Below are 288,358 nucleotides of genomic sequence, written 5' to 3'. Positions count from 1 at the left end.
AGCAATGGCGAGAAAGCTAGATAGTCTAGCTAGAGAAGAGCCAGGTCTTCAACTTTTTCTGGAATTGTAAGTGATTTTGAACCATTCTGAGGTGGCGTGGCATAGAGTTCCATAAGGTCAAGACTAAGAGACAAAAGAAGCAGCCCCTCATTCTGGCTCTGGTGTCATGGAGGATATGAGCCAGGTTCAGGTCAGTGGAGCATAGTGCTCTGGAAGGCGTGTAAAATTGCATCAAGGTAGCTAGATTGGGTGTTGCTTGCTTGTATAGGATTTTGTGGGAAATACATACAGACTTGAACTTTGTACGTTATCCTATGGGTAACCAGTGGAACTTATCCAAAAGTTCGGAAGCAAAGCTGTATTTAGGGAGGGTAACAAGAAGCCTCGCGGCAGCATTTTGTCCAACATGTGATCGGTTTGGTATAGATTTTCTTTGCGCCCAGATAGAGGATGTTGCAATAGTCAAGATGTGAGATGACCAGTTAGTATACAATCATTTGGCGAATTTGCGATGGAAAAAGTGCCAGACTGGGCTTGAGGCTCCTAAGGATGCCAAAACAGTGACCTGCTTGCGTCTTGGGGTTCAAAGGAAAAGAATTATCCATCCATACCACAAGTTTTTTCACTACTGATTTATGTTCAGGGGAGGCCCTAGTATTTCCAGCCTCTATTGCTCGCTACAAAGATGGATATGTCTACCCAGCAGGAGAATCTAATTTTTATTAGTTGAAGTCTTAAACAGTTGTTGTGCATCCAACCGGCAACTGCTTTCATACAGTTTTTGAAGCTGATTTAGCTGGTCAACTCAGCTGACCAGGAGATAATCAGCTGAATGTCATCAGGATATGACACTAGTGAGATTCCAAAAGATTTTACTATGTCGGCTACGGATCTGATATAAATGTTAAAAAGGGTGGGGCTGAGTGATGAACACTGTGGTACCCCATGTATCTGTGCTCTTTGCTTTGAGCCAAAAGGGGGTTATCACTTGGAAAGAGTGCTCTTTTAAAAAGGAGATGAACCAGGTCACGGTTTGCCATGTAATTCCAGTTCATTGAGTTGTGATAGTTGAATCATATGAGAGACAGTGTCAAAGGCTGAACTTAAGTATAGGAGTATCAGAGCCTGGGGTTTGCCAGCGTCTTCAGTGCAGCAAAGGGCTTCAGTGACTGTTAAAAAAGTGTTACTGTGGGATGGTCTAAAGCATTTTTGAAAACCTTCCTAAAATGTTGTTTTGTTCTAAAATGTTGGTTAGGAGTGTATTTACATATTTCTCCACAACGTTGGATAGACATGACAGCAGGGAAATGGGGTTATAGTTTTCTGGTTGAGAGGCATCTAGCATGTGTAGAAAATGAGTTTAGCAGTGCATGTTTGTGTTTGGCTGACATTCTTCTGAATATGTTTATGCCCCTCCCTCATTCAAGGCAGGAAATATCTTTGTGCATGAGTTTTCATTGGTAAGATTTCTGGTACTCGAAGCAGCACAGAAGGTGGGATGATGTTGAGTGGCTGACTAGCATCCATGTAACATCTTATATTTGTAAATATTGCAAATCTATTTTTCAGATTGACATCACTCCTCATGGTATTTAGGATTCTCAAGCAATAGATAAAGTATGTATCTACAACCACCCGCTTGAAAGGTTAGTACACATTTTTGTTACGATAATTTCTTAGGATATGTAATTTTCTGTATATCTAGTAAGTCACAAAGTTGGATTAAAAATAAATGGTGCGGTACTGCAAATTGTTTGTTGAAGGATTATTATTATATTTTTGGTGTGCAAACATTCCATTGCCAGTAAAAAAAAATAGGGGGTCAATGTACAAAAGGTTTCTTGTGAACTAGTGTTCTTTGCACACTGACTACTTTGTTATCCACCTTTCATTTTGCAATATGACTGATATACTATGCATTCGCATAACTCAGTGCAAATCCACTTGAAATCAGAAACCAGTCAGCCTCAGGGATACTTGGAATCTTGTGAGTATGAATGCACTGATGGAGCAATGTGAGGCACAGCAGACTGACATCACTGCATTTGCTACTCCTGTTTCTTTAAGGGATATGACAAAAAAAAGATGGCAACTTTTGAAAAAAAAAAGTCAGTGTGCAGAGAATGTCATTGCAGGAGTGTGCAGAAATGGCCTTTAGTGAGTTGCGACTTATGGTTTTGAAATAATAAGGCAAGTCATTTTCTGAACTGCAGGCTTAGGGAACCAAAAAACATTTTGGGCCATATTTATACTTTTTGACGCAAAACTGCTCTAACGCAGTTTTGCGCCAAAAAAATTAGCGCCGGCTAACGCCATTCTGAAGCGCCATGCGGGCGCCGTATTTATTCAATGACGTTAGCCGGCGTTAGCCGCCGGCGCTGTCTGGTGTGCGTTAAAAAAAACGACGTACACCAGGCAGCGCTGGCGTAGGGGGAAAATGGCATATGGGCGTCCACAAATGGTGCAAGTCAGGCTGAGGCAAAAAAATCGCCACAACCCGATTTGCGCCATTTTTTTACGACGCCCATCCCCCATTGAAATGACTCCTGTCTTAGCAAAGACAGGAGTCATGCCCCCTTCCCCAATGGCCATGCCCAGGGGACTTCTGTCCCCTGGGCATGGTCATTGGGCATAGTGGCATGTAGGGGGGCACAAATCAGGCCCCCCTATGCCACAAAAAAACTAAAAAAAAAAACTTACCTGGACTTACCTTAATGTCCCTGGGGTGGGTCCCTCCATCCTTGGGTGTCCTCCTGGGGTGGGCAAGGGTGGCAGGGGGTGTCCCTGGGGGCAGGGGAGGGCACCTCTGGGCTCATTCTGAGCCCACAGGTCCCTTAACGCCTGCCCTGACCCAGGCGCTAAAATCCGGCGCTAATGCGGGTTTTTTAGACCCGCCCACTCCCGGGCGTCATTTTTGCCCGGGAGTATAAATACGACGCATATGCATCGGAATCATTTTTTAAGACGGGAACGCCTACCTTGCATATCATTAACGCAAGGAAGGTGTTCACGCAAAAAAATGACGCTAACTCCATGAACTTTGGCGCTAGACACGTCTAACGCCAAAGTATAAATATGGAGTTAGTTTTGCGTCGAATTTGCGTCGAAAAAAACGACGCAAATTCGGCACAAACGGAGTATAAATATGCCCCTTTGTATTCGAGACACCAGGATCTTAACTTGCACATGCAGTCATGCTTTATCATTATCACTAATGTCTTGCTATAACAAGGGATTTGTGTGTGGTTGATTAATGCTTAAGCAGTTACAGCAGGTTATTCAACTGTATTACAAGTATTTTCACAGGTTTATTATAACATCCCAAAATTCATGTGTGTGTTTATTTTGTGATCTGTTGAGACTATTCTTGAAGCAATGCAAGCATTTCCAATATTTACTGCAACATTCTTTCTATAACAGTTTTCAGTTCTTTATATGCATTTCTGTGCAAAGCTCTCTTTTGTAATTTACATTAATGCAGTAATACAAATTACAAGTCATTCATATAGGATAGCAAACTAATATTAAAAGAAAAGTCTTAGTAGAGGAGACTAAACAGTAATCATTATAAAATGTAGGTTTTGTGAAAGTGGCTTGAAAATCTGTAGCATGTTCAACCATTGAACAATTAGAAAAACAATTCAGCTCAGCCTTAGTCAATCAATGGAAGCAATCACTTTTGTTTGACAGACAAATCTCAACACTTCTATTTTAAATGTTTAAAAACATGAATGGCTGACAGACAGTTTGAGAAAGTTGAAAAACACAACTTAATTAAACAAATTGGGGCAGATGTATCTGCACTGCATTCAGTAAAATAGTTTTTCTTATTTTAAAACACCATATGTTTTTAAAAGAAAACAGGATGTGTAGAACAAACAATGATAAATTTAGCAAACTTTTATAAGACTAGCCAGTAAAACACTACCTAATTACAAAAAAGTTTATTTTTGAACATTCATTAAAGGAAAGTGGTCTCTTGGTGCCCTGTTCCCATTTATGAATGGGTTACCACCTCCTTTGAGATATCAGTAACATATCAAATTTATGTGAATGGATTTTGGTTGCAAAATGTTAATACATCTATGGCAAATCACTATTTGGATTTTATGTCCTAAAGATGCTCCTTTCAAATTGTAATTTGGTCTGCACTCCTACACCCAAATTGCGATTTGGTAAGGTGTTATAAATTCACAATTTGGTTTCTATGTGTACCAAACACAATTTTTCAGCCGCAAAGGCTCAGATTTTGCACATTGGTTCTTTTGCAACCTCAAAATCCCTCCCTACATCTGGCACATGATCCTTTGTTTTGTTTCTGCAAGCAATGTGAGTTGTATGTATATCTCTTACTTCATGCAGGAATGTTTAGATAGCAAGACTCCGCCAGTTGCACATTTTAGGCATGGGTTAAGGAGCAGCTGCTATTAGTACATGGGTGGCTGAAGTTGGAAAAGAGGTTGCTAATCAATTCTCCCTCTAATATTGTAAGTACTTGGAGACTCCAATGTGAATAGGTAGCTGGAGCCCTAGCCTTAGATCCCTAGTTTAGACCCCTTAAGAAGTTTATTTCTGTTACCAGGTATGGGCTGTGTGGTTACTGCTGGAGATGTGTCTTACACACAACATGGTCCAGATGTTTGGTTTTAGCATCCCGTAGATCACAAAGTGAAATTTGAGATTTTAAACAGTTGTGTTTAAGTCTGAAACAATGTGATCAATATATCTTAGTTGGTGAGCACAAAGGGTGCCACATGTCGACCGGTTTTCATGAGGGTAGTATGTAGCAAACTAATTGGCAACACTCTTCCCCATCGATGTAAGAGAGGACGAAGGCTTGGACAGTAATCTGTAAATTGCTTAGGGAGAGTAAGCTTCATTTTGCACAAATGGTAAAATAAAAAAGTCTATTAGTCTTTTTTCTTTACATGTGTCATGAGGTAAGACCAACTATTAATGTTTTTTTTTTAATGAAGCACAGACAGACATTGGTATGCATTACTAAAGACTTGTTAGTGATGAAGAGTGAAGATAAAATACCTTCCACAGTCATGTTGCCAAATTATGGAACTATGTGCAACAGTACTTATACATTTTTATATTAACATGTGTTCTGGTTGCCTTTTTTAATTTTTAATTTGATATTGTTTTAATAGAATCAGAAGAGTGATAGTGATTTAGGTAAGAATTTACATTTACAATATTTAGCGTTCAAGCATCAGCGCTAATAAAAATAGATTTCTTTTTTACTCCTTTAACTATTATTTTAAACTAATGCTGACTTTTTAGTGAATACAAATAAAAAACTTGACATTCTAGAATTTGATTGATAAGACAAACGTCCATGTTTAAATGTACCATGTTGTGCAGTCTCTATTGAGCCTACTTTAATATTTACTTTGGCTGTCTTGTGGAAATAGTTTTGCCAACACTTTTAACACCTGTAAAAATCTTTTTCACATGTTCCTAACCAATACTCAAAGATAATGTACCCTTGACTGTATACCTATCGGCACAACATCAGTACATTTATCTTTGTTTCTATTTTTGTAAACTTTACTGACATCCTACCCCTTGCCAAAATTCTGTAATATTTGCCTGTATAATAGTAGGCTGAAAATACTAGATAATTTCTATGGCCATGGACTCTGTTGAGTACACCAAGCACTGCTTTTTATGCTACAAAATACATATGCAGCACATTCACACATTGAGACAGCTGTTTAATATTTACACCTTTAACATTATGTACTGCCTGCATACAGTTATGCAACAGAATTTGAATTAAATTAATACTTTTAAACCATTTTTATATAGTTTGCATTTCAGAGTTTGGTGGCATTTCTAAAAATGCATTTATCCTAAAGACAGCATTTTCTTCTTTGAATCTTCCCAGTGAACTTTCTCTTCAATTAAATCATATTTATGGCATCCATGACAGTCTCCAACGTCAAACGCATTGTTGAAGTTTGGTTCATTTACTGAAGGTGTTATGTTATAAAAAATAAGTGGTACAAGGTTTCTTTTTTAAATTACGTCTCAGTGGTAGTGTTAGATATTTGAGGCGCATGATTGGTGTTTCAATCCAGTATGTCACATAACATTATTTACTTACCAATGCCTGGTTAGCTGGGTTATACATATCTCTCTACTACAAATTAAATGAACATTACAATCAAGCCTACAACAAGTTTAAGGAGCCTGAGAAATATGCTATTCCCTAGCTATATGTTTTGACTCCTCAATCTGTGTCTCATAAAGACAGGCATGCTTTACCTACAAATAGCTGCAATATATGAATCATTATTAAAATCACCCCCTAATTTCATATTTGTTTCAAGACACTTCAATTCTTCTTTCCAAATGTGCAATCATTATTGCTGTACTCCCTTTGATATTGACTGAAAGCATTCAAACATTTTTAGCAAGAGTGCACATTATAATTGGTTATTATTTCTGAATTTCTTAAATTAGTTTGTGCCTACCCTAAGCATAATGATTGTCTGACAATGCCAGGACCACTCACCTGAAACCCAGGTATCCGCGGGAGCGAAGAGGTAACCCACACCCCATGAATTATTCTCTCAAAGCCAAGAAGAACAGCTACTGAGGGAATAACTCTCAGGGGGAGAGCTAGGGATAGGGAAAATGGAAGAGGGAAGAGATAAACTGGTATTCGAAGCTCCTATGACATCCAATCCAAAGGAACGCGCATCTTTTATAGTACATCACAATGCCTATGTGATAGACAATGAACAAAAATAAGTATAGCCCCTTAGTGTGCGGAAAACAATGTAACATAAATCAAAACACACATTCACACACCGTAGTCAATGCTGTAGTCAATGCTTGCAATGAGTGCTGACAGGTAAAATTAAAGTTGCATTAATGTTTACTTCTTTTCATTGACGTAAGCAATATTGTCTTTCCATTTCTCTCTATTCTTTCAACAGAATTCCAGGATCCTTTATAAGTTACCAACAAATGGAGCAAGTAACAAAAAAAAAAGACTATTATTGCATAGTCAATTCAAAAACGTGTCCTGATTAACTTTTACCATAATGTTCCAAAGTTCAAAAAATAAAAGACAGCAGTTTCTTTGAAATAAATGTTGACCTTTATAAACAGTCTTATCTTGAGAAAGTCACATTCATTTCTCTCTTTTTCTCTGTAAAAGAAATCTGATTACACTGACCTTGAAGCACCCAGGGGCGCAGGGGCAGGATAAGAATCTTACTTGTAAAGCTGCTGGGCTTTGCCTTTTCCAAGAGATGAACCAAAATTATTTCTTGCAGGAAACATGCTCACTCACACGGAGACTTCAAGGATGATCACAAGTACACTCTGACACAAGAGCCAGAACTCTTGAAGCCAAGCAAGGAAATGATGATTGATTTGGCTTAAATAGCTTTTTACTCACGTTGTTAGACACGGGAGCCAAGCAGGTGGCAATACATGTGACAAGGATGATGAGTCACCGGTATCATGTTTGAAGACTGTTTGTGGGGAAGAATTTAGCATGGTTTGTACACAGAGAAAGAACCAGCATGCTTTTTGTATAATCAGCAACACAAACACTCACACCAAAACAATAACAAACAAGTATTCTCTATACTCCAGGGGGTGTACTAGAAGGGACAAGTCCTAACCATAAGAACAGTGCAATATCCTATATTTTCCTACACTTTTTGATGGGGTGCTTTGTACAAAGGGACACAGACAACGCACGATGAGTGCTTCCTAACATTGCCTATAATGTTGCCTGTGCTCTGAATAATATTATCCCTTTCTCTGTTCGTACAGAATTGATGCATATTCTTCAAGATGAACTTTGGGGATCCTCTGCTATTCCAGTGGCGAAGGAAGAGGATATTTCAATCACTCTGGAAAAATCATACCCCTTATGTGTGTGTGTGTGTGTGTGTGTGGTTATTCCAAAACGGTTCATACATATATCCTATGATAACAAAGAATGCTATTTGTACTTATCATTCTGGGACCCCCACATATCCTCCCTTGGGTCAGTGGATGCTCCTCCAGCTCTAGATGTACCCTGACACTTTAGTACAGGACCCAGTCTACTTACATATTAAAAATTATTTTATATTTTAATTATACATTTCTTAATCATTTTGATTTAGTGTATTTACCTAGAATTCCATATTTCAACGAAGACCAGATTTCATGTAATATTGAAAATATTATTGGGACTGGTGCTTTTGGAGCTGTGTATAGAGGTTCGTATCAAGGAACTGTGGCTGCAATAAAAAAATACACTACACAGAGGGGATGAGCAAATCCATCACTCACGAAATACTAGTCTGCATGTGAGTATATTTATTTTCTGCTTCTCTTCTTATGTAAATGAAGAACTACCCTCATCCATACACAGGCCCCTAAACCCACCAACAAACACACAGCAGAGGACAAACTTTCATGTGTGGTCCGCATTATTTGATCACTTAGCAAACACACCATTGAAATCTGGGACTTCCTGAACACTAAAACCCTGGACCTCCTCTTCCCTACAGAAATCTGGCTGACCTCTGAGTCGGCACCCAACAACACCACAGCCATCCCAACAGGATACAAGATTGCAAAATCCCAGGATCACCAATACATACCCGGATGAGGAATTATGATAATATTCAAAGAATCCTTCAATTGCACCACAACCACTGATAACATAACCCCCTACATGGAACGCCTACACTTCAAACTACAAATCACAGCCTCCTTGGCCCCAAGCGGAATCCTTGTCTCCCGATCTCCGGGACCAAACAACACTTTTACTCACAACATTGCTTACTTTGTTACCACCCACCATCAACTCTAACACCTACATCCTACTGGGAGATTTTACTTACACCTGCAAGATAAGAACAACACCATTGCACTCCTTGCAAGCCCAGAGAACCTGGGATTGACACAACACACCAATGAACTAACACATTCTGCCAGACACACCCTCGGCCCTGTCTTCACCACTTTTAATGACATTGAAATCACATCAACCAAGTCTCTCACCTTGACCGACCATGCCATTATAAAGTTGCTAAACAAAACCTACCACTGCAGGCCTGGCCAGACACAGCTAAGGGAGCAGCATCTCAAAATCCAACTAGCCAGCCAGAACTTACCAATGACCTCAACAGATACATCAAACATCTCAGCAAATAGATCACAACCTGTTCAACCTGGCACCTCATAAACACAACACACAGAAGAGGACACAAAAGCATGCCAGTTGTATACTGAGGAACTCCATGCAAAAAAACAGCACTGCTAACAATTGGAAAGAATATGGAGAAGGGGCCACAGTGAAAAGGACAAAGAGGCATACAGAGCAGTCCTGTAATGTTATTAGCAGCAAATCAAAGAAACCAAGAAGAAGGCCCTAGGAGGAAGCATACACAACAGCTTCAATAGCAGCAAAGAAATCTTTGGAATGATCAAAGACTTCACCTCACCAGCTTCCACCCAGCACAGCAACAACCCCTTGCAAGAACTATTTGACAACCTCTCAGATGTCTTCGGCAACAAAAACAAAGCCATCAAAAACAGCTTCAATCCCGAACTGGACCTCTCCTCCCCCGCCATGATCTAACCAATAACCATGCATGAAAAAATCTTGACTGCCTGGGAAACTTTCACCACAGAAGAAACAGCCAACATCATGAGAACCATCAACTCCGGGTCTCCAACATACTCCTGCCCTCAACACATTTACAATATGGGCACCTCCCTTATCAGAGAAGTCCTCACCCACATTCTGAACAATACCATCACCACTGAGATTCTCCCATACGCCTAGAAACATGGGAGGGTCAATACACTGCTTAAGAAACCTTCAGTAGACCTCACCCAACTAGCATCTCCCTTCTATTCTACCTAGCCAAGGTCATGGTAAAAAACATCAACGAGCAACTCACTCTCTCTCTAAATGGCAGCAGCTCCTGGATACTATTCAATCCGGTTTCCATTCCAAATAAAGTACCAAGGTCACCCCCTGCAACACAAATCAACTTCATTACCTGCATTACTGCTCTGGCCACTTGGATGAAATCCAAACGCCTCAAACGCAACACAACACAGACAAAACTGAAGTGGTGATCTTCAGAACAAAAGACTCAGCCTGGGATGCCACCTGGCTGACAACAGACCTCGGCGTCACAACCAACACCAATGCCATAAATCTTGGGGTCATCCTGGACAACAAGCTGAAGACCAGGCTTTTAAATAATCACTCCAAGGAGGCAGCTGCAATTTTCACAAACAAAGTGCCTGGATACCCTCACGGGTGATTAGCACTCTATAAAAATACACATAATATAATGTAACATACATTACTGTGCAAAAGTGAAGGAATGTGCCCGTACAGCTGGGGTTGTCCTCAGAATGTCACAAAGTTTGGAATCAATGGTAGGAAGCTATGCACTAACAAGCCTCTCTACGTTGTGCATGATTGTCTAAGGCAAATGTCTTTAATATGTATTGTTTTGCAGCAAACATTCACCCTGCGAACAAGAGTTTTTTAAAAAAATGGCACTGTTATATTAGTATTTGCACCTCATTAACCATTTCCGACATGTGGGCGAACCTTTGTCATAGCCAGTAAGCATACGATCAGAGTTTTGAGGTCGTGAAAGTTACAGGGATTGACCAGATGTAATTCTTGGCATGCATCAGCGTAATCTGGGGTAAAGTTGCATCTGTACCATTTGAAGGGAAACTCCTGCATGCTAAGTGTCAGTAGATATGCCGTTTGGCTAGTCGTTTATTAAAAAAGCCTCACTACTATGCAACCTTGTTTTGTACTTAGCAATTTGCAAATTATGGGGGATGTCTGGTTGGGAAGTGTATTACAAAGATATGCCAAAAATAAGTAGGCCTTGCATGTACAATAGTAACTGTTTTTTCAATGTATTGTTGGATAACGTTCAGCATAGGTTCTTTTCAATTATTTATTTTTGGTATCTGATCCATTATGTATTTAATTTGCATACTGTGAAATTGGCTAAACATTCATAGAGTGTACTTGATTCATCACAACTATACAACAAATATGCAATTTTAGACATTTATGTAAATATGACAATGATATGTCTTTATCTAGGAGGCTTTCCAAATAGTGTAAGACTGATGGCGACTACTAAAACTAGTTCTTCTGTTCTGACTGCCTCACAGTACTTACATGGTGCAAGCTTGAATACAGTACTATACAAAGCGGAATGCCCTGTGAAAGTAGGTGTATTAAAGTTATAAGTTAAAGTTATATTTGTCACATTATTCCAGCTACATAGTACATGGTATAGTATTTGTGTTACTTATTGCTACTAGTGACACATTTCAAGCACCATCAGTAGAAACCTATCTTAAAGACCTAATATTAATAGTTCTCAAATTGTACTAATGGTTTTATATTGGGTACTGCAAATACTGCTTTTTTTTACTAACACTGTTATTTTTTAAATTGTTATAATAACCTTTACTAGCATTTTCAGTAAAGCATAAGGACAAGCATGTGTTAGTACATAATTTCTCAGTCTGAGGTTTTGAATGAATCACTATTTACCCTTACTTCACCAATATTTACCAAATGATGGCATTGGTAATCCAGAATATCTTCTCATTTTCATTCATCAGAATGCCCTCCATATATGCCTTTCAGTCTTTTGAGAACTGCAGTACAGTCCGCTTGTAGGTTAATCCTCAGACCACCCACATTTTATGCTGGTTCTACAGGCAGACCTTGGGCTCTATATGCAAGAATCTGAAATGTCATACAATAATCAAGGCAACATGCATGTGTCTATCTATTTGCATCTATATCCAGCAGGATCTTAGGTAGGGCTATTTTAGGCGTGCATTCTAGCTCTTCCCAGTGCAAGCAATGACAAATGGACTAACCCTCGACAGAGACTCTGTATCATTGAACAGAGCTATGCAATGTGCCTGAAGTCTCTGGCCAAGACTCCACATCTCAAGCTTGAAGATAAAGTATCTGTAGGAATCTCCATATTTTTGGACGTAAGGTACGCTCAGTGGAGATACTTGAATTGGATTTTTTTTTACTTCCCTCTTGTCCAGTATAGCCTCACACCACTGTTCCTCTTCAAGTGACCACAATCTGTCTCCCTCTCCTCACTTAAATTAGGGAAGGAGTCAGAGGAATTAATCAAAGGAAGGACTCTGTGACATTACATGTTTGGTGCAAAACAACCCCAACTCGACTGTTGGGGACCAGTAGTCGCTACTTGCCAGTGGGCTCCCAAATGGGGATTGATAACATGTTTACAATGTTTTATGGAAATCAGAAGTGTAGTTTAGATGCCTAAAGATATAAATGAATGAGAAATATAATTATGTTTCATATATTAGTATTTTACAAATGTGTGTGTCAAATGTCTAACGTCATGTAAGAAATGCATCTTTAGTTTGTTTTCCAGTCCATTTATTTGCTTTAGCATTTGATATTTTTGACCTTTGATGTAATTGAGGCCTGCTGATCAGGCCTTAGTTACATGTGTTCTGCTTAAAAGGGGCAACCATTGTTTTGTATCTATACTTGCCATTAAGAAATTTTGCTTAAAAAATCTTCATATGTGCTTAAATGGTAGGCATAGTTGTTCTTGGATAAAATAGTGAATAATCACATTTTCCAATTGTGCATCAAATGTAACATAAACCTTCAACCGTAAATTTTACCAAGATTGAGCGAGAAATTCCTCACAGGAGTAAGTTTACCTATTATTGGGCAGATTGTTGTTTGCTTTGTGGAAGCTCTATTACAGTTTCTATTTAAACTTAAGCCTTTCTCCAATAACATAATAAATCCTGTTTTCTGCACTCTCATTTAAACACATCCAGTGTACCATAACTAATTTATAAAAGATAATGTTATACATTCAATATTAATATTTGCCTTACAGCTGTTGAGTGCAGATAAATTCTATGTTGTTTTGGAAATATCAATGGGCATTGAATATATACATTCCAAGAACATTCTCCATCAAGACATAAAGCCGGCAAACATTTTGGTAAGTCTTGTGTTATACCAGCTTAGATAAAGTCTTTAAAATATTTGTTATCGCGCTCCCACCACTGTCTATAACAATATTAAAATAGATTTAGAAATCCATGAGCCATGGCAGTATTTTTTTTTCTTGTTTAATTTCTTTTTTGTAGTGTTGTATCTTCTGTTAATAAGTTTGACGTGATATTTGATATGTACACTGAGCTTGTGATTAGGCATGTGAGTAAGTAACTCAGCATAAAATCTTGGCATGGTAGATAATGGCAGGACCTAGGCATATGATAAAGTATCATCTGCATCTGATGTGCATGGCTTGTCGGGTGGACCTTTCTGCTCCCTTTGGTAAAAGATAATGTAGGTGCCCTTTGTTACTTGCGCTCCTTGCCATCACATGCGCCTCACGCCCTTTACATGCTTGCTTGGCCACTCATATATTACATAGTTTGTGCACATTTTGTAGTTTTTATTAACTGTCTTCTAATTGTGCTTTTTAGTAAAAAATGTTATTATTCTTTTAGTATGTTGTATTTAGTTTTTTTTGTGATTTCTCCCATGCTCTCTCCTCACCTTTTAATTCCTGTCATTGCATGATGCCGCACACAAGGCATGTGGCCCATTTATAGTATAAACAACTGAAATTGTGCCTTAGTTTATATGTACATGCATTTTATGGGAGTTTTGCATTGTTCACAGTCAGAGTAACATCCATAGGCAACCCCATCTTTTCTTGATACCCCTTGATAAACATGTTACAGTGAGAGCTCCATTTCTTAACAGTCGAATATTACACTTCTAGAGTGGCAGCTTCTCTACCTGCACAGAGTGCTTCAAAATTATACACACATGAAGGGCATGTTGTGCTGTTGTTGCTTTGCTCTAACAACTATACAACACCACTCCAATCTTGTCTGCATTGGTTTCTTATGTCAGTTGCATCTTTTTGTATGCTTCATGTAGTGTTCCACTATAACCTGGCATCTTCATAGATCCTACCAAATGTTTGTCACACTTCTCTTAAATGGTTATCAATAATCAATGCATCCAGAATTTTGTCTAGGGTACTCTAATGAATGTGATGTTTCACAATTTGGCTTATGTGAGCTCTTGAAATATGGCAGATCCTCTCACGAGTCCCAATAATCAGCAGCGTTTCTAGGAGTGTGTGGAGGGGCTAGGTCTATCCAATTAAATGTGAAACGGATGGCAATTGCAAAAACAATTACCAACCTATTTAAATTACCCTAAAAGCATCCACTCCCTTGGCCTGCCTCGTCCCTCTTGTCCCCCAAAGCAAACATCAGGTAGTTTGAATATAGACACATGTGCTACGCACATGTGTCTATTGCCAGCAGTGAAAGTTAAGCAGAACAGGCTAACATGCTGCCTGCCTGATTCAGCAATAATTGGGTCCTATGGCACTGCCCACAAATGGTGCTTAAAAGCATCACGTTCTGATGCAGCCTAGTACGTGTGCAGTATCAGCCCTGTACTCCTGGGGCTGCTTGTCTATTATCAGTTGCCTTTTACCACTTCTCCCTTTCCCAAGTCGTCACAACGTGATGATGTAGAAAGGGAGGGGTTGCAGTATTTGCAGAATGGAGTGACATCAAAGAGTCATGAGACTTAACTCGTGGCTCTGTGATGGTCATGTTCTCTAAACAGTTGCACTTGGCATGCTTCTGCACCTCATGTATTCTGTTTAGAGCATTCCAGCAGAGAGGGGATTTACGAAGCTGCAGCTGGGCCTCATTGAAAGGAAGCACCGTGGACTGTTAGTATACAGTTCCTGGTCTTATCTCTCTTTTTCTGCTATTTCCTCTCCTGAGTCCTTTAGTAGCAGCAGCAGCAGTGACAACTAGGATGCCTAATTCCAATAGTTTAAATTACAAGCTTCAACTTAAGTGTCATTCAGTGAGTCTCCTGTGCTGTGCAACTGAAGCTGGGCATACAGCTTAACAAGCCTTCCATCTGGCTTTAATTGATTGAATCACTCGAAGGTTTGTGATGGCAAAGATTTATTCTTTTTGAGCGGTAGTGCACAGAAGTAACAGCTGAGCTGTGAAGTGTGTGTTATTTTAATTGTATTTATATAGCGCAAACTTCCCTGACAATGTGTAAGGGACAATTATTATTATTATTAGATATTATTAGATATTTGTAGAGTGCATGGCTACCCGGAGGCCTCCCAGCGCTAATGCAGGACCGTTGAACAGATGAAGCTGACAGGCTATAAAGGAAAAAGAAAGGTCTTGAGCTTTTTACGAAACTGAAGTTCTGAGTTTTCTGATCGAAGCTCCAGTGGTAAAGAATTCCATAGGTGACCCACCTTGAAGGCAAACAACCTGCCTCCCCATCTTACTTTATTAAACCGAGGTGTATTGATCAAGGAAGCGGAGGAAGATCTGAGTGATCTCTGGGGGTTGTAAGGAGTTATAATATGCCTGAGAAAGGCCAGACCCCTATTGTGGAGTGCACGCTGCACATAGCAGGCGGCTTTAAAGTTTAAAGTTAATGCGCTGTTCATTGGGGAGCCAGTGAAGGGAGCACAGAGCAGATTTAGCCGAGTAGTGTCTCTGGGTTCCACCTGTAATCTCTTTAGCACATAGGAAGGAGAACCGAAGAACAAAACATTCCCATAGTCTAGGCGAGACAGTATCAGGGCCTGAACAGTGAGCCTTTTAGCTACAAAGGGAAGACATGTGACAATCTTCCTACAGGGCCTCAGTAAGTAAAAGCAAGTAGCCACCAATTTCTTCAAGTGGCATTCCATTGAAAGGCGAGAGTCCAGCCAAAAACCTAGACTCTTTATATTATCTTTGGGCAAGGGAAGGTCATTTAGTCCAGCTGAGACTAAGGCAGGGGGCTTCAAACATGAAACATTTCCTACCAACATAACTTAAGTTTTTTCCTCATTTAACTTGAGTTTGCTGTTCGCCGTCCATTTAGCGATATCGGATAGGCATGAATTCTGTAAAAAATTGCATTACTTAAAGTCTCTGTATAACTTATTATGTTCTGGAAACACCATTTTATCTTAAAACCTTTTTCACACTTTGTAGCAGTCTATCTTATATTGTGTTTAATGCTAGTTTAAAATAATGATTTACATATTTACAGTGCTTTCTGTCACAGGCTGTGACCTTGTAGCACTAAAAATACACAAGTCACTATTCTCAACTGCACCAACCAAGATTTAGGTCCTCATTATGAACAAGGCGGTCGAAACCACTGTGTTCATGATGGCGGTCAAGCTACTGCCCGCCAGCGTCCCTGGATCCCCGGAACATTGTTTCCGCCAGTCGGCCCACAGGAATGCTTGGCCGGGACATTGGAGCCGCCGCCAATGCCTCTGTATGGCGGGTGCAGCTGTGCGATGGGGCACTGCACAGGGGCCCCTGCACTGCTCATGCCAAGCGCATGGGCAGTGCAGGGACCCCCAGGGTGCACCCCTTCTGCCAGCATTTCCCTGCCGGGGAAACCCACCAGGGAAAGGCTGGAGGCTTAGGGATCATTATCTGTCAGATAATGGTTTCGACCGCAGCCAGGCTGCCTGATGGAGGGTTTTTCCGCCACTGCCAGCATGGCGGGCCAAACCACCATGATCATAATGACCACCTTAATTCTGTGGCTCTCTGGTTACATACAGACCTCTGGAGTGTGCTAACCAATAGGCTTTCATAATGAACAATAGTTCATTTGCCACTGAGTACCAACTTTGTAAATGTATTTTTCATTAAAGTTGCTTATTACTTTAAATGTAGCTACCTGATGTTGAAACTTACAGAATATTTAGCTTTTTATAGCCACACCTTTTGTACAACGATATTCTGACCTCACATATTTAAAATTGCATTAATATGTGATAATGAAAAAAATGGAGTTTTGGTGAAATAAAACATTTGCCTAAGATCACACGATTTAAGTGGGGTAGCCTTGATTTATCCATATTTTCTGGTTTCACTTTGTACAAATCAGCCACTAAATGGATATCTATTTGCCTTTCATTATGTTAAGGCTTAGGCCCTCATTCTGACCCTGGCGGTCGGTGATAAAGCGGCGGCCAAGCCGCCAACAGTCCGGCGGTCTAAAATATGCAATTCTGACCCTGGCGGGAACCGCCAACACAGCCCGCCAACTTAACACTCCGACCGCCACAGCGGTACAAACAAACAGCGCAGCGGTTCCCGCCAACAGCCCGGCGGCAGACAATGTACCGCCCACCCTATTACGACCCACCAATCTGCCACCTTTTCCGGGGCGGGAGCACCGCCGATAAGAACACGGCGGAAACAGACTACGAACGGGAAAACGCTCACCTCTACGCACTCCACGCGAGATTCCGGCAGTATGGAGCCAGAGTTGCAGGTCATCCCCGCACTCCTATTCCTGCTCATATACCAGGAGCACGCCCGGCGGCGCGGAAGACATCGGTGAGTACTGCACCTACGACACAGGGGAGGGAAAAGATTACCGGCACACACCCACCCACCCACACCCACTACAACACACACATCAATGCATTCCCACAGATCACTGTCACAACCCACAAACCACCCCCCTCCGAAATAATGCAAAGACCAAAAGAAGAGATCATAAACGGGCAGATATATTGAAATATGTACACCAGTAATCCCAATAAATAAATAAACTATGTACAAAATATATACAGCTACTAAATGTAGTCCAACCACTGTCCGTGGATCACAGGGGTCCTGTGCAAAGGGGCAAGGCCCAGTCCCACGACAAGAACTCCACGGAGAGAACACTGCAGGGGCATCAGAAAGAAAATAGGACAGGCACCTCAGGGGGAAGGGAAGGGGGGGCACCTTAGCCACTTGAGTACACGACGCCAGATCCACAAGGGGACTCCATGACCACTGGCCCATCCTGGGGAGAGCAAAGCCACAGTCCAAACAGTCCATACAGTGGGTGGCCTGCCCACTGGGCCATCCTGGGGAGAGCAAAGCCACAGTCCAAACAGTCCATACAGTGGGTGGCCTGCCCACTGGGCCATCCTGGGGAGAGCAAAGCCACAGTCCAAACAGTCCATACAGTGGGTGGCCTGCCCACTGGGCCATCCTGGGGAGAGCAAAGCCACAGTCCATACAGTCCATACAGTGGGTGGCCTGCCCAATGGGCCATCCTGGGGAGAGCAAAGCCACAGTCCATACAGTCCATACAGTGGGTGGCCTGCCCACTGGGCCATCCTGGGGAGAGCAAAGCCACAGTCCATACAGTCCATACAGTGGGTGGCCTGCCCACTGGGCCATCCTGGGGAGAGCAAAGCCACAGTCCATACAGTCCATACAGTGGGTGGCCTGCCCACTGGGCCATCCTGGGGAGAGCAAAGCCACAGTCCATACAGTCCATAACAGACCCCACTGCCACTGGAGGAGGCAAGTTGGCCAGAGGACATCCTGCAGCCCTGCCCGAGATAGATCCTGCCCTGCCACGTCTGCCAAAGGGCCAGCGGTTCTTGCCCTGAAGGGCCCAGTTCAGCGGTTCTTGAGACGGCGGGGCCCAGTTCAGCGCTCCTTGCCTTGAAGGGCCCAGTTCAGCGCTACTTGCCTTGTAGGGCCCAGTTCAGCGGTCCTTGCCCTGAAGGGCCCAGTTCAGCGGTTCTTGAGACGGCGGGGCCCAGTTCAGCGTTCCTTGCCTTGAAGGGCCCAGTTCAGCGGTTCTTGAGACGGCGGGGCCCAGCGGAGCGGTGCGTGAGACGGCGGGGCCCAGCGGAGCGGTGCTTGAGACGGCGGGGCCCAGTTCAGCGGTTCTTGCCCTGAAGGGCCCAGTTCAGCGGTTCTTGCCCTGAAGGGCCCAGTTCAGCGGTTCTTGAGACGGCGGGGCCCAGTTCAGCGGTTCTTGCCCTGAAGGGCCCAGTTCAGCGGTTCTTGAGACGGCGGGGCCCAGTTCAGTGGTTCTTGAGACGGCGGGGCCCAGCGGAGCGGTGCGTGAGACGGCGGGGCCCAGCGGAGCGGTGCTTGAGACGGCGGGGCCCAGTTCAGCGCTCCTTGCCTTGAAGGGCCCAGTTCAGCGGTTCTTGCCCTGAAGGGCCCAGTTCAGCGGTTCTTGAGACGGCGGGGCCCAGTTCAGCGGTTCTTGAGACGGCGGGGCCCAGTTCAGCGGTTCTTGCCCTGAAGGGCCCAGTTCAGCGGTTCTTGAGACGGCGGGGCCCAGTTCAGCGGTTCTTGAGACGGCGGACGGTCTATGGCCAACTGCTAATTGCCTGGTGGTGCCCTCCTGGGCAGCGGGGATGGTGCTCCTTCACTGCCCACCTGGGCTGTGGGTGGTGGGGCCCTCCTGGCCAGCTGGGCTGGGTCCTCCCTGGGCAGCGGCTATGGGGGTGGTGGGCTCTCCCGGGGCAGCTGTGCCGGTTCCTCCCGGGGCAGCGGCTATGGGGGTTGTGGGCTCCTCCTGGGCAGCAGGCCTGCTGCCTGACCTCTCCGACTTGCTGCCCTTGCCCTCCTTAGTCGTGGGCCTGTGGCCCTTTCCTCCCTTTGGAGCTGTGGCTGGTGACTGTCTCTGGGTGGTGTCCGGGGGGGATGTAGAAGGCGGGCTCCTGCGGCGACCCTTCCGCCTTCTGCTCCTCTTCCCAGGGGGTGGGCTGGCTGTCCCCTTGCTGCTGGGCGAAGATCCAGACATGCGGGCTGGCGGGCTCCAATACCCCTGCACCCTTGTCAAGGGGGCTGCAGGGCTGGTGGTGGCTGAGGTGCTCTTCTTACCCCGACGAGAAGGAGGGGGGGGGCTCAGGGTCAGGAAAGAAGTTAGTAGTGGCGAGGAAGAGCTTCTTGGGACAATGGAGAGTGGTAGGTACAGTGGGAATGGGAGTGGAGGGAGAGGATGTGGTTGTAGGTGAGTCACGTTTGCTGTCTTTGGGTGCAGGTGCAGGAGGGATAGGCTGTCGTGAGGTGGATGGCTGTTGGGTGGGTGGGTGGCTGCGTTTGTGTGGTGTGGAAGAGGGGGTGACAGACACAGTGGGAGAGGACACAGGGGACGTGTAAATGGCAGTGGGGGTGGTGACTGCACGTGTGCGGACTGGAGTGGAGGGTGTGCTGGTGATGGAAACACTGGCTGATGGTGAGGTGAATGGAGGTGTGAGTGTAGACGTCACAGGGAGGGAGGAGGGAGACGAGGAGGTGGGGGTCACAGAGGTGGTAGTGACTGTTGGCATGTCTGCATCGGAATGTTGCGTGTGTGAATGTCTGCGTGATCTGTGGTGCTTATGTTTGGATGAGCTTCTCTTGGGTGTTGAGGTGTGTGCAGGCTGGTCTGATGGTGTGGGTGGGACAGGCAGAGGAACAGGAGACTGGGAGGAGGGAGTTAGTAGAGGCAGGCAGGAGACAGGGACAATGGCTGCCGTCAGTGCTGAGGCCAGAGCCTGGAACGATCGCTGATGGGCAGCCTGACCCGAATGAATGCCCTCCAGGTACGCATTGCTGCGATGAACCTCCCTCTCCACCCCCTGGATGGCATTCAAAAGGGTAGTCTGCCCAACAATGAGCGTTCGGAGGAGGTCAATGACCTCCTCACTGAGGGCAGCGGGGGTAACAGGGGCAGGGCCTGAGGTGCCTGGGGCGAAGGAGATGCCCGGCTTCCTGGCAGAGCGGGCACGGGGCGAACGCTGAGGGGCTGCTGGGAGGGCGGAGATGGTGCGCTGGGTGGCGGCTGTACCTGTAATGGCGGGGGGCACGGATGGTGCCACCCCCGCAAGGGAGCCCCCTTCCGAGGACGTGTCCGTGTCGCTGCAGGGTCCAGTCGTCCCCGTCGTGGAGCTCCCCTCGCCCTCCGTCTCACTGGTCCAGTCTGACTCTGTGGCATGGCCCTCCTGGGCCATGTGAGATGCAGCTCCCTCCTGCCCCGATGCCACTTCTCCTCCGCCTGATGATGCTGATGCACACAAGCACAGAAAGACAAACAAAAAGGGGGGGGGAGAGAGAAATAAAGGGATATTGAGTACATGGATCTCCGGTACAGTTAGCGGACATGACAGACACAGATGCCCCCTGCACTAAGTTGCGCACTTGGGGTCCGCTACGCATTCCGTGGAACATGCCCTACACGCCTAGATTTGACAACTGCACCCATGGATGACACGGCCCAGGGATGGCTGTACTGACAAACTACTGAGGGTGGTGGCTGGGGACACAGGGGCTTACGGGGGTGCCCAGCCTACAGATATCGCCCTGGCCTAGGGGGACCCCCAGCCCTCCTCCCCCACCCAGACACCTCCACTGCGCGACAACAGAGTAGATAATGCTTGTACTCACCCCCTTGTGTCTGCTGTGCTGCCCTCACGCGCCCATCCAATTCAGGGTAGGCCACCGCCAGGATCCGGAACATCAGGGGGCTCAGTTGACGGCAGGCACCCCGCCTACGTTGGGAGGCCATCCCCAGCAGAGACTCGGCGGTCTTCTTGGTCCCGCGGCGGATGTCCTCCCACCTCTTGCGGCAGTGGGTGCCCCGTCGATGGTGGACCCCCAGGGTCCGGACTTCCTTGGCGATGGCACGCCAAATCCCGATCTTCTCATGGGCGCGGACCTATGTGACACGTACAGGGAGGGAGAAATACCACGTTCAAGTTTCTCAGCATTTTCCTTTCCAGTGGCCCAACGCCCCCCATCCCCGCCAGGCCCCCCGCCATGCCCCCCGCCAGGCCCAACATGCCCCCCATCCCCGCCATGCCCCCCGCCAGGCCCAACATGCCCCCCATCCCCGCCAGGCCCCCCGCCATGCCCCCGCCAGGCCCAACATGCCCCCCATCCCCGCCAGGCCCCCCGCCATGCCCCCCGCCAGGCCCAACATGCCCCCCATCCCCGCCAGGCCCCCCGCCAGGCCCAACATGCCCCCCATCCCCGCCAGGCCCCCCGCCAGGCCCAACATGCCCCCCATCCCCGCCATGCCCCCCGCCAGGCCCAACATGCCCCCCATCCCCGCCAGGCCCCCCGCCATGCACCCCGCCAGGCCCAACATGCCCCCCATCCCCGCCAGGCCCCCCGCCATGCCCCCCGCCAGGCCCAACATGCCCCCCATCCCCGCCAGGCCCCCCGCCATGCCCCCTGCCAGGCCCAACATGCCCCCCATCCCCACCAGGCCCCCCGCCATGCCCCCCGCCAGGCCCAACATGCCCCCCATCCCCGCCAGGCCCCCCGCCAGGCCCCCAAGCCAGCCAGTGGCCCCAAATCCATATTGAATTAAACTCACTTGTTGGTCTGGAGGACCGTAGAGTAGGGCATACTGGGGGAGGACCCCATCCACAAGTTTCTCCAACTCCTCTCCAGTGAAGGCAGGGGCCCTTTCCCCAGCCGCAGCAGCCATTGTCCCTTCCAGACCGAGGTCACAGCAACACTTGCAGTATAGGTCCTCTCCTGTGAAAGTTCAAGTCGCAAGTGGATAAGTAGATAGAAAATGGCGGTGACGTCCGCGGCGGTGCGTACCGCGGCGGTGCGTCCCGCCACCGCCGGCGCCCTTCGCCATTGGCTCCTGAAACCCATAGGCTTCAATGTTAACCAATGCTGCTTTGCGCCGCGGGCTTCGCCCGCCGCCCGCCGCGGTGTGCCACGCCAGCGCATTGACCTCACATCCCATTGTCACACTTCACAGGTCAGGCAGCCGCCATTTCCAGGGCCCACATGGCTCAATTTCAACAGCGTCACACAGGCCTAGGCCTTGCATAGCCACTCAGACACGCCATTCACTGCATAGAGAATCGTTTACTGTGCTAGCTGTGAGTACGTACCTGTGGGTTGCTTGACTGTGTGCTCCATGTTGTCCTTCCTAGGCACCGTCCGCTGGGTTGGGCGAGGAGACGGATGAATCCTCCCGTGTACCGACCGCTGGTGGACCTGTCGACAATGGAAGAACGCCACATTATCCTGACCTACCGTCTTAACCGTGCCACTATCCATGAACTGTGTGCCCAGCTGGAGCCCGACCTGATGTCCCCCATCCGCCAACCCACAGGGATTCCCCCTCTGGTGTAGGTCATGTCAGTACTCCATTTCTTGGCAAGTGGGTCATTTCAGACAACCGTGGGAATTGCTTCTGGGATGTCTCAGCCCATGTTTTCGAAGGTGTTATCCAGAGTGTTGTCTGCCCTGATGAAATCCGTGAGGAGCTACATCATTTTCCCTGAGGTGGGCGAATTGGCTACAGTGAAGGGTGATTTCTACGCCCTTGGACATATTCCCAACGTAATTGGTGCCATTGATGGGACCCATGTGGCTTTGGTTCCCCCAAGAGACAGGGAGCAGGTGTACAGGAACAGAAAAAATTACCATTCAATGAACATCCAGGTGGTGTGTTTGGCTGACCAGTACATCTCGCATGTAAATGCCAAATTCCCAGGGTCAGTGCATGACGCCTACATCCTCAGGAATAGCAGCATCCCTTACGTGATGGAACAGCTACAGAGACACCGTGTATGGCTAGTGGGGGACTCTGGGTACCCCAACCTGTCGTGGCTACTGACCCCAGTAAGGAATCCCCGGACCAGGGCAGAGGAACGGTACAATGAGGCCCATGGGCGTACTAGGAGGGTGATCGAACGCACCTTTGGCCTCCTAAAGGCCAGGTTTCGCTGCCTGCATATGACAGGTGGATCCCTAATGTACTCACCTAAGAAGGTGTGTCACATCATCGTGGCCTGCTGCATGCTTCACAACCTGGCTTTGCGCCGCCAGGTGCCTTTCCTGCAGGAGGATGGTCGAGACGGTGGTGTTGTGGCAGCGGTGGAACCTGAGGAGAGTGACGAGGAGGAAGACGACGGGGCTGAAACAGACAACAGGGACAGAATCATTGAACAGTACTTCCAATAGGACACAGGTAACATTTCAAAGATAATTTAGTAAATGTTAACTACTCTCCAGCATCTCTGCTGCCTGTCTATTTGCCCCAGTGTATGATGACTGAGTTTTGGCTTTTCCCTCCCTATTTCAGATCTGGGGTCCCCACTACGAGTCCTGTGCTTCGTTTCCCCATGGACTACAGCTTTGTGGCAGCTGTTTGTTGACTTCACCATGTACAAGGACATATTTGCACTGTCATGTCAATTACAATCTATTGAAATCACAGCCAGACTCCAGATATTTTGGTGCAAAATAGGTGTTTATTTAAGTGCTCAAAATGGGATGGGTGGTTTCAAGTGGGTGGGGGCTATGGTGAAGGAATGTCCATGGCAGAGTCCAGAGTAACAGTCACACAGGTGCATTGTCCAGAGGCCTGTGGAGAGATGGAGCATGGGCAGTTCAAGGATGGACAGGGTGACAATGTGGGACAGTGGGATGACATCAGGTGGTATCCATTGCTGGCGGGGGTCTTGACATCCTACTCTGTCTTCTTGCGAGATCTCAGGGCCCTCTTGCGGGGTGGTTCTTCTCCTGCAGGAGGTGGGGGTCTGGTGGGCTGCTGCTGTGCGGGGGCCTCCTGTCCACTAGCGCCGGCGGAGGTGGTTGGCTGTTCTTGGTCCAGGCTAGTGGCAGGGGCCCTTGGGTGTTGTTCAGTGTCCGCCCTGTTGTTGACGAGGTCCTGCAGCAGCCCTACCATGGTAACCAGGGTGGTGTTGATGGCTCTGATGTCCTCCCTGTACCCCCGATAGTGTTCCTCCTGCAGCACCTGGATCTCCTGGAACCGGGCCAGTACCGTCGCCATCGTCTCCTGGGAGCGGTTGTATGCTCCCATGATGGTGGTGAGGACCTCGTGGAGAGTGGGTTCCCTGGGCCTCTCCTCCCCCCCCTGTCGCACAGCTGCCCTCCGAGTTCCCCTGTTTCCCTGGGCCTCTGCCCCCTGGCCGGTGTGCCCACTACCACTGCCCCCAGGTCCCTGTTGTTGTTGGGGTGGTGGGTTATCCTGGGTGCCCTGTAGTGGTAGACACACCGCAGATTGACGCGCCCTGGAGACAGAGGCATGGGCCCGCTGGGTGGGAGCTGTGCTGGTGTTCCCAGAGGGGTTTGGGTCTGTAGTGGCCTGGGCCTGTGTGAGGGGAACCGACTGTCCAGAGGTCCCCGATGGTCCGGGCTGGTCATCGGTGTCCAGGTCGACAGAGCTGCTGTCATCGCTGACGGCCTCTTGGGTGGGGGGTGTGGAGAATTCTGGCCCCTCCGCCGCGGTGTGTTGACGGTCGGGTCCTGCAGGGGTATAGAGGTATGGTTATAGTTTCAATGTGTGGCATATGGGTGTATCTGTGGGTTCTCGTGTCCCCAAGTGCTGGCATTCGTGTGTGGGGGCTTTGGTGAGGGTGGCTTGTGGGGGGGATGTGTATATGCATTGGGCATGCTTTGGTGATGGGTGTCCATGCTTAGTGGACGCATGCAGGCCTAGGTTTTGGGATGTGTGGGTTGTGATGGTGAGACATTGGCGGGGAATAGGTGTGCTGGGGGTGGGGGTGAGGATGGTGGTGGGGGTGAGGATGGTGGTGGGGGTGAGGGTGGGGGTGACGATGGGGGTGGGGGTGAGGGTGGGGTTCGAGGATGGGGGTGAGGTTTGGGGTCTGATTTGGCATGCAGGTGGGGGGGAAGCAGTATTGAAGCTTCAACTTACCAGTATCCATTCCTCCGCCGACTCCTGCGAGGCCGTCAGGATGCAGGATGTTCAAGACTTCCTCCTCCCATGATGTGAATTGTGGGGGTTGAGGTGGGGGTCCTCTGCCAGTCTTCTGCACGGCGATGTTGTGCCTGGATACCATGGAACGCACCTTCCCCCGTAGGTCGTTCCATCGCTTCCTGATGTCTTCCCGATTTCTGGGGTGCTGTCCCACTGCGTTCACCCTGTCGACAATCCTCTGCCATAGCTCCGTCCTCCGGGCAATGCTGGTGTATTGTATCTGTGTGCCGAACAGCTGGGGCTCTACCCGAACGATTTCCTCCACCATGACCCTGAGTTCTTCGTCTGTGAAGCGGGGTTGTCTTTGGGGTGCCATGGGGTGGTGTGTATGATGTGTGGGGTGGAGTATGTGTATTTAAGTGAGTTGAGTGTGGTGGTGTGTGTTGTTTTGTGTGTGGATAGTGTGTGGGTGATGGTGTTGAGTGGCTGTGGCTGTTATTTTTTGGATGCTGGTGTCTCGCTCTTGCCTTCTTGACGAATTTTTTAGCGTAGGGGTTTGTGGGTGATGTGGGTGTGTGTTTTATATTGTATTGTGTGTGTGGGAGTGGTGTGTGTATGTGTATCAGGTGTGTGGGATTCAAATCGTCCAATGTGGCTGAGTTTTGTTCGTTTGTGTGTATTCTGACCGCGGCGCTGTGTCCCGCCAATGGAATACCGCGTTTGAATGACCGCCGCGTGGATTCGTGGGTCGTAATGGGATGGGCGTATTTCTGTTGGCGTGACGGTGGAGGTTTGGTCACCTCCACCTTTCCGCCGACCGCTGGTCTGGCGGTCTGTTGTGGCGGTCGGATTTTCGGAGGTTTGCCTTCTGCGGGTCAGAATGACCGTGGCGGGTTTCCGCGACCGCGGCGGGATTATGGAGGATTTCTGACCGGCGGTAGGCGCCTTTTACCGCCGAGGTCAGAATGACCCCCTTAGTTTTTAAACTCTTTGTGCAGTTTCCATATAACATAAACTAGAACCCAAAGTAATTTAGCGCTTTGATGAGCACCAATTACATTACACAAGGTAACACTCATTTATTATAGGCATATGTGAGATTAAGTGATTTGTCCAGAGTCACAGGATATTCACACTGAGAATTAAACCTGGTACCCCAGTTCCTAAGTTGCCAGCTCAGGCCGTAACACCACATCCTGGATAGAGGGGCGGTGGCAGGCTGAAGCCAGTATAAGAACACTATTTTGTGTCCATTTATCACAGACAAAGTGCTGAAAATGGAACCAAAATGGCAAACATCCTTTAGGAATTGGTGTGAACGATGCTGTGCCTCAACAACATGGTCCGAACCATGAATGCATCTTTACAACGCATTCGTTTACCACCCAAGTTGTTACAATGGCTTACCTTAAGGAACACGTTGTTGGACTGATGTTGGACTTTAAGTCCAATACTTTCCCTACTGTGGCAGACTGGAGCTGGAACTGTGTGTTTACTATTCTAAAGTCATGTGCTCCCCCTAAGGCAGGTCGTTGTAACGACTTGCGTAGTGAAGGAATGCATTGAAAAGACGTATTTGTGATAAGGACTCCCTTGTTAAGGCATGCGTGGTAAATGCATGCACAGTTCCAACATACAATCTACCAAAATACACCAATTTTCAAACTTTCCCTAGGGGAGAACCGCCCGACCCTCACCCATAAACATTTGCCTCACTCGTGCTACAATTCATTCACTGGTTTTACACCCCACCACTTTCAAATTCCACAAGCTGCCACTGCAGACAATGCCTCTGCTGTTTAGTATGAAATACCTTAAACATATATTTAAATAGTAACAGGTAAGAAAAAGCCAATGGATATAATGTAGGTACTCTTTGTGTGTGGAGTGGTTCTTAATACCTGCTTCCTCTCAGACATCATTTAACCCATCTCTTGAGGTGATAGTTTTGGTCTTGACCATTTTTATTGTTTCAAAACAGGTGGAAGTAATCGTGGGCTAGCATGCTCTGTATGGCTGCACATGTTACACCAAGCCAATAAAAAATCAGAAGGGAACCTAGCACACTATAGTTTGAAGCAGTGTATGCCCAAATGTGTGTTATAGGTGCTGTACTGGTTTTTGCAGGTCAGCACAAACCGCTGTGGTTTCTGCTTGACACTTTCATTTTATACTAAAAGTATCAACTGTGAAATGTAAATATGTAAATGAGAGATTCATAATTGTTTTTTTTCCAGATTGAAGGTTCCCCCTAAAAGGCATTTCTAACTGACTGGGGAATGGCCAATAACTGGGATTCGGAATGCTTGAAGATAGCTAGTCAATGTATTTCGCAAAAAATTCGACCATTGAGAGGTACTGCAATGTACATGGCTCCAGAGACTATACTGGATTATCAAGCTCCTACAAGGAAATCTGACATGTGGTTGTTAGGTGCAACGTTCTTAGAAAGGTATGCATTATCACCGCCATGGAATGCAAACACCTCCCCTGATATCTGCAGAGTAATGAAAAGCGAGTCTGAGCCGCATTACTTAAAACTGTTACCTCCTTTGGAGAGGTCATTGGTGGCCACTTGCTTCTTGTATATTTCTCATAATTGGCCAAGTGCTGCTGACATGGTGAAGACAAATAAAGGTCTGGCACAAATTCAGTTAGAAAAACATTATGGCTACATATGGTAGCTAGGATTAAACATTTCAAAATAGAACATTACTTCAAGTGAGAAGAAAGATGTCCTGGCATACACTTGTGCATTTTCCCCATGTTGTTGTTAAAAGACATCCAATAATATTTATATACTTTTAGCTACATAAGCTCAAACAAAATACCGTAACCAAATATATACAGATATATATACACATCCAACAAAAGATACATCACGATTAGTAGTGTAGGTATGCACCAATTAATGTCCATGGACCACTGGGCCAAAAATGCATGGGCAAGGCCCACACACGATACCTGAGCAAAACGGAGAGAACACTGCAGGGGCATCAGATCGAAATACAACAGGCACCTCAGGGGGAAGGGACGGGGGGCACCTCAGCCGGATGACAGCACCACGCCAGATGCACGAGAGGGCTCCATGCCCATTGATGTGTCCTGGGGAGTGCAAAGCCACAGTCTCACAAGTGGGTGGGTTGCCCACGGGAAACATCCTTTATGCCGACTTTTTTGTAACGAAGTCCTGGTTAACGAAAGCGGAACAGCGCTTTCTTTAACCACGACTTCGTTATTTTGTGCCTTAACAATGCATGTCCTGAACAACGAACATGCATGATTAAGGTACAAACAAAGGAGACGGCTGAGGAGGACGACGCAGATGACGAGGCGACGACTCAGGTAAGTGGGGTTTTTAGGTTTTGGGGAGGGGGTCGGGGTTTTAGGTTTTGGGGTGGGGCGTTTTTGGTTTTGGGGAGGGGGTCGGGGTTTTAGGTTTTGGGGTGGGGTTGGGGGGGTGGGGCGTTTTTGGTTTTGGGGAGGGGGTGGGGGGTCGGGGGTTTTAGGTTTTGGGGTGGGGTTGGGGGGGTGGGGCGTTTTAGGTTTTGGGGAGGGGCTGGGGGTGGGGGTTTTAGGTTTTGGGGTGGGGTTGGGGGGTGGGGCGTTTTTGGTTTTGGGGAGGGGGTGGGGGGTCGGGGTTTTAGGTTTTGGGGTGGGGTTGGGGGGTGTGGTGTTTTTGGTTTTGGGGAGGGGGTCGGGGTTTTAGGTTTTGGGGTGGGGTTGGGTGGGTGGGGCGTTTTTGGTTTTGGGGAGGGGGTGGGGGGTCGGGGGTTTTAGGTTTTGGGGTGGGGTTGAGGGGTGGGGCGTTTTAGGTTTTGGGGAGGGGGTGGGGGGTTTTAGGTTTTGGGGTGGGGTTGGGGGGGTGGGGTGAGGCATGCAGGATCAATGGGTGCCTGTTACTAATGACTTTACCAGGAATGCCTTTACAACAAAATATCGTTGTTAAGGCATTCGTGGTAAAGGCATTATTAGTAACAACTAGGTCGGTGTTCCGACCTCGTTGTTTAGGCACCCGTTGTTTTGTCAGTCGCCATTCCGTCGTACAACCGTTGCCCACTGCCATATCCTGGGGAGTGCAAAGCCACAGTCTCACAAGTCTCTACAGTGGGTGGGTTGCCCACTGTACCATCTGGGGAGTGCAAAGCCACAGTCTCTCAAGTCTCACAAGTGGGTGGGTTCCCCACTGTTCAATCCTGGGGAGTGCAAAGCCACAGTCTCTCAAGTCTATACAGTGGGTGAGTTGGCCACTGTACCATCCTGGGGAGTGCAAAGCCACAGTCTCTCAAGTCTCTACAGTGGGTGGATTGCCCACTGCCATATCCTGGGGAGTGCAAAGCCACAGTCTCACAAGTCTCTACAGTGGGTGGGTTGCCCACTGTACCATCCTGGGGAGTGCAAAGCCACAGTCTCTCAAGTCTCTACCTTGGGTGGGTTGCCCACTGTACCATCCTGGGGAGTGCAAACCCACAGTCTCACAAGTCTATACAGTGGCTGAGTTGGCCACTGTACCATCCTGGGGAGTGCAAAGCCACAGTCTCTCAAGTGGATGACAGTCTCCACTGGTTCTGGAGGGGGACTGGTGCCCAGAGTGCTTCATCCTGCCAAGGACTGAGGTAGTGGATGCATGTCTCCACTGGTTCTGGAGGGGGACTGGTGCCCAGAGTGCTTCATCCTGTGCAGGACAGACGGAGTGGATGCATGTCTCCACTGGTTCTGGAGGGGGACTGGTGCCTAGAGTGCTTCATCCTGTGCAGGACAGACGGAGTGGATGCATGTCTCCACTGGTTCTGGAGGGGGACTGGTGCCCAGAGTGCTTCATCCTGCCAAGGACTGAGGTAGTGGATGCATGTCTCCACTGGTTCTGGAGGTGGACTGGTGCCCAGAGTGCATCACTCTCACCGTGACGGTCCCAGTTCCGTCACTGCCCCTGCCGCACATGGGCTAGCGGTGCTTGAGTTGGCGGTGCTTGCCCTGTTCAGCGGTGCTTGCCCAGGAAACATCCTGAACAACTAGGTCTAAACCACTACTTGCCTGAACCACTACTGCTAAACAACTAAAAAGTCTCTACAACTAAGTACTGAACAACTACTGTCTAAAGAACAATGGTGCCTGAATAACAATTGCCTGAACAACTAATTTTAAGGTAAGGTTTTCTTTTTGTTTTTTTATGGTTTATTAGTTGTTTAGAATATATAAATATATATTAGTTGTTCAGGCAATTGTTATTCAGACACAATTGTTGTTGAGACAGTAGTTGTTCAGTACTTAGTTGTAGAGACATTTTAGTTGTTTAGCAGTAGTGGTTTAGGCTATAGTTGTCTAGGACCTAGTTGTTCTGTCACATATTCGTGCTTGCCCTGTTCAGCGGTGCTTGCCATGGCGGTCTTTGCCCTATTCAGCGGTGCCTGCCATGGCGGTCTTTGCCCTGTTCAGCGGTGCTTGCCCTGTTCAGCGGTGCTTGCCATGGCGGTCTTTGCCCTGTTCAGCGGTCTTTGCCCTGTTCAGCGGTGCTTGCCCTGTTCAGCGGTGCTTGCCATGGCGGTCTTTGCCCTGTTCAGCGGTGCCTGCCATGGCGGTCTTTGCCCTGTTCAGCTGTGCTTGTCCTGTTCAGCGGTGCTTGCCATGGCGGTCTTTGCCCTGTTCAGCGGTGCTTGACTTTGCTGTTTCTGACCTGTGCAGCGGTGTTTGTCATGGTGGTCCCTTATTGCCCAGCGGGGCTGTGGCTGCTGGGGCCCTCCTGGGCACTGACTCTGGCGGTGGTCTCCTGACCAGTGACGATGGGACTGCCCTCCTGGGCACTGACTCTGGCTGTGGTCTCCTGACCAGTGACAATGGGACTGCCCTCCTGGGCACTGACTCTGGCGGTGGTCTCCTGACCAGTGACGATCGGGCTGGTGGTGGCCTCCTGGGCAGCGGGGATGATGGCGGCCTTCTCCGCCGTGCTGCTCTTCCCAGACTTTGGCGCTTTCTTCTGCCCCTTCCCCACCTTGGGAGGAGTCACAGCTGACTCGACACTCCCCCCGGGACCCTTGTGAGTGGCTTTGCCGGCTGGAGTCTTCCCCCTATCCTGTCGGGCACTGTCCAACTTCTGGTGCTTCACAGGGGGGGACTGGCTGTGCTTTGGCTCCGTGTCACACTGGCTGCCCTGGTGCCCGGTGCACTCCACATACCTCTAACAGGCACCACTGGTACCGGAGATTTTTTGGCTGAGGTGCTAGTACGGGACCTATGAATAGGAGGGGGGGTGGTGGGAAAGAGGTCAAAGTTGCTCAGGAAACGTTTCTGACGAACACTGGGATGGGTAGCTGGAGGGGGCCTCGGAGTGGAGGAAGAGGAGGTGGTTGTAGGAGGTGTAACCTTTGATGATTTGGGTGCAGGTGCATGTTCTGGAGGCTGTTGTGAGGTGGATGGATGTTGGGTGTGTGTGTGCCCGCGTTTGTGTACTTTGGGAGGGGGTGTCACAGACACACTGGGAGAGGACACAGGGGACGTGTAAATGGTAGTGGAGGTGGTGAGTGCAGGTGAGCGGGGTCTGGTGGTGGGTGTGCTGGTGTGCTGGTGCGGGTCCTAGTGGCTGTAGTGGTAGTGCATGGGGGTGAGTGTGTAGACCACACTGGGAGGGAGGAGGGAGACGAGGAGGAGGGGGACACAGTGGAGGCAGTGGATGTTGCTGTGTCTGTATGTGGGTGATGCTTGTGTGAGTGCCTGTGGGATGTGTGGTCATATGTTCGCCTGAGCTTCCCTTGTCTGTTGACGTGTGTGCAGGCTGGTCTGATGGTGTGCTTGGGATAGGCAGAGATACAGGGGATTGGGTTTGGGTGGATGAAGTTGGAGAGGGGAGGCTAGAGACAGGGACAATGGCTGCCATCAGTGCTGAGGCCAGAGATTGCAGGGTTCGATGATGGGCAGCCTGACCAGAATGAATGCCCTCCAGGAATGCAGTAGTGTGTTGCAACTCCCTTTCTATACCCTGGATGGCATTCACAATGATAGACTGCCCAACAGTGAGTGACCTGAGGAGGTCAATGGCCTCCTCACTGAGGGCAGCAGAGATGGCAGGGGCTGAGGTGCCTGGGGTGAAGGTGATGCCCACCCTCCTGGGTGAGCGGGCACGGGGCGAAGGCTGAGGGGCTGCTGGGAGGGCGGTGCTGGTAGGGGGGGGTGGTGGATGTACCTGTAGAAGTGGGGGGCACAGATTTTACCGCCACCACAAGGGAGCTCCCATCAGAGGACGAGTCTGTGTCGCCGGTTGCTGATCCGGTGACCGCCGTGAAGCTACCCTCGCCCTCCGTCCCACTGGTGCATTCAGAGTCCGTGGTGTGGCCCTCCATGGCCATGTGGGATGCAGCTCCCTCGTGCTCCGGTGCCACTGTACCTCCGCCTGATGATGCTGATGCACAAAAGAACAGGGGGAGCACAAAAAGGGGGGGGGGACGACAGAAGAAAGACAGGTTGAGTGCATGGCTTACCGCTACCGTTGGCGGACAATACAGACACAGCAGCCCCCTGGACTACGCCGCGCTCTTGGGCTATACTGATGCAGTTCCTGGGATATGGCCTACATGGCTATGGTGGACATCAGCAAACATAGATGACACAGGGGCATGTATACCTGTATTTGGCACTCTACAGAGGTGGGATGGAGTGCCACATGGCCTGCATTACTGCGGGGCCTAGCCTATGGAACTCGCCCTGGCCTAGGGGAACCCACAGCCCTCCTCCCCCACCCAGACACCTTCACTGCGCTCAAATTCCGCAGAATGATGTTGTACTCACCCCCTTGTGTCTGCTGTGATGCCCTCAAGTGCCCATCCAACTCAGGGTAGGCCACCGCCAGGATCCGGAACATCAGGGGGTCATGGTGGGACGGGCACCCCTCCCACATTGGGAGGCCATCACCAGCTGAGCCTCCGCCGTCTTCTTGCTCCAGCGGCGAATGCCCTCCCAACATTTACGGCAGTGGGTGCTCCGTCTCTGGTGGACCCCCAGGGTCCGGACGTCCTTGGCGATGGCACGCCAAATATCCTTCTTCTGGTGGGCGCTGACCTACATGACATGTACAGGGGGAGAAGAGAAGTAATTACCAAATGCACCGTCGACGTGAGTGGCCCACATCCCTACCCTTGCCATGTGGCACATGCATTCACAGTCCTTCATGCTCTCAGAACTGTGCCCCCTTCCTTCTTACAACCAGCCCTCTCCACCCAGGCATAGCCCATACAACTTGCTCACTGTGTACTCACCTGTTGGTCTGGAGGACCGTAGAGTAGCGTGTACTGGGGGAGGACCCCCTCCACGAGCTTCTCCAACTCCTGTGCAGTGAAGGCAGGGGCCCTTTCCCCAGACGCACGAGCCATTGTCTCTTCCAGACTGAGGTCACAGCAGCACTTGCAGTATAGGTCCTCTCCTGTCGAAGATCAGTTATTGAGTGATTGAACAGATAGAAAATGGCGGTCACATCCGCGGCGGTCATGTCCGCGGCGGTGCGTATCAACACCGCCGGCGCACTTCGTCATTGGCTCCTGGGACCCATAGGGTCCAATGTTAACCAATGCAGCATTGCACCGCGGTCTTCGACCGCCTACCGCGACGGTGTACAACGCCAGCGCAGTTACCTCACATCCCATTGTCCCAGTTTACAGGTCAGGCAGCCGCCATTTCAGGGGCCCACATGGGTTCAATTTCAACTGCGTCACACATACCTAGGCCTGGACTTACACACTTCCAGACAACTTTTTGGATTATGCTTCGTGTTCTGTGTAGACTGTGGGTACATACCTCTGAGTAGCTTGACTCGGTGGTCGCTGTCGTCCTTCCTAGGCACCGTCAGCTGGGACATGTGAGGAGATGGCGGAATCCTTCGGTGTACCGACCGCTGGTGGACCTGTTGACAATGGAGGAGCGACATTTGATCATCACCTACAGGTTTGACCGTGCCACAATCCAGGAACTGTGTACCCAGTTGGAGCCTGACCTGATGTCAGCAATCCGCCATCCCACAGGAATCCCCCCTCAAGTGCAGGTGCTGTCAGTGCTCCATTTCCTTGCAAGTTGGTCATTTCAAACAACAGTGGCCATGGCATCAGGGATGTCCCAGCCTATGTTTTCCAACGTGTTGTCCAGAGTTTTGCTGCCCTGCTGAAACACATGAGGAGCTACATTGTTTTCCCTCAGGTGGAGGATTTGGCTACAGTGAAAGGTGACTTCTATGCCCTTGGACATATCCCCAACATCATAGGTGCCATTGATGGGACCCATGTGGCTTTGGTCCCCCCCGCAGGAGTGAACAGGTGTACAGAAACCGGAAGAGTTATCATTCGATGAATGTACAGATGGTATGTTTGGCAGACCAGTACATCTCCCAGGTAAATGCTATGTTCCCTGGCTCTGTGCATGACGCCTACATCCTGCGGAATAGCAGCATCCCTTATGTGATGGGTCAACTCCAGAGGCACTGTGTGTGGCTATTAGGGGACTCTGGTTACCCCAACCGGTCATGGCTACTGACCCCAGTGAGGAATCCCAGGACCAGGGCAGAGGAACGCTACAATGAGGCCCATGGGCGGGCTAGGAGGGTGATCGAATGCACCTTCGGCCTCCTGAAGGCCAGGTTCAGGTGCCTCCATATGACAGGTGGTTCCCTATTCTACTCACCAAGGAAGGTGTGCCAGATCATCATCGCCTGCTGTATGCTTCACAATCTTGCTTTGCGACGCCAGGTGCCTTTTCTGCAGGAGGATGGTCCAGATGACGGAGTTGTGGCAGCTGTGGAGCCTGTGGACAGTGATGAGGAGGAAACAGAGGAAGAAGACATTGACAACAGGGACTCAGTCATCCAGCAATATTTCGAGTGACACACAGGTGAGAACACATTCCTGCCTACTACAAGTACTTTCACACTTCTACCTTTTTCCTGTCTGTCTGTTTCAAGCAGTATTTGGTAACTGAGTTGTACATATCCATTACGGTTTCACAGGTGTGGTTACCAACGTGTGTCATCTGCTTGCATCCTTCATGGACTTGTGATGTGTGACATAGGTATGTTGACATTACATTTGAAAACGCTTTTTGTCACTGTCATTGCTAATACACATTTTCAAAATCACAGACTGACTCCAGATTGTTTTGTGCTTCAAGGGTGTTTATTGAAGTGCTAATTATTGGAGGTGGTGGTAAAATGGTGAGGGGGGATGGTGGAGGAATGTCCATGGCAGAGTCCAGTCTATTAGTCTCACAGGTGCACTGCCCATATGGGCATAGGAAGTGGAGCTGGGGCAGTTTCAATATGGACAGGGTTACAAAGTGGGACAGTGGGATGACAATCAGGGTGGTCTCATTCCTTGGCGGGGGTCTTGCCATCGTGCTCTGTCCTGTTCCTGGTTCTCAGGGACCGCTTGCGGGGTGGTTCTCCGTCTGCAGGGGGTGGGGTGCTGGTGTGGTGGTCCTGTGGTGGGGCGTCCTGTCCACTAGCGCCGGCGGAGGTGGTGGCCAGTTCTTCGTCCATGCTAGTGTCAGGGGCCCCATGGAGTGCCACGGTGTCCCTCATGGTGTTCTGTATGTCCTTCAGCACCCCTACAATGGTGCCCAGGGCGGAGCTGATGGTTCTGAGTTCCTCCCTGAACCCCAAATACTGTTCCTCCTGCATGCGCTGGGTCTCCTGAAACTTGGCCAGGACTGTCAGCATCGTCACCTGGGATTGGTGGTATGCTCCCATGATGGAGGAGAGGGCCTCGTGGAGAGTGGGTTCCCTGGGCCTGTCCACCCCCTGTCGCACAGCAGCCCTCCCAGTTCCCCTGTGGTCCTGAGCCTCTGTCCCCTGGACCGTGTGCCCACTGCCACTGCCCCCAGGTCCCTGTTGTTGTTGGGGTGGTGGGTTATCCTGGGTTCCCTGTAGTGGTGGACACACAGCTGATTGATGTGTCCTGGGTACGGAGGTATGGGCCCGCTGGGTGGGTGCTGTGCTGGTGTTTCCAGAGGGTGGAAGGCCAGTGTTGGGCTGTGCCTGTGCGAGGGGAACCGACTGTCCCGGGGCCCACGATGGTCCGGGCTGGTCATCTGGATCCAGTTGGACAGAGCTGCTGTCATCACTGTGGGCCTCTTCTGTGGGTGGGGTAGAGATGTCTGGACCCTCCTGTCTGGTGACGTTGGGTAGGGGTCTTGCAGGGGTATAAAAGCATGATTATTGCATCTGTGTGTGTGATGGTGTGCAATGGGTGGGTGAGCGTGTATCCCGGTGCTAGCATTCCAGTGTGGGGGCTTGTGGGATGATGGTTGGGGGGGTGTTATGGGTATGTGCTGTGGGCATGCTTTAGTGAGGGGTGACCATGCTTTGTTGTGTCATGCAGGGCTTGGTGTTGGGATGTGTGGTTTGTGTTATTAGTACATTAGTGAGGAGTTGGAGTGATAGGGGATAGGGTGAGGGTGGGGGTGTGTGATAGCATGCAGGTAGGGTGGGGGATATGATAGTTAAGATTTGACTTACCAGTGTCCATTCCTCCACCGACTCTTCCGAGGCCGTCAGGATGCATGATGGTCAAGACCTGCTCCTCCCATGTTGTTAGTTGTGGGGGAGGAGGTGGGGGTCCGCCGCCAGTCCGCTCTACTGCGATGTTGTGCCTGGATATCATGGAACGCACCTTCCCCCGTAGGTCGTTCCACCTCTTCCTGATGTCCTCCCGATTTCTTGGGTGCTGTCCCACTGCGTTCATCCTGTCGACTATTCTTCGCCATGGCTCCATCTTCCTAGCTATGGAGGTGTGCTGCACCTGTGATCCAAATAGCTGTGGCTCTACCCGTACGATTTCCTCCACCATGACCCTCAGCTCCTCCTCGGAGAACCTGGGGTGTCTTTGCCGTGCCATGGGGTTGTGTAGGTGATGTATGAGGTGGTGTATGTGGTGATGAGTGTGGTGATGTGTAGTGGTGTGTGGTGTTTTGTGCGTGGATGTTGTGTGGGTGATGGTGTCGTGTGCCTCTGTGTGGTGGGGTTGTCTATGCTGTGCTCTCTCTCTGGCCTTCGTCAATAATTTTTGGTCGTAGGGGTTTGTGGGTGATGTGGGTGTGTGTTTTATATAGTGTTGGGTGTGTGGGAGTGGTGTTTGTATGTGTATCAGGTGTGTGTATTTGGAATTGTCCAATGTGGCGGTGTTTTGGAGATGTGTGTGTATTTTGAGCGCGGCGGTGTGTACCGCCAATGGAATACCACGGTTGAAAGACCGCTGCGTGGATTCGTGGGTCATGATAGCATGGGCGTGTTTCTGTTGGCGTGACGGTGGAGGTTTTGTTTTCGCCAGTTTATCACTGACCTTTGGTGTGGCGGAGTTGTGTGGGTGTCTGAATTTCAGCAGATTCCGAGATGTGGGTCATAATAGCTGTGGCGGTTTTCCGCGGCCGCGTATTGGCGGTCTTCTGCACAGCGGTAAGCAGCTTTTACCACCAATGTTGTAATGACCACCTATGTTTGGAGGTCAGAAAAAATCTTTGCCAGGCATGATGAATGCTAGATTTTCATATATTGATAACTCCTTTGTAAAATGTATGAAAAAGCAAAGCAAGTTGTTAAACAGAATGCAGTGTTTGTGTATCTTGTGTCATAATATGGGCCACGTCATGAACGGTGTGCTAGTGCAGTACAGAGCTGGGCACCTGTTAATAAGAAAATGCACTGGCTAAAGCACATACACCTAATAATGTTCTCTCTTTTTTGCAAAACATATGTTATTGTTTGATGCAGCATCCATGTTGTGCTTGTTTTTCACTGGCCCATGTGAAACAGCTCTGTCCCTTAATTGAGATTGCTGTGTCTCTCACTGTGTTTGTCCGATGAGTTCTGAAAGGAACGAGATTGGCGTGTATCATATATTGATATCTGTCAGGTGTTTTAATATTATCTCTATTTCTGAGAGTTCTCCATATGCGTAGATTCTCCCCTTTCTTTCTTAGGTGTTTGTTGTTTTTTATCTCAGCGTTTCTTATTACCTTCAGGAGCTTGCTTGGTAGAATCTTTATTAGATTTACCTTGAAATTGTGGTTTTGTTAGTCTGGCCCCCAGACTATCTCGACCAATACTAGAGTAGGTCTCCCAATAATAACCTTTGGCAGCTCACGTTCTTGATCCTGTGTAGGAATGTCCCGGAGCCGCATGCACACAGCTAGTGCTACCGCTTCCCCTTTAAGGTTACTTAATATAATTGAGGACACCGTGGCAAAGTCGGCCATTAGTTGCATCCCCAAGTCCAGGGCCGGGGCAGCCCCGTATTCATCTTGAATTTGTTTCAACACTTCCGGTAAATTGACAAGTGTCGGTGTACCGTGTGCGGTAGTATAAAGCGTGGTAAATACTGTGCCCCATGTAGAACAGTTGCCTACTGTGGGAACCATTTCAAATGGCAAGCACATTGTTAATATTATGTGTTTATCCTGAGGTCCCATACTGGGAAATACTGCTTCCAGCGCACTTATTTTTTTAGGTAACCAAAACGGAATTTCTTCTCGCTTGGCGGGTACTTTTCCCATGATGTTGCATGCTCCGGCGCATGTGGTTGCGCCGGAGCAGCACGTGCTGAGTTTTTGTTTAATGTTTGCATTACAAACTGTACTAATCGTCTATATATTTCTGTCAGCTCAGCGTATAAGCGGCGGCCCTCAGCTACCATTCGCTGCAGCAGGGTGAGGTGTATATGTGGCCATTAAAGGCCAGATAGGACCATCATTACTTAGAGGACCTAACCTAACATGTAAAATTGTGTGGGGTAGGGCACCATCAAGCCAATTATTATGTTCTTGATAAGATAGAGGTATTTCTAAATATGCGTATGCTCTGTATTGTGCAGGTATATTTGCAGGTGTATAGTGATGAAATGTATTTGTGTTCCCATCAACTACTGGAACTGTGACCCAAGAATAAAAAAGTTCTGTTATATAGGCTGCATGAGCCTCAACACAAAATGTGACTGGACCCCCCTGGGCCGTTAGGCCGTTTGCAAGTAAATGGGAAATAAGGGGTGGTCGCATATTGACTGCAATTGCTACCTGTTGTGGATTTGCCATGATAAATGGTAAATTTGTTCAGAGATAAGCACACCAAATGTGGATTATCCTTTTAGAGTTCAAGCTTGAAAAACCTACAGTGTTAGTTAGGTACTCCCTACTTAGCTGAGGACGAAATCCTCAATACCACAGACATCTCTGTATATAGTACTGAGGTGTATTTGTATGTAGTGAGACAGAGATACTCAGGAGGGCCCGAAAATTAGAGCCTGACCAAACGTTGGAGGTGCCATGTCGTGTAGGCTCTCATTATTCTAATGAGACTACTGGTTTTGATCTGCAGAATCGCCTGTGGTGTGGGGGACTGAGTCTAACCCACTACAGGTGACACCTGTCGCCCCTATTTGGGTTTTGCTCCGGCTAACTAGCAGTGCCTTATCTCCACCCAAGAGCAGGGATGATTAGGCTGCTGAGTGCATGACACAATTGACTCTTCAGGGAAATCGTGGTCACTCAGATCCCATCCCTTTCTCTCAGTTACATTAGTCTCACATATACATTGACAAGCCAAGGCAGTATATGTTTCAATAAGGTTTTAATGAAGCAACTGCATCTTAGATATTAAAGCATTTACTGCAATAACCAGGACGATAAAGCAGGACAGGATTAAAATTGTGACAAGGAGAGTAAAGCATGGAAATAACACTATCATACTGTCACTAGAGTTACTAGACGAATTCCTACCTATGGTATATTAGAGCACAGCGTGTTAAGCTCTAGTTCTGCCCTTCTGGTTCCCCTGGGAAGGCATCATCCCCCATACTTGAGCAAACACCTGAAGTCTGCATAAGCAGCTGTAGCAAAGCGTTCAGCAATCAACATACAGTCGTGGTCATCTGGCTGGAATCGCCCTCTAACGTGTATGGGACAGTGAAGTGTTTTTATAATAAAACAGCTGAGGTTCTGAGAAAATGTCCCTACGTAAGGATGTGTATGTTTCTATGAGTACCAGAGACAAAGCGTTACCACATTTTACCGGTAACCTATCTCACTGCAGCCTTGAGAGAAGCACAGAGTGAACAAGAATGTGTTGTTTAAGAACGTAGTGCTGGCCTAGGCAAAGAAAAGCTAGATAGAGAGAAATCAAACAAGACCGCAAATGTGGGTATTGTTGAAAAAACAAACAACGCTTAGTAAAATATATCTAGGTTAAAGTGCACAGCGGCAGGCCTAGTGTGCTAAAATAACGTGCATGGAGCTATAACTAATATGGCTACACAACAACTCCACTGTTTTGAATGTGTGAGGGACAGGTCACCTGAGCAAGAGATAACTCTGTTGGCAGAGGCAAGTAAGTATTTGGCCTATTGTTTCTATCTCTGGATAGGTGATATATATGAACTGTCACCTGTCCCTTGCTGTGTTCTCTTAGATCTCAACCTAAGTAGGACTACCGACAGCATGCCTGATACTTTTCAATATTTTTTTACATTTTTTCTTAAACAAACTTTCACTTTGGGTACAAGAAATGCTACATCAAGGAACACATGGAACCCACTCTACACTCAGCTTGCCTACAGTTCTTTGGGCACACTAGAGAATATTCGAAAGCCAGAGAGATCCCTTTGTGGCATGCAGAGATCTACTGATATGGTGGATGATATTTCATCAAGGAAACAGATGCCAAGGTCACAGCTGATGTCAGTCTCGCAGGCCTACTCCAAAACTGTAAATGTGGCCCTTGTTAACACCAATAAGCACACTAAGACAATCATTTTAGACCTGTAAAACTAGCTTTATACAAATTATGGTAACAATCTATCCATCTGAGAACCAGTGCAAAAATGTAAGTCAATTAGAGGATTTCAAACAGTCTTAAGTTAAATTAATTTTTATTCTCTATTGAAATATTTTTAATTCACTAGCCCTGGTTTTTGGCTAGTTATTGTGTGTTAATCCAAAACAAGGCTAAACTTGTTCACCAAGAGTAAATACATTCCTAACAAAGACTCTTTAGAACTATTAACCACTTGGAATGCAACATGAGGTAGTCCAAAACTAACACTTATGTGCAATAGAGAAACATAGCAGATAATTGTAATGCACCTAACAACATAAGGGCAAACTAAGAAAGTAATAAAAATTGCAGTCACAGCATCTTATAGCAGTCATTCTTCCTAATATTTTTCTAATATACCGGTAACAAAAGATGCCTTTACGTTTAATTAGCATAATTCAAGAATTCTATCAAATTATAACATTGTAAAAAGTGCACGCATCTTCAAATGACCGTGGCATCACTGCACTCAATCTTCTTGCAGCTGAAATAAAGTGAGAAGTTAGGTGCATGTAAGAAGCAGTGGCTTCTTTAACATTTGTGCAGCTTTTGAAAGAGGTATTTTGAAGGTTTTCAAAATGCCCGTAACATTTAAATTTGTATGATATGAGTAACGTGAAAGTCTGTCTGAAGTTACTATTTGGTGGAATGACAAGTATTTTATCTTACTAGTCCAAATAAGAAACAGCAAATACATTTGTAGAAGAAACAACCCATTAAGTAGTTTAAGCATTTAAACATAATTTCACTATATTGTAAAGAGAAGTTTAGATTTACACATATGTAAACTATGACCCTAAATAGTTTACAAACCGTTTTTAAAACATCTAATCTTCTGGAAGGAAGATTCATGATAAACATCCTTGTAAAGATCTCTTGCAGTCCGAGGTTTCAAAATTGCCCCCACACAGTATTCCTGTTTGTATGTTCAGCTTTACATATTCTGCTCTATCACTGAAGCTGGAGTTTCACTAAGCAAATATCAACCCTTGGGTTCATAATTGTTGTCTGGTCCAAATTACAGTCATCCTACACACCTGAGCTTCTTTACTCACACTTTATATTTTTGATGTCTCCTAAAATCGCAGTTCCGAAACACACATGAGATGTCAGTGTGCAAGTCACAAGCAGCAACATAATTTTCATGTCTTTCCATCCTTACTGTGAATTGTACTCCATCATCAATCTTTCACTCCTCCTCCCTGTGCTTTGAAATAACTTCTTATTCTCTTCAGCCTTGCTCCCATCATTATTCCTTCTCCTTCCCCGGCCTTTTGGCCTACCATCCATTATAAGATTTCAAATGCTAAATGTACCTGTTTTTGCGGTTGCAAAGAGTTCAACTCTCACCCTGTGTATCAAACACAAATTGCGATTCTGTAACACAATGTTAGTTTGGGACTACATAGCAAATCAGTATTTGAAAGGGTGTGTATAAGGCATCCATTTCAAATAGAATTTCGAAATGGGATATATTAATATTTCACAACCGAAATCTGGTTGCAAAACATTAATATTTCAATAGGGAAATATGCGTTTTTTTTCCCTGAGAGCTACTAAGTGATATCAAATAGTTAAGAGCAAAGCTCAAGTTGTCTATGATTCTATGCCTCAAAAAAGTTATATATGGCCCCCAAAGTCATCTCCCCCTGTTTTCAACTGCTAATCAGGGACAGAGGAATGATTGGAGAGCTATACACAATATAGGCCCTCTCCAATCCTAAAATTAAAATGGCCCCTTGCCACCCATCCCACCAATCTATACCTTCTATTCCCTTCCCTTCAGAAGAGGTGCTCCCTGCTTTCCAGTGCTGCTCTGGCAGGCTCTAGAGAGACCTGTCAGATCAGCCTAGAATTCCTTTGTGATGCAGCTACAGTAGGTAGCAGGCTTTGCAAGCAATAGCTGCTACGCCATAGCCGCGAATTACTAGATTTAGAATTCCATTAGTCATTAGTCAATGAGAGCCACACATAATAAATTCGTATATTTTGTGTTTTTACTCTCAAAGGGGGTCATCATGTACTTTGGGGGACGCCAACCGTGCCGGTGGTTAACAAAGGACCGCCTGTGGCGGCGGTCGGCAGCCTGCCAAATAATGACGTATGGTGCCTCACCGCTATTGATGGTGGTGGGGCCCACCATGCGTCATGCGGCGGTGGATGCTGCTCCACCCTCACCGCCACGTCACTTGCCTACACCGCCACGCTTATAATGAAGCAGTTATAGGTGTGGCGGTGTATGGAGAGGCGGCGATGGTGGCAGAGCATCATTCAGGGAGCCCGTTCCCTCCCAGAGCAGCGCAACGGAAAAGGTAAGTGGGAAGGGGGAGGGGTGTGTGTATGTGAGTGCATGGGGGTGTGCGCAGGTGTCTGTGGGTGTGTGTGTGTATGAGTGCATGTATGCATGTGTGCATGTAAGGGAATGGGTGCATGTGGATATGGGGGTTGGGGTTTGGGGGACTTGTATGTAGGGGTGGGGAGTGGGGGATGGTAAGGCTCAGGGTGGGGGGCCTACATGGGGTTTTGGGGGTGGAGGGTTGGGGGTCGGTTTTCAGGGTTCAGTGTAGGGGCTTTTCTAGGGGCTTGGAGGGAGTGGGTAGGGATTGTGGAAAGGGGGAGGGGCCTGGCATGTCACATACAGGTGACAGGAATGATTATTCCTGTCACCAGTATGCTTTCCACCAGGCATCTGCAACAAACACATCAGACAGGTAATCCTGTGCAGAAATAGGCTTGCCGTTATGTTCTTACCAAACGTGGGGCTCCAAAGACAGGGCTTGTATCAAAGATGTTTATAGGTCTGATCATGGCCAATTAGTGGTGAGCATATTATGTTAGAAGGTGTCCTCACAAGGGGTAAGAAAGGGCTATAAAACACTAATAGAATAGGAACATAAAGCAACATATAATCAAGTCAGATAGTCAATGTTTTAACAGTAAGCTCAGATATTAAAAATGGTGGGTACTTTTCTGACATGAGATTGAATGTGATTCCAAAAATGACATAGAAGTTGATGTAGAAAGAGCACAGAATGAAAAATGTATTAAATGCATTGAGAAATCTTTAAACCACACATGATAAGATTGATGAAGAAACATAGCACGTGTTAAAAGCCCTGATAGGAATAAACAAATAATTAGAAACTGTAAAGGCTAGCAGGTAGGGTGGTGAAGCAGTTAAAGGTGATCTGGAGGTAGTGAGATTTTGGTATAATTAATATATCTAAATATAAGGCAAGTAAAGTAACTTGATTTTTTGTATGGTAAATACAAGGGAGGGAAGTAAAAGAAAGAAGAAGTAGCTTGCATTTGTCCAAGTAAGTAATGTTATCATATATAGGGCCAGATGTAGGTAGCAAAAAAAAAAAAATGCGAGTCGGAAATTGCGAGTCGTTGCGACTCGCAATTTCCGACTTGCAAAATGGTATCCAAGAAGAAAAAGCAACTTCATTTTGCGACTCGCAAATGAAGTTGCACTGCAGATTGCGAGTCCGCTGTTAGCGAGGTCGCTTTTTGCGACCGCGCTAAAAACGAACACGCAATTTGCGAGTGGGTGTCGCAAATTTCTACTGTGCCGCAAATCGAATGCAGGTGCAGCAGAACACTCTGGAAAACACTTCCTGGCTCTTGATGATGACATCACAGCCAGGAAGTTTACTAATACACCTGGGAAGAGGGAGGACCACACCCATTTCAAACTGCTGAACAGCCAACAGGAAGAACAGCAGCTACAATGGCAGAAACACCCAGGAAGAGAAAACTGAAATTTGCAGAGAAAGAACTGGAGGTGCTGACGGAGGAATGCTGCCAGCACCACGAACAACTATTTGGGAGAGCAGCCCTCAGTGTGCCAGAGCAGAAAAAAGGCAGATTTGGAGTGAAATCCAGGACAAAGTCAACCCCATGGGTGTGAGCCACAGAAGTATTGAAGAACTAAAGAAAAGGTGGTATGACCTGTGCTCCCGGACTAAGGAGAGGGTGGCAGAGCGGCTCCGGGAGATGAGGGGCACTGGAGGGGGACCATCAACCATACCACCACCCACACCCTTGGAGGAAAGAGTGGAGGAGACCCTGGAGCCTGAGGCAGTGTCCGGGATAGGTGAGCTGGACACGTCAGCGCCAGGACCATCAACCAGTGAGTACCATGAGACATGCATGTACACCCATATATGCCATACCCCCACCCACCTAGTACACAGCAGCATGCACAACCAAAATAGCTCCATTTCAGAGTAGCAACCACCTGCATGGTGCATTATGGGTAATGTAGTCAAGTAGGCACTTGATAGGCAACAGTTTATTAGGAAGCAGATAACAGATGGTAGATAGTGACAGTGTGTTTCCTATGTCCCACAGTTCTCCCACACAACACCACCTCCAGCCACAGCATCCAGGGGCCACAGGTCAGCCACCAGCCAGCACAGGACCCAGGACCAGCCACCTCAGGGACCTGTACCACCCAAACACAATCCCCTCCTGATGCACCAGTGGCCATACAGGAGAGTGAGCCAGCACCCGGTTCCAGCCAGTGTACAGGACACGGATCCTCCACCGCATCGCAGGCGACGTCTCAATGTCCCTCCAATGCCACAGGGTGAAGTAGGGGACACCTTCATGTCCGCCGCCGAGGCTGCACTCCTACATGGTCAGCGCCTGCAGACAAGGGAGATAAGAATTATTTCAGGGGCCATGCGGCGCATGGAACGCAACCAGACCACAGGGCTGCAACAGGTCCACACTGAGCTGCAACATCTCAACAGCACTGTTGGTGACCTTGCGCTCTCAATTAGACAACTGGTGTCAGAACTTGCCACCGAGAGAGAGGGTGCAAGGCCCCGTGACCGGCAGCTCTTCCACCGCCTGGACCGTATGTCTGCCTCCATCGTCCGGCTGGCTGTTAACACCACTGGGCTGTCACGGCGCACGGTCAGCCTCCAGGTGGACATGGGCTACTTTGCCAGCGATGTGGCACGTGGGCTGGGACGTATTAGCCACGCAGTCGATCTTATGGAGGCACAACAGGTGGCTAGGGGCGCGGCAGACACGCCGCAGGACAGTGAGGAGGGCTCTACCATTAGCAGTGTCTCAGCCACAGACACCAGGGTGTTGCGCAGTGGTAGCGCACGGCAGGGCACTGCAGACGCACCAGGAACCAGCCATGCTGGGCGAGCACGGCGTAGGGTGTGAGCTACGCACTGTCATAGATTGGAGGCACATGAGGTTAATGTGTCCTCATAGCAGGTGGACTTTTACAGCCCCTGATCTGTAGTTAGTGTAAATAGTTTATTGGTGCACATCATTAAAGTTCTTGTTTGTTCCACTTCACACCTGGACTCTTTGTGTGTGACATTCGTGTGTGGGGTGACAGTTAGCACGTACCTTCCAAAGTATTGGTTTGCAATGTGGTCCCGTCTCTATCCCCATGATGGCGATGTGGTAGATCTTGCTCGCCATCCTCTGAATCTGGGTCTTCTTGGGTGAGAGGTAGCCCACGTCTGGTGGCAATGTTGTGCAGTATAGCGCATGCACCAACTATCTTGAATGCTGTTATTGGGGCATACTGGAGGGCACCTCCACTTCTGTGGAGGCATCTGAATCTTGCCTTCAACAGTCCAAAGGTCCTCTCTATAATATTTCGGATCCTCCTATGTGCACTGTTGTATCGCCTCTCTGTCTCATTGCTGGGTGTTAAGTACGGGGTTATTATCCATGGTCGCAGTGCATATGCACTGTCACCTGTTTGGCACAAAATGTACAATGTTAGCTGGGCATAGATGGGTTCCACATTGACCTGTGTGTATGTCTGCAAGGTGTATTCAGCTATACCTAGGAGGTATCCGTCTCCAAACTCCCCACGTTCTAGGCGTTGGTGTATCCCACTGTGCCTGAAAATGTAGGAGTCATGTGTACTCCCTGGAAATTTGGCAACCATGTCAGTGATGACATAATGGGCTTCACATACCACCTGGATGTTCTGTGAGTGGGTACACTTCCGGTTGCGGAACAGATATTCCAGATTTGCAGGGGGGCAGATTTGTACATGTGTCCCGTCGACACACCCTATGACATGGGGGAAGTTGGCAATCCTGCAGAATTCCAACTTGGTGCTGTTGATTTCTGCCTCATTCCTGGGTAGGTATATGTATCTGGACTTGTGTGTGAGTATGGCATCTAGGAATTCTCTGAAGAACCGTGAGAGTACACTTTGGGATTCCCCACCTGCCACGGCAATGACCCCCTGATAGCCACCCGAGGCCAAGAGGTGCAGTGAGCATAGCACTTGCATATGTGTGGGGATGGCGCTGCCACGCACAGTCTGGCGTTGAAGCTGCGGATTGAGTAGATCTATTAAATCTAGTATTTCTGCACTGCTAAGTCTGTATTTATCATATATCTCCTCCTCAGTTTGTTGGAAGAGTGTCTATCTGGTTCTGTATATCTTCTCCTGTCTCTGGCTCCTCCTCCTCATCTGCTGTGCGGCGTGGGCTCTCCTCCTCCTTGCTATCACATATATCTCCGCCATCTTGAGTAACCCAGGTGCCTTCTGGGTCCCCTTTTATACTTTGGTAATGGTTACCACCTGCTCTGAGTTAGTGGTAAATTGGAAGTGCAAAATGTTTTTTTTGCGACTAGTCGCAATTTGCGAGTGGCTATTGCATATGGTTTGCTACTCGCAAATAGCGACTTCCTATTTGCGGGTTGCAAAATGGGGTCGCTATTTTTGCGAGTCGGTAATGGCTCGCGTCGCATTTTGCGATTCGGAAATGGGATTTTTGCATCCCATTTCCGATTTAGCAGGGTCGCAAATTGCGATTCGGGCCATTTGCGACTCGCAAAAGTTTGCTACATCTGGCGCATAGTTCCTTGTAGTGTTGAGTAAAACAAAACATCTGGCTTTCCAAAGGGTCCTCCTAGTCCTCTTTGTTCCCTAATATTATGTTGATTCCATTCAACACGTTCCAAATTCAGCTCATTCTGAATTAGCCTCAAGAATCTGCACTGCAAACGGTGACTAAATTATTCATAAAAAAACAAATACAATGTAAAAAATTAAGCATCTGAAAAAAAGTATACTTACATACCTCAAAATAGAAAACAATTTATAACAGTGTTGCTGCATTTAAAGTCACATGTGAATAGGGTTAGATAGATCCAAGATGACAATTAACACCATGCTCTGTGTGAACAAACACAATTAAAACAAGGTGAAACATTGAAAACCATAAACAAATTGTGAAATCTATACACTTGAACCATTGTTTATTAGTCACATTACATAGCACAACAGCAACAACTCAGATCAAGCAACACCAATCAGTACAATAGAGCAAACATCAGACAGGTGACAATAGTGACACTTAGATTTATTATGCCATTTTACGTTAGGTGAGTCATTTTTAATAGGTAATTTGTGTCAGAAGTGTTCTTGTTGATGCCTCAAGATAAAATGCATGACTTGTGGGTACCTTGTCTTAACAGCCCATCTACAATGGGTTGCCTACTTAAAACAAAACATCAATGAAACAAATGTCCCTAATGTGAAGATGGGTCAATGGTGCGTAAACCATTTTTGACATTATGTGCCAAAACCTAAATATCCCACTTAAATCGTAATCATTATATTTTAGAAAATGGTCAACACCCATTCCTATTCAATTTTTGAGATTAAACCTCTACTGAAAGTCTGGCAATAGGACAAAAAATTAAATGAATAAGCAATAAGTAACACAGAAGATGGCATTACTGTTGTTAAATATTTGTGACACATATAGGGCCTAATTATGAGCTTGGCGGGCAGGAATACCCGTCTGCCAAACTCCCAACAGGGTGGCTGCTGCCATAGAGGTGACCACCCTGCCAGACCCATTACGACTTTCCCGCCAGGCTGACTGGTGGAAACTGAGTTTTCTGCCAGTCAGCCTGGCAGGAAAGTGGTGGCAGCATTGCCTCCAGGTCGTAATCAAGCCGATGGAAATGCTGTGCAGGGTGCACCAGCCTCCTCGCAATGCTCGCTGTCTGCACAAAAACAGACAGTGAACATTGCAACGGGGCTGGGCAGGGTGACAACTGCACTGCCTATGACAAGTGAATGGGCAGTGCAGGGGCCCCCCTGTGGCACCCTGAATCTGTTCTCCACCAGCCTTTTCATGGTGGTAAAATAGCCGTGAAAAGGCTGGCAGAGAACCAGGGCGTAATCAACATGGCCCCGCTGCAAGCATGCGTCCTGGTTGATTCCGACCTCCTCCACCATCAGCCCGTCACTAATCCCGACTGAGACGGCGGTACCTTGGTGGTCTGACCGCTACCGCAAGGCTGGTGGTCTCAAGACCGCCAGCCTCGTAATGAGTCCCAAATTATGGGATTGAAAATCTGAAAGCATTATATGCTCTGGCACAAACCTAAACTGCAAGCTAATTCGAAAATGACAACATGTACTTATTTTCTCAATTTACTCTAAACAGTGTTGTTAAAAGAGGTGTTGTAAATTAGTCTACTGATAGAATCATATTTAGTTATCATCAATTAGAAATATGTTCATTGTACTTCACAAGACTGTGCATGCACAGTTGGCCAGTAAAAGACACTCACAACTCACCAATAAAAACAGCAACAATCTTTTACTTTTATCTTAACTCATGCTTTGAATCTGTTACTTAAAGTTCCAATGATACAAGCCATATACAAGAAACAAGTTAATGTTCCAAATTCAGTGCTAATGTAAAAGGAAACATCCTTACAAAAGAATCTTGTCATGCAGATATATTATGACACTACTTGTAACTTGTATGGAATTATAACAAAATGCCATGAATATCAGCACAATACTGGTAATTATTTTCATAATGCTTGAACCTGAACATAGTCCTTTTAAAATAAATACATGTATTCATCACTTTCTTGTATGCCTAAAAAACCTACCAATGAAGATGCCAAATAGTGGGATATTGAGAACCCACAAACACCACGTTTTTTTGTATTTCAGTACATGACATAGATGCAGTGCTTAATTTGTAAATAAAAAGGTACCAGTGCCCAAAGCCCTCCTCTTAAACATGCGGCTGCTGCAATTAAATGTGTGAACACGGAATACTGAGGTGGCGTAATGCTGAAGCCATCTCTGGCCTCTTTAATCCAATTACAGCCACTCCCTGCCCCTTAAGCTCACTCCTGCAGCTTTCTACTTTCTCCCTTTGTGACGCTTTTTTGTTTTCCCCTTCCTCCGTCTTTCCCATATGTGTCTTTTGCTCGCAGCAAATGTTTAAGGCAGAAGAATAAGCCCCGGCCCTCAAAAAATAAGTGCCGGTGCTCAGCACCGGAAACAACATGCAAAAATTAAGCACTGCATAGATGTCAATAAGGCATGATCAATGTTGCTACCTCCACACCCCTCCTTCCCTGGCAATTAAATGCTAGACAAGAGTCCTGGTTTTCATTGACCTCTTAAAAAATGATCATATTTTAGACTTGATTAAATCTAGCATCTTAGCCATACTAATATAAAGCAACTAAATATAATGTTTTAAATTATAAATACACAAAATGTAATGTGTAAGAAGGATAAGAATGGTGTCCAGAATTGTCATTTTTACATACTATCCTTCTTACTGTAAACATTTAATAAATCATCAAGAATTGCATACTGGATTTGTTGCCCCTAACTAGTGGTTTGAGTTTCTTAGTTGCTGTAGTAACTTACTGAGATTTAACCTATGTATATTCTGCAATTAGCACATGTTGAAAAAAGTATATTGAAAGTAAACGTTTCATAGAAATTGCAACCATGGAAAAATGTTTCATCATACTGATCAATAGTTTTGCTCCCAATAGCTACCAATATAAATGAAGTTGCCTTCATGTTCAAGTCACAAGAGGACAATAACCAAAAGTAAGACCGTTTTAATAAACGAGAAGCATGTTGATGTTATACTTCAAAGCGTTCTTGCCAAATCTGAATCTAAGACTTTTTCAGAAATGAATAGAAGCTTTCAGCTCGCTGTTGAAAGTAAAATGATAAGAAGTTGGTTCAAAATTATTAACATTTTATTAACTTAACTTTTAATAATGTAGGAATGCCCTTACAAATGGGGGCAGATATGAATTGCACAAAAGAAACAATAAAAGTACAGTAAACCCCAGCAAAAAAAAACATTTAAATTTTTAAAGGAAAATGGGATTAAAATATCAGAAGGAAAAGCAGTACATCATAAATGTTCATCCTAAGCTTGCTATAGAAGACATCAATATTTGTTGTGGTTTCACTATAAAAGAGATCAAGATTATTATTCCACACAAAAAAAAAACTCTGTACTAATGTGAAAGAGTAGGATAGAAAAACATTGCAGCAAACACTTAACAGCTTTCAGTTTTAAGACATAGGCCCTCATTATGAACACTTTCATGCTGGCTGTCTTCCCAGTGACCGCCAGCTCCCCCGGAAAACATTGTTTCCGCCCGCCGGCCCAGAGGAATGCCTGGCCGGGACATTGATTGCGGTTCCACATGGAGCAGCCGCCAATGCCTCTATGTGGCGGATGCAGCTGCACCCGTCGCGCTGACCACACTGCTGGGGTACTGCACAGGGACCCCTGCACTGACCATGCCAAGTACATGGGCAGTGCAGGGGCCCTCAGGGGTGCCCTGGAGCACCCCTGGAGCCAGCCTTTCCCTGGTGGGGAAACCCGCCAGGAAATGCTGGGGGATTTGGGATATTGGGATTGCCCTGTCGGATAATGGTGCCGTCCACTGCCAGGCTGCCTGACGGAGGCAGCCTGGCGGTGATTGAGGGCCGCCTATGGTGGCCCTCCATGGTTTCATTATGTGGCGGTGTGGGCCGCCATGCCGGCTGGTGGGATTTCCAACCATCGCCTGCATGGTGGCCTACACCGCCATGTACATAATGAGGGCCTAAATCTTCCTTAGGATTTTATAGTCGATTTAACAACTGCAATGATTTAAAAGCCATCCCAGTGATCTTTAAATGTTCAAAAATGTGCCAAACTAGAATTGCAAACGTAAATTAAAACCATTGCAAAGACCTTGCTAACATAAAAAGTAAAACTGAAAAATGTTTTAATTATGCATTTTCAGACCCTTTCTAATAGAAAACTAAAAATGTAAGCCACTGACACTCTTCCAGGAAAGGCAGCTACAATTTATTATGAAGAACGCTGCACATAAAAATATAGGCCTGTCTCATGTTTTTATTTGTGAATTTCTCAAACCACGACTGTGGAGTCTTCCCTAGTCATGAATTTACTATTAAATAGCAGTTTTGTGAATATCAAAAAAGAGTAAACACAAACCAAATTGTATGCATCTCTGAGTCAATCAGGCGCATGAATGGGAAAGCATCAGAATCCACATCACAAAACAGAGATTTCATATTTAAAAGCGCAAACTGCTAATAGTTAAATAAACTCACCACCATAACAAGAAACCATTCAGAAGGACTAATGAATCCACATGTACCCACATGAACACACAACATTAGGGGCCATCTGTTCCATCCTTCCATTTGTGGGTGAGTCCCAAAGATAAACAAATACTTTATTTGATACGGGAACCAGCATCCTGCATATTGTTATAAAAAAGAGAGCAGTTGCAGTGACATCAGTACTAGATACACATCTATGTTGTTATTTTTTAAAATCTTTTTAAATTATATTTCACTTGCTTGTGTCAAGTTGGCTCAAATCAGAAACAGTGTACATTAGTGGAAATTTGTCAACTGGAATTGCTGTGCATTCAAACCCTTACATCACAGGTAAAGAAATACATTTAATGTGTTCATAAAAAGGTAACAGTTTACCTGGTTGTGCACTGATTTCCCATATCTGAAACTGTGTATTCAAGCCAATCTATCATCACAGCGAGACCTAAAAGATGTCGGAATGACTGCAGCATACGAATTCCATGTTCCTCTATCAGCTCTTACCAGCATTGGACAACCTAAAAAAACGAAATTACAAAATTACAAAAATACTACTATCAGTTTAAAAACCAGGAAATAACACATCAAGTAGTTAAAGTACCAAGATACTGGGTTGTGTTGCCACACCCCCAACTCACATATGTCATATTTCCTTTACAAACCACATAGATAGAAAGGTGGCCTTTTTGAGGATATTTAGAAAGGTAAGTGATCCAGGCAGTGGCATTCAAGTTAAAACAAGTACAAAGGAGAGAAAGAATCTGTCTTGTGCGCCCATCAATATGTCGAAGTTGTTGAGGGTTAATTTTCTGTTTCACAGCAATAATCTCCTCCTGCTGACTCACAACACTGAAATGTATCTGATAAGTATGTTTATTGCTAATCCAATCACCAGATAACCCTTCTATATGCAGAATACCGAGCACTAGTAATATGTGTTGTACATTATTTATTCATGGTATATATTTGTAACATACCCAGGAACTTACCTCCTTCTCTGTTGACTGCATCCACAAAAAATCTAGCAATACATTTTTGTTTTCGTTTGAAGTTGCAGCATGAAGCCAGAATAAACGCCGTGAATAACTGAACTTGATTCATAATATTTATTAAAATAAACTTATTAAAATGAACTTTTTTAAATGTAAAAAGGAATAGTAACAATATCTAACCTACCCATTGATTACAAGATGTATCCAGACGCCATAAAGTTTAAGTTTGTAATTTCCTGAAAGAAATATAATAGATTGAAATGAGGTTGGAGAAATATATTTGTTTGCATGTTTTCTTAGATATATGCATACATTTTATTGGCTTTTTGTTGAAGCACAAAATTTAAAGATGTGCCACACAGTAAATTAACATATTTAGAAAACATGATAGTAATTCTACCACCCTGTCTACAGTGGCTCATTCATCATCTAGCTTGGAAACATACATCAGCATTTGGGGGCAAACAGCTAAGAAGGCACTACAATTTAATCTCACTTTGGGGGTACACTGCCAGGATCCACTTTTGGTGGAATTACTTGCATAATTTGACATTGACAATGGACGAATTCAAATTGGATGTATCTAGTCCAAAGTGTCTACTAGGCATAGTAGAGAATGTGAATTTGCTAAAGGTGCTGAACTTTAATTGTGGACAATTGTCCTCAAACAATTTCTTTGAGTAGGAATGTTTATCATGATGGAGGACAGCATTTCATTAACCAAATTAAAAACCACACTTATACTGTTAGATGTGCTAGAACATTCATTTAATCAGGTTTGTGAATACCAAAATAATTATTTTTAAGTTAAATAGTTTTGTATATTAAAGGTCTACCTGTATCATATGCAAATTGTTAGCACACAATGTTACATTTACAAGAAATGTAGGCTTGCCCATTTATGCTTATAAACAAACAAAAGGGAACTGTATTGTACAGTGCATTCTTTTGGAAGAACTAGACACAAAAGTTCCGTCACATTTACTGGTCATGAAAGCTGTTATGCTGTATTTAATATTTTCAGACTTACTATATTTTATTTATAATTTCTCCTCACTAAGCCATGTGTTTACTATCCATTTCAAAGAACAAATAGTCTCTGAAAATTGTATGGTTCCGACAATTGATGTCATGTAATTTTTCATCATGACTGACAAAATGCAGAATGTGATGAGGTTTCCAGATTTACCATCAGTCTTAATGTGCTCTTGGTCCCATAGACATCTTTGTAATTCAATTGGTTTACTATATTCACTTAAGTATCTAGGCTGGATAGTGGTTACAAAATAGCTTTGTTAATCCACCTTATGATGTATTAAAAGTATTTTAAAATGGGTGAGTTCAGATAAAAAACAAATAATCACCAAATGAAGAGAGAAGTCTTGTCATCAATAGCATTAAATATCATTGGTCTAAACAGTGCTCTGAACAATGACCTCTATATTTGAAATCCCTTGAGATTTTGTTGCACAATGTGAAAGTGTTTAAAAATAATGTTTTTACTAATAGAGCCAATATCTCAATCCTTTCTGCTTACACAGGCATTACAGCTCTTAACTCTGATTTCATGCTATGACCTTATCAACATATTTCCTTATTGTTTAAGATTTTTATTTATTATTGGTGATGGATTGTACTGCAAGCAGCAATCCAATTTTAACTGCTTGTCTGCATAAATATCTTTCTGCATGCCCATACTAAAGGCCCAAGGTGGTCTTGTACAAGTGGAATACAAGAGCAAAAGCTCCCAAAATGGGGTTAACAGGATGTGAGGAGGATTAGAGATCCCAGGTGCCTGTTCTTTGGTGAACCGTTGAGAAACAGATAAAACATGCTTGTAAAACAGGAATGTGACATGCTATAGATTGCTCTGAGAGTAAGAACAATTAAAGATGGTTGTGTTGTGTAGCATTGTAAAGGGAAATAGGCAATGTCTCTAGAGATATATAGCATTCAAGTGTTTTAGGCACGATGGGTAACAAGGATTTATCAATGTGGGAATAAACATGCAAATAATAGCTCTACTGGGAGAATGATAGTTTCCCTGTTCGGCCTAGAAATACTTGTAAGGGACCCTAGTCAGATAAACTTATATCTCCCATATGCCTCGAATCAATTTGCATTATTCTAAGCATGTTCAACAGATAGGCTGGCAAGGCACATCAATGAGGTGGGAAATATTTGTAAGTTATAACATACTAAGAGTTGGCAGCCACACATGCAAATTAAATAGTAAAAAATCAACATATACTGCAATATGAAGTCACTGACAAGGTAGATGAATAATTCTTGTGAGAGGCTCATGAGGATATTACAGTAAGAAATGTTTGTGATGCAGGAGTTGTAATAGGATGTTTCTCAATTTGAAATGGGAGAAGGAATCACAATGAAGGAAGGAAGTAGCTATTGTTGTGATAATATATTGTTTCACTGATGCACTTGTGACATACCAAAAACTAGAACTTTGTCATTTTAATTTTCCTTGTTTGAACTAAAACAAAATTAACTACCACCACCATTTATTAATGGTCAACTATTTAAACTTATGATTTGCAACTGTAATAATTGTAAGTATTGACAATAGTATAGAAAATTGTAATTTGTATGTTATTATTTATATTACTATCAATGTGCCATGTATCATTAGGCCCACGTGATGAGTATCGAATTCTATCAATTCTGCATTTGCCTGGCTTACGTCGCATCAGTTCCCTGGCATCTAGCAATTGCATAGCCCTATGGACATCATCCCTATGAATCATTTGAAAGTGAAATGATTAAAGTACATGTTAAAACATTTCCAACAAGATTCATCATTTTGGCCAGGTTATTAATAGTTAATTATGTATTATGATGACACTTCACCAACTGACATAATTTTCATGAGTTGTATCTCTATATAATTAGTCAACAATATGCTTGATCACAGATTAATTATTTTTGCTTTTTAAAGTATACACTGAGTAATCCATGCTGACTCTGAATCGGTAGAGTTATTGGAGTGCTCATGTAAATTTGTCAGTGGACCTTCTGTTACATATATGAGTACATCTAGTTTCATCCACTGCCATCTGCGAGACAGAAGGATGGAAGGTCTTACACAGCATAACAGAACTTCCTTGTTTCCAGAAGAGTACCTGGATGTGAAAGCTTCAGGTATTAAGACTCATTAGTGTGCACTAGAAAATATTTTGTTGTTCCAAAAAATATGGTTCTTTTGTGACACCCAATGATAACTCTGTATTCGTAATTAAGCAAAGTTATTGTAGTGGACACTCATTCTAATGAATTAAGAAAAGAGTGCCTGCCTATGAGCAAAATACTTTTGCATGCCATTTTCAAAGTGATGGATGGAATGATTGAACTAATGTCAGCCACTGGTAATTACTCAAGGCTGCATGACAATCCGTTGTTATTTTGCACACCATGACACCTCATTTTGGACCCAGCTATATGCAAATCAGTCTTGGCCCTGCTCCAATGGGAACAGTCCAGGTTGAACTTACAAGCCAGGTTTTCCTTGAACATGAACACAAGCAACTTAGGACCAGTTTTCCATTGTTATGAGGTCATTGGCCAGGTATAGCTTGGTTTCAGTGACACAGTGTGCATAGGGCCCAAATATTGGCATAAAAGTCTCATTTAGGGTGTCATAATGGTCATGTCTATAAAGGGGTTTTGAATCACACACTATGCAGGCTTTCCCCTTCAAAGCAGTAATTTAAAAGGAATAAATGCCAGTAGTACTCTTTGGGACACCACAATTTCCTGCTATGCTTAAAAAATGAACTCCTCTTTTCCACAGGGGATCACAAAACTACCCACAAGTGTGTGACTAGATCGCTGAATTTAGTTGTCTGTGAGTATTTGTGATTTACCTAGATGTTTCTGAGAAACTCTGACATGAATGACAAACATATGTTAGCAAAGAATTATCTTTTTTCTTTTAATGTATATTCTCAGTGAAATGAAAGAAAACCATCAGAGTTGCCAACTAACAAGACACAAGTAAAAAATGTTAATAATGCATCAAAATGTATGAAGTCTCCCTGGTGACATGCCTACAAAACAGTAATTAGAGACACAGCTCAGAATATAGTGGTTGTAAAGAGAAAAGGAAAGGAACAACAAGAGCGGAACCTAGACAGACAACTTAAGGTGCTAGAGGGGGAATGGCACAAATGGGGACCCTGGAGGTCTTTGCAAAACTGGTTGCAGCACAGGAACAGTTTCACAACCATACAAGACATGCATTCCAAGACCAATATACATCAACAGAGAGAAAACTCTATGGAATTGGTGATATGGCAGGCCATCTGCTGGCTTGGTTGGGCAGGAGGGAAAAAGAGGTGATAAGGGTAGTGGAGATTTGAACCGAAGAGGGCATACTGGTCACACCAGACAGAGATGTATCAAAGGAAACACTATCTTCATAAGCTCTATACGGCAAGGGCTGGGTGATCCAGGCAAGACATCTCAGATTTCATGGGAGACAAATTGTGCTAAACCTGACTAAGGTGGATAGTGAGGCATTAGAGTCTGACCTGTCTATTAAAGAGATAGAAAAGGCTCTGGCAAATATGAAGTCTGGAAAAAATGCATGGGCCAAATGTTTCCTGGTGGAAATGTTTAATTGCCTGGCCCCACTCCTTAAATTATATTTGAGGAATGTATTTCATGCAGCTAGAGAAGAGGGGGAACTCCAACCAGATCTTAAGCATGCACCATAGTGGTAATCCATAGTGGTAATTCATAGGACAGACAAACCCCAGGACAATTTTGCCTCTTATAGTCCTGCTTCACTGTTACATGCAGAGAGTAAGATATTGGCCAAGAAACTTGTGATGAGGCTGGCAAGTGTATTAATAATATTTGAAGATCAGACAGGGTTTATACTGATGAGAGCTACTCATCAAAATTTGAGATGATTACAGGCATGGCTGTCTGACATTGAAGGCAACAGTAAACCCAGCAGTCTTTCCACTACACGAAGACAGAGCATTTGATTCCATAGTTTGGACATACTTCAATTTGATCCTGGAGCGCTTTGGGCCTAAATTCTGTCAGTGGGTAGCCCTGTTATACAAAGCTCCGATGGCAACTGTGAGTGTCAGAGGAACATTCTCAGATAAATTCGAATTAGGCTGTGAGAAGAGACATGGCTGCCTATTAACTCCCTTATTGTTTGTCCTCTGCCTGGAGTCCGTGACATCCTGGGTTCATTCCAGGTCTGACATCCACGGATTCCCAGAGGTGATCAGCAATCTGGAAAACAATTTGCTATACGTGGGTGAGGTTCTGGTATATGTTGCCAAGCAGGAGATGACCATCACATCAATCCTCTCAATTTTACGTAACTTTGAAGGGTACTCAGTATACTGTATAAATTGGGATGAGTCCAACCTGTTTCAGCTGGGTGAAAAGTACATGCTAGAGGAAGTCTTGGGAAACCTTCAGGTCACAGGGGAGAATTTTAGATACCTGGGAATCAAGGTCAGGACAAATTGTGCAGCATTTCAGTAAAAGAATCTCAACAGGTCCTGGGCTCATTCCAGAAGGATGTAAAAAGATGGCATGGGACGCACTATACAAAAAAATATTTATACCCAAATTATTGTATGTACTACCAAATACATTCTTTGAGAAACCAGAGTCATATTTCTGCAAAATTGGCAAGGAGCTGTGGAGGCTCCCCTGGAATACTGAAACCAAGGATAGCCCTGCAGACACTCTACAGTTCGAGTTACAATGGGGGTATTACCTTCCCAGCCCTGAGAACATACTACAGGGCTGCACTGCTTCAGTTCATTAATGAGTGGGGTTTTGAGCCGCATATCACATCAGCATTCCGATTAGGGAAAGACAGGATGGCACAAGCTAGATACATAGAGTAACTATGTGGGAAAGCAGACAGGAGACATCTGTCCACCCCAACCAAGGACACACTGGGAGCATGTGATAATACTATAAAAGCATTAGGTGGTGAGGAACAATAACATTAGTGAACCACTTGTGGAAGGGTAACGCCTTCAAAGAAGTCAATAAATTGTCTGGTTTTACTCAGTGGGTCCTCATGGGCATACTAGCATTGGGAGACATGATTAATGGGGGCAGAATAAAGACATTTGAGGTTCTGCAGTAAATATTTCAATAAGCATCCACCAAAATGTACAAATATGTCCAACTGACCCACGCATTGTGAGATGGAAACCTCCCTTAGGCGGCAATTGCAGAACACAGCCCTTTACAGAATTGGGTATAGGATGGCGAGATAAACCAGAAATCGATCTTGCAGCTCTAACACACCATTATTAATATTACCCCCCACAACTTCCAGCCCATGCTGGTCAGATGGGAGCGGGAGGTAGGAGCCCTTGAAGATGTGGTTTGGGAGGCAGTGCTGATGCACCCGAGGGAAGTGGCCATCAAAGCAAGGTTGAGGTTGACTCAGCTAAAAATACCTTACCAAACATATTTTACCAGAAATAAACTTTTCAAAATGGGATGTGCCACCAATCCCAGCTGTTTACGTTTTATTACAGAGGAGGGCACCTTTTTACACACACACCTTGAGCATGCACCAAACTTTCAACATACTGCAAGGAGGTCCTCTGAGATTTAGAGACTGCATGGGAGGCGGAGATCCCTGTAACACCTCAACTGATGAAGATGGGGATCCCCAGTGATAATGACAATCCTAGTGCTGCCTTGACCTTTTGTACGCTGGTCTTTATAGTTGCAAAGAGAGATAACTGTGGGGCAAGCAACAAGTCCCTACAATTGAAAAATTGAATGAAGGTATGAATATGTGCATGGCAGCATAAAAGGAGGTCTACGAGGGCAGAAGCTATCCCAGGAAGTTCAACAAAGTAGGGGGGACCTGGAGAGCATATTATGTACTGGATGTGGAACACGATCGCAGGGAGGTCGAATTTTCCGAGTAGCACCAGGGGTATGGGGAAAGGGACGGTGATAGTGGAGGGGGGTGAGACGTAGGTGGGTAATGAGTTTTTGTATGATCAATATGGATCGTATATCCAAGGATATTGTATGTGATGTTCTGTGTCAATTAAAATATTTCCACAAAAAAACCTGAAAAATTGTCAATAAATTAGCATAATTTAAAATTAAGTTAGTTGTAAAACATGAATAGGTGCATTAATAAAAAAAGATGCATAAAATCAATGCACTAGTAATAATAAACAATAGCTATTAATAGCATCATAAAAATTAATTATTCATTACATGGGCAAAAGCCTAGAGAGCTTACAAAGTAGACATAACCCATCTTTAATGCTTATTCTTTCTTCTAAACTTGAATTATTCATTCAGAATACAATTATTATCACAGAGATTAACAAAGTGCAAATCAAAATAAAAAGATAACTGTCAGTTTTATATTGAAACATGAGGAGAGCTGGTAACAAATACACTAGCTATGTTGCAAGGTCCTTAATTTTAAAATTATTGTTATTGGACAGATAAAAATGTGCAATAGAATTTTAATACTGCGTAATCCTTTGCGGTTTGCGTTCTAACACGTCATTCAAAATCAACATAAGTACATTTTAATGAACCAAAAAAAACAAGTTTACGCTATGATCCTGTTTGCTGAAATTATTTGCTAATTTTAGCTCCCTAAAAGAATGACGGTGCTCCCTGATTTCAAGTAGCCTTGACTTGATCAACAGGAAACAATGCTCCTTTCAGTAAACTAAGGATGATGTAGATAAGTACCTAGAGTTCCGTGTCTGTGGCTGAAGTGCACCATTAATTACAATGATAATCTGTTAGTTATGCATTTACCTTACTATGTTTACTTGCTGAAGCTTCATCAAAGGGAATGTTTGCAAACCTAATGTGCTAAAATGACCTTTAATGAATTACTGGAAAGAGTTCAAGCCAAACTTCACACAAGAAAAATCCAATATGCTTATGTGCAGTTTGGAAAATTAGCACATTTTGCAGATATGCATATCAACAAGGTTAAATTATGCAGGCAGACCACAGTTTGCTATAAAAGCATAAACATATAAACACATAACATTAAAACAATGTAAAAAATGATTTGAAAACTATGTAGTGTGTAAAGCAGGTAGTTTGTAATACATGCCATTAGGCTTAATGCAAATTTACAGGAAGGGCATGTCAAGGGCTGAGCCAAGAGGGAAACCAGCCACAGTGCTAATTTATAAAGGGGAGCAGATTATTGATGCTCACTGGCTATCTGTTGAGCTATGGCAGTCCTATCGTGCAGCAGAACTGCTTCAGATTTAGGCATAATGCAATTAGGGGGAAATATTGCTGGTGGCTCTGTGGAACTCCTGTACACCAATACACATTCAAAGCTCAAAAATAAGATTTATATCCTTTTAGTCACAGTTGCAAGACATATGAAATCCTTTCAAAGGAGTTGTGCTCCATTAATGACTGCAGTAGTGTCCTTACCAGGATGTAAGCTAGTGAACCTAATCTATGCTACAGCAAAGGGCATGGACCTTCTGCTTTAATGTGCCTAGTGTGCCGATAAGTGCAGCACCAAGTCCAGCTCTTTTCAGGCAAACATTTCATAATTGAGATCAGGAACATCCACTTTAGCAAAGGATGCATGCACATTTTAAATGGGAAACCCTTAGAAAAATATCCATCTGTACTTCTGGGAATCTGAAACCCACTCAACCATTAACAGAAAATACCAAGGTTGCCAATAAATATTAGGGTTGCACCTCTCGATAACTCATAGATCCGGTTATGTTTCTTATGCATAGTAAACAACTCATATTAGTTAATGATTAAAATTGCATGCTATAGCATAGATGATCCCTTAATAAAAAATAAAACATAATAATATCAAAATACCTATAGCAAGGTTGAATACCCCTCTGATCTCTAATTCTTTTGTGCATTGCACGTATGACTTTTGCAGGGGACCAATGCTGCTACTCAAGTTGCAAAACAAAGCATGCATGTAATTTTACTTGTGGTAAAACTCAAACACAACATACTAATAAACCACCTACCAAATAAACATAACCTATTAGTCACTTTGTTAGTGATCTTTTGTGAATAACAAAATATCTGAATGGGCTGATAGGGTTACTGCTTTGCACAGTGCTGGCTCCTACCAAATTTGAATTACAGCAAATAATTAAAAGATCCATCAATTCAGAAATATAGGATGGTGGAATGTATTGCAGCTGGCACAAAAATGGGAAATAGGATATGTGAAGAAAATAACACATTGAAAAGAGGCATGCCTAAAAATGGTGTATAGAGAATACCAGGACGAAAATGATATACAACGGTTTCTTGCCTTGGATAGATATAGTTTTCCCTATATAAGTAGTTGTACCTAGTTAGTAAATAAAGCTTTACACCATGATTTGCTCCTTTTTCACCTACCTACCTCCCTGTTTATTAACTTTTCATAAAGAAGCCTTCGCTTATGCCCTTTACAATGGTTTGGAGATTGATTTATACATATTATTCTTTACTATGTTTTTGATAGTTGAAACTATGAAAAATTAATGTGTAAATTTCCATATAGCAGATTATTACAGAAATGTATTTAGTTTCCATTCTTACTATTAATATTTCATGACAAATTAGTCTAACATTAGACCTGCACAGCATTATGGATTTCAGCAATTGGCCAATGATGACTTCTTTTTAAACCCAATTTTTGTAGTACTCTTCTAAGGTGTATCTCTCTGCAGAAAAAATGCACATATTTTTAGTATATTTTAATTATATAAGCATGTCTGAAAAGAAGGATGATACATATTACATGTATTTATATAAAGCACATGATACCAATTAACTGACTCCGAAGGTGCAGGAAATGTTTGAAAATAAAACAAAAATGAAGGTCATTTAAAAAGGATGAAAGCCTAAGTTTATTTCATGAAAGTGACTCAGCAGGATATAAACTGAAGGTAAAAACTGTTGCATAACATTGCAAATATAAAATGGAAAAATGAAAATTAAAAAAATAATCTTTATTCTTAGCAATGACAAATATATGATATGTATTATATGGCTGTAAGTATCTGGGGTGTAGATATACTAAGAAAAACATAGAGGTTGCTAAAAGTCAGTACATCTTGAAAGTAGAGTTACATACATTTACAAGTAATTGACTTGCTGAAAATTATTGTTAGCTGAAGTCAGAGTAGGCTTCTTAAATTAAAATAATGGAATTAATAAGGATGACCAAAAAAAGCACAGATTTATGAGAGACAAACAAACACTATTAGCCTAGTTAACAAATTAAAAATATGCTCCAGTACAGCTGCCCCTACTTTCAGAGTAAAATCCAACTTTTGGGGAATTCTTCAAACTTTAACTTACTTAATTAGATATGTAACAAGTATTCATTTATGATCTAGAAAATGCTGTACAAAAGGGCATTTGGACTTCCAAATGTTGTTGTTATTTTTTTTCTCATGAGAAAAATATTTTCCTGCTGTATGTTCTATCCCCTATCCCCTTATGAAATTTATTTCAGCCCTCCCTATAGAAATCTATAGTAATTTTCAGGATGGGAAATTACCTGCAAAGTTCTGTGAATACGAACAAGTTTGCACATTTATGAATGCCAAGAAACGTTTGCAGGTGCTCCTCTCCTACACCGCCCATAACCGTTCTTGTGAAGGGATTTACAAATAACCCTAAATGCATATACATTTAACTAATAATAAGGGAGCATTTATATAAATACATTGAGCTGTTCCTTGAAATGCGATATAAATGCATAAATAGATTTGTTAATTAAGCCAAATAAACAAAGCGTTGCAAATTTCAGAATTCAGTTTGCACAAATACCTATATGTAAAAAAGCACCATTAAGAAATAAATAAACAAACAGCTAGGATGAGTTGAAATAAAAAATATAAACACTTACGACATTGATATTTGGAGGCTGGTCTTAAGCATCTTGATAATTTACTTTAGGGTGTACCCCTTTGTAAAAAACTCCCAAATTACTGCCTCTACTATAATATATTTTATGTTAAAGGAGGTCATAATTTTAGGTAGATAGCTGTGAAGCAAATAAATGGTACAGAACTAGGACATGTTAAAATATATGTTTTGCTTCCCCATAATGTATTCATTATAGTCATTGATATGGAAGATGTATGTAAAAGGAATGCAAGGTTAAAAATTCAAAATTCCACACAATTAGAATTTTTTTTAAAAATGAAACACATTATTAGGAAAACATTCCTTTTAACTATCACTAAAATTTAAATAAAGTCAATTTAATGCCAATATTAGAAATGAACCATTCCAGGGGTGTTTATGTGTGTTAACAAGAGTTTCCCTCTCGGTTCTGTGCCCTATAACCTCCTCATCACACTACTCCACCCAGGACACTGGTATGCATTCACCTTGGGATTAGACATGTCAGCCTCAGTGTGGTCGTCCCCCAAACGTTTTGCCTTGCCTTCCACTTTTTGATGAAATTAGTTTTTGTTGGCCTTAGGAATCCGTGCACTTAACACTGCTAATCAATGCTAAAGCGCCTGTGTCCTCTCCCTTCATGTTAAAATTAGTTAATATCTGATTATCAAATTTAATTTACTTATAAGTCCCTTTTAGAGCCGTATACTATATACCCAGGGTCTGTAAATGTCTGTAAATTAAATGCTACTAGTGGGCCTGTAGCAATATTGTACTACCTGTTGAATTTAGTCCTTAAAACAAGTCTCAGACCTGCCATTGTAGCCTGATTTCTGTTTTAAACTGCCAACTTGACTTAGAAATATAACCCCTTTGCCAAACCTTAAACTCTGCATTTATTGCATATGCCACTCCTACGTAGCCCATGAGCCTGGGTGCACTGTAATTGAAAAGTTGGACATGTCCTTTGAGTTTTATATGTCCTTGTTGTTAAAAGCTTGTTAATTTGTTTTTCGCTGCTGTGAATCCAACATCTCCCACAGAATAACATTTGGTTGCCTTATTACATTTAGTAAGTATTCATTTTTGGTGTGGAATAGGCAAACATAAGAAACAATTCAAATGTTAAAGCCAAGACTAGAGAGAAGTTGTCATAAACATTAGCAAACAACAAAATAAATGCCCTTTCACAGGTTAACATGACATAATGAACTGGTATAACAATGTGCTGACTTCTTTGGTTGAAGAAAAGGAACCTAGTAGTTCTCTCATGCCAACAAATTAGGAAATTTCTAAGGAGGGTGAATACGGAAGAGGAAAGTGAGAAGGTTAAAATGAGCCTGGAGGAAATATTCCAGTGATTACACTGAGATCAATTTGTGTGATCAGTGGAAGAATGATTCAATAGTTAACCTCAAGGCTAAAAATATTTCCTCCCAGGACGCATTTGAGAAGAAAGTAACACCAAAAAAATGATGTTCCAAAACCTCATAGACCTTATCTAGCAAAAATGTTAATACTACCTCAGTTATGTTTGAATGGTGCGGCAAGGTAAAAGATTACTTTAGTGAGAAACAAGAAAAGATTATATAACAGGTTTTCCGTAGTGGACACTGTAAACTGAGAGGCTTTGAGCTAAACACCCAGTATAGTTGGTGGTACCTTCTTTGACTTGTGAGATATCTTGGTAGAGGAAACCATAGCTATTATAAAAATGTATTAAACCATCACTATATGAGAGTGACTTTTTCCTAGTAAAAGTTGCTTAGAAAGGGTATAAATTACTAACTACTCCTAAATTGGAAGTAATTCCAACCAATACAAACAATCATGGGTGATTTTAAGAAAATGGACCATAATCCCATCGGCCACAAACTGTTCAACTTTAGAAATGTGTGGAAGAAAACTACATTGAGGGAGAATTGCAATCATGCTTGTACTCTAATATACACTCTGAAACAGCAGTGCTTGATATATATTTTACAACGCTGACTACAGAAAAGCAGAGAGATCCACCTCTGAATGCTACTGAACATGTCTACAGCCTTTGACATAGTTAATCATTCAATATTGCTAGAAAGGCTTCATGGTGTGGAGGTTGTGTCTTGGAAACCCTATCTTGGAAGGAATTATTATCCCTTACACAGCAGACATCCAGGGTGGCAACAGGACAGAAGCAAGATGCAATCAATTTAGTGGATGTTCGGCAGGGCTCTAGTCTGTCTTCATTTTCATTTAATGTGCACATTCAACCATTACAACAACTGCAGGAAACTCTTGAAGTCATTGTTCAGCATTATGCTGATAATACACAAGTTTTGTTTCATCAGTTAAGCAATACATTGATAGACTACAGAAAGATCACCAACACTTTTATCTTGATCTGAGTAGGAGTGAAATGAATGTGAGTAAAGGCTAAAGTAAAGTCTATTTGGATGATATCCTATCTTGATAGTCAGATAAAGTCCATAGTTTGTGTCACCTTATGTGAATTTTTTTGGGGGAAAACCAACAAGATCATGTTTTGATTGGCAGGGCTGTTTACGGATTACAGCAATGATTTGAAGGTTAGGACAAGAAAAAGATATCTAATTAGCATGCAGGTCAAATAGCATTCAGCGGCCAGTACCAGCTGTGTTCTTCCAAAGTAGGTACTGATATTTCAAGGGACTTATACTGACTACATGTTTTTGTATGCATTCAGCTTAAGACCATGACACTCACTCACAAAGCATGTAAGTCTGTATCTATTCTTATTTGCACTGTTTTACTTTCTGCTGCCCAATGCTCTTCTGATCCATAGATACACATTTGGTGCTTCCTACAAAAGCTCTTGAGAAAAGGCAGGAGGCAGAAACTTTGTGGCAGTCACTACTTATCAATGAAATGGCTTACCTTAGAACCTGAGGTATATTGATAAGCTTTTATTTTTAGGAAAGTATTGAAGACATTTGAGAGGCGAGGAACAGCAAGAGCTTAGTTGCCCTGTGTTCATTGTCACATGCTAGATAAATACACTGATTATTTGATTAAAATAGCCTGACATGCAGTCTCTATTACTTTTACAGGGGTATCCAACATAAGTCCATGAGAGCAGGATCTGTTATGTTGGAGTGTAAAGACGACAGTATACTGTATGCTCTAATAAATACCAAAAAGCACGTAAACACGTACTCAAGGGCTTTATATTGGCCTGCAGAGCATGCAGCAAAGCCTTTTATTTCCCTGTGTCCCTTTAGGTTTCTGTCATAGTTTGTAATTGTATCCATAGTGAGACTCACAATATTATCAGTTTCTTCTTCTATACCAATGTGTAACCGTAAAACGTTTCAAGTAATCTGTAGGCTGCTTTGCTTGCTAGCCTGAAAGAGACAAAGCCGAAAGGGAAGTACTTAGTCATTTAGATTGGGGTTCAGTAGTACTGTGGCCCTGGACAACAGGCATAAACAACTCCAACTGAAAAAACATCTGAATTTACTAGTCACTCAAGGAACAATATCTCATGGGAATGAATTAACTTAATCAGTGGTTATCTTCAAAATCTGGAGTGGTTGTGGCCCACCTATGTATTGCTCCTCACAGGCCAGGATGGGAGCCACCACACAGACTGTTTAATTCGTACCACTATTTTCAAACCTCAATGTTTAGAGCCTTTGCTGCAAGATGAGGAAAAAATGTGATGCACTCATTTCTCTCACTAGATTAAGAATCAGTCTACAGCAGATACATGCCATTTATCAAGACAAATAATTGGTACAAACAATCTCCCATATCTGCTAACAGAGAACATGCAGAGAGACCAAAGCTAAATCTGAATAAATGGCACTAACTTTATTGCCATCAATGGGTGGTGTGGTGCAATTACAAACAGATTTGTTTGCCATGTGGCATTCATCCATGAAGTACTATGTGTCAAAAAGTTATAACTCCTGTCTATAGTACCTATGTACTAATTGAGAAGGCTTATTTGTGCTGCTGATGATTTTCACTAAGCTGGCATCTGGATGTTATCTCAGTGAGGCATTATTATTATTTATGAGGTGGCTATACTTCTATGTAGCAACTTGGTGCTGTAGAACTGTCAAAGATGAGACGGTTGACTGTTTGCTAATTTTGCATTCACCAGTCAGTGGAGCTGGTGCACTGGCCAATATGCAGGCTAGTGAAGACTGAAGACTGAGGTGCTGATTATAACTTTGTTGGTATTTCAGAAAGACCGCCGTGCTGGCAGCCGGCGGAATACCACAAGTGATGACAGTCTCCTGACCACCGTACTACGAGCACACACAGGAGACTGCCAAAAATCAGGCTGAATACTGCCACCGCCTCGCCGCAAGGACTCCGTCCACCGCATTATGAGTAGTAATACGGTACAAAGGTCCTCTCACTGCGGTACAGCATTGGCAGTTTGAACGGCCGACATCTACCCCGTCCCGGACGACCACCTTGACGTGGGCTGCTGTGCGGCCCAGACAGGTAGGTGGCCTGACCGAAAGGTGGTGGGGTGGTGAGTATCATAAGTGCATATGTGTGGTGTCTGTCTGAATGTGTGCGGAGGAGCGGGGGTCCATGGGGAATGAGGATTCCTGTCACTGGGTGCATTACTCCGATGGCCTGCTGCCTCATCATATGGCTGGCGGTCTTAGGCATGGCGCCGGCCCAGAGGAGCTCACCGCCGGCTGTGCCGGTCCGCCAGCAACAGCAGGACTGGCGGCGTTGTGAAGGTTTGGCTTCAGCCAAGGCGCCACACTCGTATTGCGGCAGTCTTTACTGCCAGGGCCGTGGTGGTGAGACCGCCACCTCCACCATGGCAGTACACATACTGCCAAACTCATAATGTGCACCTCAGTGTGTGCATATGAACACACATAGTTTCCCTCTCACTGATATAGCCACGAGCACTCAGAGAAGCTCAGCTATAGTACAGAACCAGAAAATCTCAAAGTGACAAAGAACAAGAAACTAGAAAAAACTTCAAGGTGATAGGACACTAGAGCTTAGGATAACACAGAACTTTAAAGAACAAAGTACAATAACAAACACTCTGGGCAAGAATCAGAAGTCTTAGCACACCATTCAGGCGTCCGCCTAGAAAAGTTGTGGAGACTCCACAGCCCTTTACTAATGAGCAATGAGTAAAGACAGAACACTGCATAAACGTAACCCAAATGAGTTAGCACTAACATTTATTTGATTGCAAGTATGCAAGTTCCTACTATTTCTGCCCCTGCAAAGCTCAGTTGTAGGGAACATTTCCCCCTACAATCTAGCTTACTTACATAGGAAATGTTCTTTGATCCATCCATCCCCCGGAGGAGACCCTCCCTCAGGTAAAACTGAAATTGCATAAAAGTTTATTTAACCCAACCAACTGCACAATTACAACAGTTTCTTAATCACTAGAACACCAACTTTTGTGTCAACAAAATTCAAATTTTTTGCAACATTCAAGAATCTTGAATTGTAACAGATAATGCTGGAAAGGAGGCACTTGCATTCTCTGCAGTCTCTCTGATAAAAGATCCCACCTCAAAGCTGCATCTTTACAAAGGGACAAGGTAGGAAATAAATATGCATGGACTACCAGGAAAATCGCCTTTCATTATACAACATCTTCCAATAATAGTACCAGTTACACTGATATGCACAATGGGGTATGTTTCACAATCAACTCTGTTGCTATGTGCCATACTATGTACACAATGAGAGAGAACTCTTATTGGGATACAGGATACCCTCTCCCCAGTCACTCATAAACTCACAAAGGTAACCTACAACCCCCTTATTAGTCTCAACAAATTGCAGTATATTAGAACACAAAAGAAAACTCTATGTACGCCCTCACCCATTCTGTTAGTGGCATGCTATATTATTGCCTCTAATTTTGGTCCCCATAAACCAGGATGTGCTTGGCAATATTGTAGGGAGAACTTTCAATAATACTGAGTCAAACTCGGTTTCACTCAAAGTAAAACACAGTGGGAGAAATATAAAGAGGTTTCTTGTAGCAGATAGCATCCCACAATAAGAATTGCCTTTTCCAGTTGGTGTTATGCAGGACTGTATACAAATTATGTTAAAGATTCCATGTAGTCTCTGCACCTTTTTTTGCCCCACTGAATTCCTGGCTGCACAACTTCATGGTACATAACTGTTGATTCATGTTAGTTCAACATGTTAATTCAAACTCGCTCTTCCCATGATGTCCATGTCCTCGAGAGTGTCATGGGAAATGTAGTTTAAAAACATCCTGTGGTCCCTAGAGGAGCGCTACTTATTGTACACAGACAGTCATGCATATGAAAAAGATGCCAAAGGGAGTGGCGTCATGGTGTTATTTCTCTTTGTAAAATGACTACATTGAGGAACTATATAAAGCTTTATTTGATAATGTACCCCCTCCAGTACATTATAAGGATATTGCAAGTCACATAGAAGCTCCATAACCATATAAAGAAACAAGGCAGAAGGACGAGTTTCTTTAGAAGATTACAGAACTTCAAGGTCACTTGCAATATTCTTATGTACACCAGGGGGGTACGTTATCCCATATAATGCATGGTCACACTATTGTTGTTCCCACAAACCATATAAAACCTTAATGCATGGCTCTTACATATGAAAGAGCGAGCATGTTTGCAAACATTAGCACATCAAAAACCTGTTGGATATTTGTGAAAAGATTCTAGCTTTTCTCTATAAAAGGGGTGGAAAAACAAACAAACATTCTCTCTGCTTGTCCTTGTAAGCTATTAAAATAGAGCAGAAGAAAGAAAAGCAACGTTCAGTTTTTGTTACTTCAAACGGCTGCTTCAATTATGCTCTGTGACCTGAACTGCCTTTCATCTTAGCTGCTGGTTATGGCAGCAGGCATTGTGATTTCAAAACTTGACTTTAATCTATATTAGTCATGTTTGCAGTCATTTCTTTATAATCTGCGACTTGGTGCAGCACAAGTTGCTGATAATAAAGAAATCAGACACTGCTGTTAACACAGGGATTACATAATATCATGTATTATACTGGAATTACATCATATGCCTAACCACAGGATGCAGCTAACAAAAGCATTAGTATTGGACTACCATGACATTGTCCATACAGGTATAATCACAAATAGCTGCAATTACAGAGGATTTAAAACCATAAACACTGTCTCCATGTCTTAATAGCCCATGCACCTTTACATTCTATCACCCTAGAAGTGAACTCAGGTCCGGATACCACTTACAATTAAGTCAATTAGTTAATGTCTTTGTTAGTGGTACATTGCAAGTAATATAATAAGATGTTTTTGATCAATGTATAATCACAAAAATGCTTACAAAGTTGGAGCAATAATTGCACAAATATTTCACAAATATATTATAAGGTGGATACATGAGCGAAGATAAGATAAACCTTTTTACAGAATGACAGTAACTATAAGAATTTTTACCACACATACAATAATTTATTTAGACATAGTAATGAGCAGTTGTGTTGTGATATTGTCTACAATTTTGACACAAAATAGAAAAAGAGACATATTATGACACCAGAGCACAGTATGCTACATAATTTGGTGGAATTGCTCAGACAAAAAGGATACTTTCAAGAGATGGCATTTGTAGTATTATGTGTAGAAGACCTGCAGAAAGAAAACAAATAATGAGAATCTATCTATCTATCTATCTATCTATCTATCTATCTATCTATCTATCTATCTATCTATCTATCTTACATGAAAGCACATTGATTATACACAGTACAAAAGTCTATTATACCTGATTTAATAACTAATATTTAAAACAATCATATCTCGTGCCTTTGAAATGCATAAGTATATGTAGTAGTAAAACACATTCACTACCTGATCTATCTTTGAAAAAAAGGTACTTATGTTAATAAATTGAATTAACATTACGACTGACCTTTAAGGTGATATCATTTTGAAAATAGCAACAGATGTGATATCTATAACAAATGTTGAAAGCAAGGTGAGTAAAGCAGATAGGGCACTTGCTTCACATCTGAAAGAACTTGTGGAGTGGGAGTGACTGGTTTGCCTTTTGTTCTTCTAAATCTGTACATAAGAGCGTGTTACGTGGACTTTGTAGCAGCATTTGGTCCTCTTGAAAGCTTTATCAGTTTTGACAGTGCTTGAAAAGGAAAAAAAATAAAGTGATCCAAGTGTGGGACAAACTTTGTTTTGTTGAACAAAGATTGTTATGATGAGTTGTGCCCAGTTCAAGTTAATCATTTCTGTCACGATGTCTTAGATTGTACAAAAATTAAGATCTCAGTCCTTCTCTATCTCTTCACTTAGGATCTGTAATGGGATACACCTATTAATCACAGTGCCACCATCCTGCTTCAATTTAGGAAAGAGCTTAAAACACACCTATTAAGCAAACACTACATCATGATGCAGTAATAGTTTACTATTAGTTTTAGAATTAAGCTACACCTCTGATCACATGTAGACTATACATGTGCCTTGGACTCTATACAGCACTTCGTGCCTTTGTGGCTATTTTTGTGCCATATTTATAAGATTTACATACATGTTAGGAGGAGAAACTCTCACCAGTCGAGGCATACGCTGGTGCTTCTACTAACATTAACAGTCCTATTGTAAATGTAAACAAGATCATGATATTTTGTCAAATGGGGAAGACAAGGATCATCAAAGTCTCATGGTAGCATAATCATTAACTTATTAACCAGCCAATATGTGGAGTTAGGAAAATCTGGATTAAATCTGCCATTTCAGTGGCACACTTACTCCATTTATGTCAAATCTATTGGCTATAAAAGAAAATACTCATTAAAGGGGTCCAAGGAAGGTGAATAAAATGTAAATGGCTGTGAGGCATGCAAGTGAAATGCAACTTTCTTTCAGTTCTCACTAGTAAATCACATGTTGTATTTCTGATTTCTATGATAGCATATAACAGGGCACGTGCATTTACCTTATGTAAGAAGTCTATTTAAGCTATATCATCCTACACAAATAAATGTCCTTCAAAAAATTCTATTGAATACTGCATAATTTCCACTCATCTAGCTAACTGTGCTTTATCCTGTTCGTTGCTTTTTGCCTATGATAAAGACAATGGTCTCCTGGGAGACTTATTAGAGTAGCTTCAGATTCAATGGTGCCTCAGAAAACAATCATTGACTATGCCAATAGTTTTTGATTCTCAAATGGTAATACTTCAGTGTGATGAGTAATAATTTGTAGTTGCTGTTTATTGTTGTAAGAATGTATGTGGGCATTTAGCCTGGCCTGGGTACTGCTAGATACGTCACTAGCAAATAGCCCTATTCTCTTTACACTTTTGGGAGATAATATGTGATTTACCCATCTCTTACTACTAGTGTACTCCATTACTTGTGTAGTCACAATTTCTGATGGTATGCAAGCTTGTGAATCAGCCACTTAGGTAATCAATTAGGATTTGGCAATGTATGGGCACCACCATAAATCGGCAGTGCCATTGGCCTACCAAATTTGCCAAAGCACTGTGTTTATGCCGGAATAGCATCCAGTAGCTCCAGGAATGTAAACTTATGACCTGTCAGCCGTTCCAACAAAGGCTACCATGTCACAGTAATAACCACCCCATTTTACTAAGAGTCATCACTGATTTTCTCTAATTGTCTCTAGTATGTGATGGATGGCAGAAATGGGCTGCATAAATATACAATGGCCTGCACACACACACACACACACACAGAAAGTTCCCTTTGTGTCAGTGCCATCTGATTTTTGATTACAGAAAACAAACTCTAAGCAAAAACGTTTGATGAGTAGGTACATTAAACGTGGCACTTACATGGCAATCGATGTGGTGTGGAGTGAGCTGTGGCAGCAGCATCTGCCCCCATGGCACAGCTATTCCCATCAGGCAGGCAGAAGATTATTAGCCAGTGTGGAGGAGGACATGGCCTAAGCTCCAATAGTAGAGTGTTCACCCACATTTTCAGGCATATGTTTTGTTTTACAATGTAATTGCATTATGTCTCTGTGTGTAAACAAATGAACATAGACGTAATCCCCTTATTTAATCTGTTCATTGTAATTTATCTGCACTACTAATATTCTACCAATCCATGCATGTCTAATAAGTTTTAGGGAGCATTCCCATGCCTTCAGAAATATCTAAGAGTATATTTAATAGAAAGGTTTCTCTTTGCTCTCCCACAAGTCTATTATTTTGTATCCAAACAAATTGAAACAAACTTAAATGTGTACTGATTCCAGCTAATAATCACCAGTCCTCCTATGCCCTCATTATGAGTGACTGGGGGGAGGGTGCAAATATTACAAGATTTCACCAATAATGGGGAATAACATGCAGATGTTTGTGGTTCTTGCTCCAAAATCCATGTGTTCAGGTAAATATAGGGCCCACCTCCTCTGTTAAATTTGGGGAGGTTTTCAGCCTGAATCTAAAAGGGTATCCAAGCTTTAAACTACCCAGTAATTAACAGGTGTGAACATATCTGCATAATGTCTGTCCTATCACTTCAGCAAGTGGGTTTTGGTCTACTGGATGAACTACTGTTTTTAGTACACTTCTAAACACGTTTTAATCTCGAGGGGTTTTGTACTTATGGTATCATTACATTACAAATCAAGAGGCAAAAATAATTAAATATTGAAGGTAAATGAAGACCTACACTATCATATATGCAAGTACTGCTGACTCAAACCACTGTAAAAAATGCAGCTGGCAAATGACTGTGCAGATTAGCAGACTATTAAAATAAAAGTCTTACTTTCTCAACAAATTGTGTTTAAAAAAGAAAAACAACAATCGTGGTATATAGGGAAATAGAGTTCAAAACCCATTTAGATACAGTCTAGTCACAAAAAAAGGCAACAAGAAGGTGTGAGATTTCCCTAATTGGTTAACATTCTCCATGATGCCAATGCTTATTTAACATACATATACTGTATGTGCAGATAATATAAACTACCTCCACAGTGCATGCTGCCCATAGTATGGCTTGCAAATGACAGGAAAAAAATTAAAACATGACACTGACATTTTAAAAGTTATGCTAGCTTTTATTTTTATTGAATCTGCCTTTACCTTGAACTATCCCTTTGTTCAGGCCCTGCTCTTCCTGGTTTCCTACACAACTGAAGCTCAACTGGGCCTGAAATCTGTAAACTGCAAAGAAAAAACACAGCTCTCAGACCTAAAAGCAGCTTCAGACTTAAACATTGTATTTGTTACAAATAAAATGAACCAAGAAAAGGTTTCCATTTAATTGGATTGCACCCTCTCCAGTGTTGATATCACACACTTTTTTTATTACATATGAAACTGAAACTAGAAAGGTTTTCCATGAACTGCATAACCCTTTCTCTAAGAGCTGATTTATGGCCCAAGCGAGGCCTCCTTACCTTGGAAAAACCTGCAGAGCTTTCTGCAGAGGCCTGTGTTAACAAAAAACACTTAATTAAAATGAAATGCTCTACAGCATTGAATTCATTGGAGACAAACACACAGTTGTATGTCCTCCTCTCCTCCCTCTTTATCCAGCACAGGCAATGAGAAGGCTGTTTTTCAGTGAAATAGAATGCAGCTCTCGCTCTTAACTCTGATTACCTGTTGCCAACCAATCAGTGTGGAGGTGTGTTTCACAAAACTAAAAATGTGCTGGTATGACTGAGGGATGAGGAACGAGAATTGAAATGCTATAGAATGCAATAGGAGAATATAGGTCTAGGGGCAACACAAACCATATACTAGGAAAGTGGAATGTGAATCACGAATTCCCCCCTAGACAAGTGTAGTGTGTAGAGGGATGCTGGAAGTGTAGGAAAACACCAGAGGTAAGTAATTTACCCCACCCCTGAACCCCGGAATGCAGGAGTAAGGTACAGCAAGTTTCCTCAGGACACACTACAAATCGTGATAAGAGATTTTGCAAGAACCAAGCAAGAATGCAGGCAACAAATGATGGATTCCTGGACCTGAAGACCTGTGGAGAAAGAAGACCAAGTCCAGAGTTCGAAGAAGAGTCCAGGAAGGACAGGAGCCCCTGCCAACCTAGAAGACGGTGCAAAAGTGGATTCTACGGTCAGAAGAAAAGTACAGAAGAGCACCAAAGAAGATGGCTGAGGGTTCCTGCTTGGTGCAGGTGATGTCCCATGTTGAGTTGTTAGATGCAGGCTGTTTGCGTCACTGGATTCCACCAACAAGCCTTGGGTCAAGCAAGTTTGTGGTTTGTGTCAAAAAGGAGCTGCCAGGACCCAGAAGGACCTGGAGGACTCAGCTTGGACTGGGAAGACAGAAGGGGCTTTTAGCACTTCAGAGAGCCATCAGAAGATCAGGCAGCACCCACGGGAGTCCCAGAACATGGGGACAAAGAAGATGCAAAGTGCAGTCATTGCAGCACTACACAGGAAGGTCCTGCGCTGCCGGAGAACAACTCAGCGAGCTGTGCGTCGCAAGATGGAGTGCTGGAGACCTGGGCTACGCTGTGCATGAAAGATTCTTGGAAGAAGTGCACGGAAGCCCAAGGTGCGGCAGAAGACGTGGTGCATAGGGGTACTGTCGCAGCATGGGGAGGCAAGCTTTTACTTCCACCAAATTTGTACAGCTGGACCTTTGGACAGTCTGGGTCACTTCGGTTCCCCACCTATGTTCCACTGAGCATGCTCGTCATCAGGAGAGGAGTCCCAGAGTACCAGTCGTCATCGCAGAAGGGTGCCTGCAGATGCAGGAAAGTGACTCCATCACTCCACCGGAGATTCCTTCAGTTCTTCTGGTGCAGGGTGAAGACAGGCAGTCATCAGAGCATGCACACCTTGGAAACTGTTGCAAATGCTGGCTGGAGCTGAAGTTGCAGGTCACAGGAGTCATCCTGGATACTTTGTTGCAGTTACAGCGGTTCCTGGAGCAGTCTGCGGTTGATCCGACGGTCAGAAGCTGAAGCAGATGAGTCCTGGAGGAATCTTGCAAACCGAATCTGAGGAAACGCCCAGAGGAGAGACCCTAAATAGCCCTGAGAGGGGGATTGGCTACCTACCCAGGTATGCACCTATCAGGAGGGGTCTCTGAAGTGGCCACTCAGAGGTCTTTAGAAGGTCCCCACACCTTGGAAGCCAAGATGGCTAACGCCAGGGACACTCTGGAGGAGCTCTGGGCACCACCCCTGGGGTGGTGATTGACAGGGGAGTGTTCAATCCCCTTTGTCCAGTTTTGCGCCAGAGCAGGGACTGTGGTCCCTGACCCAGTGTAGACTGGATTATGCAAGGAGGGCACCGTTTGTGCCTTTCACAGCATTTCCAGAGGCTCTGGGATGCTACCCCTCCCAAGCCTGTAACACCTAGTTTCAGAGGGAGAGAAACACCCTCCTCCCAAAGGAAATGCAGTGTTCTGCCTTCCTGTGATTGAGCTGCTCAGTCCCCAGTAGGGCAGAAACCTGTCTGTGAGGTGGCAGCAGCTAGGGCTGCAGTGGAAACCTCGGAGAGCTGGTTTGGCAGTACTGGGGGTCCATGGCGGAGCCCCCAGGGTGGATGGGAGTGGCCCCCCAATACCAGATTTAGATTGGGGAACAATTCCATGATCTTAGACACCTCACATGGACATATCCGGAGTTACCATTGTGAAGCTACATATATGTCTGGACATATATGTAGTGCACGCTTATAATGGTTTCCCCGCACTCACGAAGTCCGGGGAATTGGGCCTGGACAATGTGGGGGCACCTTTGCTAGTGCAAGGGTGCCCTCACACACAGTAACTTTGCACCTAGCATTCAGTAAATGAAGGTTAGACTTATAGGTGACTTATAAGTTACCTTAGTGCAGTGAAAATGGCTGTGAAATAGTGTATGCACCATTTCACTCAGGCTGCAGTGGCATTCCTGATGAAAGGTTTGTATGAGCTCATTATGGGTGGCAAAAGAAATGGTGCCACTCATAAGGATCTCCTGGAGCCCCAATTACCTGGATACCTAGGTTACATATACTAGGGCTTTATAAGGGGGTGTCCAGTGTGCCAATTAGAATTGGAATATGGAGTCACTAAAGTGTAGTGATAAATTTGGTAAGTAGAGAGAGCATAAGCACTGGAGTTCTGGTTAGCAAAACGTCAGTGACACAGTTAAGCATACTGACAACACACATAGGCTACAAACTATGAGCACTGGTGTCCTGGCTAGCAGAAACCCAGTGAGACAGGCACAACACACTGACAAATAGGGTTTTTAACTATGAGCACTGGGGTACTGGCTAGCAGGATCCTAGTGAGACAGTAAAAACACACTGACAAAAACAAACGGGCCAAAAAAGGGGGTAACCATGCTAGAAAGAGTCTACTTTCTCACAGTACTTGTGTGGTGGAACCCTGTGGACCCACCTGCGTTCATCAGCTCCAACTTTGCTGATAATGAATGGCAAGTGGCCTGTTTAGGAACATAACTGTGCAAAAGCAATTGAAACTCAACGCATGGATCACTAAATGCACGACACTCTAGCCCATCTCCGGCTGACATCGGTCAAACGCATACCTAAGAAGGCCAGCTGGTTCACCACCAAACTCCAAGGGGCATATTTATACTCCGTCTGCGCAGAATGTGCGTCAAAAATGTTGATGCACAGTCGGCGCAAACCTTGTCCCATATTTAAACTTTGACGCCCGAGCCCGCCGACGCCAAAGAGTCGCCATATGGGTCATTTTCTTGATGCAGGAAGCCACCTTGCATTAATCATATGCAAGGTAGGTGTTCCCGTCCCAAAAAAGACATAAACGGCGTGCGTCGTATTTATGCTTCCAGGCAAAAATCTTGCACGGCCGGGAGGCGGAGTCGGAAAATGACGCACAGCCCGATTTGCGTCAAAAATTAACACCTGGGTCAGGGTAGGCGTTAAAATGGGGGAAACACCCCTGTATTTAATCAGAACACAGAAGCAACAGCAGAGCAGCAAAAGGGAGACATGGAGGTGCTTCTCATCCAGCGTGCACGCAGACGCAGAGCCCAGCAACAACAACAGAAGCTACCACAACACCAGCAGGGCCCCAAAGGCAGCGCAGAAGGCAGGAGACGATATTCCGCACCAGGACAACCATTCCTGGCCTCAGGGAACATGACATCATCCAGAGGTACAGGTTGAATTGGCAGGCCATTCAGCAGCTGCTGCGCAACATAGAGCCACAGTTGGCACCCACCTTGCTGACACCCCGCACCATCCCAACAGAAACCAAGCTGCTAGCTGTACTTCACATGTTGGCAAGTGGCTCCTTTCAAAGCACTGGCGCCCTGGTTGCCGGGATATCGCAGCCATCATTCTCTGCCTTCTTGCCCAAAGTACTGGATGCCATCATTGGACTCACACCCCACCACATCTGCTTCCCAAACACACAGCAGAAGTAGCAGGAGACAAAACAGGGGTTTTACCTCATTAATGGATTCCCACACCTCCTGTACGTCTTGTGCCACTTGCTGCAACTGAATACCTCTACCGCAACAGGAAGCACACACACTCCATCAATGTGCAGGCCATTGTCGATCACCAAGGATTGATCACCAACATCGTGGCAAAGTATCCTGGGAGTGTACATGAATCATTCATCTTCCGTCACTCTACCATCAATCAACACTTCCAGGATGGACGATATGGCAATGGACTACTTGTTGGTAAGTACAGAAACCTACTTATATACACACTGCACTGCAACCCTCTAGGACACACAACCCATACACCACGACAGCAACATGTGGACAGGAACACACTGAGGTTGTCATACCGCTAGCCATGTTTGATAGGTCTGCAGTGAACCTGTCACACATCTGAAATTAGTGTACGGTCTAATGTTAAAACGTCAATAATCACAACGTATTGAGAGGTTTGGCTAATTGTCACCTTGCAAAATGTAAGCATCTCACTGATGTTTAAATTAATCCATTGCATATGTCTAAAGGTATGGGATGGCCAGGGTACATAGATGCTAACGTGTTACCACCACTGTCAATTTGAATCTGTGTATGGAACTACCATCTCACCCCCAGTGAAGACACAGGGACACCTGTATCACAATTCACAATGCATGGGAGTGCACACTGTACTGCAAATCCCAAAACATACTGCTGACAACCAGTCAGCAGCCAAACACTCGTTCAGCCAAGGAAACAACCCAATGCAGATGGTACATCCTAGAAGCCTATGAAGCAACACAATAACACAAAAGAGTCACAGACAACACAAGACAACTACTGCCATGCAAGGTGATATTAATGGGGCAAGATACATCAAAATGATCCCAATCATTTTCTTTTTCAGCTGATCGGGGGTATGGGATCCAGCCATGGATTATGACACCATTTGGCAACCCAAGCACTGCAGCAGAGCGTGCCTACAATAAGGCACATAGGAGGACACGCACCATAGTGGAGAGGACCTTCGCCATCCTCAAGTCGAGAGTCAGGTGCCTCAACATCACTGGTGGCAGCCTCCTATATTCACCAGAAATAGTCTGTAAGATCATTTTAAAATGTGCATCCTGCACAACATTTGTATACAAAGGAACATTCCCCTATTAGAACAAGAGCCACAAATGCCTGAAGAGGGGGATGCTGGCCTGCAACACGAGGGGGAATAACAAAACACAGCTGCTGGATTGCGTAGGCGCCAACATATTGTGAACAATTTCTTTTAAAACAACTCACCATCACCACTGTAGCAACATATGTAAATAAACACCGATAATAATCACCATATCATGGTCTGCGTAATCATTTTTGCTCACCTTTATCTCTAACTATCAGAATAACAGTGTAGCCTCATGGAGCATTGCTGATATACTGATCAGGACACAGAACATTCCAAAGCAATTGTGATGCATATCACACAACAGTCACATACACACACACTGTAAACGACATATATCCTGTCCATTTCACCTTTGAAGGGCAATAGCAGAGGACCACACCTATTTCACACATACATGTTGGCAACATGGTTCATCGCAGCATATGGCACACAACTAAGACACCATCAGTCTATAAGGGAAAAACTGCCTCATACATGAGGCAGTGGATGTGCTATTGCATTGGTAACAGGAATGTATGACCAGACCCTTGACAGCAGTAAGTCGTACAGCGCCTATCTTTGCCAGGACTATCTGTGACTAGAGTTCCATATAAGCAGAACATAGACAGCACAAGTGCCACACCTATGACAAGCATTGCGCACATGACATTCCATGTACGTGTCAGCCCATTTCCTAACTCCTGACACACCCATGCTCCTGGTCTCACCCCACATGTCTGAAGAGGTCCCTGGAATGGTAATATGTGCACCCAGATATTCCCTCCTCTCCACACACAGACTAACAATAGTAATCCAGTGTGCTTCACCCTTTCCTATGCTATGCCATTGTCATAGTACATCTGACTGCATGGACGTCAGGTCAATTAATAAACTGCCTTGTAGTTTCTAAGCCCTGTTAACACCTATAGATTGCTTCCCATGTGAAAGGTACTATTGGCCATTTGAACTCCAATCTCACCTACAGGACTTGTGATAAACTGATGCAGCACACACCTGTGAGCACCTCCATGCAGACCACCCATTTGAACATGCACTGCTCTTGCAGATGCTTGGAAAAGCATAGAAGTTGCCATTTTGTTGATTACACTGTTATGCATTGCTAGAAAATAAGCCGTGTAACACAGCCCTTGGGTTTATGTGTCACCTCCCAAAACACAGGACAAACATAGTTTCCCATGTCAACTGTTTTGTTCTTCCTCCGACCAGTGTAAGTCAGACCACTGAGTATGTACCTTGTGAAATTGCTGGATCCGGATTGACCCTGCATCCTGTCAGCCTGACTGGCACCTGTCTGTGCATTACCCTAAAGGTTCCTTGTGGCTACATATGTACCACACTTGCTTTCCCAAACCTCACATTCCTCAGGGGGTGTTTTGTCAGGTGCTTCCTCAATGGATACCCAAATACATTGTATAGCATCATCTGCTTTTTAATTGTACCATAATTGTAAAATTGTCTTCGAATACCAAAATCATGGCCTATCCCTTGTCTGGGTCTCATGTATGCATGAACAACAAAGTGTGACAGTGTACCAGGGCCGTATGCAGGGATTGGGTATGGTGCCTCCAGCAGAACCAGCAACCTCTGATAATGTGCATGAAAATTCCACACATGTTAGGACCCTGACAGTTCACATGCTGAATCAGATTGCTCACAACATATTGATGGCCTGTGCATGCTGAATAGCTGCAAGATTAATCAACACAGATGCTATGATGTTCCCAGATGCAGTGGGAAATTTACAGGCCAACCTGTGTACAAATGTTGTAATGACACCTGCCAGAACATGACTCCTGAGATATGATCTCACTCAGCACACCAATGTTGCCCTGTTGACAGTCTCATAACACGTCTGCAGTGACAGGGTGGGACCATCCCCATGTAGGTTCTCATGTCCTCATTAGTTTTACTTCCATTGATCCCCGAAGGATACTCAGCAGATACAGGAATAGCCGCCACTGACTCATGATGAGACCTGGATGTAACTGTGACAACATTGACCCCTAAAAATATACAGGATCAACATTCGACCACACACATGAACCAGACACCTCTGTGCAATTGATCACTGGAAATATGTGGCCACATGCTGCCTCGTCTGCTGGTCCACCACTGCCACAGGAGAATTGTGGCTCAGTCATATGACCACAACTGTGAGGTGAAATTACAGTTGTGGGTCACCTTTGCCTTTCCGTGTCAAAAACATGGTACCCACTTAGTATGTTCATGTGCCTGACTCACAGTGGGTTCACCAACAAGTGCCTAGGAAGCAGTTTCCAAATTTCCAGGACATGTGATGGGCAACTTTTGGACCATTGAAATGAACAAGCGTCTGCCATCTATCCGGTGCATGCTTTGTCATTTGTGGTGTCTACGTTACCCAAAATCTTGGAAGTGCACACAACAGATGTTGCTGCATGTATGACTAACACATGTCCTCTCTCATTTCTACACTGACTTGCATCTAAGGTTTGGACACATTGACTTCACATTCATACAAACATATTTTCAATAATGCATCTTGTGATGCACACACACTGGGTCAAAGACTACATTAGTAGCCAATACACACACATTGAGCCATAGGCATTGAGGTATTGTACTTATGTGCGTCACCTTGCTATACTCTCCTGACGCCAAACATGCCCAATTTGTGCAATACATATATGTAGGCCACACATATGGCCATCTAGTGCATCAGCCAAGAGTGAAAATCATGTTAAGGAAGTAGCGGATCATGGTCCCCAGCAGTATGATGTCTCACATGTGCCCATACACCGTCAAGACCAAAGTGGGTGCAATCAGCCTATCTCAGTTGTGTCACAAATGTAATATTACATTAAAATAGTAAAATGACCCAAACCCAGTTAATGCCCTGAAATTTTGACGCACACGCGTCAAAAAATTATGCACACGCATCAAAAAATGACGCTTATGCCCGAAAAACAACGCATTATGCCCTGAAAATTGGTTAAGTGTTAGACTATTTCCAAATATATGGATGCGGCCTCATTTTACTCCTGTGCGTAAAAAAAATGACGCCCAGACTGTATGCGTATTTTTTTTTTTACGCATAACGATAAAAAAAACGGCCACCATTTTATGCTGGAAGTGATGTAATAGGATATCCTGTTTACAGATTATGTACAGTGGGTGTACTTTCACTTTCACTTTGCAGTCTGTGATTCTTCTAGACTGTGTGGCTGTGTTCAGAGTTTTGTCTAGTCAAATTGTTCTTTTGTCTCCTGTGTGGTCTATTACTTGTCATTTTGGGAATAAAATATTGTTGTTGTATCCTGTCTGAGTGTTTATTGTGTACTATTGTCTAGTATTGTGTTGTATTTGTTGTTTTGGGGAGTCTTTTGTGGGTAGTGATAGTTTGGGGATAGTTGGGCTCTTTAAGTTGTTTAGTTTATGTTTTTCTTATTCTAGTTTCCCCCCTATTCTCCTTTGTTCTCCTTTATCCCCTATTACCCTTTTTTGTGCTAAGATGTTGGGTAGGCCACGTCTTGGCAAGATGGGTGAGGAGGAGCTTGGGGGTTTCATATGGCTGGTGTGCCATTTCCTCCCCCTTATGATTGAGGCAGGTGGGAGGGTGATACAGGGGTATCACACCGAGGCATGGAGGCTCTGGTGGGGAAAGGTTTTGCATCACTTGCAACGCGTCTATCGGACCCCGAGGAATGACCACTAGCTGAAGCACCACTGGGCTGACCTCATCTCCAGGGAGCAAGATCTGCTGGACCACCTGGGAATTGTGATTGATGGCCCTGTTGGTGAGTACAAATCATGTAAATGTGCACAATTAAATGCTCTGTAGTGACATCAGATGATTTGTACAATATCTGCCGGCAATGTTGTTGAGTGTGTGGAATGCTTTGGAAACATACAGGGTCATTGATGGACTATGTTAAGGACCACAATTGCTAGCTGTCAGGAAGCAAGTGCTCTGCAAACTTACTGAATACTTGTGCTTAATGTAAGTTGGTGCCGCCTTTGTGTCAAACAGCAACACAAATCAGGAGCAAATTATGTATATGTAGGTCACATTTGCCTGTGAGGTATAGATTTTCAAAATCATTACCAACATTCGTTGACTCAAAAGCTAGACTGACTTTCGAAACACTACATGATGCTGAAAATGAGTGCAGGCTTCACATCAATTGATGATAGCAATGTAGCCCAAACATATGTCTCATGTGTGTCTGGTGAGTGTGTAAGGCAAGCGATCACGGAAGTTCTATAAATCTTAGGGATTATTGTGGTCCTTTGTCATTTCGGATACATGTCAGATCTGGATTTGGAGACATAGGGAAAAAGTGCAAGGTGCCCTCAGCTAACATCTTAGACTGCTATTTGGTGCTTGTTGTTCCACCTTTCATTTACGGATGGCTGGCCAAAGGTATGCACATGGATTCATATCTCTATGGTTGGTGCAACTCATCATAGCTGGGCCACATCAAATGAAGAAACTGTAACAACATGAGGGCTTACAACTGTCCCTGCCCCTCTGTACACAGGAGACCCATGGTATGTACATGTTAGCCGTGCTATATCGGATGCAGTATCATCATGTCTGGGTGGCTGTAGTTACTTATGTAATCTTACACATAGTATGGACAGTGCACAGAATTTGAGCACATTTCTCCCTTCCATGCCTTACAGGTGGACCCGCACCTTACACTGTGTGCGAGGTGGCTTCATTTGAGGACCCAGACAACTCCAGTAAGTGTTGATATGTCTGTTATGTGTTGTGTTTGCTGGTGATGTGTGATGGACTCCTGTGTGTTGAACACATAGCAAGGTGTGATGCGCTGGCCCATCATTTGTCTTGTTCCATGAGTGGGATTTCATTTTATCACCGTTTTAGAGTTGGCCAATGCTTATCCTATTGTCTTATTTAGGGATTCTAGGTCAGTCCTGTAGGCCCTGCAATGTGAATGGGGATGTGTCATGTGGATAACACTTGTATCAGCAAGAGTCGCACTGGACCTAATCTGTGATTTAGTCAGCCAGTCAGACCCACATTCTCCCAGAATGGGGCTGCAAAATGCTTACCCACAGACTTCTGCTTCCCTATTCACTAATGTACTTATTAAACTGTAGGTTGAACTTCCTAGCAGCATGTAGCTCCACATGTAGTGCTACGAGTATGTGGCACTTGAGTGCAATGGCCTAGGTTTGCATGCAAATCATGGCCAGGGGTGTTCTTGCATCTCTGTGTTAGTTGTAAGTCATGGCTTACTGGAAGGGTATGATGTGGACAAAGGTCTGCATTACCAGACATGTGTGGCGCTGGGATTGGTCAAGGATTTGCTGTCTCCTATTTGTAGATACACCTTAACTGTGGTGTGTGTGTAGAGCCAAACACATGTCCAGCTTTCATAAGCTTCCTGGGTGTCCAGGTTGTTTGAAATTGTTAGTTGTTTCTCCACCCCCCCACCCTCAAACACAGGCATGGGTTTGTGAATAGTGTACCTAGGACTGATGATACAAGTTTGGTACACAGACATGTAAATCACTGAATCTTTTGTCTGAACCTAGTATACACACTCATGTTTCGCACATGAGTACTATACTAGCAAGTCCATTTACAACTTGCAGATCATGTGGCCCTAGATTTCCATCCCGTACAATGACATTTGTAGCCCTGGCATTGGCGGAGGATGTGCTGCATGATTGTTAGCTGACAACTGGCAGAACTCTGATGCCAAAACATGCCAGTTGTTACCCATCTTGTAGGGTTTGGATGTGCTATGTGTGATGCGACCTTTGTAGGCTGGCCTGCCATGTACTTCCTCAGGGACATTCAATGATCTGTATGATGATATGAGCTGTTACAAGTACAGTAGATATATTGTCTGATTTACTTCTTGTGCCATTTCACACAATACAGTTCCTAATGTAATTTTTTTCATTTGTCTTCACAGCTGCAAATATGACACCCATCCAGGTGCGGGAATTCCAAAGGCGGGCAATGCGGTACCAGCATATACTGCAGGTAGATTTGGGGTACCGAAGAATGGCCCTCATATACCAAAACAAACGGGCCTCCAGAGCCTTACAGGGCATTCCCACAGGGTGGCCCTTCTTTGCCCACCACAGCCACCACCAGCACCACCACCACCACTATCACCCAGGTGGCACCACCAACAGCTGTGACCGTTGTGGCAACAACATCAGCAAGTGCTCCAGGCCCTAGCACAGGACCACCTGCAGGGCAGCCCACAGACATTGACCCTACACGGCCCCACACTTCCTCAGCTGGCACACAGACCACCCCAGCTGCAGCTATTGACCCTGCTCCTTTTGTGGACATGCAGCGAAAATTGGACCGTGTCCTGAGAAAAATGAGTCGTCTGCGGCAGGATGTTCGCCATATTAACCGGCGGGTGCAGTCCATTAAGCAGACCCTCTGGAGGGCCAACCTATAGACATTTTGATGGACATGATTCCCTCCCCTCCCTCCTCTTTCCTTATTCTTATACTTTGTGGGTTTAGGGGGCTTAGTGTTAGGTTAGTATAGGCTGTTTGTTTAGTTAGTGTTAGTTGGTGGGGGGTCCTGATTATTTCTACTGTTTCTTTTTGAGTGTGTGGGTGGGTGGGTGGTTGGGGGGCAATGTTGGGGTTCTTGTGTGTTTTGGAAAAAAAATATATATATAAAAATATTAAAATAAAAAATTACAAAAAAATATATATTTGTTTAGTATAGGATAGTATGTGTTTAGGTTAGTATCTGTTGTCCTCCATGTGTCCCATCTCATAAGAGGGGTGGGGGCTTGATGTTTAGAACATTTCGTTACATGTGATAAGTAAGTTTAGCTTCGTGGGTAATGAGTAGTTAGGGTAGATTAGGGTAGGTAAGGCTTTTCCCCGAATTTTCTCTTCTGTTTTTACTGTTTAATAAATATGTAGTAAACCCTTTACAGTATGTGTGAGATGCTTGTAGATCAGGGACTTGGCATGAGTGTACATGATTTCTTTTGTATTACAATTTGTGTCCTGTGCTACAAACAAATCTCAAATTAGCTGTAACGTTGGCAGCTACTACAAAGCTACCTTGCAAAGATTAGACCATTCATTGCAACCACAAATCACAGTTACTATGGATCCCAACGTGTTTTTTCAATAAGTATGTTTTCAATGTCACATACATGGCTTCCAGATTTGGTATTGGGGACACTGTGTTATGTCTGACTGCAGTGTGATGTTCAAGGAATCCCTTTTAGCTGAGCGGTAGTAAGCACTCTTGTAGTATCGTGTTCATGACTCACATAGATCATTTGTGACACTGTTCAGCATGATTACTTATTTGGATGTAAACTCAGACACCTTCATTCATGCAGTTTGTTGACTGTTTGCTTAGATTTGTGGGCAATGTTATATTTGTTAGTTTTGCATGGGGGGAACATTTTGCTGGCAGTATTTAATGGCTTAGATATCCCTTGAGTAAGCATTATTCTGTCCAACACAGCATTATGGTGTATGGTTTCTCTTTTCATCAGATATTACCCTCAGGAAGGGCAGAGGATGATAGAATCCAGGCCACTGTGCATAGCTAGCAGACTACACTATTTCAGGACAGTTGTATTGACAAGCTATGTAATTTGACAGGAGGCAAAATTCAGTGATCTACTGCACGGTTGATGTGTCACATTACACAGAGACAAAGTGGTTGCTGAAGTGCTATTTATTGAAAAGTGCTGTAGCGCTATGTGTAGATTGTCCATGATTGTGAGTCCATTATAGTGACATCTTCCATTGTGATCCTCCACAAGTGCTAAAGGAAAATGCATTTGACATGCTGGGGTGATGTGTCAGACAGTGCAGAGGGACAGGATTTGCCAATGAGTAAGTGAGAGACAATCACAAGGCAGGCTGACAAGATATACAGTGGTTTGCAGAACAGTCATTGAGTACAGTTGTTGCAAGACTGGCATGATACAAAGCGCAGGACCTAGGTAATAGGTGGCCATGTGGCAGGGACTAGTGCTTCCGGGTACTTATACGTGTGAAGGTGATCTGTTCCATGTCTTCTTCTTCTGATGTGTGTGTTGCCTCCTCTGTCCTTGGTGGTGGTGGTTGTGAAGGGGCAACACACACCTCAGTGTTTGAAGACGTGGAGTCAGACATCCCGGTTGCTGCTACCTGTGAAGGTCTTAAGGGCAGTACTGCTGCAAGGAGGATCTGCTGGTTCTTAAGAATAGCAGCCACATCACGATGGTAGGCAGCCAGGTCGGCCCTGAGGGGGTCATGATTGCATTCGTGCATGCAGTGGAAGGTTTGGGGTGCGAGGTGTTGTGGCTACTCCCTTACTGCAGTGGTGAATTCCTTTACAGTTTGTTGTAGTCCTTGCAGGATGGATGTTAGCGCTTGCATGGCTGCTGCCTGATCTGCAGATGACATCATGCACAAACGCCCCCCTCTAGGCTGGCTGCCATATTTTGCATCCCCACCCGCACCTCCTTGGCCAGCTCCCGCTGTACTCCGACTACAGTTCTCTCAAAGCTGGTTCCTGTGTCTTCTGAGTCCTCAGTTGTATTGGAGCTGGCAGGTCTTACAATTGGGGTTGTGGGTGGGTCCTCTGTGATGGCTACTTGTTCTGTGTTCTTCCTTGTGACTGAAGGTGGGGTCTGGAGGATTCCAAGGACATCTGTGAGGGTCTGGTGGCTGATGTTTGTCAGCTCGTCATCCATGTCATCAGGGTAGTCCTGGACAGGCATATCCGCAGGAGATCCATCATCCTCTGCAATGAAATAGGGTACAATTAGTGTATCTGTGTTGTAGCATTGGTGATGTGACATGCCTGCCTTGTGATGATTTCACATTGTGATCTTGTTTCCTGTTCATTGCTCCAGTCTTTCAGATGGGCATTCTCCCAGGCCTATGCCCCACCTGCACGTCACATGTATTGTGGTAAGTTTTTTGAATTGTCTGCATCATCTCCTCTAGGTGTTGGTTTAGGCCAAATAGTGATTTGCCACCTTCTTCTCCTACTCAACCCTTCGCCTACATTAATTCTCATGGTGAGACCTTTCACTGGCTGTGGGTGCTCTGATGGCAGTAGCAGCACACTTAACAATCTAGACTTGCCCCAATCTCTGATCTTTCACATCCACTTATATATAGTTGAACTGTAGCATATCCTATGCATAGCATTGTTATGGCACGATATGGATGTTAGCATCGGTAATGTGTACAGCTGATGTTGGGGAATGTGTGGACATTGGATAGTCGTAGTAGTGTCCTATTTTCTCCTCTGACTGTGCAGGAGTATTTTAGTGATCAGTTACATGTGTCCTTCCCCTCAATGCTGTTGTCTGAGCAGTATGACATTTGGGATGTTGCATTGTGACCCAGGCACAGGATGGACCCTGGCATATGCTGCATGGGTGTGACCTTAGTGCTGTGTAGCTCCTAATGTTGATGACATTGGCTGATGTTTGTGGCAACTATGGGCATTCCCAATTGACAGGACTGGAACATTTGTCTTGTTTCAGGGGATTGTTAAAGTTGTCATCCTCAACCCACTAATTTAGGTGTGTATGATCCATGGGGACGTTACTGCCATTGGCTACTTGAGCTGCACACACAGCGGAGGTGGTAGTGGCAGCTGTTGTCACTGTTACATTCCAGTTGTCGGTATGGCTATAGGTTGTTAATTGGGCCCTAGTTAATGCAGGGGGTATAGAGGCTGACGTGTGACAGGATGTCAGTTTGACATTGTGCCCTTCCCTCCTGGCGTGGCTTTACCTTTGCTACATCATTGGCATGGCAGCATACCCCAATGGAACTGTTGTTGGTGTTGTGTTATGGTGTGCCCCAGCTTTTCTCTGTACAGGCCATGCCCCCATGCCGTACCCCTTTACCCATGCCACTCCATGTATATGATGACTTCCATGCATTTTGTAGTCGGTATCCCCCCCGGTTGTAGTTGACATTAGTGCATTTAATTCCCAATGCGACTTACCCTGCATCTGTGTTGTCTCCTGGTAGTCTGCGCAGTCCTTTCTTTGAATCCCTGTGACGATCTCCTCAGGGATGACGGCTGCGACCATCTCCTCCATGTGGTCCAGGGCCTTCTGGTGTGCTGGACTCCCACCTCCAGTCTGCAGTACTGCCTTCCTGTTCCTGGCCATCTTTTCCTTGGTCCTGCGCTTGCAGTCATGCCAGCGTTTCTTGCACTCGATGACTGTTCTCCGTACTTCTGCCACACTATTATCTTGTCAACAATTTGTTGCCATATTGCCTCTCTCCTACTGATTGGCAACTTTGAGGTGACAAACAGTTTGTGCTGGTGTTCCGTCACCTCTTTCACTAGGATTTCCTGCTCCTCTGCACTGAAGCGACACTTTCTTTTCTTCTTCTCCCTGTCCTCGTTCTTGTGTGGGTCCTCCTGGCTGGTTCCTGGTCTGTTGTCATCTTCCTGGGGTCTGTACAGGCATCTGGAATCCATTTTGGCTCTCCCATGCTGAAATGGCTGTGTTTGCGGGGAATTTTGACGCTATTGCGTCAAAAAACGCCACATATCCAGTTTGCGGTGTCGTAAATTGACCCACAGTCATTTCCGCCGCGTTAACAAAAAGACTTACACCTGTGGTTTTCGCCACCGTGCGTCAAAGTATAAATTTGACGCCCACACGGCGCACCGAAATGGCATTAGCCGGCGGTTGTATTTTTGACGCAAAACTGCGTATAACTATGGGCCCAAGAATCAAAGCATACCCGCAGATGTTTAGAGAAAAAATGGAAGCACAGCCAATCCAGCGAAGACCTCACCTCATTCTGAGCCACAACCACCGCCCACTGATGAAAAATCACGAATGCAAGGAAGGACGCACTCCGGGAGTGCATCAACTCCTCCGTACACAACTCGAAGGAACTCTTCTCAGTCATCAACGAGTTCACAGATCACCCCTCCGAAGCCACCAGTATCCCCGTCACAGGACCTCTGCGACAAACTCGCCTCCTTTTTCCACCCAAAGATCCAGGACATCTAAAACAGCTTCCTGTCTCCTGGAAGTGGAACCTGCGACCGGCCCAGCCCCCTAGAGTCCGCCCAGACCATCCACGACTTGTCCACGCTCACCACAGAGGAAACAGTCAACATCATGAACAGCACCCACTCTGGAGCTCCCTCAGACCCCTGCCCACGCCACATACACATCAGAGCCAGCGCATCCATCGCCCCAAGCTTCGTAACACAATGAACTGCTCAATCAGCACGGGCACCTTCCCTGAGGACTGGAAACACACCAAAATACGCCCTCTCTTGAAGAAACCTTTGGCTGACCCATCAGAAGTAAATAATTTCTGCCCCATCTCGGTGCTACCCCACCAAAGTACTAGAGAAAGCAATCAACGCACAACTAGACCAACAACTCCCTGGACAACTCCCAGTCAGGCTTCCGCCGCAATCACAGCACGGAGACAGCACACCTGGCAGCCACCGACAACATCCAATTACTCCTAGACCGCGGCCACACCGCAGCACTCCTACTCTTCGACTTCTCAGCAGCTTTCAACATGGTCTCCCACAGCACTCTGTGCACCAGACTCCAGGACATAGGAATCAGCGGAAAAGCCCTGGAATGGATCCTCTCCTTCCTCTCAGAAGCCGCGGTATGAACATCGTGTCATATGCCGATGACACACAACTCATAATTTCCCTCACCGAAGACCCAGACACGGCCAAAAGGATCTTTCATGCAGGAATGGAAGCAGTCGCCACCTGGATGGGAAAAAGCTGCCTCAAGCTCAACTCCAACAAGAAGGAGCTCATCATCTTCGGAAATGCCACCTCAGCTTGGGAAGATTCCTGGTAGCCCACATCACTCAGCACCCCTCCTGCACCGACCGAGCATGCCCGCAACTTAGGAATCATCCTCAACTCCTCCCTATCCATGACCTGCCTGGTAAACTCTGCCACCTCCTCCTGCTCGTACACAGTACGCAAACTCCATAAGGTCTTCAGATGGTTCCAAACAGATTGTCGCAGGACAGTCACCCATGCCTTAGTCATGAGCAAGTTCGACTACGGCAACGCCCTCTATGCCGGCACCGCAACTAGGAACATCAAAAACCTTCAACTCCACCCCCAGACCTGGACCTCCCTCACCAAGAATACATCTCCCAGCACCAGAGGACCCTCCACTGGCTACCGGTCGAGAAGCGAATCACCTTCAAGCTTCTCACCCACTTGTACAAGGCCATACACAAAGCAAGGCCAGCCTACCTGAACCACCCCGTCTCCTTCCACATCCCCTCCAGATCCCTCCGCTCCACCCAGATGGCCAGGTCATGCCCCTCGCATCTGCAAAACCACCTCCGGAGGACGATCTTTTACCTACACTGCAGCAAAGAGCTGATGCAACACCCCTCTGCACCTCAAGCAAAGCCCGTCGCTCACCATTTTCAGGAAGAACCTCAAGACGTGGCTCTTTGGATGAGGCCACTCCCCAGCCCCCAGTGCCTTGAGACCCTCACGGGTGAGTAGCCACGCCCTACAAATACTGATTGATTTAAACTAACTCACTGTAGCTTCACAAGACTGTGCAAGTCTGCATTAAATGCAAATTGTGTAATTAAATAGCGCAGTGTGAAAGCAGGGGCAAACTCAACAAAGCAGCAGAAGAGTGTGACATATTCCTGTTAAAGGGAAGTCTGAGATCATCATTTTGAGTGCCTTCTACAAGGGTCCTACATTCGCAATAGAATAAGAAGGCATCTTAAGGAGATCTATAAAACCAAGCTCATGCTTTCTAGTAAACTGGAGGAAATTATCAAAGAAAAATATAATTTAACCCCTTCTGTGTTGAGGCTCATCCTTTCCATGGCTGAGCACTTTTTTTATGTTTGCAGCAGTTTGCACTTAAACCTTCCTAACGTTTTTCAACAAAATCCTTTTCCCACACATTTGGGAATCTCCTCGAGGGAACCAAAAACAAACCAAAATATACTAAATTGCAGAGTTTTATTGGAAAATTTGGAAAAAAATGCTATGCACGAAAGTTAAAAAAAAAAACACTTCCCAGTTTTAAGGAAAAAGCGGAGTTGTTAATACATATTTTTAACACAATTGTTGTATTTTTTTAAGTGGAAGTTGATTTTTCTTATTTGGTGTGGTGTCTGCCTACTTGCAGTTTATGGTGGAAACGTGTGTGAAATTCATGGGTGAACACAAAGAGTAATATATGTTTGAAAAGTAGAGAACATTTGGAATTCTTCAAGAATTGAGACAATGGATCATGAAGAAACCAGTCTTTGAAATTGAAATCAATGAAAATAAGAAAAAAGTAGGGGTCAATTTCTTTATCTGCAATTTTTGCCCCATGGCTGATTTACAAAAGTGATATACTGTTACGTCTGTCAGACTTGTCCGGTTGCAGGAACATACAAAGCTCTAGTCACAAATGTAAATTTACACAAATATATTTACTGACATGTCAATTTGCTTTTTCACTTAGGTGTACGTATTCACTTTTTCAGTACTGTCTATCTTCAAGTGTAGATTTACAACTAAGTGCAACCTTACATACCTCACCCCCACAGTTCAGAGTCTCAGGGCCTCATTATGAGTTTCATCTTGGCAGTGGTGGTCTGACCGCCAATAGGCTGGTGGAGAAGACAGCCAAATTATGAGTTTCGGAGTGGTGCACACAGAAGACCTCCAAAGCACTACCGGCACAGCCAGGCAGGACAGCCCGCCACGGTCAAATGGAGGCACAAACAGTCTGGCGGAGACCATATTTCCGCTGAACCTACTAGGAGGTTGCACACTGCCAATGTGACTGCCGAGGTCGACAACCACAGAGCACCAGGCGGAAATGAACGGTATAAAAGGAGACACTCACCTTCGGGAAGTCATACACATCCTGAGCTGGCATGTAACCACAACCAGACATCATCCTGCTGCTCCTGCTCACCAAAAGACAACGTAGACATCGCTGACGAGGATGACAACAACCGTAAGTACACACACTCACCTGTTAAATATGTGAAATGTTCAAATTTGTACAGTTACATCACATACCTTAGCATAGGGTGACACACGCACTCACATACTGCATCATGGACACCCACACATACGCATCACGCACACTTCAGCACGCACACGCACACAAACACATCAATACCACACATTTGCGCACATCAACATAGCACAGGCCCAGCCTCACAGAACCCCCATTCAACGTACAAACTCGCAACAACTACACAACAACTTCACAAATACAAACACGTCACACACTCACAACAAATACTGGCCCGGAACTTGACACACGTACAACACAATGTACAATCATGTGTGATGGAACACACACAACAACACCATAATACAAGCTAACAATCAACACACACATCACACACATACACACACACAGTACATGAAAACTATCATGCCATGCACAAAATATGCAGACTCAAACAGTCAAAACACACAAAGTGACACAGCACAACAGCAAACACATATCACAACAAACACAACACAGTACCATGACACCAACATTTCAGCTACATAAATATACCTGTCACACAACACACACCCTACCCCTGGAGGCCAACAGCACTGCACACAACCTCATATACTGCTCAAATGATACATGAAGCAGCAAGCCGCACACAAAACAAAATACTGGCACCCAACCAATGTTAGCCAGGAACAACTCAAACCTAGGAAAGGAAATGCAAGAAAAATATGTAACCAGAAAACCAACAACTGACTGGTTATGCTATACATTTTTTTCTAAAAGATAGAATCCAAGGCCTTAAGCCAGTCCATATTTACAATATTTTCAGCAAAGGCACAAAATGGTGCCACAACTTGACTCCTGACTGCCATGTAACCTCTACAGGTGGGGCATCAAGAAGGCAGGCAGGCACCTCAGGGAATCTTAGAGGGTAGTGGGGAGGTTGTGCTCTGGCTTGGGAGTTTTTTTTTGGCTTTTGTTTGGGAGTGGGGGAACCTTCTTGGGAGGGGTGGACATCTTCTTGGCAGGGGAAGGGTCATGGGTTCTGGCAGTGGGGTACGGGAGGCCTTGGTGGCATGGTAGAAGAGATCACTTTTGGGGTTGTCACAGGGGGGTAGAGTAGAAAAAAGGTAAAGGTTGGAAAGGAACAAGGGGGGTTGGGTGTGGAGGGTGAGGGAGTGGTTGTATGACAGTTAGGAGTGGATGTCTTGGGTGTATTTTTGTGGGAGGTGTGCTTGTGTGTAGTGGGTGTTTGTTGGGTGGGTGAGTGAGGGAGTTTACGTGTTTTGGTTTGAGGTGGGTGGAGGTGCAGGGGGATGCCATAGTGGGTGGGTGGCTGTCGTTGGGGTGGTGACTGCAGGTAGGTTGGATGTGCTGCGCGTAGGCATGTCAGTGTTTCTGGTGTCTCTGGGTGTAGTGACTGGGGTGGATGTCTGATGGTCTGCTGGGATGCTGTCTGCGGGTAGGATAGGTATTTTGGCTGGATCAGTGAATGTTCGTTTGGTGTCAGCAGGTCAGCCAGGTGTTGTTTTCTGTGATCCTGAGGTGGTGGAGTTGTCAGGGCAAGTTGTGACTGTTGCTATGTCTGCAGGTGGACGTTGTTTGTGTGCATGCCGGTGGTGTGTCTTGTGGTGCTTATGTCTGCCTGCGTTATCCTTGGATGTTGAGGTGGATGCATGCCTCTTTGTGTGCTTTGGTTGGGTCAGAGAAGGGGGGGGTTTAGACTGGGAAGAGGAAGGTGGAGGGGGAACGGTAGACAAGGCTGCCATCAGTGTGGAAGCCAAAGCTTGAAATGATCTCTGTAGGCCAAAGGTTGCACTGTGAATGCCCTCCAGAACATATTGCTCTGTTAGATTTGGCTCGTCAGTCCTTGGATGACATTCACAATGGCTGTTTGACCCACAGAGATAGACTTCAGAAGGTCAGTAGTCTCCTCAGGGAGGGCAGCATGGGGATCAGGACCTGTGGGAAGAGGTGCCTGTGGCAAAGGAGACGCTCACCCTCTTGGACAAGTGGGCACGGCCAACTGGGTGGGGAGCTACAGGGAGGGCAGTGATAGAATTTGGGGTGGTGGACAGAGATGATACAGGAGTGGTTCCCGAGTGGTACGCCAACACTAATGAGTGGCCACTGGAGAAGGACTCAGATGAAGATGTTGCAGATCCGATCTTCCCAGTGGCACTCCCCTCGCCCTCTGGGCCTCTGGGTCCGTCGGTGTATGTGGTGTTGTGACTGGAGCTCCCGTGGCCAGAAGCTTCCCCACTCGGCTCTGCCTCGTCTTCTTCGCCTGCCAATGCTGAAAATAGATGTTGAAGTAAGGGCATCACATACACATGATAACACTTCCATGACAAAACAGGCAGAAATCACATACCTTCATGTTCACTGAACCCCCGCAAGAAGTTCCAGTAAAGTGTCAACATCATGCAACGACACAATACTATTCATGTCCCTCAATTTCACAGTTATCACACACCAGCAAAACAAGGTAACTGAAACCTACAATACCATGAATAGAATAAAGTAGACAAATCACACGGAACATACCATGACTAGAAGACTATTCCACTTAATACAGGTGCTCTAATCACAACAACATAGTCAACCAGTAGATAAGCAATGGATTCCCATTGTAAGGTAGCTTAACAATTACACAGACCCAATCCTTACTACACAAATACATTACCCAGATGTCATGTACCAGGCAATAAGAGATGATGCCAAGTAAAGGCAGACATGCCTGGTTCATACAAACCATAACTACATCACGTGACATAGATTCAACCGAATCACAATGGACACACCACCATATGACATATCAACATGTCACACCTGCAAAATGCTGGTCAAGGAGGTAGTACACATGTCACACACACATACACCAATTGTGATGTAGCAAGGAGCGACAAAGCACTCAGGTCCAAGCAATGTATGGGAAATGTCTCCAGAAGACTAACAATAATGGTCATGTAAGGACCAAGTAGGCTCACACCAATGTCCCACACACAATTATCAGTTTACTATAGTGTGTATGTATCAAATAGACTACTGTGCTATACAGGAAGAAAGGAAACAGACCTTGCTAACACCAACATGAGTAAACCATTTTGTCTCAGAATGAGAAGCAACATCACTACCCACATATCAGACATGGCAAGCCTGACATCGATCTGTGGTGGATTCCCAGAGGAAAAGCATAAGCGATGTAACATAACTGGTACATCAACCACAATGCAAGCCAACAGTCACGTCACACTTACCAACCTATACACAGGTGTTTAGGAATTACCATAACTGCAAAATATATGTTTCTTGTCAAACAGGAAGTTCCCAAAGACCGTGGCCTCATTTGTCACATCTACATAGCTACAGCAAGTACACATGATAATATTCAACAGAGAGGCGTGAAATTTGTCTTCAAAGTTACACATTATGTTGGCACAGTACTGTCTGGGCCATTGTTGTGAGTGGACAACCATTGCCAATGTGCCATAGCTACACAAGTATCCCATGGTGGACAATCTATGTGTCAAGTGTCTGCTATAAGGACATTCAGCATGGCAATCTCATTCATATATTGGTACACATCTGATACTAATATATGTGTCCCTGTGGAAATATAGCATATGCACACTGGTAACCAACAAGCATATTATCAACTCTGATGGGACATCACACATCACAGTACATTCCTCACTTACCAAGGGGAAGTACTTTGCAACAGGTGTGAAGATGTTAGCTATGTATGTCATGTGACATGTCTGATGGATACTAATGCATCACATAATGCTCTAATACATCAGAAACCATTAAGCAATGAAGATGACTTACCACTACCTGACTTCAATTCACACATTGACATACCCTCTGATACGTAGCAGAGGACAGAGAGCAAGAATCGCGCAACCTTTCTACCATGGCATTAGGGAGGAGTGATCTGTTGGTGGGAACTAACACCCACCAGGGTAGTAAAAGCAGATCACTGGAACCCAAATAACACTGTCATATGTGCTCTATTTTGTGCTATAGGACTGAGGGGCCCCCATAGTTGAGTACCATGTCTCAAAACAAATTGAATGTGTACATCTGTTGCCAATACATGACTTGTGTACATCAATGTGATCACAGAAGATCTTTGATACATTTCTCTTACCACATTGTCAGACTAACATCCTGTGCCTCAGTCAACCACCTGTTAAAATGGCAAGCATGTATTTGGTATGCACTATCCTCCTTGTGACTCCTGTGCTGCCCTCAAATGCCCATCCCACTCAAGGTAGGCCACCACCAAAATGCGGGCAATTAGGGGGGTCAAGGTTCGACGGGCACCCCGTCCTCATTGGGAGTACAGCCCCAGCTGGGCCTTTGCGCTCTTCTGGGCCCAGCGTCTCAGGTCCTCCCACCTATTCTGACAGTGGTCCGCTGTAGGAGGCTGGACTGGCTTGTAGTGAGTACCAAGGGGTACTTGCACCTTGCACCAGGCCCAGTTATCCCTTATTAGTGTATAGGGTGTCTAGCAGCTTAGGCTGATAGATAATGGTAGCTTAGCAAAGCAGCTCAGGCTGAACTAGGAGACGTGTGAAGCTACTACAGTACCACTTAGTGTCATATGCACAATATCATAAGAAAACACAATACACAGTTATACTAAAAATAAAGGTACTTTATTTTTATGACAATATGCCAAAGTATCTTAGAGTGTACCCTCAGTGAGAGGATAGGAAATATACACAAGATATATATACACAATAGCAAAAATATGCAGTATAGTCTTAGAAAACAGTGCAAACAATGTATAGTTACAATAGGATGCAATGGGGAAACATAGGGATAGGGGCAACACAAACCATATACTCTAGAAGTGGAATGCGAACCACGAATGGACCCCAAACCTATGTGACCTTGTAGAGGGTCGCTGGGACTATTAGAAAATAGTGAGAGTTAGCAAAATAACCCTCCCCAAGACCCTGAAAAGTGAGTGCAAAGTGCACTAAAGTTCCCCTAAGGACAAAATAGTCGTGTTAGAGGGAGAATGCAAGGAAAACACAAATCAGCAATGCAACAACGATGGATTCCTGTCTGAGGGTACCTGTGGAACAAGGGGACCAAGTCCAAAAGTCACAAGCAGCTCGTAGCTGGGCAGATGCCCAAGAAATGCCAGCGGTTGGTGCAAAGAAGCTCTTACTAGGCTGAAGAGCTGTGAATACTGCAGGAACGACAAGGGCTAGAGACTTTCCCTTTGGAGGATGGATCCCCTACGCCTTGGAGAGTCGTGCAGAAGTGTTTTCCCGCCGGATGGACGCCAACAAGCCTTGCTACACGCAAATCGTGCGTTTGGCGTTTTTGGACGCTGCTGGGGCCCAGGAGGGACCAGAAGGTCGCAAATTGGACCTGCAGAGAGAGGGGACGTCGAGCAAGACAAAGAGCCCTCACTGAAGCAGGTAGCACCCGGAGAAGTGCCAGAAACAGGCACTACAAGGATGTGTGAAACAGTGCTCGCCGAAGTTGCACAAAGGAGTCCCACGTCGCCGGAGACCAACTTAGAAAGTCGTGCAATGCAGGTTAGAGTGCCGTGGACCCAGGCTTGGCTGTGCACACAGGATTTCCGCCGGAAGTGCACAGGGGCCGGAGAAGCTTGCAAAGTCGCGGTTCCCAGCAATGCAGCCCAGCGAGGTGAGGCAAGGACTTACCTCCACCAAACTTGGGCCGAAGAGTCACTGGACTGTGGGAGTCACTTGGACGGTGTCGCTGGATTCGAGGGACCTCGCTCGTCGTGCTGAGAGGAGACCCAAGGGACCGGAGATGCAGCTTTTTGGTGCCTGCGGTTGCAGGGGGAAGATTCCGTCGACCCACGGGAGATTTCTTCGGAGCTTCTGGTGCAGAGAGGAGGCAGACTACCCCCACAGCATGCACAAGCAGGAAAACAGTCGAGAAGGCGGCAGGATCAGCGTTACAGAGTTGCAGTAGTCGTCTTTGCTACTATGTTGCAGGTTTGCAGGCTTCCAGCGCGGTCAGCGGTCGATTCCTTATCAGAAGGTGAAGAGGGAGATGCAGAGGAACTCGGCTGAGCTCATGCATTCGTTATCTGAAGTTTCCCCAGAGACAGAGACCCTAAATAGCCAGAAAAGAGGGTTTGGCTACCTAGGAGAGAGGAAAGGCTACTAACACCTGAAGGAGCCTATCAGCAGGAGTCTCTGACGTCACCTGGTGGCACTGGCCACTCAGAGCAGTCCAGTGTGCCAGCAGCACCTCTGTTTCCAAGATGGCAGAGGTCTGGAGCACACTGGAGGAGCTCTGGACACCTCCCAGGGGAGGTGCAGGTCAGGGGAGTGGTCACTCCCCTTTCCTTTGTCCAGTTTCGCGCCAGAGCAGGGGCTAAGGGGTCCCTGAACCGGTGTAGACTGGCTTATGCAGAATTGGGCACCTCTGTGCCCAACAAAGCATTTCCAGAGGCTGGGGGAGGCTACTCCTCCCCTGCCTTCACACCATTTTCCAAAGGGAGAGGGTGTCACACCCTCTCTCAGAGGAAGTTCTTTGTTCTGCCATCCTGGGCCAGGCCTGGCTGGACCCCAGGAGGGCAGCTGCCTGTCTGAGGGGTTGGCAGCAGCAGCAGCTGCAGTGAAACCCCAGGAAGGGCAGTCTGGCAGTACCAGGGTCTGTGCTACAGACCACTGGGATCATGGAATTGTACCAACAATGCCAGGATGGCATAGAGGGGGCAATTCCATGATCATAGACATGTTACATGGCCATATTCGGAGTTACCATGGTGAAGCTACATATAGGTAGTGACCTATATGTAGTGCACGCGTGTAATGGTGTCCCCGCACTCACAAAGTTCAGTGAATTGGCTCTGAACAATGTGGGGGCACCTTGGCTAGTGCCAGGGTGTCCTCACACTAAGTAACTTTGCACCTAACCTTTACCAGGTAAAGGTTAGACATATAGGTGACTTATAAGTTACTTAAGTGCAGTGTAAAATGGCTGTGAAATAACGTGGACGTTATTTCACTCAGGCTGCAGTGGCAGGCCTGTGTAAGAATTGTCAGAGCTCCCTATGGGTGGCAAAAGAAATGCTGCAGCCCATAGGGATCTCCTGGAACCCCAATACCCTGGGTACCTCAGTACCATATACTAGGGAATTATAAGGGTGTTCCAGTAAGCCAATGTAAATTGGTAAAAAATGGTCACTAGCCTGTCAGTGACAATTTGAAAGTAATGAGAGAGCATAACCACTGAGGTTCTGGTTAGCAGAGCCTCAGTGAGACAGTTAGGCACCACACAGGGAACATATACATGCACACCTATGAGCACTGGGGTCCTGTGTGACAGGGTCCCAGTGACACATACATATAGGCCACAAACTTATGAGCACTGGGGTCCTGACCAGCAGGATCCCAGTGACACATAACAAACATACTGAAAACATAGTGTTTTCACTATGAGCACTGAGGCCTGGCTATCAGGATCCCAGTGAGACAGTGAAAACAGTGACAAAACCCTGACATACACTCACAAACAGGCCAAAAGTTGGGGTAACAAGGCTAGAAAGAGGCTACCTTCTCACACAACCCCCCCCCCAAACGAAGGACAATAAGGCTAACCTTGGCCAGTTGAGACTTTATTGTCTAAGTGGTGATAAGTAGAGAGTAGCTCTGCAATAGACTGGTTACTCCCTTTATCATCCACTATATGGTTACTTCCCTGTGGGGATGTAAACCACCCTGTTTGAAGTTTTTTAGCTAAGCAACAATGTGAAGATGTATTTTCAGAGTTTCTATCAGTAAGTTTTAGTTTAGAGCAGTGGGAATTATCCACTGAACCTATTTGTAGTGATGGAAATGCCAGACAGGGATGCTGTCTCAGTAAAGCCATAGCTGGGCAAAAACTTTGTCCATATGGCTGGAAGAGAGAACAGGGATGCTGTTTCTCTTGGGTTGGAGCAGGGCAGGGATGCTGTCCTATCAGCTCCACACTAGGGCAGGGATGCTGTCCTAAGTGTTGTGAGGCAGTGCAGAGTTTCTGCACTAAAGTTTCTCTGGGAGGGTTGGAGGGATGCTCCATGTTAACTAAAATGGTGCTCTTTTTCTCACCAATGTTAGTTATCCCACAGAGAGGTACTTCCACCTCAGGGAGTACAGTTTTGCCAACTGATGATTCCCTTGGAACAGGTGCCACCCCAGGAGAGGTTTCTCCCACCACAGGAATGGTATCCTGAATGGTAGGGTGGTTAGGGGATACTGTGATACCCTTTTTACCTGTTGATGGAGAGGGATCCTGAGTTTTCAGGCCTTCTCTCCTTTGCTTTTTCATTTCACTTGAAATGAGAGGGAACAATTCCTCAGGGATGCCCAGCATGGCTGCATGGGCATAAAACTCTACATCAGCCCAACCTGAGGCCTCTAGGTCATTACCTAAGAGACAGTCTACAGGTAAGCTAGGTGATACCACCACCTGCTTAGGGCCAGTAACTCCACCCCAACTAAACTGAATTATAGCTAAGGGAAGAAACTTAGTGGAGTTATGGACATCAATAATCTTATACTGTTGTCCAATGATGTGTTGTTCAGGAGGCACTAGGTTTTCAGTCACCAAAGTGAAACTGGCACCTGTGTCCCTGTAGGCCAAGGCCTCAACACCATTTATTGAAACTGTCTGCCTGTACTTATCCATTGTAAGGGGACAAGCAGCCAGTGTGGCAAGGCCAATGCCACTAGGTGTGACAGAAACTGTCTTGGGACTGATTACATCAGTTTCCACTATGGACCCATAAGTGAACCCAACTACACCCTTTGCTTGACTGTTGCCAGCAGTCCCACCACTAGTACCACTACTGCTAGGGGCACTAGAGCTTGATGTATTAGTGGTGGTAGGCTCAGGGGGTTTACCTGGACAGGACTTATCCCCTGGCCTATGGCCTCTGTTTTTACACACAAAGCACCAAGGCTTTTTAATGTGTGCAGGTTGGGAAGAAGAGGAAGAATTTGTTTTATCCCCACCCTCTGAAGAGTGTTTAAGATTTGAAGTGGGATCTTTGGTTTTACCCTTATCCCCATGCTTATCTTGAGATTTTTCACCATCTTTCTTCTTATTGCCATCTTTGTCACCCCCTGTATGAACTTTTCTGTTCACCCTTGTTCTGACCCATTTGTCTGCCTTCTTTCCCAATTCTTGGGGAGAGGTCAGATCAGAGTCTACCAGGTACTGGTGCAACAAATCAGACACACAATTATTAAGAATATGCTCTCTCAGGATCAAGTTATACAGGCTGTCATAATCAGTAACTTTACTGCCATGTAACCACCCCTCCAAGGCCTTCACTGCCTGGTCAATGAAATCAACCCAGTCTTGTGAAGACTCCTTTTTGGTATCTCTGAACTTTATCCTGTACTGTTCAGTGGTTAAGCCATAACCATCCAGGAGTGCATTCTTAAGAACTTGGAAATTGTTAGCATCATTTTCTTTTACAGTAAGGAGCCTATCCCTACCTTTTCCAGTAAATGATAGCCATAGGATAGCAGCCCACTGCTTTTGAGGGACATCCTGTACAGCACAGGCCCTCTCAAGTGCAGCAAACCACTTGTTAATGTCATCCCCCTCCTTATAAGGGGGAACTATCTTGTGCAGATTCCTGGAATCATGCTCTTTTGCAGGATGACTATGGGGAATACTGCTGCTGCCACCATGGGTATCTAAACCCATCTTCTGTCTTTCCCTCTCTATTTCTAAAGACTGTCTATCCAAATCCAGCTGTTGCTTCTTGAGCTTCAGTCTGGTTTGCTCCACTCTCAATCTATTGAGCTCCCTTTCTAACAATCTGTCATCAGGGTGGGTGGGAGGGACATTTCTAGATACAGAGGTATGATGGGAATGAACAGAAGGAGACCTGTCCCTTACAGAGGGCACCCTAACAGCTTGGCTACCAGTATAATGTGAGAGCACATCATCAGTATGATGTGATTCAACCTCTGTACCAACTATGCTAGACTGTCTAGTAATGGGCAGGCTGAGAAGTTTCTTTCCTGAACCTTTTCCTGGGGGAGTCCCTGGATCAGATTGAGAACCATTAGCTACTTTTTCTACCAATTGGGCACTTATGGCCTTATCCTGTACTCTAAGCATATTAATTAACAGTTCTAAGGAAGGATTCTTCCCTACACTCAAACCTCTCTCTATGCAGAGACTCCTTGCTCCTTTCCAGCTAAGGTGATCATATGCAAGTTTGGACAGTTCAACTTTTTGGCCTGTGCCAGACATTTTTTAGAGAGAGTTAAAGTGATAGACAAAGAGAAAAAAGTTTTCAGAACTTTTTGGAAAGACAGAAAAAACTTTTTAAACTTTTAAGAACTTTTTGAAAGTTTAGAAGTACTTTTCAGCACTTTAGAAAAGAGTGAAAAGAGGAAATGCAAAACTTTTTGGCTATGTGTATATACACTGACCTTGTTTTGTATATTTTTCTCTTATGAAAAGTACAATGACAAGAGTGGTAAGTAGTCTCAAAGCACTTATCCCACCGCTGCACAACCAATGTAGGAGGCTGGACTGGCTTGTAGTGAGTACCAAGGGGTACTTGCACCTTGCACCAGGCCCAGTTATCCCTTATTAGTGTATAGGGTGTCTAGCAGCTTAGGCTGATAGATAATGGTAGCTTAGCAGAGCAGCTTAGGCTGAACTAGGAGACGTGTGAAGCTACTACAGTACCACAAGTGTCACTTGCACAATATCATAAGAAAACACAATACACAGTTATACTAAAAATAAAGGTACTTTATTTTTATGACAATATGCCAAAGTATCTTAGAGTGTACCCTCAGTGAGAGGATAGGAAATATACACAAGATATATATACACAATAGCAAAAATATGCAGTATAGTCTTAGAAAACAGTGCAAACAATGTATAGTTACAATATGATGCAATGGGGAAACATAGGGATAGGGGCAACACAAACCATATACTCTAGAAGTGGAATGCGAACCACGAATGGACCCCAAACCTATGTGACCTTGTAGAGGGTCGCTGGGACTATTAGAAAATAGTGAGAGTTAGCAAAATAACCCTCCCCAAGACCCTGAAAAGTGAGTGCAAAGTGCACTAAAGTTCCCCTAAGGACAAAATAGTCGTGTTAGAGGGAGAATGCAAGGAAAACACAAATCAGCAATGCAACAACGATGGATTCCTGTCTGAGGGTACCTGTGGAACAAGGGGACCAAGTCCAAAAGTCACAAGCAGCTCGTAGCTGGGCAGATGCCCAAGAAATGCCAGCGGTTGGTGCAAAGAAGCTCTTACTAGGCTGAAGAGCTGTGAATACTGCAGGAACGACAAGGGCTAGAGACTTCCCCTTTGGAGGATGGATCCCCCACGCCTTGGAGAGTCGTGCAGAAGTGTTTTCCCGCCGGATGGACGCCAACAAGCCTTGCTACACGCAAATCGTGCGTTTGGCGTTTTTGGACGCTGCTGGGGCCCAGGAGGGACCAGAAGGTCGCAAATTGGACCTGCAGAGAGAGGGGACGTCGAGCAAGACAAAGAACCCTCACTGAAGCAGGTAGCACCCGGAGAAGTGCCAGAAACAGGCACTACGAGGATGCGTGAAACGGTGCTCGCCGAAGTTGCACAAAGGAGTCCCACGTCGCCGGAGACCAACTTAGAAAGTCGTGCAATGCAGGTTAGAGTGGCGTGGACCCAGGCTTGGCTATGCACACAGGATTTCCGCCGGAAGTGCACAGGGGCCGGAGAAGCTTGCAAAGTCGCGGTTCCCAGCAATGCAGCCCAGCGAGGTGAGGCAAGGACTTACCTCCACCAAACTTGGGCCGAAGAGTCACTGGACTGTGGGAGTCACTTGGACGGTGTCGCTGGATTCGAGGGACCTCGCTCGTCGTGCTGAGAGGAGACCCAAGGGACCGGAGATGCAGCTTTTTGGTGCCTGCGGTTGCAGGGGGAAGATTCCGTCGACCCACGGGAGATTTCTTCGGAGCTTCTGGTGCAGAGAGGAGGCAGACTACCCCCACAGCATGCACAAGCAGGAAAACAGTCGAGAAGGCGGCAGGATCAGCGTTACAGAGTTGCAGTAGTCGTCTTTGCTACTATGTTGCAGGTTTGCAGGCTTCCAGCGCGGTCAGCGGTCGATTCCTTATCAGAAGGTGAAGAGGGAGATGCAGAGGAACTCGGCTGAGCTCATGCATTCGTTATCTGAAGTTTCCCCAGAGACAGAGACCCTAAATAGCCAGAAAAGAGGGTTTGGCTACCTAGGAGAGAGGAAAGGCTACTAACACCTGAAGGAGCCTATCAGCAGGAGTCTCTGACGTCACCTGGTGGCACTGGCCACTCAGAGCAGTCCAGTGTGCCAGCAGCACCTCTGTTTCCAAGATGGCAGAGGTCTGGAGCACACTGGAGGAGCTCTGGACACCTCCCAGGGGAGGTGCAGGTCAGGGGAGTGGTCACTCCCCTTTCCTTTGTCCAGTTTCGCGCCAGAGCAGGGGCTAAGGGGTCCCTGAACCGGTGTAGACTGGCTTATGCAGAATTGGGCACCTCTGTGCCCAACAAAGCATTTCCAGAGGCTGGGGGAGGCTACTCCTCCCCTGCCTTCACACCATTTTCCAAAGGGAGAGGGTGTCACACCCTCTCTCAGAGGAAGTTCTTTGTTCTGCCATCCTGGGCCAGGCCTGGCTGGACCCCAGGAGGGCAGCTGCCTGTCTGAGGGGTTGGCAGCAGCAGCAGCTGCAGTGAAACCCCAGGAAGGGCAGTCTGGCAGTACCAGGGTCTGTGCTACAGACCACTGGGATCATGGAATTGTACCAACAATGCCAGGATGGCATAGAGGGGGCAATTCCATGATCATAGACATGTTACATGGCCATATTCGGAGTTACCATGGTGAAGCTACATATAGGTAGTGACCTATATGTAGTGCACGCGTGTAATGGTGTTCCCGCACTCACAAAGTTCAGTGAATTGGCTCTGAACAATGTGGGGGCACCTTGGCTAGTGCCAGGGTGTCCTCACACTAAGTAACTTTGCACCTAACCTTTACCAGGTAAAGGTTAGACATATAGGTGACTTATAAGTTACTTAAGTGCAGTGTAAAATGGCTGTGAAATAACGTGGACGTTATTTCACTCAGGCTGCAGTGGCAGGCCTGTGTAAGAATTGTCAGAGCTCCCTTTGGGTGGCAAAAGAAATGCTGCAGCCCATAGGGATCTCCTGGAACCCCAATACCCTGGGTACCTCAGTACCATATACTAGGGAATTATAAGGGTGTTCCAGTAAGCCAATGTAAATTGGTAAAAAATGGTCACTAGCCTGTCAGTGACAATTTGAAAGTAATGAGAGAGCATAACCACTGAGGTTCTGGTTAGCAGAGCCTCAGTGAGACAGTTAGGCACCACACAGGGAACATATACATGCACACCTATGAGCACTGGGGTCCTGTGTGACAGGGTCCCAGTGACACATACATATAGGCCACAAACTTATGAGCACTGGGGTCCTGACCAGCAGGATCCCAGTGACACATAACAAACATACTGAAAACATAGTGTTTTCACTATGAGCACTGAGGCCTGGCTATCAGGATCCCAGTGAGACAGTGAAAACAGTGACAAAACCCTGACATACACTCACAAACAGGCCAAAAGTGGGGGTAACAAGGCTAGAAAGAGGCTACCTTCTCACATCCGCACCTTCTGGGCTAAATCCTTTTCTTCTGTTGGGTGTTGACCTGCATGGATGCAAAAGACAAGAATGTATATCATGTACACAAGTGCCACACAAGAACAGGAAGAGTTAACTACAAGTCTGTCCAACAAGCCAATGACAAACTGTCTTGCCCATCCTGTCCACCTATGGCACATAGCAGACATTGGATAGGGGGACATTACTGCTAACACTCCCACACAAAGGTACCCATCACAACCACAAGCTCAGCCCCTGTACTGACCAGGTACGAGAGCAGTGTGTTTTGTATGACATGAGCAATTCACATGACATTGACCAGGAACACGATATACCATGTGATAGAAACTGGCAGGTGACAGCTACACAAAATAGCAAACATTGCACACATACTTCCATACACCCTGATACTCTCAAGCTGAATATGGGCCCCACAGAACACAGTCAGGCTACATAAAGGCCCATATTGCCAGGACAACATACAAGGGAGGCACATGTTGTGCATGCAAACATGCAAGCCTCTACATGTGTGCACCTATGCACATACACATACACCCATATGCTACTTCAGGAAGTGGGGGTCTTTGTGTCATTTCAAACAATTTGCACTATACTTCCAAAACATGTGAGCACATAAAAAATATGTCTAAGAGAATAACACATTGCCTTGCATTTGACATGTCCCACATCATGTCCAAAACAAAGGGTCAAATGTCATGGAACATTAGTTCACAACGCACTGTTGGCAGGAGTTCAATGCCCAATAAACTAGGAGCATGCACAGTATGTATCAGAGCTGGATTAAGGAGCCAACAGGAAAGTGTGATCATGGGACCTGTCAAGGATATGTAACAGAAATGGTCAGAGTTGTTATGAGCACATCTGTCACATCTCTCCACCATGCCCCAGTGCCATAACACTGGTAAACACTGGACATAGGCTGAAGTCGAGGAACCTCAGTAGTGAGGCATGATTTTTAACCATCACATGCTGTGTATGGATACAGGGTATGGCTACAGGCTCACGCTTGCAGTGCTGAAGCTATACAATAGTAGATGGCAATATTTCCAGTAAGTAGCAATTGAAAGCCAACTTTCTGTGCAGGCCAAGCACGCAAATCAACACAAACACCCATGCCCCAAGAGGTTAAATGCATCAAAATACTTCATGTGTCCCATAGCCAATGGGCAAGGACTGTCTGTGCAGAGCTTAGGACCATAGAGTATCATCAATTGGCTTCAGTACAAACTACAATAATGCCAGATGTGGCCACAGATGTATGTGCAGCTACAGCGAGGACACAAGTATGGTGGGAAACCGGCAACCAACTTGCGTCAACATCTCCTGCTGTCATTTTAGCACATATGACCACACATAAAGCACATCTGATGATGGGATTTACCTGGTGATGTCAGGCATTACACCTCAGCTACCCATGTGCAACAGTCACAAGGTGGGTCATGGAATACTCATTACTCACTCTCCGCAATGTCTCAGAACTCTACACCTGTCACTTCACATAGGGACATGCCCAGGAACTCAATCATTTATGTACACTGATAGTACCAACAGGGCATTAAGGACACATTCTCACCTATTGCCAATAAGCCTAGGCTAAACAAATCAAAGCTTAGTTGAGCTACAGAAACATATGTGTACATGGTACTCTTACCTGCTCCTCTGGTGCACCATAGAGCTGTCCATACAGAGCTAGAACCTCCTCTACAAGCTTCTCCAGCTCTTCTGTTGAGAAGGCAGGGGCCCCATCACCCATAGGATCTGGCATAATTGCTCCCAGAGGCAGTACACAGCAGCTCAAGTTGTGGAGGTCTTGCTGGCAGTAGTGTCAGGAGTCAAGTGAGAGATTTATCAGGAGATGTCTGACACGTACACGACCATCACCGCCGGCAGACACTGCTATTGGGTGAAGACCGCCACTGTCAGCAATGTGTTCCAATGGCAATGTCTGCCATGGTAGCATCTGCCTACTGCCATGATGACTTCAGCCCGTGGTCGTTTCCTATATTGACCAGTATGGAAGGTCAGGCAGTCACCATTTTAAAGCCCTTAGATGGTCGTAAAAGTTAATTTCATGATGCTTTACAAGTTGGGAAAAATATCTACCGCATTATATCCAGTGCTGGCATTGACTAAACATATATGATTGTCCAGAATGAAGGGACATTTTGTTATGTTGTCTAGCTAAAATTGAGAAATCATTGGTGGCACAGTCAGCACCTTCTTGGCAATGGGCAAGATTTTGTGTGGCTTTTCAATGAAATGCCTAGTTAGATGTCAGTATCACAGAGACTCGCTGAGCTGTCCGTTTATATTTTCATGTCATAATTGAGGCAAGGGGATGACATATCCCTGATATGTAATTATTACCATTGGTATGTGCTGTGTACCATGTTTCAACTGTATCAAATGGCATGTCACGTCATTACATGAGACATATGTATTGACACTTAGAAGGGACACAATGAGTGATAGACATACCTCCTTATTTTCTCTCACATAGTTACCCTAGAATGAGAATGGTGAGACAACCTCCAATGTACCATCTACTAGCATACCTGCTGACCATGGAGCATCAACATGTGATTCAGATCTTTGGCCTGGATAGGCAAACAATAATGGATCTCTGTCATTAGCTGGAGCCAGATCTGATGCCTGCCATTCGTCATCCTAATGGCATACCACCCATTGTACAAGTCATGTCAGGGCTGCATTTCCTGGCCACAGGCTCCTTCCAAAATACAGTGGCCCTAACTGCAGGGATGTCCCAGCCTATGTTCAGTCTGGTCTTGGAAGCTGTACTGTCTGCATTGTTATAACACCTGGACAGCTACAACCGATTTCCACAACGTGAGGATTTGGCCAATGTGAAGGCTGATTTTTAAGGTTTGGCACACATGTAGTAGAAGCCATTGATGGTACCCATGTAGCCTTGGTTCCCCCACATAGCAATGAACAAGTCTATCGGGATAGAAAGAACTTCCACTCCATAAATGTCCAAATAGACTGATTTGCAGACCTCTACATTTCCTAAGTATGTACATGGTACCCAGGTTCAGTCTATGATGCCTTCATCAGGCTGAACAGCGCTATCCCACAGCTGAAGACACAAGTGTACTCAGAGAGGGCCTGGCAGGTTGTTACGTCACATGTCATTTGTGTTAGTATACTATGTCTGCTGCCAAATATAATGAGGCACTAGAATAATGTTTGCACACGTAACAGTTACTTACAGGGGACACTGGCTACCCAAACTGTCCCTTGTTGTTGACACCAATGAGGTCCCAAACACGACAGGAAAAGTCTGCTTCAATGAGGCCCATGGAAGGACACTGCATGTCGTGGAGCAGACTTCTGTACTCCTGAAGGCAAGTTTACGTAGCGCTGATAAGTCTGGTAGAGCCCTCCTCTACTCACCTGCCAAAGTGTGTCAGATTATTGTGGCCTACTGCATGCATGCTTCACAATCTTGCCCTGAGGTGTCAGATCTCATACATCCCAGATGTTGGTGAGAATGCAGAAATGCCAAGTGAGGATGACAATGATGAGGATGAAGGTGGACACATCCTGGCAAATCTCATCAATTAGTACTTCACCTGAGTGTAAGTATGTGATGGTCTGTAATGTGACTGACTGGGTGGGGTAGTGTGGGGGTCAGGAATGTTTGAGAATGGTCTTTATGTGACCATCAGGCTGTTGCTTAGCAGTATATATCTCAGGTTTTCAGTCAAATTAGGAGACGTAGTTGTGACCCTTGTGATAATGTCCTTTATTAGAGGCAGTCAAAAAGCACATTCCGAGAAACCATTGTATTTGGAACACATATGTTTAGGTCATGTTTGCGTTTACCTGTCTAAACTCCTTGTTCACCACTATTTCCTTCCAGATCTCTTCGCAATGCCATCCTCAGGTGGACATTTCTGAATTGTGTCACTGACAGGTTGGTTTAGCTGGACATGGATTGATCCAGGTACTGGGTGACATAATTTTGGTGGTGTGTGAGTCCAATGCCCAGGCTGCCAGGACAACACAGGCAACCTTTCACCATGGTATAAGGGTGCCTGTGATGTCGGCAGGGTTGTTTTTGTGCAGGAAGGTTTACCCGAAAGGTGTTTTTCCTTGTTGCGCCTCACCTCAGAAGGCGTAAGGTGTTGGCACTTCCCCAGATTTACGTGATTTTGTAAATCTGGGGCAGCGTCAAAATCCATGGGTGTTATGTGGAAAAACCCACTGTAACACCCTTTGAATGCCTTCCTGGCGCAGAGTAAGGCAACGCAGCGACTTGTGCTGACTTGCTTTACTCCATATCTATGAGGCCATGCAAAGGCACGCAAAGTGGCTTTGCGTGGCCTCATAGATATGAATATGTAATCTGCGCCGCCAGAGGGTCAAAAAAGCGATGCTCTGGCAGCACACGGTGCTCATATATATGTCCCTTGGTTTTTTACATTTTTTTGGCACATATTTCTTTCATCTTTGATGCCTGCAGAGGTGTACTGCTGCTATTATGCAGCACAAACTCTGAGGTACCAGAAACGCACGTCTACCCATTTATAGTATAGCACAAACCATTGTTTGTGCCATATCATAGCCTACATTTCTGTGCTAGGCCAAAGTATGTATTTTTTTGTTTAGAACTTCCTTTTTGTGGTTTTAATCAGAAAGAATTCTATTCATTAGCTTTTACTGGAAGCGTATATATTTCTCATAAATCTGTTTAGGAAAACTCGGCACGCCCATAAATATATTTGTACTTTTCTATATCAGTTTTGCAATCTCCCATTTCAGTCAAAACCCCACATAAAACGTGGAAAAGAGAATCATTAGATAACGGGGCAAAGTAGACCTCGTGTAAGAGGACAGGTGGGAATTCCAGACGACCAGTTGCAGTTTCTACTGGATTCGTTTGTGCCATGTGGGGGTTTCGACATTTGGCTACATTTGCATAAGGTTAAAAATAAAGGTCGTGCTACTGTTCATAAAGAAATAAAACGGAAGTAACAGGCCCTTTTAAACATCAAAGTGGTACTCCATGACAGGAGTAAAACGGAATTTCTCTATAGCAGTTTGATAAATGTCTTTAATATTCATACGGCAGCAGCTCAGCTGAGCAGAGGCCACTTGTAAATGTTCCGCTGGGAACCTCTTATTCTTTAAAGTGATTACTAAAACTAATGGTTTCATTCCTGACAGGTTGGGGACATTCATTTGCAGAGAAAATCAAACATTGGCAAAGCCAAAATGTCTGGCTTTAATGTGATAGCGCATGGTAGCACTACTTAATGTCTGTATTTGTAAGCCTTTTAAAGCCAGACCTATTGGTTTTTCTGAAGGTATTTTTTTTTACATGAAAACATTGACGAGTAAGAGCTATAGATAACAGACCGGTGAAGAAAACAAAGGTGAAGTTAATACAAGAGAATACAACAATAAATATCCACCCACGCACAGCTGGTAGGAAAGGCACAGGTGTGAAAAAAATAGAGGAGAAAACAGACAGGAGAAAACATGAAACAAAAAATGCTTTCTGTATACATTGCATGTGTAAGAAGACAGTGTGTGAAGATCCAGTGTACTCTTGAGACGTAAAATGTTCCCCCATTCATTTCCAGTCAACCACAGGAGGTGTAAGAATGGACTACGCAACCAATAGCGGTGAGATTGTCTTGCTGTTCCTGGTGATGCCAAAACATTCTCTATGGGTTTTTTAAAGAATTGGAAACAATATGGGGCAGATTTAAGAAATGTGGTGCTGCACCCATTGCAGTGCCACTTTCCTTGTGCTCCTTGGCACCCTCTACAACTACCACGTGTGCGCTGTATCGACGACGGCGCACCATGGCACAGGATTGGGGGAAATAGCGTCATTGTTATTGACGCTATTGATGTACTCTGCGGAGTAGTGCCAAAATATTGGCGCTACTCCTGCAGAATACACAGGGGCCCATTGTCTTGAATGGTGTGCTCCCTTCTAACGCCTGCTCTGAGCAGAAGTTAAAAGTGCTGTAAAAAGTGACGCAAGGAAATCTGTTAGATTTATTTGTGTCTGGTGCAGGCATGTAGCGCAAAGGGTTGTAAAGTGGTGCAATGAATGCATTGTGCCACTTTGTAAATATGGCACAGGGATTTTGCCCATCGAACAAAATATTAGTGTAAAAAAAATGACACTTATGGGCCATATTTATACCCTGTTTGCTCCAAATTTGCATCATTTTTTAACGCAAATTCGGCACAAACCGAACTCCATATTTATATTTTGATGTTAGACATGTCTAGCGTCAAAATATTGTAGTTTGCACCATTTTTTGGATGCGTGAACCTACCTTACGTCAATGAAATACAAGGTAGACGTTCCCATCCAAAAAATGGTGCCAATCCCATAGCGCCATATTTATCACCCGTGCTAAAATGACGCACGGACGGGAGGCGGGGCTAAATTATGGTGCTAAGATTGCTTAGCACCTTTATTTAATGCCTGGATCAGATCAGGCTTAGAGGACCTGTGGACCCATTTCAGTGGTAATACACCATGGAATGGGTCCACAGGTACCCACCCAAGCCCCAGGAACACCCCCAACCACACCAAAGGGACACCAGAGGATGGGCGACCCCATCCCAGGTAAGTAGGGTAAGTATAGGTAAGTATTTTTTGTTTTTAATTTAAAGTGCCATTGAGGGCCTTAACAAGGGTCCCCTGCATGGCACTGGGTACAGTGGCTATGCCCAGGGGACACTGGTCCCATGTTCTGGCCATTGGGGTGGTGGGCATGACTCCTGTCTTTTATGAGATAGGAGTCATGTGTTAATGGTGGGGTTGCATCAGGAAATGACGCTATGCTGGTTTGAGGCATTTGTTTTGCCTCTAACCAGCCCAGCGTCATTTTTTGATGCTCAACCTCCATCTCCTCTCCTTCCACCCCCACCCGGCTAGTGTCATTTTAGTTGACGCCAGCCCAAGCTCAGCTCCGGCTTGAGCCATTCCATTAATATGGCTTCCGGCTGGCGCTCAGGAATGGCTCAGGCAGGCGCCAAACTTTTTGGTGCAAAATTGCTTTTCTACCAAAACTTTTAAATATGGGCCTAATGTGTTGGTAGATGGCGCTAAGGGCTTTTAAATATGCCCTAAATCTCCCAGACATGGGTGCTGTCCAGCCACAGCTAAAGAAAGAAAACCGAGTTTTAGTACTTTCTGGTTCTAGAACCCTAACGTTCATTGAAAGTAAATTGTCATTGTGGGGAAGAGTTTCCCATCAATAGATGATTTCCAGTTACGTGGAATAACACACAATGTTGACTGGTCTATGTAACAAATGTGTTCATTCAATAGCTCTAAGTATTAAAACATAAAAGGTCATCAGTGTTGGAAAGAGGCCACTAGATGACGCTCATTGCATATAATAAACACCATCATGACGCCTTACATTTTTCTTTCTAAAAAAGACATTTGCACAACTATTTTTTTAATTGATAAATAAATCATAAAGAAAGTTTTGCATGAAGATGTTTCCTTCACTCCCGAAGAAACGTCACAAACCAGCAGATTTCCAACATACGCAGTTCCAATTTTATGGGTATTCACAAATGTTTAAATGCATTTTTAACACCTTTCTGCACTTCAAAATTAAAATTAATTATCGTATGGAAATAGAGTTGTAGACAGTCGAAGGAGCTCTAATGGTTTTATTTTTTCGTATGTTTTACTGAGCAGTTTGATAATCACAGAATATATGTTCACATGCTAAAGGAATTTCTGTATAAACAGTCCATTATCGTCCAGTCATTCGTTTCACAATCGAGTTGGACATATTCAACGTACTGAATTATAAGTTAAAAAAATAAACAATAACTGCAGTGCAACGTTCCAGCACGGTATTTGCATATCTTCCACGTACTTATCCAGTCGCAAAGAGCCTACCAAGATCCCTCGCAGCATTTCTTCCAGTGTGATTGGTACTAAAACTGATTAAATGTCGAGCATAATAACTGTATCACAAAGGATAATGGATGGGGCGGGGCTAAGGGGTGAGCCACACAGCTAGTCATCTAAGCTTAATTTTCCAGTGCAATTGTATTTTGTAAGTTTGCGCCGATTTTGCGTCAAAAAATGACGCAAACGCGGCGGTAAAAAAGTATAAATATGATCCCTAGTTTATTATTGTTTTCTTTTAAAGGGGCGGGGCCACGGGGTGATGAGCAGTAAGGGGGAGTGCGCAGCACTCCCCCTCAGAGCGCATGTGTGTTTGGCCGGACGTCTCAGCCGGACAAACACACATGTGCAATAGGCTCCCTCTGGGCTGGAGAGAGCCTACAGGCCCCCAGTCTGCCTAGGAGCACTCTGGCTGGGCGCTCCCAGCCATTACCAAAGCTGCTTTGAGCAGTGTCAGGATTGGCCGCAGGGCAGGCTGGGAGCCTGTGCTTGCAGCCGGCTGATGTAGAGGAGGCTGAGGAGCAGCACAGCCTGCATGCAGGTACGTTTTTTTTATTTATTAAGTTTAATTAATATTTCCCTGTAGCGACCCCCAACTGTTTCTCCTCCCCCCACATGCCGCACCGCCCCCTGTAACACCTGCGAGCCATGACTCCGTATGAACATGTTTTAATGACTGCTCCCACTATTTCCCCTGGAACTGCCTGCCAATCGCCTCCTCTCATCTGTTGTGCAAGGTCGGAAACCTGGCAGTCACTATTTCCAGGAGAGACTTTTAGAACAAGGAAACCAATTGACTCCCATTTGCAAATGTTAATAAGAACTGTAAAAGTTCATGGGAAGTTTGTATATGAGGCCAGAGGATGCCCGAATAAATATAACAAGGTATGGGGGAAGTGGGAGGCCGCAACAGGTACCCTTCCTACATTATCGAACGGCACTACATCGGAGAGGGCCGGTGTGAGCCCACCCTCCCTAACTGGTGTGTGGCATCCACAAGGTTACTCCAACAAGGCTGCTTACAATCTTCACTTACAATGTGTTGCCCGGGACAATGGGTTTGACCACCGTTAGGTGCTCGTTGGCACCTAGTTATGTATATGTATCATTGTTTTATTTTTCTGCAAAATCAATACATTTCTTTGTCAAAAAAAACAAAAGTTCATGGGAAGTTGGTTCCAATCAGCTGTTATTCTAGAGGTGGTTCAGGGGCTGCACCACTGAACAATGCATCAAAAAGTGAGCTCCAGGAAAGCTATTTTCCTCCATCATTGCTGCTAGGTCCAGGAGAGAGCCCTCAGAATAAGAATCTCCAGTGGTTTCTGTGCCAGCCATCTTCCAATCCTACATGTGTCCTGTTGTAAGAAAGCTCAGATAGTGGGGGGTGGTGTGTTTTCCTGACAACTTTTCTACAGCGCAATGCCATCTGTTGCATTATTGTTAACCTTGAACCCTGCAGCAAAGCCATAAGCGGCCCCAGTCTTTCAGGTGTCCTTACCTCAATCACTGATATTTCTTACTTCACTGCAGCACTTGTAGGGGGAACGAAAGACTTTTCATAGAAAATAATTTCCCTTGCAAAGGAAATGAGACAGTTTTACAATTTCTGTAGTTTCCTAACTCCAAGAAGGGGATTCTCAGCAGTATGGAGGTCCTTCAGAGACAGAGACCCAGAATGATCATACTTTTGTGCATCACAATGCATCAAGTCACCCTGTTGCACTGCGTGAAATGGCAAGATTGCACTATTTTCAACATTATATGGCACTTTCCTGTCTTTTCTTTGCACTGACACACTTTTGGCTGCCTAGCACCAAAGCAGGCACCCTTGTTTCGTGATGCAAGGGTGCCTGTGTTGCAGGCAGGATTCTTTTTGTGCCGGAAGGGGCACCTTCCTTCAGAAAACAATCCTCAGAGGCATTTTCCTCTTTCTACATGTGCTGCATTCTGCAGTACACATAGAAAAAGGAACAAACAAGGAGAAATAAAGATATCTCTCATCGTTACGCCTGCTCTGGGGAGGCATAGCATTTTGACACATTCCTAGGACTACCCCTAATGATAAATCTGGGAATGTTCCAAAATCAATGGGTGGATGCCTGAAAACACCCACGCTCTGCCATTGGAACACCTCCATGGGATAGAGTAACGCAAGGTAGCCATTTGTACTGCTTTCCATTACTCCAGATATATCAAGCCACGAAGGTTCTAGCAGGGTGTCCTTGCATGGGTTGATAAATCTGACTTTAGTGTTCCATCGCCCTTGTGCCCCCATCCGTGGCGCAAGGGCAACACAACACTGTGATAAATATGGCCCAGAGGTTGGAAAGATAGGTGTGCAGCAGAAGTCAATGCGAATATCGTGCAGATTCATCACTTATATTACAAAACTGAATAAGGAGGTGCCCTACCAGCTCAAAGGCCATTGCACTAGCTTTTTGTACCACCTTTATACATCTGTTACTGAAGGGACTGCAGGTGCTTATGAGACCCCTTCTGTACAAGCACACATTTTACCGGGGGAAGCAATATAACAGGGACCCTGAACTCAGCCCAGATGCTGCATTTGAGACGGGATTAATATCACTAAATGGGCAACTATTGCAAATCTACAGGGTTGACTGTGTGTCACACCTCACAATGCCATAGATGAAGAGTATGCATCTATTCCCTAAGGCCATTATCCACAATCCAAAAAGTAGAACTTGAAACACCACAATCTGGTTGTCTATGACAAAGAAACTTGTCACTGTGGAGCATATTTATCAAAAAATCCAAAAATTATGCTGCGCTGCGTGATCTGGAAAGAGCAGAAATGTGCTGTATTTAACATAATAAGGCACATTCCTGTCTTTTCCCAGCACTGGCGCACAATGTGCTGCCTAGCACCAACTCAGGCACCTTTGAACCACGGAGCAAGGGTGTCTGTGTATTAAGTAGGATTGTTTTTGTACAGGAGGTACACTTTACTGCACAAAAACAATCTGAGGTATTTTTCTCTTTCTATGTATGCTGTAGAATGCAGCAAATATAAAAAGAAGAAGTAAAGGAGGAGAAATTAATATATTACTCCTTGTTACGCTTTACCTGGGGAGGCATTTCAACACATTCCAATGTCTATCAGTAAAGGTATATCTGAGAATGCGGCAAAATCCATAGGTGAATTTGCAGGAACACCCATGTTCCGCCTATGGAACATTTTCCCAGGGTCGGGTAACGCAACACAGCAATTTGCGCTGCGTTGCGCTACACTAGATTTATCAAGCCACACGAGGCCACACAAGGTGGCCTTGCACGGCTTGGTAAATCTAATTTAAGATTTGTGCCGCTCTTGCGCCCCATTGAGTGGCGCAAGTGCGAGACAACTCTCTAATAGATGTGTGCCCCATTGTTTCTAACTTAAAGTGATACATAGTTTGTATTATGGTGTTCAATGAGTAATGGAGGAAGCCAAATGTCCTGGAGCAGAGACATTTTGACACAGGACATACACCTAGAGGTACACTCAGACGTAATGATTTATTCTTCTTCATTTCAACTTTCCACTCCTCGTTCTGTCATGTTTCTAACTCACCTCACCTTCCTTTCTCTGTTCATACCTGTGGCTTTCAATTTGATTCTTCACCTAACTATTTTACTCAACTCTCCTGATGTTTTAAAGCATGTTGCTGGCATCTACACAAGCTTTGCAAAATCAGATCACTTATTTCTGTTTTCTTCCCTAAAACTGTTCACCTAAACTTCAGTTTCTTCTTAACTACTGCAGTGCTCTCTCTCTCTCTCTCCATACTTCTCCATCTGTCCCCCTCTCTCTGTGTTGGTCACTCTAAGTACATTACTATTCTTAATATGTTTCCCAACTTTGCTGGCTCCCTATGTAGTTTTCTTCAAGGCTTCATTTCCTTTGTCCCCATCCAACTTATGTTCTTTGTCTCATTCTTTGTATAACACCTCTTGGTCTCTTCCTCTGCTGTTCTCTTTCTCAGGGATCAGCCTTTAACCCAAAGTTTTTAAATGCAATTATAATGCATTTTACATCACAATTACTTTCACCACGCAAGTCTTTACCACGCAAGTCTTTGCAACGCATATATGTTTGTATTGGTTGAGTATGTGGTAAGTGGTTTATAGATTTTTAATTTTTAAAATGTGTCTATATATTTATTTATAAATTATCGTCTTACAGTATGTACTGAATTCTTTTGAATTCTTCAACCTAAACCCTTCATTTTACAGTTTAGATTTTTCAAAATAGCAGTAAAACTCTAATCGACAAAATTATAATTTTCCTAAAAAATATATTTTATTATCATATAATATCGTATTTTATTGTATAATGTCATAGGTTTTGAGAATATTACTTATGTTGAACAGTAGGTGTCAGTGTTACACTGTGCCTGAAACTCCAGTACTTGTCAGCGTGTCCCATCACCTCAGAATGTTGACAAACAATAGTGGTGGCATTTTTTTACAAAATGTCTAATATCACATTTAAAGCATATTTTTCACCTTTAAGAATAGGGTAATGGGAGTTTTGTGTGAATGAGGTGACACTACAAACACAATAACATACCATGCAATTGTTGCAACATAGTATTAGTAAATATCAAATGGCAACATATATGCGTGCTCAGCTTCCCTGCACTATTCGGGATTTTGTTATGCTTCGTGGTCTGCGGCGAAGAGGTGACTCCTGTAGTCACACACGAAACACACAAACGCATAAAAGATGCACCATGTAAATCAGTTACAATGGCTAGTATATTCTCTCATCTATCCTCATGGTTCCAAAGCATGTTAACATTATCCTCACTTATCTGTTAAGTTCTATGATTTCCCATATCCTGTCTGGTTCTCGAGCAAATTGTCCTCCCATGGGGAAATATGCCCCAAGATGCCACACTGCAATGTAAAAGCAAGTTTAATGTTGTAACACATTCAAAAACAAAACTAAAAGACCAAAAGGCATTCGGGAATTTTAAAAAACATAAATCAGAAAATGTAAAAATACACTGCCTTTCTACTAAAACAATTCAATTTTTGATGGGTTAAGAAAAAAAGAATTGGGCTGATAGCATCATAAGGTTATGTTCTAAAAGGTAACGTGTAGTCTAGGACTTTCTCAAATTCCTGAATCTTTGTCTTTGTTTCACGAAAGTGGACCTGGCAAAATAGATTAGTACAGCGTGAGCACATTTCGGTTGTACGTTTATGTTCATGGGTTGGTGTCAGTGGACTATTTTTTTTATTTATTTTTTAGTGTTATTGGTAAGCATACGGTATATTTTTCACCGAGTTCTCAGCACGTTCTAGGACTAAGACCATCCAGTTTCTCAGCCTTATTGAATAGCAACTAGAACGTATACAATTCTTGATTCTATGGCCTTCAGTTCGCAGTTTTTTAGATGATTTCACTAATTCATCTCCACATTAGTCCCCCAGGTTATCACATTGTATTGTATTGCATTGTATTTGTATTTATAGAGTGCATTCCGGCCGTAGCATCGAGGTGCTGAGGAGAGAGCGAAGCAGGGGCTACCATAGAGCGAATATAGAGATCAATGTGACTGCCAAAAGCATCCTCCCTAATTACAAAAGAGCCACATTTTTAGCCCCTTCCGAAAATGGAGGTACATGTCTTCCTTCCTAGTGGGCAGCTGAAGAGTGTTCCAAAGTTTCGCCACCACCACCGAAAAAGCTTTGTCCCCCTATCTGGCCGTTCGACAGCGGGGCACCAAAATTAGATTGAGAGCAGAAGATCTGAGAGGACGACAAGGCAAATATTGCTGCAAGGAAGAGCCAAGGTATTTACAGCCTTCCAAGTGGAGAGCTCTGTGTGTGAGGCAAAGTGTCTTAAAAATAATGCGCTTTTCTACCGGTAACCAGTGCAGCTGCCTCAAGCTGCTACTGGAAGATGCTGAGTGCGGTAGATCCGAAATGAGGCGAGCCGTGGCATTCTGAATCAGCTGTAATCTATAAAGGGAACTCTTGCTGATACTTAACAACAGAGCATTGCAGTAGTCTAGTTTAGAGATGACTAAGGCTAAAATCACCAAGATTCTGAGTTCCTTCTGAAGAAAAGGAAAGATTTTCTTGAACATTTTCAGAGACCAGTAACAACTTTTAACGGTATGGTTCACTTGTTGCTCAAAAGTTAGTCTTATCAAATAAAATTCCATGTCCTGATGAGACCCTGGTCTCCTTGTATGTGTCAAAATGGTGTTGACAATTTAAAAGAGTTGCTCATTTCACATAGGGACTTACCCGTGTGCACATTTGGATTTTCAACTATTGTGGCTGTCTATTACCTTTTACAAATATACCAGTTATCATAACAACAACAGATATCTTCCTTGGTTTTGGTGTGTTTCACATGGGGTGCACTTTTCACTACTTTGTTTTGTCACTAATGTAGAAGACTTGCTTTTTTGCATATATAATTAAAAACATCTTTGCTCAGTGTTTACCATATGTTCTGTACTGGTTGTTTTGTTCTTGGTTGATTGTTGATTCATGCCTGACACAAAGCAGACTGTCTTAATGGAAATATTTCTTGATCTTGATTGAATCCATGTGGGATTTCCTGCTTTATTATATGTATATTTCATATGATTTTCATGTGAACAGTTGTTTCTTGTTACAGTATTTATACCTATGTTCACATGAACATATGGGCTGCTCTTGTTTCCAAGCAAATCATCACAAAGCAATGCAAGTCCATAAATTGGACTCACAAAGTCACACAAGGGGCTATGTGTGATGTCTTGCATGATTTTGTAAGCTAATGTAAAGCAATGCAGCGGCTTGGGCTGCATTGTATTACATTTTATTATATTAGGTGCTCCGTGTGTGGAGCATGGGCATTCCCATTTCCATGTATCCACCCATGGAATTTGATGCAATCCCTGATTACTAAATGTAGTAAACGCGGGACTGTGCCAAAATGGTACAGCTACCACAAATATGTTTATCTCTCCTTGTTACTTTCTCTTTCTATTCGTTGAACATTCTGCATCACACATAGAAAGAAGAACCTGCCTCTTAGAATTGTTTTTGTGCAGGAAGGTACTCTTTCCTGCACAAAAACAATATTGCCTCTGATGCAGCCACCCTTGCAGCATGGCACAAGGGCACCTGCATTTCGGCTAGGCAGCCTCAAGTGCACCAGTGCAGGTAGAGAGCTGAAGGGCATCATATCTTAGTAGATATGGCCCTGTTCAGCTCTCTCCCATTTCCACAACGCAATGCAGTGCAGCAACTTCGCTTGCTGTCCTGGGTTGCGTGAACCTTTTGGTAAATATACCCCTTAAAGTAGAGGCAACCTAAACAGCTTAAGGCAGCTGGAATTATAGTAGGGCTGAATGGGCAGAGGAAAGCTGTGACCGAGCATTGTGATGTGTGCAAACCATACCTATTGACCTAGTTTTAATAACAGTGTAGATGTTTGATTATTAAGACCAATAGGACAATATTTTCGAAGAACTATATTTAGAACAAGGTATGTATGTCAGTCGAGATTCTAGCAATTATATTCTGGGACCACATGAGGTTCATACAATATAGCAAACTTCCATTTGCTCCCTGACCTTACTTTGATGTTCGCTCATGTGACTCTTAACAGGTTTTGGTCCAAACTGTCCAAATAGAGCGTTAATATAAAGAAGTATAGAAGGATAACAGTGAATAACAGGGCTGTTTTTTCACTGAGGGGTTCAAATAGACAACAAGAGCAAAGTTTGAGTTGTCTATGATGTCATGCCGAACCCAAAGTTGAAAAACAGCTCCATAATTCTCTTTTTACGCAGCTATAATTTTATGTTTTGTATGGCCCCCAAAAATCATCTGAACATGATTTCAACTGATTCACAAGACCGGTAGAGTAAAGAGAAGAAATACATAATATGGCCTCTCCTCCCTTACTGAAATGTGAAGAATAAATACCTCACTTTGCGTCCTTAACCAATACCTCCTTCCCTGCTTTCCTTCCCCCACTGCAGCTTTGCTTTCTGCTTCAGTCAAAGCCTGGCTCGGAAGGCCTTTAGGACATTGCGACAGTGGGTAACGAGTGTTCTTATAAACTGTTGGGCCCCTCATTGCATGCACTGCGCCACTTTGTAAATTTGGTGCGGCATGTTTGGCATCATTGGGCCGCATTAATGTAAAAAAAAAAAAGGATGCTAATGTGGCGCAAAGAGGCACTAGGGGCTCTCAAATCAGCCCCTTAGTGCCATAGCCAAGAGTTATCAGATTCAGAAACTGTTGTAAACGATAGAGGCTCTGCATGAGAGCCTTACATTGCAAAGGAACATGACTCGCTACTGCTGCCAGAACTGGTGAATGGACTGTGAACGGAGGAACTCACCTCCCGCACGTTCAAGTCATGCTCGTGTTCACCCACAGCGCTGAACAACGTTGGATGCCGAACGCAGAATTCCTCTCTCTCATCTCGTCTTTTTTGTTTTGGAGAGCTTGTGGGAAAGAGATTTTTGATTCCCTGATTTTCCCAATACCTGAAGAACTCTTGCCACGCTCTCCACTGCTGTGGCTGCCGCGAAGGGGCTCAGGTGGCGTCACTGTGTCCATCTCCCATGGGAAGCCAGAGGAGACAGGATGAATGATGGGCTGGCCAGGTGGTACCTTGCAGGTGGGCAGCTGCTGCAGCTGAAAAGCAAAGTGGCACAGTAGTTGGGACAGCAAGGGCTAGTTAGTAAAAAGCCTGCAAAGCAGGTAATGTTTCCTTTATCGTCCTGGCTGTGGGCAAAGGCAGTGGCCACTGAGGGTAAAGGTAAGCTAACGATCAACTATTCGACTGTGTTCCATGGATCTTGTGCAGTTATTGACTTTGTCTTCTCACTCCGACGTCAATAACAAATCATTTTGCTACATTTGTGCAACCTAATGCTAACAGTTACAAAGTATGCCTCGCCTGGTATAACTGTGGGTAAACAGACAACTTAAAAATCACAGCAACACAAGGCCGTGTCTGAGATCATTATCTGTAAATCTGGGAACTAGTGCAGCACAGGATGAAGACCAGAGCACAAATGACAGCACTAAACTTGGAATTTGAGAAACCACTTCCAAGTAGCCAAAAGAAAGGGATGAGTTAGATACCCAAAGATTCTATATATATGAAGCAAGGACTACCTAAAAACAAACAAACACAAGCATGTCATTTTTTGTAGGGGCACACTCACAGACTGTCAATAGGTAGCTCGCTATCAATAGGACCGGACATCTCATCATCCAGTGGGAGTGTCTCCTGACCTGTTTTGGCCAGGTGAAACACTCCCCGCGCGCACAGCACCACTGAGCCGTGCCATGTGTCCCCCTCCCCGCCCTCGCTGCTCCAAGGGATCAAGGCCCTCCTGGACCCGATCCGCCCTGGTGCCTGGTAAGCGCTATAGCGCTTTTCAGCTTCTTTGTCTCTCTGTCCATCTCTTTTGCATTTCTTGTTCTGGTTGCTTCTGCTTTGTCACTTTTCTGCTTTTTCACTTTTTCTGCTTTTGCTCTTTTTTGTACTTTTTTCACTTTTTCTGCTTTTTCTGTTTTTTTTCTACTTTCTCTCTTTTTCTGCCCCCCGTTTTACTCCTTTTCCCGCTCTCCCTCCGCTCCCCCGCCCCCCACACCCTTACTCGCCCGTGCCTCCTGCCTCCCAGCTGCTCCTACCGCCCCCCCCCCCTTCTTAATGGCGGTCGCTGCGCTCTAAGGTGAGTGCCTCCTGACCTGTTTTGGCCAGGTGAAACACTCCCCGCATGCACAGCACCACCGAGCCGTGCCTGTGTCTCCCCCTTCCCGCCCTCGCTGCTTCAAGAGATCAAGGCCCTCCTGGACCCGATCCGCCCTGGTGCCTGGTAAGCGCTAGAGCGCTTTTCAGCTTCTTTGTCTCTCTCTCCATCTCTTTTGCATTTCTTGTTCTGGTTGCTTCTGCTTTGTCACTTTTCTGCTTTTTCACTTTTTCTGCTTTTGCTCTTTTTTGTACTTTTTCACTTTTTCTGCTTTTTTCTCTTTTTTCTACTTTCTCTCTTCTTCCGCCCCCCGTTTTGCTCCTTTTCCCGCTCTCCCTCCGCTCCCCGCCCCCTGCCCCCATTCGCACACGCCTCCCGCCTCCCAGCTGCTCCTCCCTTCCCCCTCCCTTCTTAATGGCGGTCACTGCGCGCTAAGGTGAGTGTCCCCTGACCTGTTTTGGCCAGGTGAAACACTCCCTGCGCGCACAGCACCACCGAGCCGTGCCCGTGTCTCCCCCTCCCCGCCCTCGCTGCTCCAAGGGATCAAGGCCTTCCTGGACCCGATCTGCCCTGGTGCCTGGTAAGCGATAGAGCGCTTTTCAGCTTCTTTGTCTTTCTGTCCATCTCTTTTGCATTTCTTGTTCTGGTTGCTTCTGCTTTGTCACTTTTCTTCTTTTTCACTTTTTCTGCTTTTGCTCTTTTTTGTACTTTTTAAACTTTTTCTGCTTTTTCTCTTTTTTTCTACTTTCTCTATTTTTCTGCCCCCCCCGTTTTGCTCCTTTTCCCGCTCTCCCTCCAATTCCCCTGCACCCCCATTCGCCCGCGCCTCCCGCCTCCCAGCTGCTCCTCCCTTCCCCCTCCCTTCTTAATGGCGGTCACTGCGCGCTAAGGTGAGTGTCCCCTGACCTGTTTTGGCCAGGTGAAACACTCCACGCGCGCACAGCACCACCGAGCCGTGCCCGTGTCTCCCCCTCCCCGCCCTCGCTGCTCCAAGGGATCAAGGCCTTCCTGGACCCGATCTGCCCTGGTGCCTGGTAAGCGATAGAGCGCTTTTCAGCTTCTTTGTCTTTCTGTCCATCTCTTTTGCATTTCTTGTTCTGGTTGCTTCTGCTTTGTCACTTTTCTTCTTTTTCACTTTTTCTGCTTTTGCTCTTTTTTGTACTTTTTTAACTTTTTCTGCTTTTTCTCTTTTTTTCTACTTTCTCTCTTTTTCTGCCCCCCCCCCCGTTTTGCTCCTTTTCCCGCTCTCCCTCCAATTCCCCTGCACCCCCATTCGCCCGTGCCTCCCAGCAGCTCCTCCCTCCCCCCTCCCTTCTTAATGGCGGTCACTGCGCGCTAAGGTGAGTGTCTAGTGACCTGTTTTGGCCAGGTGAAACACTCCCCACGCGCACAGCACCACCAAGCCGTCCCTGTGTCTCCCCTCCCCGCCCTCGCTGCTCCAAGGGATCGAGGCCCTCCTAGACCGATCCGCCCTGGTGCCTGGTAAGCGCTAGAGCGCTTTTCAGCTTCTTTGTCTCTCTGGCCAATTCTTTTGCATTTCTTGTTCTGGTTGCTTCTGCTTTGTCACTTTTCTGCTTTTTCACTTTTTATGCTTTTGCTCTTTTTTGTACTTTTTTCACTTTTTCAGCTTTTTCTCTTTTTTTCTACTTTCTCTCTTTTTCTGCCCCCCTGTTTTGCTCCTTTTCCCGCTCTCCCTCCGCTCCCCCCACCCCGCACCCTCATTCGCCCACGCCTCCCGCCTCCCAGCTGCTCCACCCTCCCCCTCCCTTCTTAATGGTGGTCGCTGCGCGCTAAGGTGAGTGTCTCTTGACCTGTTTTGGCCAGGTGAAACACTCCCCGCGTGCACCGCACCACCGAGCCGTGCCCGTGTCTCCCCCTCCCCACCCTCGCTGCTCCAAGGGATCGAGGCCCTCCACGACCTGATCCGCCCAGGTGCCTGGTAAGCGCTAGAGCGCTTTTCAGCTTCTTTGTCTCTCTGTCCATCTCTTTTGCATTTCCTGTTCTGATTGCTTATGCTTTGTCACTTTTCTTCTTTTTCACTTTTTCTGCTTTTGCAATTTTTTTGTACTTTTTTCACTTGTTCTGCTTTTTCTCTTTTTTTCTACTTTCTCTCTTTTTCTGCCCCCCCGTTTTGATCCTTTTCCCGCTCTCGCTCCGCTCCCCCCACCCCCTGCATCCCCATTTGCCTGCGCCTCCCAGCTGCTCCTCCCTCCCCCCTCCCTTCTTAATGGCGGTCGCGCGCCGCTTGCGCGCTGGAGGCTCGCCAGAGGCAAGCCCATCTGCGCCCGTCGGCGCCTGGACCGCGCCCAGCACCAGAACCCCTGAACCCCACAACACCCACACCGCCAGCCCCTGCTACGACGCCGGCACCCTCCTCTCAGTCAACACCGGTCGAGACACCACCTGCTTCCAGGCCACTCCGAAAAGCACACACCGACCCTTTGTAGGAAGTTGGCTCTGTATGCACTATTTCAAAGTAAGGAATAGTATGCACAGAGTCCAAGGGTTCCCCTTAGAGGTAAGATAGTGGCAAAAAGAGATAATACTAATGCTCTATTTTGTGGTAGTGTGGTCGAGCAGTAGGCTTATCAAAGGAGTAGTGTTAAGCATTTGTTGTACATACACAAGCAATAAATGAGGAACACACACTCAAAGACAATCCCAGGCCAATAGGTTTTTGTATAGAAAAATATATTTTCTTAGTTTATTTTAAGAACCACAGGTTCAAGATTTACATGTAATACTTCAAATGAAAGGTATTGCAGGTAGGTACTTTAGGAACTTGGAATTAGCAAAATAGCATATACAGTTTTCACATAAATCACATATAGCTATTTTAAAACTAGACACTGCAATTTTCAACAGTTCCTAGGGGGAGTAAGAGTTTGTTAGTTTTTGCAGGTAAGTAAACCACCTTTGGGGTTCAAGTTTGGGTCCAAGGTAGCCCACCGTTGGGGGTTCAGAGCAACCCCAAAGTTACCACACCAGCAGCTCAGGGCCGGTCAAGTGCAGAGGTCAAAGTGGTGCCCAAAACGCATAGGCTTCAATGGAGAAGGGGGTGCCCCGGTTCCAGTCTGCCAGCAGGTAAGTACCCGCGTCTTCGGAGGGCAGACCAGGGGGGTTTTGTAGGGCACCGGGGGGGACACAAGTCCACACAGAAAGTACACACTCAGCAGCACGGGGCGGCCGGGTGCAGTGTGCAAACACGCGTCGGGTTTGTAATTGAAATCAATGGGAGACCAACGGGTCTCTTCAGCGATGCAGGCAGGCAAGGGGGGTGCTCCTCAGGGTAGCCACCACCTGGGCAAGGGAGAGGGCCTCCTGGGGGTCACTCCTGCACTGGAGTTTGGATCCTTCAGGTCCTGGGGGCTGCGGGTGCAGAGTCTTTACCAGGCGTCGGGATCTGAGAAGCAGGCAGTCGCGGTCAGGGGAGCCTCTGGATTCCCTCTGCAGGCGTCGCTGTGGGGGCTAATGAGGGGCAACTCTGGCTACTCACGGTCTCGCAGTCGCCGGGGAGTCCTCCCTGAAGTGATTGTTCTCCACAAGTCGAGCCGGGGGCGTCGGGTGCAGAGTGTCAAGTCTCACGCTTCCGGCGGGAAACGCAAGTTGTTTTAAAGTTGCTCCTTTGTTACAAAGTTGCAGTCTTGGGTGAACAGAGCCGCTGTCCTCGGGAGTTCTTGGTCCTTCTAGATGCAGGGCAGTCCTCTGAGGATTCAGAGGTCGCTGGTCCCTGGGGAAAGCGTCGCTGGAGCAGTGTCTTTAGAAGTGGGGAGACAGGCCGGTAGAGCTGGGGCCAAAGCAGTTGGTGTCTCCGTCTTCTTTGCAGGGTTTTTCAGCTTAGCAGTCCTCTTATTCTTAGGTTGCAGGAATCTGAGTTCCTAGGTTCTGGGGAGCCCTTAAATACTAAATTTAAGGGCGTGTTTAGGTCTGGGGGGTTAGTAGCCAATGGCTACTAGCCCTGAGGGTGGGTACACCCTCTTTGTACCTCCTCCCGAGGGGAGGGGGGCACATTCCTATCCCTATTGGAGGAATCCTCCATCTGCAAGATGGAGGATTTCTAAAAGTCAGAGTCACCTCAGCTCAGGACACCTTAGGGGCTGTCCTGACTGGCCAGGGACTCCTCCTTGTTTTTCTCATTATCTCCTCCGGCCTTGCCGCCAAAAGTGGTGCCGTGGCCGGAGGGGGCGGGCAACTCCACTAGCTGGAGGCCCCTGTGGTGCTGTAACAAAGGGGGTGAGCCTTTGAGGCTCACCGCCAGGTGTTACAGTTCCTGCAGGGGGAGGTGTGAAGCACCTCCACCCAGTACAGGCTTTGTTACTAGCCACAGAGTGACAAAGGCACTCTCCCCATGTGGCCAGCAACATGTCTGGTGTGTGTCAGGCTGCTAGAACTAGTCAGCCTACACGGATAGTCGGTTAAGGTTTCAGGGGGCACCTCTAAGGTGCCCTCTGGGGTGTATGTTACAATAAAATGTACACTGGCATCAGTGTGCATTTATTGTGCTGAGAAGTTTGATACCAAACTTCACAGTTTTCAGTGTAGCCATTATGGTGCTGTGGAGTTCGTGCATGACAGACTCCCAGACCATATACTCTTATGGCTACCCTGCACTTAGAATGTCTAAGGTTTTGCTTAGACACTGTAGGGGCACAGTGCTCATGCACTTGTGCCCTCACCTATGGTATAGTGCACCCTGCCTTAGGGCTGTAAGGCCTGCTAGAGGGGTGACCTATCTATACTGCATAGGTAGTGTGAGGTTGGCATGGCACCCTGAGGGGAGTGCCATGTCGACTTACTCGTTTTGTCCTCACTAGCACACACAAGCTGGCAAGCAGTGTGTCTGTGCAGAGTGAGGGGTCCCCAGGGTGGCATAAGACATGCTGCATCCCTTAGAGACCTTCCCTGGCATCAGGGCCCTTGGTACCAGGGGTACCAGTTACAAAGGGACTTACCTGGATGCCACAGTGTGCCAATTGTGGAAAGGCCATCTGCATGGGCAGTCCCAGGTCTGTGTTCCACTATAAAGTCCATTCCCTGTAGGGAGATGGACCACCTCAACAGTTTTGGATTTTCACCTTTCATTTGCATCAGCCATCTGAGAGGTCGGTGGTCAGTTTGAACTACAAAGTGAGTACCAAAGAGGTATGGTCTCAGCTTCTTCAGGGACCAAACCACAGCAAAGGCCTCCCTCTCAATGGCGCTCCAACGCTGCTCCCTGGGGAGTAACCTCCTGCTAATGAAAGCAACAGGCTGGTCAAGGCCATTATCATTTGTTTGGGACAAAACTGCCCCTATCCCATGTTCAGAGGCATCTGTCTGCACAATGAACTGCTTGGAGTAATCTGGAGCTTTTAGAACTGGTGCTGTGCACATTGCTTGTTTCAGGGTGTCAAAGGCCTGTTGGCATTCTACAGTCCAGTTTACTTTCTTGGGCATTTTATTGGAGGTAAGTTCTGTGAGGGCTGTCACTATGGATCCATATTTCTTCACAAACCTCCTGTAGTACCCAGTCAAGCCAAGGAATGCCCTGACTTGAGTTTGTGTTTTTGGAGCTGCCCGGTCCAGAATAGTCTGGATCTTAGGCTGGAGTGGCTGAACTTGGCCTCCACCTACAAGGTGCCCCAAGTAAACCACAGTTCCCTGCCCTATCTGGCATTTGGATGCCTTGATAGAGAGGCCTGCTGATTGCAGAGCCTTCAAAACCTTCTTCAGGTGGACCAGTTGATACTGCCAGCTGGAGCTAAAGACAGCAATATCGTCAAGATAAGCTGCACTAAAGGACTCCAAACCAGCAAGGACTTGATTCACCAACATTTGGAAGGTGGCAGGGGCATTCTTTAAACCAAAGGGCCTAACAGTAAACTGATAATGCCCATCAGGTGTGGAGAATGCTGTATTTTCTTTTGCTCCTGGTGCCATTTTGATTTGCCAGTACTCTGCAGTTAAGTCAAAGGTACTTAAGAACTTGGCAGCACCTAATTTGTCAATCAGTTCATCAGCCCTTGGAATGGGATGGGCATCTGTCTTGTTGACAGAATTAAGTCCTCTGTAGTCCACACAAAACCTCATCTCTCTCTTTCCATTTTTGGTGTCAGGTTTGGGGACTAAGACCACTGGGCTAGCCCAGGGGCTTTCAGAGTGCTCAATGACTCCCAATTCCAGCATCTTGTGGACTTCCACCTTGATGCTTTCCTTAACTTGGTCAGACTGTCTGAAAAATTAGTTTTTGACAGGCATGCTGTCTCCTGTGTCCACATCATGGGTACACAGGTGTGTCTGATCAGGGGTTAGGGAAAAGAGCTCAGCAAACTGTTGCAAGACCTTCCTACAGTCAGATTGCTGTTGGCTAGAGAGGGTGTCTGAATAGATCACTCCATCCACTGAGCCATCTTTAGGGTTTGTGGAGAGGAGATCAGGGAGAGGTTCACTCTCAGCTTCCTGGTCCTCATCTGTTACCATCAACAGATTCACATCAGCCCTGTCATGGAAGAGCTTAAGGCGGTTCACATGGATCACCCTCTTGGGGGTCCTGCTAGTGCCTAGGTCCACCAGGTAGATGACCTGACTCTTCTTTCCTAGCACTGGGTAAGGGCCACTCCATCTGTCCTGAAGTGCCCTGGGAGCCACAGGCTCCAAAACCCAGACTTTCTGCCCTGGCTGAAATTCAACCACTGCAGCCTTTTGGTCATACCAAAACTTCTGGAGCTGTTGGCTGGCCTCAAGGTTTTTGCTTGCCTTTTCCATATACTCTGCCATCCTTGAACGTAGGCCAAGTACATAGTCCACTATATCTTGCTTAGGCTCATGAGGAGGTCTCTCCCAGCCTTCTTTCACAAGAGCTAGTGGTCCCCTTACAGGGTGGCCAAACAGAAGTTCAAAGGGTGAGAACCATACTCCCTTCTGAGGCACCTCTCTGTAAGCGAAAAGCAGACATGGCAAGAGGACATCCCATCTCCTTTTGAGTTTTTCAGGGAGCCCCATGATCATGCCTTTCAATGTTTTGTTGAATCTCTCAACAAGACCATTGGTTTGTGGATGGTATGGTGTGGTGAATTTGTAAGTCACCCCACACTCATTCCACCTGTGTTTCAGGTATGCTGACATAAAGTTGGTACCTCTGTCAGACACCACCTCCTTAGGAAAACCCACTCTGGTAAAGATACCAATGAGTGCCTTGGCCACTGCAGGGGCAGTAGTCGACCTAAGGGGAATTGCTTCAGGGTATCTAGTAGCATGATCCACTACTACTAGTATGTATAGGTTCCCTGAGGCTGTGGGAGGTTCAAGTGGACCCACTATGTCCACACCCACTCTTTCAAAGGGGACCCCCACCACTGGAAGTGGAATGAGGGGGGCCTTTGGGTGTCCACCTGTCTTACCACTGGCTTCACAGGTGGCATAGGAGACACAAAACTCCTTGACCTTCTGGCACATGTTGGGCCAATAGAAGTGGTTGACTAGTCTCTACCACGTCTTGGTCTGTCTCAAATGCCCAGCAAGAGGAATATCATGGGCTAAGGTCAGTTTGAACTCCCTAAACTCCTGAGGCACTACCACTCTCCTAGTGGCACCAGGTTTGGGATCTCTTGCCTCAGTGTAAAGGAGTCCATCTTCCCAATAGACCCTATGTGTTCCTGTTTTCTTTCCATTGGACTCTTCAGCAGCTTGCTGCCTAAGGCCTTCAAGAGAGGGACAGGTTTCTTGTCCCTTACACAACTGTTCCCTTGAGGGTCCCCCTGGGCTTAGGAGCTCAACCTGATAAGGTCCTAACTCCATGGGCTTAGTTCCCCCAGAGGGCAGAACTTCTTCCCGAGAAGAGAGGTTCTCTTTTTGTTGTTGTGTTGCAACTGGTTCCCCAGTTGTCTTTCCTTTTCTCTTGGTAGGTTGGGCCCTTTTTCTAGGCTCCAACACTACTTTTTCATCCTGAGCCTTGCACTGTGCCCTTGTCTTGACACACACCAGTTCAGGGATATCCAGCATGGCTGCATGGGTTTTCAGTTGTACCTCAGCCCATGCTGAGGACTCCAGGTCATTTCCAAGCAAACAGTCTACAGGGATATTTGAGGAGACCACCACCTGTTTCAGGCCATTGACCCCTCCCCACTCTAAAGTTACCATAGCCATGGGATGTACTTTAGTCTGATTGTCAGCGTTGGTGACTGGATAAGTTTGTCCAGCCAGGTATTGACCAGGGGAAACCAGTTTCTCTGTCACCATGGTGACACTGGCACCTGTATCCCTCAGGCCTTCTACACTTGTCCCATTAATTAAGAGCTGCTGCCTGTATTTTTGCATGTTAGGAGGCCAGGCAGCCAGTGTGGCTAAATCCACCCCACCCTCAGAGACTAATGCAGCTTCAGTGTGACACCTGATTTGCTCTGGGCACACTGTTGATCCCACTTGGAGACTGGCCATTCCAGTGTTAGCTGGAGTGGAGTTAGAAGTGGTACTTTTCTTGGGACAGGCCTTGTCTCCAGTTTGGTGTCCAGGCTGATTACAGCTACGACACCAGGCCTTTTTGGGATCAAGGTTTTTACCCTTGTACCCAAAATTGGATTGTGAAGAGGCTCTGGGCCCACCCTCCTGTGCAGGTTTTTGGGGGCCTGTAGAAGACTCTTTACTATTTTTACCTTTGGATGTCTCAACACTCTTCCCCTGGGGAGGCTTTGTGACCCCTTTCTTTTGGTCACCCCCTGTGGAAGTCTTGGTCACCCTAGTCTTGACCCAATGGTCCGCCTTCTTTCCCAATTCTTGGGGAGAAATTGGTCCTAGGTCTACCAGATGCTGATGCAGTTTATCATTTGAACAATTACTCAATAGGTGTTCTTTCACAAATAAATTGAACAGCCCATCATAATCATTTACACTACTGCCTTGAATCCAACCATCCAGTGTTTTCACTGAGTAGTCCACAAAATCAACCCAGGTCTGGCTTGAGGATTTTTGAGCCCCCCTGAACCTAATTCTATACTCCTCAGTGGAGAATCCAAAGCCCTCAATCAGGGTAGCCTTCATGAGGTCATAGGATTCTGCATCTTTTCCAGAGAGTGTGAGGAGTCTATCCCTACACTTTCCAGTGAACATTTCCCAAAGGAGAGCACCCCAGTGAGATCTGTTTACTTTTCTGGTTGCACAAGCCCTCTCAAAAGCTGTGAACCATTTGGTGATGTCATCACCCTCTTCATATTTAGTTACAATCCCTTTTGGGATTTTCAACATGTCAGGAGAATCTCTGACCCTATTTATGTTGCTGCCACCATGGATGGGACCAAAACCCATCTCTTGTCTTTCCCTTTCTATGGCTAGGAGCTGTCTCTCTAAAGCCAATCTTTTGGCCATCCTGGCTAGCAGGAGGTCATCTTCACTGAGGCTATCCTCAGTGATTACAGAGGTGCTGGACCCTCCTGTGAGGGAAGCAGCATCTCTGACTATCACAGTTGGAGACAGGGCTTGAGGGGCCCTGATCTCTCTAATTAGGACTGGAGGGGGGGAATTCTCCTCCAAGTCACTAGCTTCATCCTCTGGGAGGTCATCCTCAGAGGGGTTGGCTTTGTCAAACTCTGCCAGCTGCTCCTGGAGCTGTGCTTTGGAAGGGTTTATGCCAGCTTTTATTTTTTTAATTTTGCAGAGAGACCTTAGCTCCCTCATTCTAAGATGGAGGTAAGGTGTGAGGTCGAGTTCCATCACACTCTCTTCTGCATTAGACATTATGGGGGTCATTCTGACCCCCGCCGGCGGCGGTAGCCGCCGGCCTGGCTGGGACCACCAGAAGACCGTCCCGCGGTCAGAAGACCGCAGCGGTCATTCTGGGTTTCCCACTGGGCTGGCGGGCGACCGCCAAAAGGCCGCACGCCAGCCCAGTGGGAAACACCCTTCCACGAGGAAGCCGGCTCCGAATGGAGCCGGCGGAGTGGAAGGTGTGCGACGGGTGCAGTGGCACCCGTCGCGAATTTCAGTGTCTGCAAAGCAGACACTGAAATTCAAAGTGGGGCCCTCTTACGGGGGCCCCTGCAGTGCCCATGCCATTGGCATGGGCACTGCAGGGGCCCCCAGGGGCCCCACGACACCCCTCACCGCCATCCTGTTCCTGGCAGTCGGAACGCCAGGAACAGGATGGCGGTGAGGGGGTCGGAATCCCCCATGGCAGCGGAAAACCGGCGGGACGCCGCCGGTTTTCCTGTTCTGACCGCGGCCAAACCGCCGCGGTCAGAATGCCCTGCGGGGCACCGCCAGCCTGTTGGCGGTGCTCCCGCCGACCCCGGCCCCGGCGGTCCTTGACCGCCGGGGTCGGAATGACCCCCTATGTTTCTAAAAGTTGGAATACTTTTTAAGAATCTAAAACTATCTCTAGAACTTAATTCAAACTTTCACAAAACTTTTAAACTCTAAAAGAAATGCTAATAGGGACTAACACAAGGCCCTAGCAAGACTTTAAAAATTTAGAAAAATAGCTCAAATTGCAAAAATAAGTTTCTAATGACAATTTTGGGAATTTAGTTGTGTGATCAGGTATTGACTGAGTAGTCCAGCAAATGCAAAGTCTTGTACCCCACCGCTGATCCACCAATGTAGGAAGTTGGCTCTGTATGCACTATTTCAAAGTAAGGAATAGTATGCACAGAGTCCAAGGATTCCCCTTAGAGGTAAGATAGTGGCAAAAAGAGATAATACTAATGCTCTATTTTGTGGTAGTGTGGTTGAGCAGTAGGCTTATCAAAGGAGTAGTGTTAAGCATTTGTTGTACATACACAAGCAATAAATGAGGAACACACACTCAAAGACAATCCCAGGCCAATAGGTTTTTGAATAGAAAAATATATTTTCTTAGTTTATTTTAAGAACCACAGGTTCAAGATTTACATGGAATACTTCAAATGAAAGGTATTGCAGGTAGGTACTTTAGGAACTTGTAATAAGCAAAATAGCATATACAGTTTTCACATAAATCACATATAGCTATTTTAAAACTAGACACACTGCAATTTTCAACAGTTCCTAGGGGGAGTAAGAGTTTGTTAGTTTTTGCAGGTAAGTAAACCACCTACGGGGTTCACGTTTGGGTCCAAGGTAGCCCACCGTTGGGGGTTCAGAGCAACCCCAAAGTTACCACACCAGCAGCTCAGGGCCGGTCAGGTGCAGAGGTCAAAGTGGTGCCCAAAACGCATAAGCTTCAATGGAGAAGGGGGTGCCCCAGTTCCAGTCTGCCAGCAGGTAAGTACCCGTGTCTTCGGAGGGCAGACCAGGGGGGTTTTGTAGGGCACCGGGGGGGACACAAGTCCACACAGAAAGTACACCCTCAGCAACACGGGGCGGGTTTGTAATTGAAATCAATGGGAGACCAAGGGGTCTCTTCAGCGATGCGGGCAGGCAAGGGTAGCCACCACCTGGGCAAGGGAGAGGGCCTCCTGGGGGTCACTCCCGCACTGGAGTTCGGATCCTTCAGGTCCTGGGGGCTGCGGGTGCAGAGTCTTTACCAGGCATCGGGATCTGAGAAGCAGGCAGTCGCGGTCAGGGGGAGCCTCTGGATTCCCTCTGCAGGCGTCGCTGTGGGGGCTCAGGGGGGGCAACTCTGGCTACTCACGGTCTCGCAGTCGCCGGGGAGTCCTCCCTGAAGTGATTGTTCTCCACAAGTCGAGCCGGGGGTCGTCGGGTGCAGAGTGTCAAGTCTCACGCTTCCGGCGGGAAACGCAAGTTGTTTTAAAGTTGCTCCTTTGTTACAAAGTTGCAGTCTTGGGTGAACAGAGCTGCTGTCCTCGGGAGTTCTTGGTCCTTCTAGATGCAGGGCAGTCCTCTGAGGATTCAGAGGTCGCTGGTCCCTGGGGAAAGCGTCGCTGGAGCAGTGTCTTTAGAAGTGGGAGACAGGCCGGTAGAGCTGGGCCAAAGCAGTTGGTGTCTCCGTCTTCTCTGCAGGGTTTTTCAGCTTAGCAGTCCTCTTCTTCTTAGGTTGCAGGAATCTGAGTTCCTAGGTTCTGGGGAGCCCTTAAATACTAAATTTAAGGGCGTGTTTAGGTCTGGAGGGTTAGTAGCCAATGGCTACTAGCCCTGAGGGTGGGTACACCTTCTTTGTGCCTCCTCCCGAGGGGAGGGGGGCACATTCTTATCCCTATTGGGGGAATCCTCCATCTGCAAGATGGAGGATTTCTAAAAGTCAGAGTCACCTCAGCTCAGGACACCTTAGGGGCTATCCTGACTGGCCAGTGACTCCTCCTTGTTTTTCTCATTATCTCCTCCGGCCTTGCCGCCACAAGTGGGGCCGTGGCCGGAGGGGCGGGCAACTCCACTAGCTGGAGTGCCCTGTGGAGCTGTAACAAAGGGGGTGAGCCTTTGAGGCTCACCGCCAGGTGTTACAGTTCCTACAGGGGGAGGTGTGAACCACCTCCACCCAGTACAGGCTTTGTCACTAGCCACAGAGTGACAAAGGCACTCTCCCCATGTGGCCAGCAACATGTCTGGTGTGTGTCAGGCTGCTAGAACTAGTCAGCCTACACGGATAGTCGGTTAAGGTTTCAGGGGGCACCTCTAAGGTGCCCTCTGGGGTGTATGTTACAATAAAATGTACACTGGCATCAGTGTGCATTTATTGTGCTGAGAAGTTTGATACCAAACTTCACAGTTTTCAGTGTAGCCATTATGGTGCTGTGCAGTTCATGCATGACATACTCCCAGACCATATACTCTTATGGCTACCCTGCACTTACAATGTCTAAGGTTTTGCTTAGACACTGTAGGGGCACAGTGCTCATGCACTTGTGCCCTCACCTATGGTATAGTGCACCCTGCCTTAGGGCTGTAAGGCCTGCTAGAGGGGTGACTTATCTATACTGCATAGGCAGTGTGAGGTTGGCATGGCACCCTGAGGGGAGTGCCATGTCGACTTACTCGTTTTGTCCTCACTAGCACACACAAGCTGGCAAGCAGTGTGTCTGTGCAGAGTGAGGGGTCCCCAGGGTGGCATAAGATATGCTGCATCCCTTAGAGACCTTCCCTGGCATCTAAGGGGTACCAGTTACAAGGGACTTACCTGGATGCCAGGGTGTGCCAATTGTGGAAACAAAAGTACAGGTTAGGGAAAGAACACTGGTGCTGGGGCCTGGTTAGCAGGCCTCAGCACACTTTCAAATCAAAACTTAGCATCAGCAAAGGCAAAAAGTCAGGGGGTAACCATGCCAAGGAGGCATTTCCTTACACCCTTCTCCTGCCGCAACTGCAGCTTCACCTGCATCAGAGCCTATAAACCTCCCAGGACCAAGACCAACCACCTCCACTGCATACTCCTCAACACTCGCTCCGCACGTAAGCACGCCATCGAGCTCTGGGACCTGCTCAACACCACCGCCCCCGACGTAGCCTTCCTGACCGAAACCTGGTGGAACGACTCCTCAGCGCCTGACATCGCCATAGCCATCCCGGACCGGTACAAGATCTCCCTCAGAGACCGTATCAACAGAACCGGAGGAGGCATAGCCATGGTCCACAAGGCCACACTCGAAGTCACACCCACCTGGACGACTCCCTCAACTCCGCCAAATTCCTACACTTTCAAATCCACACCGACCCCAACACCACCCTCAGAGGAACGCTTGTCTACAGACCTCCTGGACCCAGGGCACTGTTCAGCAACGCCATCACCGACCTTGCCAGCACCCACTCACTCGCCTCCACGGACTGCATCCTCCTCGGGGACCGGAACTTCCGCCTCGAAAACAATAACGACGTCAACTCTACCACCCTGATTGAAAACCTCACCAACCTCGGCCTCAGACAACTTGTCAATGCACCCACCCACGCTGCCGGTCACACTCTAGACCCCATCTTCTCCACAAGCAACCACATCACCTTCAACCGCACCACCGAACTCTACTGGACCGACCACTACTGCATCCACTTCACCTTCAAGAAACAAAACAAACACGCCACACCAAGCGACCACCCCACTGATGCTGCAGCAAAGTCACCGAAGACCAGTTGATCAACGCCCTAGCCCAGAAACCGCCCACCGACCCCACCGCCCCTGACATCGCTGCCCACAACCTCAGGCTATGAATCGACAACTGCGCCAACTGTCTCGCACCACTCAAAAAACCCTCCAACAACCAATCCAACAAGAAAGCCACCTGGTTCACCAACGACCTCCAAGCCTCCAAACGCAACTGCCGTAAACTCAAGAAGAAATGGCTCCACGAACGCACACCCGACAGCCACACAGCACTCAAGAATGCCACACGCAGTCATCACCAACTCCTCAGGCTAGCAAAGAGATCCTCCTTCAAAACCCGCCTAGAAAACAACACCCACAACTGCAAAGAACTCTTCAACATCGTGAAGGAGCTCTCCAACCCCAGCGCCACCGTCAACGACATCCCTCCCTCCCAAGAACTGTGCGACGCCCTAGCCACCGCCTTCCACCGAAAGATCGCTGACATCCACAACAACTTCAACACCCCTACTACCTCAAACACGCCAGTCTCCCACTCCACGAAATCCACCCGCACCAACCGCCTGACCTCCTGGACCAGCATCAACGACGACGAGACTCGCAAGACCATGAATTCCATCCGCTCCGGATCACCGTCAGACCCGTGCCCACACCACATATACAACAAAGCAGACACAGCCATTGCACCACACCTATGAAAGATCATCAACATCTCCTTCGAAACAGCAAGGTTCCGGGAGAGCTGGAAACACGCCGAAATCAACGCTCTACTCAAAAAACCAAAGGCGGACCCCAAAGACCTTAAGAACTTCCGGCCCATCTCCCTGCTCCCATTCCCGGCGAAGGTCATTGAGAAAATCGTCAGCACACAACTTACCCAATACCTCAAAGACAACAACATCCTCGACCCCTCCCAGTCCGGATTCAGACGGAACCACAGCACCAAGACCGCTCTCCTCGGCGCCACAGACGACATCAGAAGCCAACTTGACAATGGAGAAACATCAGCCCTCATCCTCCTAGACCTGTCAGCCGACTTCTACACAGTCTGCCACCACACTCTGAAAATCCGACTCCACGAAGCAGGGATCCAAGAGAAAGCCCTCGACTGGACCACATCCTTCTTCGACAGCAGAACCCAGAGAGTCCGCCTCCCCCCTTTCCAATCCAAAGCCACCAACATCATCTGTGGCGTACCCCAGGGCTCATCCCTCAACCCGACGCTGTTCAACATCTACATGGCCCCCCTCGCACAAGTGGCCCGCCAACACAACCTCAACATCATCTCCTACGCCGATGACACGCAACTCATTCTCTCCCTCACCAAGGACCCACACACCGCCAAAACCAACCTCCACCAGCATGAAGGCCGTCGCCGACTGGATAAGAGGCAGCAGGCTGAAACTGAACTCGGACAAAACGGAGGTCCTCGACCTTGGGCCCACCCCCTCCGCCTGGGAAGACTCGTGGTGGCCAGCCTCGCTGGGAACCCCACCAACACCAACTGACCACGCACGCAACCTTGGCTTCATCCACGACTCAACCCTCTCCATGTCAAAGCAGGTCAACGCCATCTCCTCCTCCTGCTACAACACCCTCCGCATGCTTCGCAGGATCTACAAATGGATCCCAACCGAAACAAGAAAAACAGTAACACAGGCCCTCGTCAGCAGCAGGCTCGACTACGGCAACGTACTCTACGCAGGCATCCCGTCCAAACACCTGCAACGCCTCCAACGCATCCAAAACGCCTCCGCCCGACTCATCCTCAACATTCCCTGCCGCAGCCACATCACCCCTCACCTGAGAGACCTGCACTGGCTCCCCGTCGACAAGAAGATCATCTTCAAACTCCTCACCCACGCACACACAGCACTCCACAACACCGGACCAGCCTACCTTAACAACAGACTCAGCTTCTACACCCCCACCCGACAACTCCACTCTTCCAACCTTGCCTCCATCCCCCGCATCCGACGCAAATCCTCCGGCGGCAGATCTTTTTCCTACCTCACTGCCAAGACCTGAAATACCCTCCCGTCCGACCTAAGACAGATCCAGGACCTGCTCACCTTCAGAAGACACCTCAAGACCTGGCTCTTCGAGCAGTAGCAGCACCCCCTCCCCCTTTTTTCTTTCCCCAGCGCCTTGAGACCCTCATAGGTATGTAGTGTGCTTTATAAATGGATTGATTGATTGATTGAGTGCAATAATTGAGGATGTGCTTCATCAAAAGAAAATCCATCTACCGATGGCTGGCCATTTTCTGGACCTACCTGATGAGGACTCGGAAGACGAGTCCATTTATGGCAGGGCTGAATCTTCAGATCATTACTTAAATTGAATGTATTAACACGAATCCTCTCAACAACAAGCCCAGCCAGGGAGTTACTTAGGCCAGCAATATTTGATCTCTTTACCGGAGTTGAGGCACGCAAGGTCACAAGTAATGCCTCATGTATATACTTCCATTCAAATTGATTTAGACTTTGAGAAAGATGTCCCACCGTCCTACTGGGTACTCTTTGCAATGAATGTTATCACCAAAACGTTATTAAGAATATCAGAGACATTGATAAATCAATCAGTAGCAATGGATTCTCAACAGTGCTATTAAAAGAGATGGCAATTTATATTAAAGAGTTAAGAGAGAACAACATAGAAAGACAATTCAAAGCCTCCTCTCTGTGGCATCAGCGGCAAAATCGTAACAGTCTCTTTGAATTGATGACATAGTAGATTCATTACAACTGCTGCCACACAAATTGAAGAGTCTGCTTGAAGGAGGCACCAGGTTATTAACCACCAAGTTAGGAACCCCTGAGGCTAGCAATATGGTGTCATCATTGACTTCATATGTGAACAGCCTAGTAAGCAAAACAGAGACCTGGTGGAAAAAAAGCCTTGCAGTTCCAAAGAGTTGAGTAGGACTAATAGCACAATGGACAGAAACACGGATAACAGTCTAATCCTGGCACAAGCCAGTGACATCCAAGAATTAGGAGATGATTTGCAGACCCAAAGCTCATATTTGGAGCACCATTTACACGATTTTCAACCATACATAAATAAGAGGCAAGAAGACTCCGTAAATTAAATAAGAAGGGGCCAAAACAAGCAGTGGAAACAAAATCGTCTACACAGAACAGCGAACAGAGGAGATACTCAACCTGTGACGGCAACCCTAATCAGCGGAAGAGGGGTAAGAAAATACAGGGCAATAATGACTCCAGTTTATAAGACGTTTGAGTTATAGATTTGGACTTGTCACACAATACAATGAAAACTGCTCAAAGCGATGTCCTGTCCCACAACCCCTCATTATCTAACATTAACCACAATTAAATCTTATTAATCGAAGGCAACATACCATTTTGCTCAGGAGGAACAAACAGGAAAGAATGGTCAATCTGCACTAAACCCGAGGAGCACCATGACATTAAATGAAAGAGGAAGTGTCATTGGTGAAAGTAGGAATATCAAGTAACCCTGGTCTAGTCAATCAGGAGACAGGTGGAAAAAACCGGCAAAGTCATAGAAACATTTCAGATGGGAATCTCAGAAACAGTGACATCTTTACAACATCTATGTGAACAAGGAGACTAGTCAGTGATACTTTGGATACAGTGATGGATAATTTGACAGACACAGGGAATAACCCAGGCTGGGATCAACCTAAGTGAAGAGAAACACACATATTTCAATATTTCGGCCTACATAGATGTACAAAAGCCACAGGGCATGGTCGCCATTAACCCACATGATGCAGGGACAATGTCCCCCTTTTTAACATACCTCTTTCCAACTAGCATACGTTAGAAAGACCTTTTGAAATTTAAATCAAAACAACATACTGAGAATTTTACATCATTGTCTAGATTACATAGGCTCAGGGGACCTACTAAACATTCGAGTTCAAAGGGAGTTTATAAGAACGAGCTGGGCGATACAAAAGCAATACACAAAAATTGTAAGTCAAAGTTTCACTGTGTTAGAATGGATATTATCTTGAAACCAGATGGACTCTTGAGATATATGTATTCCTTAAAAAATGACTCATACAATAATGACATTAAAAAAGAGAAATGTGGTTTTAACTTATATGTCAGCATCTAAGTTCCCTTACACAGCTATCTCGAATGAAGTTAACAAGTTACGCTTATTGTTTCAAATAACCATTGTAATGCTAGGTGAGTCAACTTTCCAGTGGGTATACGTACAACATCTTCTCGGTCTATATATCCCTGATGAGGGTAGAAGACAGGCGGTAGTTTATTTGTTCTCCTTAAACGTGTACTCCTGGAAAATTGCAGGTTTAGACCGTCATTTGAAGAAGAACGAAGATAATCTAAACTCTTTCTTCAACTTTTGCCATGTAATTTGTTCACAAGCGACCTGGAAAACGTCGGCTATTGTGTTACAAAAATCATATCACTCTACATGTCCCAGCCATAAAAGGACAAAAGGGGAGACTAAGAGGAGGTTTATGAATACTATTAAAATCTGATGTGGTCATAACTATTTATCAGATTATCTTTCGATCAAGAAATCTAATTGCTGCACAAGTGAGGTTTAATGTCTATCTTCGGATATTTTTATCCACCATTCAGAAAAGAAAGAGCTTATTGCAATCTTTTAGGAAGTGGAAATCCTAATCGATTCAAATAAAAAAAATGACAATGCTAATAACTGGTGTTGGACCTGGCCCCTCTTGCAGGTTCATGCCTAGACTTTTTGCCTCCTTCCTCCTATTTTTTCTGACCTGTCGCTGTTGGCTCTAGGACTCTGAGCACTTTATCACTGCTGATCAGTGCTAAAGTGCAGGTGCTCTCCCTACAAAAGTTGGTATGATTGGCTTATACCTAATTGTCATATTTAATTTAGCTGTATGTTGTACAGTATATCTCTATACCCAGGGCCTGTAAATTAAATGCTACTAGTGTGCCTGCAGCGCTGCTTGCGCCACCCACTGAAGTCGCCTTTCAAACCTGTCTCAGGCCCTCTAGCGCAGGGCCTGCATTTACTGTTTAATGCCACAGGGGCCTGGCATCTAAATTTACTTGTCAGGCCCAGAACTCCCTTTTTACTACATGTAAGTCACCCCTAAGTTAGGCCCTAGCTAGCCCTATGGGCAGGGTGCTATGTATGTAGAAGGCAGGACATGTGCGTGGTTGCATGGCCTGTCCTGGTAGTGACGAACAGCCTATTTGGTTTCTGATTGCTGTGAATGCTGCCTTCTCATAGGATTGCAATGGAAAAGCCCTGCCTTATGTCTAGGGGGGATTTATGAGGGGCAGCATAGGCATGTTTAGTTTGGTTGTAATGGTAATGAGAAATGCTGCTACTGTGGAAGGTGCATTTTTTTATTATCATTACAGAAATGCCACTTCTAGAAAGTGAGCATTTCTCTGTGCTTATGACTGGTGTTTTGTGGCTTGAATCCAAACCGCATCTGGGCAGAGTGACAGTTGGGCTTTGTGCATACTTTTCAGACAGCCTGTGCACAGGTAGGGTGGAGATGTCACAGAGGTGCATCTGCATTTTGAATGGACTTCTTGGGCTGAGAGAAGGGGGAGGTGGGGCATACATGCATCTGTAATGGCTGTGACCTGGCCTCACACAAAAGGATAGCTTACCCCAATTGATTTTGGAGCCTGTGCTGAAGGAGAGAGGGGGCACTCCCAGAACAAGTTGTAACAGGTTGGTACCTCCTCTCCCCATCTTTGTTAACATATTTCAAAACTGAGTATAGGTACAGGGGATTTTTCCCCACAATTTGGAGAGACTCTGGACTTTACCATTCTTGTAACTGGACATGGAATGCTGCTGGAGGTACACACCAGGAACCGCCTTCGACTGCTACTGCTGTGCAGACCTGTGACCTGCTTGGTCACCAACTGCATACATCCATTGTGTGCTGGCCTGCTGCTGGGCCCTGCCACCCTGTGCTCCATCTGTTGTGTCCCCCAGGGGCAGGGTGCTGTGGCCTCTGACCCCTGTAAATGGATACTGCAGCACGTGAGGAGTGCTGCTTGTGCTCTGCTGAAATTGCCAAGTGCCTGGAGAGCGCTTTTATGTTGTTCTACTTAAGCGCGTTGGAAGCGCTTTATGTTTCTGCCCCCCCTGCGCTTTATAAGCGCTTGTTCTATGTTGGAGCAAATCACTGCCGTGACCTTGGCGTTTTAAGGAATCCAAGCGCGTTGAAAGTGTGCTCCTTGGAGTGCCCCCGCAGCACCTCCTAGTGAAGAGAGGAGTGAGCACGCTCCTACCAGTGCCCCAGAGGCGAACCATGCTCCGAGGAGCGCCCACAGGCATCAACTTTGGCCTGTGCACCACTTCGCAGGCTGCTCTGTGATTCTTGCACCCCATCGGGTGCCGTCAGAGGGAGGAGGCCTCACCGGCAGCCACCTCGCTCCACCGAGGCCCCCGCATGGGTAGAGGAGCTGCGGGTGGGGCGGAAGCATCACCAGAGGCCCTCTGCACTGCTGGGCCCCAACCTCTTGCCCTTCTTCAGGGTTTTTGGCTTGCTCTCCAGTAGGGCCAGTTGTAGCCCGGGGGGGGCAGAGATTGTGGGCTCCCCATTAGGGCGCGGGCCCCAGGATGGATCCTAGATACGAGAATCGGAGGGGGAGCGTCCTGCGCCCCTACCCTTATCACCAAACGGCTCCCGCCTGTGCACAGAGGAGCGCCGGGGGCCCCCACCTTTCAGCATGGCACTGGAGGTGCCTATAACCTAAGGAAACAGGTACTTTGGGAGGGCAACATACTCCTGTGGGCCTCTTCAGCGGATATCTTTCCTGAAGAATGGCCATATACTTTTCTAATGTTCCTTTTATGGGCATGCTTGGACTGTTCTGCTAACCTGTTTCTTTTATGAGGTAACATATGTTTGCTAATGTTCCTTTTTATGAACATGTATGCTAATATGTCTTTTTTTTACTTGCCATATGTTTTCTAGTGTTCCTGGTATGGGCATTTATGATACTTTTATGACAAGTACATTTCTGTAGTAATGTTTTCCTGGCTGCTGCTTAGGTTGCAGAATAATGAGTAACCTGTGTGTTATATGTGACTATTTGCTGATTTCTGCAGAGTATCAGTACTGCGTAATGTTCTCACAACTGCTTGGGTAGCAGTGTATTATTGACATGTTGTGTTTGGTCTAATAATGTTGTGTACAATACAGTTTATTTTTATATAACTTGGTGTGATGTTTCCTTTCTGGTGGGGATAGTGTGTCACATGTGTTGTGTGTGTTGTGCAAATGCTTTACACATTGCCTCTGGGTTAGGCCTGACTGCTTGTGCTAAGCTAACAAGGGGGTGAGCAGGGGTTACCTTGGACATGTAACTCCCTTGCCCTGGCTAGAGTGGGTGGGTAGGTTCTGCCTGGCTTAGGTGGATACCCTAGCCAACCAGAAACCCCATTTCTAACATCTAACATCTAGTGATTTCAATAATCAGATATTTGGAGTTCCAAGAGCAATTTTTATAAAAACAAAAAGGGAAATGGCCCACATTTTAAGAAATGGGGCTCCGACACCTCAAAGGAAGACACATAAATGATCAACTGTCACAAGCAACTTTTCGTGCAAGGGCGAAAAAATCTATTATTGATTACACTTTTATTTATATGGCAGATTTCCACATGATAATGGAATATCAAATTATAAGCAGACTGGAAAGTGACCATAATCCACAGCAAAACATTTTATCCAAAACTATTGAGACGTTTGGATTGGACACAAGTTGCACGGCGAACATTTAACAGTAAAATCAGTGAAAGGGATTGAGTGGACCTTTACTCTGAATATTCATTTACAGCATATTTTGACCTAAAAAAATTTAATTGAAACCATGAAGGTTGCACATACTGTGGCAGGAAATTTAGTGCTGGATAGCCTGAGGTATACCAAATGTCTTGGAGATATATTTGATTTCTTGGCCCCAGTAGATCACAAGAAAACTAGATCTGACATATAGTTCAGTTCACAGTACGTAAACATTCTCAACATTGAGAAATTAGTTAGGAGAAAATCAAGACAACTTTACAACGTGGAGCCCAGTCCAGACAACATTCAATCTGCAAATCAGCTACAAAACTATTCAAAAAAGGAAAATCGTAAACTCAAAGGAAGCCACCAGGAGCAGCTCTGGACAGAGCTCCAAGAAAAAAGAAGAGAACGTTTTGGGTACTAGCGGGGTTGGTTTCCAACACTTATGGAACAGAAAGAGACTACCACATGTGATCTAGAAAGTATACTTGGCTAACCTTTACGGAGGGTCACCACAAAACTCCCTGAATCAAGATAAGAAATGTGAGATGTCTGGTTATGTCATTTCACAACAGAAAACTGAAAGGCTTATCAAAGGCTCTTACAACTCAAGGGCCCTAGGGCCAAACAGCTTCCTAATTGAGGTAATGGAATGAGATTCATCAGGATGGAGTTCTTTAGTGGCTATAATAATTAACACAGTGATCTATTCTGGGTGTGAACTACTCTCTTGGAAGGGCTCAATTATTCAGGCAGTCTATAAACTATAAACGAGTTCCAAGAAACTCCCAAAAGAGTTGCAGACTGATCACATTGTTAGATGCAGAAGGGAACGTATTCACAAAGCACTTATGCCATCAAAAAAAATGGCCAATAGAAGCCAAAAGATTAAGGCCCATATTTATACATTTTTGCACCGCATTTATGTCATTTTTTTTGCGCAAAAGCGGCGCAAAGTTACAAAATATAGCAGCATATTTATACTTGTTTTGCGTGAATTTGTGTCATTTTTTTAATGCAAATTTGGTTCAAAACTAACTCCATATTTATACTTGACGCTAGACCCGTCTAGCGCCAACGTTATTGAGTTAAAGTCATTTTTTGGACATGGAAACATACCTTGCGTCAATGAGATGCAAGGTGGGAGTTCCTGTGCAAAAAATGACTCTATGGCCTTAGCGCCATATTTATCCCCCATGCTAAAATCACGCTCGGGGGAGGAGGGGTCAAATATTGGTGCAAAGCTTGCTTTAAACCATTATTAAATGCCTGGGTCAGGGCAGACATTAGGGGACCTTTGTGCCTATTTCCATGGTGGAACACCATGGAATAAGATTACAGGTGCCCTCCCCAGGCCCAAGGGACACCCCCACCCACACCAGAGGGACAGCGGAGGATGTTGGGCTCCATCCCAGGTAAGTATAGGTAAGTACAGGTAAGTATTTTATTTTATTTTTCAAAGTGCAATTGGGGCCCTGAAATGGGACCCCTACATGACACTGGGTGCAGTGGCCATGCCCAGGGGACACTGATCCCCTGTGCTGGCCATTGGGGTGGTGGGCATGACACCTGTCTTTTCTAAAACAGGCATCATGGTATGGATGGTTTTTCTTCAGAATATGACACTAGGCAGGTTAGAGTCATTTTCTTTTACTCTAACCTGCCTACTGTAATTTTTTGGTACAAAACCCCCTTCTCCCATACCGCCACACCCACCCGGCTAACGTAATATTTTTTTTTTTACTCCAGCCCTCCCTTTGTGCCGGCTTGCACCATTCCATAAATATGGTGCCCGGTTGGCGCTCAGGAATGGTGCAAGCCTGTGCAAAACGTTTTGATGCAAAACTGAGTTAGTGCAGTTTTGCACCAAAAGTATAAATATGCCCCATAATTGTATTTTGTAAGTTTGCACCACTTTCGCATCACAAAATGATGCAAAAAAAGTATAAATATGGGCCTAACTTTATACCAGACAGGCTTCCGCCAGAAATGTTCCACCCTCGATAATACTATGGCATTTTCCATCTTAGCCCAGAAAGCAGGGAGATTTAAAGAGACAAACTGTTTGTGTGTTTCCTCGATTTCTCCATTGCATTAGACAAAGTAAACAGATCTAAGTTGTGGGCAAAACTCGACTTGTGGTGGATTGACTAAGGCCTTTTAAAGATCATAATTGACCACTATAGTGACACCTTGGTAAGGGTGAAACTACCGAACAAAAAAGGGCTGATGGCAAAAATGAACACCTTCAATGGATTAAACAAGGCTGTATCGTGCCCCTCTTTTTACTTAGCTTATATATCTCAGATTTTGCAACTGTGCTGCAACAGGATAAGGGGAATACACCCAAACTGGCCAATACCGAAATTCGATTTGTTATATACACCGATGCTTTATTTGTTCTTTCTTCCACACAGTGTGGTTTACAAGAACAACTGGCAAGGGTGCATGTCTATAATACTGACAATATTTTGCAAATTCATATTAAGAAAACAAAATGTATGCAATTTGGATGTCAAAGGCCCAAATATATCTGGTTCACAGGCCCGAACAAAATTGAATATGTGTCCTATATATAGTCTTTGGGGCATATTTTGTACTTGTCAAAATATTGGAGTTTGCACCATTTTTGGATGCATAAACCTACTTTGTGTCAATGAGATACAAGATAGGGTTTCCCATCTAAAAAATGGTGCTAACCCCATAGCCCCATTTTTCTCCCCCTGTGCTAGAATGACGCACAGGTGGAAGAGCGGGCTAAATAATGGTGCAAATCTTGCTTTTCCCTATTATTTAACGCCTGGGTCAGACCAGGAGCTAGGGGACCTGTGGACCCATTAAATGGTGTTTGACCATGGGAATGGGTCCACAGGTCCCCTAACTCCTGGTCTGACCCAGGCGTTAAATAATGGGGAAAAGCAAGATTTGCACCATTATTTAGCCCGCTCTGGCCCAGGTGCCCTCCTCAAGTCCCAGGAACACCCCACCCACACCAGAGGGACACCGGAGGATGGGGGATCCCATCCCAGGTAAGTAGGGTAAGTATAGGTAAGTATTTTTTGTTTTTAATTTAAAGTGCCATTGAGGGCCCTACCGAGGGGCCCCTTAAATGGCACTGGGTACAGTGGCCATGCCCAGAGGACACTGGTCCCCTGTGCTGGCCATTGGGGTGGTTGGCATGACTTCTGTCTTTTCTAAGATGGAAGTCATGTGGTATGGATGATTTTGCATCAGAAAATGACGCTAGGCTGGTTAGAGGCAGCCTAACGTCATTTTTTGGTGCAAAACCCCCTTTTCCCATACCGCCACCCCCACCCGGCTAATGTAATTTTTTTTACGCTAGCCCACTCTTTGCGCTGGATTGTGCCATTTCATTATTATGGCGTCCAGCTGGCATCCTGGAATGGCACAAGCCGGTGGTATACTTTTTGACGCAAAACTGCGCTAATGCAGTTTTGCGTCAAAAGTATAAATATGGGCCATTGCTTTCAAATATGGAGGGGTGCACTGGGTCCAACATTAACTGTGGCAAATACTAAATTAGTTCCAGCATTTACTCAAGGCTCAGTTTGTTGGCCTCCAGATACAATCAGGAAAGTAGAAACAGTGTTTCTGAATGGCAAAACTGAAGATATTTAACTTACAGAAATCAACACCCCAAACTCTAATAAGACTTGAACTTGGAATAATATCAGAGCTCTAATTGTAGTCAGAGCACCAAGCTCTGACTACAATTAGCAGCATCAATTATTTTATAGATATCTGTAGGGTGGACAATAATACTACACGATTTTATGTTAGTAAAGAGCTGTTAAATCTACAGAGTGAAGCATCGCTTCCTGAACACTGTATTAAGGATATTCTGGGAAAATACACTTTGCCACCCTTAAATGAGCTATTCAAAATGACTAAAACTACACAGAAGCTACTGTTAAGAAAAGAAATGAGAAACTCCAATTGCCACCTAAGTGTTGAGAGGATAAAAAAATGTACAAGCATTTGCAATGCAGCGGGTCCCGTGTTTGTTCGAGTTAGAGCTATTCCCATTTCAAACACCTATCCGGACTTTTCTTGCCACATAAACTAATAAAAATTAAAACAGTTTCACATAAGCGAGCCCACGGCCCCAATGAAGTGTGATGGAGGCACAAAAAAGGAAACAGAATTTCGCTTGCAATGAAACTTATCGGCAAAAGTGCAATTATCCATGTAACCCGCAAAAGTGCAATAAGCCATGTAACCGGCAAAAGTGCAATTAGCCATGTAACAGGGTCGATCACAAGTAACTGGTTATCGTTCCGCCTCTTTAATCGCCACTTCCTTCCCGCAAAAGTTTTCTGTGTGCCTGCCCTTGTATCAGAGAAACAGACACACTACCATCCTGCGGGGAGGAAGGAGCTGATGGCAGCAAACTCAGTCAACGCACAGGGGCCACTCCAACTACAGCGTCAAAACACTGAAGAGCTACGATATTGCAGTATTCCATCTACTTCACAAAACATTACCATCCAATGTTTCAAAGATGCATAAAGACTCCTACAGGTGATCAGAGACGCCCCTGCATTTGGCAGCACAGTCTTAGCCACCACCAAGCGGTGCAGCCACCACTTGCGTTTCTGTGTCAGACTTTGCCCCAGAGCAAGAGAGAGAAAAATACAAAGGGGAGAGAGAAGGAGGATGAGAAATACAAACAAGCATTTGCAATGCAATGGGTCTCGCGTTTGCTCAAGTTAGAGCTATTAGTGCTGCACATTCCTACCTGGACTTTTCTTGCCACATTAATTGAAAATGAAAAGTACAACAGTTGGCATAAGCGAGCCGATTCCAAGTGCCACGCCCGCCATGAGCGCGAAGAAGAGGCACAAAAGGAAAAAGAAGTTCGCTGGCAGTCAAACGTATCGGCAGACATGCAATTATCTACTTAACAGGGTTGATGTCCAAGGCAGTAGCCAAACTGCCCCAAGGAGGGATATACGTAAAGCACTGATAATAAAGGCAAGCCCACAAACGAGTGATAGTGATGGGCGTGCATGGGCGTGGTTAAAAGCCCACAGATAGATTACAACATGCCAGAGGGCGCGCTTGCACACACTCGACCTAAAAATGGTAACAAAGGAAGCGAGCAGAGATTAAAAAAAACTCGCAAGGGTGAGATGAGGGGACAGGATAGTGGTGGATAGAGAGTCATGGGGGTGGGATCGGAACTGGGCAATTTTGTTTTTGGCACCCCTACATTCTGTGGTGCTAGGCAAAAGTCAGAGTCTTGACACTTATTCATTTAGATATTAGGCACAGAAGCTCTGGGACTTGCGCATCACCTCGCACCATATCATGTCTTACAGGGAACCCTACAACTTGAAATATTGTTATTATGTTTCCGTTTCAATATTTTTTGTCTGGGTTGAGTTCATTCCTCGACTGAAATGAGGATGGTAGTGAAACGAAAGTAGAGTACAGTAGTCCCCATGTTATTTTATGCAGTGTTAGCAGCATTTGTATAGCAATTATTTACTTCCAGTGGGACCTGATGTTCCTGTAAAATACTGAAGTGAATAGCATTCAAACTCCATAATCTAAAACTAAGAACAAGAAACAGGGGAATACAACTATAAAAAACGTTTTGGCTCAAGAAACTAAGGCCCATATTTATGGTCTGTTTGTGCTTGTGGTGCAAACTTAACTCCTGATTTATATTTTGATGCTAGACAGTGTCATGTTGTGAATTTGGCAAACTACCTTGTGCTATTGAGATGCAAGGTAGGCGTTCCTGTCCACAACATGATGCTAACCCCCTAGCTCCATATCTATCCTTCGGCGCAGAAACGATGCGCACGAAGGAGGCGGACCCAAATAATGGTGATAAGCCTGCTTGGCGCCATTATTTAATGCCTAAATATGCACCTCATGGGCTAGTTTAAGAGCCCCTAGCGCCTCCTTGTGTCACATTAGCTTCATTTATTTTTATGCTAATGTGGCCCAATGAGGCCAAAATCACCGCACCAAATTTTCAAAGTGGCGCCACTTTGTAACCCTTTGCACTATATTATGCTTGCACCAGGCATAATGTGACAGCACGTGTCCTTTGACCTCAACTTTCACTTTCACACACATACTCACACGTACACACAAATTTGCACAAAGTGCTTTTAAATGTAGTGTATGTAAGTGTGAATTTGTGTGTATGTATGTGTGTGTGAGTGAAAGTTGAGGTCAAAAGACATGTGATGTCACTTCCACTATCCCTGGTATTTTGGTGAATTGACGTCCATGCTGAGAAGGCGAAACATTTTGATGCATTCCCAGTTTTGCTGTCACAATCCTCCTCATCTTAGTGTCTGTATATGGCAATAGGAATGCAGGTAATACACCTCCACTCTCTGGGAAAGCTGTCCTTGTCCTCCTTCTTGTGCAATGTCAATCTAGATGCATCCAAAAAACAACTTTGCTTTGTAATTAATTAGAACTGGGAGACAAACTTGGGGATGAACACCAGATGACAACTACTCCAGCATTTGTAAATTTTCCGTTTTGAAGTTTCAATTATTTACTCACATATTGTTTCACGTTGCTTTCATTTGGAGATTAGTGCTTCCTTTGAGTTCAGTCCAATGCTCTTGATATTTCTCTAAATGTTTCTCAGGCCGTTACTTTAGTATTTGAACTCAAGAGCTGATCAGCTATCTTTGCTGAAGGGGTGGTCTAGTGGTAGCCTAACAGTCTATAGACGTTTGTCCTGAATCTAGTACCTAGCAAAAGATCCTTATTTAGTGCTAACTTCGCAGACAAGTAATGTTTCTTTCTACAGTCTTGAATCCTCACATTGCATGCTGTCTCAAATCCTGGATATTTCTAAAATTCAGATGAAAACGGCCCTTCCCTTAAAACATTTAAATGCTCCTTCTCCTTTTTCTCTTGAATGGTTATTCCCTTCCATCCTTTGCATGCCTACTTTCTCTGACCACAACCTTCTCTAAATCACACTCATGGTTGCATTAATCTCAATTCATGTATTTCTGTAAACTGCCCACAACGCTTCTAAAAAATTAGACCTTCTCCTTCTTTGAAAAGTCATACCTCAGCAATCTAACTCTAAAGGCCAGATGTAGCATTTTCCGATTTTGCGAATCGGAACTCGCAATTTCCGATTCTCAAAATCGGATGCAGAATTAATGAGGTGGGTCTTTGCGACCCCATTGCGAGTCCCTGCACTCACAGGGATGGTGGCCTGCTGAAGACAGCAGACCTCCATGTCTGTGACTGCTTTTTAAATAAAGCATTTTTATTTTTTTATTTTGCAGCCTGTTTTCCTTAAAGGAAAACAAGTTGCAAAATAAAAAAAATAACGATTGGACCACTGCCTGCCCTGAAAAACCCTTTTTGGCAACATTCACAAAGGGGAAGGGGTCCCATGGGGACCCCTTCCCTTTTGCGAATGGGTTACCGCCAGTGTGACACTGGTGGTAACTGCGAATTGCTTTGCGACCGCACTCGTCACAAAGCAATTTAACATAGCGATGCGAGTCGTAAATAGGAAGGGGACACCCCTTCCTATTTGCGAGTCGCATTCACAATTTGGTACCAACTCGCAAACTGTGAATGAGCATCGCAATCGGCATTTTGCATTTCGCAAACTGCGCATTTTTCGCAGTTTGCACCATGCAAAATGCTTGCTACATCTGGCCCTAAGTCCCTTCACTCAGCCATTATGCCCACAAACCATCTGCATGAACTCACTTTTCCTTCTTACCAAAGATCACACCTAGCTCCTATTAATTTAATCTACCATAAAGAAATGACAATGAAGGTATGTAATGTTTTTTGCATGAGCACATAAGACTAATCCCAATAACCAATAATATCAAATATCACTGAACTGACCACCACAATTTTGGGCTCTGGAGCATAGTGCTGCCCGCCGTAAATTGCTTCAATGCCTCATCAGGGGTAGTAAGCACTAAATAAATGCAATTACAGTATAATACAATTATTTATAGTCAATTAAATTTAAAAATAATATTTTCCATGGGTGGGATTAGGGATGGGGTTTGGTTACTGATAGTTTTAGGGTTGAGGTAGGTTTTACTTATTTTTGGAAGCCAAGTTAATGTAACTTAGTTTAAGACAATTAAGTTTTCCAATTAAATAGAAAAAAATATTAATTAAAGGGATATGATTAAGGCTAGTATTAGGGTTAATGTAAGAGTCCCTTAATCATTTTAATGTAATACAGTAGGGGTAAATAAAAAAACATTCATCATTGTTACTTGTAAGAAATACTGTTAGAGACAGTAAAATTAACCTGAAATGTATTTCATTTAATTAATTGTATTTGCATTGGATTGTTATACTAAAATATTTGATACAGAATAAGGTAAGAAAAGGGTTCACAATAGGTTTAGGTTAAGGGCACATTTTGCAATATTTAATTCATTTTTTAATGAAGTACAAATGATTATCACGTTGTTTACCAGCCAGACATTGAAAGCATGGAGAGGATCCATCCTTTGCTTTGGACATAAAAAAGGAAAGATTTATCCAAGCCAATATTTTTTAACATGTGTACACTGGGTGCACAGCAATGCACAAGACATAGCAATAAATACAGGCACATCCACATATATCGGTGTACCGACTCTCTGTACATATTTCAGTAAATAACCCCATGTTTGTAGACCTGCTTTGGTCAGAACTTTTGAAATCATCCCAAACCCACATTTTGAATTTCCATACCAACATTAAACATCAAACCTTAAACATGCTGTGGTGGCAATTGGGGTTCCGTGGAGTACCCAGTATTAGAGTGAGGGGAGTAGGGGCAGGGCAGTGGTTATCCCAAACAAATGACACAATCCCTGATCAAACCCACCTCAAGTGATACTGTATTGGTCCTAACTGGATAATGTGTTGAGATAATGTAACCTGCAACAGAAGTGACAGATGTCAAGGTCTCGTCGAAACAGAACACTGTGGGGCAGATTTATACTTTTTGATTCAAACCTGCATTAGTGCAGGTTAGCGTCAAAATACATGATGCTAACTGGGTAGGGGAGGCGTAGAGAAAAATGGAGGTTGTGCGTGAAAGAATGGCGCTAGCCAGGTTAGAATAAAAGAAATGACTATAACCTGACTAGCATCATTTTTTGATGCATAACCCCCATGGACATGACTCCTGTCTTAGTAAAGACAGGAGTCTTCCCCCCCAGCCCAATGGCCATGCCCAGGGCACTTATGTCCCCTGGGCATGGCCAATGGGCACGGTGCCATGTAGGGGGGCCCAAGGTAGGCCCCCCCTATGGCACTTTGAAAAACAAACTTTAAAAACTTACCTGGACTTATCTGGGATGGGTCCCCCCATCCTTAGGTGTCCTCCATGTGTGGGTGCGGGTGGATGGGGGTGTCCCTGGGGGCAGGGAGGGGCACCTGTGGGCTGTTTCCATGGTCTCTGACCAAGAAAAAAGGTCCACAGATCCCCTAACGCCTGCCCCTATCCAGGCATTAAATAATACAGCTAAGCAGGCGTAGTGCCATTATTTAAGGCACCCCTCTCCTCCCATGTTTGAATTCGGCACAGGAGGATAAATATGGCACTATGGCCATAGCATGGGTTCAATGCTATGCACTGCTTTGCGTTAATTTGCATTTACTAAACCAAGCAAAGCCACACAAAGTGGCTTTGTATGGCCTAGCAAATCTCTAACATAATTTTCTTTAGTAAATCTGTCCCTAGGTTTCTAGAGGCTTCATGGAAAACGTGGGGCAGATTTATGGACTGAGTGCAGCGCCAGTTTCTCTGCGCCTCTTAGCTCCCCCACTACCGCCACCATGTGTGCGCCGTATTTATGACCATGGCGCAGGTTAGGGGGCAATAGCGTAATTTTTCATGACACTATTCATGAACTCTGCAGGAGTAGTGCCAAAATGTTGGCGCTACTCCTGCAGAGTACATAGGTGCCCATTCTAAATAATGGAAGCCCTCATGAACACCTGCTCTGAGCAGGCGTTAAAAGTGTCTTAAAAATCGCGGAAGGATATCTCATAGATTTCCTTGCGCCTTTTTTTCAGCCTCCCTAATGGGGGAACACCCCCTTGCATACATAATGCCTGGCGCATGCATAATATAGCATAAAGGGTTACAGAGTGGCACAATGCATGCATTGCACCACTGTGTAAATACCACACGGGGATTCCGGCCTTGTTGGGCCACATTAACGTGAAAAATAATGATGCTAATGTGGCGCAAGGTGGTGCTAGTGGACATAAGTATGCCCCAATAAGTTTCCCCAGGAGGGGTGGAAAGATGAATTGGGAAAGTTAGTAACCCACAAAGTCATAATTTTGTGAGCATCATATACATTCCCACTCACACAGATCGATTTACTTACATGAAAAAACTAATTTATTGTGTGTAAATGGAGCCCAGTTGGCATATTTCCACTCACTCTTCGCATACCTTCCCTCAGACACTATCAAGTTCAAATGAATAGTACAGTAATACAAATACTTGTCAAATACCAAATATAAGCGTTAAAATTAGAAAGTGTAAGTAGAATCCTTTGCCCTCTGATAGCAGGGACTTCTTTGTTGTTTTCATTTTTTAACAATAAACATAATGTGCACACTGTTTATAATGACTACCCTCAACAGTGCTGGATGCAAGCATCAAGACACGTGTAAGTGAAATCGTGAACATCTTCGGTACACAAGGGGTCCTGCCAGGGCAGCCCTCAAGTGGTTATCCTTTGTGTGGTAGCATGCAGACGTCAGTGCCTGCACTGCATGATGGAAACTGGATGCTCCTGCCCAGTGCCCATCAACATCATCCCATCCGTAGTCAAGGGAAAACAGATCCATCCTGGTTGGTTGGCCTTCCGCACTGAGAGGAAGCACTAACAACAAATGGCAGTGGGCTGCTGTCCCACTGTCGTCGACAGGACAAGTATGCATAGGTTTCTCCATCACTTTAAAGAGCTTAGGGCCAGATTTACCAAGAAGTCACATAACACAGCAAGACAACTTGCTGTGCTGTGGTGCATGATGTAGATAAAGAGCAGGAATGTATCATATCTTCTAAGATATAACACATTCCTATTCTCTCCCTGCACTGACGCACTGAGTGCAGCCTGGCTCCAATGCAAGCATCCTTGCACCTTGGTGTAAGGATGCCAGTGTAATATGCGGGATTGTTTTTGTGAAGGAAGGGGCACCTTCCTGCAAAAAAAATCCTCAGAGGTATTTCCCTCTTTCTGCTTGTGCTGCATAATGCAGCACATGTAGAAAGAGGAAATAACTAGGAGAAATAATGATATTTCTCCTAGTTAAACCTCTTTTGGGAAGAGGTACCATTTTGACACATTCCGAGGTTTACTAGTTCTTAGTACATCTGGAAATGCACCAAAAACCATGGTGGATGCGTAGCAAAACCCACGCTCCACCCATGGAACGTCACACGAACATAGAGTAACGAAAGGCAGCGGCTTGTACTACCTTTAGTTTCTTTAGATTTACTAAACCACGCAGAGAAACGTAAGGTGGCTTTGAGTGGGTTAGTAAATCTGACTTAAGGGCTTGTGTTGCCTTGTGTGATGCAACAGACATGCAATCCCTTAGTACATCTGGGCCTTAATTTCAAACAGGCCTACATGTACTGTACTGCGTTGCCGAGTAATGAAAGGGAGCTGCTTGCACTGCCTTTCGCTACTCCAGATTTACTAAGCCACACAGAGAAACGTAAGGTAGCTTTGAATGGGTTAGTTAGGGCCATATTTATACTTTTTGACACACAACTGCGCCAACGCAGTTGTGCGTCAAAAACTTTACCGCCGGCTAACGCCATTCCAATGCACCATGTGGGCGCCTTATTTTAGGAATGACGTTAGCCGGACTGATCTGAGTAAAAAAAAATGACACACACCAGGCAGCGCCGGCGTAGGGAAAAATGGGGGTTGAGCGTCAAAAAATGGTACAAGTCAGGTCTGAGGCAAAAATCAGGCCTCAAACCGGACTTTTTTTTTAATGCAAAATCCCCATTGACATGACTCCTGTCTTAGCAAAGACAGGAGTCAGGCCCCCTTGCCCAATGGCCATGCCCGGGGGACTTCTGTCCCCCGGGCATGGTCATTGGGCATAGTGGCATGTAGGGAGGCCCAAATTAGGTCCCCCTATGCCACTTTAAAAAAAACTTTGAAAAATACTTACCTGTACTTACCTTTACTTACCTGGGATGGGTCCCCCCATCCATGGGTGTCCTCCAGGGGTGGACGAGGGTGGCAGGGGTTGTCCCTGGGGGCAGGGGAGGGCACCTCTGGACTCCTTCCGAGCCCAAAGATCCCTTAACGCCTGCCCTGACCCAGGCGTTAAAAAACGGCGCACAACAGGCAGTGTGCTGTTTTTTAAGGCCACCCCCTCCTGTGCATCAAAATGACGCTGGGGTATAAATAAGACGCACAACCCTTAAAGTCATTTTTTGGGCGGGAACGCCTACCTTGCATATCATTGACGTAAGGCAGTTTCCCGCTCCAAAAAAATTACGCACACAGTGGAATTTTGACGTCCACGGGGTCAGTGTTTAAATATGGGGCAAGGTTTGCGCCGAATGTGCTTCAAAAATTTTTACGCACATTCGGCGCAAACAGAGTATAAATATGCCCCTGAATCTTTAAGACTTTAGGGCTTGTGTTGCCTTGTGTCACCTTGCGTGGTGCAACAGAGACGCAAGCCCTTAGTACATCTGGGCCTTACTCTCAAACAGATCCGCATGGGCTCTACTGTGTTGCCTTCTTGGACATGGATCTCAATGCTGCCATTTTTTAGGTTGAGGGTAATCGTTTAACTTGCGGTATACTTTTAATATACTTCTTATTGCTTAAAGCTATTTCATTTGTTGGTTGCAGTGTCCGTTAAAAATTCCTGCTCGCTAGTGGTCAGTTCTGACTTTTCCTCCCTCCTTTTTCAGAGCAGTGACCAACTGCTGTATTATTTCACTTTGGTTTCTTTGTCTGTTGCTGTGATGGACTATTTTTGTTATTTCTTTGATGCTCCCCTTTCACTGTGGGGTTTTTAGGCTGGTAACTGCCTATGTTTTATTGCAGCATTCTGTTCCTCCCATATCCTCCCATGTAGCTGACATTTGTTTTGGCTTTATTCCAATGCTGTCCTCGATTACCTCTGGCTCCTAAAATAAGCATATTTTTACGAAAGAAACACCTGGCCCTTTAGCTCACTGCTAACTAAAGCCACAATATGCCCTTTTTTGGTAGAATGTAGCTAAACCTAGAAGCAATGATGTGAAACTTGCTTAGCCTCGCATAGCATCTCGAGCCTCTCTCTCCAGGCCCCCTTCCTGCCATCGCACACAGGGCATTGCTTATCTCCTTTATTTGGGCTATAAGTCTTCTCAGGCTGCTCTGCTTGTTAAAATGTGAGGCAAGAACGCTTGCAAGACTTTTCTTTCTGTTAAAACAAAAATAAAATACTTTTCTAGCCTTATTTACCAATTTCTGTTCAGACGTTTACACAGCGCGAGATAGTGCAGTCATCTTGTCTCTCCTCAAGGGCTTGTGATTTCTGATGTCAGTAGCCGCCAGTGACTACCAAAAAATAGCAGCAAAAGACAAAATTATGAGACAGGGTTGTCCAATTTATGTGACAAGAAAAGTCCAGTTCTGGATTTACGATGCCAATAAGTCTAACTCAAGAAAATGCGAGACCTATTGCATTGCAAATGCTTGTCTTTATTCTGGACCTACTGAAGCTCTTCTAGCTTGGTCTTTTCTGCCTGTCACTTCCCAGCCTGCTGAAGGTGCCTGGATATACTGGATCAGAATTCCCTCTCTACTCCTAACCAGAGGGTAAGAATACTTTGTGCATTCATTTAAGTAGTTAAAACTACTGTAATTAATACTAAACACATATTTGGAATTCAGTTGGTGTGCTCAGTGTTAACACTTTGATGTCATTGTTAATAACTAGTGTTTATTATGCAGCATGACTTCTTGATTTTTCTTTTTACTTTTTACTGAGTATATTTCAAGGTGTTATACTAGAGCAGTTCTTTTACTTGGAACAAGGCATTAGCTGCCAGCCAACAATTAATCTGAAAGATAAAGAGTGTTTTGGAGGCCAGATTTCTACCTCAGACCAAGAACCAAGCATTGGGACAAGTAGGAAATATATGCAGGCTTATCTGTGGCATTACTAGGGGGTCCCTATACATTCACATATCTGGCAGAAACGCCTGGCCAAAATATCACAAAAGAACAACTGAAAATGTGCTATTTTGTGGTTGCAGCATTTTCTGCATAAATATAGATTTGTCACATCATCCATTATTTACCTCATAATTTGCAGATGTTAACAAAAGCAAACAGATCAAAAGCTACTAAAATCATCTACCAAACATGTTGTTGCACAGCGAGAGGACCTATGCAAATTCCATTTGGTTTCCTTTATGTTGCAGATTACTGGATACAACAAAGTTGGCAAACTAATGCCAATGAGTAGAAACCTTTGGCAAGAACATTGGCCAATATTTAAGAAAAAGTGGTGCATCAGTTATGGTGCGCCAATTTTGACGCGCCACTTTTCTTGCGCCACCGCTACCAGCACCGAACGACACCATGGTTGTGCCATATTTATAATATGGCGCACCATGGCGGTTGTTAGCACAATAGCATCATCATTTTTTATGTTATTGTGGTGCTTTGCTACACTAGCGTAAAAAATGTTGACGCTAGTGCAGCAAAGTGCAAGAAGCCACATAGTTTACTATGGGAGTAGCATTTTAACAACTGCTATGATCAGGCATTATAAATAACACCAAACATGGCGTAGGGAAATCTTTTACATTTCACTGCACCATTATTGCGGGCCTCCTAGTACCAGAACGCCCCCCCCCTGCATATATTATTCCTGGCGCCGGCCTAATGTGGCGCAAGGGGTTACAAAGTGGGGCAATGCATGCATTCTATGGCGAAGCAGAAGAGCCACTTCAGCAACCCCTTAGCTTGAAACAAAATGGTGCTATGGCACTGCTAAGGTAAAGCTTGGGCTCTTAAATATGCTCTATTGTTTCTTGCCACATAATTTAATCAACCCTGCCGAATAATTGAATCCTTCCCTGCCGCATAATTCCAGCATCTGGTGCAACACTTTCCAGCAGAAGAAATGTTCTTCTCCCCGGAGCTGGCAGGCACGTGAAACGCAGTGTGACTTTCCCAGCAGGAGTGCACTCGTCGGACGTTTGCTTTGTGCTGTTGCAAGAGGAGGGAGAGGGCTCTGACGAATGGCAAACAGCGAACGGGAACATCAGAGAACATTTGGGACAAGGGGCCCCAGATAGCTAATATATAACCCCAGCTGGGCTTTTTTTGATTCTACACCAAGATAGCAAGAGGCGGTGCTTCCAGCATCATACACCGACTGTCGAGCTCGAGGGCTGTCCTGTAACTCTGAGCTGGTTTGAGAAGTAAGTACTTCTTTATTGTAATACTATTTTTTTATTTACTGCCATCATGAACATCGCACCTATACGAATGTTAACATGTCTATTTTGATTTCAAGGTCAAAACACACACTTTTTGTGTTTCATTTTATAAATATATTCTCATTTGTATTTGATTAGCTAAATGTCTGAGTAATGGATACATCTGGACTTGTCTCCGAAAACATGAGTTCTTTCTATAATCTTGGAGTGTAGAGTTCTGTTTTTTAGTTAATGTTCTTTCAGGTGGACATAATAAGCCATGTTAGTGCTCTATTAAAATAAGTATTGTACAATGTGAGTAATCACATTGTAGTTTTGCCATATAACTACACTGCACAATAGAGAATAGAAAAGACCACAAGCGTGCACCAGAGTTAAATGTCTTATGTTAAGAATCACGAGCCGCGCGCCTGTTCTTACTTTCCGAGAGGATGTAACCAAGCACATGGTCAAGTGTAACTCCTGGGAAACCTTTCAGGCAACACAAAAATGTAGCCTGAATGGAATTATGAAAACGTAAATACTTGGAGCTACCATGACAAAAAGTGATATGTAGTAATCATTAATACTAATGACGTATGTCACTTCCATAATTAGAGGTAAATGAAACATTCCACCCATAGGATGGACGTATCTTCAGTCCCAAAATGATTGCGCCGCCTTCTGTTTTTTCATCGTGTTGTGGTAGGTGGGTCATCCGGTTCATGGCATGTTGTGTCAACTATTGCTGACGACTGACAGGACATTTATACTACATTTCAGCCAATTGGTGCGGTCAAGGTATAAGACCATGACATAGATTTTGTAGTACTTGGGGTTGAATCAACGCTGGTGGTGTAAGTACCTCAATTCTGCCCTTCCTTTCGGCCAGATTGAGGTTGTTCTGCCCAACCCAAGTCACAATAACTCATTGCTTTAGTGGCAGTTTTAGTTGATCTAATATATAATGGCGCCCACTAGGACCAGCTACAGCATACGGGCTTTTCAAACATCTGTTTACAATCTGGAATACATATATTCGGTAGAGTAAACCAAGGTAAACTCTATAGGTACCATTTGTAGCCAAGACGCATCATTATATGTTATGTCTTGCGCTAGTGCAAGAAGAGAGGCAAACCCAATGAGCGCCTTCATTTATGCCTCCATGTTAAGGGATGGATCGTTCAAGCTTTGTTCTAAGAAAATATTACTTAACCTTTGAACCTAGGGCAAAGAAAGAGGATGAAAAACAACGTTAGCAAAACTCAGCACAGAGACAATTTAGTTAGACCTCTCAAATGTTGCTGTTCCCCATCGACATAACATGTCTGTGAAAAGCACACATTCATCCCCTAATGCATAATGTCTCTGAATAACAGATGTTTATTATTAACTAACATACTGTAGTCATTTTGTCAACCTCAGAAAGACGGAGTATGCCCACTATGGATTTGAACCTGTGACCATAATGTCAAACTCCAGACCCCACCAGACCAATCATATCATTACGACATTGTAGGCATTGCCTCCTTACCCCATGGCCAGCGATGGTTCTTGTGGCCAAATTGCAGGGCATTTATTTAAAATAGTACATTTGTTAAGCCAAAGTAATAACGAGGGGTGAAGGTAGTAATGAGGTGGTTGTAGTGACATTCAAAGTAGCAAAGCACAGCTGCAAGACAGAAGTAAGCTTGTCCAAGACAAAATTACCCTACCCTACTGTTTAGTACAAGAGCAGGGGCATAATGCTGTCAGTTTGCTCTACTCTTGGAAGAGCACAATCCCTAGTCACTATGGCCTTTTGGTAACACCTCCTTTCTGAGTTTGATACTACACTAGCAGCACAAATGAAGCAAAATGTATTCCTGCTCCAGTGCAAAGTTCACATGAAATGGCTCAGTTTGACGTCCTTCTAAGTCAATTACTTGCACTGGAAACCAGTTCCAATGTGCAAACGCGATCAACTGGAGTTTCCACTGCAGTGCTTTGTTTTTTAACACGTTTCAATAAGCAGAGCTAACATTTTCCATTAATAAGATAATTTGTTTAAATTTGAAATAACAGTCTATAATGTTCGTTTTTTGTTTATTTATACCGCAGAATATATTGTCTCTCTGAGCAACTGGTGAACTCGGATACTGGATCCCACTCTCCTGGTCACAGAAGCAAGCAGTAGAATATTTATGAACTCTCAAACTGATTAATTTTTATTTGAATCCCTTTTGCTATTCCCATCCCACTACAACGTTCATTTTACAGAATGATAGACTTTAAAAAAGTGGCTCTTGTTATCATCCACTTCCCACTTCACGTCAAAGTTGAGCACGAATGGAAAACGTGTTTATTATATGTTGACTGGCTGTGCACTGCACCCAGTGTTAAAAACCTAAAGAGTGCCTTTCACAACCAATTTAAAACAAGCGTTCCTCTTCAAAATACCTGTTTGTAGTGCTTTCCCTCGAAGGACGACACCATAGAACGACCCTAGGGAGTGGGGAGGAGAAGTGTTACCCACTTGTATTCGGGACCATTTGGTTTATCTGACCCGTGAGTCAGAACTGTGATAAATGCAAAGCCTGGGGAAATAGGCGGGGTTAGTAAAAAGATAGTGCCTCATTTACTAGTTTTTGCCGCAGGGTAGCACAGCAAGGGGCATATTTATACTCTGTTTGTGCCAAATGTGCGTCAAAACGTTTGACGCACATTCAGCGCAAACCTTGCCCCATATTTAAACTTTGACGCCCGAGCCCACGGACGTCAAAATTCCTCCGTGTGAGTCATTTTTTGGATGCAGGAAACTGCCTTGCATTAATGACATGCAAGGTAGGCATTCCCGCCCAAAAAATGACTTTAAGGCCTGTGCGCCTTCTTTATACTCCTGCGTCATTTTGACGCACAGGAGAGGGCGGGCCTTAAAAAACAGTGCACAGCCTGATGTGCGCCGTTTTTTAACGCCTGGGTCAGGGCAGGCGTTAAGAGATCTGTGGGCTCACTTCCATGGTCTCTGACCATGGAAGGAGTCCAGAGGTGCCCGTCCCTGCCCCCAGGGACACCCCCTGCCACCCTCGCCCACCCCTGGAGGACACCCATGGATGGAGGGACCCATCCCAGGTAGGTACAGGTAAGTTGAGGTAAGTATTTTTTTAAATTTTTTTTAAGTGGCATAAGGAGGCCTAATTTGGGCCCCGCTACATGACACTGTGCCCAATGGCCATGCCCAGGGGACAGAAGACCCCTGGGCATGGCCATTGGGAAAGTGGGCATGACTCCTGTCTTTGCTAAGACACGAGTCATTTCAATGGGGGTTGTGCGTCAAAAAAAATGGTGCAAGTCCGGTTTGAGGCATGATTTTTGCCTCAAACCTGACTTGCACCATTTTTTGACGCACAACCCCCATTTTCCCCTACACCGGCGCTGCCTGGTTTGAGTCATTTTATTTTACTCTGACCAGTCCGCAGCGCGGTCTAACGTAATTCCTTAAATAAGGCACCCGCATGGCGCGTAGGAATGGCGTTAGCCGGCGGTAACATTTTTGACGGGCCCAAGTCACTTTGCTGCACTGCCTGCTTGCAAAAGGAAAGGGCAGGAATGTGCTGCAATGAAGAAATATGGTGCATTCTTGTCTCTTCTGCCTGCACCGGCGCATGAATTGGTGCATAGCACCAATGCAGGCACTTATTGGCACCTATTGTTTTTGTGCAGGAAGGCAGTTATAGATGTGTAGATGTTGTAGATGTTTTGTGTGTTCTCTTTCAATCTCTGGGTAAAAGAGGAATGTAGTATTGTCCCATGAAAGACAACATCCTAGGGTGGAGAAGTTTTTCCCCCTTGTATTCGGGACCATTTGGTTTGCGTCAGACCTGTGATAAAGTCAATGCCCGGGAAATGGGCGGAGTTAGTAAAAATAATGTTTGCAAGCACGAACATGCTGCATCCGCCTGGTTACTGGCTCTGAAATCCATTTGCAGCACTGCACTGTTAATCAGTTATACAGAGTGTTTACCTGTGGGTCAACTTTGTCTCAACTTTCCTTTTCACTAAAAAGTAGTATATGTACAACATGTCTTCACTTTAGTTTATGCTTGTGACCTGGTGGCACACTGGTGTTTGAAATCTCAGGGCCTGTTTATGAGAATGTGCAGTGTTGCAGTGTGTGACAGGGAAAGGGCAGGAATGCACCATATTTAAGGCAATAAGGCACATTCCTGCCTTTTTACCTGCGCTGGTGCACCTTTGGCAGCGTAGCGCCAATGCAAGCAATTTTGCACCATGCTGCAAAGGTGTCTGCATTGCATGCAGGTTTGGTTTGTGCAGAAAGGGACACCTTCCTGCACTAAACAATCCTTAGAGCCATATTCCTCTTTCTATGTGTGCTACAAAATGCAGCACACATAGAAAGAGGAAGTAATGCCTCACCTGAGAAGGTGTATCTTTTTGGCACATTCCCAAGTCTACCAGTTCTGGTAAATCTTGGAATGCATCAAAATCCATGGATGTTGCATGGGAACACCCACGTAATGCCCATGAAATGCCTTCCTAGGGCAGATGAAGGCAATGCAGCGATGTGTGCTGTGTTGCTTTACTCCAGATTTATGGATCCACTCGGGGCCAGGCAAAGTGGTCTTGCGTGTCTTCATAAATCATATTTAAGGATTGTGTGTTGCTCTGGCACTATGTTGCATGGTGCAAGAGCAAAGCAAACTGGCTCATAAATAGGCCAACCACAGTTTTAGTAGCTAGAAGAAAGCCTCCAGTGGATGACTGTGGACCTAAAGACAGCAGAAAAAAACCTTTCTATTATTAGAGAGTGTGGTGGGGCACAGTACCTAAGCCCAGCCCCTGACAACTAATCAGCAAGACTAAATGCACTCACAGTGGAAGTGCACTGCGTGACTTTTGTTGATGCTAAGAAGATCAAGTAGTTTTAATGCATTGTACAGTCAAACGATATTGACCATCAGCAATTTACCTACAATAAACATTAAATCTATATGATGCTCTTATGGCGTATCCAGTTGTGTATACACACCAGCAGTATTAAAGTTGCACAAACAGAGCATTATTGTCAATAGGTCTGTCTAAAATATGATTTGTTTTTTTGAAATAGTGACAGTTTCTCCATCTGTGAAGAAACAATCTGAAATATATAGACAGTCTATTTGACTGTAACCTTTACTTCTAAGCATTATTGTTGGGTCCCATGGACCAACGGGGTATTTAAAGATTTAACCAGCCCCCTTATTAAACATCTAACCAGCCCCCTGGCAACAGTGCTAATGAAGGCATCTAGAAGAGTCTCCCAAGTCCTGGCCAGGGCCTTAAATTGTGGAATGGCAGTATTCAGTGCAAAGACTCCTCACAGGAGGCTGATAACATATGTTATGACTTCTAGCTCACTTCACAAACTATAACTTTACTGCTTGACAATACATGTTACACACAACAATGGCATAATGCAAAATTATGAGGGTTCCTGCAAAATATGTTGAGGAATCCATGAGTCTCCAAATATTGCACAAATATTAATAGGACTTAGGCTGAATTGGGAAACCTCTGAAAGGGTGGGCCACCACCCCCCGCCACAGGTTCTGTAGGAGACTGTGTTATGCCCCTGACATACAATGGCGTCATGTGAGCCAACAGCTCCGTGACTGGGTGAACCAGAGTGGGCAGCTGTCCTGCAAAAACTCTAAGGAATTTCTCAATGTTTAGTCCAACTTGTACCTCGGCTGAGCGGACATTATGCGATTATAAAATATGTGTACCTAAGTCAATGCCAGCAGTATTACTTACCTATTTGATGATGGTTATTGTTAGACCTGACAGCCTTAGGGTGGTCACCCCTAACCTTTTGCCTGCCTCCCTCAACTTTCTGGACACTGTTTTTAGGACTCTGCGCACTTTACCACTGCTAACCAATGCCAAAGTGCATATGCTCTCTCCCTTAAAACATGGTGACATTAGATCATACCTAATTGACTTATTAAATTTACTTATAAGTCCCTAGAAAAGTGCACTAAATGTGCCCAGTGCCTGTAGATTAAGTGCTACTAGTGTGCCTACAGCACTGGTTGTGCCCTCCACAAAAGTAGCCCCTTAACCATGTCTCAAGTCTGCCATTGCAAAGTCTGTGTGTGCCGTTTCACTGCCAATTCGACTTGGCATTTAAAAGTACTAGCCAAGCCTTAAATTCCCCTTTTCCTACATATAAGTCACCCCTAATGTAGGCCCTAGGTAACCCATAGGGCAGGGTGCTGTGTAGGTAAAAGGCAGGACATGTACCTGTGTAGTTTATATGTCCTGGTAGTGTAAAACTCCTAAATTTGTTTTACACTGCTGACATTTGGCCTACCCTCATATACTGTTTGATTGGTATATTCTGATCTGAAGGGAGTAACAAGGTCATATTTAGTATGGCCAGAATGGTAATACAAAATCCTGCTAACTGGTGAAGTTGGATTTAATATTACTATTTTAGAAATGCCACTTTTAGAAAGTGAGCATTTCTCTGCGCTTACATCCTTCTGTGCCTTACAATCCACGTCTGGCTGGGTTAGTTGACAGCTCCCTTGTGCATTTCACTCAGACAACCCCAAACAAAGGATGCTTAGTCACACCTGCACACATCTGCATACTGAATGGGTCTTCCTGGGCTGGGAGGGTGGAGGGCCTGACACGTACATGTCAAAGGACAGGGGCCTGCCCTCACACAATGCCAAAACCCCTACTGGGACCCTGGCAGACAGGATGGAACTGAAAGGGGTCCTTGTGCACTTCTAAGCCATTCTTTGAAGTCTCCCCCACTTCAAAGGCACATTTGTATATTTAAACAGGGCCTGTGAGCCTACCAACTCAGACACTTCTGGACAAGATACCACTGGCGAAGAAACTCTGAACCAGAACCTGCAACCTGCCAAGAGAAGCTGCCTGGCTGCCCAATGGACTCACCTGACTGCTTTGCTGAAAAGGACCGCTGCCTTGCTGTTGCCCTGCTGCCTTGCTGCCCTCTGGCTCTGCTGAGAAGTGCTCTCCAAGGGCTTGGATTGAGCTTGCCTCCTGTTTTCTGAAGTCTCAGGGCCAAAAATACTTTATCTCTGCAAAGAACTCCTTGTGTAACGAAATTTCTACACACATCCTGCATCGCAGTGAGAAAATCACCGCAGGTCGAACCGGAACGACACAGCCCGGCTCCCCAAGTGGAAATCGATGCAGCGCCAGTGTTGCGACTGGAACATTGAAGCACGGCCCACTGGATCAATGCATAGCCTAGCCGGAACGACGCAGCCCAACTTCCTGCAAGAAGAATCGATGCAGCGCCTGCTGTGAGACAGAAATTTACCCGCATCACCCACCGGATCGATGCAGCTCCTGTGACTTTGTCCTGCACGCCCAGGATTTTTCTGCATCGCTACCGGGCGTCCAAATACCCGCAACTCAAAGAGGATCCTAGTCCGTGCGACGGAAATCGACGCAAGGCCCTGGCTGTGTGAAAAATATCGACGCATCGTCTGTGTGCGCCCGGAGAAACCGACACACACCTCCCCGTTTTCCATGCATCTCCTCCTCTGCCATCTCTTGCAGATAATTTAGATGCAAACCAGGTACTTTGACCTTGCAAGAGACACTTATCGCTTTTAAGAACTTAAGACTCTTTTTAACATTCTCTAAAGTGATATTACAACGTGTACTTATCAAGTCTTGATCGTTTTGACCTTATTTTATCCAGATAAATATTCTATATTTTTCTAAACCTGTGTGGTGTATTTTTGTGGTGTTTATACTGTGTTACTGCATGATTTATTGCACAAATACTTTACACATTGCCTTCTAAGTTGAGCCTGACTGCTCAGTGCCCAGCTATCAGAGGGTTGGCACAGGATAATTTGGATTGTGTGAGACTTACCCTGACTAGAGAGAGGGTCCTTGCTTGGACAGGTGGTAACCTGACTGCCAACCAAGGACCCCATTTCTAACAGTTATTGAGCCTCTCTTCTTGGCCACACCATTTCTTTTTCTCTCATCCTAGAAACTCAGGCTGAGAGTGAAAATCTAAAATACCCAAATCTGCCAAACATTTTGTTAGAAATGGTGGTCTCTAGTTGTCCGTCAGTTTACACCCTGTCCAAGTAGGGCCTATCACTCTAGTCAGGGTAAGGGAGTTGCACACCTAAGATACCCCTTGCTTAACTCCTTGGTAGCTTGGCACAAGCAGTGAGGCATAGCCCAGAGGCAATGTGTAAAGTATTTGTTGATACACACACAGTAACAGTGAAAACACCACAGAAAGACTCCACACTAGTCAATATTTATCAAACAAGACCAAAACAACAAAAATCCAACATAAAGATATCAAATTTTAAAGTAAAAAGAGTCTTAATCCATAAGAAGTAATGGATACATTGTTTTAGCACAAAGTACCTGGTGTGCATCAAAAATAAAGCTGCATTGGTGAGTGTGCGCCAGAAACTCAAGCAATGCGTTGATTCCTTACTTGCGAGTGAGGCCGTGCCTCAATTTTTCCTCCACAGGGTGAGTGATGCATTGATTCTTTCCCCGCAGGGAAGGGATGTGTCGATTTTCGGATGAGCAGCCTCGGGTCCTGGCAGTGATGTTGAAGATATTGGCACCCAGGGACGATGTGTGGAAAATCGAGATGCATGGCAGCGATGAATCAACGCTGAGCTGACGATGCGTCAATTTCATCTGCGCAGCGTTGATTTTTCAGCCACATTGCAGCAGCTGCATTGATTTTTCTGCCACTCGGCTCCGGTGCGTGGATTTTCACCTTGGGTTCACCAGCTTCTTCTTTCAAGGGCCCAGGGACTAGATGTGGCACCACTTGGCAGGGTAGAGGTCTCAGCAAGCGAGTCCAGGTGCTGGCAGGTGAAGCCTTTGATGGCCCTGGGACTTCAGAACAGGGGGTAAGCTCAGTCCAAGCCCTGGAGAAACTTCACAAGTAGGATTTCAGAAAGCAAAGTCCAGTTCTTTTCTTCTTAAGGTAGAAGCCGCAGCAGCTGGCCAGCACAGCAAAGCCACAGGCAGAGTGGAGGTCCTCCTCAAGCACCACGTCTCCTCCTTGACAGAGGTTCCTCTTGATCCAGAAGTAATCTAAAATTGTGGGGTCACCAGTCCAATACTTATTCTCATTTCTACCTTTGAAGTAGGCAAACTTCAAAGGAAGGTCCTTGTAGTGCACACGTCGCTGCCTCTTCCTTGCCCTGCCCCAGCCTCAGTCTAGGGGGATTGGAGACTGTAATGAGTAAGGTCAAGCACAGCCCTTTCAAGTGCAGGTGTCAGTTCCTCCCTCCCACTCTAGCCCAGGAAGACTCATCAGGACCTTCAGTACACACCTCAGCTTCCTTTGTGTCACTGTCTAGAGGAAATTCACAACAGCCCAACTGTCAGTCTGACCCAGACATGTATACATTAGCCAGGCAGAAGCACAGAATGGTTAAGCAAGAAAATACCCACTCTCTAAAAGTGGCATTTTCAAGTTCACAATCTAAAAATCAACTTCACTAAAAGATGTATTTTTAAAGTGTGAGTTCAGAGACCCCACACTCCATATCTCTAATCGCTCCCAATGGGAAATTACACTTAAAAGGTACTTTAAGGCAATCCCTATGTTAACCTATGGGAGAGATAGGCCTTGCAATAGTGAAAAACGAATTTGGCAGTATTTCACTATCAGGACATGTAAAACACACCTGTACATGTCCTACCTTTTAAAAACACTGCACCATGCCCATGGAGCTGCCTTGGGCCTACCTAGAGGTGACATACATGTAGTAAAAGGGAAGGTTTGAGACTGGCAAGCGGGTACACTTGCCAGGTTGAACTGGAAGTGCAAAACTGCACACACACACACTGCAGTGGCAGGTCTGCGACATGTTTACAGGGCTATTCATGTGGGTGGCACAATCAGTGCTGCAGGCCTACTAGTAGCATGTGATTTACAGGCCCTGGGCACACATAGTGCATGTTACTAGGGACTTATTGATAAATCAAATATGCCAATCATGCCCAGAGTCCTAAAGCCAGCAAAAAGAGGTCAGAAAAAATAGGAGGAAAAAGGCAAAAAGGCAAAAAGGTTGGGGATAACCCAGCAAAAAGGGCCAGGTCCCACACATTTCCAAAATATTCAAAAACTGTAGGGAACTAAACAAATCTGTATTTCCTCCAAAAAAGTATGCTTTTAAAATTTGAGTTGTCTCTACTCATTTGTTTAACATTAATCAGGGGCAGCTCCTCCTCTATGGCGGAGGAGCGTCGTCGTCCCCGTCAGCAGCAGCCGCTGCAAACCTTTTACAATAATAGGATAATAAACTATGTGCACTGTGCACTTCCCTCAGTGCGCATGTATGTTTGACCGGTCGTCTCGGGCCGGCCAAACACACATGCGCACTGTTCTCTCTCCAGCCCTGCACTGTGTTGCCGGGCTGGAGAGAGCAGACACAGGCTCCCAGTCTGGCTGGGAGTGCCCTGGCTGGGCGGTCCCAGCCAATCCTAATGCTGCTCTGAGCAGCATCAGGATTGGCCGCAGGGCAGGCTGGGAGCCTGTGCCTGGAGTGACGAGGGAAAGAGGAGTGGCATGGCCGCAACGGAGCAGGTAATTTTTTGGTTTTTTGACTAATGTTCCTCCCATCCCCCTCGTGCCGCACCTGCCCATGCCCCTTCAGAGCTCAGAGAGCCGCAACTGATATTAATGATTGACATTTATGCTCCCCAGTAGGAAAAAAGGCTACTTGCTCTCCTTTTGAACAATGCATTTTTGTTTTTCCCTTAAACCTATCGCCTGACCTCTATCAAGAAATGGGAAGTGCCACTGCGAGCCACATATGACCATTGAACATTTCTTTTCACTCTCCACACAAATGAAATGCAATACTTTTTAGCTCGTTTACAGTTTTATTTCCTTCTTTCTGTTTTACTCAAAGTTAAAACATTACAATTGTACAATTTGTTGTGGATTGTAGACGGGTCTTCTCTACTATAGTCTTCTGTTAAGATAAATATGTCCCTGAAGTAAGAAAAATGAAGAAATTCACCTTTGACTCAAAACAACAGTAGCTGACTACACACGTGTCAAACTTTTAGGGCAGACAAGTGTGAGATTTAAAAAAAATAGGGGCATATTTACAAGTCCCTAGCGCCAGCTTGCGCTGCCATAGCGTCATTTCTTTTTTTACACTAAGGCAGTGGTAAGGTGGCTTTTCCCCTGTGCTGTATTTACAAAGTAGCACAATGCAAGCATTGCGCCACTTTGAAACCCCTTGCACCACATTCTGCCTGCATCAGGCATAATGTATGCAAGGGGGGCATTCCGACGCAGGGCCCAGTGAAATTTACAACATTTCACTGCGCTATTTTTTCCGTCATTTTTAACACCAGCTCCGAGCAGGCATTAAAATGATGCACCCATTTTAATCAATGGGCCTCCCTGTGCTTTGCTGCAGTAGCGTCAAAAGTTTTGACACTTGTGCAGCAAAGCGCCATAATAGCATCAAAAATGTTAACGCTATTGTCCTTACGACCCCATGGCCTACCTGAATCAGGCCAATTGGTATGTTACATAACACACAATGAGCATCTAATAACATAGTGCAAGGCAGAACTGAGTTCTAAACTTTGTTTTTGTAAAACTGAAAAAAATAAAAATGTTGAGGCCTGTCACATGCTCTATTTCCCCCTTCAAGAATTAAGAACAAAGAGTTAACCTTTGATGTCAGTGGTAATTCTTGGTGGGGGACATTGGAGCATGCATGACAGGCATTAACATTTTATTTTTGGCAGTTTTTTAAACCTCAGAATCGCGTTTCTGCATGCAGGAGTCAGGAGGCAGGAGATTGCCGCCAAGGATGTTTGTTTCTGGTCCAGGGAGGACCTGGCCTGGCAGCTTGAGCTGGACTGTTCCTATGGGGAATAGGGTCAAGACATATGGCTCGGTCCAAACTGGTGTGGTGCGGTGGGTGAAAAAATGATGGAATTAAGCCAGATCTCTGTGACTGGAGACAAATGTTTGCATTGTTCAGCATTCCGTCCATCATCTGTTCTTTTTGCTTATATCCTAGTAGACATGATATAATTATGCTCTCTCTCCAGCTCCCCCCCCACCCCACCCACAACACCTTGACCCTGTTCCCACAGGTACATATATCGATTAGGCAGAAATTGTATGAGGCTTTACTTGAACACTCTAGAGGACAGGCCCTCTCCTGCCTCCCAAGGGGGATCTCTTTGCTCAAATATCTCTTGAACGTTATACAATTACTTTGACATTGCTGTCATGTTCCTCTTGCTCTCACTGTCAGTCTTAAATTCCACATCCTCCATTCTCCTGTGGCCTCCTGCCCTCTTCCACTTCAAACCCCGCCCCACACACAGCCATTACTTTTCCTGCTCTCTCCTTCTGAAACAGATGGTCAGACACCTAAGGAACTTAAACTCACTATGCACTCCTCTCTATCTTGTTCCCTCCATTCTTTTATACTGATTCCTTTTTAATTCCTTCCTGTAGCACCACCTCACTGATGCTTTCAGGTGACCTTCTGGTGGCATAGAGGACTATGAAAACCAATAATGTATGATTCTGGAGATGGAAAATATACTCTGGGAGCCCATGAGTTCAATGTCGAGGGGAAGTGGCCGAAAGAGGATGGAGGCATGAGGACCAGCAGTGCTTAATTTGAGCAGGTGATTTCTGGTGCAGGGCAACTGCACTTATTTTTTAGATCCAGCACTTATTTTTCTGCCTCAAGCATTTAGGTCCATATTTATACTTTTTTAGCACCACATTTGTGTCATTTTATGATGCAAAAACGGCGCAAACTTACAAAATATAATTGTATTTTGTAAATTTGCGCCAGTTTTGCATAAAACAATTATGCAAATGCGGCGCTAAAAAAGTATAAATATGGGCCTTAGTGCTAGCAAAACACACATATGGGAAAGACGGGAGAAGAGAAAAAGGAAAAAGCATTACAAAGGGAGAAAGCAGAAAACTGCAAGAGTGAGCTGAAGGAGCAGGGAGTGGATGTAAACGGATTAAAGAGGCCCGAGATGGCTTCAGGGTTATGCTGCCTCAGTATTCGGTGCTCGCATATTTATGTAGTAGCCACGTGTTTCAGAGGAGAGCTTTGGGCCCTGGCACGTTTTTATTTACAAATAAAACACTGAGGAAAGTGCCAAGAGGAGTACACGAATCTGGTGCATCAGTAAGGATTCGCCAGATTTCTTGCGCCCCCTCCCACCGCCACCTAACAACACCATGGGTGTGCCGTATTTACATTATGGTGCACGTTAGGCCAATAGTGTGACAATTTTTGATGCTATTGTGGCGCTTTGCTGTACTAGTGTCAAAAATGTTGACGCTAGTGCAGCAAAGTGCAAGGCTGCCCACTGACTTCAATGGGTGCGTCCTTTTAATGCCTGCTTTAAGCAGGTATTAAAATTGACGCCAAACATGGGGCAATGAAATCTTGTAGATTTCATTGGCCATTTTTGTGGACCTTCTAACGCCGGAATGCCCCACTGGCATACCTTATGCCTGGCGTAGGCATAATGTGGCGCAAGGGGTCACAAAGTGGAGAAATGCATGCATTGCGCCTCATTGTAATTATGGTGCAGGGATTTTTGCCTTGTTAAGCCACATTAGAGTAAAATAAAATGAGCATATGTGGTGCAAGGAGGCGCTAGGGCCTTGTAAATTTGGCCCTTATTATTAAGAAATTCTGCCCTCAGTGAAAAAGACTACACGGACAAATGTGTTACTAATTCTGCTCTGGCTGGTGTAAATGGTCACAAACATATAGAATTTAAAAATGTTGGATATGGTTGAGAAATGAGATCTTGGTACACATAGCAGGTGCCAGGTAAAATAGTGATAATGCACTTGCTGAAGAAATCCGTGTGCAGTCTGTTTTAAGGCTTGACTCATCTTAAAATTCGACTTAAAGTTAATGTGCCTGCTGCAAAGCACAGTGTGTATTATGGGGGTTGGAGATTTGTAAGCTTAGTGGGTTATTCTTGTGTTGTAGAGGCCCTTGTGTTACTAGTACAAGTCAGTCACCAGCTACAATCTTTGTAATGTAGATATGTGTTACAACCCAGCATCAAAGAGCTGCTTGCAACCTGTGAGGCATAAGTTTAGAACCTTACTTTTTTGCTTTTAATCTTTTGTTATTCTGTGGTCTTTACAAATGGTACATTGGGTTGTACTAAACACTCAAGAGTAAGTGCTATACAAATAGCTACTAATGTAATTACACAAAAAGATGTGCCTGACATTCTTGCAGTGCATGTATCTACCTCCATCTCTTGAATGCAGATCTTGAAAAAGCTAAAAACCCGCCACCAGATGTACGATTATTTCTTTTGAAGTGACATGTTGAGTGTCTTTGTTTCCTCGGTAATTATTAGGAACAGGAGCATCCCAAAAACCGTCACAAAGGGTGGGAGAATTTGGATTATAGATTGAGGGGTCTGAATGCCCTTCTCAAGCAACCACCAACAATCCTTGTCAGGATGAACCACAAAAGTCTTTAAATTAACCTATGCTTAACCCTCTGGTAGCTTGGCACAACAGTAGTTAGGCTTAACTTAGAGACGATGTGTAAAGTATTTATGCAGCACAGAAATAAAGTGAAAAAATAACACAATAACAATCTCACACAATTTTCGAAAAATAGAGTATTATTTAATAAATAAAATGAGATAAAAATGACAAAAATCCAAACAATAGAACCAGAGATATGTAATTCAAAGATTTTAGGTAAACATCGCTCCCAAAAGCATAAAGAGCCACTTGTAGTTATCTAGACGTTCTAGACCGGGGAAAGTCACAAGTACAGGCTGATCGCGATGGAGCATGGGCTGGGTACAGGGACCAGATTAGTCCTGCTGAAAAAGTTACCTTTTCATAGTCTGGTGTGAAGATCCCAGTTTGCGGTGGGGAGGCCAAGAGGGCCAGGAAGAGTAGCACGCATGGTTGTTAGTGTAATGTGAAGAGCTAGTCAGGGATCGCAGACAATCTTCACTGTAGCGCAAAGATTCTGTCAGACATCACAGGCGGTCGTTGCTGGAGCTTCACATTGGTGGTCACCGTTGGCTGTTTATGTTGTAGATCAAAGTGCAGATTTCGTGTTGCCAGCCGTCTCTGGTGGTTGCTGTAGCACGAAGAGTCATGTACACCGGGGTTTGAGCTGGTAGTCATCATGGATGGCAAGATCTCAGCACAAACAGGCCCACTCCCGGTAACGAACAATGCAGAACATCAGGATTGCTCATTCTTTCTCAGCTGATGCCAGCCAAGAGTCCTGGACCTGGGAAGGCACCCTGAGGATCACTAACTCACTCCAGCAGAGGCCAGCAGGGCACAGGGAGGTCCACCTACATTGCAGGTCCAGGCAGATCCAGTGCAGCAGGTCAGCTGAGCAGGTGCAGGAAGGCCTCTGGAACATGTTGTGCCCCTGTAGCTCAGAACAGGAGGTCAGCCATCTGACCCTTGGAGTCAGTCTGCCTGGGATGAAGGAAGCAGGTCCAGTCTTCCCTTTCAGGGAGCAGGCAGGTCTCAAACAGCAGGTCAGTTCTGTAGAAGCAGGGAAGTTTTTCTTCTGTATCCACATGTCCAGGGGTGTACTGAAGAGTCAATTGGAGGGTCCGCTATTTATACCCAGAGCCAGCTTTGAGGTGACAACAGGATAGTGTAGGAAATGTAGTTATGAGCTGTGTGGCCTGCACAAGTAATAGGTCCACAATTGTCCTACCTGGGAGCCAAGCAGTCCATTTTAGTGCTTGACTCTCTCAGGGTAGCAAAGCAGAGCAGCCCAAAGCCTACTCAGTGGATGTGGTGTGGGCTAGTAATCACTGTTCTCTGGCATACAATAATAGCAATCAATAAATGAACACACACTACTAAATACTATGCAGTAATTTACACATACGTACATTAGCAGATGGAGCATACATAGATGACATTGCATAATCAACTTTTAGTCCCTAAAGGGGTCACACAAGGAAATAAAGTAGGTCTATAGGCATGATCCTGCTAAAGACACCATGTGTAAATCCACTTATTACTGGCAATAAATCATATTCACCATGATCCATAATAATTATATCAATAAAACATTTACAAATGAGCAAAACATGTGTATGTGTACTTTTCATAATCTTTCCAAACATGAAAATGGAATAGTTAAATCAGACTCAAAAGGGCATAATTTTGGATTACATAACATGCAACTATTGTAGTACATATACCTCCTTTATGCACCTTCAGACCAAAATAACTGCAACCATAAAGTAAGCACCTAAAAGGAGCAGCACTCCTAGCTGTAGAGCATTGTTCAGCCTGGTGAGTGCTTTGAAAACATTAGAAAATTTCAGAGAGATCCTGGTTTTGAGGCCCTCAGACATAGCATAAGTAACTTTAAAAATTATTTCGGGGGGCTGCTGTGCTCCTGCAGTTCCCCTCCCCGACACTTCCTGTATTTTATTGGTGGTGCCCCTGTCATCCTGGGGCCACCATTAGAAGAAAAATACTTAGCTAAATTGAAGAGCCCCACAGGGCATTATGAGACACTCCTCCAGAAGCAGTGAATCCTGAGTGAACGGCTCTCCCTCTCTGCTGAGGAGAGCCTCTGCTTTGGTTTTGCTGCGCAGCTTCTCCATTGGTATTTTTTCTCTTTTTTGGGGGGGTGCCTGGCCCCAGCTGGGCACCACCATGCCTCCATTTGCTGGGGGCAGCTGATTTATCCCCCCCTCGCTGCCCAGCTGACTCCCACTCGGCCTGCACCTCTGTATGTGTCCACGGGAGCCAGCAACTTTGCTATTCCTCTCCGCTCCTGCTGGCAGGATGTCTGTTGAGGGAGTGGCCACCTGCTTCCAGATATGTCAATAGACCAGAGACTTCTGATTTCTGAAGCAGGGGATGGCTTTATAGTGGCGGTCTCCCATCTGAAATTGCCTCTGCTTCAATAGCAGTCATAGGAGGAAATACATTCTCCCAATTTGTTTTTTAAATCTCCCACTTTCCTGTTCTAAAATGTTGGCGCATATGCAATCGCCTCAGGCATGAGCATGGGGAGCAGGGCAGGTCCACTGCTACGGGCAGTGGGGAGGAGTCACAACAGTGTTTCTCCTGTCCTCCTTCTCCCAGCCCCCTTCATTATGAATACGGCCTGGGGGATAGGGTCCCTGGGCCGAGGCAGAGTCTGGGGAGGAGGCCCCACGCATGCCCCCTTCCCTGAAAATTAAAAGCATCAGCCCTTGGGAGGTGAGGGCAAGAATGAGCCTGGGGAGGGGGGATCCACACATACTCCCTCCCTGGGCATAAATCTGTAAATGTTCCTTGTGCCAACCCCTGGTTCCTGGCCAACCCCGAGAGTAATTGGTGAAAAAGGCAGCTGAGCCCTAAGCACTTTGTCAGAAACAAAAGTCGCTAGTCTTTAAAATGCCATACTTTGGGCCCTGTTGGGTTGATTTTGACAGGCTCCTTTTGCTCCTGGTAGTGAGCTCTGGCCACCAGGGGCAGTTGAGGCAGACCTCCTCACCAACAAAGCGGTGTAGTCCACAAACAACCGGTTCTCCTGGCTCCCTGTGACAGCCTTTCTTCTAGTCTCTGTGTCTGGGTGCAAAAGTCCTGGTCTTTCCCCCAACTGGTACTCAGGGGGGTTTAAGGGCATCAGCCTCAATGGGCCTGGGGGTCACCCACGGGTCATGATGTCAGCTGGGCAGAGTCCTGTTGTCCATAGCGGCCCCAGTGTCCAGCAGCAAAGCACAGAAAGATCACCAAGCTAGAGAGAGTCTTCCCCCATGTGCAAATGTTTAAAGGGGAGACGAAGGTTCCAGAAGCCAGGCACCAATGTCCAATCCTAGTGTGACACGTCACCTCTCACCCCTGTCCCAACCCTCCTGCACAGCATGCTTGAACAGTTCAAAGTGGCATCAACCAGGAGTCACTAGTCACATCTCCTCTGGGGGCCTCAGCTACGCCCCTCACTGACATCACTGCCAGGGTCTTTCACACAAGATTTTCAAAGGGGAGCCCCTCCTCTGTTGGCTCCAGAGGTCTGGTTCCCTCTTTTGTTCAGTGGACTTCAGCAGGCCCATTCCTGGTACAGTTTGACAGCTGATTGATTGAGGCATATCCTTCAGCCTCACTCCAAATAAATTTCAGTTTGATGTAACATATGAACTTTAGGGTGTAATCAGTGATGGCATGATTGGGTGTGTTTTAAGCATGGATTGCACATTGCACATGTGTTAATGTTTTTTTATGTGTCTTTTTAAAGTGATTATTTTAGGTTGTTAATAGGTCCTTTTTATAAATTTCAGCAACCCCTGATGAAGGGCTGTTTGCCCGAGATACATTAGGTGAATGTGAATTCTAACATGCAGGAGGTAAAGACCTGGATGGGCATTTCTTCAGCATTTAAAAGTTGGGAATCTTGTTGCATCTGTGAGAATTAAGGAATGATGGAATAAACATGGATTACTCTGGATTACTTGGATAAAACTGGACGCTGGTTGACTTGTGTCTGCAAGACTTTGCAGCTTGGGCGAGTGCATGACGACGCATCAGTTGTTTTGAAAATGGTAGCTTAAAACTTGACACAGGCTGTAATCGCAGACCCGAGACATGTTTTAAAAGGCTATTAAAGTGGATGGCATATGAGTGCTGCAGGCATACAATTAGCATTTCATTTACAGGCCCTGGGTGCATGTAGTATCACTTTACAAGGGATGTGCAAGTGAATTAAATGTGACAATTGAGTGTAAGACAATTTTATCATGTTTTAGGGAGTGAGCACAAGCACTGGTGAACACTGGTAAAATGCACAAAGTCTTTAAAGCCAACAAAAACGAATTTAGAAAATGGAATGGGGGAAGGAAAACATTTTGAGGGTGACCCAGCGGATGGGCCAAGTCCCACACAGGACATAGAAACACAAATCATATACAATAATGGAAAGAGAAAGGGCTGGACCCATTAATTTAGTATAAAGTATATTGTATGTTTCACAGTAATCGCTGTGTGCTCATGTGATCACACAGTGAATAATACCAAAACAGTGTAGCAGTGTGTATAAAAGACAGAAGACAATGGAACAATAGTTAGAGTTTCAATGTTCTGAGCAATTCTCAGGTTCAAGGGTTTGAACAGTAAAACAGTTCATTAATGTAATGCTCACATTGCCAATGTCGTCGATGGCGTTTAGACCCTTTGTCATTTAAGGATCCTTGACAACCCTGTGTCATTTACTGAACGAATGGGTCCAGCCTTTTTTCTTTTCATTATTGCATATGATTTATTCTAGTGTTGATTCATTCTGAACTATGTGACTGTTGTTGGTCATTCCATTTGGAACCTCTGTTTTCGAAGTGTTTGTTTCTTAATGGTTTTGGCATCAAGGTATTACCTTCAGTTGGATTCAGCTGGAATCAGATTTGGACAAAATGAATTACTGACAGGAGACACACACAGGGCCATAAATATGCGTTGGAAAAACCCCACTTCATTTGCAGACATCAATTTGGTTCTGCTGAACTGATTTGTGCTCCAGAAAGCATTTCAAGTCCAAACATAGAATTGTAACGGCCAGTACACTTTATCATATCCAGTTGTGTGCACTCATAGGGCTCCTCAAGACTTCCATCAGGGAGCACTGATATTCTTTCTCCTTTTTGTGGATAAACCACAGATTTCAATTATTTTCCCTTGCTGTATAGCCTTTGCGCCATCTATTTTCCATAATTTTGTGACATTTTTTATTATTACATTTTACCTTTTTTATTAAACTGGTCTGGACATCAACTACGTTATTTCTTTAATTGTGTTGTTTAATTCATTTGTTATACACAATGCCTAAGACAGTTCTCTTGGAATTGCCTTGATGCTGAGACTATGCTACCAACATGGGCCATGGTTATCATGAGTGGCAGCTGTTTATCTTTGTTGGTCCTTCTGTTTGAACAGCATCAGATCCCAATTGCAAATCATTAATCAAGTATTCTCTCCTAATTTTCCCTCTATTCCTGTAACTATCATGTATATTGATGAAGACTGATTTCATGAGGTTGTGAATATGGCAAAAATACACTTTCTTGCACAATACTCTTTTACCATTTGAATATAGTCGTATTTTGGCTATTTTCTTTGACTCATGTTAACTAAATCACAAACTCTGGGTATTTAAACAATCCCCATCTTGTTGGAAAACGAATACAACCTTGGCTTCAACATCTTATGAAGCTAAAGCTTATGGAAGCCTAATTGCAGACTATTTCAAACTTATGAAAGCCTGAATGCACAATATCCCAAAACTATACATTACAACTGGATATTCTATAGTCTGGAATATATTCTAAATCAAATATAGTAGGCCCAGAAAGTATTTTTTTCAAATCCCGTTCCAAAAAAGGCAAAATGAAACGAGAAGCAGTAAGTTGAGGGAGTTTTATTAAAATGAAGCAATAGGTAAAGATGCACCATTAGCCAGAAATGGTATGAGAAAGGAGATTATATCCATACGTTTTAAGCCTTCTCCTCTAAGGAAAAAAACCTGTAAAAATAACATTTCTGTATTATGTGACCCACTACAGGTTATATGACAGATGGTCCACATCAAGTTCAGGATTTTACAATGAACCACTGTTGCAATCTCAATCAGGGAATCAAAGGTATAGATAAATAAACTAAAAGATGAGCTGGCAACACATCTTTCCCGTCACCATATTGTACACTGATTCTAGGATATTAACAAAAAGCTTTTGATATTAGGAATATTAAAGAAACACCGCAGTTATCTTACCTGACCAGTATGGCTTCATCTCTAACCAACAATTTGATGCCCATACAAACTATCTTGTAAAACCAATAGATCTTTTTTTTAGACCTGACGGATACTAGTTGCCTTTATAATGGCAGGTTTGGAAAATTAATCAGACCCCCCTGAGCTGGGTTCGTTTGTTCATCGTCTTAGAGTTGTTTGGTTTTCCTCTCAAGGTCTGAAGGGTCCTGCTACACAGAGTTCAAAAACCTAAGAATACAATATTTATCAACTCTGTTAAGGCATGGGTGATCAAAGTAAAAAGAACACCTCATCAGAAATGTCCTGTGTCACCTGTTCTTTTTTGCGCTCTCTGTTCAGCCTTTTGCATTTGCAGTTTCACCCCCCTTACTAGGCATCACCAGGCCTAAACCTTATCACATTTTATCTATAATCTCAGAACCTCAAGTAGGTAAGTATTTTTACTATGTTTAACTTGACATATATATTTACCTTTGATGTATGTATATACTTTCAAGGTACGTAGAGTGGAGATAGGAATAGAAACTCTCTACTTACCTCCATAATATTCTGTTAGTCAGTATTTTTGCCACAATATTTTGTGAGATGGATATTTTTCTCCTCTATTTTCTGACATAAAACTCCATGGAGATGTCCTCATGGACCCCAATGCATCTTTCCTTTCAGAAACCAAACACCCATGGAAATGTGTAGCATCCCTGCTCTCCCAACCTTGAGCATATTTGTCACGTTTTTCACCAGAGGCAAATATGTATATAGTAGGGACCGGCTGCATGAGTGGTCTCATATTGTGGAGAGTGGGGGAGGAGAAGACACCTGCCACCCTGGAACACACTCATGCCTGACCTAGCAAAGCCTGAATAATGAAACATGAGATCTAACTCTCTGTCAGATCCAGATTCTTCGTATATTACCCCTTACCACAATTTCCACTTTCCTCCATGACTGGTTCTCTTCTTTCATCTCCTACATCCTTACTTCTCCTTGTCACCCTCATTTCCCCATCTGCCAACCCAAAACCTACTGCCATCTACCCAGAAAAGAACATATCTTCTTGTAGTGAGAGAGTAGAATTTTATCCACAAGCTTCCATCCTTACTCCTTCTATGATGTCCACTCCTTTCATTTTAAATGTTTCATCTTCTTCGTTCTTTTGCCCCCTTCTAGCTCTTAGAGATGAATTTATGGTAACAAAGTGTTGCTCAATTAGCAAACATAATGTAGCTGATTTTAGTCAACTTAAAAAATATAAATTGAAACTAAGCAGATGAGTCATATCTGACTGATTGCATACCTAATGAAATTCAAAGATGCTGACCTACTAAAATTCAAACAAAAGACATAGGGGGTCATTCTGACCCCGGCGGGCGGCGGTTTGCGCCCGCCTGGCGGGAACCGCCATTTGGCCGCACCGCGGTCAAAAGACCGCTGGTGCCATTTCAACTTTCCCGCTGGGCCGGCGGGAAAGAGGCCTGCAACACTAAAACCGGCTCCGAATGGAGCCGGCGGTGTTGCAGGCGTGCGACGGGTGCAGTTGCACCCGTCGCGCTTTTCACTGTCTGCTAGGCAGACAGTGAAAAGCATGCTGGGGCCCTGTTAGGGTGCCCCTAGACACCCGTTACCGCCAGCCTCTTCCTGGCGGTGACAACCGCCAGAAACAGGCTGGCGGTAAGGGGGTCAGAATCCCCATGGCGGCGCTGCTTGTAGCGCCGTTCGCCCAGCCGGGGGTAAACCGGCGGGAAACCGCCGGCCCCGGTTTTCTGACCGCGGCTTTACCGCCGCGGTCAGAATGGGCAAGGAAGCACCACCAGCCTGTTGGCGGTGCTTCCGTCATTCGCGGAAAGACCGCCAGGGTCGGAATGACCCCCATAGTATTGCATGCTAGGTTTGTGTATGTGATAATTTGAGGACATTTTTTAAAGAAACCCAACAATTTGTGTTACTTCCCAATAAGGGTTGATATACAAGATGTAACTCTTAAGTAGATCTAAAATCAGATTGAACTTGGCAACATGAAATGTAGATAAAGGAAATCTAGGTGGCTCTCTCTAACCATTTTCATCTTTTATAATAATAGGAGCAGGAGAGCTGGGGCAGGATATGGAATACATTTGTTCACTAGAAGCAGAACATTAAGCAAAAGCAAAACTTTACCATTTAACAATTTCTAAAAAGCATTAAATAGAAAGTAAATATTTCTTCCATTTTCAAAATTTTCGAAATACCTATAGTAAAACGTTTCGTTGGATGATCTTGTCTAAAAGTCCACTCATTACTCACTACTGGTATTTTTATTTATATATATTTAAATTGGTTACATTTCTCGCCATTGAGACGTAGTTTATGAGTAGTCATTGTCCTTAAATAATAATTTGCTGCTACCTACTCAGATTTGGAATAGGTAAAGGGAAAGGGCAAACTGATTTGAAATAAATAACAAGCACTATAGCGCTGCTACTCTTACATTAAATTTGCAAACTAAACAAGAAGAGTTGTACAGTATTGCTGGAGAAATTCTTAGCCTTTATCACTAGAAGACCAAAGAAGGTGTGGCTTATTGCTACATAATCCTATTTTTATATAGGTTACACACCACTGACATATATTTTAGATTTTGTATCCATTATTACTTCAAAAATGTCAAACAAGTTTTAATCCTAACTGCATATTTAATCAATTAATTCATATGAGGTAATACTATATATATAATCCAGCAACAGCTAGCATGTATTTCAAACATGGAGTGAACTTCTTCAGTCTTAAATTATTAATATAAATCAATGCAATAATGTATTCAAAGTTCTTCTGCCCTTCAAGTACGGAATGTATGGGTCCCAAAATCCAGTCCTAGAGACCTTGGCCCAGATTTACTAAGGCAAAGTGATGTAAAGTTGCACATGCTTTTCACTATCCAAAGCAGAAGTTGTTTTGCACTGGAAAGGTGCCCTTTTCTCAATGCAAAGACCGCTTTGCCCTGGTTTGCTTGATGTCGATTTGCATCAGTGGGATGTTACTAGGGTGGATGAGCATAAATGCCCAAGGTCTTTGGCCCAAAGCCCGATCTACTAAGTTAGACCAGGCTTTTAGTAAAAAAACTACCACCTATAAGAAGCAGGTGTAAACAAGCATTTTGTTCCTCCAAACAACAGCAGGATAAGTAAAATGGTTGGGAAATTTCAGAGTTTGTCTATGCAAAGGAATTTGTACTGGAAGAGTATGCTCCATTAAAAGTCACATGCTACACAGCACACATTCATCTCTGTAACATGGTGTAAGTCTCTGCATCACACAAGGCTGCCTTGTTGAGCACCGGCATAGGGGACGACACCAGAAGCAGGCCAATTTTAGCAGATATCACTCTGACTGAATTTTCCCTGTTAGACCTGGCATCCTTGGCTTGGTCTCCCCTATCTTTTTTGGCTTTGCTTCCCATGTTTTGACTGTGTGCTGGACTCTGTTTTTGCTGTTTTTGGTACTCTGGGCACTTTACCACTGCTGACCAGTACTAAAGTGCAAGTGCTCCCTGTGTAAAATGTATGTGTAGTTGGCTTTTCCATGAGTGGCACATTTGATTTACTAGTAAGACCCCAGTAAAGTGAGTGCACTAGAGGTGCCCAGGGCCTGTAAATCAAATGTTACTAGTGGGCCTGCAGCACTGATTGTGTCACCCACATGAGTGACCCTGTAAACATGGTTCAGACCTGCCACTGCAGTGTCTGTGTGTGCAGTTTTAAACTGTCAATTCGACCTGACAAGTGTACCCACTTGCCCATTCCCAAACCTTCCCTTTTTATACATGTAAGGCACCCCTACGGTAGGCCCTAGGTAGCCCATGGGCAGAGTGCAGTGTATGTTAAAGGTGGGACATGTACTGATGTGATTTACATGTCCTAACAGTGAAATCCTGCCAAATTCAGTTTCCACTGTTGCAAGGCCTATCTCTGTCATGGGTTAACATGGGGGTTGCCTTTAAATATCTTTTAAGTGCAGTTTCCCTTTGGGAGCAGATAGAGATATGGAGTTTGGGGTCTCTGAACTCACATTTAAAAAATGCATCTTTTGGTAAAGTTGTTTTTAAATTTAAATTGTCTGTTTGAAAATGCCACTTTTAGAAAGTGGGAATTTTCTTGCTTAAACCATTCTGTGTCTCTGCCTGCTTGTGTATTCCCTGTCTGTGTCAGACTGACAGTTGGGCTGTTTGTGAATCTCCACTAGACATTGACACAAAGGGAGCTGGGGTGTAGCCTGCATATCCTGATGGTCCATCAGGGCTAGTGTGGAAGGAGGAGTAGTCACTTACACCTAAATTGGCTGTGCCTACCCTCATACAATGCAGTCTCCAACCCCCTGGTGTGAGTCTGGGGCCAGGCCTGGGAAGGCAGGATCTTGTGAACAACAGAGACTTTCCTTTGAAGTTTGCCTACTTCAAAGGCAGAAAGTGGTATAAATAGTGGACCCAAAACCCCAGATTTTTAGATTACTTCTGGATTTAAGAGGAATCTCTGCCAAGGAAAAGAGCTGAAGAGCTGGAGGAGGAGACCTGCCCTTTTGCCTGTGACTGTGCATTGCTGGTTTGGCCTGTAGTTGCTGCTTCTGCCTGAAAGAGGACAAAGACTGGACTTTGTGGTATATTCCTGCTTGTGAAGTGTCTTCAAGGGCTTGGACTGAGCTTGCCTCCTGTTTTAAAGTCTCAGGGTCTTCAAAGACTTCCTTTGCCGGCACCTGAACTCTCTGCTGAGACTCCTGCCAAGTGGTGTCCTATCCAGTCCCTGGGCCCTTGAAGCTGGCAGAACAAGGACTGAAATTTCAATGTGGTAACCTTTTGCTTTATATTGAATAATTAATCATTTATACTTGTATAATGAAGACAGTTGAGTGACTGACATGTTTATTTGGTTGCTAGTGAATTCAAATCAGCTATGATTGTAACAGCAAATTTTTATTATAAGAATACTGACAAAAATCTTAATTTCATAGGAAGAATAGGAACAATCCTCAACAATTAAACATGTCTTTAATCCCCGTGACTTTGATGAGATTAAAGGCTGAGTTCCCCAAAAAAGATCCTTCAGATCAGAGCATTAGTTTTCAAGGGTTCCAAAGACTCACATTAAATTCCAAAATAAATCAGTCGAAGTATTTGCCTCTGAAACCAACAAGGCTAACCACTGATCATGCATTGTGCCAATCAAGTATGATAATCGTTGCCCTCCTATTCCTCCCACGCTTTTAATCTGATGCACTCTGTAGTTGAATTCCAGCCCTGACCTTGATGAACATCATCCAAAACCTCTTCAATGCCAAAGGTGTGTTGGCCACTTACAGAGGATGAGAACAGAACTGGATCAGGTTAGATTGAGCCAGAGCAAACCTGTTCACCCTGGACGCAGTTTGCATCAGATCTGTTGAACAGCTAAAACAAATTAAATGTTCTATTTTTCTGTTTGAGGACAAAATGGTGATGACATTGAGGACATGTGGAAGTAAGCTAGATGTTCTTGAGCAATTGCCTTTTATTGTCATGAAGTTGAAGGTCATGTTCAAAGAGGGTGAAGGGCGGTAGTTTGAACTCCCCAGTCCTTGAGGTTCATAAACTGCAGTGTCAGAACGCAACTCTAAATGAAGCTGAGATAATGGGCTACTCCAATATTTTCAAAATTATTGCTATGATGATACAGACTTGCTAATGTCACCCTTCATCACATCAATTGTACCTTTGTTCTTTGATCTTGGGATGAGGGGCATATACTCACTTGCTAAGTTAAGACCACCTTTGTCTTGGATTAAAGTTTTGGGGGACACCTGAGTGAAGCCTTTATAGGAAGGCACTATACGGTGTTATAGACCTCCTTGGTATTCGAGTGCTTGGCTTGCTTAGGCATGTATGTAAATTAGTAAATCTGTCGGATCACTATTCTTTTCCTGAATTTATTACAATAGGCACAGCACATAAGGTTAAATCTGTGTACAAAAGAAAGGCTTCAGGGGGCGAATCTTTCAGATACCACCCATAGGAGTCTTACAACATTTTAAATTAATAAGTGTATACCTCAATTTGAGATTTACTTGGAGGAGGTAGAACCACCATTTTTGTACCTTAAACTTAGGTCTGGCATTGTACCATTGGAATTTTACACTCAAACTGGATGCTAAGCATGGCCAAACAAAACAACCTTATAGTTTGGTGGGCTGAAGATGAGACAGAGTTCTGCATCTCTGCCTTACATAGGCCATCCCAAGTGCAAAATGGCTCAAGCAAGCTGAGAAATATGGGCACCCAGAGTGTGGCACCTGCATGTACTTGATAAAGCCCAGAGCTACAGGAATTAGTTGATTTAGCATTTGACGCATATTTATGGTTTGCCACATTTGCCACATAATGCATTATCTTCTGTATAATCTATAGATTTTACCAACAACATTTTTTTTTTTGCTTCTAGCTGCTTAAACAGATCAAAAGTTATTAAAAATGATTGTTGCTCTGCAGTGGAAGTATTTTTAAAAAGACTAACTGGTCATCTTTCTATTGTTTATTGTTGTTTTTGTGTGTTAAACTTGTCCTAAGAAGTTGAAACGTTTGCCAAGACAGTGTTAACATGTAAAGATATCAGAATGAAGTAACACTATCACAAAATGTGCCACATTATGCTGTATAAAATGACTTTTTTTGCAACATAATTAAGTCAACCCTGCCGCATAATTTGGTTGTCTCCTGATGCGCAATTCCAGTAGCCCTGATAAGAGCTAAGGGCCATATTTATGGCCTTAGTTGCATCACGCTTACACCCGTAATGTGGTGCACGCGCAGCACAACTCTTAGGGCAGATTTATGAAGCCACGCAAACCACTTTTAAGGTGGCCTTGCGTGGCTTCATAAATCAGGAGTAACACAACACAGCACAAAACACTGTGTTGCATTACTCTGCCCTGGGAAGGCATTCTATGGGCATTGCGTGGGTGTTCCCTTGCAACTCCCATGGATTTTGACACATTCCCAGATTTACCGGAGCTGGTAAACTTGGGAATGCGCCAAAATGCTACTCCTTCTCAGCAAAGCCTGACGAGGAGAAATATCTTTAATTCTCCTCATTACTTCCTCTTTCTATGTATGCTGCAGTCACACAAAAACACACAAAAACAATCTTCCGTAAAACAAAGGCACCCTTGCACCATGGTGTAAGGGTGACTACGTTGACACTAGGTTGCCAAAACGGTGCCAGCGCAGGAAGAAAGGAAGAAATGCACCATATTCTTTTAAATACTGTGCGTTCCTTCTCTTTCCCTGTCACGCAGCGCAGCAGGGTGACGCTGCGCTGCATGACTTGGCCATAAATATGGCCCTAATACTTCAAGATCTTTGGCGTATGCTCGCTCACACTTCCTTCTGGCCACCTGGAAAAATAGGCAACATTTTAGTCTTGAATGATTAGGAGGTTTTATTTAACTGTATTGTATATTTATGGCTGTTTATAGTGTTTTTAACTTTTATGGGCATAGACCTGAAATAAAGTCGAATTTTACTGGAGTTGAACATTCAACCCTAGATATCCGGGACAAATGTAGTAAGAGGCGATATATTATTATATATGTATATATTTATATTTATATATATATATATATATATATATATGTAAGGAAATGCCTCCTTGGCATGGTTGCCCCCTGACTTTTTGCCTTTGCTGATGCTATGTTTACAATTGAAAGTGTGCTGAGGCCTGCTAACCAGGCCCCAGCACCAGTGTTCTTTCCCTAACCTGTACTTTTGTATCCACAATTGGCAGACCCTGGCATCCAGATAAGTCCCTTGTAACTGGTACTTCTAGTACCAAGGGCCCTGATGCCAAGGAAGGTCTCTAAGGGCTGCAGCATGTCTTATGCCACCCTGGAGACCTCTCACTCAGCACAGACACACTGCTTGCCAGCTTGTGTGTGCTAGTGAGGACAAAACGAGTAAGTCGACATGGCACTCCCCTCAGGGTGCCATGCCAGCCTCTCACTACCTATGCAGTATAGGTAAGCCACCCCTCTAGCAGGCCTTACAGCCCTAAGGCAGGGTGCACTATACCATAGGTGAGGGTACCAGTGCATGAGCATGGTACCCCTACAGTGTCTAAACAAAACCTTAGACATTGTAAGTGCAGGGTAGCCATAAGAGTATATGGTCTGGGAGTTTGTCAAACACGAACTCCACAGCACCATAATGGCTACACTGAAAACTGGGAAGTTTGGTATCAAACTTCTCAGCACAATAAATGCACACTGATGCCAGTGTACATTTTATTGCCAAATACACCCCAGAGGGCACCTTAGAGGTGCCCCCTGAAACTTAACCGACTATCTGTGTAGGCTGACTAGTTTTAGCAGCCTGCCACAAACCGAGACATGTTGCTGGCCCCATGGGGAGAGTGCCTTTGTCACTCTGAGGCCAGTAACAAAGCCTGCACTGGGTGGAGATGCTAACACCTCTCCCAGGCAGGAATTGTCACACCTGGCGGTGAGCCTCAAAGGCTCACCTCCTTTGTGCCAACCCAGCAGGACACTCCAGCTAGTGGAGTTGCCCGCCCCCTCCGGCCAGGCCCCACTTTTGGCGGCAAGGCCGGAGAAAATAATGAGAAAAACAAGGAGGAGTCACTGGCCAGTCAGGACAGCCCCTAAGGTGTCCTGAGCTGAAGTGACTCTAACTTTTAGAAATCCTCCATCTTGCAGATGGAGGATTCCCCCAATAGGGTTAGGATTGTGACCCCCTCCCCTTGGGAGGAGGCACAAAAAGGGTGTACCCACCCTCAGGGCTAGTAGCCATTGGCTACTAACCCCCCAGACCTAAACACGCCCTTAAATTTAGTATTTAAGGGCTACCCTGAACCCTAGAAAATTAGATTCCTGCAACTACAAGAAGAAGGACTGCCTAGCTGAAAACCCCTGCAGCGGAAGACCAGAAGACGACAACTGCCTTGGCTCCAGAAACTCACCGGCCTGTCTCCTGCCTTCCAAAGATCCTGCTCCAGCGACGCCTTCCAAAGGGACCAGCGACCTCGACATCCTCTGAGGACTGCCCCTGCTTCGAAAAGACAAGAAACTCCCGAGGACAGCGGACCTGCTCCAAGAAAAACTGCAACTTTGTTTCCAGCAGCTTTAAAGAACCCTGCAAGCTCCCCGCAAGAAGCGTGAGACTTGCAACACTGCACCCGGCGACCCCGACTCGGCTGGTGGCGATCCAACACCTCAGGAGGGACCCCAGGACTACTCTGATACTGTGAGTACCAAAACCTGTCCCCCCTGAGCCCCCACAGCGCCGCCTGCAGAGGGAATCCCGAGGCTTCCCCTGACCGCGACTCTTTGAACCTAAAGTCCCGACGCCTGGGAGAGACCCTGCACCCGCAGCCCCCAGGACCTGAAGGACCGGACTTTCACTGGAGAAGTGACCCCCAGGAGTCCCTCTCCCTTGCCCAAGTGGAGGTTTCCCCGAGGAACCCCCCCCTTGCCTGCCTGCAGCGCTGAAGAGACCCCGAGATCTCTCATAGACTAACATTGCGAACCCGACGCTTGTTTCTACACTGCACCCGGCCGCCCCCGCGCCGCTGAGGGTGAAATTTCTGTGTGGACTTGTGTCCCCCCCCCGGTGCCCTACAAAACCCCCCTGGTCTACCCTCCGAAGACGCGGGTACTTACCTGCAAGCAGACCGGAACCGGGGCACCCCCTTCTCTCCATTCTAGCCTATGTGTTTTGGGCACCACTTTGAACTCTGCACCTGACCGGCCCTGAGCTACTGGTGTGGTGACTTTGGGGTTGCTCTGAACCCCCAACGGTGGGCTACCTTGGACCAAGAACTGAACCCTGTAAGTGACTTACTTACCTGGTAAAACTAACAAAAACTTACCTCCCCCAGGAACTGTGAAAATTGCACTAAGTGTCCACTTTTAAAACAGCTATTTGTCAATAACTTGAAAAGTATACATGCAATTTTGATGATTTGAAGTTCCTAAAGTACTTACCTGCAATACCTTTCGAATGAGATATTACATGTAGAATTAGAATAGAGGGCCTGAGGGATACAGGTGCCAGTGTCACCATGGTGACAGAGAAACTGGTTTCCCCTGGCCAATACCTGACTGGAAAAACTTACACAGTCACCAACGCTGACAATCAGAGAAAAGTACATCCCATGGCAATGGTTACTTTAGAATGGGGAGGGGTCAATGGCCTGAAACAGGTGGTGGTCTCCTCAAATATCCCAGTGGACTGTCTGCTTGGAAATGACCTGGAGTCCTCAGCATGGGCTGAGGTAGAGCTAAAAACCCATGCAGCAATGCTGGGTATCCCTGAACTGGTGTGTGTGAAAACAAGAGCACAATGCAAGGCACAGGGTGAAAAAGTAGAGCTGGAGTCTGGAAAAATGGCCCAGCCTACCAAGAGAAAAGGAAAGTCAGTTGGGAAACCAACTGCAACACAGCAAAAGAAAGGGAACCTCTCTTCTCAGGAAGAAGTTCTGCCCTCTGAGGGAACTGAGCCTTTGGAGCTTGAACCTTATCAGGTTGAGCTCTTAGGCCCAGGGGGACCCTCAAGGGAAGAGCTGTGTAAGGGACAAGAAACCTGTCCCTCTCTTGAAGGCCTTAGGCAGCAAGCTGCTGAAGAGTCCAAAGGCAAGAAAAATGGAACACATAGGGTCTATTGGGAAGATGGGCTCCTGTACACTGAGGCCAGAGACCCCAAACCTGGTGCCACTAGGAGAGTGGTAGTGCCTCAGCTGTTCAGAGAGTTCATCCTAACCTTGGCCCATGACATTCCCCTTGCTGGACATTTGGGACAAACCAAGACGTGGGAGAGGTTAGTCAACCACTTCTACTGGCCCAATATGTCCAACATGGTTAAGGAGTTTTGCCTCTCCTGCCCCACCTGTCAAGCCAGTGGTAAGACAGGTGGGCATCCAAAGGCCCCCCTCATTCCACTTCCAGTGGTGGGGGTGCCCTTTGAAAGAGTGGGTGTGGACATAGTTGGTCCACTGGAACCTCCCACAGCCTCAGGAAATATGTATATCCTGGTAGTAGTGGATCATGCTACCAGGTATCCTGAAGCTATTCCCCTTAGGTCGACTACTGCCCCTGCAGTAGCCAAGGCCCTCATTGGTATCTTTACCAGAGTGGGTTTCCCTAAGGAGGTGGTGTCTGACAGAGGTACCAACTTCATGTCAGCATACCTAAAGCACATGTGGAATGAGTGTGGAGTGACTTATAAATTCACTACACCATACCATCCACAAACTAATGGCTTGGTTGAGAGATTCAACAAGACATTAAAAGGCATGATCATGGGGCTCCCAGAAAAGCTCAAAAGGAGATGGGATGTCCTCTTGCCATGTCTGCTTTTCGCTTACAGAGAGGTGCCACAGAAGGGAGTAGGATTCTCACCCTTTGAACTTCTGTTTGGTCATCCTGTAAGGGGACCACTTGCCCTTGTTAAAGAAGGCTGGGAGAGACCTCTCCATGAGCCTAAACAGGACATAGTGGACTATGTACTTGGCCTTCGCTCTAGAATGGCAGAGTACATGGAAAAGGCAACCAAAAACCTTGAGGCCAGCCAACAGCTCCAGAAGTTTTGGTATGACCAAAAGGCTGCACTGGTTGAGTTCCAACCAGGGCAGAAAGTCTGGGTTCTGGAGCCTGTGGCTCCCAGGGCACTCCAGGACAAATGGAGTGGCCCTTACCCAGTACTAGAAAGAAAGAGTCAGGTCACCTACCTGGTGGACCTGGGCACAAGCAGGAGCCCCAAGAGGGTGATCCATGTGAACCGCCTTAAGCTCTTCCATGACAGGGCTGATGTCAATCTGTTGATGGTAACAGATGAGGATCAGGAGGCAGAGAGTGAACCTCTCCCTGATCTTCTGTCATCAGACCCAAAAGATGGCACAGTAGATGGAGTGATCTACTCAGACACCCTCTCTGGCCAACAGCAAGCTGATTGTAGGAGAGTCCTACAACAGTTTCCTGAACTCTTCTCCTTAACCCCTGGTCAGACCCACCTGTGTACCCATGATGTGGACACAGGAGACAGCATGCCTGTCAAGAACAAAATCTTTAGGCAGTCTGACCATGTTAAGGAAAGCATCAAGGTGGAAGTCCACAAGATGCTGGAATTGGGAGTAATTGAGCGCTCTGACAGCCCCTGGGCTAGCCCAGTGGTCTTAGTCCCCAAACCTCACACCAAAGATGGAAAGAAAGAGATGAGGTTTTGTGTGGACTACAGAGGGCTCAATTCTGTCACCAAGACAGATGCTCATCCAATTCCAAGAGCTGATGAGCTCATAGACAAATTAGGTGCTGCCAAATTTCTAAGTACCTTTGACTTGACAGCAGGGTACTGGCAAATAAAAATGGCACCTGGAGCAAAAGAAAAGACAGCATTCTCCACACCTGATGGGCATTATCAGTTTACTGTTATGCCCTTTGGTTTAAAGAATGCCCCTGCCACCTTCCAAAGGTTGGTGAATCAAGTCCTTGCTGGCTTGGAGTCCTTTAGCACAGCTTATCTTGATGATATTGCTGTCTTTAGCTCCACCTGGCAGGATCACCTGGTCCACCTGAGGAAGGTTTTGAAGGCTCTGCAATCTGCAGGCCTCTCTATCAAGGCATCCAAATGCCAGATAGGGCAGGGAACTGTGGTTTACTTGGGCCACCTTGTAGGTGGAGGCCAAGTTCAGCCACTCCAACCCAAGATCCAGACTATTCTGGACTGGGTAGCTCCAAAAACCCAGACTCAAGTCAGGGCATTCCTTGGCTTAACTGGGTATTACAGGAGGTTTGTGAAAGGATATGGATCCATTGTGACAGCCCTCACTGAACTCACCTCCAAGAAAATGCCCAAGAAAGTGAACTGGACTGTGGAATGCCAACAGACCTTTGACACCCTGAAACAGGCAATGTGCTCAGCACCAGTTCTAAAAGCTCCAGATTATTCTAAGCAGTTCATTGTGCAGACTGATGCCTCTGAACATGGGATAGGGGCAGTTTTGTCCCAAACAAATGATGATGGCCTTGACCAGCCTGTTGCTTTCATTAGCAGGAGGTTACTCCCCAGGGAGCAGCGTTGGAGTGCCATTGAGAGGGAGGCCTTTGCTGTGGTTTGGTCCCTGAAGAAGCTGAGACCATACCTCTTTGGGACTCACTTCCTAGTTCAAACTGACCACAGACCTCTCAAATGGCTGATGCAAATGAAAGGTGAAAATCCTAAACTGTTGAGGTGGTCCATCTCCCTACAGGGAATGGACTTTATAGTGGAACACAGACCTGGGACTGCCCATGCCAATGCAGATGGCCTTTCCAGGTTCTTCCACTTAGAAAATGAAGACTCTCTTGGGAAAGGTTAGTCTCATCCTCTTTCGTTTGGGGGGGGGTTGTGTAAGGAAATGCCTCCTTGGCATGGTTGCCCCCTGACTTTTTGCCTTTGCTGATGCTATGTTTACAATTGAAAGTGTGCTGAGGCCTGCTAACCAGGCCCCAGCACCAGTGTTCTTTCCCTAACCTGTACTTTTGTATCCACAATTGGCAGACCCTGGCATCCAGATAAGTCCCTTGTAACTGGTACTTCTAGTACCAAGGGCCCTGATGCCAAGGAAGGTCTCTAAGGGCTGCAGCATGTCTTATGCCACCCTGGAGACCTCTCACTCAGCACAGACACACTGCTTGCCAGCTTGTGTGTGCTAGTGAGGACAAAACGAGTAAGTCGACATGGCACTCCCCTCAGGGTGCCATGCCAGCCTCTCACTACCTATGCAGTATAGGTAAGCCACCCCTCTAGCAGGCCTTACAGCCCTAAGGCAGGGTGCACTATACCATAGGTGAGGGTACCAGTGCATGAGCATGGTACCCCTACAGTGTCTAAACAAAACCTTAGACATTGTAAGTGCAGGGTAGCCATAAGAGTATATGGTCTGGGAGTTTGTCAAACACGAACTCCACAGCACCATAATGGCTACACTGAAAACTGGGAAGTTTGGTATCAAACTTCTCAGCACAATAAATGCACACTGATGCCAGTGTACATTTTATTGCCAAATACACCCCAGAGGGCACCTTAGAGGTGCCCCCTGAAACTTAACCGACTATCTGTGTAGGCTGACTAGTTTTAGCAGCCTGCCACAAACCGAGACATGTTGCTGGCCCCATGGGGAGAGTGCCTTTGTCACTCTGAGGCCAGTAACAAAGCCTGCACTGGGTGGAGATGCTAACACCTCTCCCAGGCAGGAATTGTCACACCTGGCGGTGAGCCTCAAAGGCTCACCTCCTTTGTGCCAACCCAGCAGGACACTCCAGCTAGTGGAGTTGCCCGCCCCCTCCGGCCAGGCCCCACTTTTGGCGGCAAGGCCGGAGAAAATAATGAGAAAAACAAGGAGGAGTCACTGGCCAGTCAGGACAGCCCCTAAGGTGTCCTGAGCTGAAGTGACTCTAACTTTTAGAAATCCTCCATCTTGCAGATGGAGGATTCCCCCAATAGGGTTAGGATTGTGACCCCCTCCCCTTGGGAGGAGGCACAAAAAGGGTGTACCCACCCTCAGGGCTAGTAGCCATTGGCTACTAACCCCCCAGACCTAAACACGCCCTTAAATTTAGTATTTAAGGGCTACCCTGAACCCTAGAAAATTAGATTCCTGCAACTACAAGAAGAAGGACTGCCTAGCTGAAAACCCCTGCAGCGGAAGACCAGAAGACGACAACTGCCTTGGCTCCAGAAACTCACCGGCCTGTCTCCTGCCTTCCAAAGATCCTGCTCCAGCGACGCCTTCCAAAGGGACCAGCGACCTCGACATCCTCTGAGGACTGCCCCTGCTTCGAAAAGACAAGAAACTCCCGAGGACAGCGGACCTGCTCCAAGAAAAACTGCAACTTTGTTTCCAGCAGCTTTAAAGAACCCTGCAAGCTCCCCGCAAGAAGCGTGAGACTTGCAACACTGCACCCGGCGACCCCGACTCGGCTGGTGGCGATCCAACACCTCAGGAGGGACCCCAGGACTACTCTGATACTGTGAGTACCAAAACCTGTCCCCCCTGAGCCCCCACAGCGCCGCCTGCAGAGGGAATCCCGAGGCTTCCCCTGACCGCGACTCTTTGAACCTAAAGTCCCGACGCCTGGGAGAGACCCTGCACCCGCAGCCCCCAGGACCTGAAGGACCGGACTTTCACTGGAGAAGTGACCCCCAGGAGTCCCTCTCCCTTGCCCAAGTGGAGGTTTCCCCGAGGAACCCCCCCCTTGCCTGCCTGCAGCGCTGAAGAGACCCCGAGATCTCTCATAGACTAACATTGCGAACCCGACGCTTGTTTCTACACTGCACCCGGCCGCCCCCGCGCCGCTGAGGGTGAAATTTCTGTGTGGACTTGTGTCCCCCCCGGTGCCCTACAAAACCCCCCTGGTCTACCCTCCGAAGACGCGGGTACTTACCTGCAAGCAGACCGGAACCGGGGCACCCCCTTCTCTCCATTCTAGCCTATGTGTTTTGGGCACCACTTTGAACTCTGCACCTGACCGGCCCTGAGCTACTGGTGTGGTGACTTTGGGGTTGCTCTGAACCCCCAACGGTGGGCTACCTTGGACCAAGAACTGAACCCTGTAAGTGACTTACTTACCTGGTAAAACTAACAAAAACTTACCTCCCCCAGGAACTGTGAAAATTGCACTAAGTGTCCACTTTTAAAACAGCTATTTGTCAATAACTTGAAAAGTATACATGCAATTTTGATGATTTGAAGTTCCTAAAGTACTTACCTGCAATACCTTTCGAATGAGATATTACATGTAGAATTTGAACCTGTGGTTTTTAAAATAAACTAAGAAAATATATTTTTCTATATAAAAACCTATTGGCTGGATTTGTCTCTGAGTGTGTGTACCTCATTTATTGTCTATGTGTATGTACAACAAATGCTTAACACTACTCCTTGGATAAGCCTATTGCTCGACCACACTACCACAAAATAGAGCATTAGTATTATCTATTTTTACCACTATTTTACCTCTAAGGGGAACCCTTGGACTCTGTGCATGCTATTCCTTACTTTGAAATAGCACATACAGAGCCAACTTCCTACAATATATATATATATATATACAAGACAGTCAAAATTCTCCATCAGGGGCACACAACCCTGCAGGGCGGCCTCAGCGCAAAGGGTGGAGTATCCCAGTAACAAACACAAAAACACGATGCTGAGGCTCGGTTCCAGTTGACTCCCAGGGTTCAATTTTATTTTAAAACGGCAGCACCACCCAAATCCTGACGCGTTTCGACTAAATGTCTTAATCATAGGTAGGTGGTTGGAAAATGCTCACAGATCAGGTGCTTTTAAGTCACATATTAAATTATTTAATTAGTCCAAGTAAACGTTTTGCTGACATCTGATCTCTGCTGTAAAACTGGAGTCCTTCTAAACTGTAATTCCCATGCACCTTGGAGAGTGAAATTATTTGCAAAAGTATTGGTGGTAGGAGAAGGGTTGAGGTTTTCAATAATTTATCATCCCTAAATGACATGAATCTAATAAACTGACCCTGAATCTTTGAAACATATTTCAATGTCTTGACCCTTTAATTTAAGCCTTGTTTTATTCAAATCCTCACTACATATCCCACACTCCAGTGTTTAATTTGTAAAACAATAAGGGCTATATTTATGAAGGCCCTAGAGCAACCTTGCGCCACATTAGCATCATTTTTTTTACGCTAATGTGTTGCTGGGTTGGCAAAAATGCAGCGCCATATTTACAAAGTGGGGCAATGCATGTATTGCGCCACTTTGTAAACCCTTGCACCACATTTTGCCTGTGCCAGGCATAATGTATGCAAGGGGGGTGTTCTGGCCCAGAAGAATGGTGCAGTGGAATCTATGAGATTCCACTGCACCATTTTTTGTATCATTTTTAATGCCTGCCTAAGGCAGGCATTAAAATAAGGCTTCCATTGATTTCAATGAACCTTCTTTCACTTTGCAGGATTAGCATCAAAATTGTTGGTGCTAATCCTGCCAAACACCAAACTAGCATAAACATTTCTAGTTTTCTAACATGAGCCATGGTGCGCCATATCATAAATACGTATGGGGGCGCAGAAAAAGTGGCGCATCAGCTCTGATGCGCCACTTTTTCATAAATATCGGCCTAAGTTTTGCTCCGGAGACCACAGCACGACCAGATCCTCCCTGCCCCTTATCGCACTCTTGAAGGTCCTTTTCCTCCCTTTCTCCTTTTGTCACTGTCTTCCGTTTTTTTTCTTTCTCCTTCTTTCCCCTTTTTGTGCTTTTTTTTTATCTCTGTTGATCTAGTTCAAAGCTTGTGAGGAAAAATAATAGCTGGTCCTCAAACATGAGTGTCAGTGGGGCCCACCTGCAACCACTGGCTCAAATTAAACACTATCCCGTACAATCTCCCAGTTGCCCTCTGCAAGCACATCTAAACGCTGTTTGGTAAATGGGCGCTCTGTAGTTGAATAGTTTTAGATACTCTGGCTCATTAGCCTTCATCCTCTTTTGGTACACAAAAGGTTCCTCCATATTTTTTCATCTTCTGTTTACATTCTAGTTACTACTCCCTGACTACTATGACCTAAAGTCCCAGCTATTCATAGGCATTCTAGACCTGCTCCCTCTTCGAGGCCCAGGCTCACTTTTCCTTTGAACTCCTCTCAGTAAATCTCACTCTCCTCGTTCACCACACTCTGCCTTAATATAACTTGGTGGCTGGAATCTGTCTGGTATTGCACAGTATGAGAAAAATAAGGGACTCGAATGGTACCAGGAGTGATCATCGGTGCCTGATCCATCAATTTGTTGCATGTTGCAGTTAATACAATGTATGCACCCCGTGTACAACTGGTTCTAACGGTGCACGCATCTACCTTTTTATCTGTTTTATTAACTAAAATGTAAGTGAATTACTTCACAAAATTCACTACAATGTCAGATTCAATCACAACGCAGCCTTAAACAAACAATGAACAAAAAGTAATACCTGTAATCACTCCCATCCATTACCAACATCTAACCACTCTGAGGTAAACAAAACCACAGATGTTTTTAATTATGGAGCGAATGGTCTCAACTGCAGCAACTAGCAATGGCAAAGTCAAATTTCATGCTCTTTGGTACCTAGAAAATCACAATTCAAGTCAGAACTTAAAGAAGACTTCTAGAAATAGGCCCTGATATCCTTCTGGGATGAAAAGCAAATTCAGGGCTAAAATTGCATGTGAGGGGACTGTGCTAGTCAATGGGGACTTTAGTTGGTGAGCACGGGTTATTTATCAGCACTAGAACAGACTGCACTAGTTTATTGGGATAGAACTAAAGATGAATCACTTCTTTCAGAACTCTGAAAAGTCTTGCAGAGGTGAAATTAGCTTTGCTCGTTTGGAAATCATTGTTGAGTTTTTTCAGTCGCAACCCATTTAATGTGTGAAACTGTAAACACATGTGTAAGTAGGGTTTTCATTTTTCTTCTGAAATGCATGTATTTTATGTGAATTTCTGCTTTGGGGTCAGGGTGTTTCAGAGCTTTGGGGCCTAAGTATCTTCCTCTCTGTTTAGGCGGTATGTTCTATGTTTGGCTGAGATAATATGCAGTTATTGACTGAAAGTTCCTGGTTCGTGAGCAGTAGGGGCCCATGAGTGCATATATTTTGAGTGTTTTCCCCAACGAGGCTTCATGAACAGTGCAGAGGAGTTTAAACTTAGGGGCATATTTATACTTTTTGGTGCAAAACTGCACCAACGCAGTTTTGCACCAAAACAGTTAGCACCAGCTTGCACCATTCCTGAGCACCAGCAAGGCGCCGTATTTATGGAATGGTGCAAGCCGGTGCACAGGATGGGCTAGCGTAAAAATAATGACGATAGCAGGGTGGGGCTGGCGGTATGGGAGAAGGGAGTTTTGCACCCAAAAATGACGTTAGGCTGGTTAGAGTAAAAAAAGATGACTCTAACCAGCCTAGCATTATTTTCTGATGCAAAACCATCCATACCACATGACTCCTAGTCTTAGAAAAGACGGGAGTCATGCCCACCACCCCAATGGCCAGCAAAGGAGACCAGTGTCCCCTGGGCATGGCCACTGCACCCGGTGCCGTGCAGGGGTCCCCAAGTTGGGCCCACAATGGCACTTTAATTTTAAAAACAAATACTCACCTATACTTACCCTACTTACCTGGGATGAGGTCCCCCATCCTCCGGTGTCCCTCTGGTGTGGGTGGGGGTGTTCCTGGGGCTTGAGGAGGGCACCTGTGGACCCATTCCATGGTGTTTAACCATAGAAATGGAGCCACAGGTCCCTTAATGCCTGGTCTGACCCAGGCGGTAAATAATGGTGCAAAGGAAGCTGTGCACCATTATTAAGCCCCTCCTCCCACCTGTGCGACATTTTAGCACAGGGGGATAAATATGGGACTATGAGGTTATCACCATTTTTTAGATGGGAATGCCTACCTTGCATCTCATTGACACAAGGTAGGTTCATACATCCCAAAAATGGTGCAAACTTCAATATTTTGCCATTTGAGTAGTCTAACGTCAAAATATAAATATCGAGTTAGTTTTGCGCCGAATATGTGTAAAGAAAAATGACACAAATTCAGGGCAAATGGGGTATAAATATGCCCCTTAATCTCAACATCAAGCCGGAGTCATTCCAGTAGTATCAATGTTGATTTGATGTGCTAACATGCTAACATGTTCAAGGTGATGGATCATCCCAGCTGCCTAACATGCAGCATTTGGAGCCTCTGAATGAGGTTCTTAGCAAGCCCTGAGTAGAGGATACTACAATAGTCAAGGTGACCATAACCGCCACTCACGTATGACCATAGTTTGACTGCTTCGAAAACGGTCAGGACTTTTTGGGAGAAAGAAGAGTCGCATGTTTATCGCTGGATTAACGTTGATGTGATGGAAAGCTTAACATCGAAGATTAGCCCTAAATTGCTTACTTTTGATGAAGCTGTATGGGGCGTTGCAAAGCCTTTGGAACAGATGAAGCTCAAAGATTCTAGTTAAGTCCCTCCCATCAGAAGTTTTAGTTCCATTCATACAGAGGACACACTCACTCATCCACTGGAAATGTGATAAAACCATGAAGTGATATTAGCCTGGTTTTCGAAATTGATCTCCAGCCTAAAGTGGATTTTGATGTCATTGGCATATATTTGGTCATTTATCAGGTCTTGTTCCTTGCATACATTGATTTTGAAGAGCAAGCAAGAGAGTGGTGGTGATGCTCGGTGTATACCAAATGGTGTCTGAGGTTGCTGCATTGTGGGCTCTACCTGCACATAGGAAACTGCACTGGACATTTGATGCAAAACCTGCAACTCGGATAGACACGATGGGTATTTGAGGCAAACCTGTTCTAGGACTGGCTGCATGGAGTATGTGAAGCTAAACGTATCCATGATCAGAAGCATCCGGTGTTAGAGGCTAATTCTGTGCACATGGAAGTTACACTGATCATTATGAGCTTAGCATGCGCATGAGGAGGCTATCTGAGAGCTTTGCCTCAGCACGAGGAGGCTGCGTTTTTAAACGCTTGCTTACATATATTTATTGAGTTTAATGATCAATGTGTAGGAGACAAGGTCTAAGCAAGGTGAGTCCACCCATTGCATAGTGTTGTCCATGTTATGAAGATATAGGGAAAGGAGGGAGACTTACATAAGGTATAATAGTTTATATGTACGTTTCTCAGTCCATGCCGCTAATGCACAGCACAGCTTTTGTTATTTTCACCTCACACTATACAGATTGCATAGGAAGTTAAGCATACGTAGAAATGAAAGGCAAATGGAATTGGACCTTAGAGTAAATGATAGCTGAACCACTTAGCATACCACGCTTACCTCAACCGTGAGCAAGAGAAGTGTTTTGTAGTAAGCATTCTCCCTGACAGGCACAGCTATGGAGTGATTGGTATGTTCTTTATGTTATCAGCCATTATCTAAAGGCATTTCGTAAAGTAAACTCCTCAACATTATGTAGGTTGCATGCGCTGACCTCCCCAAAAGTCTTCTTGTTAACAAAGGTTCCATTTCCGTTTCCTTTTACACCAAGGCCACATTTATGAAAAAGTGGCACATCAGAGATGATGCATCACATTTTCTGTGCCCCCCCCCCCGGCACCTAATAACACCATAGTTGTGCCATATTTATAATACAGCGCACCAAGGCAGTCGTTAGCACAATAGCATCAAAATATTTGACGCTATTGTGACGCTTTGCTACACTAGTGTCAAAAATGTTGATGCTAGTGTAGCAAAGTGCAAGGAGGGCCATTGGTTTCTATTGGAGCATCAATTTAACACCTGCTCTGAGCAGGCGTTAAAAATTATGCCAAAAATGGTGCAGTGAAATCTGGTACATTTCACCACACCATTTTTGCGGGCCTTCTAATGCTGGAACGCCCCCTTGCATACATTATGCCTGGTGCAGGCATAATGTGGCACAATGGGTTACAAAGTGGCAGGATGCAAGCATTGCACCACTTTTTAAATATGGCGGAGGGAAGAGGCTACCTTTTGGCGCTTTAGCGTAAAAAAAATGATGCCAAGGCAGCGCTAAGGTGGCACAAAGGGCTCTTAAATATGCCCCCAAGTTGTTAAATTAAAGTTACTTGTTTTCTTTGGTTTCAGAATCTAACAAAAAATTCTCCCTGTAGAAGAGCATTAGTCACACCTAAAAAGCATTGGGATTAAGGGAATACATGTAATATATTTTCAAACGTGTAATTTCGTGTTGAATTACCTCAAAGAATGATTTTAAATAATTGGAAGATAAACACAGTATATTCACTTAAGAACTTAGAATTGGTCAAATGTTTACACAAAGCAAAAGTGCTCATTTGAAAAAAAAGAAAATGCAGGACGTTTATTAGATATTTATGGGGTGCTGCAACAAGAGGAGGACACTCACTACAATTGGGACAGAGCTCAGAGTGTGGTTGTTTGAGCCCAGAGATCAGTGAGACTCATGCTCATCTGCGGACACGAAACGGATAAAGATAAGGAGAATTTACAAAGGATTATGTGAAGGGAGAGCATGAAGGAATGAGCAGGGATGCGCACAGGCCACAGGCTGTTTTATGTTTTAAACTGTATTATATTCCCTACTACCACGTAAAAAGAATTTTACAAATTCCGCAGCGGTGTACTAAAACTATTATCCTATTCCTCTTGATCTAAAACTTTTATAACTTATGCATTTTTTTGGCATTATAAATTTGAATTTCAAACAATAGTTTTATAAGTAACCTCCAACCCTGCCATCAAAAGCAGAGTTCAGTGACTCTGATCTATTTTGAGCCAACCATTGGATAGTCTCTATTCTGTTTCTAAGTGATTGTCAGTGAAATCAGTAACCACTCACTCCAGGCTAAAGTTGATGTCTCTGAAAAGGGGGTGACGATTCCTTATTCAACAGGTCCAGTTTCTTCCACATGACAGGAAAGCTCACCCCAAGTCTGGCTCAGTCACAGAACAGAATTCTACTACCAACTTCCAGAGACACTGGCATTTTGATGAACCGGTTCTTATACTGACATTCTCCGATGGATCCTACATTCTTTGTTCTACGACCCTATTCTTAAATCCCACACTGGGCAGTTAATTCTATTTCGTCCTGTCCATAGCATTATTGCCTATATTTCGCAATAGTAATTTTCTACTTTTACTATCCTAGTTAATAATTTATTATTAATTTTGGAAGCCTCGTTTTGAACATTTCATTTCATATCACCTAGAAGCATTGTGAGATACATATGCTGTTTTTGCATCAGCCATCATCTCTTGCAGTGTCACGTCCTGAGCTCAGCCAAGCTACAAAATAAGAGATAAAGGGGCATATTTACAAGAAAGTGGTGCATCGGTCCTGATGCGCCCCTTTTTTGGCGTCCCCCTGCCTCCCCTAACAACACTATAGTTGCAATGTATTTACAAAACGGTGCACCATGGCAGGCGTTACCACAACAGCAAAAAAATGATTGGCGCTGCTGTGGCACTTTGCTGCTCTAGCACCAAAAAGTTGGCGCTAGTGCAGCAAAGCACCGGGAGGCCTATAGGCCAATAGAGGAGCGTCACTTTAACGCCTGCCTTGAGCAGGCAATAAAAGTGACAGAATAAATGGGGCAGTGAAATCTTGTAAATCTCACTGGGCCATTTTTTGGGGCCTCCCTGCTGGGGAACGCCCCCTTGCATACATTATGCCTGGCGCAAGCATAATGTCGGGCAAGTGGTGCATTTTGCCACTTTGTAAATATGATGAGGGGATGGGCTCCTTAACGACGCCTCAGCATAAAAAATAAAAATGATGCTAGAGTGATGCAAGGCATCGGTAGGGGCTTGTAAATATGCCCCAAAGGTACTAGTGAAACCTTGCCGCACCTCTATGTATGACTAGCAACTCTTTAATAAGGTGCATTATCCCTTTGCTTTGTCGTCCTCCTCCAACTGTGCATTCTTTCTAAGGCCCTCATCAAAAGTTCAAGCAAAAGTCCAATTTGGATGGTACCAGTCAAACCAGGTTTATGAGTTAAAAAATCACATGTTAAAAGCAGGCAGAATTTATCCTGGAAAAGTCCTCAGAATGAGAGAAAAACATGGTAATCGGTACACAAATACTATTTTTCAAGGACTTCATTTCTATGGGAATAGCAACCTGGAAAAACATTGTGGGTTCCGTTTTCCCCCATGTAGAAGTTAATAGCTGGATTTACCCGCAAACCTGTAATGAGCAAATATGCCTCATTGATGTTCTCAGATGAAGCACTTAGATGTTTTTTCGTACAGCCCTGGTTTGTACGTAGGCTTTTACTTTTTGCTGCTTTTGCCCTACCATCATCTGTGATGATGTTAATACCTTCTGCTAAGTCTAGGGAATCACGGATTGTCAAAGCCAATAGGTGTGGAATGCATTTTCTTTTTGTGTTTAAAGGACTTTATTTAGGTAATTTGAAAAACATAAACATTTCATATCACATGTGGATTCTTATTAAACTATCTAAATTGAAACTTTGAAAGATACAATAAAAAAGTATTTTCTTTTTAGGAGTTTTCCTGGGGAGACTTAGGAAGGAGGGATAAGGGAAAACACATATCCTTATATGTAAAACAGATTACCGGGAATTTCAAAATTGAGTAATATCATAATAAGTAACATAGAAATTTAGTGAAAATAATCAAAGTTTAAGGGACAGAGAGACAAGTTCAGGGAGGACGAAAATGTTCTGACAATATGCCATCTGTCACAGATACAGAAATGTCTTCTTTATATAAATAATTAATTAATGGCAACCATAACTCTTGAGCATTTTTCTCTTTAGAACATTGATATAGAAATAAAGTATCTGATCTATGGTGGTACAAAACACTATTCCACCACGCCATATATGAAAGTTTAGAGGAACATTTCCAATAATATACAATTTACTGAAAAGCAACACCAAGAAAAATATCAAAAACTTTGTTATCTGAAGCATTATAAAATAACTCATTAGACAAAGTGCCCCAAAAAATATGTAAAATGTTAAAATGATGTTTTAATTTGAATATCTGAGTCAACTGTAACCATATTTTATGCCAAAAAGCTAATGTATTCGGGCACCAAAAAAGTAAATGCAATAAATCCACTTTGGGAAAATCGCACGACCAACATTTAGGTGAATTGGAGGGGAACATTTTCGAGCAATGAAGGGGTGTAAAGTAAAGCCTGTGGTAAATAAAAAATAAAGTTTGTGTGATGTTAGCTGCTCTAGATATTCTATAAATACAGGACCAAATCCTAATCCGAAAAATGACCTCCCAATTAACTCCCAGATCTTTTTCCCATGCAAGTTCATACTTAAACTTGGCTTGATTGGTATTGGGAAGTAATACAACTTTATAAATAGTGGAAGCTTTAGGGGTTGAATTGAGTAAAGTAGTGAATGTAGAAGGATAGGCAAAAACAGTATGTTCAAGTTGTAGAAAAACCAGAAAATCTAGGACTACATTAATTAAGATGTTGAACTGTTTTTGGAATGAAGTGGAGCAGTTACATTTTCGCTGAAATTGAGGAAAAGAAAGAGGAACATTCCCTTCAAAGAGGTGTTTTATCCATATAATAAATTTAGATTTCCAAGTACGCCAAAAATAAGTCTATTATTTATTTTAATTAAATTATTATACTGTTAGAAATGGGGTCTTTGGTTGGTTGTCAGGTTACCCCCCTGTCCAAGCAAGGACCCTCACTCTGGTCAGGGTAAGTTACACACAATCCAAATTATCCTGTGCCCACCCTCTGGTAGCTTGACACTGAGCAGTCAGGCTTAACTTATAAGGCAATGTGTAAAGTATTTATGCAATAAATCATGCAATAACACAGTAGAACACCACAAAAATACACCGCACAGTGTTTAGAAAAATCTATAATATTTACCTGGTAAGATGCAGGTCAAAACGATTAAGATGCAACAAGTATATTTTGAAATATCACTGTAAAAATGATATAAAGTGTCTTTAGTCTCTTAAAAGCAACAAATGTCTCTTGCAAGCACAAAGCACCTGGTTTGCATTGAAAATCTCTGCAAGGAACCACAGAGGTAATGCGTGGAAAACAGGGAGGTGTGCGTCGATTTCTCGGGCCCCACACAGCGATACATCGTTTATTTTTCACGCAGAGAAGGCTTTGCATCGATTTCCATTGCTCGAACTTAGGTCCTTTTTGGGTCGTGGTGTTTTCGGACGCCATGGTGATGATGCGTTGAAATCCTGGACTGGCATGACGAAGTCACAGGGGCTGCGTTGATCCGGTAGCCGCTGCATGGAAAATTCTACCACACGGCAGGTGCTGTGTCACTTCCTCTTAGGAAGTTGGGCTGTGTCGCTCTGGCTCGGCTGTGCGTCAATCCAGTGGGCTATGCATCAAATTTCCTGTTGCTACGCTGGTGCTGCATTGATCTTCTTCTTGCGAAGTCGGGCTGTGTCGTTCCAGTTCATGTGCAGTGATTTTCTCACTGCAATGCAGGCTGTGCGTCGTTTCTGGCAGGCTGTGCGTCGATTTGCGCCGCACAGGGATTTCTTCTTGCCGAAATGAAGTCTTTTTGGTCCTGAGACTTCAGGGAACAGGAGGCAAGCTCTATCCAAGCCCCTGGAAAGCCCTTCTCAGCACAGCCAGAGAGCAGCAAGGCAGCAGGGCAGCAGGGCAAGAGCAAGGCAGCAGTCCTTCTCAGAAAGCAGTCAGGTGAGTCCTTTGGGCAGCCAGGCAGTTCTTCTTGGCAGGTTGCAGGTTCTCGTTCAGGTTCTCTTCTCCAGGAAGTGTCTGAGTTGGTAGGGGCAGAGGCCCTGTTTAAATACCCAAATGCCCCTTTGAAGTGGGGTAGACTTCAAAGAGTGGCTTAGAAGTGCACAAGGTCTCCTTTCAGTTCCATCCTGTCTGCCAGGGTCCCAGTAGGAGGTGTGGCAGTACTTTGTGTGAGGGCAGGCTACTGTCCTGTGACATGTAAGTGTCAGGCCCTTCACCCTCCCAGCCCAGGAAGACTCATTCAAAATGCAGATGTATGCAAGTGTGACTGAGCATCCTGTGTGTGGGGTTTGTCGGAGTGAATGCACAAGGGAGCCAGATATGGATTGTAAGGCACAGAAGGATTTAAGTGCAGAAAAATGGCCACTTTCTAAAAGTGGCATTTCTAAAATAGTAATATTTAATCCAACTTCACCAGTCAGCAGGATTTTGTATTACCATTCTGGCCATACTAAATATGACCTTGTTACTCCTTTCAGATCAGAAGCTACCACTCAAACAGTATATGAGGGTAGCCCTAATGTTAGCCTATGAAAGGAGCAGGCCTCACAGCAGTGCAAAACGAATTTAGGAGTTTTACACTACCAGGACATGTAAACTACACAGATACATGTCCTGCCTTTTGTCTACACAGCTCCCTGCCCTATGGGTTACCTAGGGCCTACCTTAAGGGTGACTTATATGTAGAAAAAAGGGAAGCTTTAGGCTTGGCAAGTACCTTTAAATGCCAAGTTGAATTGGCAGTGAAACTGCACACACAGGACTTGCAATGGCAGGCCTGAGACATGGTTAAGGGGCTACTTAAGTGGGTGGCACAATCAGTGCTGCAGGCCCACTAGTAGCATTTAATCTACAAGCCCAGGGCACATATAGTGCACTTTACTAGGGTCTTATAAGTACATTAAATAAGCCAATTGGGTATGATCTAATGTCACCATGTTTTAAGGGAGAGAGCATATGCACTTTAGCATTGGTTAGCAGTGGTAAAGTGAGTAGAGTCCTAAAACCAGCCAAAACAGTGTCCAAAAAGTGGAGGGAGGCAGGCAAAACGTTAGGGGTGACCACCCTAAGGCTGTCAAGTCTAACATATATCATAAAGGTTCAGCGAATAAATTAAGAGGAGTTAATGATTGTTTAGAGAATGTAGACTACAATAAAGAGTGTGCATGTTTAAGAACTGGAGTAGAAAGAAGAGAACTTTTCGATGTAAAAGATAAAGTTTATTTTGAGATGAAGGGGTTCAACAAGGGTGAGTCAATTTGTAACCATAATGGAGAAGAAAAATGCACAGATTCAGAAAGCCAAAACGAAGCTTGTTGTAAACCAAAAGCAGCATGGTAGTTAGCATAATTCGGAAAATGCACTACGCCTTCAACTTTCAATTTTTGTAAGCAAGCAAGGGATAGCCTTGCCTTCTTATTTTTCCATAACAATTTAGACAATATAGAATGTATTTGTTTAAAAATAGTACTTGGAATAAACACTGGTAGCATAGAAAGAGTACAAAGTAATAAAGGAAAAATCATCCTTTTTATAGCATCCAAGCGACCCCACCAAGATAAGTATAAAGGATTCCATGAGGAGATTAAGCGGTCAATCTTTTGACGGAGTTCTTTAAAATTACTATCAACAGTTTATTTGACAGAAGATGTAAACCAAATACCTAAATACTTAATCTTAGCTAAGGAGGCCCATTGAAAACCTGAATCAACAAAGGAATCTTTAAAGGTAAATTTATTTAGTGGAAGGACTTCAGGTTTATCTTTATAAATTTTATAGTCAGAGGTTTGTGAAAAGAGATCTATTTTTGTTTAATGTGGCTGGAAGTGATCTGTCAGGGGAGGACATATAATAAAAAATATCATCTGCATATGCAGCTAGTTTTAATTGCTTATCGTAAAACCAGAAATATCAGGATTTAGACAAATACGAGTAAGATAGGGCTCAAGAGCTAAAACAAATAATAAGGGTGAAAGAGGATAACCCTGTCGAACACCACGCTTAAGAGAAAAATAGGGAGCTATAGTATAGTTGACCAAAACCGAAGCTCACGGAGATTTATATAATAATGGTATAAAAGAAAATAAATTTAGGGCTCAAAACCACGCATGCCATGATAAAGTTTTAATCATAAAGTCCCAATGAATCCTATCAAATGCTTTTTCTGCATTAATAGTTATGGCAGCTTGAGATTTGTTAAGAAAATGAGCTTTACTAAGAACATTTAGAAACAATCTGGTATTATCAGAAGCTAATCTACCTTTTATAAACCCTGATTGCTCCTTTCCAATGAGTTGCGGAAGGGAAGACTCTAATCTTAATGCTTGTAGTTTTGAATATATTTTATAGCCAACATTGACCAAGGAAATAGGCCTATAATGTTTACATAGTGATGAGTCTTTTTCTTCTTTAGGTATTAAACATATTGTAGCTTCTTGAAAAGTACCTGCAGTGGTTCCAGATGTGATAAAATAATTGAATAAAGAAGACAAATGAGGGATAAGAATATGTGAGAAATGCAAAGAAATTCAACAGTAAAATCCATAAGGGCCAGGTGTTTTACCTTTCTTTAATGAATGCAAGGCTTGCAAAAGTTCTGTGTTTGAAATATCAGTTTCTGAGGAAGCAAAATTCAGATAAGTTGAATTAGCAACAGGTGTATGCAATAGATATTCATCAAGTAGAGCAAGAGGAGTCAGCGTTTCCGGGGAATATAATGTTTTATAGAAATTAACATATTCATTCAAAATATCATCTTGTTTCTTCAATACAGTACAATCTGGTCTAAAAATTGACTCTATTTGAAACCGTTGTTTTCTAACTTAAAGATAAGTTGCCCACTTTATTCCTTCCACCATAATAATGGGCATCACTTTTTAAAAGAAAAGAAGAAGCCTCTTCTGTAGAGAGGGTGTTAAATTGTAATTTAGCTGTAATCAAATTGTTTAAATCCGTGTACGATTTAGATGCATGATATTTAGTTTCTAAATTCTCAATATTCGTTAATAGGGAATTATGTTCTTTAACGCAACTCTTCTTTTTGTTTGAAGAATAATCTATAATAAATTCTCGAGCAGCCGCTCTAAATGAGTCCCAAATATTAGAAGACAACAAATAACGGTGACCAATAATCTTAAAAATTCAGAGGTAAAAGAAAGAAATGAACTAGAAAATTGAGAATCATTTAGTAAAGAATAATTAAAGTGTCATCTATGAGATTGATCATTTGGGGGAGCCAAGTCCAAATCCATGACCACATTGGCATGATCGAAAAGTACTATGGGGCCTATAAAGGATTGAATTACATGTTGCGTCAGAGGTTTGGATAAGAAAATATGGTCTAATCTAGTGAGTGAACCATGTGTATGTGAGTAAAATGTGTAATGACGTGAAATCGGATTAGCAATCCTCCAAGAGTCTATAAGAGTGGAATTTGTTATGGTAGAATGAAATTGTTTATACATTTTATGAGAAGATAAGGTAATTGGAGATTGTCGATCTAAAAAGGGATCCATAATTTGATTACAATCACCACCTAAAATCAAATGTGTGCCAAAATATTGAAGCTATTTATGAGAGATCATAGGCCAAAAATTAAAATCATTTTGAATGGGTGCATAAACATTAAAAATAACTACTCGAATATTACTAATCATAAGTCACACTATAACCCATCTGTCCTTCTGATCTGTTTCTTGTGATAGAACCTTATATTGCAGATGTTTATTACATAAAATAATAGTACTGTTCTTTTTATATTATCAGCAGGGGATACAAATACATTGCTCACTCAGCTCCGTTTAAGTTTCAAAGCTTCTGTTTCATCAAGATGTGTTTCTTGTAATAACGCAATATCAGGGGCATGTTTGGCTAGATGAGATAAAACTCTCTGTCTTTTAATAGGATTATTAAAACCTTTCATATTCCATGAAATAACTCTGAATGATGAATGTACAAAAACAATTATAAGTAATGAGGATTAGTATATTATGAACAGGTAAAAAACACAGTATATACAGAAAATAGGAGAACAATAAAATATAAATATTCAAACACCAAGAGAGATAGGAGAAGAGGAAGGGGGAAAAAATTGAAAAGAAATAGAAAAGTATAAAAATGAGAGATGAAAAAGAGAGACATTACATGTCAATAAAGACGACTGTTATATGTACCTGACGAAATAAAAACGTACACATTGTTGGGGTGGTGACACACAGAAGACAAAGGCGCGCCAACATAAGGAAGCAATGCCACAATGAAACCAAACAGAGGTAGAAGGGGAGAACGAATTAGATATCACATGAATAATTCTGTAAAAGAGAATAAAATGAACTTAATGTAAACTAGAACATTAACATATCTCAAAACAAATTTCAGTAATAATGCATGTTAACATAAAACAGAATTTAAGCTGAAGGTGAACCAATAGTATCCATGTGTGATGACGTATGTAGATCAATACATTTCTTAAGATCAGCTGGCTGAGCATAAGTAGTAGTCTTATTTTGGTAAGTGACTTTGAAAGTTCAAGGATGGAACAAACCATAACAAGCAGTCAGAGATCTCAACATTGGGTGAAGTGCGAGAAATTCTTTCCTTCTTTGAGCTGTAACATCAAAAACATCTTGGGAGGTGAAGATTTTTTTTTACCAGACCAAGTAACCTGTTTTTTGTGTTTTGCTGCATCTAGACATGTTAATAAGTCTGTGAACTCTAGGAAAAATAAAATTACTCCTCTAGGTTTGGAAGGGGAAGATGAGTTAGTTAACCGAGGTCCTAGTCCATATGCTCTCTGTAAATTAAAATTGGAGGTGGGAGTTAAGTCAAGAATTTTTTCTTATAAAGGATTTGAAAAAGACAACAGAGTTTGGACCTTCAATTCCTTCCGGTAATCCATAAAGTCTCAAATTGTTACATCTATTTCTATTTTCCAGATCTATTTCTATTTTCCAAATCTTACGTTTGTCGCTGAAGTTGGTTGAATTCCTTTTCCAAGGCAGCAATTCTATTAATGTTATGTCGTGCTACCGATAAATGATGCTACTCTACAGAGATTCTTAAATCCATTTGAGACCATTTGAAGTCCATTATTGGTTTCCTAAACAAATGGCCGAAAAGCTCTAATTTCCTCCAAAAGCAATTCCAAAGAGATAGTATTTGATGCTTTATCTAGTGATGGAGGGATTTGTTTAAGCATTTTTTCATAGAAATTGGTGATTTGAATTTGCCAGGTGAGTTAGTTGAAGAGGCACCAGGAACATGAGATGACTTCACAGCATCAGAAGAAGTTGGATTATCCATCTTTAGATTTACAGTACCACTATACTTCTTTTGTGTATATTTTAGATTACAATAATGAGAGAGCTTTTTCAATCTTCCCATATGAAGAATTATAACGCAGAGTTGATAAATAAAAACCAAGGGCATAAAACACTGTGACTCTGTTAGTATTTGGATAACAGGGCACAAGTAGATATTTCACTAGTAAAGAAGTCTCTGTGCATAGAAAGGTCTACCACTTGCATGAGTGATTTTCTTCTACTTTTACTTCTTTAAAACAGAGATGATGCTCAAATATGATAGGATCCTAAATAGTATTAAGATAGTACCTCAGATAAGTGAATAAAACATCATCCTTAATGAACTCCAGTCAAATTAGGTGTTTTCCCATATTAACAGCTGGTAAGTGCAAACTCAAAATTACGGCTGTGTAAACTCCACAACCACCGAGAATCCAAAGAAAAGCATGAATAAAGCGGACGTTGACTTCACCAACGTGCATCCAAAAAGATGTCTTAGTTATTAAGTCATGAGGTATGAAGTATTTACCTCATCATTTTCAGTCTAGTTGGTGCGGCAAGTAAAAGTTTCTGTAGTGCAGCGGGAGCTCCCATATCAGGTGGCCATCTTGTGCAGCGCCGAAACCACACCGCGTGGAATGCATTTTCTATCAGCCAGTTCTACTGGATTTGCCAAAACCGCAGAGTGTGATGCAGCAGTCCGACACCAGGAGCATCATAGCTTCCAGGTGTACTGCAACTTATTAAGTGGTCCTGCAAATGAATGTGGCCTTCAGGAAGTCCTGCCCAGTATTCCTTTACTGCACGTGATTAGTGAAATTTCCCATTGGTGTCCCTAGCAATTCATTTGTTTGGCCACAAAGTGAACAAAGGTGTACTGCAGTGAAAAAATGCAAAAGAGGATTTATTTTAGGATATAATGCATACATAAGATAAAGAACTGAATGAGTGAAAACGTGGTGTCCCAATGTACTTTACAGATGTAAAATAGTCCTTCATGCATTGCTAGGAAACCAGTTCCTATGGGGCGGAATTCTACACCAAAAAGCCAGTATCATGAGCCGAGAGATGTTTATTCATATGGGCTGTTCTGTGTAAATCTCTGTAAATTGAAAACCATAGGTGTAGCAATCAGCCATGCCCTAATGAACCAAAATTGCATAAACAAACTTTCTTAAAGAAACCACACCATGCTCTACTGCAATACGAGAACATGGATGGTTCAAGCAAATCATATGTAATTTTGGAAGTTTATCAAACAAATATTCAAGGCATAATATTGTCAGTGATCACTGATTAAATATTGTTAATAAAACCTGTAAAAAATAGTTTCATAAAAAGATGGTCCCTTCATTCTACATAGGTATAACGTTTAGTCGGATCATTATATAGGATAATTATATAGCCCTTGTTCCACCTCTGTTGCACCAGCTTTCATTTCCCCATTCCATTACCTTTCACAGACACACTTTGTCCCCAGTCATAAATTGTCCTGTGGCATGATCTTCTCAACTGCTTATTACAAGGCCTGAGAGAGATGGTGGAGAGGGTCGCTACAGGGATTTGAGAGGAGGGCGGGGCTCAGCATTGCTATCAGTGGAGGAATTAGGCTAGTTGGAGCTACTTTTATTTGTGTGCATAATTAGTGAATTTCAGATCTTTATATGACAATCAGTGATTTCTTTTGCTATGGAGAAGGACAGAAACTAATGAGCATATTACTTAATTGGCATGTGTTACTGGGTATAGAACTGACCCCTTTAAGTACACGATGCATGTATGTGCTCTGCTATGTTGTGTTATATTATGTGTAAAATAATTATTTCTGTTTACTAGCAACAAAAACAAGATAATTATATTTGGGTCCGAAGGAAGAACTGGGCTATCTTCTGGCGTTATTTGACCTAAATGCACAAGCATCCTGCCAAGCAAGTAAAAAAACTCAGATTTCGGTTTGATGCCAGCATGTCCTGGGTGCACACATAGGAGATTTTGTGTGTAGTTGTTACAACATTAGGTCACACCAAAGTCAATTTTGTTTTTTATTCTTCTACACACGAAACGTCTGTTGTTAGACGTGTGGTGAACGCCATATTAGATGATTGTAATGCCCCAGGTCTAGTCTTTCCTCTTCACAAATACAGCAACTACAGGGAGGGCAGTGTTCTACCACTTTATCACAGTCACAATTTTGACATACAAAAATATTGCATCTACTATATTCTACTTATATTACAAGGTAAGTCTAGGTAAATGGATGTGGAGTTGAGAATAGTAAACATATACTTATCTTGACAATGTGGAGTTAGAAGACACAGTGGATGTGATATATTTGTAGGTCAAGTGTTTTAATATATCAACATATAACTAAAAGTGCAGAACTCCCTAGTTTGGCTGATCACCACCTTTGGAGATGACCCACTTCTCACAGGCTAGACTTTATCTGGGCAGCTGACTCCGAAAGACCACATATATTTTAGGGTAAGAGTCCTCTTATTTGAAAGCATTCTCGATTTGAGCCCCACCCTTGACAAATAGAATCACAATACACTTACCTAGGCATAACAATGAGGGCCTGACTTAAGAAAAGTAGAGCTGCTTCCACTGCAGCACCACTTTTCTTGTGCCCCTTAGCGCCACCCTAATGCAATCATCTGTGCACTGTATCTAAGATATGGTGCACCATGGCAGTAGTTAGGGAACTATCATCAACATTTTTGATGCTAGTTCGGTGCTTTGCAGGATTAGTGTAAAAAATGTGAAGCTAATCCTGCAAAGCCCGCTGTGGCCCATTGTAAACAATGGTGTGCCTCCTTTTAACGCCTGCTCTGAGCAGACATTAAAAGTGCTGAAAAAAATGACGCGAAGAAATCTCTTAGATTTCTTTGCACCATTTTTTCAGCCCCCCTAACTGGAGAACGCCCCTTTGTATACATTATATCTGGCGCAGAAATAATGTAGCGCATAGGGTTACAAAGTGACGCAATGCATGCATTGTTCCAGTCTGTAAATTTGGCATGGTGATTTTGGCCTCACTGGACTGCATTAGCATTTTAAAAAAATTACACTAATGTGGCGCATGGAGGTGCTGGGGCTCTAAAATCTGCCCCTAAGTGTTCAATAAACGGTTACTTGTGATCTCTCATTACAAGCTCGAATCCAGGGACGGTAGAGTTTTCTGTGACTCATGCCCTTTGTTTTGAAACCACCTGATACCAGGTTCTTGTGCATTTCTTCCCCCTTTAGGCAAGCTCTAAAATCCCACATATTTTAGGTAACTTTGAAGACCCCCATCAATAATCCTAATACTGGTAGTGTAGTGTAAGTGTGCAATTTATTTGCTCATTGGTTATTTCACGTTAATTGGCATTTGATGATGTCGCTTGTCCACCTGTTAGGTTTCATGGCACTGCGTGAGGCCTAGCCAAGCTTCCATGCTAGAAGGTACCTATAAAGAGAGAAATCCTGAGAGCCTTACGAAAATATAGCTAAAGATTAAAAGAATTCCAAACTGAGGATGCTAGAATGAAACTTGGTTCCACCAAAGCAGCATTTTTAAATATTGTGATAGCCAGCAGCAAAGTGGAAGATGATATGAAACAGTGATTGAGTCTAAGCACTATAGGGTATATTTACTAATGTTCCACACACTGCAGGGCAGCAAGCAAAGTTGCGTTATGTGAAATGGAGAGAGCATAAATGTGCTCTATGCACCAAGATATGGTGCACATCAGCTCCCTGCTAGTGCTGGTACACTTTGTGCTGCCTAGCGCCAACACAGGCACCCTTGCTCCATGCTGCAAGGATGGCTGCATTATGCCTAGGATTGTTTTTGTGCAGAAAAGTGCACAAAAACAATCCTCAGAGGCAATTATCCCTTACTATGTGTGCTGCAGAATGCTGCATATGTGGAAAGAGAAAATAACAAGGATAAATAAAGATATTTATCCTCATTATGCCTCCCTGTGGTCGGCGCACCATTTTGGTGCAGTGCCAGGTATACTAACTTTAGTAATTCTGGGATTGCATCAAATTCTATGGATGGATGGATGGGAATATCTATGCTGCACCCATGGAACACCTACCACAACAAAATGTAATGCAATGTAGCACAAGCTGCTGTTTCGCATTACATTCCTTTACAAAATCACACAAAGCACCACAAATGGCCCCTTATTTGGCTTTATAAATACCATTTAAGGACTTGCATTGCCTTAAGACAAATTGTCTCACGTAAGGACAACACAAATCCTTAGTAAATCCAGCCCCAATCTTATTCCTGATACATGCAGGAGGATAGCTGGTATACAAAACAGTGAAGTGAATTTCGAAAGTAAAAAATGGCTACCGAGGAGATTTAAGGTTTTAAAGTTGGATCGGAGTCAAAACAAAGTCTAAGGCTGTGTACACCAGAAACTAAGATGGGGCAGGGTCCCATTTCAGTAGGTTAGTAACTGATCTGACCCCAGGTGCACAGTGTTTTTCTGCCACAATTGGTTTTTCCAGGATAACTTTTTTGATTTGTGGGTGGATCACATTGCATGTTGGAAAAAATATCCAGAGCAGAAATTTCTTTCATGAATATTTAGGCTTAGTAATATTCTTTGGGATTTGATTTGGCTACTGGTCGATAGTTTGGGCCTGATGCACAACATGTGTATATTTACTCACAGGGAGGTCTACTGTTATACTTAAATATAGCCCTTTACTTTTTTGCTATTCACCATTTCAGAGTCTGGATTTACGAGTGTTCACACAGAGCAAATAAGGCCTTGATGCCAGGGGAAGCAGTACTAGAGAGACATGGCTCAAACGATTGCCTGGAGCACAGAAAAGGGCTGATTTGAGAGCCCTTAGCGCCTCCTTTGTCAGATTAGCACGCTAACATGGCCCAACGAGGCCAAAATTGGCATGCCAAATTTAAAAAGTGTCGCAAAGCATGCATTGCACCACTTTGTAACCCTTTGCACTACATTATGGCTGCGCCATGCATAATGTATTCAAAAGGGGCGTTCCCCCGTTAGGAGGGCCGAAAAAATGGCCCAATTGTGTCATTTTTTTCAGCACTTTTAATACCTGCTTAGAGCAGGCGTTAAAAGAAGCACTCCATTGTTTGCAATGGGCCTCAATGAGCTTTGCAGGATTAGCGTCAACATTTTTTATGCTAATCCTGCAAAGCTCCGAACTAGCATCAAATCTTTTTACACTACTACCCTAACTATCACATGGTGGCATTAGTGGGCGCTAAGGGGCGTGAGAAATGTGACGCTCCACTAGGTGCAGCACCATATTTCTTAAATCTGGCCCAAGGTCACTAACACTGTTCACTTGTTTGCGGAAGTAGTCCCATCGTGTTCCAGTGGAAAGACCACTCATTATTGTTGCCCATTTTACTTACAAAACAGTAAAATCCTACCTGATACTTGATGGGAATTGTATTTCGTAAGGTCGATTTTGTAATTGCACGCTGTTCCTAAAACGATGCTCTTTCCTAGGATAGAACGTTTGTTTTTAGTGAATGTTTGAGCCAAGATCAACAATTCCAAATACCCGCTGGTTCAGGAGGGATGTTGCAATCCTTAGAGGTCATTGGTGAGGAAGAGCTGTTGGCCTGCTGTCAGAATCAGTCACACTGAACCCCCATTGGCAGCTCAGGCCAAATGTTTATATTGCAGCACTGCTAGGCTGTCTATGCTGAAACAGCAAATCTGTGTGGAATGCAAACGTTGAATAAAACATGCACACAGGAAAATACTCCCGAAGCAGGTGGCAGACTCCAGTTTGTTCTGCCCTAAAACCGTTTTAGCTTCCTCTCTTGAGCTTGCCTCTACTACAATATAAGTAATTGGGAAATTAAAGTCTCCCGTTTTTTTCTCTTACTCTTCCTCTTTGTTATTTCCAAGTGATCTTTGTGTTTCCTATTTATCCTACTAGAGTGAATGTGAAAATCTTTTAAAAATGCAAATAATTTCATTTTTTGGTACTTCATCACAATATTGCTCCTAAGTATGGTAAATGTTCTAATCTAAAGAGATTCTCAGTTCATGAAGAATTATCTCATTATATAGTTATGGACGATTCACTCCTATAAATTAGATCACAAAGGAAACAAGTTAATTAAATGATTCCAAGAAAACTTGCGATGTCATCGGAGCGCCCACAATTCTGCAACAACCAATTTGCAGCGCTGAGGTGGGAGTGAGACGGGTCTCGTAGGCCTGTGTCAGAGCAACGGAGAGAAAGTGTGGGTGCCCTTGTTGCTGGTATTACAGCGGGAGCGCAAAGTGCACAGCAACCCCGTCCGTGGGAGGTGCGGGCACAGAGAGAAGTTATGGGCACCCCTTACAAAGGGTTTACGGTGTGGCTCCTTTTGGCGACCATTGTGGGTCCTGGAATTAGTGAGACTCCAACGTGTCCTGGATGTGCGTGGGGATGCCGACACCCAACCCTAAGAGCGCAGCCCCGCCTGCAGTGAGGAGTCATGCTGTGGCACAGCCAATGTGCACCAGATGAGCCCCGCGCCCCACTCAGAGTCTGGGTGAGTGGAGCACAGCCCACATTACAGCGGGGCTCAAGGCAGTGCAGGCGGGGCTGGGGCTTGGCGGTGTCTGCCCTGCAGGGACACTTCCTTCAGCATCTAACACAGATGCCTGGTGTAGAGATACACCCCACCAGCCAAGAGGGACACATCTCACAGGAGCAGGCACAACATTGACAAGGCAATGAGGCTGCGCTCAGGGATTTTCTTGGTGAGATGCTTGAGCGGCAGTGTCAGGCCAGTGAAAGCACTGCGACTAGTCTCCTAAAGCACACTTCATCGCTCTCTCACTGCTGATCAGTCCAGGAAATAGGTCTTTGATGTCCCAGAGACCTCTGGGGAACTGGGGGCAAGCCAGAAAACCCTTGGAGATGCTTGGGGGGCAAGGACAGATAGAAGAGTCCAGTCCACCTTCTGCAGGGTACGTTCAGTAGGCTACAGCCCAACACACAGAGCAACAGCAAGGTGGCAGTTCCTCCTACAAGTCAGCACACAGCAGCATAAGGCCAACACAGCACTGCAGTGCAGTCGCCGTCCCTCCTGGCAGCACAGAGATCTTTCTTACTGGCAGTGTGTCCTTGCCCCCATAGAGTTCTGATTTGGTGAGATTTGGGGTCCAGCATTTATATTTTGGTGCCCAGGTTCTGGAAGGTTTGAGAAACTTCCAGACCTTCCTTTGAAGTCCCCAGGGTCTCTTTTCTGCCCTCCCCAGCTCCAGGCACTACAGAGGGGATTATGCGGCTCTTTGGGTGAGGAGAGGCACAGCCCTATCCAGAAGTGTCAGCTCCTCCCTCCCACCAAGCCCAGGAAGACCCATAAGCCTAGTGATGAGCATCATTATGCAAATGCCACACCCAAGCTCCCTTTGTGTGTGACTGTGTAATGGGAATGCACAAAGCACAGCTGTCATTTACCCCCGACATGCATTAAGAGACAGGCAGAGGCACAAAATGGTTAAAGTAAGAAAATACAAACCTTCTAAAAAGTGGCATTTTCAGACTTACAAATCCGACTTCACCATTAGTTGTGATTTTAAATTGTGAATCCAGGGACAACAAACTCCATATTTCAATCTGTTCATATTTGGAAGTAACACTTAAGACCTGTTTAAAAGCAACCAAAATGCTATTCTATGGGAGAGATAGGCCTTGCAATAGTGAAAAACGAATTTAGCAGTTAATTTTTTCTCTACCTGGATATACTAAACTTAGAAGAACATGTCCAACCTTTTATATACACTGCACGTTGCCCTTGGAGCTAACTAGGCCTTAGCGGTGACGTACATGCAAGAAAAAGGAAGGATTAGGCCTGGCAAGTGGGTACACTTGCCGGGTCAAAATGGCAGTTCAAAACTGCACACACAGGCCCTCCATTGGCAGGACTGAGGCATGTTTGAAAGGCTACTGTAGTGGGCGGCATGGTCAGTGCTGAAGACCCACTAGCAGCATTTAATTTACATGCCCTGGGCACATATAATGCACTTTGCTAGGAACTTACAGTAAATTACATTAAATATGCCAATTATGGGTAAACCTAATTAACCATGCTTTAAAGAACCTAGTACCTATACTTTAGCACTGATCAGCAGTAGTAAAGTGCACAGATCCCTAAAGGCCAGAAAAAACAAGGTCAGAAAAACAGGAGGTCATAGGGCAAAACAAAAAGTTAGAGGAGACCACGCCAAAGATGCCAGGTCTAACACCTATTTACAGAAAGGATGCTTTGGGACTGACACTGTAAGTAAGGTTCGGGCAAGGGATGGCGCGAACACAAAGTAGACAGCCTAAAACAAATAAAGCCGGCAAATGGAAAGCAAGAAAAAGTGAGTTACAAACCACAAAGCCAATGTCAAGCAACGGGCCTAAGTAAGCTTTCTGAACGTCCCCAAGATGTCTTTAGCAAACCAGACAGCTTCGATGTCTGGCAGGCTGTGACCTAAAATACCTTATTGATATAAAAGTACCTGTTGCACTGTTCCTTTTATGTCCAACAGTTTTCAGGCAGCAATAAAAATGTCAAGCTCATTCTGGGTATGAATATTCTTGCTGAAGAAAGATAGAGTTTTGTCTAGTGCAGTGTTTCCCAAACTGAGGGCCTGATTTAGATCTTGGCAGTTGCACTGCCAAGCCTCGGCGGACCCGAGAAGACCGCCAAGTCAACAGTCTTCCCCCCACCATATTTAGATGTATTGCAGCTGAGCCGAAGACTGCCACAATGTAGTGCTCTCCCTAGTCATCTAGCAGACAAATTTTCACCAGCAGTACTTAAATATTACAGTTGCACAGGCGGTGTACTGGTGGTGGTTTGCTGACGGAGGGAGGACATCGATGGAACCAATAGACATCGGACAATGCCAGTGGCCATGGAAAAGAGATAAGCCACACAATCTATCCTTCATTTATGCATCCCCCTGCATCACACACACAACACACTACATACACACCCTTATCCATTGCCATTACACCACAGCACAACACCTACATGCCGCAAACACACATACATGTACATCCATCACACAGCATACACACACTAGTGACACTGCACTCACACACAACACAACCACAACTAACAGACTCATCTACACAAACACATGCCCACACAAGCACAACTACACATATCACGACAGCGACCGTCACACAGCATGCACCTGAGTTTTACATGCAGCAACACAACATACACAGCAACATCCACATCATATTCAGTGGCACACATACTGACACAACCACATCACCCACTACACCTCCTTCCACTTCACCCTGCCAATCATATCGCACACACATATGCACATACGGAATCTCACAAACAACTCCAGCACAGTATGACAGGTACATGTCCCCTTGCAATGTGCACACATTGGCACAGTTGTCAAAGTTGAAGGTACCATCACTGTGGTGCCAGCATCCATTGGCAATGAATACTGACACCATAATGACAGTTGTGTATGTGTTCGATATGTGTTGTGTACCCGTGTGTCCCGACCGTGTCTGGCCCACCTGTGTCCCCTATGCATGTCACAGTAATTAAAAAAAATTACCGCAACATGTACATATCTGCAGTGGTCCTGTGCCAGGATGCAGTGACCCCCCCAAAGTACACAGCCAATGCAGGTTGCCTTCCTTTGTGTCCAGCGACGGTAGGGCCATGTTTTCTCCGGGTTCCAGTGTCAGCAGAGATGGAGGGTTCTGCCCAGTTCTGTCCAGTCGTATCCAGCTGGAAACAGAAGTTGAATTCTGAGAAAAGGTGAGTTTTCGCTCCCTTCCCCCCAATCTGCCAAGTAAGAAGTAGAGGTTGGACCACCACTTCATGCTTGGTGGTATGGCACATCCAAATCTGCTCAGCAGTAAGTGTGGCTGAAGTCCCACCATCAGCCACTCATTCCTATGGGACCGTGGCAGTGGATGAGATTCCTTGGCAGAGTCGGTGGGACGTGGGCAGGTTAAAGTCTGTGGGACCACCAACATCTAAATACACTGGAAGGGCCATCATGGTGGCGGACAGGTTTTCAGTCGGAAAACCAACGGCGGAACCCTTACAGTCAACATCTCAGGCCCAAAGGGGGTTATTCTAACTTTGGAGGAGGTGTTAATCCGTCCCAAAAGTGACGGAAAAGTGACGGATTTACCACCAGCCGTATTACGAGTCCATTATATCCTATGGAACTCGTAATACGGCTGGTGGTATATCCGTCACTTTACCGTCACTTTTGGGACGGATTAACACTCCTCCAAAGTTAGAATAACCACAAAGTCTCGAATCACTGGTGGGTCCTGAACGGATTTATGGTGGGTCACAAAAGTCAGACCAGTAAATAACAATGCCTTTAAATTCTGCACATTTGCTGTTAATTCAAAGACAGAGGTGAGATGTCAGGCTGCTTTCTTCTTTTAACATGGAGATTGGTGTTTACTTTTCTTTCTTTGCAAAGTGAGAGGACCTTTTCCAGTGAATTATGTGACGATGTAGGATGCAGTCTGTTGAAGACATAACAAAATGTAATACCTGTAAATTAACTCTATGCATCCAGCAGTTAGGAAAGCAACAATTAAACACTTTTTGGTAATTCTGAAGTGTGCTGGAAATAGTGATTTTAATAAGATCAAAGCAAATCAAGACACTTACTTGGTGATGCACATATGCTAAATATTCAGAGACACAGAAACACGATTTTCACACATCATTTGTGTGCTATATAGTTTTATCAGTTCAACTGTCTGTCTGTGTAACTTTAGTGCCCATTTCTATGGCAATTGTGCTGTCTGTAAATGTCAATGCGCTACAACACTATGCTTTAATTGCATTAAAAAAAACACCCAGCCCCATGTCCATTAAAGGTAGGTGAGTCACAAAAGTTTGTTATTCTAAAACCTGAGTCATGATTCTAAAAAGTTTGGGAATCGCTTGTGCCAGTTTTGGCTCAGCTTAAAGAATCGCAGCGGGTTAACATGCCTCCTGCAAAGAACCTATACCAGGCAGATCACAGGACTGTATTTTAGGTGGATGGCTCAGTGGGTTACTGCTTTTGTCACATAGATCATTTTGTTGCTTACAGTTCATAGAGCACAGTCCTTACAAAGCACGGTGGCCTATGAACTGTCATCAAAGAGTTGCATGCAAATGCTATGGTGCAGGTCAGCACGTTATGTTTTTTCCTCAGTCATTCATTATCCTAACGTTGCTAAAAAAAGGGTTTGTTCGGACAGAAATACATTCTATCAATAAAGCTAACCCCAACCACTGTGGTACATTTTAAATCTTGAGTTTGTGCTTCTCCAGGCCAAACACTCTTAAAATATACTGCCTAATAGTATGGATGATATATAATTCCTACACCTTGTAATCCTCATTGTTTTATGTAGCGTTTCCTATAGACTGATTTGCACATGCAAATAATACACTGTCTCAGTATAATGTGTGTGATGTAAAGCACCCGGACACCCTACACTGGTATGAGAAATGCTATAAAACAAAATGTAACGCATGTGAGAGAGGGGCAAGGGAGAGATGAGGGGCACTGTTGGAGGGTGGTAGTTAGGGAGTCTGTGGAGAAGGTCATGGGGGTGCCAAAAAAGATTGTTGCATCAATCTCCATCATCACTGAAGCCGGCACTGAGTGTGTGGTACAAGCATATCTACATAGATCACCAGTAGAGCTAGCCAATGAAAACACAAATATTTGCATATACGCTAAAGTAAACATTGTTAGCAAATCTCAGATTAGTGATTCCTTGAATACATTTGCCATTATGGGAGAGTCGCTACTTTGCAAGAAATACCTCTTAAGTCGCAATGTTGTCTCATTTGTGATTTGTTAAAAATTGCCATTTCAGTATATTCACATATATCTTCATGCGTCAGGCCCCTAGGTTTTAGATATGAAATGCACACCTATTACATTGTATTGCACTCTAATTGCAATTATATAATGCCGGGCAATACACTGCTCGGCAACCCAAGGTTAGTGGTTACTGCTGGTGATTGAGATTAGTCTTGCGCTCTCAAGGAGACAATTCCATGCATTTTCTCCAGTGTCTTTGTGGTGGATTAAATTATTAGGAGTTAGGTATGATCATTGATGGGGGAGATATATGAGTCCAAGTAGACAGTTCTTGGGTTAAACAGATAAAAATAGAGGAGATTAGTTATGAATAGGTTGCAAGGTATGACTTTCAAGGGCGGCTGGTTGTAATAAGATGTGGCAATTTGCAACACGAGAGGTTACTCAAAAATGTGCATGGGAAGTAAGGAAAAGGTCATTCAAAGTAAAAACGAGAGGCAACAATGGGAAGTTTTAATTTAGGTCAAAATTTTCATATAGAGTTTTGGGAACGTATAGTAGACTTTAGAAGACAGCTGATCAGCTCAGGGGCTGGAAGTATAAAGTAATGGCTGGACACATACATAGGAGAGTATCAAGAATGTCAGGCTGCCCTTGAGTTAGGCAGTAACCTCATGAGCAATGTGAGATAATATACAGGGTAAGTGATGCAACTAATGTAACCATTGCAAAGGAGATTCTTCAAATGCTGGAGTGGATGTCTTCTGATGTTTATCCTTAAACCTTGCCTCACAGTATTCATTACCAAAGTAAAGTGGAATCCATTTGGATGCTTCTGGTTTAGCATGGTGCAACATGGGGGGGCAGCTTTCCAGACAGACGAAGTGCAGTTCCTGCATTCCTGTGGCTGGATGGGGGAGACTCAGATACTAAAGTGAGGAGGGAAGACCAGGATACATTTACAGATTCCAAGAGGAGTTTTGTTTAATAAAGTTTAACAGGTTAGTCCCCCTGAGTACTGTCATCTGGTGGATGGCAGGGATGAGGGTTGGGGCTATAGTTTCTGTTTTTCAAGAAGAGGAAATGTCAAGGCAAGACCACCCCTTATTTGGTCCCTGATTACTGCTTGAGAAAGATCTCCCACTTCATAGTGCCATATTGTCAGTCTCAGTGCTACCTGCTGTGAGAAAAATAACTACAGTATACACAGTGGCGGTATCTCCTGGACATCCTGAGAAAGATACTTTAAAGAGGACCAGCCCAATCCAATAAGTGATTTACAAAACAAAAATGTGCAGTCACACAGAAAAGTGAAAAAAATATGTTTTATTTAGGTTTCACCCTACCTGTTCTGCATATCTGAATGTAATGTCATAATATAACTAACAAAAACATTCAATGGCATGCCGTGAGAGCGGTAAGAAAAAAGCAAACAAAGCCACTGAAAGCTTCATAAAACAGCTAGAAGTGAGAAAGGACAGCCAGTCCATGAAGCGCACATACCAGGTTTAGCTTGTAGCAAGTGCGACTCCCCAGAGTCGATCTGCCTTTCTCTGTGGGGTGTCTACACTGTTTCGGCAGAACTGTACTTTGGTTTGAAGTATCCAATCTAGCTACAGTGAAGGGATGGCTCTGGGAAAAGGGATCAGAGATCAGTGCAGGGAAGGAGCTTTGAGACAAAGGTGGCAGTGAGACAGTAGGTTTAACATAGCTAAACAGTTCCCAAAAAAGTTTTATACCGGAGGATGCCCACTTCTGTTCTGCTGCGCAGATAAAGTAGTGCTGGAAATGGAAAAAATGTAGGGGCATATTTATACTCCGTTTGCGCCGGAATTGCGTCGTTTTTTTTAACGCAATTTCGACGCAAAACTAACTCCATATTTCTACTTTGCCGTTAGACGCGTCTAGCGCCAAAGTCCATGGAGTTAGCGTCATTTTTTAGCGTGGACACCTACTTTGCGTTAATTATATGCAAGGTAGGCGTTCCCGTCTAAAAAATCGACTCCGAGGCATGTGCGTTGGATTTATACTCCCGGGCAAAAATCACGCCCGGGAGTGGGCGGGTCCAAAAAAATGACGTACGGCCGCTTTTGCGCCGTTTTTTAGTGCCTGCAAAAAGCAGGCGTTAAGGGACCTGTGGGCTCTGAAGGAGCCCAGAGGTGCCCCCCCCCATGTCCCCAGGGACACCCCCTGTCACCCATGCCCACCCCAGGAGGACACCCAAGGCTGGAGGGACCCATCCCAAGGACATTAAGGTAAGTTCAGGTAAGTGTTTTTTTTTTTTTTTTTTGTGGCATAGGGGGGCCTGATTTGTGCCCCCCTACATGCCACTTTGCCCAATGACCAGCCCAGGGGACAGAAGTCCCCTGGGCATGGCCATTGGGCAAGAGGGCATGACTCGTGTTTTTGCTAAGACAGGAGTCATTTCTATGGGGGTTGGGAGTGAAAAAAAATGGCGCAAATCGGGTTGAGGCGAAAAAATTGCCTCAACCTGACTTGCCCCATTTCTTGACGCCCAAGCCCCATATCCCCCTACGCCGGCGCTGCCTGGTGTACGTTGTTTTTTTTAACGCACACCAGACGGCGCCGGCGGCTAACGCCGGCTAACGTCATTCAATAAATACGGCGCCCGCATGGTGCTTCAGAATGGCGTTAGCCGGCGCAAATTTTTTTGACGCAAAACTGCGTTAGCGCAGTTTGACGTCAAAAAGTATAAATATGGGCCTTAATCCTGGATCCCATAAATTGAGAGGTCTAGCTGTGGGTGCGAAAAAGGGGTGGAGTCAGAAAAACTGTAGCCTGACAGCCAACGTATAGGTATGTTATTAAAACTCTGCCTCAAGGAAGCTGGAAACAAGGACATATGTAACCGTAGATATGTCCTAGATTACTTAATTGGTTAGAAAGAGGCTGCATTTTAAAATATATTTTGAGTTCCTGGAGGATGAATCACCATCTTGACCTCTAGACACCCCCTGGGTGGCCACACTGTGCATCTCAGATGAACGCAAAGGGAAGGGGTCTGTGGCACATATCTCCACAGAGGGATGTTGTATATTGTAAGCGGAGTGCAATGGGTCCGTGATACAATCTCATGCTAGAAGTAATTGTACTGTCATGTGATCAGTGCTGTGCCTTTGCCATGGATAGAAAACCAATAAGTATAGCTAGAAAAAAAAATATCTTTTGAATGAAGGCCCCTGCTGCGGAGACCTTAGTGCGTCCAGCAATTTTCAGGTGATGATATTAACAATAATATAACTCTGATGGTTCATGCACCTGCAGGAGGGATCAGTGTTTTGATTACTCACCGTCTTGACTCATCGTAAAGTAGTGTAAATGTTTAATGTGCGTCCTGCAAAGTACAACGTATAACATGCATATTACAGATTTGTATTTTTTATGCAGCTATCTCAGTAGGTTACATGTTCAAGGATGTGATGCTGCTATTTTTGTAAGAATGTACTTACCTTTCATCTTTATGCCAATAGAGAATGAGGTCATTCTTGGTGGTGCAAACAGTTCATTTAGAAGATGCCAATATAAATGCCAAGAGATGTAGTAACCTACCTGTATATGGCACGGCTAGTGTAAGGTTGTTCGAAGTTTCTGGGTACGGGATACCATAGTTCTGTTACTCTGTACACCTGAAAAGCACATGTTAAACAGATGGGGCCTGTTGTTAAACAGAATGAGATCATAGTTTTTAATTTTCAAGGTTTCTTTCTTAATGTGCCTACACCATTCATTACTGTGCATAATATAAAAATGCAAAATTACTTTTGTGTACCCTATGTAAGGACAAAAAATAATACTCGAGAGATGCAAGAAATGTCTTCGTAACAGCATCACCCACGCCCCACCCATAGTCCACAGATCAGGGCATGAGCACCTGCACTTATTTTTCCCATTTAAAGAACTGAATGGCATTGTCCTCAACTTGTCACAAAGCCACAAATAAACTTTTATAAAAAATGCAACTTGCAGAAATGCCTACATTTCTTCTAGCTCACAGTTTTGGTATGAAACTATTGAGCAGTGCGCGAGGAGTTTGAGAAATGATTGCAGAGATTTCATACAAAGAAATTATGTGTTGTTACCAGTAATGATATACTAATCACTGTGTTTTACCGAATGCCATACGGCTAGATCTATCCCTTAGGAAACCCCTTCTCCGTTTCAAGGATCCCAACCCCGGCATCAAACAGCGACAGCTCTGTTTGACCTTGTTGATAATCAGTCATTATACACTGGGCGATTGTCCATGCTTGTTCTTTTAGGTTTCTCTTCTATCTTTGGTATAGCGGATCATCTCGCCTTCATTATAAGCAGTGCTTTAAATGGAAATATTCAAGCAGGTACTCACTATTAAGAGTACCTATTTGCTTCTGGGAAGTGCTGGTATTCAACCATTAAGGCCCTGATTTATACTTTTTTTGCGCCGCATTACCATCATTTTTTGACGCAAAAGCTGCACAAACTTACAAAATACAATTGTATTTTACCAATATCAATGTGTAAATTCAAAGTGTAAATTCAAGCTTCTTGTTAAACTCAAAAAATCACAATACAATTTTTTTTTGTAAGTTTGTGCCGCTTTTGCGTCAGAAAATGACGGTAATGCGGCGCAAAAAAAGTATAAATCAGGGCTTAAATGTATTCCATCAGTGCTGAGAAGTGCAGGTACTCTCCCTTTCAAATTAAAGAAGTGCAAGTACTCAGCACCAGACAGTACTTGCCCATTTAAAGCACTGAATATAAGACTGAATGAAGTGGGAACGTTTTTTTTATCAGAAATAAACCCTTAAAGCTTGAGTATGTTTCTGAAAAAAGTAATAATAAACAGGACTCTGTGAGATTTCTCCCAGCAGTGGTGTAACATTAGCCCCTGTGGTGCGTGGGTGGGGGGTGCTGAGCTCCAGGACCCCCCCTCAACACAGTACAATGACTCGGTTCCTGGCTGGGTCTGGGTGGCCCTCCAGTTTCGTTAGGCCTTCATCTCCAAGCATTTGGGAGTCATTTCCATTGTTTCCTGTTCTGGACTTCTGGGCTTTTCCTGGCAGCCTGAAAAGAAAAAATGAGCTTCCGGAGCGCCATCATACATACATTGGAAAGAATTGCTTTTGCCTTATTCTTCCAACAGATAACTTCCTTATTTGCACGCATACAAGCTGTATATCCATAAACTGCTTTCATCTTGAGCAACTTCAAATCCAATTCTTCCTAGTGCTACAGCAATGTGTCCTATAACAGCTTTGTGTACAGACTTGCTGCACACTTGACTAAGGGACATTAAGCATATTCAGAAAAGAAATTGAGAATTGTTAATGCGTGTTGTTGTCAAATCATCATTTTGCATATCGTGATTTTTGGAAAACTCAGAACTCCAGGGCACTGCGTTTCAGGCATAAAAGTAGCCTTCTTCAGAGAGAAAGTAGCTGCAAAAGAATATTATTCCAACGTTATTCAAGAAAACCAAATTATAATGACCTCAATATCTGCTGAAACAAGTTATATATGTATAACCTACTGTTGAGGACTGCGCCCAATACCAATGTGTAAATTCAAACTTCTTGTTAAACTCAATAAAACAATAGAAAACTTCATAACAGGCAGTGAATTAATGCTATAAACCTTGTGAACACCCCCTCTTGTAAAACCAACACCCTCTAGTAGACCATGTCACTTGTTCTCTAGAAAGCAGGATCTAAAAGGCAACAAGCCATATATTCAAAAACCATCTTCAAGTGAAAGCAATTGCAAGATAAAATCATATGAAATATACTAACACAGGAGCAATAAAAGTGACTAAAAAGAAATTAATACCGAACAACGGCTTCAGGGGACACGAAATAAATATAAATGCCCGTCAATAGGCGAAGTGACTCATACCCAACATGTTGTGAACACAAACCATCTGATGAAACACATGAATTCAATGCACCGAAAACTGACTCTGACGCCACATACACCATAAACAAAACAATTTGGTGAAAGTGTGGATTTAGTACACCCGAAACCGATTTAGGTAAACCCGTACATGCACAGTGGCAACAAAATAATCGAAACAAGTAAAAAAAGAGACGTATCATGCCAATTTAAACAACGAGAGAACTTACCTTGATACTTAAAATGAACCTATATCATTCGCGACTGCCCCTCTGCTGGACTGCTACCTTGCTGTGCTGACTTGCTGCCTGCAGCCCTCTGGCCTTGGTGAGAAGGACTGGACCTGCATCTGTTGAGCCCAGGACCCCAGAGTGACTCCAAGGGCTATTTGGCTGGCCTCCTGACCAGAGCCTCAGGGTAGGAAGGGACGACAACGCAGGACCTTTATCACAGCCTCACAGCTCCTCAGAACCAGCACATCCCCTCGGCTGCGCAATGCATCTTCAACGCAGAACTCAATGCTCTGCAACCAGGACTTAAGATACTCTTGTTCAGCAGGCCTAGTTGGGTCCTTTGTCCCGGTCCGGCACGACTAGACAGCCACGAATGTTGCTTTGTGCTTTTTGGAGCTATATTCCTAGAAACATATAAAACTTCATATCTCCAGTTCTACTGATTGTTTTTGTCATTTTGGTCTTGTTATATTTATTAACGAATAATCTATTTTTCTACATCTGATGAGGGATCCTTCTGTGGTGTGTTCTCACTGTGTTACTGTTTGAACTGTTGCATAAATACTTTACACTTTGCCTCCAGTCAAGCATGACTGATTTGTGCCAAGAAACCACGGGTTGCGCACAGGTTAATTTAGAGTTTGTGACTTCACACTGAAAAGGATGGTGGTTCCAGCTTGAGTAGAGTTTCACCCTCCTCAACAAGCAACCCACCTTCTTATACTCAGTAATCCCCATATTTCATGAGGTGATAGGGAAGTGAATTATACCAAAGGAAAATTGAATAATTTCCTGACCAGGGAAAAAAGAAAATACATTTGTGCTAATACAGATTTCTGCTACACTTGTTTATGCTGTTAGTCCACTAATTCTCTTGAATTAAGAAGAGAGTAGATTAATCTATCATGTAGGCAAAAATTAATAAGCAGTCCGTTAATTTTTTAGAACCCCCATAAAGGATGAACTCTACTCAAGTTTTTATAAGTTAACCTCCAAAGATTATATGTCCAACCTTTTAAATAAAGAATGAACTTCCTACTGAGCAGGTGAGTTGAACCTTGGCAAGCAGGGTGCAATCCACAAGCTCAGCAGACACACGGCCCCCACTTCTCTGTGAGAGGACGACCTGTCCTATATTGAGATTCCTACCTGCCTGGCATGTATCTGATTCTGTTCCTTGATTTGTCCAGTGTGCCGGTTGCACAGAAGGCAGAGATGTTTGCCATACAGATTCCATATTCTTTTGGTTCTGCTTGGCAAATTTGTTTGTAAGACACAAACCCTCACAGTGTTGGGTTGTTTTCCGAAAAACAAAAAATAAATTATGCACTAGGTGGTTTCTCCCAGGGCTGCGATGGATGAAGTAATTTGTATTGTTTCCTGTTCTGGACTACCAAGCTTTTCCAGGCAGCCCAGCCAGGAAAAATGTATGTTGTCCGGCTCACCCTAAATAGAGCAAGTCTTCCAACATATACTGACTGACAGCCTTGTGGTGGACAAGGCACTGGTAAAGTTCTGATGGCAGAGCCAGCTGAGTCTCCTCTGCCAGAAATTCAACATTTGGCTCACTTCTAAATGCGGTGGATAAACGCTAAATTTGGCATGATGGAGCTCTGCTGGTTTTGGAAAGACTCCTGCTCCCCAAACTTTAAATGAGACAGCTTTAGGGCTGAACTGGCCATAGCTGGCATCAGGCATTTCCCCGGGAGGCTGGAAGGGTAGGGGTCTGTTTTGCAGCAATGGGGGTCACCCCCCCCAGCTGATCTGACATAATTGCCAATGCTGGTTTGGGTTCCTAGTCTGGCCCTGGACAGCATGAAATATTTTATGTCTGTAAAAATTTTAAAAAGCAAATGATACTGAAAGATCATTGTGTTTCCTCGCTTGAACCAGGACTGTCCTATGTTGGTACACAAGGTATGGAACCATGCTAGATTTTCAGGATAGCCTCGGTTTAAATAGGTTTAGTCGAAAATGATGGGTTGTTCTGAAATTCTGCCATGGCTCATGATACTACTTACTGCATACAGGTTACTAGAAGGTTTGGAGTTGATGAAAATGTGCCTTCTGAGGGAATTGTGGTTGAGAAGAAAAAGCCTCACAAATCCCATCCGCAATGTCATCCAATCAGAGCAACAAGCCCAAAAAAATGCACCTACTCCTTATCCCAAGTATTTTGTTACATTGTGCTCCCAACCCAAGCACCCGCTGCTCCAAAGGTGCGACCGAGCCGGTCCAAAGTCTATGTATTATAGATGGAGGGGGACCAACAGAGTTCAAGGAAACATAGGACCATCCAAATATCTTTATTTGCTTTCATACATCAAAGAAAAAGAGCCAACGGGTTTCGTTCACTACATGTGAACTTCCTCAGGGCATTAATATTTCCTAATATGTGGGCGATTGTTATAGCCAAATATATCACATTTGTTCGTTTCCCTTATAATGTCTCCTTGAGTAACGTGTGGTGACTCCAATACCATTAATTTCAGAACTCGGTGGCAATGATAAGTCATTCCCCCGAACTATACGATCCCTCAGTAGAACACCATGGTTCCATCCATCTTAATATATCACCTTTTCTGACCTCACTGTGTGGCACTTCAGCACTCTGTTTCTTAAACTAACTTCTGTAGTATCCAGAAAAATATTTAATGTATATTACATTCTAAGTGCATGCACGTTATAATATGCCACACAATGCCCTCTTCAGCAAGGTTTCTGTTGCACTGTAGATGAAGTTTGTCTGAGCTGGTGTGTCTTTAAATTTCCAGTGTTGGATAAGAACTTATTTATAGGTGATGGGAGTTGGAATCTGAGCAGTCATTGGGGGCCATGTTTACGGCAAAGTGGCGCAGTGCAGCACGTCACCTTGCTGTGCTGCACTGTCACTAGGAAAGGGCAGGAATGTGCCATATTTACAGCATACAGCTCATTCCTGTTCTTGCCCCCTGCGCTGGCACACAATGGGTTGCCTAGAGCATATGGGTTGCCTACCACCAATGCAGTAACCCTTGCTCCATGGTGCCAGAGTGCCTGCGTTGCATGCAGGATTATTTCTGTTCAGGAAGGGGCACCTTCCTGCACAAAAACAATCCTTGGTGGCATATTCCTGTATCTTTCTGCAGGAAACATAGAAAGAGGAAATAAAGAAGAGAAATAAAGACATTTCCCCCCTGTTACTCCTCTCCTGGGGAGATGTATCATTTTGGTGTAGTCCCTGTTTTATCAGGTTTGGGAAATCTGGAAATGCATAAAAAACCATGAGAGTTGTGTGGGAAAACCCATGCAAAGCACATGGAACACCTCCCTTGTGCAGAGTACTGCAACACAGAGATTTGGGCTGCAGTGCATTACTCCAGATTTTGTAAGCCATTTAAGGACAGACAAAGTGGCTTTGTGTGGCTTCAAAAATCTGACATAAAGTTTTGCATCATGCATGTACCATGTTGTGTGATTAGTGATCCAGCCTTGAGGGGCAATATGGAAATTCTATATACCAATCTTCCATGTTGTACTACAAAGTGAATTGGATGTAGGCCATTTAGACATTTGAAGACGGATAGGCAAGCAGGTTTCAATAACTTTTATTTTGTTGTTTCTAATAGGTGTCTGAAATTCCCCTTGATCCGGCCTCACCATGAACTCACGACTGATTCTGCTATGCCTTACTGCGTGCATCGCCCTCTCAGTGTGCAACCGTGTTTATGTGCATCCATTCCACTTGTTCGCCTACAACCAGAGCACGTGTGAGAAGCTTGAGAGGGAGAACCAAACTACCAGCGAGGAGAAAATATTCATCCCCATCCTGATTGATTCCAAAAACACAGCCGAAGAGGAAGGCTTGCGAGACCGATTCTCCCTGGAATCACAAAGTCTTGGTCCCAAAGGACACCAGAGGCTGCTCTACTTGACTAAACTAGTGAATATCCTTGGTTTCCGTTTCTTTGGTGCATGGAAAGAAATGCACAAAATGGAAACAGTGCTGTTATCACCCACTAATCTCTATGGGGCCCTGGTCTCATTTTATTTAGGGGCTTCCAAGAACACTTCTGATGATCTTCAGGAGTTTTTGGGGTTCCCATCTGGTGGGTCAAATTGCACATCTAAGCTAGATGGGCACATTGTATTTTCGTCACTGAAAGCCATTGATAGTCTGCTTTTGTCGAAAGAGGACAACATTGATGCTTCAAAGCTGGCCTTCTTATTCGTGACCCCAGGAATGCACTTGTCCGGGGCCTATGTGTATGACCTGGTTCCATCAGCGGACGCCCTGTATGTGAGAGCTGTTGGTTTCTCTGATCCAGCTCAAGCAACAGAAAAAATCAACAGCTTCTTTAACGGAAGAATATCCAGAAAAGGTCGCCCACTTTTGACAAGTGTTGATCCATCTACCACCCTCATGTATGCTAGTTACATGCACTTCAAAGGTAAGAGGGGCAGCCATGATGCTCTGATGGGTTTTCGGAGGGAGGTGCACCACACACACACACAGTTTTGATGAACAATGACATTCTTATTGTCAAGTATTGATGCAAAACGCTGAGGGTCACGTCCTCTCATGATAATATTAATTACAAAGGGGGAGGAAGAGAGAAAGACAGAGAGAGTGACAGAAAGTATGTGAGTGTTAAAGTTCGGCACAAAAATTAATGAATATGTATTGTCATAAATCACAACAGCAGTGACAATATAGACATGGGAGCAGACACAATGCAGCAAGTCCGTCCCAACCAATACAAGCCTAGTGAGTATCTGTTAGCAGAGTCTAGAGGCAAAGGCCAGAAGATCAGCCTTGTCCCCAGCCCAGCTTCAAGTCACTCTTGGGCAGAATAACAGTTTTGGTAATTCCATTAAAAGGCAACCAGTGCATAATGGAATATCTGGGCCTTTAATTTGTGACACCATTTAATAAGGGTTGGACCAGTTACAGCGAGAGGAGGGAGGAGATAAAGCTCCAGCTGGCAGTCTTCGCCCCTCGTTGGCCTACTGCCTCCATACGTATGCTGGTGAGGGTGCATTATTAAAAATGCTATGTGAAGAGCATTTAACTTTGATTATTCCACTCTGTAATATCTGTAACTAGACTAGTTCGGCACCACTAGAATCTCAGCTAGAAAGACAATAATTGCATTCATGTTTTGGGATCAAAATTATCTGTGACACTTTTCTAAATTTTCCCCCATTTGGATGGTTGGGACCTAAAATGATCATGAGGTTTAACCCTGTAGCCTTATTTTCTAGAAAACCCATTCTCAATTTCAAGGTGTAGATGAGAGAGCACACTGCTTAAACTTAAGAATCATCTGCTCAGAGTCTTTAAGCTCATTCACTTTTTGAGCATCACTTCAAATGGGATGCTGACTACTTTAATGTCCTTTTCTGCCCCAGCTATTCTTATGCAAATTGACTCCAAGTGAGTACCTTTTTCAGCGCTGTGTGGTGTCTACTTGAGGACCTTCAGAGCCTTTGTCAACATGGATTCTCCGTGTGTGAGAGCTTCTTCACTTGCACTCATCATCCTTGTTTCCTCTCTCATACACCTAATCATTAAGGGATCTAGCTTTGAAGTCATTTTCTCCTCTTTTCTTTGGCTGCCTGTACCAGTTTGTGTTTGGGTGGCATATGTGCATCTTTGGGGGAGAAATTCTCCTTACCTGATCAAATAATGTGAAAACCACTGCCCCGGTATGCTGTCAAACAGCCCTTAGGAGCAGTCGCTTAGTTAATGTCTGATTTTGTCTCCATTTTGTTTTGGACTTACTACCACTGTCTCATCATAGGGTTTCTGAGCTATTCCGATTTGGAAAACGTCCCAACTTGCTCTACCAGTTTTACCACCACCCTTGTTTTTTATTACCTCATTTTCCAGTCTCTAGTCTCCTGAAAAGGATTTTGGGGAATTCAAGGAAAACGAGACAGACATAGTTCTTCAAGATTATTGATTCCACCAACAGATTCAGCCCAGCAGTCATCAGACAGCCACATCAGCAACTGCTTCCCCAGTCACCAAAGACACATTCAACATTCTTTAGTCCCCATGGTACCCACATATACAAATGAGTCATGGTTAGATGGAACCCTGGTTTAACTAATCAGTTGCAGGTTACAATATATCTCCTTCCTTAAGGAATTTCAAAAGTACTGAGACAAAAAGAAAATACCGGCCAAAAAATGTTGAATGAGGAAGAGAGGGAAAATAGGAGGAAATAAATACAAAAGTACTGAGACAAAAAGAAAATACCGGCCAAAAAATTTTGAATGAGGAAGAGAGGGAAAATAGGAGGAAATAAATACACACTAACCTCCCTAACAGAATACAACACTAGAAACATAGACATAGCCGGTGCAACCTGACGTCAAAGTGGAAAGCACATGAAATGTATGATAAGTTGCCACAAGTCATAGTGCGGGTAGAAAAATACATGACCTGCATGAATAGTCTACTTCAATTCATAATGCAGACTGATCAGCGTAGTCCTTTTATTATGATTCGTAATCCTCAAGAAGTAATGGTCTTCTCTGGATATGAGAAGTACTGGGGATCACTTTGTGACTGGACGGTGCATGATAATGATCAACATGAGACCAACCAGCCCTGTTGAGACACTAAGACGGTGAAAGGGTTGATGATGCTCCAGACAAATCTTGAAGCAAATTACCTTCAGCTCCACATTTAAACAACTTTGACATGCTCCACACCTCACCACCACTCAAAACTAACACATAATTTTACAGGATAATATACTTTGGCCCAAAAAACGTAGGTTTGCCTTTAGATTGCCAAACTACTTTTTTCACAAAAGCGAGCTCTCCCACACCCCATTTCTGGTCACACACACCATGCTTTTCATCAAAACACCTCTTGTACCATCTCTGATTATCCCTCACAGCAAGGAAATCCACCCCCTCATGTTTTATGCAAACCAACCACAATGGGTTGATTTTGGAATCTGCCCATCTACCTTTCAAAAACCAGAATGGTGATACATTATTAGTTATATTGTTGGGAAGATTCTGATGCATCCACAACTTCTCTCGAATAACTGCTTTTAGAGGTACCTTGATCTCCAAAGCAGATTGAACACACACCCTCACAAAGCGATCCATGCTTTCTACCAGCTATTGGCCTATGGAGAATACAAGGTGGTGTGGTGATGTACAATGGCAAGGCCTTCTAAAAATTCTTTCATCTCAATGGGCAAAGATTGGACTCCATCGTCAGTGATAATGGTCTTGGGTATTGTTGGAAATGGGATCTCTAGTCGGCAGTCAGTTCACCACCTGTCCATGTGAGGACCCTCACTCTAGTCAGGGTAGACAGATGCCCAGCTCAGATAACCCCTGCTCTCCCCCTTGGGTAGCTTAGCACAAGCAGTCAGGCTAATCTCAGAGGCAATGTGTAAAGTATTTGTACCAACACACACAGTAACACAGTGAAAACACCACAAAAGGACTCCACATCAGTTTAGAAAAATAGCCAATATTTATCTAAATCAAACAAGGCCAAAACAGCAAAAATCCAACATACACAAGCAAAGATATGAATTTTTAAAGTAAAAAAGAGTCTTAATCTACAGAAATCAATGGATGCATTGTTTTAGAACAAAGTACCTGGTGTGCATCAAAAATAAAGCTGCACAGGTGGGCGTTCGTCAGAAAAGCATGTGATGCGTTGATTCCTTCCTTGCAATTGAGGCCGTCTGTTGCTTCTTTATCCTCTGGTTAAGCAATGCAACGGTTCTTCCCATGCAGCGAAGGGATGCTTCGATGTCCGGACAAACAGCCTCAGGTCTGTGCTGTGATGTTGCAGATTTTGACGCCCAGGGACAATGCATGGTAAATCTGGATGCACAACAGCAATGAATCGGTGTTGAGCTGGTTATGTATGTATGTACTGAGTATTTATAAAGCGCATTCCGGCCCTAGGGCATCGAAGCGCTAACTGGATGAGGCTGTGTCCACTAACGGGGAGACTCCAAATCTTATCGCGGGAAGAGCCAGGTTTTAACCAGTCTCCTAAATGTCAGATAATTATGTTCTAGCCTTAATTCCAGTGGGAGTGAGTTCCAGACTTTTGCAGCTGCGATAGTGAACGCTCTGTCTCCCCACTTCGCCTTTTTGGTACGGGAAGTTTGAATTCGATCGGCGGAGGCAGATCACAACAGCCTTTTAGGTCTATACCATTGCAGCTTGGTGGTCAATGCTTTAGGCCCAATCCCATGGACGGCCTTGTGAGTAACACAGAGAGCCTTAAAAGAGATCTGCTGGGCCACCGGAAGCCAGTTTTGAGGCACTTCTTAACAGAGGCCACGCGGGACAGCTTCAGTAGAAGCATAGCAGCAGTGTTCTGCATCAACTGCAGCTTATTTAGCGATTCTTTATCCAGGTTGAGCAGAAGCGCATTCCCGTAATCCAATCTGGAGATGACCAGGGCCAAAGTAGCAGTAATTCTGCAAGATTGTGGAATAAAAGGAAAGACTTTTTTTAATTTCTTCAGAGTCCACATGCAGGTTTTGATTATCTGATTGACTTGGGGTTTAAATGGCAGTTGATCGTCGAACAATAATCCTAAATTCCTAGAGGTAGACCTTGGCACAGGAAGAGTGCCACACTCTTTGGGCCACCAATGGAAGACCAGTGTTCCCTCTTGATTCCAAAGCACAGAATCTCAGTTTTTTCGCAATTTAGTTTTAGCCAATTGGCCTTCATCCAGCTGTTCACTGCTATCATGCAGGCGTTAAAGCGGGTTGCCACTTCCTCCATGTCTTTGTTAATCGAGATGATAATCTGAGTATCATCTGCATAGGAAGTTGGGATAAAACCGATTTCACTGTGCTGTGTCGATTTTTCAGCTGCGATGCAGGCACAGCATTGATTTTTCTGACGCTAGGCTCCAGTGCATGCATTTTCTCTCCTTCCACAGACCAAGGGACTGGATGTGGCACCACTCTGCAAGTCAGGGGGTCTCGGCAAGAGAGCCTGGATGCTGGCAGATGAAATCCTTGATGCCCCTGAGACTTCTTAACAGGAAGCAAGTTCAGTCCAAGCCCTCAGGGTAATCTTCACAAGCAGGATACACAGCAAAGTCCAGTCTTTGTCCTCTTTAAGGCAGAAGCAGCAACTGCAGGCCAACCCAGCTAAGCAAACACAGCAAAGGTGCAGTACTCCTCCTCCAGCTCTTCAGCTCCTCTACTCGGCAGGGATTCCTCTTGATCCAGAAGTGTTCTAAAGAATCTGGGGTTTTGGACCACTACTTATACTCATTTCTGCCTTTGAAGTAGCCAAATTCCAAGAATAGTATTTGTAGTGTACAAGACTCTGCCTCTTCGTGGACATGCCCCAGACACTCTCTAGGGGGTTGGAGTCAGTATTGTGTGAGGGCAGGCACAGCCCTTTTAAGTGCAGGTGCTGGCTCCTCCCTACCCACTCTAGCCCAGGATTACTCATCAGAATATGCAGGACACAACACAGCTCCCTTTCTGTCACTGTCTAGAGTGCATTTACAAACAGCCCAACTGTTAGTTTGACCCAAACGTGGATTCCACAGACAGGCAGAGGCACAGAATGGTTAAGCAAGAAAATGCCCACTTTCTAAAAGTAAACAAACACAAATGATGGACGGAATGCGGAAACATTCACCCCTAGTCACAGATCTGGGTTTAATTAATCAATTGCTCACCATGCCACCTCAGTTTGGTCAGGGAGGACCTGGCCTGGCAGTTCGGGCTGGACTGTTCCCATGGTGAACGGGGTCAAGACTGATTTCCATATGGCTGGGTCCAAACTTGGGTGGCACAGTGAGCAAAATAATTGATGGACTAAACCCAGATCTGTGACTGGGGTGAATGTTTGATTGGTTCCGCATTCCGTCCATCATTTGGGTTTGTTTACTTTCTAAAAGTGGCACTTTCAAGCAGACAATCTAAAAACGAACTATACTAAACGATGTATTTTTAAATTGTGAGTTCAGAGACCCCAAACTCCACATCTCTATCTGCTTCCAATGGGAAACTGCACGTAAAAGATATTTAAATGCAGTGCCCATGTTAACCTATGGAGGAGAAGGCCTTGCAAAAGTGAAAAACAAATTTGGCAGTGTTTCACTATCAGGACATGTAAAACACGCCAGTACATGTCATACCTTTTAAATACACTGCACCCTGCCCATGGGGCTGCCTAGGGCCTACCTTAGGGGTGACTAACATGTAGTGAACGGGAAGGTTTGGGCCCAGCAAGTGGGTACACTTACCAGGTAGAATTGGCAGTGCAAGACTGCACACACAAATACTGCAGTGGCAGGTGAGAGACAAGCTTACAGGGCTACTCATTTGGGTGGCACAATCAGTGCTGCAGGCCCACTAGTGCAGTTTACTAGGGACTCACTAGTAAATCAAATATGCCAATCACAGATAGCCAATCATAATCACAATTTATACAGGGAGCACTTCCACTTTAACACTGGTCAGCAGTGGTAACGTGCCCAAAGTACCAAAAACTAGCAAAAACAAAGTCCAGCACACAGTCAGAAATAGAGGAAGCAAATGCAAAAAGACAGGGGAAACCACACGAAGGATGCCAGGTTAAACAGGTATGTTCTCACATGCAAAGCCATCCCTCAGAAATTCCAAGACAGTGTGCAACTGGTGGTTATACAATTTGTACACAACAAGCAGAAACCCATTTAGAAGTATAATCAACAAGAACATACCTTTCACCAGGTAGCAGTAATTCAAAAGAGTCAACTATTTCTAACCCTAACTTGTTCCAAGGCTTCACAGGAATTTCAACAAATGACAGCGGAGTAGTCCTCACCCACCTGGACTTACATTCCTCGTACATTGAAGACAATGTCTCACTGCACACTCAACCTGTCTGCCCAACCCAGACCACCAATAGAGTTCTCTTACTCTTGCTTTGGTTAAGTTTCTTCAGAAATGCCCCTTATGGGCAAGATTGATCATTCTCTCCCATAGACCTACTGGCGGAACCAACCAAGTCCACGGTAAAGCTCCCCATTCACAACGCATAACTCATCTCTGACATTCCCAAAAAACGTATTTCAGATTGGGCAAACCTGCCACCACATACTTCCTTTACATCATCCTTAGCCACTTCAGTATCCCATTCCTTTTTTCATACAGCCGGCTTGTTAACCCACATTATAGTAATGTCTGCATCCATCAAAACTGATTTATCCACAGGTAACCTTAACAAGCAGTCTGCTGGAACTTTCTTAGGCTGAAGAATATACGCCACATTAAAACTGAACTCAGTCAGACTTTCAACCCACCTTTTGATCTGTAGAGTGGTGTTCTCAATATCTCTGCAGCCTCACAAGGGCCTATGATTGGATCTCAGCACAAATGGTAAACTCCACAAGAAAAACCTGAAATGATGCACTGCTAGCATACATGCCAAAGCCTCCCATTCACTAACATAATATTTTTCCCTTGCCCTCTTAAGTGAACATGACACAAAACCACAAGCCTTTCCTCACCATCACTTACTAGGGATAAAACCACCCCAAGACTAGCCTTTGTCATGAGAATGTTTTTTAGAAACAACAAAATGTCCTAGGATTGGCTTTCTACCAAATTCAACATTAATGATCTTAAAAGCTTCTTCGCAATCTTTGGACCAATCAACACTTGCACCCATTTAGAGCTTACTTGGGATAAAACCACCCCAAGACCTTTCAAGCTAGCCTTTGTCATGAGAATGGTTTTTAGAAACAACAAAATGCCCTAGGATTGGCTTTCTACCAATTTCAACGTTAATGATCTTAAAAGCTTCTTCGCAATCTTTGGACCAATCAACACTTGCACCCATTTAGAACTGGAGTCTGATAGTTTGTACCACACTTGCAAAATTCAGATCAAATTTGGAACAGTAGTCTGCCAGACTCAGGAACAACCTAACCTGATCTTTATCAGTTTGGGATGGTGCTGCAATGAAGGAGTTAGCCAAATCTAACTTTGGGCACATACCATTACTTGATACATTATGGCCTAAATATGAGACTGTGCTCAAACCAAACTTGCACTTTTCTTTTCTTAGCGTAAATTCTCTGTCTCTAAACCTGGTGAATACTCATTGCAGTATCTCATCAGGACCCTGTGTGTCCTTCCCATACACTAGGATGTCATCCTGAAAAAACATTACAGATTCTGTTCCTTTCAACATATCCTTCACATGTCTCTGGATACATGTGGCCATTGAAGCCTGGTCAAATGGTAACCTCAAAAATCTGGAAGCACCAAAAGGTGTGACAGAGGACGTGAACGCTCTGAAGTGCTCATGTACTGGTATTTGATGGTAAGCAGTTGAAAGATTCATGACACTGAAAGTACAAGCAACTTTTTGTATAGCCAAAGCCTCAGTGATATAAGCTAAGGGCTGACAATCAACCCAGGTGCTTTGGTTTAGATCTCTAGATCAACCCACATTTTCAGCATGTTACCATTGTCCATAGGAGCCAACCACTCTGAGGATTCTGTTCTCTCAACCACCCCATCGGTAGCCACCTATCCAAGTCTTCTTGCATAAGGTTTGGTACTCTTCTCACTTTATGTACTATAGGCTTCACATTCTTCTTTAATTATTCTTTGTGTGAAAACTTTCAACTAGCCAAGTTCATCCTTAGACACATTAAAAACTCCTCGACTATTTCAACATTCAGCCCAATGATACCAATCAAAAGAACTTGATCATGGAAATTGGGATTGAGAGCACCACACCAGAAGATTATCACCATGCTTAGCTACGTAAATCTTTCTCACACACTCCCTCGCCTTGGAGTTAATGTTAATTACAGTATAACCAATTAGATCAATCTTCATTCCCCAATTTCCCTCTGGCTTTATGTCAGGCAGTAACAATGCAATATTTTCACTTCCATATATCTTCCCACAATTCTTATTCCCCACCAGGATAAAAAGGGAACCTGAATCAGCTAGCACTATTAGATTTCTTCCACCAATTATAATCTCGCATTCAGGCAGAATGATACACCCATCATCAACCTCTAAGTCTACTTGTTTGACACTCACCAACGAAAACACAGCTTGCAAAATTGCTTTTTGACTCAATTCAGAGATTTCAGTCACACTATGTCCTTTTGCATTCTTACACATGCGGGCAAAATGCCTTATCTAACCACAATGACAGCAAATAGAATTACATGCATAGCAATTAGAGTTCTTCAAAAGATGTTAGGATTGCCACACTTGAAACATTTAAAGCAGAAAGTCTTCCCAAAATTCAAATTGACTTTGGGTCCATCACACATTACTTTTTGCATAACACTGTTGTTGCTGTCAATAACTTTTTTTTCCAATGCTAGACTGGTAATTGTTCCCACAGATTGTGTAAGTGTCTTCGATACTCTCAACTATGTCCAAAGCTTGCATCAGACTGGGATTTTTGGGCTAATTGTTTTTTCTTGTACAACCATTTCCACAGCATTCTCAGACATCCTGGTGGAAATCTATGTTATACATAGATTGTCTTGGTGAATATTTTTGATAATCTCCAAAAATATGTAAATCTACACAAAGTGTCAGTGTAAGCCTCCATGTGTAGATTTTCACACATTTCAACGTCTTTTTTTAAAGAGGCCCTAAATCTACACTCATAGTAGTTGCAGAGCTAGACAATGTTTAAGCCAGCGCTTTACTGCTTTGTGTCCCTGCCCACATTACTGACCCTTTAAACATATTAAAAGCAGAATTACAGATTTGTAGCCACCAAGTGGCCTCATGTGTGCCATCTTCAAGCACTCAAGGTTTTCTAACCACAGGAGGTTGCCCGTTGTGACATTTGCACTCATACCTCTAATAATAAAAGCAAAACTACTAGACCCAGAACGGAATTTGTTGTTGGCTAAAAACCAGGTCTAATTGAAAGTGTCACATTTCTGAAGGCACCACTTGGCAACTATGCAGAAAAGTACTTTGGTAGACCCAAAAGTCAATCAATAAGCATGTTATCAGGCACCAAGGTAGCTGCGGGGACATTTCATACTTCAGTGTGGCCAAATAAAATGCTCTACGACAATGACCACAAGGTAGGTCCTCCTTTTTTTTTAAAGTCTCACCTAAATACAGCTTCAGGTATTTTTGGCAAACACCTACAGTATCCAACATAAACACAATATAGCCTTACAGTATGCTTTGTCTCTGCTCTTTGCTCATCATTCAATGATTATCTTATCTAGCTCATTTACCTACTTATGATTTAAAGTAGTTCTGCTCTATTCTTGTGTTTGTCCAGCACAAGAAGCATTTCGGTCTCACAGTGTTTTAATTGGATGAGTTGTATCTTTCCATCAGGGTTGGCTCCTCTGCTAAGGTGGAGGAGCGTCGCTCGGCTGCTTTTAAGCAGAAGGGGAAAGAAAAATAAAATTATAATAACAAAGTGTTATTATCATTTTATTTTTCCAGGGAGCTGGATGAGGGTGTGGCAGGGTGGGTCTGGGCTGGGCTGGAGGGAGCCGGAGGAGGGCTGGAGGGAGGAGTGGAGTGCATAATAAGTGTGCATGTCTGTTTGGCTGGCCGTGTTGGGCTGACCAAACAGACATGCGCACTTTTCATTTCTCCACCCAGCTGTATTGAACAGCCGGGTGGAAAAAGTGCACAGGCTTCCACTCCCTGTGTGAGCGCTTTCACACCAATCACATCTCAGGAAGAAAGGTAAGTGGGGTTTTTTCTTTATTTTTTTATTCTGCCTCACCACCCCAGTTCAGTGGCAGCCGCCACTGCTTTCCACTGCTGATGTCAGATTCTTCCATTACAGTGCATGAGCTAATATTTTCTCTGTGTATCTATCCTTGTTCCTCCCCTCTTCTTTGGCCTCCCACTCTCTTGATAATTAGTCTCCCCTATGCCAACCTCCCTCCCCACCTCACCTCATTCTGTCATCACTTCCCACTGATGTACCAGTGGTCAGCCTTCTTCAAAATAGATTTAAAATCACTTTAAAAAGCCACCCATGTTAGCACATGTGCAGCAGTCATCTTGCAATTTTTTTCTTCTGTTTTAAGGATGGCATGTGTACCCAATTTGAATAATTTTTCCTAAAGCTGAAGGAAAACCATTTCAAGATGGCCACTGGACATGTGTGGTGACCATATTGGAACAGTTTTTATTTTTGTTATGAAAAACCATGCAAAGCTGGCCTCTGAACTTCTATGCCCTAGCACAGTGGCAAAGTGGTTGAAAACACGTGAGACCTATTGATATTTGTGACTGTTTTAGTGTTTGCAGTTAAGAAACACAACTAAAACCTCAAGACAAAGAACGTTTTCTATCACTGTGGCTCCTGCAACAGTATGCTAGTCTAGTTTACTTGAAGGTAATATTTATATTTCATTGTGGCACACCAAACCAGGTTCACGTATTCATGCATCCACTGATTTATTCAGAAATGAAGCGGTATATTATTAGTGGTTTGGCCATACCTGCACCACACAACATGGTACATGCGTGGCACAAACCACTAAGTCATATTTTTGAAGCCACACATGGCCACTTTGCGTGGCTTTGAATGGTTTAAAAAATATGGAGTAAGACAAGGCAGCGCAAATTGCTGCATTGACGTACTCTTACAAGGGAGCCTTTCCATGGGTGTTCCCATGCAACTCCCATGTTTTTTTGCATTTCCAGAATTTCCAAACCTGGTAAACCTGTAAATGCGCAAAAATGATACACCTCCCCAGGAGAGGCATAACAAGGAGAGGTATCTTTATTTCCATCATGTTTTCCTCTTTCTATGTGTGCTGCATGGTGCAGCACACATAGAAAGAGGAAAAGGTCTCTCAGGATTGTTTGTTGAGCAGGAAGGTGCCCCTCCCTGCACAAAAGCAATCCTGCAAGCAACACTAGCATCCTTGCACCATGATAGAAGGGTGCCTGTGTTGGCAATAGGCTGCCAAAAAGGTGCCAGCTTAGGGAGAAAGGACAAGAATGCACCATGTTGGATCAAAATGGCATATTCTTGCCCTTCCCTGTGACGCAGGGCAGCTCAGCAAGGTGATGACCATTTCCAAGTGTAAATTTACTACAAAGTGTAGACTTACATTCCTACACCCTTTAAACAGACGATGGAGTCAAAGTTACGAATATAACTTACAAGTAGTAACTTTGCACACATAGACTTAGGTCTGCGCCACCTGGGAGGAGATCCCTCTATGATAAAGAACAGGGAATTTATTTATTTTTATTAAACTTTTTAAAAAAGTAAAATATTTTTAGTTAAATTTTATTGTACATTAATTTTGCATTTGTATTTTAAATGTATAACAAAATAATTGTGAATTAAATATTTATGGGAGACGATGGTAGAACATCTGTTCCCCTAGTTTCTAACCATGTGTAACCAGTCCTTGAAGAAGGGGCTGGTCCACGTTTATGGAAAAGGGCTGTAGTATTTCTACTCTTAAAAACGTTACAGACCCTTTAGGTCACAGCAGCTTTGCTCAATCCCTCAGTTGCCTTTCCCGGCTAAAATCTTAGTTCTGGAAATGCACCTTCTCCTGGATGAGGGAGACAAGCCGTTATCAGGCGTTTTATGGAACTGACTCTGCACTGGTGTCAGCCCTGGATGAACTGTGGATGGCAGTAGATCGTGGTCAAATGGTGGCTTTAGTATTACTTGACCTATCAGCCATCTTTGACGCGATTAATCACAAGATCCTGGCTTCCAGATTATTAGAGATCAGAAGAGCGGACGAGCACTTGTTTGGATTCAATCCTATCTAGAAGATAGAAAACAAGCTATATAACTATTCCCTTTCCACTCTGCCTCAGAACCATGGAACATGGGGCACCTCAGTGTTCAGCTCCAAGTCCAACTCTGTTTATTGTCTATCAGCGTCCTCCTGTACTTATCAGATGATATGGCATGAATTTTATTAACTTAACTGATGACAACCAGATAATTCTATCTTTGGATGATTCCTTGCCTTAAATGTCCAGCTTTTATGAAATTCCCAAATAATTCCAGTACTTTTCGGGATCTGTAACTGTCGCTGTTTCTTGAGAATACTCACATGTGTGAGTATTTTGCGTTGAAAGTATAGAGACACTCATTTCTACTTACAGAAATGTGACAAGAAAGTGCATTTAGAGAAACCCTTTTCCATATACCTTTATCAATTTTCGGGATGCCCCCTCCCTAGCCCAGCTCCCAAAATATTTCTAATCCATACCCTGATAGGAATATATCTGTGAACAATTTCGGGATGAAAAATACCAGACTTTTGTGGACACCCACAAACTCAGCTTTTTTGGACACCCACAAACTCGCAAGTTTGTGTGTGTTTAGTTTTTGCAGGTGGACTCTCAGGAATGAACATAAAGCTGCCCCTGTAAGCACATTAACCCAGCATAATTCTGCAATTCGAGTGAATTTTCTGTGAGAAAATCTCATACATACGGATTCAACTCAACAAATCCTTACTCTGAATTCCACAGAAAATGCCTCAATCAACATCTTCCATTTAAAATAAGATAAATACAAAAACAAAAAGAATTTATACTGAAAAACAAAAAGACAAAGCAAATGCCCATAGGATGACACCATGAATCAAGAGGACCATTTCAGACCCACCACAACCATACGTCTCCCCACTTTTTCATCTACCTGTACCCTGCAGCTTTGCGGCTTAGTTCAAGATGCCAACGTTCACATACAAACACGGGCTACAAGTTCTCATCACAATAACTCACAATATGGTATAAGATAGTCTATTACATGCATTGTGCAGATTATATTTTAACATTTTCTGCCATATCTATCATTGCATATCTAAAAACAATCACATTGTGCCCGTTTCATCTATTAGTGACTTTACTTTCACAGATTCTAAGATCAACTACCTGTCAACTCACTGCACACCAGAAAGAAATAACAAAACAATTTCTGGTCACTTATCACTCATGAAACTAAACTTGTAAATAATTATAACAATGGAAGTGAAAAAGTGGTTACTCTTGGAGTGCTAATTTTCTGTCATCTTCTTGGCCATTACGTTCTTCTTTTCCCCTTCCTTTGTGAACGTTTGCCACAGAAAGGCCATTAAGATTAAAATGCCATCAACTTTGGATGGCTAGGGTTTAAATGCCATCTACTTTGGATGGCTAGGGTTATGTTTTCTTTAAACCTGACAAATAACTTAATTCACCCTGGCTTCTAGAAATGCCCCAGTTTTAGTTGAATACAGATCCACCTAGGCTTTATTAATCTCGATGTCTGGAGAAGGTCTGATGCAACAGCATAAATGGACATCTGACCAAGGACTGGACACTGGAGACTGTTGGCCACAAATCCAGGGCTCTCTACAGGAAACCTGCTACTATTGCAAGTGGAAAGCTTACTGCTTGTATGTGGGAAGGATGAAGATACAGACAGGGAGTACAAGAAGTAAAACCTAATGGACAAAAACCTTCATGGTGGTCATCTTAAGGAAGTGATCCTCCCAGGAGCCAAAAGTGGTGTGCAGGCCAAACTCAAGACATCTACTTTTCAAGATGGTTGAGCATCTGCCGGAGTTTAATAGTATCAAGGTCCTTGGAGACCAGTGGTATATCATTGCACCCACAATGTGTACTTCCCAATGAACACAAACTGCCCAGGGCTTGGTGAGAAGATTGGATAGGACTGGATCTAAGAAGCAGTGTGGTGAAATCCACACGCAAGATGTAGATAAATAGAAGCCTGGAAATGATGTCCATGCTGTTCTTTGTAAACCCCCAAAGAGGAATGACCTGTAAAAAAAATAGATTCCCATGAGTGAGATCTTCATTTCAGGTTTTGTGGGATGAGAGAGACATGGTGGAGCAAGGACAACCCAGAGGAGATTGTATCTGTATTAAATGTACATAAAGGAGATAAATATGTTTTTTCTGGGATTTTCACTGACTTAGTTCATGGTGGGCTCAGAATTCCAGGAGAGGGGTCTGTGAAGGCAGCTTGAACAGTGCTAATACATGTAGTTGCATCCGCAGTCAGTTGTGGCCTTTGGTGATAGATTATCCTGAATATAAGTAGACTCTTGAAATACCAGTACCAAGTTTCTAATTTGCTATATGAAGAAAAATATCTCTACTCAGGCACAGCACTTGTAAAAAAAGGACAACTTGCATAGGTGCACCTACAACAGAAATTGTGCGGTCGCACCCACTCTTATTGGGTAGGCCATAACATGACAAATTACATTATTCTCCCTAATTTCAATATGTATGATTCTACAATTCTTTAGCCCGATTTTGACAGTGACAGTTTAAATAATTACAGGGTTGGTACTGATTTTCCACTTTCCCACAGAGACAGAATCAAAGTAGCAAACTACGTGTTTGCATATTTATGTTCACCCAGTTGATCTATATACTGTGAGGCTTTGCATAGGTATAGTAGAGAATCTGTGCACCAGCCATTATCTTAATATATTGACTTCAAAATGTAGCAGTATTCATATCATAGCAGCTCACTTTAGAGGCATTATTATGTTTTACATTTCTAAAATTAAATTACAGCTATATACTCATCAGTGAAATCATGGATGATTAATTCCTGAGGTTGTCATAACTTTATCAAATCAACATTTGTAATTAATTCTCAAATAATATTTCAGTGATGATCTTGCATCAGGTTACTGAAAAATATTAGTTCATCTATAATGATAATCACAGTTCACCTTTATTTTTTCAAGTATTTAATCTGTGCACATTGCTTGTGAGTCAACTATTACTACTCTTCAATACTCTGTACCTTATAAAAGTGTCATTCACTATTGTAAAGCACAAGTGGGTAGAGATTCCTTATGTCATTAACCTGCAATCCTAGAAAAAAATGTTTTTGGGTTGAAAAATGTCTCGGGCTTTTGAAGAAATAATCTTCACTGAAATACTCTCACAACGTGTTGTAATAAGATATAGATTGTGTCCTTTCAATATGACAATTTTCACAAATATTGATATCCAGTCTTTCCCTATCATGGATTGTATCAGCCTTTAAAAAGTCCCAGGCATGCCAGCCCTAGGGGGTGAACCACGTGTTGGCTGTTTGTCTATCATCATGTAAAGATTTTGATGTCTTAAGCTAATTGAAATAAAACAGGAGCAAACAGAAGGACTCTTGGATATCAATATTTGTGAGAATAGTCATATTCAAAGAGCATAACCTATCTCCTATTACCATATATTTTTACATTGTGGATGTCAAAGGGTTAATCCACTCAATAGGTTGACCCGCTTGGAATTCGTATTTGGGGCCCTGTCCCAGTTGACGTAATCCCTAGAATCTTACACTCCTACTTCCAGAGGCTTCTCGCAATGTGTTGTCCTTCAAAGTGTTTTTTCATTTGAAACAAAAATCCAATGCGGAAGTGAAAAAACATTTTCTCCACAAGCCAAACCACTAGAAAAATTAACTTAAAGCTTTTTTCTTCTAAGACGATGACCTTTGTACAGATAAAATAAACTTTCACTGGACAAATTTCAATGTCAAAACCATAAAGATTTATGCAAATTTAAGAATAATTACAGAATACAAAGGTCATTTGTTCAATTCAAATCAAGTAAACCTCCAAAGCAAGTAAATAGTCAGAACTAAAGCTTAGTTCGGCAAGAGGACTAACATGAATTTAATCAGTTCAAAAGTCAGGGAAGTTTAATGGCCTCATTTACAAGAATCTGACACAATGGCTCAGATGTGTCGGATTTCTTGCGCTGCCCTACTACCCCCTAACAATGCCGTGGATGTGCTGTATTTACAATACAGAGCTCCATGGAGCACGTTTTTAAAGGTGCGTCCAAAATTCTGATGCATCAGTGGTGTTAAACTCACACAATGCTAGACTAGAGTCCAAAAAATGACACTACTCTAGCAATGCCAGGAGTGCCCCATTGAGAAAAGCCCTGCATCAGTTTTACATCCGCTCTGAGCAGGCAGTAAAATGCTGACGTAGTGAAGTCATAGAATGACGCAGTGAAATGATGTAAATTTCACTGCATCAGTTCTGCGTGGCTTTTTGCCTGGAAATGCCTGCCTTGCATACATTAGACTTGGCGCAGGGATAATGAGACGCAAGGCTTTACAAACTGATGCATTGGACCTAAGGCATCAGTTTGTAAATGTGAGCAGTGTAGGGTACTGCTTGCTCCACCACTGCATCAAAATAAATTATGTAAGAGTGGCGGAAAGGCCTTGTAAATGAAGCCCTAAGTAAAAAATTAATAGACAGACCAGCGTGGAGCTTGCCTTTCAAGAAAGTAAACAAAAAAGTGTAAATACAAATCAACAAGCAGGATGACATAGAGGTTGCTCGGTTTAAAGGTAAGAAAAGTCTAGCATACATCCCAAAAAGAGCACATTCTATAAGTCACAGGCAGTGAGAGCCATTTACTCAACGTGGTGTGGTCTAACATTAAAGGGCATATGTAAAGAAATGGCTCCCTGTTGCAGTTACCCCCCACTTTTTGCCTGATACTGATGCTGACTTGACTGAGAAGTGTGCTGGGACCCTGCTAACCAGGCCCCAGCACCAGTGTTCTTTCACCTAAAATGTACCATTGTTTCCACAATTGGCACAACCCTGGCACCTAGGTAAGTCCCTTGTAACTGGTACCCCTGGTACCAAGGGCCCTGATGCCAGGGAAGGTCTCTAAGGGCTGCAGCATGTCTTATGCCACCCTAGGGACCCCTCACTCAGCACAGACACACTGCTTGCCAGCTTGTGTGTGCTGATGGGGAGAAAATGACTAAGTCGACATGGCACTCCCCTCAGGGTGCCATGCCAACCTCCCACTGCCTGTGGCATAGGTAAGTCACCCCTCTAGTAGGCCTTACAGCCCTAAGGCAGGGTGCACTATACCACAGGTGAGGGCATATGTGCATGAGCACTATGCCCCTACAGTGTCTAAGCAAAACCTTAGACATTGTAAGTGCAGGGTAGCCATAAGAGTATATGGGCTGGGAGTCTGTCAAAAACGAACTCCACAGCTCCATAATGGCTACACTGAATATTGGGGAGTTTAGTATCAAACTTTTCAGAATAATAAACCCACACTGATGCCAGTGTTGGATTTATTAAAAAATGCACACAGAGGGCATCTTAGAGATACCCCCTGTATTTTACCCAATTGTTCAGTGCAGGACTGACTGGTCTGTGCCAGCCTGCTGCTGAGAGACGAGTGTCTGACCTCATGCGGTGAGAGCCTTTGTGCTCTCTGAGGACAGAAACAAAGCCTGCTCTGGGTGGAGGTGCTTCACACCTCCCCCCTGCAGGAACTGTAACACCTAGCAGTGAGCTTCAAAGGCTCAAGCTTCGTGTTACAATGCCCCAGGGCACTCCAGCTAGTGGAGATGCCCGCTCCCTGGACCCAGCCCCCACTTTTGGCGGCAAGTCCAGGAGAGATAATGAGAAAAACAAGGAGGAGTCACTGGCCAGTCAGGACAGCCCCTAAGGTGTCCTGAGCTGAGGTGACTCTGACTTTTAGAAATCCTCCATCTTGTAGAAGGAGGATTCCCCCAATAGGGATAGGAATGTGACCCCCTCCCCTTGGGAGGAGGCACAAAGAGGGTGTATCCACCCTCAGGGCTAGTAGCCATTGGCTACTAACCCCCCAGACCTAAACACGCCCTTAAATTTAGTATTTAAGGGCTTCCCTGAACCTAAAGAGTTAGATTCCTGCAACAACAAGAAGAAGGACTGCCCAGCTGAAAACCCCTGCAGAGGAAGACCAGAAGACAACAACTGCCTTGGCTCCAGAAACTCACCGGCCTGTCTCCTGCCTTCCAAAGAACTCTGCTTCAGCGACGCCTTCCAAAGGGACCAGCGACCTCTGAATCCTCTGAGGACTGCCCTGCTTCGACGACGACAAGAAACTCCCGAGGACAGCGGACCTGCTCCAAAAAGACTGCAACTTTGTTTCAAGAAGCAGCTTTAAAGAACCCTGCAACTCCCCGCAAGAAGCGTGAGACTTGCAACACTGCACCCGGCGACCCCGACTCGGCTGGTGGAGAACCAACACCTCAGGGAGGACCCCCGGACTACTCTACGACTGTGAGTACCAAAACCTGTCCCCCCTGAGCCCCCACAGCGCCGCCTGCAGAGGGAATCCCGAGGCTTCCCCTGACCGCGACTCTCTGAAACCTAAGTCCCGACGCCTGGAAAAGACCCTGCACCCGCAGCCCCCAGGACCATAAGGACCGGACTTTCACTGCAGAAGTGACCCCCAGGAGTCCCTCTCCCTTGCCCAAGTAGAGGTTTCCCCGAGGAAGCCCCCCCCTTGCCTGCCTGCAGTGCTGAAGAGATCCCGTGATCTCTCATTGACTTACATTGCGAACCCGACGCTTGTTCTAACACTGCACCCGGCCGCCCCCGCGCCGCTGAGGGTGAAATTTCTGTGTAGGCTTGTGTCCCCCCCGGTGCCCTACAAAACCCCCCTGGTCTGCCCTCCGAAGACGCGGGTACTTACCTGCAAGCAGACCGGAACCGGGGCACCCCCTTCTCTCCATTATAGCCTATGCGTTTTGGGCACCACTTTGAACTCTGCACCTGACCGGCCCTGAGCTGCTGGTGTGGTAACTTTGGGGTTGCTCTGAACCCCCAACGGTGGGCTACCTTGGACCAAGAACTGAACCCTGTAAGTGTCTTACTTACCTGGTAAAACTAACAAAAACTTACCTCCCCCAGGAACTGTGAAAATTGCACTGTGTCCACTTTTAAAGTAGCTATTTGTGAATAACTTGAAAAGTATACATGCAATTGAAATGATTCAAAGTTCCTAATGTACTTACCTGCAATACCTTTCAAACAAGATATTACATGTTAAATTTGAACCTGTGGTTCTTAAAATAAACTAAGAAAAGATATTTTTTCTATAACAAAACCTATTGGCTGGATTTGTCTCTGAGTGTGTGTACCTCATTTATTGTCTATGTGTATGTACAACAAATGCTTAACACTACTCCTTGGATAAGCCTACTGCTCGACCACACTACCACAAAATAGAGCATTAGTATTATCTATTTTTACCACTATTTTTACCTCTAAGGGGAACCCTTGGACTCTGTGCATGCTATTCCTTACTTTGAAATAGCACATACAGAGCCAACTTCCTACATTGGTGGATCAGCGGTGGGGTACAAGACTTTGCATTTGCTGGACTACTCAGCCAATACCTGATCACACGACAAATTCCAAAATTGTCACTAGAAATTGATTTTTGCAATTTGAAAAGTTTTCTAAATTCTTAAAAGACCTGCTAGGGCCTTGTGTTAGATCCTGTTTAGCATTTCTTTTAGAGTTTAAAAGTTTGTTAAAAGTTTGAATTAGGTTCTAGAACTAGTTTTAGTTTCTTAAAAAGTATTCCAACTTTTAGAAGCATAATGTCTAGTACAGATGTGAATGTGGTGGAACTCGACACCACACCTTACCTCCATCTTAAGATGAGGGAGCTAAGGTCACTCTGTAAAATAAAGAAAATAACAATGGGCCCCAGACCTTCCAAACTACAGCTCCAGAAGCTGTTGGCAGAGTTTGCAAAGGCCAACCCCTCTGAGGATGGCAACACAGAGGATGAAGATAGTGACTTGGAGGAAAATTCCCCCCTACCAGTCCTATTTAGGGAGAGCAGGGCCTCTCAAGCCCTGTCTCCAAACATAATAGTCAGAGATGCTGTTCCCCTCACAGGAGGGACCAACATCTCTGAAATCACTGAGGATAACTCCAGTGAAGAGGACATCCAGTTAGCCAGGATGGCCAAAAGTTTGGCTTTGGAAAGACAGATCCTAGCCATAGAAAGGGAAAGACAAGAGATGGGCCTAGGACCCATCAATGGTGGCAGCAACATAAATAGGGTCAGAGATTCTCCTGACATGTTGAAAATCCCTAAAGGGATTGTAACAAGATATGAAGATGGTGATGACATCACCAAAAGGTTCACAGCTTTTGAGAGGGCTTGTGTAACCAGAAAAGTGAACAAATCTCACTGGGGTGCTCTCCTTTGGGAAATGTTCACAGGAAAGTGTAGGGATAGACTCCTCACACTCTCTAAAAAAGATGCAGAATCTTATGACCTCATGAAGGGTACCCTGATTGAGGGCTTTGGATTCTCCACTGAGGAGTATAGGATTAGATTCAGGGGGGCTCAAAAATCCTCGAGCCAGACCTGGGTTGATTATGTTGACTACTCAGTGAAAACACTGGATGGTTGGGTAACTGGAAATGAAGTGTATGACTATGTTGGGCTTTATAATTTGTTTATGAAAGAACACATTTTAAGTAACTGCTTCAATGAAAAGTTGCATCAGTATCTGGTAGACCTAGGTCCAATTTCTCCCCAAGAATTGGGAAAGAAGGCAGACCACTGGGTCAAGACTAGGGTAACCAAAACTTCCACTGGGGGTGACCAAAAGAAAGGGGTTACAAAGCCTCCCCAGGAGAAAGTGGGTGACACTAGAAACAAAGAAAAAGAGTCCCCTGTAGGCCCCCAAAAACCAGACCAGGTGGGTGGGCCCAGAGACACAACCCAAAACAAAGGTGGGTACCAGGGTAAGAGCTGGGATGCCACTAAGGCATGGTGCCATAACTGTAAACAGACAGGGCACCACACCAAGGACACTTCTTGTCCCAAAAACAGACCCCCTAGCAAAACCCCAGGGGTAACCAGTGTAGCCATTGGAGATGACTCCTCAGATGAGGAGGTCTTCATAGCCTTCAACTGGAAAAAGGGCCCAACAGGTGAGTTGGAGATTCCAGAAGAAAGTAGACACTTCCACCACCTACAGGTGAATGGAATCCCAGCCACTGCCCTGAGAGACACTTGTGCCAGTCACACTATTGTGCATGACAGGCTGGTGCTCTCAAACCAGTACATCCCAGGTGAGATGGCCAGAGTAAGAGTTAGCCCAGACAGGGTCACTAATAGGCCTGTGGCTCTTGTGCCCATAGAAGTGGGTGGAACTTTTAGCTGGAGAAGGGTGGTAGTCAGTACAGACCTCCCCCTTGATTGTCTCCTTGGAAATGACTACCCAGAGGTTAGTCAGAGCCTAAGAGAAGAACTGGTCCAGGGCCAGTCCTCTCCCAAGGATTCTGGAGTGCCTGCCTCTGCAGTAAATGCCAGTAGGCCCCAGAAGAAAAATAAAAGGAAACAGAGTAGAAAAGGTGGACAACCTTTAGCCAAGGTTCGAGCAAGCCAAGGAGATTCTGCTCCAGTAGAGGAGAACTCCAAAAGTGGCTCTGATAAAGTCCAACCTGACCCACAAGAAGTCCTGGCTAGTCAGGCAACTGTTAAGTCTGAGTGGGTGGCTCCTCAGCTAACAGAAGAAAGAGTGGAAGAAGGGTGTTTACTACAAGATGTGGTAACCCCCCACTCTAATACAGCAGACAGGCACCCTGAACCCAAAGAAGCCTGTAACTTAGCCCCTTCCCTTGTAGGTGAAGAGCTAAAGGTGTGGTTCTGGGCACTGACAGCTGTCAGTGGCCTCTGCTGGGTGTTAGCCTTTATGGCTGCACTATCCTTGGCATGGTGGTCAGACCCCATGCCAAATAGCAAGTTAGGCCCCCTGACCCTGTTGGTCATGGTGGGGTTACTCCAGCTCTGGGTAACCTCTTTGGGTAAGCTAGGGGTGACCCTGGCTAAGATAAGATTAGCAGAGGTGGATACCTCTAAACCCAAAATAGAGAGAATGGGTGAAGACATAAAAAGCACAGACAAGAGGCAGTTCAGACTAGGTCCTATCACTGTGGAAGTGGGTCAGTTCCCCAGAGGGAATGACCTGAACAGGAGGATGTAAGGCAGAGTAGGCCCTGCAACAAACCAGCCTATTTCCTCTACTCTTCCTCGCCTGACAGACTAGGAAGACTCTCCCAGCTTTGGCTGAGTCTCCTGGCCTGTGGGCTGGGGGGGGCTTGTGTAAAGAAATGGCTCCCTGTTGCAGTTACCCCCCACTTTTTGCCTGATACTGATGCTGACTTGACTGAGAAGTGTGCTGGGACCCTGCTAACCAGGCCCCAGCACCAGTGTTCCTTCACCTAAAATGTACCATTGTTTCCACAATTGGCACAACCCTGGCACCTAGGTAAGTCCCTTGTAACTGGTACCCCTGGTACCAAGGGCCCTGATGCCAGGGAAGGTCTCTAAGGGCTGCAGCATGTCTTATGCCACCCTAGGGACCCCTCACTCAGCACAGACACACTGCTTGCCAGCTTGTGTGTGCTGATGGGGAGAAAATGACTAAGTCGACATGGCACTCCCCTCAGGGTGCCATGCCAACCTCCCACTGCCTGTGGCATAGGTAAGTCACCCCTCTAGTAGGCCTTACAGCCCTAAGGCAGGGTGCACTATACCACAGGTGAGGGCATATGTGCATGAGCACTATGCCCCTACAGTGTCTAAGCAAAACCTTAGACATTGTAAGTGCAGGGTAGCCATAAGAGTATATGGGCTGGGAGTCTGTCAAAAACGAACTCCACAGCTCCATAATGGCTACACTGAATACTGGGGAGTTTAGTATCAAACTTCTCAGAATAATAAACCCACACTGATGCCAGTGTTGGATTTATTAAAAAATGCACACAGAGGGCATCTTAGAGATACCCCCTGTATTTTACCCAATTGTTCAGTGCAGGACTGACTGGTCTGTGCCAGCCTGCTGCTGAGAGACGAGTGTCTGACCTCATGCGGTGAGAGCCTTTGTGCTCTCTGAGGACAGAAACAAAGCCTGCTCTGGGTGGAGGTGCTTCACACCTCCCCCCTGCAGGAACTGTAACACCTAGCAGTGAGCTTCAAATGCTCAAGCTTCGTGTTACAATGCCCCAGGGCACTCCAGCTAGTGGAGATGCCCGCCCCCTGGACCCAGCCCCCACTTTTGGCGGCAAGTCCAGGAGAGATAATGAGAAAAACAAGGAGGAGTCACTGGCCAGTCAGGACAGCCCCTAAGGTGTCCTGAGCTGAGGTGACTCTGACTTTTAGAAATCCTCCATCTTGTAGAAGGAGGATTCCCCCAATAGGGATAGGAATGTGACCCCCTCCCCTTGGGAGGAGGCACAAAGAGGGTGTATCCACCCTCAGGGCTAGTAGCCATTGGCTACTAACCCCCCAGACCTAAACACGCCCTTAAATTTAGTATTTAAGGGCTTCCCTGAACCTAAAGAGTTAGATTCCTGCAACAACAAGAAGAAGGACTGCCCAGCTGAAAACCCCTGCAGAGGAAGACCAGAAGACAACAACTGCCTTGGCTCCAGAAACTCACCGGCCTGTCTCCTGCCTTCCAAAGAACTCTGCTCCAGCGACGCCTTCCAAAGGGACCAGCGACCTCTGAATCCTCTGAGGACTGCCCTGCTTCGACGACGACAAGAAACTCCCGAGGACAGCGGACCTGCTCCAAAAAGACTGCAACTTTGTTTCAAGAAGCAGCTTTAAAGAACCCTGCAACTCCCCGCAAGAAGCGTGAGACTTGCAACACTGCACCCGGCGACCCCGACTCGGCTGGTGGAGAACCAACACCTCAGGGAGGACCCCCGGACTACTCTACGACTGTGAGTACCAAAACCTGTCCCCCCTGAGCCCCCACAGCGCCGCCTGCAGAGGGAATCCCGAGGCTTCCCCTGACCGCGACTCTCTGAAACCTAAGTCCCGACGCCTGGAAAAGACCCTGCACCCGCAGCCCCCAGGACCTGAAGGACCGGACTTTCACTGCAGAAGTGACCCCCAGGAGTCCCTCTCCCTTGCCCAAGTGGAGGTTTCCCCGAGGAAGCCCCCCCTTGCCTGCCTGCAGCGCTGAAGAGATCCCGTGATCTCTCATTGACTTACATTGCGAACCCGACGCTTGTTCTAACACTGCACCCGGCCGCCCCCGCGCCGCTGAGGGTGAAATTTCTGTGTAGGCTTGTGTCCCCCCCCGGTGCCCTACAAAACTCCCCTGGTCTGCCCTCCGAAGACGCGGGTACTTACCTGCAAGCAGACCGGAACCGGGCACCCCCTTCTCTCCATTATAGCCTATGCGTTTTGGGCACCACTTTGAACTCTGCACCTGACCGGCCCTGAGCTGCTGGTGTGGTAACTTTGGGGTTGCTCTGAACCCCCAACGGTGGGCTACCTTGGACCAAGAACTGAACCCTGTAAGTGTCTTACTTACCTGGTAAAACTAACAAAAACTTACCTCCCCCAGGAACTGTGAAAATTGCACTGTGTCCACTTTTAAAGTAGCTATTTGTGAATAACTTGAAAAGTATACATGCAATTGAAATGATTCAAAGTTCCTAATGTACTTACCTGCAATACCTTTCAAACAAGATATTACATGTTAAATTTGAACCTGTGGTTCTTAAAATAAACTAAGAAAAGATATTTTTTCTATAACAAAACCTATTGGCTGGATTTGTCTCTGAGTGTGTGTACCTCATTTATTGTCTATGTGTATGTACAACAAATGCTTAACACTACTCCTTGGATAAGCCTACTGCTCGACCACACTACCACAAAATAGAGCATTAGTATTATCTATTTTTACCACTATTTTTACCTCTAAGGGGAACCCTTGGACTCTGTGCATGCTATTCCTTACTTTGAAATAGCACATACAGAGCCAACTTCCTACAGCATACTAATACAATTTAATGTACGTAGAAAAATAGCTTTTCAAGAAATTATGAGACTTCAAAGAGGAACCATTTAGGAAACCCTACTTTCATGTATATTTATAGTAGGGCGTACATAGGAAATGAAGGAAATAGCATGAAATTTGTGCAACAAATAAAAACAAAAGACCGTACATCTGATGAACCACACCTACACCACGCAAGTAAAGTACCCTAAATTTGTTGCAAATTCAAAAACATTCTGCAAGTCATCATTCTTAAAGAACACAAAATTATACATTTCGGATTGTCAGGGTTCAAGTGGGTATAAGATCATGGTACTATGCCATCACATTTTTTTTTCTCAAAGAAGGGCTACCACCAGATGTTTTCAGCACATTACATACACCAAAACACCAAGCTAGCCTACCACCCTCTCAACTGAGCCACTCCTCGGTTTTACCCAAGTCCACCTAGATGGAGAGATCCAAAATAGTTTTTAGGGCCGCTCACACATCATATTGGTACCATGCTTCATCATCGGCTCTCACCTTGGCCCCTATAAACCAGGGTGGGCTCGACAATATTCCAGGAAGCACTTGTGATATTCCCTCTGATGGGGTATTAAAAATACAAATACCTAAAGAACTCCCATTTTCCCTTTATTATTAGGTGCCTCTGGTATGCTAGACCATGCCCGATGGAGTGGTGGATAGTATAGGTAAAATGGCAGCATGGTACCCTTGACGTGAGAGTGACTACAGGGAAGTGCCCCACCATCCCATATATGGTGTGTTTGTCTACCTGTTAGGGCGTTACTGTTTACCCGGAGAAGGCAAGTAGGCCTGTTTCAGATTCTTGCATGTAGTGTGATATCCAATGTATGACATAGACCTTTAAATATAAGGATGAGACAATCCTGACAAGAGTAAAACCTTATAACACATACAGGGCATTGAGAGTTCAGTCTTGATAGAAGCCCAGGGCCTTTAGAGGCCATTAAAAATGGCTGAAACATGTTGACAAAGACCTAGGGTGCAGGGGTTTTAACCCCCTTTCATAAACACCTGAGAAACAAGTTTTTAACCAGACCAAACAAACCCAATAATAAAGAGAAACCGGGGTGTTCTTTATGTATTTTTATCTTATGACCATGTCGGAAGGAATATCAAAAGTGCTCCCTGGATGACGGTTGAGCCCACACTGGTTTATAGGGCTTGGTTAAAACCAAGCCACGGCTCGCATGAGAATGTAGTAGTATGCTTTGCTGATTTGGAGTTAGAGCCATGGGGGCACTATTGTAATATTATGGACCAAAAAAGTTATGCAAGTCAATCTAACCCTGTCATCTTCAAACACCCATTAGTACGACTTTTGCTCTGAGCCTTCCTACTTTATACACCATTTTCATATATTATATATATAAGTTTAATAATCATATAAAATGAACAAGTGACTTTTTTCAGTTTTGACATAGTAGACAAACCACGCAGTAAAATGCACTCAGGTTTTCAGGATATCCAGATTGAATACCTAGGAGGTGAATTTACTTGCACTGAGCTTCAATGGAGGTGATTTCCATATTTTGTGACTATTCTGAAAACTCAACGGAACTTTACTATTTGGTGAACAAGTCGCTCTAGGCAATTGCTTGTTGGCACATCCAACTTAGAGGAAAGGTTAATCATTGTATCACAGCTGTTGATTTAATGCAAATAAATGTCATCATTACCGGATCACCATAATTTCATAATAAATAAAACAATTAACAAAAACTATATTCCTCAAATAATGTTTTGCTCCGCATCCTGGGCTGTAAGATTAAAGAAGCTTTTGGTTAGGACTTTAAAACATTTACACAATTATAAGCGTTATCACTGATTTACAGCATACAGGAAAATTTTGAATGGACTTATTTGATATTTTACGAATGACCGAGGATCTTTAAAAAATTAATAGATCAAATTATAAATTATTTTTAGCTGACTGGATGTATTCAATCCCATTTTCTCCTTCTGTTTTCAATGGAAACCTTATGATTGTCACACTTTTGAACATTAAGAGCCTGAGCACGATCTTGGCAGACGGGATTACTTTGTCACAAACGTGAGGGATATCCCGTCCACTGTACTACGATCCCTTTATAGCCTATGGAGATCGTAATATGGCAGACAGAATATCCATCACGTTTGTGACGAGTATTCTATCCGCCAGGATCGTATCAGGCTCTAAGTCTTGTTTTATTATGCATAAACTCTCATTGTTCATCTACTCTTTCTCAGACTTTACAAGTAGGCTTGAAAAGCGTCTTGAGACCCTCACGTGTGAGTAGTGCGCTTTACAAATCCCTGATTGATTGATTGATTGATTGAAGTAGGATCCATGTCCAACTCTTTAACTAGACTATCATCGTGGACTGTATTGAGGATATCCAAGAACCCGCTATTCAAAAACAGCAGCCTATTCTTTTTTGTAGAGATGCTGTATAAATGATATCTCTTGCTGTTATGGTCCTGTGGCCATTTCTGTAAAAACATTTTGGGGCTTTTTTAGAAGCCCCTTGCGCCACTGTTGCATTATTTTTTTTGACACAGCGGCGGTGCAAAGCAGTCCCCTCAGTGCGCCACATTTACAAACTGGCACAATGCGACCATTAAACCAGTTTGTAAAACCTTGCGCCACATTATACATGTGCCAGGTATAATGTGTGCAAGATAGGCATTCCCCCATTAAAAGGCAAGCAGAACGGGTGCAATTAAATCTACAAGATGTGTCAGAATTTCGGACGCATCTGTGGAAACTTGAACCATGAAGCGCTGTATTATAAATACAGTGCTGCAATGGCATTCATTAGGTGGACAGGACTGGCGCTAGAAAACTGGTGCAGCGATTCCATTGCACCGGTTTCTTGTTAATGAGGCTGTTTGTGTTTAAAAAATATTAGAGTTACCTGACACACTGCTACGTTGTTTTTTTATGTAGGTTCGCTCCATAGACATCACATACATTATATAAGCACGCTAGTGTGTTGATATTATGCAGTGTGTGGCAATATTTAGTAAAGCAAGCAATGGAATTATTAGGTCGCGCCCGCAAACGCTTTGACCTGTTGTTAGAATTGTGGGCATTTAACCACGCCTACCTCACGCCTATCACTTTCACTCGTACTTGGGCTTGCCTTTCAAAAATCCTTTGTTATCATTGGTAAATGCTTTACATTTGTCCCCCCTGCTGGAAGTTTACTGCATTGCAGACAGACCCTATTACATGGATAATTGCACGATTGCTGATATGTTTGACTGTGAGTGAACTTCTTTTTCCTTTTGTGTCTCTCCTTCGCGCTCATGGCTGCCATGGTGCTTTGAATCGGATTGCTTATGTCAACTAATGTTTTACTTTTAATTTTCAATTTATGTGGCAAGAAAAGTCCAGTTAGGAATTTGCAACTCTAATAGCTCTAACCAGAGCAAATGCGAGACGATTGCATTGCAAATGCTTGTTTTGCTAGTTGCTATGCAGAACACTTAGGCCTCAATTTCGAGTGCCTCGGACTAACAGGTACTGTTTATTACATCTGTTGAACACTGATACTTTTCCCCTCTACACTTTTAATGTCAAAATCTGCATGTCCTGGTATATACTGACTCTTTTCATCTGGCGAAAATCAGTAGGTCTGACCTGCTGATACATACTGGAAGAAAACTCTGAGTGGTCAGAAACCTCCCACCCACTGGCTTTTGCAACATTCATGGGTGTTGCAATTTAGCATGGCACGCTTAATCAAGTCTTTAGTTACCAGGGACCATATGTATCAAACGTTTTTACCCATTCTGTGTCTATGGGAAAATTTGTTCGTACATATGGCCCTGGGTGAGGTTTGCCTACATTTATATCCCAAATTATCATTTATTTTAAACTTTTTCAGTTCCTTGATACTTTGCATATTTTAGACATAGCTGGCTCCATAGGATTCAAATTGTGGTATGTAAAAGAGCTACACGGTGTCAGGGAAAGTTGCTCCTGATAGCTCAGTAATGAGTAGATGGTTACATAGTGTAAAGTTTAAACTTGCTTTTAGGAAATTGATAATTACTATTCAGTTTTGAAATAATTTTTCCTAAACGAATACCTGATATCATAGGGGCTGCTCTAGGGCCCGTATTTATACTTTTTTTAGCGCCGCATTTGCGCCGCTTTTTGGCGCAAAACGGCGCAAACCTACAAAATACAATGGCATTTTGCAAGTTTGCGCCGGTTTTGCGTCAAAAAACGACGCAAATGCGGCGCAAAAAAAGTATAAATACGGGCCCTAGTTTTTTGCCAAGAACACTGCTGTAATATTAGGAAAATCAAAATCTGCATGAATATGATCTGCACGAGTGTGGTTGGTGAATGGAATAGCAAGACAATTTTGTACTGCATCGTACCGCTCACACCAACCTCCACAACCCCTCCATCAAACCCAGAAACAAAAATCAACGAACAAAACATTTGTCACACGTGCATTTTTTAGTTTTAGTTTTCCAAAAGTCCTTTTTTCTATAAGTAAGCCAGGCAGTTTTAAAGTAAACTCCTTTTAAACATTCATTGTTATAGCACATCAAAATTACCACTGAGTGATTAAAAGTATAGCTAAGGATGCTGAATTACAAATTACAAATTATTTATTGCTTGATAAAACGTTTCTTCTGAGTTGGTTATATCCCCTCCATGTTGGATCTTAGGTCTATCCAGTGCTATAATCAAGCTTTAGAGCGCTGTGACTCTTGGTAAACGCCTGAGATCCACTTGTTTCACCTGAGTTAAACATGCCGAACACATTAATCGCCTTATATTGTTAATTATTGGGTCTTACTCTGCGTGCTCTTAGGTAAAGTGAAGAACGCCTATCCCGTGGCAGACCCCCAGGACTTTTGGGTTGATAACAGCAGGAAGATCTCAGTGCCCATGATGTCCGTCACAGGCACGTTCCAGTTCAAGCACGATGACCGACAGAACTTGTTTGTGATCAGAGTTCCCCTCAGCGAGAACGACTTCCTTCTCTTGGTTCAACCCACGCATGGAAAGACCTTGGAACAGATCGAATCAACACTGTCCGCCAACTCATACGCCTCGCTTTTTGAAAACCTTAGAAGCAGGTAAACCGAAGAGCATGTTCACTCGCTTTCTCTCTGTCTGTCACCTATAGTGCTCCTTCACAGTCTAAATTTTCCAGGAGCACCGATCATCATTAGAGAAGGTAGAAGTGAGTGTAGCGCAAGCGCTCTCTCTTGTTCTCTTGATAACGATTGGGTCATCCTTTTTTCTTCATTTTTCTTTATTAGTTTTCAGGCTATACAAACTCAGTCTACCACTTAGGAGCCGATTACAAGTTGGCTGGTGAGATATGCCAAGATGCTGAAACACCAGCCCAATTATGGCTGGTCACAGTTGTGTCGGGACTGGGCAAGGGCTGGAGGTATAAATGCAGGCCAGCCTAAACCTACTGGACCAGGGGTTTGGGAGAGGTTGTGATACTAACCCCAACTGACCCACAGCCTAACCTGCCCCACTGACAAACCCTACCCAGATGCCATTTTCCAGCTGCTTGTAGGATGGGGTAAATGAGAGTGGAATTATCCTGGGATCCGGAGGTAACCATACAGATTTGAACTCAGTAATTCCAGATCTGAACGGTTATTCCCCAATCTAGGGACACACGTTTGTAGTTTCCTGTCGATATTGTGCAATTAATAATCCGAAATGAGGTTCTGAAATTGTTCATTTCAGCACTACTGGACCATGCAGCTTGTAATTGTGGCCTTTGAGGGAGACACTGTACCTTCGGCACTTTTGGGCGTTTTATGACTCGCAATACAAGATCCCAGAATCATCCAGTCATGCTATTTTTTCCCTTTGAAACTCTGTCCAACTTTCACAGTTGAAATTTAACGATTGACTTGGTCTATACTTCCCCCTCTTTGCCTTACTGTGAGAGATTCAAAGTGGAATAGAGACACACTGTACTTTCTGTCCAAAATACTCATGCCAATGCTTTTATGACCAACACAGTTGGCATGTCTACCTTGTATTGGGTAACCACAATAAAAAGGTGCACACTACCTTTTTCTTTCTTTTCTACAGATCTGTTCATTTAACACTGCCAAAGCTTGCTATCGAGAACACATATGATGTCCAGGACATTCTTGCAAACATGAAGCTGCCCACCTTGATTGGGAAGAAAGCGGACTTGAGTAGAATCAGTAACGCGGATATCAGAGTTGGAAAGGTTGGTGCACTAATGTGTATTTCATCCACAGGTGACCTGCTGTTTGCTATAAGATGCTTGGTTCTGTGGCGACAAGTGCACTCTTCATGCGACTGAGTGCGTCATCAAGAAGGCTGGGCAGGCACACACCTTGGAGGAAACACAATTTAGGACTGCCCACAGTAACAACTGCCAAGAGACACTGACACCAAGGAGATGTACCAGTGGATCTCATCAGCAGCCATTAAGTACTGGTTGTGATGCAGCTAAGCAGCATAAGCTGCTATGGTTTAACAGCTGTTAATGACCAGGAGAACCACCAATTTGTTTCAAAAATCTATACCCACTTTTGTTCGATAAAAACAACTGCACTATTATTTTTCTAATCTTTGGGGCCTGAGTGGCTAAGAGTAGTCCCACTGGCCTCATTTTACTGTTTGAATATGGTATTTGCATAGACACAGAGTATATTGGACAGAGACTCATTAGACATTGATGGTGATATAATACAAGTCCTGTAATAGTTTCTCATGTAGTCTGATAGAACTGTTCAGAAGACCTTTGCATTTATAATTGTGACACAAATTACCAGCGGCAGGGGACATCAGAGATGGATACTCACGCAATGAATTGACAAAATTAAAGAATACAGCAGTAAGGGGGACAACAAAAGGCTCCCTGAATAACCATGGATTGCATAGACACTGAGGGCCTCATTTACAAGAATTTGACGCATATGCCAGATGGGTCTGATTTCTTGTGCTGCTCTACAATCCCCTAATGACACAATTGATGCGCTGTGCTTCCAACACAGAGCTCCACAGCGCACTTTTTCACAGATGCTTCAGAAATTCTGCCCCATCTGTTGGCTCTAAACTCATGCACTGCTGGACTAGCATAAAAAACAAAATCTACTCCAGCAATGCAAGGAGTCCCCTTCAGAAAAAAAGCCCTGTGCCCTGCTCTGAGCAGGCAGTAAATTTCTGATGCAGTGAAGTCACAGAATGACACAGTGAAATGATGTAAATTTCACTGCGTCATTTCTCTGTTGTTTTTCCCATGAGAATGCCTACCTGGCACAGGTATAATGTGATGCAAGAGTTTACAAACTGGCGCATTGGGCCCAATGCATCCGTTTGTAAATCTGGAGCAGTGTAAAGCTCTGCTAGAGCCACTGCTGCATACAAAAAAATGACCTAATTGTGGAGCAAAGACCTTATAAATGAGGCCCTGAGGACCTCACTTACGAGGCCCTAACGGCACACTGCACCACTGGAGCATTATTATTTTTTTATGCTGTGGTGGCACAGTATGCCAGCCCATATTTACAAGGCCACACAAAGCCACCTTGAGTGGCTTTTCAAGGCCTTGTAAATATGGACCCTTTTCATGCATAACACTGTGTAAAAGGGGAATTCCATGGGTGTTCCTTGGGGTGTTTTCACGCAACACCCATGGAACCAGAAGGAATCTGATGCATTCCCAGATTTACAAGTCTGGAAATGCATCAGATCCCTATGCCACCTCAGGGGTAGTGTAAGAATGACCCAACGGGGAGAAATATCTTTATTTCTCCCCGTTTTTCCTCTTTTTATGTGTGCTGCATACTGCCTCTTGTAACTGTTTTTGTGCCTTTCTGCACAAAAACAATCATCCCCGCAACACAGGCATCCTTGCACCATCGTGCAAGGGTGACTTTGTTGCCCCATGGCAGCAATTTGTGCACCAGCGCACAGGGAGAGGACAGAAATGCACTGTATCTTGTAGATACAATGCATTTCTGCCCTTTCTCTGTATCGCAGGGCAGCACAGCAAGGCACTTGCTGCGCCACCCTGTGCCATGGGCCTCGTAAATGAGGCTCTAAAACTTTAGACATACTGGGCCAGATTTATCCCTCATGGTGTTTCAAAGGCAATGCATTCCCTAAATTAGATTTACCAAGCAAGACAAGGCCTCCCTGAGTGGCCCTGAGCTGCTTGCTAAATTTGTAGTATTGCAAGACAGCACAAGTCGCTACCTTGCCTTACTGTGCCCTAGGAAGGCGTACTATCGATGGAGCGTGGATGTTCCCATGCATCCACACATGGATTTTGGTGCATTCCCAAATTTACCAATACTAGTAAACCTGGTAATGCGTCAAAATGTTATGCCTTCCCAGGGGAGGTGCAACGAGGCGAACTATCTTTATTTCTGCTCTTTGTTTCCTCTTTCTAAGTGTGCTGTATAGAAAGAGGAAAATGCCTCTGAGGATTGTTTTTATGCAGGAACGTGCTCCTTTCTACAGAAAAACATTCATGCTAACAACACAGGCACCCTTGTACCATGGCGCTAGGGTGCCCACGTTGGCCGGAGGCAGCACAAAGTACGCCAGCGCAAGGAAAGTAATGTGCCATATAATATTAAATATGATGCATTCCAACCCTCTCCCTTTCACACAGCGCAGTTGTCTTAATGCGTTGCATTGCTTGAAAGTATGATTTTTTAACAAAAACATGGCTAACTGATGCATCAGGCCTAGGATTATTTAATGCTATACTGGCTGGATACAATATAATTAGGAACAATAGAACAACTGGAATGGGCGGGGGCTTGGAGGTAATATATGGAGCAATTGTTCCATTTAAAAAAATGGATTTACCACAGTTCACAAGGCCGAAACTCTCCTGTCTACGATAATGCTCACCCAAAAATCTGCCTGGTTCTTTCTATTACTATATCATCCCCCGAGGATATTGCACGGGTTTCAGCTCTGCATTAGCTGATTTAATTGACCTTAGTTTTATACATCAAATATCCTCTGTGTGCTAGGAGATTTAAATATAAAATGGGATGACAAAGGTTGTTGCGAGACTCAAGAGTTGGAGCACTCCCTTTCTGCCTTAAATTTGGAGCTACCTGTGGCCTTGTCCACACATGAAAAAGGGCACACAATCAACCTCATATTTACCAAAAACCCAAACTATGGGGCAGATTTAAGACCCCCTAGCACCTCCTTACGCCACATTAGCATCATGTTTTTTACGCTAATTTTGCCCAATGAGGCCACAATACTGTAGCAACACCAAATTTACAAAGTGGCTCAATGCATGCATTGCACCACTTTGTTACCCTTTGCGCTACATTATGCTTGCGTCAGGCATAATGTATGCACAGGGAACATTCCCCCGTTAGGGGGACTGAAAAAATGACGCAAGGAAATCTAAGAGATTTCTTAGCATGATTTTTTTTGGCACTTTTAACGCCTGTTCGGAGCAGGCATTAAAAGGATGCACATCATTGCTTACAATGGGCGTTGCAGGATTGGCGTCAACATTTTTTACGCTAATCCTGCAAAGCTTCAAACTAGCCTAAAACATCTTGATGCTAGTTCCTTAACTATCGCCATGATGTTACACATCATAGACACATGGTGGCGTTGGGGGGCACTAAGAGGTGCAAGAAAAGTCACAATGCACTTGGTACTACGCCACTTTTCTTAAATCTGGCCCTATGTCTGTTATGTCATTCATAAAGATAGCTTGGGCTGACCATTATGGAATTCCACTTAATATGATTTTGTCTAGTGTTTCATCGTCCCAACAGAGAATTAGACTGGCAACGGGTAAAGCATGGTCTAAAACAAGCACTATATTTCAACAGTTGAGTAACAAAAGCACTACACACCATTGCACCAGTAACAACCAATATATTTAGGAGTGTAGCATCCCCTCCCTGGTACTTGAGTGGGCTGGCCATAGCAAAAAGACAACGTAAAAAGTTTGACAGGGTTTGAAGAAAAACAGGATCAGAAAATGATAAATCTGTACATAAAGATGAATTTAAAAGGTTTTAAAAATAATGCATTTCAGCTGAAAAAATATTTAGCAGATAAAGTCATACCAGCAAGAAATATTAATAGGGAACTGTTTAAGTTAGTATAAAGTATATGTTTTCATGTCTTCTCTGACATTGAAACTTGCTAGCTCTGACTATCGTTTTCGTCATTCTTTCAGGAGAAGATAGTTAAGCTTTGTATCATCTATCAACTTCACTAGTAAGGGATGGGAGGGACGAAGAAGAATTGATTCAATGAAAGTTTCTCCATTAACAGATTTTGAGTTATTACACCATGAAGCAGTAAAAGATATGATTTTGACAATTACATTTGGTTGACCACTAGATCTCTGCCTCCTGCTTCCATATAAGTGCTGATCTGTTTGCACTGCGACTAACTGAATGATATAACTAAGCAAACAGTGCTGTCACTTGTCCCAAATTATAGAAAGAAGCCCAAATTCTTCATATTTAAGAAAATATGCATGCTGATCCCGAGCAAATTCTAACTATAGGCCCATCCCCTGTCTCTCCTTTCCCGCAAAAATAATGGAAAAGGAAATTAACAGACAACTAATCAAACATGAAGAATATAAGAAAATACTGAACAAAGCAAAGGTTGGGTTTGGGTCTCTTCACTATGCAGAGACCTTCCTGGTAACTGTGTTAGATGACACAAGGATTCTACTGGATAAGGGCCATAATGCAGCACTAATTTCATTGGGCCGTAGTGCTGCATTTGACACAGTCTACGATTTAACGCTGATAACTAGGCCAAAAGCATTGGGAGTCGGAGGAAATGTATTGGATTGGTTGTCCTCCTTCCACACTAATCGAACCCAGACTGTTAGGATGGCCTCCCATATCTCGAAACCAAAGGTTTAACATATAGAGTGCCTCAGGGCTCCATTCTAAGCTCCACATGGTTTAACCTTTACATCTCTCCTCTGGCAAAATTTATACAGAATTTTGGATTTCCTTAATGTGCTATGCAGATGATACCCAGAGACCAGTATTAATAGCTGAAGAAATAATGTCAGTCAGGAATTTCCACCACTGTGTGCAAATCAAGAATTGGATATGCACAAATGCACTAAAATTGAACTGGGAGAAACAGAACTACCGTGTTTTGATCCCCTATCCATAACAAAAGGTGCCAAACTGGTGGCCTGAAGATATGGGTAACACACCTACTACTGTTCCCATAGCAGAGCATCTGAATACACTCTGGCTTGAGCACGAACAAAGGGGTATATCCGGTAGTTCAGGCATTGTTCCTAACAAGCCTGGACTACTGTAATGTGCTATTTCCTGTTAAAACTTGGTGAGACTCCAGTGAGCGCACAAATGGGCTGCTAAGCTGATAAGAGAAAGGAGTAATATTGTTCATTCTCTTCCACCTTGAAAGACTTTGCTCTTGAAAACCCCCTATTTATCTCATGAAGCCATTTATCAAGCAGGCCTTTTAAGCATCTCTGAGAAATTGCAGTGTTACATTCCAAAGAGAAAACAGAGATCTGGAGAAGCTTTACTCCTAACTTTTTTTTTATTGTTTTTATTTATATTAAGCATATAACAGGATAGAGGAAAAAAGACGCAGCTCCATACAGCTAATGGGGGGAATTCGGGGAAACCACTCCTATCCTTAAACTAAAAAGGGAAGGGCAGTAGAGCCTTTCCTGTATTGGCTACAAAGTTAAGGAACAGTCTCTCCATTTCCCTCAGGGTTAAAAAAAATCCCTGGAAGTTCCCTAAGCTTCAGAAATATGCTCCATCATCATCATCTGTCCTTTCATAGCACATCATGAAGTCTTTTCATATTTGCTTTTCAAACCTTAAGAAATGCTCATGATTACAGGAAATCTTAAATACTTTTGGCACTGAGCAACATAAGGCTAGTAAGACATAAACAGTGTTCTGTGAGTCACACCTCCTCAACTTCCACATGACATCCTGCATACTGGTAGCTCATTCACTTAGCTTTTTTTTTTACATGGCCCAATGTAAGTCCTAACATCCTCAGTAATATATTATTCATTATAAAGAGAAAAAATCTTAATGCTTCAGCCAAACAAGCTCCAAAAAATGTGTCTCTGCTCCATTTTAATTACCAGCATTATTATCTTACGTCTCTACTGTATTATAGCGGTAGATGGGCCAATCCGTCTTCCAAAAACATAACAATTTGGGAGAAAAGCTGTGTAAGTCTTGCCTTCTGTCCATTCTCCTGACCCAAACACTGAAGAAAATGTTCTTTCACATGCCAGACAGTAGGGCTCGAAGCTCGTTTGTAGGCTCAGAACTACAGCAGCAACATTACTGGATACGTCCAGAGCACTTATCGATCACACTTCCCTTCACCCATTGAATCACTCACTGTGGCTGCTGTCTCCTTCAAAGTCTGCCACGGAATATCCAGCGTCCTCATTCTTTCTTTCTATCTTACAGGATGTAATGTTCTTCCCAATTTTCTGGGCAAACCCACTGTGCTAGCTCTGAAAGCCTGTAGGAACAACACAGAATAACTTTCAAAAATAAGATGTAGTCTCCAATCACATGCCACGCAAACTTTCAATATTTAGGAAAGAGATCCCTACACCCACTACAGGGAAATGATTATTTGTATCATCTATGTAGAAATATCGAACTTTTCTGATAATTGATTGGTATACTTTTTTGTCTGAGTGGTTTTGAGGAAATTAAATTCTCCTTAGTCAAGCCATAGTTCACATTTATCTCTGCTGACCAATTTCTTATTATCTTCTTTTACCATTGTTTCTTGATGTGTACAGCAGATGTAAGTTACTCAGTTTTTGAATTACTTGTGGTGTCACCATCTTCTACTAATTGAAAATTCCTTAAACCTGGAAATGAAGGATTTACAATTGAAAATGGATTGTAATATAGTGATAATAATGAACCAGTTTTAGGTAACTAGAACATTTCGACTGACTTTGGGGATAAAGCCCCATAGCCGTGATCTGATTTTGTTTTCACATTTGAGGTCGGAACGTTTCAACATTTTCCACTATCATGAGGATAGGTCTTATTGTTTTGAAAAAAAAAAATCAAAATAATTTGGGGTAAACAAATCAATATATAATTTGTAAAATAATACATAGGTATATTGTAGGTTTAAATAGTTTAGCTATATTTGGATCCATTAGAATGTGTATTACTTATTGTACACACTCAACTGTATGGTCTGTGTACCGAATGTGCCAATCATGTCCACATGGGAGCCGTGAAGCAATTACATGACCATGTCTGTTTAGCAACATACCACAATCAGCATTTGAATAGTGCATATAATGTTCAGTTCAATTGTTTATTTTTCAGTAAACAAGGCAAAAACAGACTGCCTCGGGGAATAAAATTGTTCAGTCAAAAAGTTTGAAAAAATGGAAGAGCAGTTAGTAAACATCAACAATAGCCCTAGAAAAATAAATGCATCAATGCTGCATATGATGTTCTAATTATCTTATATGAAAACAAGGATTTATTAATTTATGACGGTGCCTACTCAAGACTGAACCAACAAATAAAACATCTGGCAAATCCTATACCTCATTTTTGCAAATGGCACACTGTCACTGCATGTCTTCATTACCTGAAGACATTGCTCTAATAATAGCCAAACGCAGGCCTCGAGTTAAAAACTGTAACAAAGACAGCATTCTTCCTGCCTCTAGCAATTATTCATAAAAATACCACCCCATACGCCTGCCTACACTCAGGGTTACCCATCTTTCCAATGCCAAACTGCAGACATTCAGATACCACCCTTTTTCCTCATGTGTCACAACGCAATGTACCACCCCCTGGCAGTTCAGCTTTCATCTAACCACTTCTCAATCACATGTCAAGGCGTCTGATATCACCTATCTTAAATACTTATTTTGGAGGTGTCAGTCTCCACCGAGAATCAAAAATGAACTATCCATCTTTTACCCTGAATGCAGAGGATCTCTTGCAACTCTCATGCCTTACACCTATAAAAGGGGTACCCTAGACTTTGTCACAGCAAATAAATATTTGCCTTGCTCAAAAGTCCATAGGGGTTGAATTGTTAGATTACAATAGGATTTCAGTCTAAATCAACGTTGAACCCACCAAATCCAACTATAAATTTATCACAGGTATTTGGACAAGAAACAAGGAACATTAGTGTTTCTTGCCCAGGAAAGGCCACCACAATAATAACTTCTAAATGAAACCATGAGAGCTCAACCGAAGATACATGTGCCTAAATGTCATATTACAATGCAATCTTGACCTCTACCTTGGCTCTATAGCCCCTCTCAAAAATATAAAAAAAGTGAAATATACATAACCGTGGTTCTCCAAAAGACTCAAGCAACTAGAGAAAAACATCAGGAAACTAGAACATGTTGGTCGATAAATAACTCATTCTGCAAATGCCACATCTACATTCTCAAACCTGAAATGATGTCTTATAAAAAAAATACTAAACAATAGCAGCCTTTTTAACACTTGTTAGACCTGCCAGCTGTTGGTGTGGTTTCCCTTCTTTTTGGCTTCTGACCTCCTGTTTCAATCCTGTGCTGAATTTCGTTTTTGCTGGGTTTAGGACCCTGGGCACTTTATCACTGCTGACCAGTGCTAAAGTGCAAGTGCTCTCTGTCTAAATTGGATTGGTAATTGGCTTATTCATTATTGGCATATTTTATTTACTAGTAAGTCCCTAGTAAAGTGCACTAGAGGTGCCCAGTGCCTTTAAATCAATGCTGCCAGTGGGCCTGCAGCACTGATTGTGCCACCCATTTGAGTAGTCCTGTAAACATGTCTCAGACCTGCCACTGCAGTGTCTGTGTGGGCAGTTTGGAACTGCCAGTTCGACCTGGCAAGTGTACCCACTTGCCAGGCCCAAACCTTCCTGTTTACTACATGTAAGTCACTCCTACACTAGGCCCTAGGCACCCCGTGGGCAGGGTGCAGTGTATTTAAAAGGTAGGTTTTGCATGTCATAATAGTAAAATACTGCTAAATTCTGTTTTCACTATTGCAAGGCCTTTCTTTCCCATAGGTTAAAATGGTGATTGCCTTGAAATATCTTTTAAGTGTAGTTTCCCATTGGGAGCAGATAGAGATCTGGAGATTGGGGTCTCTGAACTCACAATTTAAAAGTACATCTTTTGGTGAAGTTGGTTTTTAAATTGTAAGTTTGAAAATGCCACTTTTAGAAACTGGGCATTTTCTTGTTGAACCATTCTGGGGCATATTTATACTCCGTTTGCGCCGGAATTGCGTCGTTTTTTTTGACGCAATTTCGACGCAAAACTAACTCCATATTTATACTTTGGCGTTAGACGCGTCTAGCGTCAAAGTCCATGGAGTTAGCGTCATTTTTTAGCGTGGACACCTACTTTGCGTTAATTATATGCAAGGTAGGCGTTCCCGTCTAAAAAATCGACTCCGAGGCATGTGCGTCGGATTTATACTCCCAGGCAAAATTCACGCCCGGGAGTGGGCGGGTCAAAAAAATGACGTACGGCCGCTTTTGCGCTGTTTTTTAGCGCCTGCAAAAGGCAGGCGTTAAGGGACCTGTGGGCTCTGAAGGAGCCCAGAGGTGCCCTCCCATGCCCCCAGGGACACCCCCTGTCACCCTTGCCCACCCCAGGAGGACACCCAAGGCTGGAGGGACCCATCCCAGGGACATTAAGGTAAGTTCAGGTAAGTGTTTTTTTTTGTTTTTTTTTGTGGCATAGGGGGGCCTGATTTGTGCCCCCCTACATGCCACTATGCCCAATGACCATGCCCAGGGGACAGAAGTCCCCTGGGCATGGCCATTGGGCAAGGGGGCATGACTCCTGTCTTTGCTAAGACAGGAGTCATTTCTATGGGGGTTGGGAGTGAAAAAAAATAGCGCAAATCGGGTTGCGGCGACAAAATTGCCTCAACCTGACTTGCCCCATTTCTTGACGCCCAAGCCCCATATCCCCCTACGCCGGCGCTGCCTGGTGTACGTCGTTTTTTTAATGCACACCAGACGGCGCCGGCGGCTAACGCCGGCTAACGTCATTCAATAAATACGGCGCCCGCATGGCGCTTCAGAATGGCGTTAGCCGGCGCTAATTTTTTTGACGCAAAACTGCGTTAGCGCAGTTTTGCGTCAAAAAGTATAAATATGGGCCTCTGTGCCTCAGCCTGGATGTGGAATACACGTATGGGTCAGGATGACAGTTGTGCTGTTTGTGAATTCACTCTAGACAGTCACACAAAGGGAGCTGAGGTGTGCCCTGTGTATCCTGATGGGCCTTCCTGGGCTAGAGTGTAGGGAGGAGCTGACACTTGCACCTGAATAAGACTGTTCCTGTTCTTACTTACACAAAGCTGTCTCCAACCCCCTAGAGCAGGGGTCTTCATACTGGGGGGTGGGCCTCCTTAGGGGGCCTCAAATGATCCCGGGGGCACCTGGCTCTGGCTAAAATAAGCATTATGCTGATAACAGGGCGTTGTTTAAGCTGAAAAAAATTATCAGCACCAAACTGCTCTGTAATGGGCCATCACTAACATGTTTTGTCATTTATATCCAAGCTGGGAGCAAGTGTCAAAAGGGAAGGGACCCCAAATACACTCCAACACCCACCCACCACCCCTAGTAATCACACTGTTAATACTTTTACACGTTAGTAAGGCCTGCCTGACCAGAATAGTATGTTTGGTTTAATGCATTTGATTACATTTTAGACCACTGCCCTAGAGTATGTCTGGGGCCAGTGCTGGAAAGGCAGGGTCTTGTGCACTACAAAGACTTTCCTTTGAAGTTTGCATAATTCAAGGGCAGAAATGAGTATAAGTACTGGGCCTCTGAGACAACAACTTCAGAACACTTGTGGACTGAGGACATTCTGCCAGGAAGAAGAGATAGATGCCACAGGAGCGATGCCACTCTGCCAGTTGCTTTGCTGTGCTGGCCTGATGCTTGATGCTTCTGTCCTGGGAGTGAAAGGACTGGACTTTGCTTTCTACATCCTGCTTTCCAAGGTTCTCCAAGGGCCTAAACAGAGCTCCTGTTAGAGGTCTCAGGGATATCAAAGGCTTCATCTGCCAGCACCTGGGCTCTCTTGCTGAGAGTCCAGACTTGCTAAGTAGTGTCAATCCCACTTCCTGGGCTCCTGGGAGTGAGTTCTGGTATAACCAAGAAGAAACCAAGTACATCGACTCAAGAGCAACTTCGGAACCGGTGCCGCTATCTAACTGTGCCGCTGCCTGCACCAGGAGCTGTGTTACCCACTGAGTGCAACAACCTAGACAGACGGCGCAGGCCCGATGCCGCTGCAGCACCTCTGAAGTCCCACCACAGTGTCATTCCTAAGTGCTGTGTCCCCGACGTCCAGGACATTGGACTCTGATCCGCCACAGCTCCTCTGGCCCCATGGTGTGATTGTGACACCGCGAAGTTGATGCATCACGTCTTGACCTGCGGGATTCATCGACCCCGCCGGATTGTAAGGAACTGATGCTTCGCCTCTGACACTGCATCAACTCCCCTGCAAACACCTCACCAACCCTGCCTGGCAGTAAGGAACCAACACTGCACCTCCCTGACTCCCTGCAATGTCTTTGTTTCATCAATTACGAAAGGCACTGTGCCTGGACTCCGTGCGACTCTGTGTCCAGCCCGCACTCGCTCGCGAGTGGCGCCAGACTATTGGGAACATCTCTGTCAATTATGTTGTGATAGCCCCAGTTGGAGCTATTGTGTTTCTAAGCACTTCTATTGAGATTTAACCTTTAAAAATTCATATCTTTGCTTGTGTATGTTGGGTTTGTGTCATTTTTGTCTTGTTTTATTCAGATAAATACTTTTTTTTTTTTCTAAACTGGGGTGGAGTACTTTTGTGATGTTTTCACTGTGTTACTGTGTGTGTACAAATACTTTACACATTGCTTCTCACATAAGCCTGACTGCTCATGCCAAGCTAACAAGAGGTGGTGAGCAAGGGTTATCTTAGCTGTGTATAGGGTCCCTACTTGGACAGGGTGCAAACCACTGCCAAATAGAGACCCCATTTCTAACAACACTCAAATCAGTCATACCAGAAACAGACTAAGAGAATTTACTCAAGGTGTGATAAAAGGTCACATCTTAGCAAACTGTGAAACCGTCTTCAATCGACTGTAATAATAAATTCAGCTGATTTTTTCACAGAAAAAAATATTAAATTCAGTCATAGCACTTTTGCTCATAAATTGAAAACTGTAACATAGGCATCTAGATTCGAATGAAAAGCAAAGACAAAAGGGTTGTCTTTCTTATCCATTAACAGACTTTTAATTTTAACATAAAACTCCCATCTTGTGTAGAGGACCGTACACTTGGTTTATTACCCATAATATAGCACTCAACTCGAAGAATCCTGGATCAATTATTAAAGGCTCTTTAAACAGGGTTTGGGGCCCTGACTCCCTAAAAAACAGGCCATGTTAAGCTCTTACTCAAGAAACCCGACAGTGACTCCGCACAGCATTTCAACTATAGACCGGTCGCATGCCTGCCATTCTTGGCTAAACTTCTAGAAAACTGGGTAGCAGTTGAACCGAGGAACTGTATTTGAGAAAACCTTTTGGGACACCACCAATCTGGTTTCAGGTCAGGACTGAGCACAAAACTGCAACTATATATGTTGACGCAGCCTTCAATGTTTTAGACAAAAGTGAGTGTTTCTTCAGGTACTTCTTGTCCTCTCCATGGTGGTCAGCACCACAGACAGTAATTTACTCCTGAGCACCTTCAGTAAAATGCTTGCCATTGAAGACTCTGCTAAAATAGTTCTCAGCTTATCTTTGTGTTAGAAAAAGTTGCTGCGTTGCCTTACTCTGCGCCGGGGAGGCGTTCCATGGGCATTGTGGTGGGTTTTCTCACACAATACCGATTGATTTGGATGCTGCACCAGTGTTACTTAACGGCCTAAACCTGAGGCAGCACCAAAACCTTAGGCCTCCCCAGAGCAGACAAAACAAGGAGAAATGTTTTCATTTCTCTTCGTTTTTCACCCCTTTCCATGGTGCAAGGGTGCCTGCATTGTCGCTAGGCTTCCAAAAGGGCAGCAGCACAGGGGAAAAGGCAGGAAAGCACCATATTAACTTACATATGGTGCATTTCTGCCTTTTCCCTGTCACGCAGTGCAGCACAGCACAGCAAGGTGACCTGCTGAGCTGCACTGCTCCACAACCTCGTAAATATGCCCCTATGTATGTAAATTTCATTTTGCACAACCATTTCTACAGCATTCTCAGGAGTACTGGTGGAAATCTATGTTATTCCCAGATTCACAGCGAGCTTCTGTCATCGCAGTACCTACCCTCCCTCCACTGCACAGTGCTTCACTGGCTTGTGCAGTGAAGCAGGGAGCCACTTCCTTTTGAGGATAGGTCCCTTTTTATTTGCACATATCTTTAATTTCTTAAAAAGTGCTTTGATTACCACGGATGACTGTGTAAATGTAGAGCCAGTTACCGATGCATCAAACGAATGATTCACGTTCAGCAAAATAATTTTTGTTTTAGTGCATTTCATAGTCCTTTAAAATCTTCCTTAAATATTTCCAAAATATGTCTGTGGTGATCACAGTACAGAAGTTGGCAAAGTGCTGCGGTCCGCTTTTAATAAATGTGCCTAACAAGTGTTTTAGCACATCAGTGCTTGTGTTCCATTTTTTAAAAGGCAGGCCGCAGTTTGTTCTCTTTGGCAGTGCTCAGCCTTTTGGGACGGGGCATTTTTTGACGGCCAGTCACGCACGCCTTTTATTCTACATTTAAATCCTGAGTGTCACCTTTGTGAGGATAAACAGGCGTTTTTCGGCTTCCTAGCTGTTGCCAGGCAAAGCTGCAAGAGAAACTTTTTTTGACCAAGAATGAATATAATATATTTTAATGGCCATGACAACTTCTGTATATCATTCCCCTGCAACAGACATGTACCCTGAAACGTTTATCGTACTTCTATCCCATGGTAACACTTGTAGGTTAAAGAATGTCTTATCCATCTTCCTCCAGATAATGAATAAGGTTTACTTTGAGCTGGAAGACAGTGGTGTGGTCACGGAGGAGCCGAAGAACCCCCCACGGGAAGATGTGCGGATGAGGCTGACAATAAAACTCCAGCATCCTTTCCTCCTGGCAGTCTACGAGGGAAGCTCCAAGGCGCTGCTCTTCTTGGCCAGTGTCAGGAACCCTCTCGGCGATGTTTAAGATCGGAATCTTGCAAACACGAGAGGGAAAAAAAATCAATATTCAATCATTTCCTCTGTCCTGTCTTTTTTCAATCCTAGCATTATTTTAGTGCAGTGTTATGTTAACACCATACTGGCATAGCTGAGAAAGTGAGATGCTAAGTATGGCACTTTTCAAGCTTAAGGCCAAAAAGTAAGCATTAATGACTGCATTTCTTTCCTCTTTGTATATTACTGATCATGTCACATGAGAAACTAATTCCTTCTAATGTTGAAATGTTGGTAAAAGTAGAAACTATTTTATAGTTAACTGTCTTGTAACTTTGGTGTAGATGGACTGCTGTTTTTTATGTTCTATTATTTGAAAAAAATAAAAAGTCATTCAGAGTCCTACCTTCTTGTAAATGCAAAATCAAGTAGAGGGCAATTTAATTTCAAGCGCGCGCCAATGCAAAAGTAAAAAATGTCATGTCACTGCCATAGTGTGTTAGAGGAACCGCCCCCCCCCCCCCTCCAATTTGAGAATACAGACTCAGTTGTGTGTCAATGTAACATACATTAATCGTATGTTGTATCATTTTAGCAGCACATCTAGATCCTTACAGGCCTTAGTGTAAAGTAACATAATTAGCGCCGTGAACTGAAGACAAGGGGAGGTATACTGTAAGTGGTGGTAGTGTACAAAATCACCTAAGTATACGCATGAATATTGGAAGGGCGAATGTATGCAAATGAATTATTTTTATTTGATGTATTCCCCTAGGTTAGATTTTTCAAAAAATATCTTGTACATTTTTTTTTTACTTTCTAATATACATTACACATTTTAGTGTTAAACATCAACATAAACATTCGATTTGCTGTCTGTCGGTACTGAAGGACGTAACATCTCAACGATCCAGCAAGTAAGAAGCTCCCATCATTAGAGAAGAAAAATATTTACCACACATATAAGTGAGGATACATCTGGGTCCGATTGATTTTGGCATTACCAATGGTAGCAGCATTAATAACTTTGCTCCAACCAGGCCCTCGTATTTTAGCAAATCCCAAGAATGATTGATTGGGTCTCCATTCGAGGACTCTTTACCCTCAAAGAAAGTTACTGTCATAAACAGTGGACAATTATATGAACAAAGGTACAATAGACTGTATTGGAGAATGGGGAGTAGTACAGAGGTGGGCAGGGTGACGTGAGGGTAGGGTACACACGTGTATGGTGTTACCGCATCATTATGGCATCTTACATTTGGGGCATAACACTGAACCTTATGTGTCTAGTGGATAGTGTGTGTACACGTTTCACTCCTTTTAGGACCTTAATGAGTATATGGGGCGGGTTTGTTTGGATGCTTAATTAATCGTAAGCCTAGTGATGCAGGTCTTGGAAGTTAGGTGCGTGCTGAAGTACCTGATGGCATATGGCTCTCAAAATGTTTGTGTCTTGGTTACTGTTTCTAGTTGAGGTTCAAGATCAGTAAGTCTTTGTGTGCCTAAGTATCATTGGGTTGTGGGTAGTCATCAAGGCATGGTCCCCATAGCCTATCAAAGAGCACAATCTAGTCCTGAAGCCTATCTGTCGTTCTCTCATGTGTGGCCAGTCTACGAAATTCTGAAATCCATTCAGACTGAGTAGGTATATTAGCCTAAATTAGTGCCTAAGGATACAGATTTCCACTGTAGTGAGAGCTGTGGACATCCATCTTCTCCACTCCGATATAACGACTTCAACATTAATCACATTGTGTAGAAGTGCAAGTAAGTAGAAGGCTTGGAATGGGCGATCGCTGGTATGGCCAATAAAAAGCTACACTCGGGCCGATTATTTTGATAGCCATGGACATAATCATATGATATGCAGTAAATCACATTTAGGAGCCGTACATCTCCAGCACAGGTCATTTTTGGCTAGCTTCACTTTACATATCCTCAAGGGGGACAAATACCAGTCATATAGTATCTTAAAATATGTAAACTTTAATTGTGCTTCCTGCAATCCGCTATCATACACTTGTAGTAGGGTGTCCCAATCTTCTTCAGTATACTACAAGTTCAGTAATGACTGTCATTGGGTTCTTGTGTCTCAAATAAACTCTTCTGAATGCAAAGCCATGAGCAATATATTGTGTAATCTGGAGACTGTGCCTTTATTTTATTCTTGTTGGGTATATACAAAATAATTGGGGATTCGAAGAGCGATAAATGCTCTTGTTCTAATGCCCATATTGAACTTGCCGTTTTTCCAATATTACCAAGGCACTAAGTGGTATTCCTGTCTAAGGGTGTCAAATGATTTCAATTATTCTATTTGCAATAGGTCATCTATGGTGGTTTTCCCTCTGCCAGTCCATTTGATTGCGGTTCTATTTCTTTGGATGTCCATATTATTCGATATGGCTGCCCCTTATGCAGGTGTATGTGAACTTTAAGCCGTCTGTGTGTTCTGACCAATTGGCCTAGCATTGTCTCAATCATGGGATGTTCTTGAATTTGGCCCTCTGGGGTTCTTATCACCACACCAGACTTGAAGGAAGCGTAAGTAATGCAACAGTTGTTTCTCATAATGGGCCCACATTGAAGCATGTAGATAGTTACTTAAGAGAAATGCCCATTGTGAGAGATGGTGTGCCAAATGGTAGGAATACATGTGGGCAGTCCTATGCCCTCTGCAATGGTCGCTGCCTGTAGTTTTTGAGACCTTCAGATTGGTCCTTCTGCCATCCTAAATTAAGTTGGTGATACATTTGGTGATGGATTTTTAGAATACATTTGGATTGGTAAGCATCCTGAAGGGTTAGTTATAACTGGGTGCTGCAACCATTTCTATTTAATTAACCTGTTCCAAAAAGGATAGATGTAATGTGGACTATCTTGTAAAGTCATTGTCAGTGATCGGAAGTTAACAGGGATGTTATACAGATCTCTGTTAAGTAGGATACCTAAATATTTAAAGTTTGTCAGTACCCATCTGAATTGGGCAGGCTCAGCTGCGAGCTGCATCTGCCTGTGACAGGGTACATGTCTTTGAAGAATTGAGCACTGCTGAGCTAGACACCTTGTCAGAGGAACAATACACCTTCCCACACCCAAGTCATTTGTTTCAGCTCTCAGAGCAAGAATAGCTGTAAGACAATAGGATCCTGGACCCCTTCAATTGGGATTCAGGGCTGCCTACAGCACAGAGACCACGCTGTTGGCAGTTACAGACACTGTCCGCCGTTGGGCTCCACTGCCATGCTTGTGCTATTAGACCTCTCATAGGCATTCAACACTGTTTCCCATGCATTACTGATCAGCAGGCTATAGTTGTTGGAGGCAAGGCTATTCTGTGGTTGACCAACATTTTAGCGAGTTGCACCCAAACAATCATGTTGAGTTCATTCAAATAATGCACGATTTCCTTTCACAAGGAGGTGCCACACGGGACATCTTTGATCCCAACTTTGTTTAACATCTATGTTGCCCCCCCTGCCCCAGATTCTTAAATCTTGTGGCTTTGATTTTATGTCATATGCTGATGACACCCAGTTGATCATTTCGCTGGGACAGAACATTGACAATGAAAAACATCATTTTCAAGATTGTCTGAGGAAAATTGCGGCCTGGATGACAACTAATTGTCTCTGGCTGAACGGCAAACAAAAATGAAATCTTGCTGTTCGGAAAAGTTTTGCACCGCTGCCCCATCCCCAACTGGTGGCCAGCAGAGCTGGGAGCATCTCCTTCTCCAAGTCAAGTTGTGAAAATTCTGGGTGTTAAACTTGGCCATGAACATTCACATTGTTGCAATTTGCGGTTCTTGTTTTGCGACTAAGAGACTTCTGAGGAAGGTTTTTCTTTGGCTACCATCTTCTGCCAGGAGAACGCTGGTCGAGGCCTTGGTTACAAGCTGCCATGATTACAGTAAAGTGCTGTTTTATGGCAGTTAACAATACCTTACAGTCTAAGCTCCAGGTGGTGCAAAATACTGCTGCCTGCCTGGTCAGTAATATTCTGCCAGGCTTCCTCTCTGTTCCTACTCTCAGAGATCTTCATTTGTTTCCTGTAAGAGAATGTATCTTCTTTAAGAAATGCTCTCTTACCAACAAGTCCTTGATGGGCAGATCCCTTCATATTTAAAGGATAAATTGCATCGCTATCAGCCTTCCCGTACTTTAAGGTCTAGCGATAAGGAGCTACTGACTGTCCCCTGTGTTCATACTGCTAGATATAGTGGCAACACCTTCTCCTTCACTGCTCCTGCTGCCTGGAATCAACTGCCACTTCATCTTTGTTGCTGCACAGATTTCACTAAATTCAAGAAAATGTTCAAAACATGGGTGTTTTAGTCTCTGGTACTGGGATATGTGTTGGATGAGTGCCAAGATATACCTCCTGGCATGGTTTGTTGCTCTTAATCAAGTT

The 288,358-nt window shown here is 44.4% G+C and overlaps 1 protein-coding gene across 2 annotated transcripts; it reads left to right on the top strand.

Moving 5' to 3' along the window:
- The first annotated feature begins 163,562 nt into the window (after positions 1-163,562).
- On the top strand, positions 163,563-286,062 carry AGT (angiotensinogen). 2 transcript variants are annotated; one of them, XM_069234443.1, is made up of 6 exons: positions 163,582-163,766; positions 189,265-189,390; positions 237,716-238,537; positions 268,565-268,832; positions 269,818-269,962; positions 283,779-286,062. In XM_069234443.1, the coding sequence occupies exons 3-6, from the start codon at positions 237,748-237,750 to the stop codon at positions 283,971-283,973; spliced, it is 1,398 nt and encodes a 465-aa protein (XP_069090544.1). In that variant the 5' UTR covers positions 163,582-163,766; positions 189,265-189,390; positions 237,716-237,747; the 3' UTR covers positions 283,974-286,062. The 2 variants fall into 2 exon arrangements, with proteins under 2 accessions (XP_069090543.1, XP_069090544.1); XM_069234442.1 differs by lacking the exon at positions 189,265-189,390 and having other exon boundaries at positions 163,563-163,766.
- The last annotated feature ends 2,296 nt before the right edge of the window (positions 286,063-288,358 follow it).

This window comes from Pleurodeles waltl, chromosome 5, assembly GCF_031143425.1.
Source record: "Pleurodeles waltl isolate 20211129_DDA chromosome 5, aPleWal1.hap1.20221129, whole genome shotgun sequence".
Lineage (NCBI taxonomy): Eukaryota > Metazoa > Chordata > Amphibia > Caudata > Salamandridae > Pleurodeles > Pleurodeles waltl.
The sequence above is the reverse complement of the archived record's forward strand: the minus strand, read 5'-3'. Positions and strand labels throughout refer to the sequence as shown.

Bases quoted from the DNA above. Each gene is read 5' to 3' on its own strand.
- AGT (XM_069234442.1), top strand. From the start codon at position 237,748: ATGAACTCACGACTGATTCTGCTATGCCTTACTGCGTGCATCGCCCTC. The intron at 238,538-268,564 runs GTAAGAGGGGCA...GCGTGCTCTTAG, and splicing joins TAGTTACATGCACTTCAAAG to GTAAAGTGAAGAACGCCTAT. The intron at 269,963-283,778 runs GTTGGTGCACTA...ATCTTCCTCCAG, and splicing joins CGGATATCAGAGTTGGAAAG to ATAATGAATAAGGTTTACTT.